General features: G+C 39.2%; 12 protein-coding genes, 1 long non-coding RNA gene and 4 other non-coding genes across 23 annotated transcripts; 5 read left to right on the top strand and 12 right to left on the bottom strand.

Annotated features, from left to right (window-relative positions):
* Positions 1–6,586: 6,586 nt before the first annotated feature.
* LOC146381575 (gap junction gamma-1 protein-like) lies at positions 6,587–16,695 on the top strand. Its single transcript, XM_084937646.1, has 4 exons — positions 6,587–6,649; positions 6,749–6,811; positions 7,564–7,644; positions 15,183–16,695. The coding sequence occupies exon 4, from the start codon at positions 15,235–15,237 to the stop codon at positions 16,603–16,605; it is 1,371 nt and encodes a 456-aa protein (XP_084793772.1). The 5' UTR covers positions 6,587–6,649; positions 6,749–6,811; positions 7,564–7,644; positions 15,183–15,234; the 3' UTR covers positions 16,606–16,695.
* A 2,519-nt stretch (positions 16,696–19,214) lies between these two features.
* dbf4b (DBF4B-CDC7 kinase regulatory subunit) lies at positions 19,215–25,903 on the top strand. The gene is made up of 12 exons (XM_084937639.1): positions 19,215–19,615; positions 19,937–20,131; positions 20,555–20,728; positions 20,943–20,993; positions 21,092–21,161; positions 21,560–21,624; positions 21,813–21,852; positions 21,948–21,993; positions 22,819–22,950; positions 23,145–23,286; positions 23,410–23,537; positions 23,740–25,903. Exons 2-12 carry the CDS (start codon positions 19,976–19,978, stop codon positions 25,178–25,180), a joined length of 2,445 nt encoding a protein of 814 aa, XP_084793765.1. The 5' UTR covers positions 19,215–19,615; positions 19,937–19,975; the 3' UTR covers positions 25,181–25,903.
* Positions 25,904–26,460: 557 nt separating this feature from the next.
* adam11 (ADAM metallopeptidase domain 11) lies at positions 26,461–57,550 on the top strand. Of its 3 annotated transcripts, XM_084937641.1 has the most exons (27): positions 26,463–26,839; positions 26,990–27,141; positions 31,926–32,002; positions 32,236–32,302; positions 39,307–39,389; positions 41,834–41,891; positions 44,594–44,657; positions 45,298–45,437; positions 46,487–46,561; positions 46,671–46,742; positions 49,113–49,279; positions 49,357–49,441; positions 49,534–49,624; positions 49,933–49,984; positions 50,115–50,214; positions 50,374–50,445; positions 50,579–50,671; positions 51,065–51,145; positions 51,232–51,282; positions 51,375–51,438; positions 51,927–52,032; positions 52,127–52,246; positions 52,444–52,612; positions 52,729–52,843; positions 53,744–53,834; positions 54,944–54,961; positions 55,692–55,811. In XM_084937641.1, the coding sequence occupies exons 1-27, from the start codon at positions 26,782–26,784 to the stop codon at positions 55,705–55,707; spliced, it is 2,337 nt and encodes a 778-aa protein (XP_084793767.1). In that variant the 5' UTR covers positions 26,463–26,781; the 3' UTR covers positions 55,708–55,811. The 3 variants fall into 3 exon arrangements, with proteins under 3 accessions (XP_084793768.1, XP_084793767.1, XP_084793766.1); XM_084937642.1 differs by lacking the exon at positions 53,744–53,834 and having other exon boundaries at positions 26,461–26,839; positions 55,692–57,550; XM_084937640.1 differs by lacking the exon at positions 55,692–55,811 and having other exon boundaries at positions 54,944–55,656.
* LOC146381572 (cartilage-associated protein-like) lies at positions 57,148–61,618 on the bottom strand. The gene is made up of 7 exons (XM_084937645.1): positions 60,975–61,618; positions 60,381–60,530; positions 59,606–59,777; positions 59,272–59,400; positions 59,030–59,175; positions 58,860–58,943; positions 57,148–58,653 (listed from the first exon to the last, which is right to left on the bottom strand). Exons 1-7 carry the CDS (start codon positions 61,434–61,436, stop codon positions 58,507–58,509), a joined length of 1,290 nt encoding a protein of 429 aa, XP_084793771.1. The 5' UTR covers positions 61,437–61,618; the 3' UTR covers positions 57,148–58,506.
* On the top strand, positions 61,615–68,743 carry fkbp10b (FKBP prolyl isomerase 10b). The gene is made up of 10 exons (XM_084937643.1): positions 61,615–63,278; positions 63,539–63,684; positions 64,867–65,056; positions 65,275–65,420; positions 65,779–65,968; positions 66,103–66,248; positions 66,561–66,750; positions 66,861–67,003; positions 67,106–67,269; positions 68,273–68,743. The coding sequence occupies exons 1-10, from the start codon at positions 63,082–63,084 to the stop codon at positions 68,465–68,467; spliced, it is 1,707 nt and encodes a 568-aa protein (XP_084793769.1). The 5' UTR covers positions 61,615–63,081; the 3' UTR covers positions 68,468–68,743.
* Positions 68,744–70,237: 1,494 nt separating this feature from the next.
* On the bottom strand, positions 70,238–76,208 carry LOC146381570 (7-methylguanosine phosphate-specific 5'-nucleotidase-like). Its single transcript, XM_084937644.1, has 10 exons — positions 76,007–76,208; positions 74,135–74,209; positions 73,802–73,900; positions 73,164–73,233; positions 73,001–73,047; positions 72,802–72,887; positions 72,563–72,652; positions 72,032–72,194; positions 70,544–70,744; positions 70,238–70,458 (listed from the first exon to the last, which is right to left on the bottom strand). The coding sequence occupies exons 1-10, from the start codon at positions 76,007–76,009 to the stop codon at positions 70,339–70,341; spliced, it is 954 nt and encodes a 317-aa protein (XP_084793770.1). The 5' UTR covers positions 76,010–76,208; the 3' UTR covers positions 70,238–70,338.
* A 1,212-nt stretch (positions 76,209–77,420) lies between these two features.
* klhl11 (kelch-like family member 11) lies at positions 77,421–83,628 on the bottom strand. Its single transcript, XM_084937638.1, has 2 exons — positions 82,785–83,628; positions 77,421–80,096 (listed from the first exon to the last, which is right to left on the bottom strand). Exons 1-2 carry the CDS (start codon positions 83,342–83,344, stop codon positions 78,512–78,514), a joined length of 2,145 nt encoding a protein of 714 aa, XP_084793764.1. The 5' UTR covers positions 83,345–83,628; the 3' UTR covers positions 77,421–78,511.
* trnal-cag (transfer RNA leucine (anticodon CAG)) lies at positions 80,555–80,637 on the top strand. Its single transcript has one exon. It is a non-coding gene; the product is annotated as a tRNA-Leu (tRNA).
* A 2,016-nt stretch (positions 83,629–85,644) lies between the features above and the next one.
* Positions 85,645–102,451, bottom strand: aclyb (ATP citrate lyase b). Of its 4 annotated transcripts, none has more exons than XM_084937634.1 (30): positions 102,293–102,451; positions 100,552–100,733; positions 99,879–100,001; positions 99,014–99,076; positions 97,411–97,601; positions 96,725–96,804; positions 96,433–96,563; positions 96,141–96,259; positions 95,816–95,952; positions 95,463–95,524; positions 94,899–95,016; positions 94,634–94,788; positions 94,075–94,168; positions 93,797–93,853; positions 93,161–93,190; positions 92,163–92,304; positions 91,133–91,301; positions 90,948–91,052; positions 90,564–90,760; positions 90,345–90,426; positions 90,144–90,254; positions 89,919–90,046; positions 89,736–89,829; positions 89,461–89,615; positions 89,226–89,376; positions 88,915–89,058; positions 88,641–88,754; positions 87,898–87,980; positions 86,994–87,070; positions 85,645–86,910 (listed from the first exon to the last, which is right to left on the bottom strand). In XM_084937634.1, the coding sequence occupies exons 2-30, from the start codon at positions 100,708–100,710 to the stop codon at positions 86,816–86,818; spliced, it is 3,366 nt and encodes a 1,121-aa protein (XP_084793760.1). In that variant the 5' UTR covers positions 100,711–100,733; positions 102,293–102,451; the 3' UTR covers positions 85,645–86,815. The 4 variants fall into 4 exon arrangements, with proteins under 4 accessions (XP_084793760.1, XP_084793761.1, XP_084793762.1 ...); XM_084937635.1 differs by having other exon boundaries at positions 102,317–102,451; XM_084937636.1 differs by lacking the exon at positions 93,797–93,853.
* Positions 102,452–103,125: 674 nt separating this feature from the next.
* Positions 103,126–114,208, bottom strand: LOC146381566 (dnaJ homolog subfamily C member 7-like). The gene is made up of 14 exons (XM_084937633.1): positions 114,103–114,208; positions 111,045–111,133; positions 110,519–110,643; positions 110,296–110,409; positions 110,095–110,169; positions 108,900–109,018; positions 108,664–108,817; positions 107,826–107,990; positions 107,597–107,688; positions 107,429–107,502; positions 107,195–107,341; positions 106,759–106,914; positions 104,502–104,576; positions 103,126–104,410 (listed from the first exon to the last, which is right to left on the bottom strand). Exons 1-14 carry the CDS (start codon positions 114,171–114,173, stop codon positions 104,373–104,375), a joined length of 1,494 nt encoding a protein of 497 aa, XP_084793759.1. The 5' UTR covers positions 114,174–114,208; the 3' UTR covers positions 103,126–104,372.
* Positions 114,209–115,412: 1,204 nt separating this feature from the next.
* Positions 115,413–190,620, bottom strand: LOC146381565 (zinc finger protein 385B-like). Of its 2 annotated transcripts, XM_084937631.1 has the most exons (9): positions 190,451–190,620; positions 159,441–159,716; positions 127,789–127,943; positions 125,584–125,691; positions 121,263–121,446; positions 118,194–118,565; positions 117,889–118,097; positions 117,606–117,704; positions 115,413–117,339 (listed from the first exon to the last, which is right to left on the bottom strand). In XM_084937631.1, the coding sequence occupies exons 1-9, from the start codon at positions 190,491–190,493 to the stop codon at positions 117,109–117,111; spliced, it is 1,677 nt and encodes a 558-aa protein (XP_084793757.1). In that variant the 5' UTR covers positions 190,494–190,620; the 3' UTR covers positions 115,413–117,108. The 2 variants fall into 2 exon arrangements, with proteins under 2 accessions (XP_084793757.1, XP_084793758.1); XM_084937632.1 differs by lacking the exons at positions 159,441–159,716; positions 190,451–190,620 and adding an exon at positions 149,306–149,752.
* Positions 190,621–202,898: 12,278 nt separating this feature from the next.
* LOC146381564 (ras-related protein Rab-5C-like) lies at positions 202,899–210,921 on the bottom strand. The gene is made up of 6 exons (XM_084937629.1): positions 210,763–210,921; positions 209,650–209,950; positions 208,685–208,836; positions 204,673–204,795; positions 204,475–204,568; positions 202,899–204,302 (listed from the first exon to the last, which is right to left on the bottom strand). The coding sequence occupies exons 2-6, from the start codon at positions 209,819–209,821 to the stop codon at positions 204,175–204,177; spliced, it is 669 nt and encodes a 222-aa protein (XP_084793755.1). The 5' UTR covers positions 209,822–209,950; positions 210,763–210,921; the 3' UTR covers positions 202,899–204,174.
* Positions 210,922–211,844: 923 nt separating this feature from the next.
* On the bottom strand, positions 211,845–212,786 carry LOC146381563 (uncharacterized). The gene is made up of 4 exons (XM_084937630.1): positions 212,594–212,786; positions 212,424–212,506; positions 212,152–212,262; positions 211,845–212,045 (listed from the first exon to the last, which is right to left on the bottom strand). The coding sequence occupies exons 1-4, from the start codon at positions 212,749–212,751 to the stop codon at positions 211,939–211,941; spliced, it is 459 nt and encodes a 152-aa protein (XP_084793756.1). The 5' UTR covers positions 212,752–212,786; the 3' UTR covers positions 211,845–211,938.
* A 668-nt stretch (positions 212,787–213,454) lies between these two features.
* Positions 213,455–213,526, bottom strand: trnaq-uug (transfer RNA glutamine (anticodon UUG)). Its single transcript has one exon. It is a non-coding gene; the product is annotated as a tRNA-Gln (tRNA).
* Positions 213,527–217,000: 3,474 nt separating this feature from the next.
* Positions 217,001–217,072, bottom strand: trnaq-uug (transfer RNA glutamine (anticodon UUG)). Its single transcript has one exon. It is a non-coding gene; the product is annotated as a tRNA-Gln (tRNA).
* Positions 217,073–218,944: 1,872 nt separating this feature from the next.
* LOC146381560 (uncharacterized) lies at positions 218,945–219,797 on the bottom strand. The gene is made up of 4 exons (XR_014801110.1): positions 219,686–219,797; positions 219,517–219,599; positions 219,245–219,355; positions 218,945–219,138 (listed from the first exon to the last, which is right to left on the bottom strand). It is a non-coding gene; the product is annotated as an uncharacterized LOC146381560 (long non-coding RNA).
* Positions 219,798–220,546: 749 nt separating this feature from the next.
* On the bottom strand, positions 220,547–220,618 carry trnaq-uug (transfer RNA glutamine (anticodon UUG)). Its single transcript has one exon. It is a non-coding gene; the product is annotated as a tRNA-Gln (tRNA).
* Between the last annotated feature and the right edge of the window lie 5,591 nt (positions 220,619–226,209).

The raw sequence follows: 226,209 nt of genomic DNA, 5'->3' as shown, positions 1-226,209 counted from the left end.
ATATAAAACAAAGTTCTAAGCTATTCGACCTTAGTGTTCTCCTTTTTTAAAAAGAATCGATAAGAGAATCGATAAAGAATCAAATCGTTAAAGAGAATCGAAATTGGAATCGGAATCGTGAAAATCTTATCAATACCCATCCCTAGCCCTAACCAAAAACAGGAGGAGGGAGGTTAAGTACACAAGTGATTGTACTAAAGATTATTAGACTCCAGTTCCTCTAAAGAGCCATTCCTATTTAATACGTAGATGTAAAAATTATTTAAACATTATAATCAGCTGACCACTGATATTCAAAAATATTAACTAAAACATTAATAAAATTCTAAACTAAAATCTAAACCTAAAAGTTTATTTTATAGCTGCTAATAGTTGTAGCAGTCTCTGAAGCCTCTTCCAGTTAAAAGGGATTTTTCCTCCCCACTGTCACCAACTGCTTGCTTATAGAGGATGATCAGATTCGTGTTTATCTCTAATTATGTAGGATCTTTATGTTACAGTTTATAAAGGGGAACATTTGTGACTTGGCACTATACAAATTTAAAGGAACTGAACCGGATAGTGTTTTATGGAGAAAAAAGGAACATCTTGTTCCCACCTGTAAGTTAAAATTTCTGATTATATAGAGCATCTTCAAAACCAAAGCTTTTGTGTGTTGTTCCCGGTCTGCAGTGGTGAGAATCTATTAAAAGTTGTCTCACTCAACAGACAGGAAAACCAGAATGCACTACGGGAAGAAGGCAAGATGCTTTGTTGGGAAGCCTTGGATCCTTGCATCCATGTGGATGTTACTTTGACACGTACCACCTACCTAACCTCTGTGTTGCAGACCATGTACACCCTTTCATGGAAATGGTATTCTCTGATGGCCGTGGCCTCTTTCAACAGGATAATGCAAAATAAGGCACATGGTCGTAAGGTTGTGCCTGATCAATTGAACTTGGACTTTATAATTTGGATCCTTGTTGGAAGAGAGCATCAAGCCAAGAAAAATACTTTAACAAAAGACTGTTTTGTCCACAGCTGTTCCCAAATAAGGATACATTTCAAAATTAAATTATGCTGTGAGAAAAACTAAATTTCTTGAAAATATTGAATTTAGATTAAGTCAAGATTGCATTTACAAAGAGAAGATTTTATTTTCCTTTTCCTTTTTTTTTTTTTTAGCAACCAGAACAGTAAAGTCTGGTTTTAGTTTGGGGTGGTACGAGTCTGTAATTGTTACTTGTTGATGTTGTTGGTTTGAAGTTTATGTTTAGGGAGAGATGACGTCAAGGCTTCGTTGACGAAATTAAAAGATGAGGGAGTGATGTGGGGGAGGAAACGGTGAGCATCTCAGAGGCACAGGAGATCTAATCTTCCTTCTCAAAGGAGATGATATGTTTATTTATCATGAGGTGCAAGAGGAGGAAAGAATAATACCACTTTTGTAGCAGAAGCACAAGACACAGAGATGAAATGCTAAAAAATTATTTGATTCGTTATTGTGTGTGAAAATGAGAAAAAGAAAACAGTTAAACAGCAAAGTTTCTGGGACATCTTTATAATAAAAGCACTATTTGGATAACGTGTTTATCCAGTTTAAAGGCTGTTGGGTTAATTAGTGTTTAGAAACTTTCTGAATCAAAGGAAACTCCTGTAAACCCAAGTGTGTGTGTTTGTGGCACATTCACTCAGCTTTTTACAGACAACATCAAACAATACTGTTGTATTGGATTTAACTCGTAGCGCATTAAATCCTTACTGAGGTTGATCATGTTACTGTATGCTACTGTACTATGAACTACACATCTTTTACAGTCAATTTGAGAAATACTGTACAGACAATGAAAATCCATGAGTCATTTTTTTGCCTGCGAAACTAAAAGAAATTATTAAGAATTTTTGAAATTAAACTTTTAGAAGTTTAAATAGTATAATTTAAACGATGTGTCCCAGCCTAAAGAAATTTTTACTTCTTCAGAAACAAGCAAGGGCTAAATGCTAACACCTCGGCTCTGCTAGAAAAGGGTGATTTGACTTTTTCTTGTCAAGGGCAGGTTCCCAGGATCACATATGAAAAGGCACCTTTTCACCAGAAGATGGCGCCAAGTTATTGTGTCGCTGTTAAATCAGCTCAGGAGTGCCCTCCAGTGTGAATGTGACTTTGGCAAGTCCTTACATTATCCCAATTATTTAAGCCAACACAGATTAATAAGAAAACAAAGTGACATCAATGGAAGCAGGGTTCCTCTGGCACAAACAGCAGTGCTGATGTGAATTCATGAAACATGGCTCACAGGATATGACAGTAAAGGCTCTAGGCTGCAGTGATGGAGATGGCGTATGAGGCGCTCCATGTCACCACGTTAGTTTAAGATGATGCTGAAGTCTGCCAAGTAATTCGTTGATTCAGCTCTCTTGCTTGTATGGCCTGTTTTGTTCATATTTAATCTGCTGTAACCTTGTTGCTGCCTTTTAACCAGTGCTTCTTCTCTTGTCTCTCTACGCTCCATTCTTCTTCTGTGGATGGACTTCTGTCAGATTAGATAAAGACGAGTCTGTGTGATCAATCTTTTTACCCACTCTCTTGGACATTGTTCTCCCCACATCTGATTTCTTCTCTCTGATTTATCCTGTCACTCCGTCCCTCGGGTGATTCCGTGTCATTGTTGTTGTCTACCGTCATATTTTCTGTTGTCAGTCCAGGACCCCGATGATAATGACACAACAAAAAGCTGACTGTACAGGACACTTGTAGCCCTCACTATCACTGCCTATATGTTGTTCTGCAGTTCCTTTTTCTGTATGATCTATCCATCACACTTTGAAAAACATGTCTGCCAGCTCTGGGCTTTTCCAACTCTCAGCACAAATGATCCTACCAGAATTGATTCTTCAATAGAGGTCATATTGAGCTGGTATTAAGGAGAGACGACATGTATTGTCTGTATAGTCAAATAAACAAAAGACAGCCTGTAGTCCAACCCCATTTTGGTTGACCTCCAGAGGTAAATAAATGGATAGAAAACACAATTAGCATCAGTTTGACGAGAATGATGACAAATCGTATTTGAGGATCTCAAACTGGTCAATGACAACCTCCTGTTGTAGCTCCATACATCAGCTGATACAGCCCTTCCTCCCACCAGTAAGAGATGACACTCAACTGTTGAAGTGCTTTAAACGGCCAGTGCTGCCAGATGATTGCGTTTATGGATAACCTCATTGATTGTTCTCCATTCAATTACTCCCTCAGAGGTGAGAGATAACTCAGTTAAGAGGCTCCGGCCTTGTAAGAGGTCACTCTGAATTAGGATGTGAGCTTTCTATGCCAAAGTGCTATCAGGCAGATTTGACTTGTAAGCATTTTGACTGCTCTGCGTTTGATTCTTCTAGTGATAGTTTAAGAGAACACTGGGAGCCAAAAAGTCATGCTAATAGCGTTAGGCGGTGGCCCTCCCTAAAAAGAAAGTTAGCAACAGAAAGAAATGGAAAGGAGTGGGAACTGTGGGCCATCTGAGCTGACGTTTATCTAACGTCCTTGAGATGAGCTGTAGAGATAAAAACAAGAGTCCTTCATTGCAGACCGTCAGCCACAGAGAAAAACAATGCCTGAATTGTGTCTACGTGTCCTTGAAGATGCTAAAAATCACAAAATAATCCTCCTTGCACTGAGAAGCTTTCATTTCTGAGTTATCTGCTGAATGCGTGCCAGTGTGAGGGAAGCTGACAAGAAGCCAGGCAGTGTTTGCGATATAATAAAGTGTACTTTCATAGCAGCAATTGAAATATCCTATTTTGTAATCTATAGTTTCCACCCTGGACTCCCTCACTGCAACTTCACAGCACCCCTAATTACAGCTTAACTGTCCCCCATCTTTCAAACCTCCTTTTACTTTGTAATCTGATCGTAGTATCACCTTACCAAAGGTATAGGTGCCATTACACACCTATTTTTCAAGTATGGGTGGTCTTCTCTTCCAGAAGTGCAGCAAGCAGACCTTTATGCGTGAAATACATTCAGAGGCTCTTTAAGGAAGCTTTTATCCTGTGTAACCAAAGCCCAGCGGACAAAGTTGAAACAAACAGTGGGTGTCTGTTCAGTCTCAGACTGCACCATATACAGCATGTGTCTGAAAACACTTGCCTTTGCCCTTTTCATAAAGCCCTGGCTCATGACTTCATTTGTGCAGCAAGAAGAGAAGGATGAACCCAGACAGTTTGCGATGAACCTTTTCCACATATCAGTGGCGGTGACAGATCTGTTAGCAGCACATTTTTCCCATTCATTCCCATTCATTGCTGAGCTGAGTATTTCGCACCTAATCCATCATGCGCATTAACCGAGTAAAGTCCTTCATCGCTGCCGATCTTCCATGAGAAGAAAAAGACAAAGATAAGCGAGAAATACTTATAACCCTATAAAAACATGACAAAACAAAGGACTGAGACTGTGTGATGTTTATAATATCAGCAGAACTTGCAGTTGTTCCTTTAGTATTTGTAAGATATAAAAGGTAACATAAGTATGGTTGAGCAGGGTTACCAGATTCTTACAAACAACAAGTAAGAAATCCAAGGTGGGATGGTCTCAGATTTTGACATTTAGTAGTTAAATACGCGCAAACTGTGGGTAAGGGTCTGGCATTGATCATGTCTTGTATTTGCATTTCCAGACTTAAAGCTAAAAATGTGTTTTTGTAGTCTTATGTTATAGTCTTTGCACACTTGCATATTCCCTTTTCCATCCTGATTACTGTTAAAGCTATTATTTCAACTGCTGATCTGATCATTATCTGTGGGTTTCAGTATTGATGCATTTAAAGATCAGCACATCTTTTTTTTTAGCCGCATGTTTCTTACATTTACTTTTAGAAACATGGGACAGATGGGACAAGGGATAGAAAATGGTCTGCAGCACGTCACCATAGCTTTTGTATTTGCCTCCTTCATGATTTCTTTGATTTTGCAAATAAACAAATTTTAATACTACACAAAGATAACCAGAGTAAATACTAAATACAGTTTTTAAATAATAATTTAAATTGTTAAGATAAAATAAACGATCCCTTGTGTGAAAGAGTAATTGCCCTCCAAACTTAACAACTAGTTGTGCGATCCTTGGCAGTAAGAACTGCCATCAGTAACTGGCAGTGAGTCTTTCACATCGCTGTAGAGGAATTTTGGCCTACTCGTCTTTGCAGAAATGTAAATTCAGCCAGACTGGAGGGTTTTCCAGCATACGCAGCCTGTCTAATGTCGTACCAAAGGATCTTAATCAAAGTAAAGACTTTGACTAAATCACTCCAGAACTTTCATTCTGTTTTTTGAATCATTCAGACTTGCTGATGGACTTTCAAGTATGTTTCAGGTCATTGTCCTGTTGCATATCCTGAGTGCTCTTAAGCTTCAGGGCACAAACTAATGGCTGGAGATTATCCTTTCGGATATTCTGGAGGAGAGTAGAATTCGTGGCTCTATCAATTACATCACGCATTCCAAAAAAATTTAGTTAATTACAGTGAATTTGTGATTTAACAAGGCATTACTTCTTCACTTCTTCATTTACTCTGTTTTTTTTCTCTCCTTCTGCTTTTTTCAGCTGCTCCTAATAAAGGAGTGGCCACAAAGGATCACTGCCTCCATCTCCCCCTATCCCTAGCATCCTGTCACACCAACCCTCTGCATGTCCTTCTTAACTACATTCATGAATGTCCTCTGTGGGCTTCCTCTTTTCCTCCTGCCTGGCACCGTGGTCTACAATATCCTTTGTCTAATATAACCACTATCCTTCCTCTGCCCATGTCCTCACACACCTCTGTTCCTCTAATGTATTCATTTCTAATCTTGTCCATCCTGGTCACTCCTAGTGAAAATGTTAACACATTCAGCTGCCTCTTGTCTTTTTGTCAGTGCCACTATCTCCACACCATACATTGTAGCAGGTCTCTCCACCATTTTGAAAGCTTTTCCTGTCACTAATCAATCCTTGCATTCATCTCCACCCACTCCCTGCACTCATTCTTCACTTCTCTTGTGCATTATATAGCTGACCCTAGATATTTGACCTCATCCACCTTCACTACATTTACTCCTCACATCTTCATCTTTCCACTTATCTCCCTCTCATTCACACACACACGTATTCTGTCTTCCCTCTACTGACTCTCATTCTCCTTCTCTCCCCTGCATACCTGTCCTGGTACTCATACATCGGCTCCTGATTCTCACTTCTGATCTTCCTGTTTGATTTGGCCGAGATCTGACATCAGATCCTGACTGGGGGAAAATAAAAGACTACATTATACAGCACTTAAAATCAGAGCCAGTGATCATCCAGCTAATTTATGTAGACAGAAAAAGGCAATGTGTCCCTATACTTGGGCAGACATGTGTAAATTAAAATGCTAATGATGCTGTCAGGCTTTAAAGGCAGATAAACCAGAACCCTGGCATTTAACTGTCATCTTTTTGATTTTAACAGAAAAATCAAGAAGGAAAATTTCCTTATGATGCATCACATACTCTCTCTCTCCTACACACACAGACACACACACATGCCCAGAAACCCCTCCTTCCCGCTTCAGCCAGTTTGCCTTCCTCTGCTCCAACCAAGCTCCCTCCGTCTTTGGTTCAGCCTGCTGGAGCTACTTTTACATTTAAAACAGTAAGAGCTAAACTCACCCTCAGCTTTTATGTGAATGGAGATGATTATTAACCACTGTGGTGTAATTTTGTGTTGAAGACTGTATTTCTCTGCATACAGGGAGTACCACATCTTGCTGGTTGATGATTCAAATGCTGATCCAGCAAAAGTCTGCCAGAAAAGGTGAGGTGGCTGCAATAAATGATGAGTAACTGTGAAAATTGTTTTGAGGGAATTATTACTAAAAGATTGGAATAAATCATTAGGGCACTAGAAAGACCACCAGACTTGACTTTCTCCTGTTTTTTCTTACAATTTTGTTGTGTTTTGATTAAGAAGCTATAATGTTAGATTAGCCTGTTTAGCAAGTTACTCAGCTTTGCTAGCAAGTTAGGTTACCTGGTTGCAGATTTAGCTAGCCGATTATTTTGTAGGTTATTACACTACCGTAATTTCACAAATGTTGTTTGTAATAATTCAAATATTTAAAAAGTGTGTACAATATATTTGGTGACCCCCCCAAGAAAAAAAGAAAACCCTATCTGAAACTTTGACATCTTATTTTAGCATTAGCATAAAGTTAGCATAAATCCCTTAAACTCCTGTTAGGAAAATTTTATTTTAGTCTGTATGCAGCAAAAATATTTTCTTTTTCCTGAATAACTTTTTTTTTCTAACATGTGGATCTTCTTCAGCAACTGAGAACCAAATTAGTAGTTGGAAGAGCATGCTGTGTGGGTCTAAATATTACTATTTTAATTTAAATTCTTTTGTTTAATGAAAGACAGTTTAGTTCTCTGGCTAGGCAAGGCACAGTTATAGGAGCTAAAAACATAAACACAGATATGTGAAAATATTTTTTAAAAAGACTAAAAACCTGTCAGGTTTCCTTTAACTACATAGTTTTAAAAAATATATTTCTATTTCTTTTACAGGCACATGGGGTTTGAAGTCTCTCTGAGTTCTGGTTGGGATAACAGGAAGGATCGAAAGGAATCAAAGCACAAAGCAAGGGGGTAATAAGATTCATCACAATACCGAGAATGGCTTTTTACATTAATTTGATCCTGTGCTCTAAGGCTGTTTAAATTACTCAACCAAGTAAAATACTAAAATCCTAGATCATAGTTTGGATGATATGACGGCTGAGTGATATGACATAAAGATCATTCATAAGTCAAAGCAAACATTTGAGACACTACAAGCTTTTTTATTTTATTTTATTTTTCTAAACCGACTGATCCTAATGCTCCATGTGGTTTCTCAGCTTAGAGGCATTTTAGTTTTTAAGAAACTAACAAAAACATTTTAGAGGTTTTTTCGTCTTTTAAAATTAAAACAATTTTACTGTTCAAGCTGTTTTTTACTCAGACTCGTAACAAAATGTGCAAAACGGCAGCTGCTGTTGCTTCAGGAATTTCTTAATCATCTGTTCACATGAACTAATGCCACATATGCAGTTGTAACCTTAATGTAACATCTGAGTGAATGTGGCCAGGCTTTTGAGCACTGCAGGTACACAAGCATGAGTTTATGAATGAAATTGATTATGTATGCAATGTTACACAATATCAATATAAGCGATATAATTTTATTCTTTATCTTTTTTGAAAATATACAACCCTACGTTTTCCCCTCACAGTTAATTATGTGAATAGGCGAATGTGGGTATAACCACAAATGCTCAGCATATTTTTAAGACAGAGGGTCTGTGTTACCTTATTTATATAAGGTATTTTATATATTTCTCCATTACTTTTTTTCAGTTTATCCAATTTGGGGACTTTTCCCACTCGTAAAAAAAACAGTTAAAATATCTTTTTTTTATCACAGTCCTGCTCATTTTCCCTTGGTGGAAGTCCAAACCTCTTTACTCGGCCTCAAAATTTTTAATAACTATGAGAACGCCTGCATAGATAATAGCATGTCGTAAATTTTGAATGTTAAGAGAAATATTGCTACGCCTATTACACAAGGTATTTCCAGCTGCATCTCAGGATTATATAACCATAATGTACAAGTCTTGACTTTTTCAAGGTAGGCAAACAAACTCTTTAAGCTAGAGGCTCGTGTCCACATCAAACTGTGCGCCTCATGCTGCGTCATAGTGAGTGTTTTGACATCTTTGAGTGGATGGCTCATAAAGTGACCCTGGAAATACCCCGTGGGCTTTGCCTCTTAAACGCAAGGTACAGAGATAAGAAATGCTGACGGTTTAATTTAGTTTAACTACACCGCTGTTGTTTTCCTTGAGAAAAATACGTGGTCATTATTTTATTTATGTACGTTAGCTTAGACATGGTTTTTTTCTGCCGGCTGTTGTCACTGTTTTCTTCTTTTTTATTCCATCCTCATTAGCGTTGGTGTAGTGCCCCGACAAACCTGCCTCTTGCTTCTTTGATCTTATGAATTCTTGTTTGTTGTTGACTTATTCGCTCTGGGACACAGCGTGGAAGCAATTCCCGTTCTTCTGTCTAAATGCCAGGGGGTTGTTAGTTACATTTAAGATAATGCCTGGTTTGAGTCCAGGCAGGGAGCATGGGATGCATGCTTTCCCTCCTTTAATTCAGCTTTCTACTGTGTATATAACGTGTATCTCATCAAGAAGAAACACGCTCCAAAAATAAGAGCAGTCTCAGCAATCTACAAACTTTTAACAGTTCCCTTTTAAGTTAATAGCTGTTGACTGTTTCATGCTCAAAGTTAGATTTTGGGTTGAGCATCACTTTTACAGCTTTGAAGGAAACCACTAACCTTCACATCCACAGCTTGAAGCCTTCTCAGATAGGCATGTACAACCCCAGTTCTTTTACTAGCTGTGTAGGAAGCAGGAGGCGGCGGGTCTGGGTCTGGGAGACATCTGGGGAAAGCTTTCAGTGTGGCACTATAAGTAACCAGGGGCGTGGAGCTGTACATTTAGGGACTAGGTGGCTTTACATGAAGACATAACTGTGAGGTTTATTTTCTTGTCCTCCCACCATAGAATTAAGAGATTTTATGGAAGCAAAAAAGTGTTGACAGCAGGCTCTGGTCTGGTGCATATGTGTTTAACAAATGTGGATGGCGTGTTTATCACAAAGTCTGGCCATAATCACAGAAAGGTAATTATCTAAACAGATGTTCATTCATACCTTTCTTTAAGTGTGAAAATACGCCTCTGTTTTTTATTTTGAAATAAATATTTTCGGATTGGAGGATTGCTGATCATCAGACCCGAATATGCTCCTTAAAAATCTTTTGCTGAGGAACTTTTTATCAAGACCCGTGGGAATAAAGCTTAAATATAAAGACCCAGGTTCTCTGTTCAGATTAGGGCTGTGATACAAGTAAGCATAATGAGTCTCTGTTGAAGCGGCACTGAGTCCATATTACTCTGTTTGACAAGAATCTGCAGTTTTCCTTGTGATTTTGATCATGTAATATACTGAAATGTCTATTGTGCTTGAGTGATTTAGTGCAGAAAAACACATGGATTTGATGCAAAATGCAAATAATATTGGGAACTTCTCATCAAAACAGAACTCTCAAGCTTAAAATATTCTAAATATTTTGAGTTATTTTTGCTTCATTCTTTGCTTTGACTCAAGAAGATCAGTTAAAACTATTGTGTATGTACCTTGCTATGCTTAAGTGAGACGTGTGCCTACATTAATTACATTAGGTTGTTGTTTTTATGTTTAAATTTGCTGTTCACTGCATGCGTATCCTGGCTGATCATGAGTTAAAAAATGAGCAATGTGAAGGATTGTCCCAGTTTCAGGCCGTCGGTAAGGTTCGTGTTTGGGTAGTGGTGATACTGTGCTACTGGGCCTCCAAATGGTACATTACACAACATGGCCAGATGTGCAGGTTTGGAGGGCACGTGACTCTTAATGAGACATTCAGAACTTCTTTTCTTCACGGAGTGAGACATTAGGAAGGAAGAATATTGAGTCTTATGTTAGCAGCTGGACATTTTTTTAATGTGTCGTACTTACTGAATGTGACAGTGTGTCGCTGTGTTTATTATTACATAGCGTTAGTGGGAAATTCTTCTGGCATGGAATCAGTATGTGTGTGTGCGTATAGAGCCCTGCATTTGAACTTGTATAATAGGTGGTGTATATTATATCACATTTTATCTGGGCTGTTGAAGTGACGCATTCTGAAAAATAAGGAAAACCTCTAATTGTCTCAGTTATCAGCATATTTGTGAGTGAATTGCTGTGTTATTCAGTGTACAATGATATAAAACAGCCAAAAGCTTTGGCAGCTTTCTAAAAAGAATATTCTTAATTAATAATCTTTTCTGAGAACTACCTATAACAAATACCATGTCAGAATCTATTTCTAAGATTATATCAACATCAAAACTAAAAGCTGATTAAATTAGAACTATGTAAAGTTGAAATTGACATAGTTCGTCATACTTGGAAGTTTTTACCCCTCAGTTGTTACACACACTCAAAATACACTGACAATTCAATTCAATTCAATTTTATTTATATAGCGCCAAATCACAACAACAGTCGCCTCAAGACATTCAAAGATTCATAAGATTATAGCATAATCAATCAATTATTACATATTCAAATTATGTACGAAGCATGTAATAGTCACTTGCAGCGTAGTGTCCTGAAGATGAAAGATATAGTGTCTTAACCCATTTGATTTGTCTTTTGATTGATTAATTTTTTTGTAATTTATTTTCTTGTGACATTAATGAACCAAGTAAAGATAAAGCTTTAAAGAATTGCTTTTTTGATGAATGCTCTATTCAGCGCGGCAAAATAAATTATTCCATATATCAGCAGTTCCAGCACAATCTCAGTCATGTTCCCGTGTCACGTCTCTGTCTCCTCTTGTCACGTACAGTTACAAGTAGTAGTGCAGGAGCTAGATTGTTTGAATACAAACTCTTCTTAGGAAGCCTCTAAAGTCAGGCACATCACATGCAAAGATTGCCCCACAGAAGTCTAGCTCTTTAAAACTTTACTTACTTTAGGCGTCTGCAGCCCTAGATTTGAGCAGATGGGTGTCTTCAGCTTAGAGGTTTTTTGGGGTTAGGTAGAGTATTTAGTAGTAGTGCACAAGTGAAAAAAAGTGCTCTTCTCCTTTTCTTCTCTTTACCCACATGTCCTGGAGTTAGATGGCGTCCCTGAGCCTGGTTTAACCAGACATCTCTTCCTGTAACAGGAAGCTCTTCCTCACTGTTGTCACCAGGTGCTTACTCACAGGGGATTGTCTGATCTATTGTGTTTTCTCTCTAATATTGTAGGCTCTTTACTTCACGATAGAAACCACTTTGAGACAAAGTTTGTATTGCTGGCACTATATACACAAAACTGAAATTAATTTAATTGAAAATAAAATTTTATATTTATATTAAAACCTCTTAAAAACGCTGCCTTTGGTATTTACAAGTTGTACTGTCAGTTTTGTGACTGAAAGGCGTGGACACAGGTATTTTTATGGCTAGCTTTATTGCAGCCTTCCAGAAATTTTAGGAGGAAAATATTTAAATGACTCACACAAACAGGATTTACTAAGGTTTGCGGCACACAGTTTACTATAAATTGCACCAACTTTAACACAAAAAGGCCTGTCTTAGTTTTTTCGCCTTATGTGGTTGTGATAGCTGCCGGTAGGGGTTTTGAAATTGGAGATGTTATCAGAACTAGTGGGTAATTGCCGATTGTAGATGACTCAAAGCTGTGAGCACGGCGCCAGAATTTTGTCTCTCTCCTGTAGCTCTTCGCTGAGTTTGGAGCCGAGTCCCACATATTTCTGGTCTTCAGTAATACTGGTATATTAATGTAGCAGAACTGAACTGAACTGAACTTGACGTGGGGTATTGGAGGGAGGGACGAGAAAAATCTCAATAAAAGATACGTACGAGGATATAACTTGCATCTTCATAGGCAGCCGGGTTACAAGTGACCAAGTTACTGTGAGCACAGTCGTTTGCATTTTTTTCAGGCTGTTAGTCACATTTCTACACAGAGATCAGTACACATGTCTGTGTATTTTATCTCAGCAGTGCGCACACAAAGAATAACTTTGTTGTAGTCTTTTTTCTTCCTTCCTTTCCCCCCCCCCCTTCCCTTTAGAGCTTCTCTTTAGATCTTGGAATTCAGTTGCCTCTCAGACTGAAATCTCATGAAACGTCATGCTATTTCAAAACTTCTTACATAAATCCCATGCAACAGGTCTGCCTGTTTTTGGCTCATTAATTTGTTCTACTCTCGGCCAATTGCTGATCACCATTGAAATGAACTGACTGTGTTCTTTTTCCGCACCCATCAAAACATTTTTTAATTGCAATATCATGCTGATATGTACTGCTTAGTACATTTGGGTCTCAACAGCTTACATTAATATGATAAAATGGTGCCATTATTGAACATCAATGAATGGCTTTACTTCAGCTAAACTTAAATGTAAATTATCATTGGATTAGGGATAAAAGGTTAATGCACATATACTTGATTTTCAGCACTTACGCCAACATTAATTTCTAGCAATTAGATTTAAGAAAATGATAAGTCAGTGTTTTTATCCATTTCTAACACATATTTAAAAAACGACTTTGCTTACTTTGAATGCCTGCTTGACTAAGCAGCACTTACTGCTCTGTGATCCACACACTGCTGTCATGATTTGTCTGGCCGGACTCAAATGCAGGACTCAGGAATGAAAGTGCGGTGAGTTTATTTACAGTGCTGGTGTAGATAGTGCTATATACAAAGTCTTTTTGAAGTGCTCGGTTTAAGAGTCCAATATGTACAAAATCTAATGGAAGGAAGGTTCTGTGAATCAAAATCCCCGAACAGAATCTCCTAACTCCACCAAGTAACAAAGACTCTCGGAACTCCGCTGGGACGTCCTAAGCACATAAAGAAGCACATTAGAGGTCTTCGGCCAGTTCACAGAGCCTTACAAAGAGACAAGATGAAGAACACCACAGTTAGATAACACTCAGGTGAATTCTGAAGGTCAGGTCCTACCTTAAATAGCAAACAGGTGAATGGCAGTTTTCTGTGTGAGAACAGCATTTTTATATGCATCTTTTTCTGCATTGTGTTATATATTTCATGCAGCTAGTAATATCAGATAGCCAATATATCAATCAGACTTTAATGCGGAGTGCATCCATTACCATAATAGGCAAATAAATATATTGTATAGTGTTGTAAATTAACAAATCAATGTTGAATGGCTTTTAGTTTTTAAGGTGTAATATAAATTACGATGGCAATTACACTTAGGCGGTCCATCTGCTTCATTACTCTTCCTTTTGTGTACTAATATTGAGGATGTGTTTGGACATGAGCTACAAGGCACAGCTGTCATTGAAGGATGAAAGTGTTGTTATTGTGAAGAAATACACTATTTGATTACCATGTATAGAAAAGACAAAGTACTTGCCTGTGATTTATTTCGAATCAGGAGGTAGGTGTGCATTCTGCAGAAGAGCTAAGTGCTCATACCCATCTGTGCAAACAAATGGAGCTAAACAAAACACATAGTGAGTACAGTAGAAGAGTGTGTGGCGTCTTCGTATGTAAAATAAAAGCTGAGCAATTCATTCTGTGTGAGGAAAAAGAGAGACAAATTGAGAGATATACAAAAATGGAAAGAGTAAGAAATCTTTTTTTTTCCTACTCTGTATTATCAGATTCTGGCAAGAAGAGCTCTGTGCTGAACTTTGTTTGTCTTCAAATTGAAAATAATATGTCAAAGGAAGGAAAAAGTGTGTTAGTTGTGTACATTTGTAATCCTGGAGGGCATGTCAAGAGCATATGTGTCAAGTCCCGTTTCTCAGAGTATCATTTTGTCCTTCAGGTTTATGTACAGCAGTGAGTTAAACGAATTTGCTTGCATTATACAAAGTTTTGGAACTTTTTTGTTCGCTTTTTTTGTTTCAGGAAGCTCATTTTATCTTTAATGCACATATTGTGGTTGTATTATGTCAGCAGCACCATGGTTGACTATATGTTTTCAAATAGAACAATAAGCTAAATTGCAGTAAAGGTTATAAGGAATGTGTAATAAACCTTTGTGGCCTTATTCAGGCCAAAGTGTAATATATATATGGCATGCACAATGTTTAATTTTCTGAGCAATTCCACCTCCTTTTAGAAGATCCCTGTAATGGCTTTTCATGTGACCTGTAGCACTAATGAAAAATGCCATGTTAACCAACCGATAAATCTATGTGAGAAGACAGTGTGCCGTCACTCCCTAAACCATGTTTGATAAAAGTAGAAGTAATGATGTTCCTTTTTAGTTTAGGACCTAGAAAAGACAGGGAGAAGGATTAAAAGGGGAGCAAAAGAGACAAACTGGAGCACAGGCCAGCAGGGGAATGGGGGCAGCCATACTCGGTTATGGTAGAAGCAGCGAATCCTGGAGGGAGTAAACCTTTAGTTTCTTCTTTTGTCTCTGACTTCATTTGTTACCCTTGGCAGCTCGAAAAGAGATGACATAACCACCTCAGTGTTCAATGAATCAATGTAGATATTTGCCTTTTAAGTTTGCATGCATGACCCAAAGCTTTCTGTTCTCTCCACAGGGAGTAAGAGGACGTGTATGTTGCCTCTTGCTGTAGTTTCTCCACCACTACCATGAGCTGGAGTTTTCTGACTCGCCTGCTGGAAGAAATCCACAACCATTCTACATTTGTGGGAAAGATCTGGCTCACTGCTCTCATTGTTTTCCGCATTGTGCTAACAGCCGTAGGAGGAGAGTCAATCTACTACGATGAACAAAGCAAGTTTGTCTGCAACTCAGCCCAGCCAGGCTGTGAGAACGTATGCTACGACGCCTTCGCTCCACTCTCACATGTCCGCTTCTGGGTCTTTCAAATTATCCTGGTGGCCACCCCTTCAGTTATGTACCTGGGCTACGCTGTCAACAAAATTGCTCGGGCAGAGGAGAAGGCAGAAAGTGGGGGAGTGAATGGATTTTCCCAGAAGAAACCCAAGAAGCACTATCTTGCAGGCAGAAAGCAGCACAGGGGCATTGAAGAGGCTGAGGATGACGACGAGGAAGACCCGATGATCTATGAAGTGGCAGAGGTGGAGAACGACGATTGTGAAGCAGAAAAGGGAGGCAGCTGTGATAGAAAAGTAAAAGCCAAAGTACGCCATGATGGGCGTCATCGTATCAAAGAGGATGGATTGATGCGCCTTTACGTCGTCCAACTCCTGTTGCGCTCCTTGCTGGAGGTTGCTTTCCTCTGTGGTCAGTATGCCCTCTATGGCTTTTCCGTTCCTGCCACCTACGTATGCAAAGACCAGCCCTGTCCTCATAAGGTGGACTGCTTTGTGTCACGACCAACTGAGAAGACAATCTTTCTCCTCATCATGTACACAGTCTCCCTGCTCTGTCTAGCACTCAATATATGGGAGATGCTTCACCTGGGCATAGGTACCATGTATGAGATAATACACTCCCGCAAGATGGAGCTCCCCAATGAGGAGCTCTACGGGCTGGCAAGAGGACAAGGCCGTCTTAACGAGGTGAGATTGAGTGAGGAAGACTACAGCTCTTACCCATTTTCTTGGAATGCACCAGCGCCTCCACCTGGGTACAACATCGCCGTCAAACCTCCTCTAGGGAACCACAACCAACCACTACCCATCACTGATCTCACTAATGCCAAGCTGGCATGTCAGCAGAATCACGTGAACATTCCCCAAGAGGAGCGTCAACAGAACGGCATTAATGATGAAAACCAGTGCAGAGCTGGGAAGGGAGATGCACCCAGGGCTGTTCATAAGGACAGCGGTAGACCTCAGAAAATCCTGGAGGGTGATAATCAGACCTACATCCAGCTGCAGAGCCACACTAACAACCGCAGCAAGCCCCACCGTGAACGTAAACACCGGCAGACCAACAGACACGCCTCCAGCAGGGCAGATACAGACAGAGGCAGCAGCGGCACCAGCAGTAGCAGCAAATATGGAGTCATAAAGGGTTCAGAGTGGATTTGAAACACGACTATGTAAAACAGCTTAGCTATTTAGCTCAGTTCAGTAAAGAAGCTTTGTATAGCAGGAAAATAGAGCGGGGGAAAGTATCAGAAATAACTCATACATTTTGCGCTAAGATTTTGGATTTTTGTTTACCTTGTTTAAGCAGAGACTTTAATGCTGCAATTGAAAGTGCCTTACTTAAAACATCTAAAAGCAGCTTCATTCAAACTGAGCAACCCTTTATGTTACAGAATTAAAGTTTTTTTTCATTGCCATCCACAGTTAAAGATTTGAATAATTTTGCTCATGAATATTCAAAATTGTTCTTCGGTTTCTTTTTGGTGTAGATCGTTTTCCCACAAGCAACAAAAAGGCTGTTTTCACATATGTACTGCAGCCCTAAACCCTATGAATCATTAGATATTGTCTTTAACATGTCAGTTCTCTAGTAAAAAATGCATGATGTTTAATTGTGCAAAATCAAGAATAGAGAAGCGAATATTCTGCTGAGTTCACAGTTAATGAGTGGTCATCCTGTTTCCTGCCTCCTGCACGCTATAGTCAGGCAGTGCCCTCCTCACGACCACAGGGAGTTTTTCCGGTAGTCTAAATGCAGCTGACTGGAATGTCCTGCTGTTTGTTTTATGTAAGTTAAAACAACAATGTCCTGGTCTAATTCTGATGATTTTTTTTAGAAGTTGTGTTTGAAAACAGCTGACAAAAAAATAAGAGACAGTATGTTTCAGCTGGTAATTTCACCATATTTTCTTTTGGTATTTTAAAAGCATTCCCACTATTTTTTGAGAAAGAAAAGAGAAGTTTTCGTTATTGTTTCGAGAGGCAAGCTTAAAAAAAAAGTCATATATTATAGTACAGGTATTACCTTTTTTTAACATACTTTATTTTTTCAACCATTGATCCAGTAGTATACATTAAAAAGAACGAGTGTATCAAGCTTTTTATATGCTTCATTTGTTTCTTTCTTTTATCAATCTTTTACTTGGATTTCCATATTTTCAGTCTGAAAGGCCATTTGTCATTTGTTGTTACTGTGTTTGGTTTTGTAAAAAAATATTTTTAGGAACAAAAAGTGCATGTTTTGAATAAAGAGTTTGTATTTGTCTCATAATCTTTGTCTTGTTTTCAATGATTTGATTGTCAGTCTAGAATGAAAACTATATTATTAATTTAATGCTGAATATTTGAGCATGTGGGTAATTTACACTGGTAGTCAGCTCAAGCTTGCATTGCCCTCTGCTGGGCACAAAGAGGGAATAATATAATAGGTCTATGTCTCTCAGTGGGATCCCTGTAGATCAAACTTACCAAAATTTTTCTGTCTATATTTTAAATCTGTCATATATTGGAAGTTTTATTGAAAGAAAGGCTCATCACTGAGAAATCTAATATATTTTGTGGTGAAATATTTAGTTTATGGCTCCTTAAAACTAACATGGCAAGTAGAATTTAAAATAGTCAAAAATGAATCTTGGGGATTTTCTCTGGAAATGTGTTTGACCAGTGATTGTAGTTTTCTGTAGTCATTGTGTATGACCCGCTGATATGCTGATAATCAGTTGCAATAAGTGTCAGATGAAGCATCAACTAAACAGCTAAGTTGCTTTTCATGAATTGTTATTGTCTGTTTTCTTGAATTTCATAAGTTATTTCTCTTATTTTCCTTTTCAAAGGCCAAAATTGATAACCAGGGTGCTTTTGTGTTGGGTTCAGGATACTGTACCAGTGACTGTAAGAACCTTACCTTTAACTCATAATATATTTCATATATATTAAAAGGTAAATTTGAAAATGAAAGCCAGGGCTCACGTTTCAGACAACAGGGTATGTGGAGGGCAGCGTCAGGAGCAAATAGTCTTTTCTTTTTTGACGTCAGTGCTAAATTAAAATGGGAAGGCGTTTCAACTTTTGATTTCACACTGATTGAAAAGCACCTGAAGGCAGCGTCAGACCGGATGTTACGCCGTCTTCATGTCCGCACTAGTGATGGTAAATTTGATTCTTTTTACTGAATCGAGTTTTAATGAGTCACTCACCAAAGTGAATCGGGTTTTGGAGTCATTTGATTCACTGAGTCAGTTGACCAGAGAGTGCAAAAAATGTACATTTTCACTCAAACTTAATTTGTTTCTCTTTTCATGTAAATCCTACTGCTAAGATGAATGATTCTAAAAGAAAACAACTATTTTATAGAGCAAAAAAGAGCAAAAACATTTCTAAAATTAAGCAATTTCCTATCAAAATTGCTTAATAAACATTTATTTTATTTTATTTTATTTTATTTTATTTTATTTTATTTTATTTTATTTTATTTTATTTTCCTTAAATGTGTTAAATATATATTTTCTCATCTAAATGTCCACTGAGCTGTGAGCCAGGGGGCGGTAATGCGCCTTAACATTGGTTGCCAACCAAGAAGAAGAAGAAGCTGTGAGCCAGGAGGGAGGGGTGAGCGAGTCCTGAGTGATTCGCTTACGATTCAGCACAGGAGGGAGGGGGTGAGCGAGTCCTGAGTGATTGGTTTACACTTACGATTCAGCACAGGAGGGAGGGGGTGAGCGAGTCCTGAGTGACTCGCTTACGCTTACGATTCAGCACAGGAAGGGAGGGGGTGAGTAGCTCAAATGTGCTGTTAGCAGAGCGATGCTACTGTGAACCGAGGAGCTATTTTCTTGATGTGAGCTTCTACTCAGGGTTTTTTCTTCCAGTTCAGAGCAGAAATTTTTTTGTTACGATACTGGATGTTGTGTTTTTCTCCACAATTTTAATTATAAGCTAGATACATTGCTGCTAACAGCAACAGGGATGAGTCAGTTGGGCTTGTGAATCATGATTCATGAGTCAGTAAAGTGATTCTCGAGTATTGAACGATTCGTTCATGATTCGCGCATCACTAGTCCGCACGTCCTCCAGTGTTTTTGAAAAAGCGGCGGTTACAGCTTCGCCGGCTTGTTGACGAAGCGATAGCAGTTTTTTTTCCGCTTCTCTCCAGCACAGGAACAAAACACAAGTAAGCCGTGTTTCTTTTCTCTTTTTTGTCACAAAGAAGCAGAACATGGGTTAAATTTAGCCGACATTGAATGGTTTCTGGCTGTTGTTAGAGAGAGCTAACCTCGCTCAAGTCGGCTAAAGCTAACTAGCAGAGTGGCTAGGCTGAACCTTGAACTGCGCAGTTGCGTTTTGGTGGTAATCTTACGTGACCGAAATTCAAACTGCTGCTCTTTAAAACAATTTTTTGTAAACATAGTTGCTAGAAAGCTAATTTACTCTTGCCGGTTTTGTAGCTTAAAAGCTTATTTGGATCTTGACAGATGTTCCTTTAATTTTGTAGGCTCCTGGTGCTTGTGACAGCCTTTACTGCACCAGGATCATGCAACCGCAGCAGTATTTAAAAGAACGTGGATATGGGCTCCTGGGAAAGCTGTGTCTTGGGGCAAAAAAGCTAGAGGGAAAGACCTTCTACCTGGACAATGTGAAGAAACAGCCAACAGTCCTGCTTTTGGAATCCATCTCTCTTTTTGGAGGGGTAAGCATATGTTAAGATAGCCTGCCAGTGGAACCTTTTTTTTTTTTTTAAAGGCTGTTGCATTGTATTTAAAATATATCTTCAAAAGTGTCTGTAAGAAGACAGACACTTTTTGATATAGATGACAAAAGCATCAATCTTGAGTCTTTTAAACCTTTGAATAATGGATTTAGTCTTGAATTCTACACGCATACAACCCTAATAACGAATATATTGATCGTCCTCACTGATCTTTTGTATGTCATTGGCTGTACTCGTGTGTCTGTTTTCTTTAGAAAACAAAGTATTATTACTGTTGATAAACACTTGATAAGTCCAAATGGTCAGTGAACACTTACAGTACATCCACTGGACTGAGGTTAGATTTTGCATTCATCAGAAACTCACATGGATATTGTTTTAATATTTTTTTTTCTTTTGAAGAGGGTCGAGAGTTTTCTACACAAGGATGTAAACTTTGTTGTGACTGGAAACAAAGAAGGCCTGGACGAGAAGAGTATTGTTTCCAAGGGTGGGGCAAGTCAATCAGCCCAACAACTGATTAAGCAGCGGGACAACGGCCTCATCAAGCAGCGACCTGGAACTCCCAGGCCAATGGTACTTTATCTCCTTTTATCACTTTCAGTCAGGCTTTTGATTAGTTATCAAATACCACAAATCTATTTTGGCAGATGATTTACTGCCCTGAAACCTGGAAAGCTACTCTGAAAACATTCTGACTAACACAAGATCACAAAAAAGATCAAATTCATTTGGCAGTGTAAGTTAAAATGAACTACACTGTATAACTGCACTGCGTTTGTGTCTATAGCCTTGTGGCAGTCGAGGGAAAGTGCTGCTCGAAAAAGCCATTCGCAACAATGTAAGTCAATGAAGACAAAATTCTCTTTATAAGTACTGATGATGTATTTTGATATTTTAATTCTTCGCTGTCTCTTTTCTGATGAATCTGCCTTGTAGGAACGACTGCAGGGAAGCAGTGTTTTGTCCAGTGCTCGATCATGGGGAGTCAAGATTTTGCATGTGGATGGTATCCTTTTGACTAAATTTAATGGAATTTCACAACAAACCATGATTAACATGCAGTGAGCCTATGCTCACAGCAGATGGCATTGTGTGATTGCTCATGTTTTCTTGTATGCTGCTATTTTAATGCGGCTTTTAATTGAAGTTGTCTGCTGTGTACCAGTTTGTGGCTGTTTATCTTGTCCAAGGAACAATCAGAAACTTGGCAAAGCGCTACAAAAAATCCAGACTGTTCCTAAAGTGGCTGGACTTGAACTATTGTGTTATTTTCAGTACTCAAAAGTATCTTTTTAGGACAGATGTCTACAGTGTCCTTTGTACTTTGTTTTAAACTCAGTGCCCAGATTAAAAAACATTATTTGTGTTTTGCACATTGAAAGTTGTTCTTTAACATGTTATCAGATGCCCTCCGTTATCTGAAACATTTAACTCGAGAGAGCTTCAGTACTAAACACAAGAGAGCAGAGGTGAGGTGTTTGAGCTGTTTCTTTTCACATCATTTTACAGATTTCCTGTTGTAGCGGTTTTTAGATTTTAGGGCTGGAAAATGGTAACGATAGCGAGCAAACACATGATGGAGACCAATTAAAACTGAATGAAGTAAAAGATATAGTTGATGTTGGTTTCATATTGATGATTTTTATTTTTACTGCAGAAGACTGGCACTAAACATCAAGGCTCTCCTGCTGTCAAGGGTAAGTCTGTGGTTATGTTTTGATTCAATTTCCTCGCAACATTTGTACTTTGGCTAATTTATTTGTCTTTTCCTTCTCAAATATGCTGTCAACAGCTTTGGCTTTGAGATCCCCGTATCTTAAAATTGAGGACTTGAGCAGGTGAGTTCCCTCTTTTGAGGAGTTCAGTTTATATTTAAGGAAGAGAAAGTTTATTTCTTTCCTTTAGAAATCAGTCACACCTAGTTTTAGAATAGCTTAAAATAACAAGATACTCCGATGTTTTAAGTTAATTTTTTTTTCTTCCCCAAATTAAATCCTAGTCAGTAAAGACAGACAAGTTGGGATTTAGCAAGGCAAAGGAAGGTTTTTCTTTCTCCCCCAAGGCCTGCAAAGCCTCATTTAATGGTTCGGTGTCAGATTCGAGCCTTTTTTAGAGGGTTAAGCATACTGACAGTGAAGCAGCAGTGGGGGGCAGTGATCTATCCCATTGTTTCTGCCCGTCTTGCCCCACTGGGTGCTGGTTCTGGAGGTGTGTATTTCAGCCCAGATGAATTTCTTGTAATGTGACAAGCTCCTCTCCCACTGAGGCAGCTCCCCAGGAGGCCAGAGCTCAACTGGATACGATTTCTATTTGATGAGGCTTTGCAAGCTCCACTGCCCCTTCCTGCAGGGGATCTCTGTGCTAACAGAGCCCATCATTTGCGCTCTCATTTCAGTTAATTGATGTGATCTGGCTAATGTGTATGGGCCATTGCTATGACATTGAACCCATGGCATCTGGACTGCTAGATACAGTCGATCTCAAATAAGTTTTTGAAAAGTGGTTAATATAGCTTCAAAATGCTTCAGCTATATAATTACTGTATTACTGAGTCAGTCTTTATATTCTTAGTGTTGTAATGTTGAAACATTGATACAGACATTTTTATTTGGTTTTTCATTTTTTCTATTGTTCCTCCCTCTGTTATTCTGCCATGTAAACAGGAAATACAAGCCTTTGCACATGCAGTCTATGACCTTCCCAGATCTGTACTACGCTGGTCGATTCAGTCCCTTTGAATGTCCAACTCCTCCTCGGTTTGAAAAGAAGACAGAGATGGAGGAAACCAAAACAAGGTTTGTTCACATGTGGTTGGCTAACTGTTTGAATAATACTGATTATTATATATCTTACAAACTGTTTGATTATTTTTCATTTTTGAATAAATGGTTGAAATGATGGTGGAAATAAATTGCACTCCATGAAGAAAGTGTTTTATTCTGTAAAAAGTATTTTGAGGATTCATAATATTTGTATTTTTCTTAATTAGGGTCAAGAAAGTTGAAAGTAGCATTCAAGAAAAATCCCAAAGTAAATCCCCACTTAGTTGTAACCCTTCACCTTGGCGACCACGCAAAAAGGACACTTCTTACTGTGAATGCTGCAAACAATCATTCACAAATCTGGAAGAGGTAGGAATTTTTTTTATTTTTTTTAAATTATTATTTAAAGCAAATAGAAGTTGGTTCCTTTGGGTGATTTTGTTCATTTTCATGCTGTAGTTTTTTTGTGTTTTTGTTTTTTTGTCCTTGAAGCACTTGCAGTCCAATCAGCACCGCACATTTGTGCTGGATCCTTTGAATTACAGCTTGGTGGATCAGCTTGTGGTTGAAATGCTTCCAGAATTTGATCCCAATCCACCCCAGCAAGAAGAACTGAGCAGGTCAGCTTGGATTATGAGATATATATATATATATATATATATATATATATATATATATATATATATATATATATATATATATATATATATATATATATATATATATATATATATATATATATATATATATATATATATATTTTTTTTTTTTTTTTTTTTTTCTCACTTCTGTTTTCAACTGATCGTCTGTATCCTTCTCTAGACTTCCAACTCTTTTGCCTATCCATGATGTCTGTGAACTGGAGCCTCTTTCTGATGCCGAGACGGAGCATGCTGTTCAGACCCTGCGGAGACGAGGTTCATCATTAAATGCTCACCTTTCCAGCCCTACCAGGGGTCCTCTTTCCTGTCCAGGCCCTGCCAGTCCATCACCAGGAGTTCAGTTTACCGTCCCAAATCCAGGCACTCAGCCCGCTGGCGCTCAGTCTTTCAATCATGTGACAGACTGCCAGCTGCCTGATATGCATCCTCAGGCTTTGAGTCCAATCATGCCTGTATTAAAACCTGAAGTAGAAGCCCAGGACTCAGTCAATCAACTGCCTGAAATTCAGTGTCTCTCTCCATGTCCCCTCTCTGACCCTTTCTCCCTGCCTCCAGTCCTCAGCCCCCAAGTCCCCTATTCCTACATTATAAATCCTCAAAGTCCTTACTCAGACCCCCCTGTCCTCAGTCCTCAACCATACATCACAGAGGAGCCTGTGGAAGGACAAACTGAGGATTGTGTGTTTACATTTGTCTCAGCATTCACAGATGTTCTCTCCACCCCACCACTTACCTCTGGGGCTGTGACCAATGCAGGAAGAGCAAAAACGGACAACGTTGTTGAGTTTGCTGGGCTTGTGTGTTCTAACAGATATTTGGAGTGCACCACGCGATCTTCAGGTAGATCTCGTTCCCTTCCTCGTCAGTCAGAAATCGCAGTAAACCCCAAAAAGCGCTGTCGATCTGCCAGCCCTGAATGTGGCAACAGTAAAAGGATGAGGACAACAAAGACTGGTAACTGTGATGGCTGGATGGGACAAAATATTAAACCACCAAAACCACAAAGTGACAATACAGCAAAGAGTGAATGCGCTTTACTCTTGGACAAGCTCCGTTATGAAATCTCTCAGTCTTGTCTCAGTTCAACTGTCTCTTCAACATTTACTACTGTGGATATGTTTGGTTTAAAACAGACTTGTAGTACGTTTTGTTTTCCGAGTGCACAGAATTTAGCTCGATCCTCTGTCAAAATTGACCTGGCTGCCACTCAACCAGTTGACTTCCACACTGATAAATGTCACAGTGGGTTTTCTAGTCAAGAATCTCAGCGTTCAGTATCTCACTCTACCTCAATCTGTATCGAGCCAGGCCTCATCCCAGACCTGGCGAAGCTCTCTCCATCATCCTCAGAGTCAGACTGGGACTGTGACCTGCTGTCACAGCTGGGCCCGACCTCAGCTACACCTCTGGCCTCCACTGAACAGAACTGTGAGCTCGACAAGGAACTACTCCACAGGCCGTGTCCCTGGATGCACGACACCAGCTACGAGTCACACCTGCATACTGTCCTTAAGCCATCAACCCCATCCGCCTCAATGTGTGGGGAAGAAAGGGACCCTTTTAGCAGGACTGTGGTACCGATTGTAGAGGTTCAGCACTGACAGCTATTTTCTTGACTTTTTTGTGAAAGATGGGAAGCACAAAAGCCCTTTGTACACTGAATAAATATTTAAAATTAGGGCTTAATTTCAGATTTAATTGTCTTCTGCATTACATGCTGATTAATTTATCCTGCATCTTCCCAAGAATTTGAATCCTGTTGATGATCATGTTCCTCTTGAACCCTCATTGTGCATAGTCCCCTTAATAGCATGTTGTGCTGACCGCAGTCGCTCAGGCAGCTCTGTTCGGGAACTCGTGGCGATACTGAGAATTTAATGAGGCCTTCCTGAAAGGGGGCATTATTCAATTACTGTAAGTGCTGCGCCTGGATCAGGTCCCACATATGCTGGTGTTGATGGTCAAACAGACGAGGCGTTCACAGGGTGGAGGACTGACGAACTGTGAGCCAAACCACCTGATTAATGTCAAAGCTCTTCCTGCATTTTGAGGGTGGGCCAGAGGACTGGCTTTGTCAAGGAGAAGCAAGTTAGGTTTATTAGATATACAGTATGAGGTCATCTACCAATAAATACCATTTTTGGACATCTTTGATATGATGAAATGGTCTATAAAGTCCAGAACTCACTGCTGCTTCTAAACATGAAAAAAAGGTCACAATGTGACAAAGGGAATGCAACATGATTTTTGCATATGGAAGTATGTCAGTTGTCTCTGGGAATGTGAATTGAAGCCTTGTACAGTGTTTTTTAATAAATGTTTTTATTCATAAATATTCCCCCCTCTGCGTGCTTTAAAAAGCTTTTTTTTTTTTCATGTGTGGTGAAGACTTTATAAATGCTGACTGTATGTCAAACTTAAATAAGTGAAGGATGAAGCAAGGGCAGCAGCAAGTCGATGTGTCCCGTTTGGTTCATCAGACCAGCTGACATGAACAATATTTGATATGTTCTCCTCATCCCAGTTTTCATTAATACTAACTGCCCAGTTTTCACCCAACCGATAAGTGAATCATATTATTGCGTATATATAATTCAAATATATTCATTTACATAATTCTTTCGGGATAATGGCTTTAATTCAATATTAATTATAAGAAAATGTATTTATTATTCTAATCGACAGGGCAAAGAAAATACACTTAGCTCATCTGCATTATAAATAATAAACCACTGTTTGAAATGCATTAGATGGATGGCATGCATTTGAAGTCCTTAAAATAATGCCTGAATCTGGACGGTGCTATCAGGTGTTTCCCCTCGGGCTCCCGGGCCCGAGTGCTGGATCCATTAGTGTGTGGGTGGTCCCGTCACACCCCACGTGCCGCTTGTTTCCTCGCGCAGCCTCACTCAGTAACGAGCCCGGCAGACAGGTGTGTGAAGCCGAGCAGCTCAGGGCGACACGGACACACAAACACCATATTACCCCAGCCTAGAGGAGGAGGAGCCCCTTCAAGGTGTTTGTAAGCACCACAGGCGGACAGGGAGTGAGAAATGCGGGTGTACAGCGTGAAGGCACCAAGCTGCTGTGTTTGTCTTTACTGTCAACAACAACAAGAGTCCTGCTGCAGCTCCGCTCACGGCTGGTGTCGGTTCATTTAACGGCGCTGCACGGAGGAAATCACTGGGACTATGTGAGCATCATGCTCGCGGTGAGATGCCTGCTGTTCGCTGCAGTGTACGCACGGTACGCCGAGACAGGTAAGAGGTTCCCACGCTTCAAACAGAGCCAAATACTCGCGATGTAATAAATAAGTAGGGACATCAAGAAGCTCACGGCCAGTTGTTGATTCTGGTAAGTAAAACTTATAAATGACCTTTTCGCCCCACCTGTGTGCGTGTCCTCTGCAGCTCTGAGAGAATGGGGGAGTCCGGAGGGAAGGCTGCCGCCCGCGGAGGAGGTCGTTCAGCCCAAGCGACTCCTGCAGCAGATCCACACTGAGGAGGAGCTCCTGCACAGCCGACTGGACACCCGGGTCAAGAACCACCCAGCCGGTGAACAGGTGAGCTTTGCCTGCTTTTGTTACCGCCTTTTTTGTTGTTGTTTTTACACCTGTTGTCCAAACCATCAGAACTGAACACATCATTTATCGTCATTAGATTTCCATAAATATCAGTTTCTACATTTTCCCCCACATTGAGATCAGATTAAGACAAGAAAGACATCAAGAGTAGACCTTGTAGACCCCCAACCAAGATGTTTTCTAACACTGCCTTTAGTCAAACATCCAGCAGGAACAGTTTCATCAATGATGCAGAAAATCTTAAAAATGTAGAGTAGAAAGCGTGTCTGTTAACTGCTCTTAGCAGACTGAAATTTAATTTTTCATATTTTTAGTTATAGTTTTGCTGATGTGGGTCATCTTCATGATATGTAACCAGGTTGTATTAACTTCAGATTAGTTTACTGTGCATAAAGCTGGACACTGACAGTGTAAACCAACCTTTGCTGTTTGCTACAGAGAAAAGATGGAAACTGTGTAATAAATCTGCTCTCTGTCGAGCTTGTTTTTCCCTCTATGCCTTCTCTCCTGAAGTCATCTGTCTGTCACATTTACACCATTCTTTAACACCCCCACCCCACACACACACACCACACACACCAGGGCATTAAAAAGGCAGATAAAACACATCCCACCCCCTCAACTTCAGCCTTTTGCTCCTTTCGGCCTCATCAGATGATATTTCACACCTCTACCTGTCCTCTTTTGTTACCTTTGCTGTAAACGCTGTCAGTCAGCGGCTGGCAGGTCAGTGGATATGACACGGGTTTGACCTTGATGTGCCCCCTGTGGTCAGCGTGTTGTCTCGTGATCTCTTTCTGCTGATACCAGAGGTGCCCTTAGACTTGAATTTAGATATGAGATGCAATCAGCAGGCTTACTTTACACTGTGCTAGCTGCCGATCGCTGCACAGTGATTGTTTTTTGTGATTATGCATCGTAAGGATTTAAAGTGGGCCTATTATTCCTGTTTCCAGCTTCATATTTTCAGTCTTGGGCTCTACCAAAGTAGCTTCGCATGATTCTCAGTTCAAAATAATCTTTATTTAACTTATACCAGGCAGCTGTGCATCCCTTTAGTTCATCAACTGTCTGAATCGTGCAGGTGTAGCTCCACACTTTGAGCTGGTTGCCCTTCTCAAATAGAAGGTTTGAACATCAGGTGGACGGGGCTGCTATGTTTAGACCCGTGTGAAGTCTGACCTTTAGTCTCTTACCTGTACACACACTGACGTGAGTATTTGAAGTTTTGGTCATATACACAGCATAAAAAAACCAAAAACAAGGAAAAGCTTTGCAGGCTCCCCTTAATGTTGCTGTAAAACTGTCCCCAGCTTTAAGTTTGTAATTACGGACTGGAAAAAAGATTTCAGTCTGGGATTTCTCCCAGTTTAGAAAAATGTTAATGCTGGCGTTCAGATCAAGTGGCCGGTTTAAAACTTACAATAGGGTGGTTTTCAATTGTGGGTACAAAATCTAGCTACAATTTCTGTATGTTATTTCCTCTGCTTCCCTGTCTGCTATTGTCCTGCCAATAAAAGCCAAAAATAAGTCTTAAAAGTGCTGATCGCACTTGTGACCTGATGCTCTGAGTTTGACTTTGGACAGTGTGGGCCTTCCTAATGGAAAAACTCTTATTTGATCTGTGAGTCATAGCTATGAAATCCAGTGCTCATATCCAGTGAAAGTATGAGAATATTTTTAATGGGTAAAGCTCCACTTTAAGTAACAGTACACAGTCATTATAATGTCAGTTCTAAGGTTTTGCACATGAGGACATAATAAAACCAGTTCTTAAATCTTTTAGAGTACAGCTTGAGGTCAATATCGACACAACACAGTGTTTATGTAAGAAACACTAAGCCAAAATGGAGAAGCAGTGTGTGGAAAGACAAGGTGCACCCCAGGATTCAGTTGCTGTAGAAGCACCTTTAGATGCAATAACTTAACTGACCTAACTTTACAATGGTAGGTCAGTCCATTGAAGTTCAGGCATTCATTTATGCACGGCTTTCTTAAGGTCGTGCTTGAGGTCTGGATCTCTGTAACACCTTCAGTGTTGATCTCTTTCACCATTCTATTGTAGATTTGTTGCTGTGCTTGGGGTCATTGTCGTTTGATGCAATTTCAGTCAAGTTTTAGCTGCCAGACTGATGGCCTCATATCTGACTCCAGAATATTTTGGTATACGGAGGAGTCACGGACGACTCATTGCCTCATGTCCAAGCTCAAATCGTCACCCCTCCACCACTGTGCTTGTGGTATGTGGTGTTAGTGTTGATATGCTGTGTTTGATTTTTGTGCATTACGGCCAAACGTCTCCTCTCTAGTCTAATGTTATGTTTTTGTTTTCTTTTTCAGTTTATCTGAGGTTGTAGTTACTGAATTTTTAGACCTGCTAAGTTATTTATTTATTTATTTTTTGTTATTCCCTTGTATGTAAAACCTTTTTAGCGTGACTGTATAGTCTGGTGTAAGTACTGAGTTTTAAAAAACTGTGGGTCCATTTGTATCTGTGGACAACAATGTAACGTGTGAAACTAAACTGTAGTGTGGCCTGAATTATGATCAAAATTTAAATAAGAAAAATATAATAGTGAGAGTGCTAATGGAGCATTTGTATTGCTGCTCACAAGCCCCGTTGTGGTCTTTTATTGTTTGGTATATGGACCCAGTGGAGGTTTAGATTGATACTAAGTGGTTTGCTGAGAGTGCAGGGTATTACTAATGAGACCTGCCTTGCCGCTGGCCAGTGAGCACTGACGGGAGCTACTACAGAACTCTCTTTTAATATGGATTGGGCTCACCTTGGAGCAAGGTTAGACGGAGACAATGAGCCCTCAGCACAGAATTTTATCCAAAAGCCGCTGGGTGGATAAGATGTGTCTCCTCTGGGGAAACATTCGTAAAAAAGGATATTCGTATTGTAATTTTGCTGCTTATATTTCCTCTGCCACCTATAGCTTCTGCTGCATATCCGCTCTACTTAGAAGGATAATCCTTTTATTGTAAGCAAGTTTTAGTCTCTATCCAGGGTCTAAGAAATAAGGTATCATCTTTCGTTTGAAATGTAAAACCCTCCGAGGTGAATTGGTGAAACAGCAAAAAGTGTCTGCGTTAGATTTTTGACCATATTTTTAAAGTTAAAAAGAAGAAAAATGCCCATACTGCCCACTAAATTTGACATCAGCACACGTTACTAAAAGATCAGCAAATGTAGAGGTCAGCTAATTAGTTGGTCGGATCAGATCCAATATTCATCCAATTCTCCTAATTGGGTAGAATAATGTGAACATGTGCTACACTGGCTCAGATGCTGCCACCGCTCTGCGGTGTTGAGAACGTTCCCTCATCCAAAGGAGTACATTTGTGACTCGAGAGGCTCTCCTGAATGAGCAGAATTATGTTTATGAGAGCAATTAGATCTTTAAGATCTTAGCAACATTGCATTTGGGTTTGTTTTGTTGTTGTTTTTTTAAACCCATCATGATTAGCGCAGTATGGCAGCTTCTGTTTTCACTGACACACTGCTAATCAGCTGAGAAGCATTTAAACTGATTTGGGTTCTCATTAAATAAAAAAACAACTCTACAACAGTAATGATGGTTAAGACTTCACATGGTGACTTGAAGTATACCTGATGTAATTATACAATAGAGTGGGGTCTCCCCCCCCCCCCCCCCCCCCCCCCCAGAATAATGTGGCAGTGACAGTGTCCACTGATGTAGTGATGAAACCACAGGGAAGATGGCTTCAGCATCTTTTAGCTTGAGCTTTGTGTTTTGGTTCATTTGCCCTGCGTGGTTGGCCTCATTTTCAGCCAACTCTTAAAAGTCAGAGTAACTAAGTGGTGAATAAAACAAGCCTTAATGACTACAGAGACAAGTGTTGTGCTGTGGGCTTCATAAAAGCTGGATTTGCCCAAAGGAAGGGAGCATGTAATCTGTTCTGTTTGTCTGACTTGTCTGTTTGTTAGCAGGCTAACATCCACAGTTTTCAAGATGTCATTTAAAATTTTGTGTGACGGTAAATACAAAACAGCTGATTTAATTTTGGTGAAAATTGGGTCTAGGTCACACCAAATGTGAAAAGCAGTAAAAACTTTATATTAACTATCCCAAAGAGTTGATTCTGTTCATCTGGACGTAACGTTTTCAGTGGGAGAAAGCCGCTGAAAAAATGTTTCATCACTCATCCAAGTGACTTATTCAGTCGTATCTGACTGCAGGTTTCCCCAGCCTTAGAAAGAGTACATTTGCTTAATGACTGAAACTAGCAACACTAGCGAACAATGGTTTGTGAGGTCAGTTTCTTGTTCATTAATATGCAAATTGTCATGACCATTGATTACAACAACTCCTCAAAGAGCATTGATCAATGGCCATGAGTATTGTGGCCACTGTGTTAGAACGTCACAGTGGAACTACAACAGACTGATGTTGTTACATTTTAATAAAACCAGGCTGATGTTAGCGTGTTGTTGTAAAATGATCATAAAATATCAGTTTTATTATGTTAGTATTTGTTGGTATAAAATCAAAGGGGGGGGGGGGTATACAGGGCAGCACAAATTGTGTACAGAGTATTATGTATGTATGTTGAGAGTGATGAAATTAAGATTAAATGTTTGCAGCGTTCCAGACTGTTTCTCTTTAAGGCACCATAAATGAGAAGTGATTTTAAATTCAGTTATTAACTGCAGCCGTCATTTTCTTTGCAGTATTTATGCCTTCTATGGTGTTCACACACTCCTTCCTCCTTCCCCTTCCCTCACTCTCTTTTAGCCCATCCATTTGGCCCAGAGCAGCTTCTTGGTAAAAGCCTTTGGTACAGCCTTCATACTCGACCTGGAGCTCAACCAGTAAGTCACCGCACACCTGCAAAGCTTACCTCAGGTCCATTAAACATCACTTTAAGTGGTTCACTGCAATTGCTGTTCACTGATTTTATTTATTTCTATGAAAGGACCAGTAAGCAAAAGTTGAAACCCTTGTAAAAGAGATTCATTACTTCAGTACTAGGTCCTTTTTTTAAGCATTTCTAAGCACTTTTTGTTGTTTTTGCTCCTAATATTTCTCAATCTGTACACTCCAGCAATCTGCTGTCTACAGACTATGTCGAGCGTCACTTTGAGGAAGACGGCCAGCTGTCACAGAATATGGTAGGTTTACAGAAACAGTTTTAACACCGTGGCAAATGTGTTCATAATTAATAATAATCGTGGTTAACACCTGCCCTGAAAAAAAAAACAGTCCAAGGAGTTGGAGGTTGGGTTTTTTGATGGCTCCAAATTGGTACTAGGTGTGAATGTGAGCATGACTCTTTTCTGTCTTTGTGTCGGCCAGTGTCAGCTGGGATTGACTTCAACCTCCTGCAACCTAGCAAACTAACATCCTGCTGACAATGGCTTTGACAGTAAACACTCTCACATCAAACAATTGAGGCTGAAAATGATTTTTGTGGCTGTTTGTCGAAACATTATGGTTCTCCATCCCAGTTTTGAGTATTCCACCTGAATTAAACCAAGCAGAATCAGTAATTGAGTGACACAACGTTATTTTTGTGTCCAGTCCAGAAATGCCTAAAAAGCATGTTTTTGAACGTCTAGAAATAAGTGTAAATGACTGCAAAATATGTGCTAGCCCAGATGTGTTGTTTCATAACAACTCTTCAGCTTATCAGGTCCACACATTATCCTGGACCTGTGGAAAGGTGTCCAAAAACACCTTTCTGGCTACAGCTGCATGAGCCCTGATGGTTAGATTGTTGACATGGTCCTCTCTGTCATGAATTATAAATTTGAGCAAAATGGCCTTTAATAAATCCAAGACGGGCAGACAGCTTGACTCTCGACAGCCTCTGCGAGACGGTGTCTCTCTGTCTGTATCCTCTCTGCCAAAGAACCACCTGACCAATTGGTAGACGGTTGCCATGGAAACCAGCAGACAGCAGCAGTACCAGTGTGGGCCTACTTTGTGTCATGAGGGGAATTCAAATCATGTGCATTTCCAGAAAGGACGAAATCAGATTTTACAGCCACCTTCTGCCCTGACCTTTGGATAATCCGGGCACAGACATTACATTTGAAGATTATTTCAACGGGTTAAAATCAAAGAAATAAAAAGGCCAAATAATTAAATAGTGCAGGAAGGAGGCATAAAGATTTATCAATGGTCTCAATATGAAACACTATTCACTAATCAAAATGAAGTAAGATCATTAAATTAACCACATAGCCAGACCAATGTCTCTCTTACTTTGATGTCATTTATCACCTTTTAAATGACTCAGTATTCCATAACTAAATTTATGTCATATTGGATTTTTTTAAAGATTCAATTTATAATTTTGATTTTGACTTTATTAAAAATAATAATATTAATATTTGACTTATGGTAATGTTGCTGACCCCAAAGATACAAAGTCTGACAGACCCTACATGTTTACTTTTTTTTTTTTTTTTTCCTACCAACTATGTTAAAATTACAATTCTTATAATAATAAGCCAATTTGAGCACGGAATGAGAGAAATGGAGTTGAATAATTACTGCACTAATTTGATTAATAGTGGCCCGGTAATAGATCCCTGGGGAACACCGTAAAATAATCTCATTAGAATGGCAGTGTTTGAATGTTGTGCTAATTTAATCTAGAAATACACTTAGATTAAAAACAGGTTTAATGCCCATAAAAGAGTTATGAATATGGTAAAAAATGTATTAGTTATTATTTTTTATATTTTTTCTTATTTTGTCCAGCGGCTCCACCATTTTTTTGGTACCCTTTATAAATTATAATACATAAGGCGGGATTATTATTATTATTATTATTAGTAGTAGTAGTAGTAGTAGTCTGGTCTGTAGTCAATAAATGCAGTAGAAGTGAAATGTTAAAAAAAAACATCTAAAATGTTAATTTAATTAGTACTCTGGTCAGATTAATTTAGTCACTAGATTTCTATGTCTTAACTGCTTCATTTTCTTGCCTCCAAGCAGCACTAAGAACGTTCATGCAGGCCCCTCCCCTTTCCATCTGCTCTATACTGATTTATTTAGTTTTACAGGGAAGCCAGTACATTGCCTGTCTTTGTGTGTCACCTTTTTCTCATTGGCCCCTGTGGATCCTGGTTATTCTGCTGAGCCGGTGACTGTCTCATTCAGATGTAATCTCAGTGACACACAGCTAACAGAGAAATGAAATTATGAATAACGATGGTTAGAATTGACATGAGCTGCGTTCTTGAGTTCTAACATTGCCAGCAGATTTATTTCTTTTAATAAAACTTATTATCAACCATTACTAAAGTTTTTTTTTTTCCTTGTGTTGGGTTAGTGTGTTCACCTGAAAACAAATGGGTTGTCAATGGGAAATTTCATTTAACTTCACTCTGATATGTGCTGTTTTACTCTAATCGTAATAAAATGGTGATATAATTGCCAGACTGATTAATGCACAACGGGCTACGACAGACTATCAGCTAGCAACACTGCATGTGAAATGAACCCTGAAGACTGATGAATTAGCTTCTCTGAAACACAGAGAGAAATGGGGAGTCTTTTAGATTGATTTGCATTCCTTCTTCTTAAGTCGGTTAATGTTTCTCCTAATACTGTAAAATTGTCTCTTCTTGCCAGCACCAGATGCTTAACGTATCTGGAGGAAATAGTTTTTCCTCATGATTTTAAATACTCTAAAACGTAATGCTTCTGTTCTTTCCAGTCTTCTTTTTCACTTTACATTAGTACCTATTATTTCATACCCCACCACCCACCCACTGCTCTCAGACTCTGAACAATGCTGAGTCCAGACATCAAGCACTCCAGCTTTTCTAATTCTGTTACAGCTGATTATGTCAAGTTCAGTACAGCTGTTTCTGCAGGACATGACTGTCTCAATTTGTGAGTGCAAGCAGTTTTTTTCTTTTCCTTTTTCATTCATACAATTTCTCGGTTTTAATGTCATAGTTCACTTGTCGCTGTCCTTCCAGCACTAATAAAATTTCAGCATGGTTTAAATGGAAGAGTGAGTGGACATCATGTGAAGTGCAACTCTGAAAAGCATCCTCAGTCCCTGACAGTCAGTGTGTGCCTGCTGTGTCAGGCAATTTGATTTCCTCCATTTAGTCTCGTAATCCTACCTTTTATTTATTTATTAACTTGCTAAGTGCTGTGAGTTGCTTCACTATTCGGTATGAATGATGAATGTTCTTTTAGTCCTCGACAGACTAGAACTGGTGCTGCATGTAAATAAGCTTCATAAAAATACTGGGACTTACTCTAATGTCTGGAAGGAAGCACTATGTTTAATTTATTGTTGTTAGCTTTGAGCTGATCTCTGAAATTATATATCAGTGTAAAAGTTGAATGCTGATTTTCACAGCCTTAATTTTGGATATAAATCTATATAGCAAGCTGCTGTTCCTTATTAGCTTATTATTGCCAGTGAAGTCGGCATTTCTCATGTTTCCTTTTAGCACTACCATGATGTTTACATGTGAGTGAAACGCCCAAGTTGCGCTTAGTACATGCCCATGCTACAGCATTATTTGGCCTCTTCGTGCTGTTGGCTGTCAAATGAAAACGATTCACTGATTTTTATGGTGTTGTAAATAGGGGAGGAGTTAGGCTGTAATTTTTCCCAGCAGACCACATGAGAAACTGTGGCTGTTGTGAAATCCCTCTCTAATAACCTGGATTCACTTTCGCTCAATATTAAAATTAATTATTTGCCTTTTTTAAGCTTATTGGTGCAGTCCCAGTCTTTCATGGGGCGGTTGTAGTGATCTGCATGAGAAACTGTGACTGTTGTGGAGGGCTGCATCAATAACCTGAACTCAATCTGAATAAGAGTCCCAGCAATGTAGAATCACCAGCTGACCATACCCTATTAAATGCATGTATTTGGACTGTGGGAGGAACACTTCATGCAGTATAATAAAATAGCTAATCTTGTGGACCCACCCTAGACATGTTCTTTCCTTTAAATTTTATTTATATATAGTGTTTCTATGGTTTCATGAAGACAACGCCGAGATAGTTTAGTTACGTTGATGCAGAACTTTTCTAAGCTAATTAATGTCTTTTCTGAAGCCTTGAATAAATCGGGTCAGAACACTATGAGATTACAACTTTTTACATGGAGACCTCATCTTAGTTTAATCACACGTAACTGTTGGCCTTTAACCCTGGAGAACCCATGGGGTCAGAGCCGACCCCATTGGTTTTCTAGGGAAACCATGGGGTCAAATTTGACCCCATGGGTTCTCCAGGGTTAAGAGTTAGCAGTTTCCATTGCTTCTTTAGTTTAATTGAATCAGAATAAAATGCCAGACAGCAGTCTGCTCCAAGAGAGCGAGCCTCATATAAAGCTCATGTGTGGCGAGGGATAAAAGACACGTGTGACTGACTTTGGACTGAATGATGATTTTGTAGCTGACAGACAACCAGACTGATCATTAATTTGTCATCAACAGTAGCCCGACTGTGTGTGCAGATGTACCTGTGAAGATTAAATCCACCTTCGAGAAGATCAGTTGAAATGACCTTGCAGTGAAAGTAATACTCAGTGTCAGTTAAAATACATTACACGTGCCCTTTTGTCTTTGAAAAGTAACAAGGATGTCATGTGTCTGAGAGCTAACTTGGACATGACAGGATCTCTCTGTGAGCTTTCAGCTTTGAGCTGGAGCTCAGAATAAAGGTCGGCCAAGCATGAAGAACAGCAGCTCCAAGTTGCCCCTTTTCTTTTTGATCTGTCGGCCGTGCTGGATGACAGCAGGATCGGGTAGCAGACATGACTTATTGGGGTTCATTACAAACACCTGAAACTGACTCTCTCGCAGTCACACGCATGCATACGCGCGCACACACGCACACCTGAGTTCCAGGTATTTGCAAACACAACACCTAACTTTAATTTCCATTGTCTCTGTTAAAGCATGCATGATTATTATTTGTGAAATTCTTTGTTCCTTCAACTTTTTTGAGCTCGCACATTTAAAACCATGCTCGTGTCACTTGACTGACAGTAGCCAGTCTCCTCTCAGATTGTCGTAATCCGATCGTTCCTGTACTGCGAGACGCAGATTACAAACACTACGTCCAAAACATGATCGTTCAGTTGGAGCCTTTTAGGCGATTATGAATAATCAGGTGGAGTTATCTGGCAGTGAGGTGTACAGGTTGCTCCTTCCAGTGGTTCTGCCAACTTGGCTATGGATTGAGACAGTCACTCATTATCAGAGCTAATTTTATCCTTTATTAGACGGGCATACAAGCAGTTCATCAGCCTTTAGAACCTTTTTTATTTTGTAGCTCTTGTAGATTCTGTCTATAGTTTTTCGGGGGATTTTTCCAGATGAATCAACAAAATTAAGTGGTGTCAGCTGACTGATAGATGGTGTGTAATGTATAGGTCTATCAGGCAGACTGTCTGGAGAAACACTTTAAAGTTGTAGGATCCAGTGACTGAAAGTCAGATATCTCTGCTTCTGTTGTGTTAATATAACCTCTTTTTTCCATCTCTCTTGCAAGCTCCAAATTTGAAGTCCCTAATTTTATGAAAATGCATTAAGAAATTAGAGAAATTATTATCTTCAGTTTATTAAATCATTGCATTCTTTACAATGGGGGGAAAAAGGGTTCTTGTGATTTTTAGGGTCAATTCAAAATAGCTTTTTTATAATTATTTTTAGCAGAAAAAAAATGTATACACGTGATTTAAAATGACAAGTTCATTAATTATCTTTCCAGAGTTGCATTTCAAAGCAGCTCCATGAAGTGACTGCTTTTCTCCTCATTAAAATACCCTCAGCTGTATACCCTGCTACTGTCCCTTCCTTTAAACTTTCTTCTCATTGTATGCCCCTTTGCAAACAGAACGGTTGGAGGTGGGGCTGCTGTGCTCACAACCACAGCACATGTCCAGGACATCTGCAATCACTGACATTATACGGAGCCAAAAAGGGAAAAAATACTTTTCATAGTTAAATTTGTCTCAAACAACTAGCATAACGGCTAGCTTAGCACAAAGTCAACTTAAAACTTAAACCATCAGTACTAAAAGCATGTTTTCACAGCGTAACCTTTATTAAGACTTGTGCCTGATGTACTGAACAATATTCACTTCCATATTCATGGCGGCTGTGGCTCAGGTGGTGCAGCGGGTTGTTTGACAATCGGAAGGTCAGCGAATTGATCCCCAGCTCCTCCGGTCTATGTGTTAAACTATCCTTGAGCAGGATACTGAACCCCGAGTTGCCCCTGATGCATCCATCAGAGAGTGTGCATGTGAATTTGAGCTAAACTGCTTAGGCATTTATTTAAGCACTGTATGAATATATGTGTGCTTGGTGTGAATAAGACTTGTAGTAGGAAGTGCTTTGAGTGCTTAAATTAAGTACAAAGGTGCTATATAAGAACCAGTCCATTTGCCATTAGCAAAGTGCTAAGTCATGATACTCCTGAACGGAGTTCATCATTTGGTGATTGACAAGATTCATTTGTTCTGGATAGGATCGCTTGTAAGTCTTAAGTCTTCTTGGTGGATTTTAATTCTCATTAATTTGTACATTACAGCCACAAAATGACAGAAAAGCACATCACTTTCTTTCTGTATTTTACACATTACAGTAACCTGTGAAATGTAATGGATCAAGAGGCATGTGAACTAATACATCATTGACGTTGTGTCTGTCTAATATGCCCATGTCAGGTGTCTGTGTGAGTGATGGATACAGTTTGAGATTCTGTGTACTTCCCAGCGGATGGACTTGAGCAGTTCCTTATAAAACACCTGTTCATTTTCAACTTAAATGGGTTCAACCTTGACTTTAATGAATTTTGTGCTTCAGATAGCTGTAGTTGACGCTATCTTCCAGTGAATTAGGAAATTCTGATGCATACCCACTCACACTCTGTTATGCACACTTCCTTTCCCTTGCTGAAACTCTACTCAGCTGTAGCAGCTGCAGCAGGTGTAGGTTTTCCCAGACACCAAATCATACAGTAGTCACTGATCTCCTTCAGACAACCCTATGGGCCAAAAGATCAGTAGCATTGAGGGCTTCGCAGACGGTGTTGGCTTCATTTTCTGAAATTTGACATGTACATGTTACTGGATGATGACAGTATCGGTGTCTCACTATTACCTCTTGTTTGGTTTCAGGGAGGGGAGCACTGCTTCTACCACGGGCGAATACGAGGAGTGCCGGGGTCCTGGGCTGCTTTGTCAACCTGCCACGGCCTGCAGTGAGTCCAACGCTGTGGGGCTACATTTCAGATTAAGTCACTACAACAAATGAGAACCCAAGCATTGATTTTAATTGTTTAAAATCAAACCCAATTGCACACATACCAGTATACTGTGAAAAAGTCTTGAGCCACATTTCTTTATATTTGCTTCCAATGAGCCAGACTTTCTATGCCAAATTATGCATGAAACGCCCTGAAAATCAGTGGAAACTAATCTAATTGAGTGATAAATGCAAATTAAAAAAGAGTGAAGCCACGTTAATGACAACGTGTACAACCATTGGAGGTGTGAGCAGGACAAACGGAACAATTGACGGAAAAAGAGTGGATTTTATACCAGTTTTTAAATTGTGTTGATAGGTCACGTAAAACCAGAGTTATGATATAAATATTTGCAATGTTTGGTTTTCTTCCTGAATACTATCGTTGTTCATATTTACTGCGGGAAGAAACGGTAAAAACGGCGTTTTATAAGGAAAACGCTCGAAAGCCTGTGAGCAAAAACAAAACCAAAAAACCCCCACCCTTTCCTATTGGTCGACATGGTACATTTTTCGACCAATCAAAAAATGATATGGCAACATGGCGTTTATTGTTTAGGAAGGGGGAAATTGTAGGAGTGACGGCGGTGTTTTGAGATGTGAGAGATTTGTGACACAAATCTTGTGTTGTTAGCGTGTAGTGTAGTCAATAGTTTTGTTGTGTGTGTCAGAACAATGAGGCGACTGCTGAATATTACAGGTGTTACAGGAGTGATACATCTCCTGTTGTCAGGCTTTTGTTCTCCTTTATCTCATAGTGGACAGAAATTATTTTTTGGAGTGGCCCAAATAATTTGTGTGGTATCAAATTTGATGCAGAACAGCTGATTGTTCTGTAAATAGTTTGAAATGCATTTTTAGGTAAACGGCTGCAATTTTTTTTTTTTAACTTTTTTGAAGAAGTAGCTATAATAATTAATTGCCCAACATTGGTCATTATATCCTGTATTTTGCAGACAGAGAGTTACAGGACTCTCTCCCAGACCACAGACTCATACTCATACAAGTCAGAGCTCTATTTATAAAAAAAAAAAAAAAAAAAAAAAAGAGAGAGTTTTGTTTTCTTTACTTCCAATAGTGTTAACATACTACACAGGTCATGAACAAGATTTATTTTTTTTCATTGTAAGTGGGCTAAAGCAGTTAATTAAAAGTAGTCTAACATAAATGTAAATGCTGTAATTTGATTATTTTAATAAATCATATAACTTGGATGGATTCGATGCTGGCGTGACCACAGTGCACACGTCTGCTGTTGCTCACAGTGGTCCAAGTGTCCGCTCAGGGAGTTTGTGTGTTTGCTCAGACACATGAAAAATTAGAGGGAACATTGTTCTACAGCCATCTATAAAACACGGTAGAGGCTCTGCTGGGGTTTTGGAGGCTTCATCATTTCTGCTTTCATAATTTTAACTAATTATGAAAGCAGAAAAGTGTGATCGGATTTTTATCCACAATGCAATACCACAAATAAATAAATAGATAGATAGTAGGGGTGGGGGAAAAAATTGATACTGTGTAGTATCGTGATATTTTGTTTGCTAATAATGTATCGATACAGGGACAGCAGAAATCGATATTTTGTTACAAAAAAGGTTTTTGTGCTCTGACTTCAGAGCATGTTGATCAGCTCCTTTTTCTGAGCAAGAATCCTGACATTCCTTCACTGTCCAAATGTGTTTAACTTTTTTTTGGAAGCAATAAACATGACAGTTTACTTATTTTAATTTAAGACATGTTTTATTTTAATTAAGTTTAAAACTTTTTTATTTAATGTAAAATTATATTTTGTTTTAATTTACTTTCAAATTCTTCAGTTGCTGCAGGGGCTGCATAGTTTTCATAAATTGCATAGTTCAGAATAGCTATAATTGTACCAGATGGTTGCATTCAGTTAAGTTGGACTAGACTGTAATACAAACCATTCAGTTTGTCAACAATAAAACTGACTGAAATGAGAGAAAGACTGAGAGTGAGACTTTGATATTAGATAAAATGAATATTGATAAAGTTTACCTTTATGTACAGAATCTGAATATCGCAAAATATTTTTAAAAATTGCAATAATATCGTATCGTGCGTTAAGTATTGTGATAATATCGTATCGTGGGATGTATGGTGATTCCCACCTCTAATAAATAGATAGATAGATAGATAGATAGATAGATAGATCGATCTACAGTAGAACATTAGCAGTTATGGATTTGCTTCCCCAGAGCCTGGAGCTCAACATTATTGAACCAAGATTAAAGACTGAAGGGTCATTTATGTTTAAAATAAAATAAATAATTCTCACCTTCCTCCGATCCACCTTTCTATTTGTTTTCTGATAAATAGAAACACATTTTAGAAAAGAAGTGGTGAAGCAATTATCATACATGATCATTTTGTTTTATTTAGGGGGATGTTTTCTGACGGGAACTTCTCTTACGAGATCGAACCTCTTGGCACTGGAGCGGTAAGTAACTTCCGGCGACGCCATGAGCAGGCAGCGGCTGATAGCGCTCTGGCAATTACAGTGCTCTTTTGGTTTGTTTGTTTTTTTACAGCATTTTGTGTATTGTTTTGTTTCGCACCTTAGTCTTAAAGTGTATATTTATTTCTTACTCTTCTTATATTTATTGGTGTCTTTTGCACTGAATGAAACTGGAGCCTCGTCGTCTCGTCTCTGTATGTACTGTACTGTATATAGCAGAGATGACAATAAAGTTTACTTTGACTTTGACTTGAAGTGAAGAGTGAGTGATCAGTAGTTGGACTTGTTAACCACACGTTCATTTGTTTCCTTCATCAGTTTGTGTGCTTTTAAGTCACAACGTGACAACAAAACGAGCGCTGCAAAGATCTGTGTTGTATTTTATTGCACAGTGTTGGTAACTGTTTCCACCTGACTTGGTATGCAGATTTCTGCACTACTAGTCAGATTTTTATTACCTGCCATCTAAATATTTATTTTCATCTGCCATATTTTTATGTATGACACATATAACTTTCCAAATTATTGTTCCAGATTTTCCACTCCGAGGCAATTTTTTCCAATTACTCTGACACCATGTGAAAAGACGATGCGTTCATATTTTTTCTTTCACTTTTATTTATATATTTATTTAAGCAGGCCACATGTAATAGACTCTCTTTCAGTAGAGGACTTTGAATCATGTTTGGGAGCTGCTTTGTCAGGTCTCACTTTCTCACAGTATCTCCGCTCTCCATAACTTACCGTCATCTCTGAGTTTCTGTGTGGAAAGTATTGAATATACACACAATCCACCACCATGGAAACATTTCCAGTGTCTGAAAAGAAGCAGATTATCTGCTGGAGGCAGGTGAGCGAAGGAAAAGTTGACAAAAAGAAAGTTTTGGCCCTTTACAAATATTCAGATTTTGATCTTAAAAGAGTTGCATTTAAGATAAATGAAGATTCAACAGAGTGACTAATGTGAGTGGGATAAAAGTGTTTAGAGAGGAAGAGGCTGAGCCTTTTTTTTTTTTTTTTTTCCCCCATTAAGGCTCACAGTGATCGCAGTACAGCTCAATTACATAGACTGGAGAGATGAATCAATAGCCTCTCAGCTCATCTTCAAACTCCCTCACTCTCTTCCTCTCTCCTCAGCTCTCTCTCAAATGGGTCATTTTCATAAAGTATTTATCCCCAGCTCAAGTGTACCACTGTGTCCAGTGGAGTTGCTGCCATTATGACAGCCCCGTGATTGATTAAATATGCATCAGCACTTTCTACTTCTTTTTGTTTTTTCCACACAGAAGAACACAGAAGAAGTTCACAATGAGAAGTCCATTCATGTTTTGTATGATTTAAGCATATGTTTTTCTAAACTATATTTAATACTTCAGCAGCATTAAGATCCATTAACTGAATGCTTTCTGCAGTTTCACGTCTGTCGATCAAATCCCAGTACAGGTTTTCAAGGCTCAGATTTCCACTTATTCCTAATCCCTACCGGCTGCTGGTTCACTTTGAAATTTTTTTTTTTTTTTTTTTTTTTTTGCTTTTTTTTTTTAACATTAAAAATTATGACACATAAATCCCAAGATGAGTGACATATACACATAAGCACAGGTCCTCTGAGTACCTGATTGAAGCTCAATTCTTCCCTGGTCATAAAAGACCATGTTTACTTCTGTGCAGCATCCCATAAACATCTGGGAACTGAGGAGAGCAGTTGCTGGAGTTTTGGAAGAGTAATGAGATCAAATATTTGCCTGACATGGGATTCTAGCTGCTCAACAGTCTGGACTGCAGTTAGGCCTTCTACTGAAAAGACATGCTGTTTTAATGGATGCAGTATGTGATTTAGTATTGTCTTGCTGAAATATGCAAGACATTCACTGAAACAGACGCCATTTGGATGGGAGCATATGTTGCTCTAAACCCTATATATACCTTTTTAGGTGTACAAGCTGCCAAATCCATAGGCACTAATGCACTCCTGTAGCATCAGAGATGCAGGCTTTTGAACTGAGTACTAATAACAACTAAAGAGGTCCCGCTCCTCTTTAGTCCTGAGGACTGTGTTAATGTGCATTTGTGGATGGCACAATGAACTGTGCTCACAATTATTTCTGGAAGAGTTCCTGAGCCCATGCAGTGATTTCTTTAACTGACTCATTTCTGTTTTTAATGCAGTGCTGGTTGAGGGTATGAAGATCACAGGCATCCAGGACTAATTGTGCGGTGGGAAACTTCCCCACAGAGATTTCTCCAGATTTTTAGAATCATTTAATGATTTAGTATCATTTACTTTTGCACCTTTTGTTTCTATGTCTCCTCTTTTTTGAGACCAGTTGGCTCTGCAAAGAAGATTCAGGCAGTTTTTCAGCCCTCGATAATATTTTTTTTTTTCTTTAAAAAAAAGGATTTTGCTGATTAGTGAAAAAAGTAAACTAGACAAAACAAGAAAAAGACTGGCTGCTTGTGTGTGGTCATAAAAATCAATATCATGTTAAACCACCGGTTTAATCTTTCAATCTAAGTTTATTATAAGTTTTTTAAATGTAAAATCCTGATCTGTAAAGTGTAATCGTGGAATAACAGTTTGTTGTTGGCTTCCCTTGCTGCATTTCAGCTACAGAAAAAAATTGACATGCATTAAATTGTTTCCATCTTCCTCTCCCTCTGTGTTCTTCCCTGTCGCCCTCCAGGAGCACAATGACCACGTTGTGTTTCGAATGCCTAACACTGACCTTTTTCCACCTCCCTGTCCAGGTAAGTCCTCTCGTTTTTTTTCTCGTACAGTAATTTCCAAATGTCAGTATTCATATAAGCTCTCATTGGTTTAATGATACAGAATTTCCCCAGAAATTCACTATGAGGAGCTGTTACTGGTGGGGAAAAAGATACATTTAAAAATCTGGATCTTATTTTAATGAAACCCTGACGAGATGCAGTTTGTTACTAAACCTCAAAGGCTGGTGCTATTCCTTGTTTGGAGACGACACTTTTGTCCTTGACAGTTATCTAATGCAGTCAAATATTCTGTAATGCAAGCCCCTGTTTGGTTCTGCTTCTTCACTCCCTTCACGTTCAGAGTCCTCAGGTTGTCCATCTGTCCTCCACGCCCTTCCTAAACGTCTCATTTGGCTGCGTTCCTTCTCCACCTCTCCCATTTGTCCCTTACTCTTCCTCTCTGGAGTCACCTCCCCGCTCATTCCTGTTCCTCTGTGCCTCTTCACCCCTAACTCTCTCCATTTGTGCTCATGCGCTCCCCTTTTTTCTGCTCTCCCTGCCACGGGCTCTGATATTGATTTCTCCTGCAGATCACTGGACTAAAATACATGGTTGCATCCATCACTGGAATGATAACAGCCACTTTTCCCTCTCAGTGGTGTCTGCTTATGTGTTGCAGGATGCTCCATGAACAGCACAGAGGCTAAGATGCAGTCACGCAGGCAAAGCGAAGAGGATGGCGAGCTAAGCGATGAAGTCAACTGGTCTACCGAAGAAAAGCCGATGCTCACAGAAGGTCTTCGACGCTCAAGAAGACAAGTCAGTTTTCCTTCAAGCTCTGATTCTTTATCTGCACACACACCTCCAAACACACAGTTGGCCCGCTGGGATCATGTTGGCAGCAGCAATGCTGAGAGAGTCACCAACAGAGAATCATCAGTGAGGAGAAATTAATATTTTACAAATAAGTCAGATGATGATATGACTCATTTTAAATTCTGATTAAAAACAGTCCTAGAAAAAAAAGAAAAAAAATTCTCAGGCAACACCTCTGGAATAAATTTGAACTCTGTTTAGACTCGTAGACCCGTACAAAGAAGTGAAGGTGTGAAGTTGAAGAGATGTCTGTCTGGGCGACAGCCTTTATGGTTCCTCATTAATTTTACCTTCACAGGGTGAATGTTTGGCTTTGCACTGATGTCTCTATGCATCTTTCAGGCTAACTCAGAGCAGACTTAAAAACAACTGTAATAAAATTCTTTTTTTGCCTGTAACTTTTCATTTTTCAACATTATCCAAAGTACTACAAATTAAAAAATGACCTTCAGTGGCAGCAAGCCCCATTTTTACCTGTGATCAATGGGCTCTTTCATGAGTGCAAAGCTGGTTTCAGTTGAGATAAGTCAGTCTCGTGCTCTCTAGACTAATCACACTATAATAAAGTTAGAATCAAAATGTGATGACAGTTGTTTGCTCAACATGCTGTACTTAGGTCTGAGTATTTAAAAAAAACAAAACAAAGAAAACCCACCTGAGCACATTTATTTTTCAGAGCCATTTTTTTTCTTTCTATCAAACATCTAAAGCGATCACATGCTCACGCTGCAGTCGATCTTTTCAGGCAGAAGTAACTAAAATCTGCTTATGAATGAATGATCTCCACGTTGTGTTGCCTTTTCAAGGACAAACTCTAGAGTTTCATCAGTGTCAGCATGTGTGCACGCATGCAGTGTGAGTAATAGTTCCACCTGCTGGTTTTGTGATGTGTGTGTGTGTTGTGGTGTTCTGTCTGTTTATCTTGTATCAAGGTTAAAGTGACAGCACGCTCAAACGTCTGGCTCTGTGGATTTTATTTTGCCCTCTTCCAGGTGAGGCGAGGCCAACGCACCGTCCAGACTGAGACCAAGTACATCGAGCTGATGGTGGTCAACGATTATGAACTGGTATCTGTGAACCCGGCAGCTCCCACAAGTTCTCTTTTGCCTTGTTTGAGTAACAGGAGTGATAATAATTGATTGTGAGTCTTGCAGTAACATGGTCTTCTCTTTTTAGTTTGTGCAGTTACGCCGGTCGACCACGCAGACGAAGATTTTTTCTAAATCGGTGGTGAACATGGCAGATTTGGTGAGGAGTTTATTTTTATATTTTTAATAAGAATAGTTTTAAGCCCTGCAGCAGATAAAACCTTTGATGTTCAGTGCTTAAAGGACAGGTGTAGATGGTATAAATGTAACAAAAAATCTGTACGTTTTTAAAATTTTTGAGTTCTTGATGTTTTGATTGTTTTCTCTTTAAGCATGGCTTCCCTCATATTGAATCAGGGGCTCTCAAGCTTTCTTTATGGCTGCTGCCACATTTCAGAGGCTTTTCTGGCAGATGAAACATTTCTGAGTTGGACAGCTGCCGTTTTGTATTTGGGAAAGTCCTACAAGCCATTTTACTGTGACTTTGTTTTTAAGCCATGTCCATTATTATTTATTTCTTTTTCTCAAATGCAATAGGTTTTCTTTGGACATTGGCTGCTTTTTCACTCTTTTTCATGTATCTGACTTTTTTGAGAGGAATGTTTAACACTCGCCCATAAATCATTCAAGCATAAAAAATGGCACCTTAATCAAGGGATGTGTCTACACACATGACAGCTTAGCAAAAAACCAAAGAGGTATCTTAAATGGTGTCTTTAGGCATGTTGTTACTAGCAGTCTGTTGCTAAAGCACATAATTTGTTATAATTTCTTTAGTTTAATCTATTAAAAGTGTCAAAAATATCAGTTTGACAGACATAAAATAGTATTTTTGCACCAACAAGGTGATTCTCAAAGAGCTGTCAACTGAAAAATGGGATTGGCATGGAAAAGTGGAGGACAAAAGAAGTAGCCACAGTATGTGGAAGTCATGTCTTTAAGAAATGGGATGAATTCAATCTTTTTAATTTGAACCAAAAATATGATCAGTATGTATGGAGGAGGTCGAGAGAGCTACAACAGTGAGTGTCTACAGCCATTTGTAGCCTTTTTTCTTTTCTTTTTTTTTTTTTTTACTCTGATTGACAGTGGCCTAAATTCTTAGCATAACAATGATCCCAAACATACTGCCAGTGCAGCAAAAGCATACCTGGATAGAAAAAGCACACAACGGAGCACCATCAGTCATGGACTGGCTTCCACAGAGCGGGCCTCAACATTATTTAAGCAATATGGGAATTTTTTTGACAGAATAGAACAAAAAGCAGCCAACATCCAAAGAGGAGCTTTTTTTGTCCTCAATGAGCCTGGTGAACTATTTCTGAAGGCTACTTAAAGAAATCACAGGAAAGCTTGACTAGTAGAGTTCAGCCTGTGTTGAAGAGTTAAGATAATCATATTCACTCTCAACCTTTATTTTTACCTTTTTATACTATTTTTGCATGTGTGTTTGCACGTTTCAATAAATGGCCCATTTATTTCCCATTTTCCTGTTAAAATATGAAGAAATGAGGGCTGATCCAAGACTTTTGCAGAGTATTGCACATCAAACAGAAGTGAAAATGTTGCATGTTTAGATTTTAAGTAGGACAAATGGTGCTTATAGTTGAGGATGAATTATTTTGGAGATGTTTATTATGAACGGAGTAAAGCAATGAATCTTTACAGTCAGAAACCTCAGCACTCACTGTGAACCTTTTGTATCATTTATATAATAACCTTTTTCCTGCCGTGTGTGGAATGGAGCCGATTGTATATGATTATCCTCTAAAACAGCCAAATGAAGAGCAAAAAAAAAAAAATCACTCCATGCTTTTGTCCTCAGCATGTGAAACCCGTCACTGGCTGGGGACAGTGACGGTTTCTGTGGCAACCAGCTGTTGCCTTCCTTCTCCATCACTGAAGTAGATGGATACAACTGTCTCCATTATATGCAATATTGCACAATTTAAATCATTATTATTCATAAATATGAATTAATATAGCACATTTAAGCGTAACAGATTGTATCCAAAGATTTCAGATGGAATTATCTGGAGGGTTGATCTGGAGTTAACCAGCTCTGACAGGGATTTTTAGGTAGACGGCAAAAGGTTACATTGGAAACGTTGCCAGGATGAGTGAAAGATGGTTTACGTGTTGCGGTCTAGCTGAAGCGTCTTTAACCAGCTGCACTGGGAATATTAGTGATTTGCATATTCCTCCAATATGTATCAATACTGAATGACCTCCTACCTAAACCATGACAAATTTGGCTTTGACAAAAGATTTTATATGGAAATTTAATTGACACTGCTTCATGAAGCTGTCATTAAATAAAATAGACAGAACCATCTAAGACGAGCTATTTTTCTTCGAGACTGAGCTGTTGTACTCTATTATAAAGAAGGAACTAGTCCACAGCCTTATCCCACAGCACCCTCTTCCTTTCAGAGGGGTCTACTGCAACTGTTCACAGAAATTGGGCACTTAAATGATTGATTACATACCAGGTGAGGATGCGCAATCACGTGCTGATTATCTCTTTTAGATCTACAAGGAGCAGCTCAACACTCGCATCGTCCTGGTAGCCATGGAAACCTGGTCATCTGAAAACAGGGTCGCTGTCGGCGATGACCCGTTGCTCACCCTGCGTGACTTCATGAAGTACAGGAAGGAGAGCATCAAGGAGCGCGTTGATGCTGTGCATCTCTTCTCGTGAGTCTTAATTTTCTCGTCCTCATCCTCCTCCGGCTTGCTCTCCTTCTCTCCTAACAGTCTTGTCTTTACCACAGTGGGAGGACGTTCATGAGCAGCCGCAGCGAGGCAGCCTACATTGGGGGCATCTGCTCATTGACTCGGGGTGGAGGGATCAATGAGGTGACATTTGTGCTCTCTACTGTCTGCTAAACTTCTAAATATTGATATTTGTGAGGATAATTATTAGCGTGTTTGATTGTGTGTTTCTTCAGTTTGGTAGTGTGGGTCCTATGGCCATCACATTGTCTCAGAGTCTTGGTCAGAACATCGGCATGCTAAGGAACAAGGAGCGAACAGCTGCTGGTAAAACTCAGTGTAGAGCTGAACTAAAGCCTTGCACAAGACTCACATTTGAGATTAGAATACTTTGGCATACAGAGGAGATCATGTTAGACTCAGTGACTGCAAGATAATCAGATCCTGTGGCTTTAAAACGAGCCCAAATCATCATCCCTCCACCACCGTAAGAAATCTAATAAACAGCACTCATTTAATTTGCCCACTGAGCCTATTCTTATACATTTATCACTGAGCAAATGCATCATCTCACTGTTTCAGGTATAACAAGCACATCCTCAGTTTCAGCACAGGCTTGTTTTTCTTTTCTCCAGGTGACTGCAGGTGTCCAGATCCGTGGCTGGGCTGTATCATGGAGGATACAGGGTAACAATAAATTAACTTTTCTGTACATTTAGTAAGAATTCTGAGCAAAAACAGATGTCTTTTGATTTTCAACAGATTTTTCAGTTAATTGATAAATTGCTAAATATTTTCTGTTTCTTGTGTTAATCAGCTACTACCTGCCAAGGAAGTTCTCTCGCTGTAGTATAGATGAGTATCTGCGTTTCCTCCAGCAGGGAGGAGGCAGCTGCCTCTTTAACAAGCCCACAAAGGTGAGAGATAGTCAGTTACTATCAGAGGCTCTTAAGGTCAAGATTAATCTCTTTTGTAGGGATAGAAATATAAGAAAAACTCTCATTTCTTGCTATAGACTGAATGGATTCACATTGTGCCTTTTAGAAATGTGTTTTTACCGTCTGTTTCCCACGTAGCTCCTAGACCCATCAGAGTGTGGCAATGGGTATGTAGAGCTTGGAGAGGAATGCGACTGTGGATCACTGGTGGTGAGCATAAACTAATTAATTCAACGATGGTTTAATTAGTTTTGTCTTTATACTGTGTTAGATTGTAAGTGTAGGTATTAGTTATGAGTTTGGGATGTGAGGACCTAAAAGAAAACCCTCTCTTTCCCTGTAGGAGTGCACCCTGAGTGGAGCCAACTGCTGCAAAAAGTGCACTCTTACCCATAATGCCATGTGCAGCAATGGGCTCTGCTGCAGGGACTGTAAGGTAAGCTGTTTTAATGCATTAAAGCATAATTCTTTCCATCCCCAAGATCCCTGTGCTGATACCTTATCTGAGAATATAAGGTTGCATTTCCGTCAGACTGATTGGAAATGCTACGATGGTGCAAACTGATATAAAATCTTGGTAGAGGTGCAGCCAATGTTGCTGGTTCATTAACAGAGGACTGTTATTTCCTCCATAACTGAGGCAAAATTAAACATTTAAATGGAGCTTGACTTCTGTGGGGAGAGGGCTGACAGAGCTCACAGCTGTAGACCAGCTTTGGACTTGGAGGAGCTAACTAGATAGCACAGATTGACTGTGTGTCCATCTCATTTTGCGTGCACCATTCCTCCACATGTCTCACATTTGTGTTCTCCTCTGCTGCTGATGCAGTATGAGCTGAGAGGGGTGACGTGCCGCAGTGCTGTGAATGACTGTGACATTCCTGAGACCTGCACAGGAGACTCGAGCCAGGTGAAAAAGAGCACCCTGCAGAGAAATTCAGAGATCTAACACCCACAGTGACTCTAAAAAGGCAGATGATGTTATTTCTCTTCCAGTGTCCCCATAATGTCCACAAACTGGATGGCTACACGTGTGAAGATGGCCAAGTAAAGTTCAATTACAGTTATATTTAATAGCACATTCTTCCCTCCCTCTCTTATCTGCTCTGCATCTTTAATTCCTCTCTTTTCCCTGCCAGGGTCGCTGTTATGGAGGTCGCTGCAAGACCAGAGATAGCCAGTGCAAGACTCTGTGGGGCTTCAGTAGGTTTGGATTTGATATTGAGCTTTATTTCTTGATTTATTTTTTTATTGCCCTTTAACCTCCTAGGACCTGGCGTCCACATATGTGGACATCACATTTTGGGTTATTTAGACCAAAATACTCAATTTTACTCTACAAGGGCCTGATATCCACTTACAAGGACATTATACTGCCACTGTTCTATCAAAATTTTAAACGAATATCCTCATATGTGGCTCTCATTTTTCTTAGAAACAAAAATAAGGTTAAAAGAAAAATCTGGTAATTTGTTTTTTACATTCATCGAGTGCCAATATGCCCAAATATCAAAGAGAAATTAAAAATGCATGCTTTGGAAGAGTCCGGGTCTTAGGAGGTTAATGGCTATTCATGCTAACGCTTTTCTTTGGCCATAACCTCTGTGTTTTTACATCTTCTTAATAAGTTAATTGTAACACTCACTGTAAGGTTTTTTTTTGATAAATGCGAGTTTGTTCTCTTTTCCCAGACTCAGCTGACAGATTTTGCTATGAAAAGCTGAACTCTGAGGGCACAGAGAGAGGAAACTGTGGTCCACACTCCAGTGGCCAGGGATGGGTGCCGTGCAATAAACAGTCAGTGAATATAACTTTCTGTGACCTATAATTAGATTATCTGGAATATTTTTAAGCTTTTATTGTTCCATCTTTTCTCGGTTTCCTGCATCAGGGATGTTCTGTGTGGTTTGCTGCTTTGCACCAATCTGACAGACAGACCGAGATTTGGCGAGCTGCAGGGAAAGGTCACCAGCCTGACCATCCACCATCAGAGCAGATACCTGGACTGCAGGTGAGGCAGCCTGATGAAATTCAAAACCTCGGCATGAAAAAATGTCAGTTTCATCTATTTTTTTTTTCCTATATTAGTTCTTTGTCCTGTCAGTAGTGGATGAATGCACTCAGAAAATTAGCCTTTTGGAAAAGATTGCACATGAAGACATTATTATATTAGGTAAGTATGATTTGACATAACTGTCTGACCCACAGGGGTGGTCACGCAGTGCTGGACGATGGCTTGGATCTGGGCTATGTGGAAGATGGGACACCATGTGGGCCGAACATGATGTGTTTGGAGCGTCGCTGCCTCCCCGTTACCACCTTCAACCTCAGCACCTGCCCTGGATCCTCATCCTTGCGTATCTGCTCCCACCACGGGGTGAGTCCACAACCACCATCTGTCCCACCTCGGAGCTTCCTTTGTTTCAAATTTGGACTTTAGAACTTCATCTCATTTATAAAGCTTTGACTATGTTCGTCCTCTGTGTCCTGCAGACGTGCAGTAACGAGGTGAAGTGTATCTGTGATCCAGACTACACCGGGAAGGACTGCAGTGTGTTTGACCCGATCCCAACCCCCACCTCGCCAGATGGCCCAGAGAAGTACAAAGGTAACCTCACAGAGCAGTTTAGTCCTTTCATCAGACAGACTCTGCACCGCCAGCTCCACTAAAGTAACGGAGCTCATTTGCTTTTTGATCATCTAATCATTTGCAGAAGTCGGTTTCGTATCTGAAGTCCGTATCTTAAGTTCATACCTATTCATGCTGTTTAATATGATGTGCTTTTTATAATATTTAGTTGTTTAATAATTTATTGAAAAGATGCAACAATTAATTTAAAAAAATATTAAATAATTATAGTGCATTTGTTTTCTCTTCAACAACAAACTGCAGCTACAGTGAATCCAGCAGAGCTTAACAACATGTGGTTGCAAAAAAGGAGACAGAACAAAGAAAAAAAATTCAAAATAAAACTTGGAGGAGTAATAATAGACTTTTATTTAATTTTTAAAAAATAAACAAACAGAAAAATTAAACTTTGGTTGGGGTTGTACTAGGATTTTCTAAAGTTTCATTTTTGATCTATGAACATGAACTAAAATGTTTTAAAACAGAAAATCATCTACATACACACCTACACCCTTACCCATCTCTTAAATCAAACTAATATACAGCTATTTCAATAAGTGTGATACTTTTTTCTGTAATTTATAACCTCTGTGCACTACCAGATTAATTTAAATTAAGTCATCAAGATTTAATTGAAGTGCCGACTGTCAACTTTAACAAACTATTGGATTTACTGTTTGGAAATTGGAGCCATTTTTATGCAGTCCCTCATTTTCAAGAGGAGGAAAATGGCGAAAAAAAAAGTGTAATTGTCCAAATAGTTAAGGACCTGACTGTATGTGGTGCAGAACATGAAGCCTATTTTATTTTCCATATGTACCCAAAAAGTCACTTATTGGTTCTCAGCATGCCTACATGCCTCTTCCTTCGCTCCCACAGGTCCCAGTGGTACCAATATCATCATAGGCTCGGTTGCTGGGGCTATTCTGCTGGCGGCGATAATCCTGGGGGGAACTGGTTGGGGATTTAAGTAAGAGCTCTGGCATGCCTCCGTCTGTGTGTGCCTGCCGTGTTCCTTCTGTCAGCTAACGTAGACGCCTGCCTGCAGCTCGCTGCTGAACGCTTCTCTGCTTGCAGCCTGATCCATACTCACCACAAGAGAGCATGTGGGTTTCTTCTTAAAGCGGGTGGATGTGCAGTAGATGGTTCACCATCTGTGGGTATGTCGAGGAATTTGGCACGAATGAAAGCATTTCAGTAGCTCGCTGTTTTGTTTTGTTTTGTTTACATAAAATCTTCCCTGAAACTTGCATCATGGCATGAGATGATGATGATGATTAGAATTTGACTCCTATTTGAAGAAGAGTAACAAAATTAGGGTTGGGCTTGTTGGCTGAGCTTTCTGAGGACAGGAACTTGTTGAGGGCATGTTTTTCTACCTAATACAGTTAATTCAAGAAAAAAAACCCAGTTTATTAATCAACAGTTAGTTGCTATTCTTTCAGGTAAATTTGTCCAAGATAGTGAAACTGCTGTAAGCTCCCATGTCAGACTGACCTCAGCAATTCAATGGGTATGTTTGGGTATGCTCAGACCTCTGCAGCCCTCTCCTCCTCTCTGCATGGCACCAACAGCTCACTTTAGTGATGTTAGGAGTGCTTTGCTGCATTGGTGAGGCTCTCTTTGAAGTTTTCTCTGGCATACTGGTGCACATATTAGAATCCCTTATTAGAAAGCACGTCTCTCCATAGTTCAGTGTGCACAGCTGGATTTGACTCCCAATCGTCTTTCTTCTGCCTGCTTTATCCGCTTTGTCTTGTCTCATGCTAGCTTTGCCGTGGCACGCCTGCAGTATGCAGAGGAACGGATGCGCTCGTCATAATCTTTTGCCTTCATCTCATAACTATAGCTTGTATCTACCCGGACAGATCCTGCACCGGCAGGCAGTAGAGTTTACTTTGTTGATAGCAAAAGATGAAGATGTGAGATTTGAAGTAAATGCCGGTTTTTCGGCACTGTGTTTCGTTTTGTGGTTTGTTTGTTTTTTGTTTGTTTTTTTTATCACACTGCTCCTTGAACACCAAAGTTGATAATATTGCTGTCCCTGTTTATCTTTTTCCTGCATCACTTCCGGTCCAGAAATATCCGGAAAGGAAGGTACGATCCCACCTTTCAGAGCTGATCCCAAAGCTGGGACATCATTAAACCACTGATGATTATATCACTGTATTGCCATCTGTTTTGTAAGAATCATCTGTCCTTTTTCTAAGGACTCTCACTTGTATCTGTTACCTGCTTCTTTATTCTTATTTTTCCTCATTTATGATCTTTTTTTTTTTTTATTAATGTGTATTTGTATAGCGACAATGGCATAAAGCAATGCCACATACTACAGTCTTTATATAGCCTGTGCATATTGCAGTACCCATTCATAAAATATACAAACTCCTATTCACTGTGTTATCCTAGTTTGCTTCATTTTTATTTGTGCTGCGTGCCGCTTCAGAGTTGGTTGCCATTCCTAGCATATAGCTTCTGTGTTGATTTGTATCATTTCATTAATAAAAGCTTCACTTTTTATTAATGAAGTTTTTTTTAAAAAAATATTTTGATCTTCTGTCTGCTTTAGTGATTAGTAAACAGAAAATTAATTGGCAGCTGTTTTTAAATTAGTCATTAAAGCAGTTTTTCGAGCAAAGATAAACATTTGCTGTTTGCTTCTCCTCAGTTTTTGCCTCTGTGTCATTTACATTGTAGAAAACTGAAAGGCTCGTCTTTGGCTTTTCAGTTTGGGACTCAATCTTTATCTTCTTCTCCCACCTCTTTATCTTCCTTATCCTCTCCTCTTGTTTTTTTTTTCTCCACCCCATTCCTCTTCTCTTTCCAGATCTAAGGGAGTTTGAGTCATATCTCTCTGCTGTCCTATCTTCCTTACACTGTGTGCAGTCCACTCTGAGGAGACAAAACAAAGATGTCTTCCATTACTGGCCCTCAGATTTTTCCTGTTTCTTATGTTGGTACTCAAGCCACCTGGAAAAATAAATCAGGAGTATGGAAGCTCTGAGGGCACTCCTACAGACCATAAAGTCTGGCTGTAGCTGTCTGAGTCACTTTTGCTGCCGTCACCTCCTCCTGTTTCATTTTGCCACATCTTTATTTCTTTTTGTCTGGGACACACACAGCTTTTTTTTTTTTTCGCTTCGACAGGTCACAGCAGGTCTTCTGCTGTACTGACTGTTAAAAAGCTTCACCCCTTTAAATGATTTCACAGAAGGTAGGCCATGCACCTCGCTCAGTCTTGACTTGTTTAATGAAGCCTTGTATTAGAGAACAGTTACATATTTAACCTCGTGGAGAGCACAACCACCTCCTCTCAGAAGTGTGACTTTAGCTGTAATAGAAGTGTAAAAATATCAGGCTGCTGACATCTTGTCTGTCTAGATGAGGGTTTTGTTTTGTAGACCTTTACATTCCAGAGTAATAGCCATAATTTCTCCCCTTATGCTTCCTTTCCTAATCCTAAATCAATGCTTCTACATAATAATTGCTAATGTATGAACGTGTAGTTCCAACCTGCGAGGGATGGTGTTGGATGGCCAGCTGCACATGTATGCACCCAATGTTTCATCCCGCTGTATGATCCTGTAATCCGCATACAAACTATACTGTATGCATACATGTATGCTGAACATGGGTGCTGTTTGTATATAATGTACCGACCCCTTTAGACAGCAGTGACTCACTGCCGCTCTGACTGGAAGCACAAGCCTGAAGAGAGAAGACTCTTACCGCCTGAAACTGCTTGTTTTGGATGATTTAATCAGCGAGAAGAGATGCAAATCTTTGCATCTTAGGGGAAATCTCAGCTTCTCCGAATGCTCAGAAATGTCACTGGCTCTCACTCAGGCTACGGCCGTGTGTTTTATACATGCCAGTATTAGATTTTCACACTGAAAAATGATAACGAGACAACACAGCTGTCTCGCAGGATCTCCCTCAAGTCCAGAAATGTACATGAATTATTAATTTGGCTTCTGAGGGTTAGCTGATTATGCTTTGTCTCTAAATGGTTACAGGTTATATACTTCTGACTGAACAGATCCACATAATGAGCAGTATATAAGTGCATTAAAAAATTGAGTATCAGAGCGTGTCGATCAGGTTTAGAGGCTTATACTCCTGTGATTGTCACACAAAGCTGTATTTTATCAATAATAGCATTAAGAGTCGTTGGCACAGGTGCCAGAAGAAATTATCCGAGTTACACTGCCAGCCAACCTAAAGGAGCGTTAAAGGAGTGTTGATACGTTGAGTTGAAGTCCATCACACGAGGATCTCTAGTGAAGGTTCCTGCCTCCTGAAAATAACTTTAATAAATTGTTTTTGTAGACAAGAAAAAGACTTTTAACAGTATATAACGTCACACGTGCTCAATATTTGTCACCACAGGCTTCATTTAAAGGGTTAACATATCTATTTAATTACAGTTGGACTCTTTCACCCATAAACGCTGTAGAAACATGAAAAAATCTCTAGGACATGTCTGTCCTTGATTGTGCTGGAAGCTCAGGTCACACCATGTTTACTGTAGCTGTGATCGCACGCTGTAGTTTGACTTATTAAAAGGACTTTGGCACTACTCACTATTAAAAGCCAACATTGTCTAGTTTTAGGTAACCTGGCTCTCAGTGTAAATACTCGTATTACTGTATATTAAAATCCATAATAAAACCTACCTGAACTCGAGTGACTCTGTGATCCACTGCATGAGTGTCTGCTGCTATGAATCCAGATATAATTAAACTTTTTTGTTGCTGATTGTTTGTGTTACATTAGATTAAGTTTACAGCTAAACAATTTTAATACAATGTTACCGACTTGCTTAATATACTGTATTATACTGTACTGAATCTGGCTTGAAAGTATTTGATAATTTGTAAATATCTGGTTGACCATCTGTGCAACGCTGACTAACTTGCTACTTCAGTTTCATGTTCATAATTCATAATGACACGACTTGTTGTGACAGCTACAATATTACTAGTTTTAAAGTCTAATTACACTGATCAGCCACTTTATTAGGTACTGCTAGCACAGGGTTGGGTCTCTTTTTACCTTCAGGACTGCTTATGCTTAATTCTTTGTGGCATAGATTGAACAAGGTGCAGGAAACATTTATCACAGATTTTGGTCTATCAACATATTGTCACACAGTTGCTGCACATCTATGATGGGAATCTCCCATTCCACCACATCCCAAAGGTGCTCTGTTTGACTGAGATCTGGTGACTGTGAAGGCCATTTGAGTACAGTGAACTCATCGTCTTGTTCACGAAACGTTTGAGATGATTTGAGCTTTGTGACATGATGTGTTAACCATAATCCTAACCCAGATCCGTAGCTACAAGGGAGGATGGATCCACGCTTTTATGTTGTTAATGCCAAATTATGACCCCACTGTCTGAATGTCACAGCAGAAACCCGGATTGTGGGAATCATCAGACTACAATAGTTTTCCAGTCTAGCTTCTGTTGTCCAGTTCTGGTGATCCTGTGTGAATTGTAGCCTCAGTTTCTTGTTCTTAATGACAGGAGTGGCACTGTGTTGCACATTCAGAGACGCTCTTCTGCATACCTTGGTTGTAACAAGTGGTTATTTATAGTCTTATAGTCAGACTATTCTCTGTAAACTCCAGAAAATCTTCAGATGTCTGACTCGCCAGCATCCCCTTTGCCCTTCAGTTGCTTCCAGTTTGCGTAAATTGACTCCTCATAATCTCCAATACCTTCAAACTCAGCATCAGGCGAGTCTGGGGCCGACCGTGCAACCTCCTCTGGTCCTAGAAAGTCCTGGAAGAACGATCCAGATCGCAATTACATTACAAAGTGCTAAAACATGCAGCCACAAAACTTCTCCCTGAATGTTCAATAAACATCAAATTGATTATACTGGATTATATTGGATAATCAATGTTTTTAAGGGATTTCATTCAGCATTTCAGCCAATCTAAGCTCTTATGTGGCCAAAGAATGAGCTGTTTTTGTATAAAGCTCACCTCATCAGACAGACTGAAGTATGTTTCTGCAAATGCCAACATCTTTTTTTGCATTATTGTCTGGTTGTAGTGTTTGAAAGCTTCCTGTTAAGACAAAGATTGGTGGCATGATTATTATAGAGCGATATTCAACTTTATTCTGCAACAAACTTTTCCAATTTTCATCTTACCATCCTGGGGGTAAAGTGGTTGGACTGAAGCCCCCACTGTTGACTGTAGGCTTTATAATATAGCAGGTTCTGCTTCATGACTGGGTCCTCAGGCTCGAACAGGAAGTAGCTGTGCGCACAGGGCACGGCACTGCGTCCATCGTTCACTGTGCAGAGAATACACAGACCACAAACACTCAGAGATTCAACAGCAGAAAGTGTTGAGAAAGAATATTCAGAATCTGTGATGATGCTGAACTTACACTTATAATAGGCATACTGGAGGTAGTGGTAAACAGTGGGCACAAATTTCACTACAAAATAACCCCCAATATTCGGTGTCAGGTTTTCTTCGCACCTCAGTTTGCACCTTAATGTGTCAATGTAGGCATCTGTTGACAAGCAGAAAGAATTCAGATTACATGAAACTAGAAGTGTGCTGAAAAACGGAAGAAACACTGGATCCAGAATCATTTCTGATTCTAAAATCACAGCTTTTACATTTAGATTTATTTTTAAAGAAGATTTTAGTGTCGTTTAGATGCTCATTAGTGAGTATATTGATAATCTGGACATTTTTAAATATGACACACCAACCTGCTATGACTGCATAGAAGTCTCTGTCTGGTAAAAGTTGAGTGATCCCTTCACATTCGGCCTGACACAGGTCATATTCCTGGAAGTAGAGCCACAGAGCTTCCTCCAACTCTTGAACACCGCTGCTGTAGTCGCCCGAACCCACAAGTTTCACTCCTCTCAGAAATGACGTCTGGAAACAAAATTAGAAACCATTAGCTGGCAAATTGTAAATAATCCAAGTAAAGAGTTTGTTCACTCTATTACTTATAAAAGAAGGGCCCAATACAGCACCTTCTACATCTCAAGCAGTTCAGTCTCATTGAAGTATTTCATTATTTTCTGATTTGTATGTGTTAGCCCCAATAACACATGAATCCATAAGTTTGGGAAGCTTTATACAAATTTTGTACCCACTCGTCCTTGCAGATAACTTCAACTTGTGAGGTAGTTTCTTGCAGGATAGCGTGTCAAGAATTCATGTTTGGGTCAGGAGTCTGTGTGAGCCAACACAAAAGCTTTGGCTTGTATTTCTGTTTTTCTTTCCAAGTGGAGTTTAGATCTGCTTTGGGGCATTGAAACTGAAAACATAATGACTTTTCCATCAGGACAGTTTTTGGACTGACTCGATCAATGTAGTAAATACAGTCAGTGTTTAGTAGAATCCATTCTTTGCTTTATCTAAACAATTTCCGACTGTTTCTTGGACTTCATACTCCTTTTTTTCTTTTCTTTTTTAAGAGATTGCAGGTGAGGCTTTTCCAGACTTAAAGAACAATGGCTGAGCGCTTCTCACCTCGTAGGGTCGTTCTTCGTGGTCGATGAGGTAGCCGCTCAGGTCATACTTGCTCTTGTATTCCTCCATCAACTGCTGCATTTGCTGGTCCTCAGGGTTCCTCTGGAGGAAGGTGTGGGCGCATGGTACCGCCCTCTGCAGGTCATTCAGCTGTGCACACAAATTACTTTGGATGTTGTGAAATAGCGCACAGAGGTCTGTGGGTTTTTTGTTTGTTTTGTTTTGGGGTTTTTTCTATCGCACAAACTAAAAATCACCGCAAAAATCGCTGCAGGAGTTAGAATTATTTATTTTTGTCCGACATTTGAAAGTCAAGAGAGTGGAATATTTGGAGGTATATTACACATGGTCCAAGATAACATGACAATTGTTGCAGGCCTCCGTTTAAAGTTTTCTGCTCTATTGCGCGTCCAAGTAAAAATCAACCTATTATTTTTCTTTAATTTGTCATTAGTCTACACGCAGAATGTATATATTGATCCAAACCAAACTGAAGTATTTAAAAAAAACAAAAAACAAAAAACATAGTAGTTTAACATATTGCAAATACCTTTAAATAAATGGGTGTGGTGAATTTATTGGAGGTTGTCTGACCTGTGAGTAAGCAAAGTGCAGGTATCTGTAGGGAGATCTTCTGCTGAAATCCTCCAGGATCTCTCGGCCGGGAGGAGGCAGCTGGAACGCGGGGAAAAGCGCCCTGCACTTCTTCTGACAGGTCGCCTTCATCATAACGTTCCAGTAGACGCGGAGATCCGGGTATCCAGCAAAAGACTCGTCGTCATGCTTGCTCGAGTTACAGTGGCTCGCGCAGTGTCTCACGCTGTCCTTCAGAAGCCGGTGCAAACGTAGGCTTAATTCCAAGTACTGGATCGATTCCGTCCAGTTTCCAGCTGCGTAATAATCCAGCGCCTTCCCGTACGCAGCGGTGAGGGGCATGAGGTCCTCTCCAGAAAAATTTCGAAAATTGTAGTTTTCATATTGTGCCTTTGTTATTAAAACAAAGGTCACACAAAGCAGTGTTACCAGCGAGTCTACTTTTGCGCATAATGTCACCATGGTGAGGTCACATCCCAGTCCTCCGTCTTCTGTCTTAATGCTTTACCGTTTACTGTGTGGTGGTGGTGGTCTGCTGAACCGCTTAGGGGTCTGTTGGAATTCATGGATTGGGCCTTTCAGCCGCGGCTGTCTCAAGTTTCTCAATGTAGGCCCACAGCTGTCCCTATAGTCGCCGCGATTCTTTATTTGGCACAATAACCGTGCGTAAAAGGGATTTCCAGTGCGCCCTCGGCGCCTGCCATACCCAAAAGCGTTCTGCCAAAAAAAAACCCAAAAAACAAAACAAAAAACAATCTCTTCCAGCATTGGTTATGAAATGATTGTCAATATTGAAACTGTTGTAAATGACTTATTGGCCTATAATCTGTCTAACATGTCTTATACCGATATCAATTCGAGATCATTCCGATCTTTGAAACGATCTTTTTCAAGAGAGAGCTGGCCAAGAGGGCAGAAGAAATTGCAACAAATACAACATCACAGTTCTAGAAAATAATGTTAGCGAGCCGAAAATACTTAATTAATTATAATGTAGGTACGGATGCGTCATAGATCCTGTTGACTACACAGAAACATCTGAAATCACTTCTATCGATTACTCTGTGTCGTACCAAGGTGACTTTTTTTTAAGTCATTCATTTTAGTTCCATTTAATGTTTTCAAATTTAAGTAATATCACGCAATAAGCAATACATATAATCTATAGAGAGCTCGTTTTCATTTGTACAGATAAATAAAACTTCACTACACGTGACATCTTTTTTGTTTTCAAAACATAAGTGCTATATTGTTGGTGTTTCTTTGAGATTTTTTTTGACAACGTAAAGGAAGTGAGCACCACATGAGTTGGACTGATCCAGAACTTCACGGCATTAATGAAAAGCTGGAACATTTGAGGCTCTCGGGCTACTTTACGGCTCAGAGAGGCGATTCGGTTTGCCCACAGCTGTGTGCAGCGGTGCTGAGGAGTCAAGGCACACTAGAAGAACAGGCGCCGTTAATTTCAAAATAAAAAGCAAACGTTACATTTTCAGGTTTCCAGACGCACTGACAGACTTCAAAGTGGTTATATGCTGAAAAGATGACATTTTGTGCATTAGAGATAATGTTGAAGCAAAGGCCAGAATGAGGAAATTTAGAACAATTTTCAAAGCCTGTGTTTGGTTAAATTATAAACCAATGTGAGGAAAAAACATTCAGTGGGAAGCGATTGGAGTGATTTGTATTTCAAAAAGCACGTGATGATCGGGGACTTGTGTACTGTTATGTTTATCATTACTGTTTTTTACTTTGTGTTTTCCCCAGTAAAACGCAGTTACCGCTATTATAAGGCTATATCTTATTTTGAAGGAGTTCATGTTTTTTTTTCTTTTCTTATTGTGGTAAGTTTGACGGAGGGGCTTGCCTCTCCCAGCTCCCACATTCCTTCCACCATGGTAAGAAAAAAGTTTGTACAGCGAGCTGGAGGTTGTCCACGTTTACAGCATTCAGACACCGCTGCCCAGCTCCACATCTGCAGCCCGGCCCCTCTGCGCTGTGAAGAGCGCACTCCAACGCAGGGCTTAAACTGATTTAAGTTTTATGTTTTTAATTTTTATTTTTTGGTGTTTTTATTTGAAATCCTTTTTAAGTTATTCTGCAAACAATGTTTTCCTTTTGCATTGCCTTTTTTCTTCTCATCTCCGGCTCTTTCGTGGAGTGTAACCCCAGTCCTGTGCTTGGAGATGTAGTCGTGGACAGATACTTCATCCCCAAAGACTGCGCCAGAGAAGTGAAAAGCGGAGATTACGTCCGCTATCACTATAACGCAACATTTATCGATGGAAAAACTTTTGATTCGAGGTGAGTCGGTCCACATTACGCTATAATCTACGTTTTTACTTCATTGTCGGCTGCAGAGGCCCTAAAAAAAATCCCCAAAATGCAAAGGCTGGCTGTAGCAGCAAAATGACATTTAGAAATGTCAAAAATACCGAGATAATGATTTACAAGTTCAAGCAAGTTTGCAGATTCCGTTAATGAGGCTCTACATGCACATTCCGCAGATGCAGCCCTCTCCGAGTTCTTGACCCACTTGTGACGTTCCTTTGTTTCCTTCACAGCCATCAGAAAGGAGCAGCTAAAGTCGGCCTGATCGGGGAGGGTCGGCTCATTGCGGGGATGGACAAAGGTCTGCAGGGCATGTGTGTGAATGAGCGCAGGAAAATCACCGTCCCGCCACAGCTGGCCTATGGAAACACCGGTGCAGGTGAGTGCAGAGGTCATGTGTGAACATTATTAGGCACTAATTTGCAAAGGACGTTTTTATCAATAGATTATTGATACCCATTGTAGACTTGTACAGCGCAAAAATGCCCCAACTCAACTCAATGCAACCCACAGCAGACGGGGGTAGACACATACAATAATTTGGACTGCAATATGGCAGTGGGATGATTAAAGAGTTTGCAGCTGTGAATCTAGAGAAAACAATGTACTGCATAGATGATAATGATTTGGGCTTGTTTAGTTAGATCTTTTTAAAATGTTTTTATAGCACACAAGAGAGTTTCCACTCTAACCAACAGCTCATATCCAGGATTTCAACTTTGCTCCGTAGCAGCTACTTTGTGGCTCTTCTGTTTTAGAGTGTGCATAAATAGCCTATAGTTTTCCTGGCTACCCTTGGTGGGCTGTTTGCATTTCAGATGTCATGCGTATGTGATTCAAATCTACAAACAAACTTGTGTAATCACGTTTTCACAAACTGGCAGTTGTCCAGCATAGAAATGCTTTCTGGTTTCTGTAGACAGGCCTGTTGCTTCTTTAGCAGGCTTACTAACTTTCCCCCCTTAAAGACACTATTTGGCAACTCACTGTACCATTATATAGTTTCTGTGTTTATTTGTTTTGTTTTTTTAAGGGTGGTTGCATAGGCAGAGACCACTCTCACTAACATTTTGAACTAGGGCCAGGAGAGGGTTATTCCTAGTAGGCTTTCAAGGGGTAAAGAGTTAAGGTGGCTTCACTGTTCTGGAGGTGGATCGGCTGCAGAGGCCCTAAAAAATAATAAAATAAAATAAAAAATGCAAAGGCTTGCTGTAGCAGCAAAATGACATTTAGAAAAGTCAAAAATAACAGCTTGAGGGTCATACAACACTTGATAATAATACCATCATCAAGTGTTGAAATGCAAACTTAATGGCACTCAAAATGTATCTAAACAAGAGTTATTCTTCTGTATTTGTAGTCGTTAAAGTGCCGGAAACTAAATTACCAACATCCCATTTCAACTGTAATGTATCACTTACGGAAATGCATGTAAAATCAATGCTTGTGTGGATTTTGGAGCACAGTGTGAAAGCCTTAGTGACCATAAGTTATGTTTGTTTTGCTTCCACCCATATCTGTCTGCAGCTTCCACCTAACTGTCATCCAACCTTATTTTCAGGTGACGTTGTTCCTCCAGACGCCACCCTCGTGTTTGACATCCACCTGCTGGATCTGTGGAACACGGCCGACCTGGTTGTAACCACAACCATCACCACTCCGAAAGACTGCAAGCGCTCCGTGATGCGTACTGACTTTGTGCGTTATCATTTCAACGGCACTCTGCTCGACGGCACCGTCTTTGACTCCAGGTGAATTCTGATTTTGGTGACTGTTTTCTGAAGAAGATGTTTATTGACTCTTTCTTCAATGAATGGGACCAATATTTTTAGGCAATTTTATCCCTAAGTCTAAGTCATCAAATCTTTAATCCAAATCACAGCTCTAATTTCTCTGTACTGTGTCATCCAGGTATGTTGTCTGTGTGAAGTTGTGTGTTTGACTTTGCGCTTGTATGAGCCCCACGCAGCTACACCAGGAAACAGACACACAACTCCCTAGTAGGTGAGGGTTGGATGATCAAGGGCATGGATGAGGGCCTGCTGGGCATGTGTGTGGGAGAGATCAGAAAAATCGTCATCCCGCCGTTCAAAGCCTACGGAGAAAAGGGATCGGGTGAGGAACTCCGAATTTTATAAAGAGATTGAAATGTTGATTCAAGAAGGGACCAATTGTGGCTGATCAATGTATTTGTGAAGGCAAATCATTTTTACAAACAGAATAAGTCAAATAATTGAGACGGAACATTAAAGCCGAGGTAGGCAATGTGATTTTGATGCTTAAGGATGCTGCAAAATACTCTGTGGAACCAGAAGTTAAACGTTTTTTGTGTTGTATCACAAACCTTTTTCTTCTTTGCAGTTTTGAATAAATCAAAGATGAATAAAAATGAAACTCTTCTCTATATCCAACCACTTGCATGTTGCAACTAGTAGATGTGACATCCAAAATTCTCCACTTTTCTGTCTGCCAGGTAACGAGATTCCCCCTCAGGCGACTCTGGTGTTCGACGTCCTGCTGGTGGACATCCACAACCCGAAGGATAACATCACTGTTGAGAACCAGGTGGTGCCGGAGTCATGCACTCGCAGGTCCGTGGTCGGAGATTACATTCGGTACCACTATAACGGCACCTTCCTGAATGGAGTCACCTTTGATACCAGGTCAGCTCATGCTCTGCTGATTTGGCTGCAGCTTAATTTTCATTTTATATGTGAAATAATACTGTCGCATCACTGCCAATACAGCTTAAGGTTTAAACATAAACTTGCATTTTTGGCCTTTTTATTGTCCCCAGCTACCAGAGGAACAGCACTTACAACACCTACATTGGGATGGGGTACGTAATAATGGGGATGGATCAGGGCCTGCTGGGACTCTGCATTGGGGAGAAGAGGAAGATCACTATTCCTCCACACCTGGCATACGGAGAGAACGGAGCAGGTGAGTCAGTGTAAAGTTTCCAAGCGTCAGGGAAGTTCTCTCCTCCAGAAAATAAAACCAACTCAAACTGACAGAAATCTTATTATGTCTTAAGGGTGTCAATGCAGTGCATAATAAAAATGTAAAATGGCAGTGTTAAGCTACTACATAATACCTAATAAATCCTATCCTGGCTTATATATAGATTATAGTACGACACAAAAACTAGACACCAATAACAAATCACATCATTGGCTCATGGACGGTCATAGTTGATGTGCGTTTTACGTTAAATGAAACTAAATAAATAAAACCTCTCTATGGTCTCACCAGGTGATGTGATCCCTCCTTCTGCTGTGCTCGTCTTTGACATCCACGTCATCGACTTCCACAACCCCAACGACACGGTGGCTGTCCAGGTCATCCACAGACCCGAAGTGTGTAACGAGACCACAGAAGTGAACGACCTCGTCCGCTACCACTACAACTGCTCCCTCATGGACGGCACGCTGCTCTTTTCCTCGTGGGTCACACAAATACGCACATCCTCATCTCTTTTAACAGCGATTCAAATTTTAGATCAGCATAAGTCATCATCTTTTTGTTTTGTCTCCTAACTGGCCTCGTCCTCAGACACAACTATGGCAGCCTTCAGGACGTCGTCCTGGGCTCAGACAAAGTGATCGACGGGCTGGATCAGGGCCTGCAGGGCATGTGTGTGGGAGAGAGGAGGGTGATAACGGTGCCACCTCACCTTGGCCATGGGGAAAGGGGAGGTGAGATTTCTGCTGTATGACCGATGCTTGTTTATGGCCATAGCACTAGTAAAAGTTGCCATCTTACAGATGTTGACAGTTGTGTTTTTAACTTTCTGCCAGCTGCTGGTGTGCCGAGCAGCGCCGTGTTGGTCTTTGACATAGAGCTGCTGAGCTTTGAGAAGGGCGTGCCGCCTGGTTACCTGTTTGTGTGGCTGGAGGACACTCCTACAGACCTGTTTGAAGCCTTGGACATAAACAAGAATGCAGAGGTGCCACAGGAGGAGGTACGTAGACAACTGTCATTTCACATAGTAGGATTTAAAAAAGGCAGTGAGGAAAAGCAACATCAGTAGTCCAAGTAACCATTGGATTTTTTTAAAATATGTCTACTGACATCATGTCTGTGTTCCGCCTTTATAATCACATTATTATTTAACATTAGTTTAATTCATACTTGTCAACTCTGTTCTGTTTTTTTTAGTCTGCAGGCTCACTGAACACGATATGATTTATGAAGTATTTACTGAATTTTCTTTACGCAAACTACAGTGTTGTGAAAAAGTATTCGACCCCCTTGTTGATTTCTTAGTTTTTTGCATAGTTCTCACACGAACATGTTTGAGATCTATCAAACAAATTTTAGCATTAGACAAAGATGCCGCAAGTAAATAGAAAATGCCGTTTTTAAAAGTTGAACTTATTCATTAAGGGGGAAAATGTCCACATCTACCTGATCCTAGTGAAAAAGCAATTTCCTAAACCTAATAACTGGTTTTGCCGCCCCCGACTGCATGGACTGGCACACCTCTGTATATGGCAAGATGCAAGCAAGCCAGTTTAGCCTGCACTTACTAGGCTGTATAAGCCTGCATTTCTGTTTCCCACACTATACAATTAGCTACTGTTAATGTTTTATGTATCAAAATACTGATTCTTGTACTTTGTAAGATTTATTTTATTTTTTTTCTTGTGAAATCGTGATTTTTCTTAACGATAAGCGACGACACACAAAAATTCAAGAGGCAAAAGTAGCATATCTCACTGAAATGTACCCAACTTACTTTACTGCCATCTGGAGGTGAGACTAAGAACAACACAGATTTTTTTAAAATTGTAATTTTAAATAATTATTATTTATGTTCGATATTGTTTTCTTGACACAGAAGTTGATATGAATTAAAAAAGCACATAGTGAAACAAGGGTTTTTCTTTGGCGTTAGAACAGGCGAGTGAACGGTGATCACTGACTAATTTGTGACTAATGGTTCTCGATCTCTGTAACTTTAGTTTGCGGAGTTCATCAAGCTGCAGGTGGCAGAGGGCAAAGGTCGCATAAAGCCCGGGCTGACCATGGAACAGGTCGTCACCGACATGTTCCAAAACCAGGACCGAAATAAAGACGGCATGATCACAGCCAACGAGCTGAAACTTAAAGTGGATGAGGACAAAGAGCGGGAACAGGCAAGGCACGAGGAGTTGTGATGAGGACAAAAGTGTTTGGTTCTCTCTCAGGGATAAACCTCCAACACAGTACAAAAAAAACGCAACAACCAAGAAACAGGCAACAAGAGACTTTTTTCCCCACACAGAGTCATGGTTTAGTGGTTTCAAGTTTTGAAATGACAAAAAAGTGCAGAAGATCTTTTTCACTATCATTTTTGGTGTGTGTTACAATTGTCTGTTTGATTGCTGTAAACAAACAAGCACCTTTATTTGTCCCTGAACACCACATTCATTAAAATGTTTGTAGAAAAACCATTTCCTTTTTTCTTACAATCTGTTGTTTCTTTCCTCACTGTGATCTTGCATCTCTGCTTTCTGCACCAGATAATAGATGTAACTTTAATGGGAATCTTTGAAACAGACAAGAAAACAGTAAAAACGTTGTTTGAAAAGCACCAGCATACGTGTTAAGACTAAAAAGCACCGATTTAGTTTCAATTTCTTGCAAACTATTGTTAACAATTTAAAAATATATATTAATAAAGGAGTTATTAGACACCTGTAATAGAAAGAAATGCTACAGCAGGACTGATTCACAACATAAAACTGCATTTGTTATTATTAGACTTACAGGGTCTTATTATTGCTTTATGATAGTTAATAAAAATAGAAAATCAAGAGGAAATCCTTTTTGTCTTTGGATTTAAGAAAAAAAATATACAGTACATTTAAATATAAACGCTTGCTAGTCCATGTACATCTTCATATCTTTGAGCACGATATGTTTGAGAAAGCTCAACAAGCTTACTGCATTTAACATACAGTAACAGCCCGCTGTGAAGTACTACCATAGCATAGCAGGATTAATGTGTCTGTGTCCACTGTCACAGACCCAAAACGTTTAAAACACAGAGGTAAATGGCTGATCGCTGCACTGTCATAGCGGCATGCTATGAAGAAACTCATGTGCACAGTATGTTTAGACTTGAACTTCAAGTACTCACAGCGTACACAAAGGTAACACGCAGTACACATAAAACACAGCTTCTTCCTAAAAAAAACAAATAAATCACAGGGTAATTATTAGGATTGAAAAACAGGCCGCCTGGACTTATTTTGTAACTTTAGATGTAAAATTAAAAAAAGAAAAATTCTCATCTTTCAGGAATCATTTGAATTTTCTATATCCCAATTTTCTGTATCCCAACATGACTGAGGAATTGCGGTAATGTGAAGTGCTGTCTGTGTTCAGACCAAATATCCCAGTGAAATCTATCTTCTCGTCTTTCTGGCACAGTCTGAATTTTGTCTCTAGCACAAATGGTTACAAAGTTAGTCATTTAAAGAACACTTGTAAAATGGGCTGGCAGGCTAATGGTTCAGACTGATTTTTCTTTTTGTTGTTGTTTTTACCCGCAGGGCAGCCTGCAAATAAAAACAGGATGTGCTGATAAAGCGGATCGTTTGGATCCTGTGGGTTATGGAGTCAGCACCCCAGTGGATTGGGATCTTGGGTGTTTGTAGGCTTGGTTCTTGAGTGGAGTGTTTAGTGGAGTGCATAGTCCTGCTCTGAGAATGCGGAGTCCTGTGTTATCAACTTCACCTGTCTGTGGTTTTAATGTTCTGGCAGCTCGGTGAGTTAAGCTGAGGTAACACGTGGCCAGTTAGATGCAACACTAGAAAACAGTTTGAATCAGAGACCAGCCCGTGCCTGTGAAACCAGAACGGTACGTTTTTAAACATCTGCACCGCGTTACAGTGAACACAGGTCCAGAGTGTGATTTGATGTTCAAATATTCAGTCATGAGGTCAGTGAGGCTGTGAGATTGTCCAGCATGCGACAGGGTGAATGCAGTAAATGAGGTAATCCGTGCATTTTTGACATTAAGTCCGGATCCTTCTGGTGCGTCTTACTTGTTGTCTCTCGACGAGGTAATGTACCTGAGGATGGCGTTTGGAACGTCCATCGTCTCGTCCTTCACCAGGACGATGTCAAAAGAGTTGATGTAAGACTCCTTCCTCTCCTCCACCTGAAACACCAAACAGACAAGTGAGCTTTTAAAACTGATCCGTGTCGAAGTAACAAATCCCAGGACAGCACTACACCGGTCTGACCTGGTCGTTGAGGAAGCCAACGGTGAGGACGTTCTGGGGCTCAGAGACCCCGTCGGCCATGGTCAGATCTCCCAGTGAGTCTCCTAGCAGCAGCACGTTGGGTCGACCCTGCAGCTCTCTGAGGCCGGCTGCATGTGACAGAGCGCCTTCTCTCTTGTTAAAGGTGTGAATCAGTTGACCTTTAAAGGCTTGCAGCACCCCCTTAATAGCAAAAAATGCTGCGTTACAATAAGGTAAGTAAGCTATCACACATCTATTCAAAAGACCAATACAACAAAGATGCATGACAGCTCATGACAACAGTTACAGAGGAAGGCTGGGAAATGAATAACTTGACCAGCCAGATAGACGACCACCTTGCAAGTGTGAATTTGGACTTTTATAAAGGTATGAAATGTGCTAAAAATGCAAAACAAGAGAATTATTGTAAATTATTGTACAACTGTAGTTTGCTTAATTGCACAGCACTGGCTGGATCCAACTTCAGCAAGCATTTAGCAAAAGGCAGAGCGAAACTTGAACATGCTGGACACATACAGATAACCATTCATATATTCATACCTCCTCGTATTCAAAACACCCTATGACCTAACATGAAACAACAGCACTCTGACAGAACATGCAAACTATAATAAATCAATACAATAAATAGATTTACTCCCCATTTCTGGACTGAATGTACTGACTACACGTAACAGTTGAGAAATATGACACGTTTTTCAGTAAAAAGTAAGAAACACGGTAGAAAGGATCCTTTCTAAAAAGCTGTAACAGTTTCTTTCTTTGTAAGGAAAATTTGTACAAAAAACAAAACAAAAACTGACAATTCCTTTCAAAAAACTACGTGGCAGGTGGTTCAACTAACCAGGTGTGTATTGTCACACCTCTCAAACGTATCCAACCGCAAACTTACTTGCCAGTAATTCCTCGTGGGATGCTGGTTAGTCTAAATTGACTGGTTTGGCTAGAAGCTTAAAGCTTTTAAACCTGGCAAAATTATTATTTTTTTTAAGCTTGTGATCCAGGCTTTTACATCCATTGTACTGAACCAGTCAATCAAACTACATGCAGTTCAGTGCAGTTCAAGGTGTTTCACAGACGACTGACAAACTGATGAAGAGACTTTACAAGATGTGACAGAAGTCAGCTAATGTGCAAAAATAAGCAATTATAAGAGCATAGATTTAAGAAAATATGAATAATAAATCTTATATTTCCTGCATGCCTATTAATGCATGGTTATTAATGTTTATTAGAGAAGTTAAAAGGAAAACAATGTGCGTGAAAAGTTTTTGTTAAATATAAAGACAAGTTTGTTCTTCTCAGTTAGCCGCGAATCATGTTTTGTGTTAAAAAACAAAACAAAACATGGACTTGTGCACTAATATGTATGTAATATATTAGTAATTATATGACGTAAAATTACAAATGTATACAGTCATGTCCATCACATGACACGTGTGTGAGGCTGAGTGTGGTTAAACTCACAGTGTGGTCAAAGTCCATGTAGTTGGAGATGATGTGGACATTTGGATGGAAGACGTGGTTCTGTCGAATCACCTCCTCCAAGACATCACCGACCCCGGCAGAGAGGATCAGCAGAGGGACCTGGTGCTCAGCCAGATGGTCAAAAAACACTTTGTACCCTTCCCTTAAGACAGAAACACACCAAACATGACTAAATTAGACCATGAAACATGAAGAAACACCACAGAGGTTAAATAGAAATGGTTCATATAATCTTTACAGTGTTAAACATTGCTTTTGAAAGTATCTGAAACCCAAACACAGCTGATGTTACTGGTTTCCACCTCATTTTTAATAAGTATTTTCTCCTCTAAATGAATGGTTTCATTGCAGAGCAGCTGTAATGTATTAGCTTTGTTGTGACAGTGTAATAAATTGATTTGTATAGACATCACCTGCCTCGAAGAATATTTTAAATGACAAAAAGCTTCGTAACTGTAAACACATTCTTCTCTGTATAAATCAGCTCTGTGTCATTTGAGCTGTGCGTACCTGAGCATGGCGCTGGATTCCTTCACAGCCCGGGCCAGCATGTCTTTTCTGATCTTCTGCTGAATCAGCAGCTCGTGGACTTTTGTCCACCTTTAGAGAGCAGAATAAATACAAGATATCAACCATTTAACAACATACATCAGTGTGTATATAAATTACAATTCACTGTATATTATTCAGTATGCTCTGAAGAGGCACTGGAATCAAATAAGTTAATATCTGACACATTTATTTCTTACCACTCAACCATGAGAGGAAGTTTCTCCTCAGCACCCTGGCTAGCATCGATCTCTATGGGATAATAAGTGTTTAACAGCTCCCTCATCTACAGCAGAACAACAACAGAACACTCATTAATATTATATCCAATCCACATGGCAACAAACACAGTTGGTCTTAAAGTTAACACATTAACCCATGTGTTTGTAAAGCTCTTACCTTTTTAGTGCAGTCTTCATTAATCAGCAGGCGGTTATCCAAGATGTCTAAAAAGAAGACACAAACAAAAATCACACAGGTAAAACTTGCATTATCCATCCAGTAATTTGTATATACATACTGGAATACATCATGGGAACACTTTCAGTGTCTTTGTGCTCACTGTGAGTGGTGGGAACTCTCTTGCTGTTGTGAGCGAATCTGGTCAGTGTCATGTCAAAGTCTGAGATTACCTGTGAAAACAGCAGACACATAAATGTACAGTTACAGTACTTCCATGTGCTTTTAGGGAATCACTGTAATTCTACCTCTGTACACCATCATACAGGATTTTAAAATCAAACAATTAAGATGTGATTGAAGTGCAGACCTTCAGCTTTTAGGTATTGCATTAAGTGTTTAGGATTTACAGCCATTCTTAGACATAATTCCCCATTTTCAGTAATTGGACAATTGGCAGGTAAGCAGCTTCATGGTCAGGTGAGACCTGTTCCCTCATTATTAAAGGATCTCGAGTTGATTCCAAGTGTTGAACCAAAATAAACCTATGAGTGGGATCGCAAAAACTTTAGAAGTCTACAATCTGGTACGTTCACTTTTTAAGAAAAACTTCACAACATCTCACTAAGTCAAGAACACCTACAGCATAGTGCAAAAGTCTATGATTTTAGCAGTGAAGGCTTTTCGATCCTGTAAGACTCTTGTAGTGAGTTTGCAATCTCCACATAAGAAATCAAAACTCTTCAAATGAGCATTTACAAACGAGTGTTTGTGTGTATAACCTGCACTCAGCGCACTTACCTGCAGGTTTCCTGCACCTGCTCGCTGCATGCAGTGGATCGTTTCCTCCACTCTGCTGCGTTCCCTCATCAGCACCGAGCACTTGGCCAGCTCCGGGATCTGAACAGAAAAGATTCTGGACTTACAATTTACACTCACTATAAATTAAGCTTCTTTTATTTTGCAATGCGGACCCATTTCTACACTGAGGCATTACTCTTTAGTTCAGTGAAAAGCCAACACCCACACACAGGAGGTTATTTATGATAAAAAAAAACAAACAAAAGAAAACTATTTACTTTGCTCCGTATAATTTCAGCCATCACATGGTAATTTTCAGAGGAGCTTCCTCACCTCAGTTTTCGTCAGCTGGTGCCAAATTGCCAGAACGGTCCGCACTGGCATATAGATCCAGGGAATGTGATATATCTGCAAGCAGAGCCATAAGAGGTTACTTTTACCTAAAACACCTAGTGAGTTACTTTGTTTATGGTTTTGGATAAGATACAGTGTTTAATTTCTGGAGAAGTCAATCAGTTTATAGTGTACCCAGCGTAGTGGTAAGACTACACGCCTTTGGAGTGGGAGTTGCAAGTTTGATTCCTGCCTGGGGATGTCTGCATCCAGTAAGACACCACAGACATGAGTGAGAGAGATAAATATGAAAGATATTGAAGAGGTAAAACACACATGCTATGGCAAGGGGGAGCCAGGATGACAGATGTCATCACCCACTGATGAGAGAAAACTCTACAATTTACAAAAGTTTTTTTATTTTTTTTTAGGCCCAACTTCATAGATAGTATATAAGATACAACAACTTCAAGCCAATAGGATCACTTCACTCCACCAGGATATACGGAGTGTTGTTCGGAGAGGTGTAGTAGTATGATAACGACGAGTTACAAGTATCTGGGGATCCCACAGACGAAAGCTGCAACCACTAAGTACCTGCAGAGGGTCATCAGGTATGCTGCTAGGATAATAAGCTGGCCAAAGGAGGAGAGTAGAAGCCAGTGAAATCATGACCCAGAAGGTCCTGACCATCCATGCATGATATCACCCCAAGTTGAGCACAGTGGACGGTGTATATATCTCAGACAATTAAGAGTAATGAAACAGGTCATTTGTTCCATGGGAGTAGCCTTGCAAGGTTAAGTTGTTTTGACCACATGGTACCGCTTTCGATATTTTATACTTGACGTGAATTATCAGACACCTTCAGGGCTACAGAGTCCCAGAAACTGAAAAAATGTAGTTACATTTATTTAGCGAAATTGATTTCTGAGTAAAAGTTGAATTTATATAGCATTTTGTTCATTTTAGGACTAACAATTTCATGCTTTAAATTATTCTGCATGCCTCATTTTGTACTATGGGGAATTGTCACTAGTTATCTTTAGCAATATGAGGATTTTCATTAGTGTGTGTGCTCAAATTGCTTGATTTCTTTTTTCATACTTTAACTAGGCAATTGTATCTGTCCCAAATTACAGATCCTCCTAAATACTGAATGAATCTTTTATCATTAATTGTGAGATTCAAGATTATGTTCAAGATTAAGCATGCCCTCAGATTTAAACAAACAAACAAACAAACAAACATGCTGAAAGTCAGTCCAAGGTAAAGTGTTTGTTATGTGAAGCGAAAATTTCACAGCAGTTTAACCCTGGAGAACCCATGGGGTCAAATTTGACCCCATGGGTTCTCCAGGGTTAAACTTTGGACCATACTACCTTTAGACAAAACCGAGATGATGGAGGAGGAAATGTGAGGTGGAAACACCCCTTCGTTCTTAGTCATGCTTCCCACCATCATAGCGCTATTTACTAAACAAACTTGTATTGGAAAGTTGTCATTCAGGCATATTCATAACAAGCGAACAGTGGCTGCAAGCTGATTTAACCGAGCAGCCCTCAGTTTTAGTAGTCGATAAAACTCCTGTTTTCCTTTCAAGCAGCTCATACACCTTATGTACCTATTTTCTTTCAAAATAAAAGCATAAATTGGGCCTAAATATTGGTTTCCAAACTGCACTTCAGTCTGTGGTTACAGCTCATAACCAGCCTGCTGACAATGCCGTACAAATATGAGCTGCATCTGAATGAATAGACTTCTTTTATGCTGCCAGCAAAAACATGTTATCATAACACAACCGGTTAAACTTCAACAGCCGATTCAGCGACTACCGACGCGATTACGTAACCGCTGACAGTTACAACTTACCATCTTCTCACGGAGAGCTCAGGCGTCAGCGACGTTTTATCGACTATTCAGAGGGACCGTTAAGAGCACATTGTGTTAAAAAAAAAAAAAAAAACGTCTGAATATCTATGTGAAAATATTTCAAAATCAAATTATATGCAGTTTACACTCCGCTGCTGCTTTCAATTGTTTACATTTCTGCTTGTCACAGACATAGAGCTCCCCCGCGTCTACGCCACACTATCCATGGTTCCGACATGCATTTGTTCCTACTTGATGGTGAGGATATACTGAGGGGAGCTATCACAGTACTAGAATTTCACTAGACGAATATCGAGGCCAAGTTATTAATGGTAGAGATACTGTGACGATAGAAGAAAAAATCTTTATATTTTGCTAGGAAAATGGGAAACATATTAGCGATTTATTTATTGAACCATCTGCTGTCTTAGTCAAGCTTTTCTGTAATTTCTTTAAGCAGACATCTGTTGTTTGCAAAGTTATCTGCTATGTGCAGACACATAATTTTTCATCCACTGACTTAGGAACGTTTTTCATAGATCACAGATTCATAGATCATAAATACCATTCCTCTGGAAATGGTCAGGTTCGAGAGCTGGATGGAAAAAGAGTAAAAAAAAATAAAATAAAAAAATCAGCCAGCGGCCAGAGAAAATTTCTTCTGAAAGACCTGAGAAGCAAAATATAAAGAAATGAGGGGTGCCTCAAGACTTTTGCTTTACATTTTAAAAAGGTGCAAAATTCTACAATCAAAGTACTTTGATCGCAGGGACTGGATATTAAGAGTTCCTGAAGTGTAAATATAGTTCACTTATAAGAAAAAAAGACTTGAAAGTACATGACAAGTATTTGAGCACTCTTCCATATTTAGAACATTTGGAGATCTTCAGAATAAAAGTATGCTGTTTTTAGACATTTTACACAAGAGCGCACGACAGCTGAATGTGTCACATGTCACACAGGGCGATCGTGGCTCAAGAGTTGGCAGTTCGTTGTGTCCTTGGGCAAGACACTTCACCCACCGCCTACTGGTGATGGCCAGAGGGGCCGGTGGTGCGATATAGCAGCCTCGCTTCTGTCAGTCTGCCCCAGGGCAGCTGTGGCTACAACTGTAGCTTGCCTCCACCAGTGTGAATGTGAGAGTGAATGAATAATGGAATTGTGCAGCGCTTTGAGGTTCTCGAAAAGCGCTATATAAATGCAATCCATTATTATTACATTTGATCTAAAATTGACCAAACTGGTACAAAAATCTGAACACAGCTTCAAAAATACTGAATGAGTTTCTCTTTATTCACTACACCCAGCATGGTATGTTTGAGGGGGTCACTAAACTCAAAGGAACGCTCTTCAGAAGTAAAACTAACATTCAAGGTCCTTTAATGCAGTAAGAACAATAAATCAAGGGTGTCACTAAGGAACAGGTCTTATTTTTATTGGCACAGTGGGGAAATGATAACCATTCACAAAAATAACACATCGTCTTGCTGGTTTAGTGTATTAAGCACATTTAAAAATCTTTCCACAGTACAATGTTCATATGTGCTTTCATTCACCGAGACAAAAACACTAAACAGATTCTGCCAGAAGCATGCAGAGCAAACACCAAACAAGTCCATTAAAACCCACAAACCAAACATTTTCACAAAGTTACTGCTGTCAGTGGCTGGATCTGTTAGCGGTTGTCCTTACGATGTGAAATGGGAAAGCGTCGTATTTAAACACAAAATCAGATACTTGGATTATCATTGTGGTATTTAGTCCATCTTTCCAGAAATCGTATATATGAAATAGAGGGTTTTGTTCTTTTGACCAGCTTAAAATAAATCACACACACATCCAAAGTCAAGCTGTCCCACAGCGTGTGCTTTTTGTCAACATTCAGTCCTTGCTGCGAAATTGTGATTGTCTGTTTAGGCACAGAGTATACGATCATCACTATTCCAATGCATACTGTGCAAAAAAAAAACCTCAATGACAACAACGGAAAGGAAAGCAAACAGTTAAAGCAGCTGATACTTCTTTTCTAAGTTAGCTATTGAATTAGTTTTTGTAAATCATGATTTCCTTCTAACATACATCACAATAAATAGACATTGTTTACTTTGCCAAGTATGCTTCCTGACACAAAGTTTTCTCATGACATAGTTTTGTTGTTTTTGTTTTGCACACACAGGAAACATTGACATCCTTTATCTAAGATGCTAACAAAGGCCGCGGTTTAAAAAGCTGCGCTGTGATTTGTTTCGTAAACAAAACCAACAGCAGTCTTATTTGCTGGCACGATAAAAAGTAAGGCATGAGCTAAAAAAAATGTAAGGCCAAAAATGATTAGACTCATAGCTTCCTTCACTGCAAACTCGCTTCAGGAAAAATGGCGCAAACATTTCACCTCAATTAAGGTAAAAAAAATAAAATAAAATAACTGAAACAAAGTCTTGAGATAACAGCAAGGCATTTATCAGCAGATGAAGTGCTAATGACTTAAAGCAGAATATCTGATTCTTAACATTCAATCTGAGACTGCATTTGCCTCCGCAGGCTGAGGGTGCGCCGATGGAGCTGCTGCATCTGTTGCATGCGGTCTCGCTGGCGAGCCAGGTTGTGGGGGACAGGGTAACGCTGGGAGCCATAGAGGTACTGGTACGGGATGCGAACGTGGCAGGCTGCCGCACGGCAGCGTGGCTGGGGCATGGGCGGCAGCAGCATCCAGCGCTTCCTCTTGGTGCAGTAACGGTAGGCCTCCTTGCGGTACTGCTTTTCTATGTGGTTGCTGTTCCTCCACCCGCCGATGATGAAGATGTCTTCACCCAGGTAGCAAATGGCAGCGCCCTCCAGGCTGAGGACCTCTGACGGGAGGCTGTCGAGGATGTCCTCTGAGATGTTTCTGCTTATTTTCTGCTGGGCGGTCTCATGTGTTACCGTGTAGTTCTTGGGGCAACAGGAAGCTGTGTGATAGAAGTTGCTGGATGCAACAGCCATTTGAAAACTACAATAGGTATCAATAAGCGGTAACGAGTCCACTTCCTGCCACTTGCGGCTTTCTGTATCGTAGCAGGTGGTCACCGTGCTCAGCCCATCATCGCTGTCTATATCTACGGGGGTCCTGGCCATTACGTACACATAGCGATCCTCCACGCTCACTGTTTTTACATCTCGCAGGATCTTTGGCGCTGGCTCCAGATTGAGCCACATGTCCTGCTCAGGTTCATAAATGGAGACATCCTTGAAACCTGGACTGAAGTTGCCATGGCCGCCGATGATGTAGAGTGTGTCTTTGATGCACGTGAGGCCAAACGAGTGCTTGCGTGTGGTCAGGCTGCTGACTGACTCCCAGCAGTTAAGGTTGGGATTGTAGCGCTCCACCATCTTGGCAAAGCTGGGCTCCATTGAGCCCGCCACATAAAGGTGATTCTCGGTGACAGCAATAGCATGTCCATCGAGGTGGTTGTGGATGTGTGGCAAACTGACCCAGCGATCCTCAGCAACAAAGTAGCCCACACATTCGCTCAAATAATCTCCTCCTTCCGAAACACCACCCACTACCATGATCACATCCATGTTCTGACCGTATCGAGGCTGGATCGTCGCCTCGTAGGAGTCACCGAGATCTGAATCGGCCTTCTTGGGGCTCTCATAACGAACAGCGTGGACCTCGAGCGCACTGGACACCAGCTCCAGACAAGCCGCACTGTTTGCCACTAAGGGCTCCTTCCTCACAACACGCGTCAGGTAAGTAGGAGCCATCTGTGGCAGCCTTAAAAGTTTGAACAGGTCCTCAAAATGCTTCTCTTGCTCCTCTGGGTTGTGGTGGACCCATTTCACGATTGCCTCAAACAACTCCTGCTCAGACTCCACGGTGATTTCTGCATCACACAGCCAGTCTCGCACCAAGTGAAAGGGCAGTGTGAAGAATTCCTCGTTGTGAATGACTTTGTGAAAGTTTCTCCTGATCGTCTCGGCGGCTCTCTGAGCGAGCTGGTTCAGCGTGTACATGTGTGCAAGGCTGTGCACGGCTACGCAGTTGGACATGCTCAACTTCCTCATCAGGAACTCTCCGCAGAAGGTCTTCAGCTGCCCCAGCAGAAACCTGACAGAGTGAGATATCAAAGTTACAGCATACGAAAAATGTTATATTTCCTTGCCACATTAACTTATTATTAATCTCTGGCTCTCTTCCACAATGTGTCTTTTATCCCGTCTTCCTCCCACCACCCCCCAACCGGTCGTGGCAGATAGCTGCCCGTTCCCATTCTTCCTGCTATAAAAGGGAATTTTTCCTTCCCACTGTCACCAAGTGCTTACTTAAAGAGGATCCTTTGATTGTTGTGGTTTTCTCTGTATTATTTTAGGCTCTTTACTTTACAATACAAAGCGCCTCGAGGCGAATGTTGTTATGATTTGGTATATAAATAAAAGTGAATTGAATTTCATTGAATTAATTAAAAAATACTGACTCTCTATGTAAAGTATTTTATGACGGTATAAAAAATTGCACAGGCAATAAAATATGAGGGTAAAAGCATTGAAGAAGAACAACTCTTGCGTGTCAGGATGGCCGAGCGGTCTAAGGCGCTGCGTTCAGGTCGCAGTCTCCTCTGGAAGCGTGGGTTCAAATCCCACTCCTGACAAGCAAGTGTAACAATCAAAGATAATAGTTTAAGTCCTGACTTGTGATGGAAGCACTTTGAGTAGAAAGGTGTAGTCTAATTGCTCAGCACTATTGGATCAAACCACACCTGCAACTTTAAACTCAAGCTTCATGCCTGTGGAGTTCTGTGAATGTATCTTCAATTATTTTTTGTTAGACAGCAATATAACAACCTGCTCAAACAGCCTCGCTGAGACAGACTCCCAGGATAAAATCAATACCACGATACACTGTTCTATTCAGCTGTCCAGTAAGCTATAACACAGTGCCAAGAAGCCACCATAAACCACATCAGGACCTTGAAACTGAAGCAGATAACAAAATTAAGCCAATAGTTCTTTTACAATGATGATTTTTGTAATCTGAAGGTTAAAAATTGTTATTATTTTTTTTTTTTTTTACATTTTTTCATGGATATAATAGCTCTAATGAAGAATAAATAATAATAGCAAAGATGTAACCATGCAAGCTGCCACACCCTTACAGGTCCATTGACATAGGAGTTGTCAACCATGCAACTTCTAAACACTTAACCCTGATAATAACAGTAATAGGGCTGCCACAAACGATTATTTTGATAGTCGACTAGTCACTGATTATTTTTGCGATTAGTCGACTAATCAGATCATGCATCCATTGGATGTAAAACGTACAGCTTACTGCACAAGCATGCATCTGCTCTTATATAACTATCATTAGCTTACAGCTTTAAGTGTTTAAGGTATGTGCTAACTAAAAATAAAGACAAGATGATAGTTTATTAAATTTTAATGAAATTTGCAGATTGTTTTGGTGAAGTTTAATAAACTCCTTGCTATCTAAAATATAACAGGACACCTGAGTATATTCTCGAGCATCTCACACTTCTGATAATCAGTTGTCTGCTTGATGTTTATTCAGCTGTGTAAAAACTATAACTTTAATCTCAGCCAAACCGATTTACTCAGGAACAAATAAAATACTAAAAAAAAGCCAAACAATAACATTTTTAAGTTATCTATGTGACTCATATATATTTAACCTGAGTAGCGAGATTTGCCTCTCACCAGCTCTAGTGAGCCTTGCCCCCGGCTAGCTATCGAGCTAGTGGGTAACAGACATCTGAGCGCTTTTGAAAATATGTGGTGTCTTGATAAACTGAGCAGATATTTGAGGTTTACACAGTTACATTCTCACCTGAAAATATGTTAAATGTTTATTTTGTGACCCAGAAAGAATGATAAGAGCAATATTAAAACTAACTAGCTGCCGCGTTTATGTAAACTGAGCTGGGCTGCGCTATGAATTCTGGGACACAGCTTCTTCTTCTTCTTGGTTTAATGGCAGCTGGCATCCTTGTACATGCAGTGCTGCCATCTTCTGTTTCAGTCCGTTATTACACTCTTAAATCCTACTACTTATCCCTGCGTCTTTTGTGATCTTACAAAGCTTCAAACGAGGCGACGACTATTAAATCAGTCGTCGACTATAGTCGACGTAATCGTGACTAGTCGACTAATCGTGGCAGCCCTAAACAGTAATAATATGTCCACACCCGAAGGCCAAAAAACAGTGCAAGAGATGCTTGTGTGGACCACATCTACTATAAAGAGATAAGCTGGTTTCTTGCTTTTCCTCTTAATGAAACATAATTTAATTTGGCATCTATTACCGAGCAAAATGCCAAAACTCACATCCAGCTTCACGAGAATGATTGTTACTAATTTGCTTGACCCTCTATTATAACAAACTGCTGTATATATCCGCTTATTGGTTGTACAAAACAAATTTAAATATATCAGTTTGATCCATGTTTTGTTTTTTGTTTTATTTTTTAGGGAAAATTTCAAATCAATCCATCCATCCATTAATCTATTTTCTTCCGCTTTTCTAATTCAGGGTCGCAGTTTGTGGAGCCTATTAAAAGGCAAATAATCCTCAGATACTCCTCTGTTGATGAGAACTGGGTCGTTGTTTGCCCCCTCACTGGACGTCAGTTTTTAATATGACCCTGCTAACTAATTCTTGTAATGACGGCATACAAAGTCACGCCACCTGGTGTGACTTGCATACTTCCGCATATAAGCAAAGTGAAATCCACAATCTGATTCACCTGCGGAATAATTTAAAAATAAATGAATAAATCACCTGTCTGCAAGTTCCAACACTTCATGCACATTGGCAGTGGTCACCCTGACTTCTCCCGTGTACATGAACTGTACGACACTTTCCACAGTGTCTGTCTCGGGTCTCGTGCCCGAGCTCCACTCCTTTAGCTCCACTCGCCCGGATCGGGACTCTGAAAACTGTCCCGACAGCAGCAGCATGAAGTACTGCGACGCCGCGGATAAAACCGAGCGGTGCGCGGATACCGTCTGGACCCCGGGCACGGCTCCCGAGCTGAACACCAGAGTCACGTCGCAGAACAGCCCGGCTTTCCTCTGCTCGTTCTGCCGCCGGGAGAGCTCCGAGCAGTAGGCCGAACAGGTGAACTCCTCGGCCTCCTCAGGTTCGCCGTCACCTGTTAGCGCTCCCTGCACCGCCCCGCCGCTGGTGCTGTTGCTGCGGCCACGCTCCTCCGTATCCTCCGCTGCTGCTGCCATACCGCACGGGGTGATACTCAGAGGCAAATGACAGCTCCGAACTATCTTCGGGAATAACTCACAGGTGTACCCAACACATGTAAACAAGCATTCGGAGACTGACATGCATGCGCTGCGTTCAGAGGCTTGGTGAGAAAACAGGAGCGCTCACTTCCGTCTTCAGGAATATTCCAAAGGTGCGGTGATTTTTAGCTGGCTGTCAGGGAGAGGTCCTCAGATTCAAGCTAACGCATCCACATCTCTGACGCAAACAGTGCAATATGTGACGTATTTAATTGATGTGGCGTTATAACGTATTGAAGGGTCTTTATTTATTTTTATTTTTTCAAGAGAAGTTTACCTTTGTTTAAGGCTGTTGCGCGCATGCGTGTTGCCGGTTATCCGTCTGCCGGTGATGTGCACTTTGGCATCTTGTGATGAGGTAACATCAGGTTCATAACTGTATAACGCTTTAAACTGGTAATAAGAATTCATGCCTGAGTTAGGCTATACATGGATGATAAAATAATAAAACTGAGTGTTTCAGCTGGAGTAACAACAAAACCAGATTTTTATAGTTAACGAGATGGTGGAAAAAACATTTTGGTTAACTAAAACTAGTCTTTGGGGTTGGGGATAACTGAATCGTTTCAGCGAACCTGGAATAAATAAAGTCAAATAAAAATACAGAGGAAATTTCTAAAGTATCTGTTTCTAAATTGTAGCACAACCTGCCTGATGGAAGTGTTTGAGATTTTGCAAAATCTTGCCTCTGACATATGCTCTCCATACACTAATAATTAAAAGGTCTAAAACTAACACCGAAACAAATAAAAACGAAACATTTTCAAACAACGAAAACTAATCTAAAATATGAAAATACACTCTGGAAACTAACTGACACTAAACCGAAATTAAATTTAAAAAGTCCAAATGAAAGAAAACAAACAAACCTACAGTCACTGCAGAAAAAACAAGTGTCTGTGCACACAAAGTAAAATTGTGTCTTTTTTCATTTAGTTGACCCAAGTCAGGCAAACATATCTAATTAAACTAATAGAGTGAATTCTGTATGTGCCCCTACCTTAAAAATAAAAGCCCACACAGTCTGCTTACTGAGAAAGTGTTATCGCCTCAAGGAAAATTAACTGGTGCAAATTATTCCTGGGTCTTAGAAACAAATTATTTAAAAAAGGATGGAAATTCAGGATTATTTCCATCACTTTCCCTCGGAGAGATCATAACATGCAGCAGTGACAGAAGTGAAAAAGAATCCAAGGGTAACAGCAAAAACACACCTTTGCATTGACCATGACAAAAATGAGAGGAACACAAATCATTAATTAACTGTGAATTTATATATATATTTATATATATATATATATATTTTCCCCTCTTGCCTTGCGAAAGGTCTTTATCCTGGTGGGTGGATTGTTTGAGAGGCATCTCTGCACCTGGGGTCTCATCTGGTGTGATAGACCCCAGCCTCTATGGATCTTATGCTCAGAGCTTGTTCATGCACTGCCATGATTAGTGCCTCTGTGCTGTCTTTCAGTCCAGCTTTGTCCAGCCACTGGTAGGATTTCTTGATGTCAGCCACTTCCACTATCTGCAGGTGGTACATAAGGTGCAGGGGCCTGTCCTTCCATGATGGCTTCTCTTCCTGGACCTTTTCTTTCTTGGGTTTCTGCCGCCTGAGGTATTCACTAAGCACACGGTTGCTTGTGGCCATCTTCTTGATGTATTCATGGATGTTCGTTGTCTCATCCTGGCCAGTGGTTCTGACACTCAGTAATCCCTGGCTTCCTTCTTTCCGCTTACTGTACAGTCTCAGGGTGCTGGATTTGGGGTGAAACCCTCCATGCATGGTCAGTACATTTCCTATCTTGATGTCTGTGGCTTCCATTTCCTCCTTTGGCCAGCTTATCCAATCACCAGATAAGCTGGCCAAAGGAGCTGACTCCTCCTCTTTACAGGTATTTGGAGATTCATGATTTCCAGTTGCCTGTGGGATTCCCAGGTACTTGTAGCCATCCTCAATGTCTGTAATGCTGCCCTCTCGTTACCATTCGACTACACTTCTGCAGCCTGAATGACATCCCAATATATCCATCTTTCTCTATATATCTATATGTGAATACACATTTACATCCAATTTACCGTTTTATTGATATACTGTGGTATGACCTGAAGAATTAAGTTTTAAAGTCCAGAACAGCAAACAATTCCTCATCAGCAGCCTAGGATACAGCCGATGGACAGTGATGCTGGTAAAGGCGGGTGTTTAGTTTTTTGCTATGTATTTAATTGTAATTACTGTCCATGCTAGAGATAAATGTTCAGAATTAAGTTTAAGGATTTTCCATTCAAGAGGAAAGTAAACTTACAGACTCATGATGCAGTTAAAAACATCAAAGACGACAAAATAAAAGAAAAACAATAAGTTCTTTATTTTACTACTGTAAGACAGCATATTACAAAACAAAAAAGCTTTTTTCACATTTAAATAAAAACAGATTAAGCACAGCAGACGTTACAGTGGGCTGTTACAGAGTGTTGTGAGTTCTTACTGGAAATTGGAGAACATCCGGATTATGTGCTGTAAGTTTCCAAAGTAAAGCAAACTGCTTTCATGGTCCCTCACCAAAAGAGGCTTTCCAGACTCACAGGGCTCATTCATGAAGCATTTGTTTGCCTCTTCTTGATGCGTCTACAGCTTCCTTTTTTCTACAGTTATTAGAATACTAACAAACTGATTAACTTGACTATAACCCAGGCTGGTTTCATGAAAGGCAAATGGTGGAGAGACTCCTGACTTGTGTCTAATTCCTCTCATTTCCATGATGATGTATCCTTTTCATGACACTTGTACCATCTACCACTGCATCTTGCTTTTTTTTTTTTTCCTCTTTTCTTTTTTTAAATTAAATAAACAAAACAACAAATTCCCTAAAATAACTTTGGTTTAATTTTGTGATGAGATTGACTTTTTTGTTGTTGTTAGGAGTGAATCATGGTGAAGAAGTTTAAAAAGGGATCTAGTGTTTAAACTAAGATGCAGCACTCGGAAAGCCAGAAAGCACATTTAAGCACCCTTTTCTTGTGGTCTAAACCAGGCAGATTAAGTATTTTAAAAAATGCTTTGCAGCCATTAACAGAGGTTACTATGCAGACTATGCATTGCAGGATTAAGGACTGAAATTTTGCTTGAATCTTGCTCCTGTACCCACTAAGCATAACCATCTCTCAATTTTGACTCTGTGTACCAAGTGATTTTGTGCTCCTGCAGCTAGGATTTGCATTGGTGTGGCTCTTTGTTAAAAACCAAACAAGTTACATCTCAGACCTTTTAAATTAGTTCTCAAAAACTAAGCCTAGAAATATACTTCTCCTTTTTCCTCCATAAAAACTAGATTGAAAACTTCTACCCAGGTTCCTCAGATAAACAGTACTTCCCACTTTCCAAAATAACCCCGCCCAGTTCCACCCACCTCGGCAGCTGCTATCATAACTAGAGAGGAGATACAAGTTACATGAGATGTGTAATACCGCCTGACATCATCATCTGGAAGTGATTTCCATTCTGTGACAAGGGAATTACATGGACATGTGTTCAGGGAGCACGTAGGAGATGTCATCCCATGGGTGGCGGTACAGACCCTGTTTCAGCCTCTTCTGATCCAGGTAATGGCCTAACAAAACAAACTCAGGTTAGAGACTCTGTTTTAAAGGTTGTCACAGAGAATATCATGGCTCCATTTTAAAGGGAACTCACCAATGAAGCCCATGCTACGGCCGAGGACAAAGATCCCATTTAGTGCACCGATCTCCACAAACTCGTCAGCCTCGTCTCTGGAGACAGTTCAACATTCATGTGAGAAACAATACTGGACAGTGTCCCCTCGACACACAGCAACAGTGCAGACATTGCATCTCAGCCATCTGAATTCTCCACAAGCCATCGAATAACATGCACTTTTGGTTAAATCTAAATAATGTAGCTGTAAGCATATCAGAGCGTTTATTATGGTTTCTGTTAACAACTACAGGCTTCCTGTAACACCCAGTGATAATATTGACACCGATAATATTTCGTAGTATTCTTCTTTTTTTACTCATTACATTTCGTTTACACTACCTTAGAGTGCCAATCTAAAAGAGCAGGAATACTAACAACACGTGGCTCCTGTAGTGGTGTCTCTATTTATTCATCTATTTGTCTGATTTTCTTATTGTTCCATTTCTCCCCACTGCATATTCATTTTGACAAATTTAATAAGTGTAATACTTGAATCATCCCTGGCCATGTGTTTACATGCTCAGATAACACTTTTGCATAATTCCATCTAAGGAAGGGAAAGATGGCCGGAGGGAGGGAAGGAAAGGAGGAGGAGAGGGAGATAAGAAAAGGGAGGGGGGAAAAAAGGGAAATGAAGGGGAAGGGATATTAAAAGTGCAAATCCATGCACATTTTGTCTGCCCCTTTTATTATTGGCTTCGTTTCTTTATACAGTATTTCTCTCTTTTGTTATGCTGTAATTAAAACAAAACAAAAAAAAAAAGCAACGGGAAATATTTATTTATATTTAAGAGATATTGGTGATAAGATCCATCCAATCAAAGCACACGCACCAAAGCTTACTGAAGTAACACCTCACGATGCTGTCTCATATTCTTACCGTGTGAAGCCTCCACAAGTTCTAAGCATGTCCACGAAGGAAACACCAATAAAGCCATCTACATTTAGGATCAGGTTGGGTTTCTGGGGAAAGAAAATCAAAATGCTTGAATGTTATTTTAACATGAAATTGAGGAAAGGACTTACAGTCAAAAGCTGCAGAGAGCACGCAGCCTATTCTAGATCTTATCAATCTTTTTATTGGATCTAATAGTGGCTCAGAGGTTATCGCTGTTGCCTCACAAAGAATGTTCAGGACCTTCTGCTATGGCGTTTGTATGTCACAGGTTTTCTCTGGTAGCTGCAGCTTCACCCACTATCACAAAAATGTTATTTCTCTCCATCTTGGCAGAGTCTAAAAGCTCAACAGTTGAATTTCCTGGTTAAATTGAATTTAAAAAAGTGTTTAATCAGGCTTTTTAATCTCATTTATGTTTATTATTTATAGGACTAAAATCCAGGTCTTCGTTCTGGTTACATTCCACTGTCAATCATGGAATCTGCAGGTGTGGTCACCTGTGCAGAAAACTGAGAATAATTGCTTGCCTGCTGTAAAAATAAATGAAAAATCTTCTGTTTAACCAAATTATTTGACAGCAAAGCCCAATCTCTGAATCCTGAATGTCAATGCAGTCATCAGGTTTTTTAGATGTAGCAGCTTTCTGTTGCCATTTCATTTCATCATTTCACTGTTTTGCTTGTACACACAAGTTTCCATCGTCTACTTCACTCTGTGTAAAATACCTTAGAGGTGGTGATCTTTTCTACATCGAGGGCGTAGTCAAGCAGCTGGGTGGAAGGGAAATTCTGCTTCACAAAGTCCTTCAGAATCTGCACTCGCATGTCTGGGTTGTTGATCTGAAACCGAATCAAACTCCATTTAAAACAATGGCTGCGTGTCCATCTTAATCAAACTCAGAAGAAGCAGTTAACAAATATGAGTCAAAACACTGATAAATAAGAGGCATCATTTACAGATTAGAGCACTGTTTATTGTATAAAGTCGAGTGTTGCTTACCGATTTGACCCTGTGGCCGATACCCATAATCAGCTTGCCATCCTTCTTCATCTTGTTGACAAACTCCATGGGGATCATGCCGCTGTCAAATGCCTTGCTGAACTGCTTTGCAGCCGCATCCAGAGCACCTCCAAAACGGTCCCCCTGATTTTCAGGAATAAATTGCGTTTCAATTCCGAAACATTATGGCCAGTTTGTCAGAAATCATGCTGTCAGCTGAGCAGCTCATAAAATACAAGATAGATTTGGGGGAAAAACAAAAACAAAAGATGACATGATCAATGACTGATCAATATGTGAGCAGTACTGACAATGGTGAGCAGGCCGGATGTGAGGCTTGAGATAAGGTCTTTGCCCGCACGAGCACAGACAATCGTGTTGTGAGCGCCGGAGACTGCAGGCCCATGATCAGCAGTCACCATCAGGCACATTTCAATGAACTGGCAGGCGTAGCGTGGTAACCTAAACAGAGAAAAAAAAAAAAAAAAAGTGTGAAATTGATCCTACATTCTTAAAAACTAACAGTGTTCTTGACATCATACTGACCTGCGCTGGAACCAGAGCAATCCTAGCACTCCTCCTATACCAATCTCTTCTCTGAAGACCTCAGTGATGGACATGCCAGCATAGATGAGCTCCTGGCCTCGCTCATCACAGATGCTTGTCATGAATGAGGCTGGCTTACGAATCAGGCCCAACTCCTGGAAAAAAAACCAACAAATTCCACAAATAACCATTATATCCAGTATTTCTTGGCTTCTACTGTACATGATTTACATTATTAGCTGTAAGTTTACAAAGGACTATTATAAAGTTCCTACCCGGGCCCAGGAATAATCCATAGGTACTGTTGGGGGAGGAACCTCCTGGGCAGGAACGATGGTACCATTGGCCACTAATTCATCATACACAGTCCTGTTTCACCACAAACACAATAACAGTGAGGAACCCGGAAACCTGTCAGTTCCAAACTTTAGGAAATTAGCATGAAAAGTATTTCTCACTTGATGACGTCACCCAGCTCATCAAAGCTCTTTGGTACATAAGCTCCAGCATCCCTCAGAGCCTGGTTCTTGGCCACCGCTGTCTCTGAAGCCTGGTTGGCACAAGCTCCTGCATGGCCAAACTGAACCTGAAGATGGCAGTAAAACATATTACTGGAAAAATGGAACTTCCAGGTAAGAGCAGCAATAAAATCCAAAGCCAGGATTTCCACAGAGCTAACTGACCTCTGAGGCAAACATGGTGGCGCAGGTTCCAATGCACCAGCAGACCACAGGTTTTGTTATCCTGCCTTCCTTGATGCCCTGGCAGATCTTGTACTCCTCTGTTCCACCAATCTGTGTCAAAGTAAAGGACATATTAAAAACAGGATTCTATTTGGTACAAGTAGCACAGACCAAATAATTTAGATATTAAATGCTTCCCACCTCTCCCAGTACAACAATCATCTTAATTCCTGGAGTGTCCTGATAACGTAGGACGTGGTCCATGAAGGTCGAGCCTGGATATCTGGACAGAGAGAAACGTAAGCACTCATTTCTGGAACTAGAATCTTTTTTTTGTCAAGTATTGATTTATGCATTTTTTTTTTTTTTTTAAATGAAAAAATTCTCTCAAGTAAATGATCTACAATTAAGTTTTTGTACCTGTCTCCTCCGATGGCCACCCCTTCATAGACGCCATCTGTAGTGCGTGAGATGATGTTGTTCAGCTCGTTGGACATGCCCCCAGAGCGCGACACATACGCCACACTTCCGGGACGGTAAAGTTTAGAAGCCAGGATGTTGTCCAGCATACCGCCTGTGTTGCCAATCTTAAAACAGCCTGGCTTGATGCCACCAACCTATTTAACAAGAATAATCTGCATTTAATCCACCATGTTTACCTGAAAGATTTAATAGCCCTTTTAGCTGGGCTATTAAATACCACACTACACTGTAGTCATCATCACAGTCTATAAACTTATAGCCGTGTTAATGATGAGTGTAAATGTTTTTAACAAAGATGTTCAGGGGGATGAAGCTCTGTACCGTGGCAGGGCCAATGATGGTGACTCCTTTCTCGTCGGCCATCTTTATCACCTTCCTAGTCAGAGCTTCGGGGATGCCCTCGGCTATGATGGCGATGGTGTGAATCTGAAAACAATTAAATAAACTGGGTTCACTCTGAAAAAGTTTAGTGGAAGCTCAACACACTGTACAGTCGCTCTTCATACCTGTGGGTACTGCATGGCTTCCACTGTGCTGTCAAAGGCAGAGCGCAGCGAAGCAAAGCTGATCAGGACGTCTACCTCGGGGTGCTTCTTCATGGCATCGGCCATGTTCTTATAGACCGGCAGCAGGATCTCTTTGTGGCCCCAGTAAAACTTCTGCTTGTGATCTCCGCTGAGCAACAAACAGAAACATATCAGCAAAATATGAAGAACTTTTTTCGAAACACAGCAGTAAAATCAGAATCAGAAACTTTATTGTCATTGTCACAGGAACAACGAAATTAAGAATGGTCCCCGATCATTGCATCATCCCTAGCAATATCAAAATATAAATAAAACAATAAAATTCAATAACACTCTCCAACTCCATTCAGTACAACTAATGAATACTTTGCAACTGCAAAATGAATTCTTGTCAGTTCCTTAAACCCTGTCAATTAAAGGTTTATCATTTGTGTTTGGGGCTTCCTATTGAAAACAGAAGTTTAACTCAAATTCAGCTCAATTGATAAGTCTGGTTTTTGGTTGCTGCATCACTGTGAATCACTTACTATATGGACACCTCTATAGGTGAGGAAAGGCGATGCCCATACAGCACAGATCAGACAATGGCAACGGACAACACTGACAAACTCGGACAGATCAGAAGGAAGAGCTGGGCTTAAAGTGGGTTGCAAAGTGGCTTACAGATACAGAGGAACGTTGGGAAGACTTAAGCAGCTTAAGATGTTCTACAAGAATTTGCCACTTGGAAACATGGAAGGTGATAAGCCTTTATTGTATGTGTACACGACTTACAATCTGCCTAAACTGATAATATGGTTTTAGAAAAAAAGCTCAGTATTTTACAAATATGACAAAGATAAAAACAGAAATAACTAAAACACCAGCAAGAGTAGATTTAGAGATTTCGAGCAGAGAGAGAAAAAAAAAATCATTTGATTTGTGCAGTTAACTCTATTTAGGACAATTTCTTCAGTATTCTACAGTCACACTCTTCTAATTTAATTCAGAGGGAAATAGCGCAACCTACGTGAAGGGGTAGACCATGGCTGCCACAGAGGGTTCTTCCCGGGAGCATACGTAGTCAAAGTCCAGCATGCCTTGCACGGCACGTGTCTGCATGCCCCAAACAATGGTCTTGGTGTTTTTTCTGAAGAGAGTGGTTGCTTTAGCTGAGAGGAAGAAAAAAAATAATACACAGAGACAAGTCAGAAGTGGAAACTGAACTAAAACCCATTCACAGATGAAGAGGGAATCAGCAGGAATGGGGATGGTAAGAATTAGAATAAAGACAGGATTCACTGAGGACAGATGGACCAGGAAGAGAAAAATACCACCCCACACAGGATCTGCACGATTTATTTTGTCCGCTCTCTCCAAGCCACAGTGTTAAAAACATTAATTTGCAATGTAACATCATTAAAAACTAGGACATTTGTATGAAAAGATTATGGACACCACATATGCAGCTGCCATTTTTTACCCCGGATAAGAAAACCAGCAACTTCACTTCCTCCATTGCTGGCAGTATACGGCCATCATTTTCAAAGTGAAGTATTCGGCAAAAGACTAGAGTGCTATCTGTGGTATGTTGCCACATGGAAATATAAAAAAAAAAAAAAACAAAAAAAAAAAACTGACAGATCCTTGACTGCCGATAAAGATCTAATTTTTTGTAATGATTACATTACAAAGAAAGGTTCAGAGCATCTGAAAAATTTGAAAAACAAATTCTTGAAAGCAGAGATCACTTTAGTGCATGTGCTTTAAAACTCTTACCGTTTAGTAAAAATACATTCTCACAAACTTATTCCAGTCCTTCCAAGTCTCTCTTTCTCTCTGCCTTCTGTCGTTACATCTCTGAGATGTGCAGAATATTTTAAATACAGAACTGATTTGCCTGCGTCTTGAACTGAAGAATTTCTACTAACAGTTAAAGTGTAAAGAAGAAGATAAACGTTAGAGGGGAAAGCAGAGGGACAAAGGACGGAGAGGGCAGGAAAACAGGTTTTTCACACCCTTCCATACCTCCGCTGCAGCCTGAAGAGGCTTGAGCTTCTGTGACACCCACAGGACGGAAACACAAAATACAACAAAAAACAGGCACAAACACAAGAAGAGAACAAAAATTGAGTCTTTGCTGCAAGTTATTCACTCAACACACTTCACCGCATTTTTGCAACCATGTGTCGTCACTGAAAACACTGCGTTAGAAGCACAGCAGAGGAAGAGACCATGCAGTGCTCAGCTGCTATGGAGCATGCCTTTACTGTACTGCTGTAAAAGGCAATATGAACAGTTTAGTTAAGTAATCAAAACTTCATGTTTGCATGGCTGCTTTTGACTTTAACACTACTAATCCTAAAGAACACAAAATCCAGTGTGAAGAGGCCTTAGAAAAAACAATAATATGCTTAAATTTAATTTATATAGTTTTTATTACAAAAAATACTTATTCATTATAAAAAGTTAAAAAAAGCATATTTAAAAAAAAAAAGTATGCAGCATTCATAAGAATATGATGCCCTGATGTGTTGTGAACATACGTACTTCATATACACCAAGACTAGAAAGGTGAGCAGCAAACCAGGGGGGAAAGTTCAAACCAGTGATGAATGTGTAGGAAGCCCAGAGCAGTGAGGCCATGGCACACCTATCACTTACCTTTCCAATCGCCTGTGACCACATTCTTCAGAGGCCACAGTATAGAATGGAGCGAGTCTTAGAGAAACAAGCATGAAAAGGGCGGATGTAAGTTGGTGTGAAATAAGAAAAGGAGGAAAAGAGAAGGAAGATACATTGCAAAATATTGGTGGTGGCATTTCAGCAGGAAAGGAGAAGCCAGGATGAGAGGAAAAAAAAAAAAAAAAGCAGAGGTGTATGAGTAAATATGGGATCTTGCTCATAGGAAGCAGTTCAGCATAAATGACTGTGTTCGTTACCTGTTGGAAGCCCTGCTTTACACTTCTTGGCCGGGCAGGTATCAGTGGGCGACTTGGGCTCGGAGAATGAAGCCGTCCTTGTTGTAGCTGGAGTCTGGCAAAGAAAAGGGAAAGATTTACGGGACAGGCTGACAGAGGTTACCAAAGAGCATGCATAGCATAGTTAGAAACAGTGGCTTCACCCCCAACGACGTCATAAGTTCATACAGCTAACAAAGACACACACACGCAAACTATGAAACTATAGAGGCGCTAAACGAGCTTAAACTGTGTTTAAACACGTCACTCTCAATTGCATAAAAAGTAAATAAATCCAATTTAGGTTACACCCTTTTGCTAGTCATGACCCTGCATTATGGAGACAACTACAGTATAAATACATGTCATTTTGAGCAATAACCCTTTTCTTCTCCTTTCTCAAACACTGAAATGTACTTGTGTGAACCACTTACTGTTTAACTTATAACAAAACCCCATCTAACATCTAATTTGTTTAAGAGAGTGGGCACTGACTGACACACCATCCGATATTGACCCAAGAATTAGTGAATAATTATACCGCTGCACTGTTGCTAGCATTGAGGAGAAAGTTGGCTGTATGGGCGTCCATCGGGGGCTGGTTAGGGATTGGTCGGTGGCCCAGTGCCATCCCGACAATGGCAGTCATATGGGTTTCAGTTCCAAACACATGAATGGGGATCCCTGTGGTCTTCCCTGCATAGAAGAAAACGCTCCTTAATCTAGATCCAAGGACTCGACTTTGATGTATACTTTAAGTCATGTATTTCACGAGTTAGGCCGAGTATTAGTCCGGTCTTACTCACCTACTTCCCCCATCACCCTGAGTCCCTCTTGGTAGTTCGGACCGCCACGTCGAACAAAAATGGTGACCTCGTGTTCCTTCAGAGGGCCTTGGTAATCTTTAATGGCCCTGACAATGCCCTGAGGAAGGACAAGCAGATCAGCTTTGTTATGCACAAAAAGTACAAGTATATCAACCAGTAAGAGTGAATTATTAAATGGTCTCAATAAAATTTCAAAGCCTTAGTATGGTTCTCTACTCTGACCTGCCTTCAGATTTTAAAGTAATCTGAGAAAACATGTTAAGGCAGGTTAGGCTAACACTGCCTTAACATGTTTCTGGACATAAATTAGGAACCAATCTAGTTGGTGTATTGCATGTATGAGCAGCTATGGGTATAAATGTTTTGATATTACACATAACACAAATCTCTGCTAATTCAGGACTTGCTGAAAATACAGTGACACCATTCTTTCAAAGTTTAAGAAATTAAATATTGTGTATAAGCTGTTTTTTCTCTTCAAACATTACAGTGATTCTTTATTACTGTGCAGAAGATTTTCAGATAAATATCAGTGCGTTTCACCTTGAATGTGGCTGCTACGTTGGTGAAGTTTGCAATGCTTCCTCCAATGATCAGCACTTTCCCTGTAGGATAAGGAAACGTGTTATGAAATGCTCATGACTGAAATTCAAAACCCCAGTAACATATATGAAGTCTATTGCTGGCAACTCCCCACATAGTGAACAGTGTGTCACACTGAAGCAGCACAATTAGCTCACACAGCAGAGGAAGGATCCACCAAGTATTTCTACACTTCAAGGACACAGCAAACAAACGCAGACTTTATCTGACAGTTGTAGCCTCCTCCTCCCACCAGCTTTTCACCCCGTTCAGGAAAATAATCTCTAATGTAATCAAGTCCAGGCTTCACCCACCTAGAGGATGTTTTTCACGTGTCATGAGAGACAAGATGGTTTTTGCGTAGTCGTAGGTCTGCTGTTCACTGGGTGCGCCTGAGTACTCGCCATAATTAGCCAGCTCGTCCACCCCACCCAGATCGCAGATGGTGTCGCTGAAGAAGAGAAATGATGCGATTCTATCAGCTGTAATTAACCTTAAAAAATATTAAGCTGGCAACAGAAAAGTCAAGCTGGGGTTTGTTAGAAAGCAAAACTTCAGTCTAACAAGCTTTGAAACTTCAAGCCATAAAGGCAAAGAAGTGGTATAGAGTTCAAATTTATGCTGTATGTGATGGACTACCTGTAGACAACAGAAGCACCTCCTCCGGCCACCATGGTCCAGATCCTGCCTCGGGGATTCAGCAGGGTCAGCTTCAGACTTGCACCACTCTTTGCATCCAGATCAGCTATGTAGGCCTCCTACAAGTAACAAGACAGAGTGGTGAATACCAAACTGTGGTAAGTAAGTGCACAAGGATGGAGAAATGGACTGACCAATCATTGTACATATGAGTAGATCTAAGTTAAAGTCACATTTTGAATCAAATCAGTGAAAATTAAAGCCTGTCAAATTACAGCTCTTCAAATCTCACCTCAGGATACGCCTCTCTGCCAAAGGGTGGAGGAAACTCAAGGTCCCCCCATTTAGCCTTGCAGATATAATCCGCTGTGCCATCAATCTTGGCTGCCATGTCAAGGACATATACTCCATCTTGATTGACGACTGTGAAAAGGCAGAAATTTTGAGTTAATTTGTACGTTTTCCACCAATGAATTACTAACATAGCATGGTAGCAATCTAGATTTCTTTTTATTTTATCAGCATTTTTGTTTCTGCAATACACAATGAGCTGAGTGTAATATTGCAGAATAAAAGAGCTTTACCAAGAGGGTTGATTTCAAGGTAGGTAAAGTAGAGGTCCTCATACAAGTTGAAGAGCCCGACTATAAAACTGGCCAAAACACTGTGAGGAGGGAAACAAAATTAGACTTAATCAGCACATAAGAGAACTTTTGTGAAGCTTTGTGTCTCACTAGGCAAGAACAAAATGGTAGAGTATTGCTAAGCAGCCACGCTGAATACTTAGAGCGTATCTTTTATGTTTCTTTCTAGTTTGTATTGTTTAAAAGAGATAAGAGTATTTACTTAGCACACTGCTAAGTTTACATAAAAGAAGCTAAACATTAGTCAAGGTCAAAACAGCAAAGGATAAAAGATTTTCTGAATACAGAGAGCCTCTTTGGTTAAGAAAGAAAATAAAAAGCAACAAGAAGGTGCGAAACTAAATATACTGCAATTTTACACAGTTATTCCTGTATTATTTTCTACATTTCATTCAATATCTGGCTAATCACATCTCTGCTCAAATGTCTTTCTACTGTGTTTTAACAGAGTGCCTGATCACTAACTACTACTACTGTGAACTACTAAGTGATCCAATTAAGTTCAAAGCACAAAATGACTCAGATTCAAATGTCACCATTTGTTTTATACTTAAAAATAATATTTAAATAATGACATTTGTATGTCTTTAAATAATAAAGACAATTTTAGAAAAAGGTTTCCGTACTCCTTCTTGTCATCGGGAACTTGTGTAAGCAGCTGCTCTTTGACTAGGTCCTCCGTGAGCTTGCCATTGACTGGAACCATCAGCTTCTGGGCCTTGGCATCCACGTCACCCACCTCCACTCCTCCCTCGTGGTGGAAAAGCACGTGGTCGCCCTCACGTGTGGCATAGATGCATACATAAAACTCTTCCTCCTGAGTGAGTAAACAGGGAGTTCAGCCACATGCAAGGGCACGCAAATACGTCTTTACTGAGTTTGTTTGGAAATGCTGCGCAATATTTACATAAGGCCAACAAGCGGTTTCAACATTCAGTTCTCTGCGAGAAATTATTAAGAAAATCAACAAACTAATCAAATGCACACTGACCTACAGACAGAACACACATAACTTGGAGCTTGTTCTCACTTATAAGGTCGTAGATCCACCGGGTGAACCAGGAAGTACTGATCCTGGTTAAGTCATTCTACTCCTTTTCATTTTTCTGAGAGGATTTGATGAGAATGGCTGAGGCAATGGGAGATCCCAGTCTGAGGAACTGATTCTTGTAGTTTGGTTTATTATTTATTACAAACAACAACAACTTGACTTTCCACTGCAATAAATTTTTATCAGACTTGGGTTTTATCAATTATTACTACATATTTAAAGAAGCACAGCACACCAAGGAAAATCAAAAAATACTCTCTAAAGTAGGTATGAAGGGTTTTCCTACAGACCAATTTTTTTTTAAAAGGCCACAAGGTAATTTAATTAATCATCTGGGGGGGAGGATAATCCGGGTCAGACATGACCCCAGCTGATGACCTGCCAACATCGTCAGCAGAAGCTCATCAGCTGATTTGTATGAGAATTTGATTCCCCTTTTCCTCTTTCAGTCTGACAGGATGCAGCAGTGTGCTTCATTTAAAATAAAGGAAGCTATTTTTTACAAGTTATTCTCATATCAGAGGCCCTGTGATGCAATACTTTCATTCTGTTCAGAATTCTTTGAGGGCAGCTGCAGGAAATATCACATTGGCTCTTAATACAAGGTGCAAAGTACACGTGTGAATTATACCCTATGATAGAAGTTTAAGGCTACCTCTACGAAAGTGTAAAGGGACACTAAAAGTTACCATTACACAATACTTTAAACTAAAAATAACCGTATAAATCAACATGCTGATCACAACAAGCTCCTCTTGTAAAAATGAAGCAATCACGGATGGACTGATAGGCTGTGTATGAGTATCTGTATTTAGTAAATTACTTTTGAGCTTGACTATATATTGCTGTCACAACCTGGTTTGAACAGGGAAATTCAGAATGATACCAAATCTTAATTAAAATAAAACATTTATGTAAATACAGGATCTGTCCTGCTGACAAGACACAAGACATGGCAAGAAGGGATTAGCTGTGAAGTTGAGACCATAGAAACCGTAGACCATTCAGCAAATTCAAGTTACAACAGGAGAAATAACCACTGATGACACAAATCAAACTGTTCGACAAAACTTCTCCAAACTCTGAGGAGCTTAGAGAGTTTTAGAAGCGCACTGTGAATTTTGAATCAAAATCTTTAAAAATCTCAAAATGAAAGACAAGATACTGGCGTACATTACCTGTGTGTGTGGGACAAATGGCTCAATGAGGAAGTTCTTCAGCACACCCTTTGCCTTTCCCACCTATTCAGGAGAAACACCTGGTCACAAACACTACACTGAGAGGAAAACGACATGTATTATATATTAAAGTGAAACTTTAAGAATAACATAAAAAATGTAAATTGACCTGTCATTTACTAGGTCTTGTCATCGTTACAAACTACCTTCAAAGTTCTAGTTCATCCATTTCACATCCAAATAGCTTATTAAGAGTAGAGTACACAGAAGGGCAAATAATATCAAATAAAAACAGGCTGCAGCAGGGAAACTGAGGCAAAATCCTCCACGTGCTTTTCATATCAAAATGAGGATCCTTTGTGGTGTTTCAGAGACCAAATATAGTATTAATACTACAGTTTCTGTGGAGATTACTTTTTTAAATGTTGATTTATTTAAAGACTTGCCAGCTCTGGCTGTTCAAGACAGATAAATAACCAGTTAATCTAGGTTCAGAGTAACTTTACTGTATGAGGACAATGCAGCAAGTTTATTTAGACACACAGAGCAGAAAAAAAAAAAAAAAAAGACACTTGATCATCTCACAAAAATGTTGAACTAACTTTTGCTCAACAACAGCCCTGTATTAGCCAAGCAATGTCATCCTCACATATGGTTCTGGTTGATGACGTTTTAAACATGAACAGCACGTCAGTCATGTTCTACTTGGCAACAGTCACTGCATTCGAATCAAATACCTCCTCAGAAAATGATGCAATGTGTTTCTCGTGGTTCTAACTACTGCAGCATGTGGATTTGCTTTATTGCCACAAAGACAGTCATGGCTGGGTTTTATGCTCACTAAGAGAGAGTACAGTTAACTCACAGTGGTCTCCTTCATTAGGTGGTCTTTGAGCCACTCCCGGACGCCCTGCAGGTCCATGTTGATGCCCACTAGGCCGAGCTTCCCGCGCCGCTTTATCAGTTGATCTGGCTTCACCACCAGCCTCTTTTGGGATGAGCAAAGAAACAGGACACACGTGGTCTTTTTTTGGTATGACACCATGGTATGACTATGGTAGAAACAATAAAGATGGGTGGGGTTTCCCAGCCCTGCTGTGAGAGAGCCAATCAACTGCCGAAACAGGAAACACATGAGCCAGACATGTTGTTGCACTGACACATGGGCACAGCAAAGGTTCAGAGACATTTCAGATGTGTCCAGTCAGTCACCACTGATACTATAAAAGATTGATGTGACATAACCCACTGGTTGGGGTGGAAGTCCTGCTTTGAAACACTGAGGACTAGGGTTAGGACTTTAAATCTTTTGTAATCTGTGATAGCAAAATGTCTAAAACCTGCATTGTTTTTAATGTGTCCCTGGTGACCATTAAAGGCAGTGCAAAATGGCTTCACCTTTCAGACCTGAAAGCTGTGTGCATCTTTTATACAGTCTATGCAAATCACTCTGATTGTTATAGTACAGCACATGTAGGTAAATGAACTTTTGAAGGTTGTAATCAGGCTTCATGAGCTGGACAAACAAACAGTCTTACCTCTGTCAGCAGCCATGAATGGTCCTGTGTGAGGCGGGCCCAGTCAGTCTCAGCTGTTACACTAGCATAATGGAAACGGTTCTGCACGGCCGCTGAGGTGCAGATGTTCTTATACAACAGCTCTTTCCCTGTCTGCTCTGAGATGGCCTTCGCCGACATGGCAGCGCTGGATAGAGCAGGACCTTTGGGGAAGGATGAAAACTGATAAGTTTGGACTCTATTCCCAGTTAAGTTAAAAACTAAAACAATGCACAGGTGCATTTTGATGGATACCAAAAATGCATTGTTTAGGTAAAACTTGCAAAGGGACATTTAGCCAAATATTGGTAGAGATGTATACTGTGAAAAAATTCCACTGTGGAGAAGGAGCAGTTCAAATAAACCATTAAAAGCCCATTACACCATGACCTTCATGCCCATGATAAGTGTCAAATTCTGTATGCACACATCTAAAAAGACTTATTTTGCAGATTAAGTGCAGCTAAACACAAAAGTAGAGAACCAAGTTATTAGAAAATCAAAAATATATATAAACCAAATACTAAACAAGCTCTCAGTCAAACTCGTTTCTCAATCTTACAGTAAACACATGACGGATTATCACAACAGCCTGCACTGATGACCTTGTCATTCCTGTTTTAAACATCCCAAGAAGAAGTTGTTGGGCGTGCTCAACCAACTTTGCCTCACCACAAATATACACAATCATGAATATTTAGGCAACTGTTTTTTTGGGTTCATAGCCTAAAGTTCAGTATAATAAGATGCAGCACACTATGGTGTATAAAAAAGAAATGCATTAAAAAGCCTAAAAATTGTACATTTACCAAGTCACCCACCAACCAAGCAAAGTTGTAATGCGCAGCAATGAGCCTTGATTACGTGGATCTTATCGCCTCTACCTCCGTGTCACTGATAGCATTTTATGGTGGTTTATATTTGAGCTTCTGGTAACCTAAGGAGGGGCAGCGCTGAGAGAAATCAAGAAATCTAACAGCTTCATCACAGCAGGCTATCCTTCCACTTTTAGAGACGGATGTCCAGAATTTAGCCAGATTAATCCACGGGTCCAGTGTATTATATGAAGCTACCTTGCCGTGCAATTAGTTGTGCTGTCCAAGCTTGTGGGATGAAGAAGCTGGACCTGATGGCAGCTGTTAGAGTGGCAACCAAGGGGGGTTGGGTGCTGCTTCAGGCACAGCTGCTGTCAGACGAACTCAGGGGTTAGCATCACTTATCCTATGAATGAAGCTCCTGTAGCAGCCACCACACCCACTCCTGAACCAGCCAGCCACGCAAGCCTGACAACAACTTTAGCTAGCTCACTCTGGGTAAATAGAGAAAGAACTTCCGGGAGAGAAGAAATAAATGCAGCACGAAAACCTTCACGATAAGGAATAAAACAGGAGGATGCTCTCTCTCTGCGGATGATGCAAGGATAAGCTAGCTTGCTTTTATCACTGAAAAAGTAAAGTACATCACTTCAGATATGCTGTTTTCAAGCAAAAAAAATGGGCAAAACAATTTCAATAAAGACCGTACTTGTTCTTGCTCTGCCGAGCTAGCACTTGGCTGCAGTTTTGGCAGAAAGCCCTCACATCATCTCACATCCGCTACCCTGAAGACTAACACTACGGCTAACTGCTGTAGCCTCGCATTGGTGCGGACACTTGCCAGTTAAAGGCTACAAAGAAAAGCTGGCTAACGCTGGAGTAGAAAGTAGCTGAGTGAAAGCTGTTACCTTGTCAGTGACAATCACACCTACTTGAAGGATCGTGTCCAGGCCAAAAAATGACACAGCTAAACAGCCAGCTCTTATTATACCGGAGTCAACTGCTGCCAGTCCCTGCCACCTCACTCCGCTCCTGTCGAACCATAATCTGGCGACCGATTACACGTCTCTACGAGTGCCTGATTGGCTTAAAACAGGTCACGTGGTGACGTCAGTCACTACCACGGCATTGTTAAAAAAAAAAAAAAATTAAAAAAAAATTGGCCAACCTAGAAAATTTTATTGACGCCCCCCCCTTCTCTTTAAACACAACTCTTATTTTAGGTCCTGCACTACAAATAGTTATAGTAAAAAAATCTGAATTTGCCAATATTTATAAATATTGATTTTAAAAATTACTTTCTTTGGACTTACCAGGGAAGTCTGAAATCAATAACAAAGGTGAAAAGCACGTTGGTTAAAATTTACAAAGAAAAACCCAAAAGGGGGTTTTATTCGAGTCATTCTATAGCTGGTTATTTGATTTAAAATGTGCCGAGGAGCTTTCAACAAGTTTGAATGTCTCCAATTTTTATAGATCATTATAAAAAGAAGTCACTGTGAAGAGGAACTTTCTTAACACCGCTCCTTTTTTCAGAGCTTCACTTAAGCACTCAGTGAAACCAGAGTTGTAAACAAAGTCATTTTCGCAGTGAATCATTATTCATATGCAGTGTGATATGAATCTGTAAGTGATCAAAGTGATTACATATACCTGCTGGACAAGATGAAAGTCCTGCATGCACCCAGATATCCTGTCTTTTAAAAGTAATCATCAGGAACAAAGTCAAAGACAAAACTCATTACAGTAAAAGACAAGCCTTTATTTTATCAGTTAAAAAAAAAGTCCAAAAAAAGGAAGAAAAAAAAAAAAAAAAAAAAAAAGGTCTTGTTAATACCGTAGCAAGTTTTTAAACGTAATGTACACATCAGTGACAGAACAGTTAACAGTGGAAGCTATCAGTGCCCCTTTAAACAGGTGGAACAAGTAGGGGAAGGGTTGTACTGATGAATGGATGAATGACAGCAAAGTGTGACTGATGACACGGGTCCAAGATGAAAAGATTTTCCTCCAGATTATCATAAAACCAAAAAATTGCTATACAAGTGTAACATCTGCCTTTTTTTTGAACTAGTATGTGGATTTATTTAGGACGCTTCACTGATTCTAGTAAGGCACCACTTGAATTTGAATGGGGCAGTGCAACATGTGGATGACGTTTGTGAAGTTGCTTTGAAAAGAACAAAACAAAAACAAAGCGTGGATGTATTCCTATGTGGGTCCGTTTCAGACAGGTGAAAAATGAGTGAAAAGGATGGGGTCAAAAACATTTACAAACAAAGGAAGACAAACATCACTGGGATTTTGCTGCATACACTTTAGGATATACAGTACAATAAATATAAATAGACTCAGGGAAGACTGAAGGACAATATGTGGACACATAATGTTTTACATTCGAGTCAAATATACAATGAAGAATGGAGAGGAAATAAAAACCCTGCAACTGGATTCTGTATTTGGCAAGAGAGCCGGTAAAATCAGGACGCACACTCATAAGAGAACGGCGTTGTCATTAACAGGCTGTCCTGAGGTCAGATTTGTCACTGAACTTCCACAGAACATCAGCTCTTCCACTAGAGATGTGCAGTCCAAGGAGAACTTTAAACACGTATGCATCGTTACAGCTTCTCAAAATAATCAAGACATGATGGCCAGTATGTCCTCACTGTTCATCCCCTTCATAGAGACTGAGGCAGTTTAACAACAAATTTCATAGAACATAAATGTCAATTTTGGCAATAGAGACAAGCTCTGCCCAGCTGATGCAAACTGCATCTAAAAGACTTTTTAAAGACTTCATCAATATTTGAATCCTTCTCAAAGGCTGAGCATCAATGCAAGGGAGTTAATTTAGGAATGTATGCTGTATTTAAAAAGAAGATTTTTTTTTTTTTAAATGAGATTTTAGCAAGACACTCATAAGTATGAGCATCATGAGGTGACTGTGGGTCCGACTTGACTTTGTCCAGTGTATGCTCCACTGCTTTAGCCAAACTGGAAAAAGAAATTTCCAGGTCCAGAGTCTGTAATAAATCACAAAACAAATATTCAGTTAGTGTTCAATAAACCTATATTATGTATATATAAAAACCATGGAGTGAAGAGAAAACGTACCTGGGCTGGAATCGAAAGTGAATCCTCCACTGTGGCCACCAAAGAAAGCCCTGAAGATGTTGTTTGCATCAAAATCTGTAGAAACAGGAAGTAGAGCGAGGTTAGCATGGAGGATAAAAGGAAGCCAAAGATGGGAAAAGAATGGAAATACAGGAAAGAGAACAATTTATGTGATATATTGCACATATAATTTAAAGAGAAACAGGAACTACAAGTGTTTTTTTGGGGTTTTTTTTTTTTTTTAAGTACAGGCCCAATCTGTAACAGATAACTGGACTTAAATGTACAGCCTCATACTGGCAAACCAGTATTAGAACAGTACAGATATTTGTCGATTTAAAAATCAGATATATCAACCAATATTTTTCCTTTTCAGACACACAATGCAAAAAAATTCCCAAACATTTACTTGTTTAGTTCTACTTTGATCAGCTCGTTGTTGCTCTTGTGAAGTTGCAAAGCGCCCTCTGGTGGACAAACCGTGCAACATCAACCTTGTCAAAGGGTTTCTTCCATCTCAGCTGTTAAATATGTGATACCAGCTGATCAGCAATTAGCCAGTATCAGCAGGTAATTTCAGCCTGCTGATAAATCGCGTAGGTCACAGTATGAATTGGATTTCTACTTTTTTCACAAGGTATGTTGCTCTTTGTTGTATTCTGTGAGAAATATTCAAAACAATTAATATCTTCTGAAACTTTACAGCCAACTTTCTGGACAAAACACAATGCAACATTGTTGCCTCCTATGTTAGTTTTGTTTTATGTCCATATATTGAAAACAACTTTTGAATCAAATTAGTAGCTTTAAAAATTTATCCTTTCTAAAGGAAGATTTTGCACATTGTTTTCACTGGACTTTGTCTCCACAGCAGTATATAGACACCAACATGCATTGCAAATTTTATTTCCTGCAGGCAGACCGGTGACTTCAGAAGATTTTACCTCTAAACCCTTTACAATTAAAACCACAGGGTGACACTGAAAAGACCAAAATATGCTACCACTAATCACATACAGTGCTGTTCTAAGATGAGACTTAGAAACAGTGGAACCTATTAGAGGTGGAAGATATATATAATAACCGTGTTTGTAAAAGCTGATTCATAGTTTCTATGTGGATTAGCATGTACATGTTGTAATTGCCTGCATTTTGGCTATAAATGCATCTTATTTCCTTTTCTGGAGGAGAAAAGGTTGAACATTTTTGCGTGAGTTGGACCAATCAGCTTTACTACTTTACTGCTGCTTTGCGGCTGATTTCAGTGACTTAATCACTGCTGACAGCTGCAGCTTCTTATAAAACTGGCGATGGAGAGCATGTCATTCACTTCCAATAACAACGGCCAACAAAGCCAAGGGACGCCTCCGCCAGCACTCCACTGTCTCCGCACATCTTCTCACATATTTTACACCATTTTTTTTAATTATTTAAATATTTTGTTTATTTTAGTAGAGAAACAAGGTTTTTATGATAAAAATTAGTAGTAAAACTTTAACAATAAACTTAACGATTTTATTTTGTAGTATATATTATAGTTTCTCTTAGGCACACAGATATTAGTTTTGAGATACAAAGTTTTTGTTTTTTTAGCCATATCACTCAGTCCCATTACCTAAAGGCGACTGACACTTGATTTTGTAGGGACCGTCATGGGATGCCACATTATAAAAGGCCTTCTTACACAAGCAGACATTTTAACTGACATTGCAGAAAATGGTTAGTAATGTATGAAAATTTGTCCGTGTTCTGTTAAAGCGTCCCATTAGGTCTTGACAGTTTGACAGCAAGTCAGGGACACGGGGAATGGACCGGAGTTTCTAGAAACTAAATTATGGAAATTAAATTGTACTTAGTACTTTTTTCTGTGTTGACATGTCTCAGTGTTTAATTTAAATGAGATCCCAAAAAATCTTGGAACTTTCTCATGTAAAACTGGGCAATAATCATATATGAAGTCTACAGAAAACCCAAAACCCTTAAAAAGGATTTTGCCCTTTTTCAAATGTACACACGGCCATTGTTCAGACAATCATGATCTCCTGGGTTTCCTACTAGGTCTAAAAGATCTATTGGTCTTATTAATTACCCAAGTACAAACAAATTCCCTATAATAAATGACAAAGCCACTGCTATTTCCCACTATGACAGGTCAAAATATCTTCTGGGTTACTCTTTTCTTTAGATGCACCCGTTTCCCAACTCAATGGAGAACTCTTTGAGAGAAGGAATATAAAGAGAGGGAATATAAATGTACCTCCGCCATCAAAACAGCCGTCATCCTCCAGGTCGTGCCCGTTGTCATAGCGGACCTTCTTCTTCGGGTCGGAGAGGACAGTGAAGGCCTCACCCACTTCTTTGAATTTCTTTTCCTCCTCCTTTTGCACCTCTGGTGTTGCTGAACTGTGACGGTCTGCAAGACAATTTCAACGGTTGTCTACAATAAATCCTCGAGATAAGTGAGACTCAGCTGTTAAGTGATGTTGTAGCTCAGCTGGCTCATGATCCTAACACAATTCACTGGTTATTGTAATGTGTAAAGTACAGAGAAAAAGTGATGCGTTGTCTTGTCATTGGTTGGCCTTGACCTACTGTGTGCACACTGCACTTAAATCTGACCAATACTCTAGGCAGAGCCCTGATTACTGTGAGCTGTACTAGTGTGAACTGTGTGGAAAGACTAGGACAGCTACCTGGGTGATGCATGAGGGCTCGTTTGCGGTACGCTTTCTTGATCTCGTCCTCAGTGGCATTCTTCCCGACCCCGAGCACCTTGTAGTAATCTTTCCTTTTGCTCTTCTTCAGCTCCATCTGTGCCTTCTTCAGCATTTGCTTGTGATCTGGAGGGAAAGAGAAATGCAAGCCATGTGAGAAAAACTGAACATTAAATTCAATCAGAGCTTAGGAAAACAAGGAGAGCAGCTCACCTGAGGTTTTCTCTGTCTGATAAACTTTTTCATAGTCCCGTACGGCCTCTTCATATTGCTCTGTGTCCATGTAGCTACAGGTAACACAAGGTCAGACACAAACTTTACAATGCTGAACAACGAAACACACAAAGCATGGAGAACTGACTCAGAATGCCTGTAACATACCACTGAGCTCTTCTTAAATATGCCTTGATGTAAGTGTCATCTAGTTTGATTGCACTGGTACAGTCTTCAATGGCTTGATCAACTTTCTTCAGCTGTTGACGAAGAGATAATGACAGTGAGCTGACAGGATACAAAGAACCAGAAGACCCAGAATACTACGATTACTAATATTAAGCAAATTATAGCTAACGACGAGAGGAAACTGTGGTATAATGAAACAAGCTTTTACCTTTGCTCCTGCTGTGGCTCTGTTGCAGTACAGTTTAGCGTTGGTCTTAATGTTGTTGGGGTCTATCGCGAGTGCCTCGGTGTAGAGCTGATAGGCAGCTTCATAGTTGTTGTTCTTAAACGCCTGGTTTCCTTCCTCCTTCTTAGCTTTTAATGCTTTGGCATTCTGGTGAGCAAAGAAGGCACCGATACTTTTCAGTCCTTTTTTTAGCATTCTTAAAAATCCTTTAATCTATTTGTATTTTCAATGTTTTTTTCAAAACATATTGTGTGCAAACCTGAAGTCTAAAAACATCTCAGATCATTTTTCATCCTTTGAAAGCTGATTTTTGGATTATATTTTAAATTTAGCACTGACTACTTTACTGTGTACTCTTGTTCTTCTGCCGTGTAAACACACTGCCAAGGTTGCTTATCTTTTCACAAATCACTGCAAAACAATCACCTGAAGTGTCTATTGTGTCAACAACATTTGTGCTTGTACACACATAGAAAGAAATACGGGGACCCATTTAGAAGGACCTTGAAAAAGGTCATATGGTGTTTTACCTTAAAGCAAAGCTCCTTGAATTTAATCAATCATCTTCTTTTGATCATCTCTGTCACATCAACCATCTGGTTGTCCCCCTTCACTACAATCACAAGCCTCCACTGAGGTCTTCCCTTTTTCCTCCTGCCTGGCAACATCCTTTATCCGGTATACCTCCTCTGCACAAGTCCAGACCATCTCAGCTTGCCTCTCTAACTTTGTCTTGTATTCTTAGTTTGCAACTGTGAAACTTCAATACAAAAAGAACTTGCAAACATTGTTGATAATGCCACCTACAGCTCAATCTTACCCTGCAGGCCAGTCGGGCTTTTTCATGGTCAGGTGCCATTTTCAGAGCCTGGACAAAGAACTGCACCGCTTTATCGATGCAGTCCTCATAATAAAGACACAGGCCTCGAACGTACAGAGCGTCTGCATTTGTAGAATCCATTCGCAGGATGTCACTGTAAAGAAAAGGCTGGCTTTAAAGAATGGCACAAAGAAGTGGAATAAAAAATAATGACTGTCCATCACAGCTGCTCTTACCTTGCTACAGACTGAGCTTCTGGATAGCGTCCAAGTAGAGCGAGACATTCTGCTTTGAGGATTTTGAAGCGGTGGCAGGCAGAAGCCAAAGCTAAGGCCCGGTCCATGCAGTACACCACCTGAATCAGGGCCACAACCAAATACTACACAGTTATACCCCCATATTACATTCAGAAACTGGAAAAACTGAAATATTTGGAGCTTTGTGAAAACTAACAATCCATGCATCCATTGGATAGGTCACCATCCATCACAGCGCACAGTGGCTGTTGTCTTTGTAACAAGGCTGCCCGGTTATGGCAAGTAAAAAAGAAAACAAAAAACCCCCGCAATTTCTTTTGTTCAATATTTGATTTAATTACCTGAAGACACAAGTTATTTAACTTTAAGACGGAGGGATTTTCTTTAACTTTAAAATTTATATGAAAAAAATCTAGTAAATGAATAAAAACAAAGCGATGTGGAGGTGGTGGAGGACGCAGGTTCATCCGGTCTGAGTTAGGCTCTGACTCTGAGATTTGGCACTATAGCACATCTCGCAAGCGCAAGTGCCGGTCCCTGCTGGCTTGCCACCACCGCGGGATTTCTGCAGTGGAGATGAGAATGTAGAGAGGGGCCAGGCGGCAGCAGACTTGCGTGCCTCAGTGACCAGCAAGGTAGCTAGCCGGAGCCGCCAGCCAATTGTCGCATTCCACCAATATCGGTCTGCATGTGACACTGAGTAATCTAGAGACAGAGGCAACTGTTAATACTTCCACAGGTTCACCTCAGAAACTGTGACAATTGTGTTTCTTCTACAAAGATTTTGTTGCCTGAAGGCTCTCTGTTAGCCATATTGTACTCAACAGCGAGTGAGTTTGAGTGTTTAGGGAGAGCTGAAAGCTTACTGCTGAAAAGGAAATGATTTACACAAACTCGCACGCATGCACACACACACACACAGGCTTTGTGATGAGAGCCCATTTTCTTGTTTTCATAATCATTTAATGTCAAAATTGTACTTTTCATATAAATATGAATAATAGCAAAGTCCAACATGAACGCTAAAATTTTATCTAATCACACAGACATATGACAAAATCCTTTTCCAGCATATTTATGTTTTGGTGACAACCACACACTCATACAGTGGCAAACAAAACCCAATTTATAATTTACAAGAATGCTAAAAAACAAGAGAAAGTGCATAAATTACCTTTCTGAAATCCCGCTTTTCAAAGCCAAAATCTGCCATCCGCTGATACTCCAACAGTGTTGCTGCATTATTTTTCTAAAATTAATAAAAACAACAATAATTACTAACAGATGGATTCACTCAAATATTTAGCTCAGCATGTGATCCTACTCAATGCTTGTTTTTATATAGTAATTAAATAAAATGATTAAAGCTTCCCACCTCCTGCTGGGCCTCTCTATTGCTCGGCTCCAGTTCCAAAACCTTCTGAAAGCAGCGATTGGCTGCCATGGCATTTCCCAAAGACAGGTGGCACTTGCCCTCACGTAGATGCCCCTACGAGATGGAACGGACATTTCTCAGAACATCATTACCGTGCACTGTATGATGTGCGAAGCGGACAATACATGTGATGTTCTATATGTGACAAGCAGTTCAAACTCACCTTCATGAAACAGTCATCCAGACGCACAGCCTGCTGGGAATCTTCTAGAGCCTCCCGAAAGCGGCAGAGCATCATGAGGGTGGCTGCCCTGTTCCCATAATAACTGGCATTTTTGGGGCATGCATCTTCAGATTTAAAAAAAAAAAAAAGAAAAGGAAAAAAGAATCATTTATGTGACAAAAACAAAATGATACAGGTGCATATCAGAGACCAACATCTGGGCTTGCCATCACTGACAACTGTAGTGTTTCAGCATCATCAGAAAATAAAAATAAGAAGGTAAACTCTGACTTCCCCATTTTTTGTTTTTCTTTTGATTACAGGATGGTGTGCAGCTGAATCAGCCACTGCCAAACTAAAATCATGTGCCAACAATCAGTGCATGACTGTACCGCAGGCCTTTATTGGGACTGTTCACTGGCAGCATTTCTCAACAGCAAAGTATGAAGAAATGTCGAGTGGGCGTCGTTGGGTGTTTAGAGTCAACAATGTGACAACTTAAAATCAAGCCACAGAGTATACTCACCAATGGCCTTGGTGTAATAGTTGAAAGCCTGAGAGTAATCCTTCTTGCTGTAGTATGCATTGCCTTGCTCTTTGAAACTTTCAGCCAGACTGGAGAGTGGAGAAAAAGACATCATAATTAATTAAAACTACTCAATAAACCAGAAAACTAATACACCACTTGATTTCCCCCCTGAAGGTGGAGATATACAGGAAGCGTTTAAACAAACTACTGTCCCCCCGAACCCCCCTATAAACCTTTTTATTGTAGTTTCCACTGATGGCTGAAATTCCTGACTGTAACTGAATGAATGACCTTGACTATAAAACAGTGATACTTCTTCTAGTACCAGTTCTCACTTTTCAGGGAATTTCCAGCCTGCAAAGTGTCCACAAGGACTCGACTGTGCTTCACCTAGAACTAGGACAGCAGATCTGGGTACATGCAGTCCTGACTACTGATAGCTCAAGTACTAAACATAGCCATGAAATTCACCTGCTGCAGTCTTTTCATAAGTGCCAAGTGTTAAAGGAGAACTCAACACTGATTCCCATGTATGACTTAATGTAGCAGTTTTTATGTAGCCCAAAATGCACCCAGGTACAATAAAAGTACTTTTCCGATACAGTAAATGTGGGTGCTGTTGCGACATTTGTTAGCCACACCTACGAATGCAGACACAAAAAACCCAACAAGCAACAAACTCAAGCAAACAATATTAAACCACTTTAACGGAGATGAAACGAGTCCAGGTGACTCACCAGTGGATCAACCACAAATCACACATACCTGACTGAACTAGGTTTCATGAGGAATCAGAAACTAATAATTACTTTCAAACGGCCTGCTATAGTTACTATATTATTTTTAAGTTAGGGCTTAGGGTTTAGTCTTTTTTTTTTAAGTGATAGTGTCTGCAGTTTGTTGTTTCACTTAAAGTGAACGAACACAAATGAGAATTCTTATTTGGTGTAAATTCAAAATAAAATCAATTATCTGTATTCTATTCTTCATTTAGAAAAGGGATATCGTTATATATTTTTTTAAAAATAATGCAAAGCCATTAAATGTCTTCATGAAATATAAAAAATTCTTTAGAAGTATGTGATGTGTTAATGCCAGGATCCCACCAAACCAGTTATGTTTAAGTTCTACCTGTGGCGTTTCTATCTTCCTGTGAAAACCTGCATGCCTTAACTGTGAACAACAGTCCAACATAGCGATGGATACTAATAAGACCATATAGATGTTTATAGAACCTACTTTTTAAATGGATTTCCTGATTTATTCCTGTTCAATGGTCTGTATATAAAGAAAACATCAAAGTTGTATTATCTCTGAGTCTACACAATGCAGAAAAAGCTTGAATTCTCTCTGAGTTTGACGTCACAGTTTTGCAATTGTGAGAAAAAAAAAAGCTTGGAGGCATACAACAACAACAATGGAATAATTTGATCCATTTCAATTGAGTTATGGATTTTTGCAGTTTAACAGTGAAAATGGAATCAACTCAAAATTTTAAATTAAGTGAATAAACCTGGTGTCTAACTCCAAATCGCTCAACCTAAACTGTCCCTGTGTACTCATTCCTGTACATTCTGATCATTCTCAGTGAAAATCTTGCCATCTTTAAGTTTGCCTCCTTTCTTTTTGTTTGTGCCACCGCCTCCAAACCACACATCATCACAGTCTCACTACCATTTTGTTGTCACTGCTCCACCCTTCCAGCATTCTTTTTCACCGCTCCAAATATTTTGGTTACTTTGATCCCTGATTTTGAAATTCCAAATAATTAATTATAGATTTCTGAAAAAGACACGATGTGCAACATTTTTTAAGTTATTTTTTTGTTTAACTTTTTTAGCCACAAGAGTTATAAATGATTTTCCAAGGATTACTTGCCCAATCGGTTTGCTTCCTATCAAACTTTAACATTAGGATAATTCTACTAAACCAAAATTAGGCTTTGGGGAGTGACTTTGCTCATTAATATGCCCGCAAATCATTAAGGGAATCAGGTGGCTTTACTGTGTTCGATATAAAGTCCACGGAGCTTCCTGTTGCGACCATTTGATAACAATAATGCGTTACATGTTTTAGTTAAAGAAACCCAACTTAAAAACAGGTCAAAAATATTTCTATTACAATCCTGAAAATAATTTCCTCCCGCACACTGAAGTCACATTTTACATTTACGGTACGATTAATCCAGGTCTCACTCAATCCTACATTTTAATCTTTCAAGTCCATCGTTACGTAAGCCAGACAAGGTATAACACCTAACAGTACTTTTATTATCCCACGCAGGTGCGTTACGGTGTATTTAAGCGGAAATGCAACAAAGGCCGCATGCACGAAAGGAGACCAATAAAAAAAATATTTGCGTGCAAAGCGCACGTTGATGACTCGTTTCCGATGCGATTCACCCGGGTGAGCTGAGGGTGCGAGGCGCTCATGCTCGATTCCCTTTAGGTGCAGAACCTTCGGCATAGTCTCGTTACTGTTTGAATACAGTAAAATGGCATGAAACCTCTCGGGAAAGTATTGAAAACAAGTAATCACTTCAAATTAAGGTTATGAAGGCTTTTGCTGATCATACCTGACAGTCTCTTATGGAAGTTTCTCGAATATGAAAGCTGGAACTGCTAGTGTGCAATAAATAAGATGCTTTAAGGATGAGACTTAAACACATATTGACATACAGCTCAATGACGCCCAAAGGGGTTAAGCGCACGTGAATTATCAGATACCTCACACTGACCATGGCAAAGCACGCCAGTTCACCTGGTTTTGTTTTGTTCTCTTAACGAACAATCTGGCGAGCTGCCCGGCTGTCTAATTTGAGTTCACAATTTTATTTTTAATGTAAATTCCCCAAACAATAACAAAGCAAATGCCCGAGATTTCTAAAAAGCAAGATTTAAGAACGCTGTCGAGTTAAGCTAGCACGGTTAGCTTGGCTCCGGGGTGACCGCACTGATGTTTCCGAGCTCTGTCAGCTAACCGGCTAATATCACTCGGGTTATTTTCACTCCACACACGCATCACAGTGAAACCCGACGAGTAGGTATACTTTTACCGTTCAAGGTCCTCCTGGTTGCAGATTTGTGGCTCTGTTTCTACCGGCACGTCGATGTCAACAGCTGCCATTTTTTCTGGAAAATACTGCTGTGAATTGACGTAATTTCCGGAAATGGCTATTTGTGTCAATTAAAAAAAATAGGTCACCATAAAAAGAAAAGAAAACAGTAAAATGTACAACACGAAGTTTTATTAGTTCTTATAGCGGGATATGTGTCTATAGCAGTAGTAGTACTAATGATGTTCATTTATTTCATGAACAAAATGTTATAGATTTATGAGAATTCGGTGCGATTGGTGGTTTGGACTTTTATTTTGAAGGATGTATATAGGCACGTCCTATTCTAGGTTTCATAACTTCATTATTTGCTTCCCTGCTGTTATCAGTGTTATTTCTCTTATTTGTATTTACAATATATACACATCACTACACACTTTCCAGGAGTGGGCTCGTTAATATTCCTACGAAGTGCCGAAAAAACATTCATACATATCAATGTGTCTAAATGTAGGTTATTTTCTGGCAATACTAAAAGTAAAATCGTCTTTTTATGTTACCAAAAGTAAAAAAAGAAAAGAAAAAGAAATTAACCAGTAATATGATGCTGTTAGCTTTAAACCTTCAAATCATCTATAGACCTTCACTTGTATTTTACTTATTAATTCATTTCTTTGTGTTCACCCGGGAGCATGCAGACTTTTCCAGATAAAATAACCCACAACTGTACGTGTGGATATGGATTTTCCTATCTTATAAATCTGCTTATGAAAGTGCTCAATATGCAAACAATAGCATTTATTCCAGACTATAAGGTCTAGGTAACAAGAATGACTGTAAATACTTTATTGCACCAGTAATTAGATGTCGTTTCTAAATATTATATGCCATCATTATAAAAATCCCGATAGCCACAATTCTTTATAATCTTTTTTAAACCAATCTCTATGTCAAAAAAAGGTACCAACATCCGTGTACTCTTAGGTTACACTATTTTACACTTTTTTTTGCCTACCACTAGAGGGCACTAAGCTATTAAAATACAGGCACAAGGAACAGATCAACTGCGACTTAATCTGGTAAAAATATTTCAAATCCTCAGTGGTCAATAATTCACCACATGTGTAATTTCTTCTACAACCCGTAGACTCATGTCATATGACGCATTCATTTTGTTTAATTATAAATACAATAATTCTGAACCCCGTTTTGTATCAATCGACTGTGTTATTTTATGACATGCATCCACTATGAAATTATAAGAAGAAAAAGACACTTGTTTGCCTGTAAAGAAAACACAAGAACAACGGTTTAAAAACCAGGGCTATTTATAAGTTCATATAGAATACAGTATCAACATTTTTTTTTTACCACATAATAATTTACATTATTGCAATTGATGCACAGTTACACTAGTCATTAATTGTACTGGGTGACACTTAAAAATACATATTGCTTAGGGTGATTCAGCACAGCCATGTAGGATAGAGATTTCTATAATGAGAGGACACCGTTTTTCTTTTTTTAAATACACTCTATAAATAATAATTATAATATAATGTTAAAGACACTTTAAAAACTTGTGGATAAAGCCTTTTGATATGATGAATAACACACATCCATCCATTTGTTCATATTGCACAAACAGCATCAAGCTGTTACAGTTTGTTAATTCACTGGAAATACTTGAAGTCCCCTTCTTTAGCTTTTCTAAGGCAGCATAAAAAAACATTAGATAAGTTGCTAGATATAAGGAGTGTGTTGTTCAATGGATTGTATTTATCAAGATTTCTAATTTTGATTTTTGATTATTACAAATACACTGCACTATTGTTAAAACAAAACACTCTTATATCTAAATACAACTACATTATAGTGTGTTTTAAACCATTTGTGTTTAAATAGTGCTTATACCTGCTACCGTAATTCTGGGGACTTTAAGTGTTAATGCCTATGAAGCCATCTAAAATTCTCCTAAAAAACATGCATCATAGTGGCTCCTGTCATCAGAGTTTTTGATTACCGAGTTCCAATTTAGGGAGCCAATGTATGATTGAGGGTCGCACAGTAATGACTGACGTGTCAAACACTTGTAACACTTATGTGTATATTCAAAGGATGGTGGTTAACTGGTTTAGATCTTTTAAACTATTGGTATTTGTCAGTGTTATGAAGATTTATTCTTCTAGTATGGCCAGAACAGAGTTTAAATGAAAGAAACATTCCCTTGATCCTTTGCTCTGATGTATAATGGTAAGACATGGATGGTAGTAGTGCACACTTTCCATGTAAAATGCTTTCAAGCACAGCACTCTTACAACCTTCAGTATCAAATAAATTATTTTAAAAAAAGGCATTTTGTATTTGTTGATGGCTGTAAAAATGTAACATTTGTCAGGATTCGTTGTCGTCATTGTCGTCGTCTCAGCCCGACGAAGTTACAGATCTGCACTTTTTTTTGTAATATGTTGGCATATGGAAATCAACAGTTTTCCTGGGAGTTTCAGATTTAGTTATGAAAACTTAAGCAAAGATAAAGTGTTTTTCTTCTTCTTCTCCCAGAGTACAACTTCCCAAAATTAAAGAATTTTTTTGGCAACAAACACTGTGTAACACTTAAACACCCTAGTGTATTAGTTTCTTATTATTTTATAAATAAAACTAGAGGATGCTTATTCTTATGGCTTCCAGAGGGGTCCAGACCCCGGGGAACATGCACTCAACAGTTTGCTGACAGGAGACAGCTGAGGAATGGTCCTTCCATTTTTAAGTATGAGACGCTGGTCAGTCAGCGCCAAAATCTCAATCCACACCAGAGGATTGTGCCTTTTGCTCTTATGACTTGCCAAACTTGACATAATATGTTGTCCCCACTCTCTCTGTGTAGTGTCCTTGTCACTCAGAGGGGGCTGTGATTTGTTCTTAGAAGACCAGTTTAATCTTTTCTCCCAGTTTTGGCTAGGTTAGGTCAGCTCTGCTGTTGGTCCTTCAGCATCATGCTCCCTGCTAGTAAGGAGAGAAGATAATAGGAGCATGTGTGGCCCTCAGCGGTCCTGGGGCAGGCCTGAAGAGCGTGGGGCTGATCAGGGGACCCTGGATTATGGCTGTAGGGCCCGGTGGCAGCCGTAGTGCCAACGGTCCAGACGCCATGGTGCACAGGGCAGCTGGATTAAGGGGGCTGGTCAGGAAGCCCGGTTGCAAGGCCTTGGATAGCTGCTTCTGTAGGGCCAGTTTAGTCTGAAATCAAAGACGAGAAAAAGTGTTCAGCCTGAACAAGCATCTGTAAAGCTGTACTTACACACAGTGATGCTCAGAGTTAAATGCGCATGTCAGCATTGTTGCAAAAAATGCTGACAGGTGCAAGGGACAGCACTTAATTTGCATCTGACAAGTTTGTGTATGTTTTGTTTGTGCTGTAAGTGATCTTGAATGGCCATCTGTGATTTAGACAAAAATAAAAGTGGACAAATGTGTGTGTGTCTGTGTGAGAGAGAAATTCTCACCGCTAAGACAGCACTGGGCTGTAGTTTATTATAGGGGGTGAACTTCGCCTTGACAGGCTTCCCAGCCAAACGCTCTTTGTGTCTCCTGCTGTTCATGTGCTAAAAAAAGGACAGAAAGGAAGGAATAAAGTCATTTTGTCAAGACAGCTCACACAAACTCCCAAAGAGTTGCCTTGTAGAGTATAAAGAGTAGTCATCCTGCATTTTTAGCATTTGTACATTGACAGGTGGTTTATGCAGCAGTAAAATTAGCAAAGTAAAATAGTAGGATAAGTATTCGTACCTGTTTCAGCTGTGACTCTGAGTTGACAGACACTTGGCACAGTTCACAGTGAAAAGGCTGATTGTTTACACCAACTGGTCTTGCTGGTCTGGCTTTGCTGCCCATTCGCTGCTTAATTCGACAGGCTGGTCTGGATGATGATGTCATCTTGACCCTACGTTGTGGCTGGCTGGTATTCTGACCGTCCAGCATCTGCTTGTGCTTAGAGCCTGATTCAATCAACCGGAAGAACAGATGTTAAATAATATTATTAATAAAGAATAAAAAGATTGAAAGGGCAAAAAACAAAGAGATGAACTACCTACCGCTACAATGAGCCTCCAGCTGGGAGCTGGAATTGACCGTCACTTTGCATGTAGGGCAGTGGAGATGTTTTTTGTTGCTCTTGGACTCTTTAACCTCTTCCACCTTCTCTGTTTCCTCCTCGCCTCCTGTGGAGCTTCCCTGAGGCTCAGACTGTGGTGTTGAACCGGTGGCCGAGCTGCACCCTTCCACATGTGGAACGTTTGAGGGAAGGTCAGAAGACTGAGAGCCCGGGGAAACATGGGGGGATAGGTGAGGAGAGGCTAGCAACGAACAGTCCGTGGATGAAGTTTGTGAAGAGGGAGTGGCAGCCAGTGAGCTCCCTTTGCTGATTTCCATTTGCTGCTGTGCAGAAGTGGATGACGTGACTGGGCCTGTTAACACATCAAGTCGTGTCAAGGCTTATTTTTATAGCACATTTTAAACAACTTTAGTTCACCAAAGTGCTGCACAGGTTATACAAAATGAACATAAACATAAGAAGAAAACCTTTCATCATGGGTATACTGACCAAACTAGCATTTTTAAGGAAATACTAGAATCTAATTTGCTTTCCAGTGGAGAGTCATTAATTATGAGGCTACAGCTGCCTAATGTGGCAAAAACAATCCGTTGAGAGCAGTCAAGGTACCACGACAAGGTGACCGAAGGGGAAGTTAAGAACGGCAAAGGGGTGAATATTATTATGTAGATTCACCCCTTCATTATGCATTAATGATGCAAATGGAAGTACGGTAGCATTTTGACTAAATACAATTCCCTGACTTATGTCACATTATTAAAATTAATATTTGGGCCAAACTGCCAGGCGACAACCACTGATCTTGTTATGAGAATACAAATGTGAGTTCTGCAATTATCCAGCAAACTGCTGTAGGACTACAGTGGATTTTGTACACCCCAAAATTCAGTATACAAACATGAAAAACCAGAAATACTGGCACTGATTCTTATATTCAAGTTCCTATCAGCGAAAGCATCACATAATTGTTCCCAAAGGCCTCAAGGTTGCATGCAAATGAAAATAATACTGGTTTAGACCGCAAGCATAATGTATTTTATAGAGGAAAATGTAAGTTCTTCATTACTCTGCAGCACATCTTTTGTTGTTTGGCACTAATACTTTCCTATAGAGTCCATAAAGCTGTAAACTGAGATGCTGAAAGGATGAATAAGGGGTCAATCCCCTTTTTGATCCCCGAAGTCAAAATGTTTCAAAGAGCTGCACTGCTATCACGCAGGGTCAGGTGATTACTCTCTCGTCTCTGTTGGTTTCTCATTATGACCATCAATTTTACATAGAAGTAGCAAAATAATTATAAGATAATAACACATACTATAATGTTAAATTAAACTTGATCCAATGTTAATTGAATGTTAATCTGATTTTAAACAGACAGTTAACAGAAAGTCCAGACTTTTTCTGGGGGTATGAAAAATAGAGTATATTACCACTAATTACAAAGAATGCAAATGCTAGGACATATTTTTATTGTAATATAAGGGACTAAATGCAGCAGATTAAGCCACAGACTGAGACCAGTCTGTAAAGGTATCACTAAAATCCCATTTTCATGAGGGTTTCATGCTTAGACTCACTGTTTTTAAATTTCAAATACATTTTAGATGTTTTTGTAAATTTATTTATGCATTTATGGCCACACCTCGTGTAATTTTTAAACTTACAGAATTATTTGATTTACATGAAACACGATTTCTTCACAGTCAAAGTATGAATAATGCATTTTCTTGACTTAAGTTATTTCTTTAGAAAAGAACCAGGCCCTGACCTCCCTGTGCAACTTTTTCTTTGTTCTCATCCTTTCATATAATCCTGCTATTATACTTATATTACACTCATCTCGCTTTAATTTTCATATCTTTTCTGCTTTTTTCCCCTGCCATCTCAATCATTCTTCCTTTGTCCCTGCATCTCGCTGTCATTCGTTCGCTCTCTCTGCTGAAGCTCCCTCTGTCACCATCAATCAACAACCATGGCAACCACCGAATGTAACAAGCTTATCATTATGTGGTTAGAGGGAAATTGATAGGCGCTGGAAGAAAATGGAAGAGAGAGGATCAGTAATGAAAAGGAAAACCAGACAGAGGAGAGAAAAGAAGATGGTGAGTTTCTAGTCAGGAAGAATGAGAAGTTGAGTGACTAATGACTAGAAAGAAGTAAAAAAGCAAATAGCAAAGTCATTAGTCTTTGCTGTTAATGCAACTATACAGCCAATAGCTATAAAGTTAACAGTATGGAAAGGACATGGGTCAGTAATGGTAAGCACTAATGTCCCCATATTTTTTCTGGGGATTTGTGGTCTGTGGATTTCATTGAAGAAATAATTGAAAAATTAACAGGGGAAAAAAAAGATCAATTGGTAATGATTTCTGCTGCCCTTCTCATTGAAGAACTCCAAGCTCTACTGAAGCACAAATAAGTTAATTAATCAGATCAGAACCCATTTTCAGTGCAAAAATATGAAAAACAAAACAAAACAAAAAAAACTATTTTCTAAAAGACACATTTCAATTCTACCGTCTATGCAGTAAATCTTAAAAAAAAAAAAAGCAGCTGAAAAGAAATGAAACCCTGCTATGCTATTCTTTGCTACATCCATTAGCCACCACTGCTGGCTACATCCAGACCATTGTTTGATTTTGAAAAGAATACTCGTGGGCAAATATTACCTGTACTTCTGACCGATTTTCCATAATTTTCTACACATGTCCAAAGTGACAGCACTTCATTAAATAACAGGAATAAGGAACTTGGATGTGGGACTCGTATCGCTGTTGAATAAAAACCAAAATCTGACAGTAACACTACCACATCTCTCTGTAGATGGAATCTCTGCTGAGGTGCTTTAAGGCTCCTCATCTTGCCGAATGTCTTAGCTTGATGGGAGTAATTACCTGTCTGACGGATCCAATGATAGTAGGACAGGTAATAGCTGGTAATTAACCAGCTGAGTGGCAGCTACCAAGCCTTAGTGCTTACGTCTCCCCAATTACATCTAATTACTCAGAGCGTGGCGAGAGGACTGGCTTTAGAAAAGAAAAATGTATACCTGTTTTGTCTTTCGATTGAGAGTCTGTTGGCCCAGTTACTCCTCCCATCATGCCCTTGTCCCCATCTCTGTCTTTGCTTGATATTGATTGACTCTGTCCGTTCTTCTGCCGATTCCTCTGGGTCTCCAAGGCCTTTAGCTTGCGAGCATGCTTGTGACCTTTGTAGTGGGCCTCTGCCTGGGTCTAGCAATCACACATACACACAGAGACGCGCACACACACACACAGAGGAATGTGCACACAAGGGCAAAACAAGCAAAGGGGAAAGTCAGCGTAGAGTATATGCACAGAATGACTGATTAAATTAGTGAAGGACAGCACGAAATCAGTAAACTGTAATAGTTCCTTCTGTTCCACTGCTTCAACTTCACATTCTCTCATAAATTTAGGGGGAAAAATATGCGTTTAAGCATTTGACTCTGAGGGAGAATCACATCACCATTTTGATAATCATCATTGTCATGATGATGCACAAATGAGCATCAGTTGGACTAATGGCATCTCATGAGCATCCTCTGAGCTCACTGGCTCATCTTTCCACTGATTCGTTCTGACACAAAATGGCCCGTGTCCGTTACACTGTGACACAAAATGACCTCTGTGCCTCCCTCTGTAAGAGAAAACACATTTGTGGCAACGAGACAGCAGACACATGCAGATATGTGTGATCCCCATATGACTCTGGATATCTGTAGACAAAGCTCTACGGAAGAAGATCCGCTTCCAGCTTCATGTCAGAGTATACCAACAGTGAAAACAGCCGAAGCAGGATAAAAAAACTTGTACGTCCAAACAACATTAAATTTTAGTATTTAATATACAAGAATTATCTTTAGGAAACAAAATAAAGGAAAAAAAAAACAATTTGCTAATTATTTCATTAATAAATACAATAAATCTTATATAGGTGTCCTGCTGAATATTTACATGGCATCTTTTATAACCAAGCCATCTCTATGACGACTGATTTGCAAACTTTATTTTTTGAACAGAGACAAAAGGAACTTCGTTCGATTTTATTTATTTATGAATATAACTGTGAGTCATTTACATAGATTGTGAAATATATATATGATGGTAAATTACCAAAGATTAGTTGGCAAAAGTTCAAATATTGCTTCAGCAACTTAACCAAACAATCCAAAACATCATGAATACAGAACAAGCAGTACTCAAAGGATAAGTTGGTGACAGCCGATACTTTTCTTGACATGTCAAATTAAAAACGTGTAATTTAATTTAGCCCTTTGATAGACTAAGGACCTGTCCAGGGTGTACCTGCCTTTGGTCACATGACAGGTGGGACAGGCTCACCCCTTCATCCCCTCAGCCAACAACCTTGAATTGAATAAGTGGAAGAAAATGAACGGAATAATTATGTGATTTAATTATTACCTCTTCTCCCGATAAAGATGACATTTGACCACCTCCCCTTTTCCCATGTGTTGACACTTGAGTATATATCAATAAAGACATGGTTTGACCACAGTTAGAATAGTTTCTTGGGTTTTTCCAAGGGTAGCTGCATAGGCAGGGACCACCCTCACTAACTTCTGATGCAAAGGGAGTCATTTTGTTCCTTAAGCAGGCCTGAAACCTCTCAGTTCAGAGAAGAGCTTCAAGGGTTACTTCTAGTAGGCTTTCAAGAGGTTAAATGTCTGCATTTGCCATTTTCCTCATGCAGCATAATAGTTACATGATTCATACTTAATTCTTATAATTATACTGCATAAGAATAAACTAAAAGTTGGCATTTAGATGAGTAAATGATAGTATGAGACATAAAATCCTTTTTTCTCTCTGTATGTATGCATACCATGTGTTTTAAATACAATATACCTAATACAACAAATAAAAATAGACTCTATAAAATAAAAGCTGTTTAAGTAACCTTTTCTAAAAAGGACAGAGCTATTTTTAAAGGGTCTAAATGAAATTGCATGGGTCAGTGCTGAGATATTGGAGTTAAATAACCTTTAATGGGTTTGTTCTTTTCATGGCATTGACTTATATAACAATAAGAAAAATATGATGACATAACCACACTTATCCTTTAAGAGCACATATTTTTTTGCAACCCCAGTGCCTTTCTGTATATGAAAGACACAAGTGCACATTCTAAAGAACGGAGAATCAGTGAGACAAGACTTCAAGTATCTGGCTTCACACAAGTCTGTTAGATAATTTGTAATTGCTCAAATTATCCATACCAGTTTCCAGGCACACACTGTACATCCCTTGCTAATGCACATTCAAATTCATAGTGTGCAGACATGATCTTTAGGTGAGCACAGATTGTGCATAGAGTGGTGGGGTAGAGGTCTCCCTGTCAACACTTTGCATAAAGCTTGGACTCCTACACAAACAGAAAGGGTGGCACCATGGGTCAAAGTGTGTGGTTGGGAATGGAGGGCTGAGCAAAGGGTATACAAGCCCTTTGGCTACGTTGAATGTCAGTGCACACCAACCATTCAGCGTGATTTTCCACTGAGTCAGGCAGACGACTGCTGTCATCTGCATACTGCCATACTATCTGGCATGCCAGTGTAGTATGAGTTCACCATGTTCCACCATAGCATCGTTGAAAGAAAAACGCATGTAATAAGAATCCCAGGACTGCAAGACCAAGATCTTCAGTTACAGACACCTGAAGGAGACCGATGACCTTCATTCAAGCTGCTTTATGCATTTGTCACATCAGTGATGCTCTTCACACACAACAAGCAACTGTCCACGGAGCAGAAAAATTAGGTCATATCATATATGATCTGCTGATCTGTCAGACCTTCATGCTTTTTATTGAGTTCAGCAGCTTTAAAGGAATAATCTGGAATTTTTACACCAATCCCACGAAGGTTTTACTTTCACAGTCATCCTTATTTGACTTCATACTGGACAAACTGCTTGAGCTTCCCATTAGGGATACATTCACATCCTCATTAGTGCTAAAAAGCCGCTCTACTAGCAAGACCTTACCATGAAATGTGTGCAAAAGAAGGACATAGGAACCATAAGACACTGAATTCTCTCCACCAACTCCTGAGAAAGCTCTCTAGCATTTGAATACACCGCCATGTCCACAAGCTAGTTGCAGATCTTGACCTTTAAGCCTCTTTGTTAACTAAAAAAGGTTATTTTATGAAAAAAACAATATGAAACTGTTATCCAAAATGCTAGAAAACCAAAATGAGCTAAAAGATGCTAAGATGTGCACAGGTAATGAAAAGCTACAAAGATTAGCAGATGTTATCAATTTTCTGCAACATCTAATCAGTAAAACAATAGAAATTCAACTGCAAGTAAAAATAATAGTTTAACCAGCATAACTGGGTGTGGCTAAATCCCATTTTCCGATGGCAAGTTGAGGCTGTGTGTCCAGCATGAAAAGTAAGATGTAAAACTGCGAAAATTTATTCTGCTGTAACTTTTTTATGCACTACACAAACAATGAGCATAAAAAGTGCTACACAGCTATTCTGGACTTTCTCTTTAATCGTGAAGTGCAAATTCCTGCTGGACTGTTCTGCCCCCTGTTGGGATCCGGTACCTGCCTGCAACCTGGCATCCAACTCCTGGGTCAACCAGCAGTCTCAGCACAGCTGCAGGTAACACAAAGGGAGGAGAGAGCCTGTTAGCTAGAAAACAGACTCCATCACTGTGCACCCAAAAGTAAAGAGCAGAGACAGAAAAAGGAGATTAGGAAGCAAGAGTAGTAGGATAATCAGCCTGGACCAGTGTCCTGCTTCTTTAAAGTTTCACAAAAAAGCAGAGTCATTGTCATTCTCCCTGTTACCTCTTAACAATATAAATGCAAATATGTATAAATGAACTCCATAGTCATTGGAGTCAAATGAATATGAATAAAATGTGATAAGGAATAAAAGGCAATAGAACTAGCGGACTGGTTTCCTTTAAAGTGGCCTGTGATTTGAAAATAGAGAGGATAGAAATGTAACAAGCAGAGTGATAAGACAGATAGCCAGCAATAAGATCGTTTTTGGCCACTGGGCCATTAGTGCAAAAAATATTACATTATTTGAAAATATGTAGATGTTGTGTTGACTGCAAAAAATGGTAAAAAGAAGAACTTCAGAGGAGTGTTTGGAAAAGCTATGGGCATAAATGTATTTTCGTGCTGCAAAAAATTATATGATTTACTATCTTTAATGGCTAAAAAAACCTCCAGCTATGTGGTCAGAGGTGATTTTCTATCTTCTTATGGTGCACGAGAGATGATTTCAGGTTATTTTAAGGTTGCATTCTAGATGCTAACAAACTTTCCTTCGTGACATCGAGGAAAAGTAGAGTTACAGCACTTACAGTAGAGTTGAAGCGCAGGTGGCAGATGTTACAGGAGATGATGGGTTTTTTCTTGGGTGGAGTCATGCCAAAAGTGTGGTTGATCACTGCCTTCTGCACTGGGTCCATCTATAAGGTGAAACATACACATATACACCAAATTATTGAATTTTATAATCCAGGACCTGAGATTTTGTTCTGCATGTGCAATAATTAAATATAAATAAATATGGTTTTGCATATTTCCTTTATAGGTGGCGTTCCTAATGATCTTATTTGCAAACTGGAGCATATTTATTTGTTGTTAAAATGTGTTCCTTTAACAAGGATTTAAATCTGCACAGATGTACAATATAACTACCCACATTTCTACCGCTGTATTTCAGATTAACTATGAATCAGTGCTGATTTTGCTGATTACTTTGATTAAATAAGGTTGTAGATTTTTGCTTAGAGTCCTCCTGTGATTGAAAAAATTACTGTGCCGTGTGTGATAAACATAGATTTCTGCAAGAAAGAGCTGTAAGTCTGTTTTTAACATTCTGTGTAAATTATGTAAAGGCAGCAAACTGTGTATATTTTTCTAAATATGAGCTGAATATAAGCATGTTTTTAATCCCCACAGTAAAGCTGTGATATTCCAGCCATATTTTTAGCTTTAGTTGTCAGAGATGAATATTTATCCAGCCTCCCACCTGCCTGATACATTTAGCACTTTCCTCAGACTTTACTCATTACAGGTTTAAGCTGTGACTATAAAAGCCGCCCCCAAAAAACACGTGTTTTATGTGCGAGACAGAGGTTTTATATTTGGAATTTCTCATGTATGTTTATGATTGCAAGTAGTTAAAAATGAAGTATAACGTGGCTATGCAGCTCAAGTAAAATTCAGTTAGAATTCTGAGTTATGTTTGATGATTTGACCTGATGATGACATGAGCTTTCACATAACTGTTTAAACTGTTAAAAAATGTTAAGTATTTCACATAGAAAATGATAACATGGTAAATAAAAAATCATCCAAATGTATTTGTTCATCTTAATTTTGGTGCTTTTTTCCTGTATGCTGACATCACAAGTGGCTGTCCTGAGTTTCTAAATTTTTGCAGACTTTTACTTAAAGCATAAAAGTTATATTCAGACCTTTTAGAAAAAATACACTTTTTCACTTTCTTGTGAATAATTACATAAAAGTTCACCCCTTTTATTTGTCTACAGCAAAGATATTAAATCCACCTAAAGTTAGATCCAAAAAAGAAAAAAACATTTCCTGTTGTGCTTCACATGATTTCAGTGTGGCTGAAGTGCAGACTCTCACCTTTATTTCAAAGGGTTTTTACAAAAATTTAGCATTAACTTTTTATAAATAGTCCAACATTTTCAGAACCTTAAAAATAATCTTACAATTGCCCAGCAAGCAGCTTCATACTCAGGTGAGGCCTGTCCCCTTGTTATTTAGTAACAAATAAAACAAACACAATATCTGAAGTTGATTCAAAGTACTGAATTTGTATTTTATAGCTTTAAATAGTCATTTTTAATATAAGGCTCAAATTGATATCAGTGTAAATAAGGGAGGCCATCATCATCATTAGGCTGAAGAACCAAAATCAGAAAGACCACAGAAGACAGCAAAAATGCAAGAATGGAAATACAGAGGGTTTACAGCAAGGTGCAGAGCACTGGTCGGATTAGACTTATTCCAAAATTCTCTAAAAGAGCCCGCACAGTTGTGAAAATGATTATTTCGGTTATATAAAATCAAAATTAACTTGCACCTTGTAGAAACTTGCAGTGATGAGAAGAGAAAAGTCTTTGATGATGTCCAGGGGTTCTAGACTTCATGCAGTCATTAACTGCGGGGATTATCATTTAAATATTCAAAATAATCTTTATATTTAAATATTAGTTTGTGAGTTGATTCCTGAAAATGATTTCAGTTTTTTTTTGTTAACCTCGTTGAGCTAAAGCTTAAAGCTTGCACTTCAATCACATAGTGATTTCAAATCCACTGTGGTGGTGTACAGGCAACTTTTGGCAAGAAGGCAAATAAGCATATGTCCAGCACTGTCTACAACATCATAAAATATAATGTGCAAACTGTGACTAATGACTGTTTCTATAACAAATGCATGGTAAATGATAAACCTGAAGATGTAAATGGTCAAGGAGCCAAAGTTGCAGTATGTGATACATGTACGAGAGAAAAGCAGAATGGGTTCTTACCGTGTTAAAATTGGGGAAGAGGCTAAGCGGCGAGGAGCCGTTGACCCTGAGCGGCAAGAAGTGCTCCAGCTGGGCATGAGTCTGCTGCTGAAGGGATCGACCTGGCATGGGCAGGGAGCCCAAGAGAGGGTGGACTTGGTTCTGGGATAGTGCTCCTAAAGCAGGGATGATTAAATCAGAATAAATTCTGAAAAGACACATTTCTATTTCAGCCTTTTTCATTTTAGGCCCCCAAAGCTGCACATCGTTCTACACAAACTAGGATAAAGAGTGATTTTAGCACATATCTGAGACTGAGACGCTTATCCACAGTGAATGATTCACTCGGTAAAGCTTTAATGACTTTAGTAATAGTGGGGGACAAATGATGAAATGCTTTGTGTGGCCTTTTCCTGCTTTACAAGTCTATAGTTTATCCTGACAAATGTCTTTGCCCTTTAGTATCTGTGATTGTCTCGGTTCTTTGTCTGAACAAGCAAACAGCTCAGTCAACATACAGAGAAAAAGAATCGTAATGAGGTTTGATGTACATGTTCACCATTTTTCTATCTTATGCATACATTACTTTACATCTCACTGGAATTTCACCAGCACATTCTGCTTTAAAATCTCCTTCCACGTGACCTCTTGTCTCAACACACTTAACTGTAGTTGGCCTAAATGCTTTAAGACTGCACATTCTTTAAAGAGCAACATGGCAGTGACCTTTGTCTAGCCCCAGAGTAACATTAGTGTGTTCGCATTAAAAGCCACAGTTTCTTACATAAGCATGGTGATTACAGATCGTTTGTCGTGGCTGTGTATGGAAAGTCCGGAGGTTGTTCGGCTAAAAAGGTTGTGTGTAAAATATTAGAATGTAATATAAAACTGGCTTCAGAACTTTGTTACACAAACTTTACCCTGTGATGAAAATAAACCATCTTATTGACAAAGAGGTTTAAAAAAGGCAAAATTAAAAACACAATATTTTTATATATAGCGTAAGAAAAAAGGAGAGCTTTGCCTGTGTAGGACTGAAAATGATCAACCTGCACGACTGAGGATGGAGGATTAAGAGAAATGACTAATTATGGATTTAGAGAAGATAAAGTAAAATATAATGTACATTAGGCTTATCTCCAGCACATGATGATAACACATATTAAGCATTACTTTTTGAATGACAGAGAATCTGGAAGAAAGGAATTAAATAAATGGCAATTATATAAAATGTAATGTAAGTGACTGTTGTGACATAACGCCAAAACAAACTTCCTTAAAATGTCTTATTCATAAACACCTAAACATTTTCTCTAAATAGATGCAATCATAATGTTGGAGTTTAATGATGTTATATTTCAGTAAAAGCTTAGCAAACCAGAAGGCAATTTTCCTCAATTTTCTGCTTCTTTTAAGTCTAAATTTCACGATTTATCTCTGGGGATGAGGCGGTTTGAGAGTCCTTGAGCATTAGCATGCTTTTACTAATCTGGTCCTATTTAAGTATTTGAGAAGAGCAGAGAAACCAAAGAGGAGACTGGAAAGAGACGAGAAAAAACAAACTGGAGAATGATATGTGAAAAGAAATGATATGACCAATACTGCAGAAGGAAAGCTTTTAGTAGGCATGTAAAGAGAGTATAGGGAGTGATTTATTGTTCTGCACAGGTGCCCAAGTGTTTAATGAAGACGGCAGAAAATAAAGAAGCAGTGGACACCACAGCCTGTCTTATTTTATCCTTGCCTGCCACTGCAAAAGCCTCGGGGCACCTTCTTCTTACTGTGAAAATGTTAAAGTAAAGAAACCTGGCAGAATTTGTTTGGACATAATTAGATACTTTATAGGAAAGTAATGAAGGCTATAAACACGTGAAAGAGCAAAGTTCATGCTTGCACATACACCGCATGCTGCAGGGAGGTCTCATGAACCAATCCTTCAGGCCCAAGATGATACTATAATTCTAATAATGCACTGTACTTGTTCTGTGGTACTGTGGAAGCAGTAGTTTCTATGAAGACTGGACAGTAACAGAAGCATGATAAAATGGGCCAGCTAGTGCTGCACACAATAGGATCTGCAAATGTAAAAACATATTAAGACTTCATGGAAATCTTTTGTGCGCTGGATAATCGGTGCCTAGTTAGAGACCGCGCAATCTCAACTAAATCGTTCTCAGATCATGTCAATTTGGCAATCCCTGTTTTGCTCACCATACAGACTTTTTACCTTTTTCAGCCAAAGCCAGCTCAAACATGACTGTTCACTCAAACTCAGACTTCAAACAGATCACAGAAACCACAAAGTTTCCAGTCCCCAAAACAAACCAAACAAAACTATCAGAATATTTGTTTGCAAATTTCGATGGCTGCCGGGTGTTGCAACAATGCAACAATACTCCAATAATGACAATAATTCTTGCTTATGTTGGTGTATTATGTAGTGCAGGTACCACCTATCAAATTAAAAAGTCAGCTGCTCACAGTGACAATGTGAACACTGTCTTTGTTCATGATCTTAGCAGAGCATGAAATGATGTGCATATTTGTACCCATTTGACAAACTGCGTTCACACAGAAGGCAATCCAGTCATCACATGCTGCTTTGAAGGTGATGGTTGGCTGCTAGTGAAGAGTCGTATGGCTCATTGAATAACACTAATGTATTTACTGCCCCATCACATGTCAATCAATATTGTCCTTCATTCTCATTGGTAGTTGCTTCAATTGTTTGCCTTAAAGTTGAGAAAATCTCAACTTTTTCCCCCTCTTGAAGCATCAAACTGAAATTATTATCATAATAACAAATAAAATTAAAAATGGGGCAGCACCGTCGCCTTACAGCATAAATATCCTGGGTTTGAATCCACCATCTGGCCAGTTACTCTGACTTCCACAGTCCAAAGACACATGGTTAGATTAATTGATGATTAATCTGAAAATTGCCCACAGGTGTGAATGTGAAAGGTTTCTCTGTGTTAGCCCTGTGTTAGGCTGGCGACCTGTCTAGGGTGGACCCCGCCTGGATGAAGTTGAAATGAAAATGATAACCACATTGCTTAAAGACTAAATTCCCACATCTTATCAGCAGCTACTGAGGTACTCAGATGCTTATGCAATATCAAGCTGGACAGAAACACAACTAAACAAACTGAAACTGATAAACATAAAGAGAAGTGAACACAATAAACTCAGTAAAGATGCAGAGAATAGCAAGTCCTGGCTACCAAATGACTCCACGTGTTGAGAGAAATATAGAGGTGCAGCACAAATTAGCACTAAATTAACAATAAAAAAAAATAAAATCAACAATAAGCCAACCAACGAAGATGCTATTTGACAACGACCACCAACCACACCCTCTGTTTATTTGATGCTTTGCAGCCACTCCACTGCGCCAGGTATTTGTTTGAATTAGAATTTGAAATAAGGAGTGATTAGAGCTGATTGTCACTATTTATTTGATCCTGCGTTTTTAATGTGCTAATCTCCCTGAATATCATGCATGCATAAAACACACACTTTTGTTTTCTAATGGTAAATGGTAAATGGCCTGTATTTATATAGCGCTTTACTAGTCCCTAAGGACCCCAAAGCGCTTTACATGTCCAGTCATCCACCCATTCACACACTGGTGATGGCAAGCTACATTGTAGCCACAGCCACCCTGGGGCGCACTGACAGAGGCGAGGCTGCCGGACACTGGCGCCACCAGGCCCTCTGACCACCACCAGTAGGCAACGGGTGAAGTGTCTTGCCCAAGGACACAACGACCGAGACTGTCCAAGCCGGGGCTCGAACCGGCAACCTTCCGATTACAAGGCGAACGCCCAACTCTTGAGCCACGATCGCCCCAAATTCATTTACATGCTCCACCAGGACTGTTTGTGTCACTGGTGTCAATAAAGTGATTTGAACTGAATTAACACCGTATTGAGAGTGAATGACAAAGTAGCAACAAATGAGAGAGCGAAAGAAGAACAGTAACAGGCAATCACAGGCAGAGGACAGACCCCCCCCCCCCCCCCCACTCCAGTAGACTGATGTGCTTAATCTCCCTGTCAGTATGACTTTTGGGGACAACGATTCCCTCTCCTACACAAATCTGTAATTGATCTTATTAATCTCCTATGCATATATTCACAAAACACATCAGGGCGAGACGTTTAATTAACTGCGTTTGGTGCTGAACAAGCTAGAAACTGCCATGAGCTGTAAGAATCTGTACAACATCTGCCGACAAGAAGAACGTGCTTTTGACGGGACCTGTCTGTTTCAAAATTACCCATCTCATTTACCAGAGAGCATCTCAAAAGATTCACTCTGGCAGACTGGATAAAACAAACTAATGCCATGGTCACATTGTTTCATCCAGTCATAATGGGAATGTGTTAACCAGCATGGCTCTGTAAGCGTTAAGAAATAAAACGCCGTAACTTTAAAATTACAACCCTAAACTCGTGAACTCAATTACTGTGTAATTAGGTTGGGCAGAGAAGAATTTAGTTTATGAAACATTTCTAATAAACACAGTTAAAGCATCATTACCAGTGACTATGTTTACATTGGCACTAATATGCTATTAATATTCATATATCCCATACTTGATACAGAATAAGTCTTTTGATATCTAAACAGCATTTTTTTTAACCCTATCAGCTCTGTGTTTTACATAAACCAGGTAGCCTTGCTCGAGATCGACCCCAAAGCCTGCATTTCTGGTCTGAAGAACATACAACTTATTAACAGATTTTAAGATGTGCAGTTATTGCACTGATGACCTTGCTGCATAACTCAGTTCTGCTCACACAATGCAACAATCTGGAGCTTAACCTGAAAGAGACAAAGGAACTGGTTGTGAGGATGAGGTGGACCAGAACACCACTGACACCTATTTCCATTCATGGGGTCTGTGTGGAGACAGTAGAGGATTACAAATACCTCAGTGTTCACATGGGCAATAAACTGGACTTCATAAAAAAAACAGAAGCCCTGTACAAGCAGGGGCATAGGGGTCTCTTTCTGAGGCTGCCGAGATGCTTAATAATCTGCCAGCTCCTGAGGATCCGCAGGAGTCTCTGGTGGCCAGTATTTCTATGCTGTGGTGTGCTGGGGCAGCAGACACCAACAGACTTGACAAACTCAACAAAAGGCCAGTGACATACTGGGGGTGGAGCTTGCAGACAATATTGGAAAACCCTCCACAACATCTCCATGCTGTGCTGTGAGCACATTCAGCAGAAGACTCATGCCACCACGAAGCCACAGGATACCGTGTAGCTGTCAAACTCTAAAAGTCCTCCAGTCATGATTACAGACTGACACCTGAATTATTTTCATTTACATTATATTGTATGTTTTGCATATAAAATTGCTTAACTTTATACAGTTTTGGAGTTTTTATTTCAAAATATTACAGTTGATATTTTTCTGGGTTTCATATTTATACTAGTCTTTAAGTACTTAAAGAAGTCCAGAGGCTTTTCTTTGCAAGCTCCTTTGACTACGATGACCTGGATGACTGAGAACCTTCATATTTATACTACCGTTTTCTAACATTTATTTTTTTTTTTCTATCTGTCATATTTAAATTTGGAGGCTGTTATGTAGCAATTTCCCCTTGTGATTAACAAAATATTCAGATTCTGATTTTCAGGAATCTTTCTTTTCACCGTTTCTGTGTTCATACACCACTTTACTTTAAATCATTTGTTATTATTAAATTCTGGCTCCACAGTGTGTCCTTCATCCCGCCTCCCCCTCTTCACTTTCAACGGGTCATAGCAGATAGCCGCCCCCTCCCTGAACCTGTTTCTGCTGGAGCTCTCTTCCTGTTAAAAGGGAGTTTTTCCTTCCCACTGTCACCTAGTGGTTGCTCACTGGGGGTCGTCTGATTGTTGAGGTTTTCTCTCTATTACTGTTACAATATACTGTTACTGTTACAATATAAATCTTGAGATGACTGATTTGGTCCTATATAAATAAAACAAAATTAAATTTAATTGTTTGACAGAATGGAAGAGGGTGGTACTGTCTGCCTGGACAAACACCACAGGAAAGCTTTCAAAAGATTTTACATAAACCAAAAAATTTTGTCCATGCCAACACATGATTAAATTATTTTATCACACCTATGAGTAAGGGGAATATACTCTTAAACTTGATCATGGATATACTGAGTAAAATTGAATTCATTCAAATGAAAGCTGATCAGCAGCATGTATGCAGACAAGCTTTATGAGCTTCCCCTGTGTATTTTCCTCATGCTTTCGCAATTCTAGGCATAAAGAGGACCATAGAGGATTGGCATCTTATTGGCCAAGAGCATCGGGAACATGCAAGGCAGAAAACAAATGAGCCATCTTTGTGTTTACACATGAATGGAGTGAAATAAAGTGACGATATTGCTCTTCACAGCTTTTCGAGTGTTACTAGAACATTTCAGTCAAATTTGATAACTAACTTGCTTCATTTGCAACAACCAAAAAAACATTTTCCCTCATTTAAACCCTTTTCCTATCATTGTGGTTAGTTAAAATGCTTCTTGGGTGAGTGCATATCATCTAATGACAGCAGCAGTTGTTGCATCAAACAGCCCAGCATTGTTCTTGGGAGTCGGGCAGCATCTTGGTAGGCATTTCTCCTTTCCCCAAATTAAATCTTTAAATGAAGGGCCTCACTCCTGTAGCCCTGCGCACACATACACTGCAGCATGTGGAGAAATTCAAAGCTCAACACTGACACAAGTATTGTTCACTCCCTTCTTGATACTATAAATGTAAATCCATCTTTCAAAATGAACCAATCCCTGCTCGCTAATCAGCATTCACATTATTTTTCTATGCAGGACAGCTAAAAGTGTAGGTCACAGCAGCCAACCAACCCATACTGAGACAGGATAAAAGATTATGAGCTGAAGAAATTACAGCATGGTAAGAAAAAAAACGAGGAAAAGCTTAATCTCTATTATTTCCAAGATTAGTCTCTGGGTGACTCAATATCACAGCAATCACAGAGGGGGGGGGGGGGGGATGGCATCTTTTCATGAAGAGTGGAGGAAAAGGGGGGAGGGGGTGAGAGACTTCTATAGCGGCAAATCACAGTAAAAGCATCAGAGGAAAGGCTTCTCTTGCTCTTTTCATGGCAAACGCATTTCCTGGGATTATCTGTCTGAGCCAGACTCTCTGTGTTCACTCTGAACCAACATGGTGGAGTGCAGGCACGCTCTCATTCCTGACACCAAAAAAAACCATCCCTTCTCTGCGTGCCATTAATGGTTTGTGACATTAACGGCTGAATTAGGGCTGTTTCCTAATTTAGCAACATTTAATTCAAAAAGCACAGATTTCTTTGTTTTACCACTCTCAAACTACATTTAATGGATTATGGAGGCTTGTAGACTGTTTTCATCTGATCTGGTTAGGGAGACCAGAGTCATTGTTGTTAGCTGAATCTAAAGAGGTATGAAAACTGGAATAAACTGCTGAAAATTTGGTCCCTGTTAATAAACTTGAACTGTCCTGACGTCAACTTGCAGGTATGAGCTTAAAGTTATCTTCACCCCTTAAATTAATGGGGTCACGATGAATCAGATTGGCTTTCTTGGTGATCTTTATTATTTCTAAGTTGGATAAATGTAGTTTACAGTATGCAGCTGTGGTGTTTAAACAATTATCAAGTACTATGCATCTCAAAAATGTAAACATTTTAAAAGCTAAACAGAACAGTCATTTTTCTTAGCTCTGAAAACCTCACTCAATCCCTTCATTTATCTGAAAATTCAATTGGAGATATTTTTGAACTGAGCATTGCTGTGGTTTTCAGGAATTTGTTGTTGTTCTCATTTTTATTCTTATTATTGTAAGATCTCCTCCCTCCTATTTTCTTTGTGTTTCCTTTGTCCATTTTCCCCTTGGTGTTTGTGTCTCTGCTGGATCATTTTGTGTCTTCTTGTGGTAAACACTTTCTTTGTGTAGCTTTATTCTTTGTATGTCCTATCCTAGTAGTGGAATAGTCTTTTTTGTTTGAAGAGTAGGGCCAACTACCTAAGTCTATAGGAAAATTAACCCACTGCTCTTTTAATCTACGTTTGAATTTAAGATCTCAGTTGCTAGTTTTTACAAATTATAGAGTTATAGATTATTGAATAAAACACAATGTTATTTTTGTTAATTATGACCCCAATTAGAGCCAAAATGGAGGAAAACTGAGATTTAGAGTCTTGCTTCCTAGAATTCACTACCATATGAGAGTGCAGTCTCACTTAGTTTCTCAGATAGATCCATCTTTTGCTTTGCACTTCCAGTTTCCAAAACACCTACATTTTTGAAAACAAATTGTTGTTTTGTTTTTTTTTACTAGTTATGCATTTAGCTAGGGTCAGTGTCACTACAGGCAGCATGAAGTGACCTCTACAGGCTAAGCAACAGCACCCTGACTGCCATTAGGAATTGGTATGAAATTGTTGGGCCCATTGTCCAACCTTTCCCTGGTGCAGTGTGTCCCACGCTCACCTGACCTAAATCCACCTAAATCCACCTCTGGGACTTTATGTTTCGCTTTGTCCAACACCATCAGGTTGCATCTCAGGCATACATGCAAGCACGTGGGGGCCATACAAACTATTAAGTACCATTGTGAGTAGCCTTGCACATAATTTTTTTACTATGGTTTTTGGGGTGTCTTTGAATTCAGCCCGCTGTGGGATGATAATTTTTATTTCTGTTATCTTTTTGTTCCTAACACATCATCCATATTAACATAGTTGTGTCTGTAAACAGAAAAAAAAAAGATAATTTTTTTTAAAAAAGGTGAGCTTGAAATTTTATCTCATCTTTATTCTCTTAAAAAAAAATAAACAAGAAAAAAATGGCTACACATTTCTGACTCATATTCCGTGTTCAGGTCCACTTTCTGAACTGGGACAAGGAGTGAGTTTCTGCTGCACATCTGTCATTTGTCTGTTTTAAATTGATACATCTGTGTCTTTTGGCCTGATCTCTCCTTCAATTTACACATTTCCTCATTTTTTTCCAAATACCTGTTCCAGACATTGGTACCTCACCACATCATAAATCTGAATTACCAGAGTTAAATTTCACACTGTTTCACACTGTTGAGCAGGATGACAGGCTCACTACTTAATGTGCTTCAGTTAATAATTTTAAATAATATAAAATTTTATTATTTAGGACATTAAGCATTTTAAAACACTTTGTATATTGTTATGCAGAGTGTTTGACACCATAACTTGAGCATTTGCAAACATATTAAATTTAAATGAATGTACTTCAACACTTTTATGGTGACCACCATCTCCTGTGTAACACAAAATCTTTGAGCATAATTAACTATGTCACTATGGCCCCTTTTATACATATAATCAAACATTACAGTCACAGCTGTGCTTTATATTCTATATGGTGGGATCTTAAAATCACAGACATTTCCTATACTTAACATTAATCTTTAAGTTAACTCTGTCATTACATTAGTTTAATCAAAAAGGCAGGATTAGGAATGTGTAGCTAAAAAGGTTAAAAAAAAAAAAGTATCCTCTGTTGATAGGTTTGCTGTTAAGCCTGCAAAACATATTGTCAAATAATGAAAATTGAATGGTATGTTTTCCAGTCCATAATGGCACGAGGCACACAGCTTTTCTGAGTCATAAAACAGAAGTGGTTAGTGCACTGCGCTTTTGCAGTAATGATGATGCCATTCGTTGCTTACACAACGGGCAGAGAGCTCGGTATTTATGATGAGCTCTGGAGGATGAATTAGCATCCATTAGGACTGCCATTGACAGCTCCGTTAAGCTCTCGCCGCTGGAAACAAAAAGTGGAAAGTGAAGGCCTAATTTCCATGATGGCTTGAAATACTGCCCCCGCCATGCTCTGTGTGGTTTTTAAATAAATCATCTTTATTGTGACAAAGTACATTTAGGCCACAACTGGCAGCCAACAGGCAAGTTCTCCTGCTGGCTGTCAACGTCTATTTAAAGTCATACAGACGCAGCTGGCAGAGCCAGCGGCTTCATGTGAGTTTCTACCTGCAGGGCACCATCCAACCCAGATCAGGCTCCCCGTGGTAATCTGTCCTACTTTCAGCTAAACCACTGTGGGCCCATTTTCACCCCAGGGTCCATAAACTCTTATTGAATTTGTTCAAGGTGAAATTCGGGACTAGTGTCCTCTGGTCAAAGGAAAATCACAGGATACCGTTGTGGAAGCTTCAACAGCATGTAAAATCTGCATGTGGAAAAGAAAAAAGAAAAAGAAATCTCTCATGTCTCCATAACCTTTTTAACCTTTTTAATCCACGAAGCAGCAAACCAGCAAGCAAATTTCATCAGACAACTTAACAGAAGCTGATTCACATCCTGAGATTTTTTGCATCTTATTTGATTTAATGTTAATACTACAGCAACATATAACTAATCAGGGTCTCTGGTGAATTATGGGTAATATTTAGACTTTTACGGGTTTGATTTTTGGTGACAGATTATTTGAATTGCTATCTTTATGTCACAGACTTTGTTTAAACGATGTATTCTCCAAAATAACCACAAAAGATAAACAGGCACCAGGAGATAAAGCTAATCTACAGGGAAATTAACATGATTGCACTATCAGGGCTGCTCAGTGTGTTTTGTTTCCTTCACTGACCCTCTGCCCTTTACAATGCATTCTGCACATCATTATCAAATAAACTGCCACCATCTGCTTGAATTGAGATAAGCTTCCGTCCAATCAGACCAGCTGAACAGCAGTTAGCAAATGTGTAGCACATACTTATTGATATTTAAAGCCTGCGCGCAGCTTTATCCGCCTCAGGAACTTAGTAATTAGCAGCTTTCTATCTCGATGCTCCTCTCTGAGCTGCAGTAAATGTGGGTGTCTGCCTGATGGAGTGAGTCTGAAGGCTGGTGCCTTAGTGGCTTCAGAGAGGACAATCTAACGTCGAGAGATCTTCATCAATGTTGCATTAAAGACGGCAGCTGAATTTATTATAGATCTATTGTAATACTTTTTATGGTTTTGCTGTTTATTTTAATTAAAAGGAAATAGGTTTACAACAATGCTGCAAAGTTAACTGTCACAGAAAATGAGTCCCTGCAACTTAACATTCATTGTCCAGTCACAGCTTGATAACTGCAGCAGACAAGATTTGGCTTTCTTCAGTTGGCAATGTAAAGGTTGATGTATTTTCTTTAGCCTTCCCAAAACACAAAAACAAGAGAGCAAATCTGCTTACGTGAAAGCTAAAAACAAATGCTCAAAATACACATTTACAGTACTTCTGTAGTATTTTACCACTTTGCAAAAGATCCATATGTAATGCTACACATAAGAACAGCTGAAAAATGAGAGAATGTGAAAACTACCTGCCAAAATTTTTACAAAGCCACCATTTTATGATTTTTACTGAAATTTAATTAGCTCAGGTCCAGTGAATAAATGGACTGGTTCTTATATAGCACTTTTCTACTCTCTTTGAGCTCTCAAAGCACTTTTTACAACACGCCTCACTCACCCATTCATACAAGCACTTTTTCTATCCAACATTCACATCAGGGGGGAATCTATGATTCAGTATCGTGCCCATTGATACTTTGGCATAGAGACTAGAGGAACCAGGGATTGAATCGGCAACCTTCTGAACAGTAGATGACCTGCTCTACCTCCTGGGCTACAGCTCAGTAACACTAAATAACACACATGCACAGTGGCTGAGGTAAAAAATATAAACATGGGACGATGGGACGATCAAGAGCTGGCAGTTCGTCTTGTAATTGGAAAGTTGCTGGTTCGAGCCCCGGCTCCGACAGTCTCAGTTGTTGTGTCCTTGGGCAAGACACTTCACCCGTTGCCTACTGGTGGTGGTCAGAGGGCCCGGTGGCGCCAGTGTCCGGCAGCCTCGCCTCTGACAGTGCGCCCCAGGACAGCTGTGGCTACAATGTAGCTTGCTATCACCAGTGTGTGAATGGGTGGATGACTGAACATGTAAAGCGCTTTGGGGTCCATAGGGACTAAGTAAAGCGCTATACAAATACAGGCCATTTACCATAAACATTTTATAAAGTTCAGCTTAAGAAACTGGTCACCTGACAGCTTTCCTGCAGCAATCAAGCATAGTATTAGTCCATTGTCGTGGTCCATGAGATCAGTTGATACCCTTCTACACTTCCAGCAAACAAATCTCATTTGGGGTCCACTATTCATACTGCTTTGACTTGCAGAAATCTTTGCTACCAGTCTCTAATCCAGCCCCTCCTTTTATGTTGTACCCGACTTCATTAATAGGAGATCTATGAAGGGGAGTTGCGGCCTATCCCTATGGAGGTTGCATGGCTGCTTCAGCTCAACTTGATGCTTCAAAACAATGTGATGCTTTTTTTTCTCCACAACATTTCACTGCAGTTGACCTAATCATGCACAAATTGTACCAGTTTATTACATGAATTCAGATAGAGAGTATCTTAATTTGCAGTCAACCTTTTTTTGTGGGCAATGTCATGTCTCCTGGCAGCTGCATATTTTAGCAGGTTTTGCATTTCACTTCTTGATTTCCAAGGCACGTTGTCAGAACTGGAGACACAATATTTTCATTCCTGTCAGCATTTCAGCAAAATACCAAAACATTAATCCATTTTGCTGACAAAATGCCTGGAGTGTGTGTGTATGTGTGTTCACTTGCTACTGTGCGCTCATGTGTGCTGTATCTTTAAATGAAGTGTTTAAAAAAAACAATCATTTGACAGACAAACAGAAAATGTCTTCAGACAGCAACCAGACATGAGCAGTAGCCAGTGGGTGGTAGAAAAGGTTGTTCTAGTTTCACACCCAAGCAGTAGTTTAAAAATAATTAAAATATCTTTCCTTAGAGTTTATGTAGGTCTCAGACAAAGGCATAGCCACATAATACCAACTGCTGTGTTGAGGGCACGGAAGGTGTATTAATGCAAATGTCCTCAAGAGTCACGGACAACAGAGAAGAAAACAGAGTGCATTATTATTTAGCTTCAGAGTGCTGGATAACTCTGAGACCGACTGTCTGCATTTCTTGATTTGGCAGAATACCAGACTTTGCCAGTAAATGAAAACCAAACAGTTGTGATACAGTACCACTAATCAATTGTCCTCGTTGGAGCATGAATATCCACCACAAATTAAATTAAAAAAGGCCTTAAATTTTAAATATTGCATTCAGAATTTCATTAATATTTTCAAGCTACAACAAATATCAAATTATGCAAATCAGCAACAAAATTAGACCCATCGTTTGGTGAAGTAAATAACCCAATGTTCTGCTGGGGAAAAAAAAAATTAAATAAAAATATCGGGTGCATGTGAACATACCACCCACGTAAACATGAATGTACACCAATAGCACCAGCACACGGCCTGAGCAAAAACAGGAGTAGGAAACCAAAAGGCGACGGCAGCGGTCCCCAACCTTTTTTGCGCCACAGACCGGTTTAATGTCAAATAATATTTTCACTGACAGGCCTTTATGGTGTCGTGGATAAATGCAAAAAATAAAATGATACAACCAAGACAAAAACTGTGGTATTTTGTAAATATAATAATAAACGCAAATTCACTGTGTAATTGTTTAACTTTATTAGCAGCGTCCTCCTGAAATGCACCAACAACATTAAGAGTAACACCCTCCTCTCTGCCTCTTAATGCTCTCTGGTTGCTATGGTAACGCTTAAATATTTCTTTCAAAATAAGACACACAACTACAACACGGGAAAAGACCCAGGGAAACAGAGTTAACGATAAAAACCCTGAAAACCAAAAATTTCACACCTGAGCCTCAACTTTCGCAGCCCGGTACCAAACGACTCACAGAGCGGCATGGGTCCGTGGACCAGGGGTTGGGGACCACTATGGTTACGGCAGGGGGGCCTAAGTTTGAGTCCCACTGAGACCATTTCTGGTGTGTCCACCTTGCCCCTGCTCCTGGTGCGTGTCTACTCTCTATAACAGACTTGGAGCCACAGTAGCCCATTGGTTGTTCACAACTGGCCTGTGCGTCAATGGGAAATCACAAATTTCATTCATTTACTGGTCACAGGTAAAGTGGTGCGCATAGTTTTTAAAGAGCAGAATGCTGCATTTAAGGATTACAATTTGAATCGCTTTTATGAAACTAAACACGCACAGTAACACAAGAATTTGACTGATGCAGAGTGGGACATCTGAATCTTTGCTAACAACGGTGCAAAACAACAAAGACTTTTTCAAGCTTTACACATCCAAGACACAGTAAAACACAGTAAAGACCAGATTTGTTATTTCCCACAAAAATCACAAAAAACAGTAAGCATTTCTCTGGAGTTTATCAAACGGTGCTTGCTGGACTCTGCCCTGAAAGAAAAGAAGCATTTGGGGATATGTTCCTGGATGAAAGCTGTGATGTGCATGACACACCCCAGTTACTAATCTCTTTAAGTGGGATAGCGAAAGAGTTTGAGATTATGGAGGAGTTGGCTGCGATGCGCTGAATGAAAGCGTGTATGACAGGGAGTGATTTGTTCAAGCTAAATGCTAAATGCATGCTTGGAAAGGCTGGGCTGAAATTGGACAAAATAGAAATGTCAGTTCTTACCAGTAGCAGTTTATAAATAGATAAAATGAATATTGAGCAGAACTGAGTTCAACTTAGTGTTGCATGCCAATAAACGATCAGTAGGGAACACTGATGTCCCACCCCTGCTAATAAAGGGAAACTAAAACTGGCTAAAGGAACAAAACAAAACAAACATAATTACTGGATTGCTGTTTTGTTTTGGTTAATTCCTGATAAATTTTGTAATCTTTGGCTCTTGTCGATTGTTGTTAGTTTTACTTGCTTTGGAGGTTTCTCTTGTTAACTGCTTACTGCCTGATCCGTTTCACCTGTGGTGCCTTTCACACCTGTTCCCCTTCACCAATTAGTTATATGTTTATTCACCAACCCATGGGTCCTTGTTTGGAGTAGGCCCAGCTGTTACACTACCAATTATGTCATGTCAGACAGTACCAGACACCCTCAGATAACCTGTTTCTGTTCATAGGGGCAGTATAACCAAAATGTGGAACTCATTAAATTTCACTCATTTTTCACAAAAAAAAAAAATCCACATTTTGTAAATACTTCTATTTAAATATAACCCAATAAATGCAGATAAAAAAATAAAATGGAAAACCCAGGAATCGCTGTCATGTTTTGTCTGTTGACTGTCTGAAGACGGGCAGTAACCAGTAATCTGTAGTTGGTGTAGTTCCAATAAAAATTACGTAGGTAAGCAGTAATCGGTTCCAGTGAATTTTCAATAAAGCTGACAGCAATAAAAAATGTTCCTTAGATTACACAAGAATAGGCTCAAATCAAAAGAACACGATTAATCACTCTCAAGCCTCTCTGATGTATTGGTAGCCGACGGTTAGAAAACAGTTCCTGCGTCACTCTCATGCTATTTCTGATGACACACACACACACACACACACACACACTATGGGATTTAAATGTCACTTTTAATCTGAAGGTAATTATTTGAAAAAATTAAAAAATATGATTTTACTTGAATCACAGGAGTCACGCAGCAGGTGATGTAATGCAGTAGAAGGCCTTCAGGAGTCCTGTGATGTGTGTCGCACACGTCCCCTTCTCACAGCCTGGTTGCAGAAGCAGATATCCTAAGGGTGCATGACTTTTTGGCAAATCCAGAATATGACAGAAATCCGTGGCATGTGCCTAAGCCATTAAAATGCCTTAATGTAGTTGGTCTTGGCATGCAGCTCCATTCCCAGGATACATCTGGAAAAAATTGCCCTCCTGATGATGCAGGATGTGAGTCACCCTAAGCTTCTTCATGTACAGCTAAAAGTCCAATATGATATGAAGGAGGAAATTAATGTGTAATTCATCATCATTTAAATGCTTTTCCCCAATGCATCTATAATAATTGTGCCATTATCAAGATGCTTAATACAGATTTGTACATATAGCCTATCAAATTAACATTAATCAGCCCTCATAGATAATCATTCAAACATAAAGTGTCTCACTCACATTTTACTGATGTGATCAGTTACAAAATTATATATCCAGAGAGAGACCTACAATTTAAAATCAGCCATCATTCAACCTCACAACATGCCTTTTACAACACCCCACCGACTGTACAATAGGTCTGGGAGACTGAATGCTCCAAGAATCAAGAACTATACTTAAAAAAGGTCCTCACAAGACTTAATATAAAGTTTTAATTGCTAATCTTTTGATTTACATTAGATTTGGTGAAGGAAACAGTGCAATGCTTTCACAAGTGAACATGTGAGTGTCTGCACTCCTGCAATCATTACCAGTCTGGCTAATCAAACTCACACTGTCAGCAAACCACAATGACTGATTGGGGCTGTCAGTCACTGTGATGCGTGCCAGTTTTTTGTTTTTTTTACTGCACCAGCCTGTGATTTAGCTAACCCAGTATCACGACAAAGCGTGTAATAAACACGCCGATCCACCGTGTCCATTTCATGCTTTGCCCCTCCAAAACGTGAAATGTACACGCATGCAGAAGTTGACACAGATTTAGACAACCTGCCACATTTATGTGGCAAGATTCTTTAGTAACAACAGAAAAACAGGTCCAGTGTGACCACATGCGAAATAATACGCATGCACTGTTACTAAAGCAGAACACGTGTTTTTATTCTGCGTAACACACAGATTCCAATTTAACCCTGAAAACATTAGGATGAATACTACGCTGTATTCCTCTTGAACCAAATTTAACTGACTCAAACAAGGTCAGGCAAAAGAAAACGAAGAAGAATAGTGACAGGTGTCCTAAAGAAAATATCCTCCACATCATCACAACACCACCACCCTGAACTGTTGATACAAAGCAGGAAGGATCAAATCCTTTCTTGTTAATGCCCAATTGTGACACTACCATCTGAATAACGCAACAGAAGTCAACACTCAGACAAGGCAGTGTTTCTAAAATCTTCTACTTTCCAATTTTGGTGAGCCCATGTGAATTATAGCCTCGGTTTACTGTTCTCAGCTGACAGGAGTGGCACAGATGTGCTCTTCTTCTGTTGCTGTAGCTCATCTGCCTCAACGTTCAACGTGTTGTGCATTCAGAGATGCTCTTCTGTACACCTGGGTTGTAACGAGTGGTTCTTCAAGTTAAGGCTGCCCTTTTATCAGCTCAAGTAGTCTGGCCATTGTCCTCTGACCTCTGACAAGGCATTTTTACCCAGAGAACCACAGCTCAATGGATATTTTCTCTTAGAGCAGCCTCTGTACCTGAGAGACGTTTGTGTAGGGACATCCCAGTAGATCAACAGATACTGAGACACTCAAACCAGCCTGTGTGGCACCCACAACCATGCCAAATTATGCCAGTTTGAACTTCAGCACACCATCCTGACCATGTCTAAAACTGCTTTCATGTGCTACATATGATTTGGCAGAGTTTTTTCACACACAAAAGTAAAATCAAAGAAATCAAAATATAAAAATCAAGCTGTTTATGCTCTAAACAGTGCTTCACATATTGCTGTGAATCAGCTACAGCAAATTAAAATGCTCTCAATGGCAAAAGGTATAATGTCAGTACAGTAGACTAATTAAATTTGTTCTCTAAGACAATCTATACTGCAGTTAAAACCTTACTGTTCCATACTCATTACCCTTCGATTATAATAATAGGTCATTATCACTGCTGGATTCTGAATATGTCCCCCAACAGGAAAATTAATGATCCCTTTAAACTGACTCATGAACACCGAGCTTTGCAAACATACTGAGAAACTTTTTCCTGTAACATAAAGAAACACTGACTAGCTTATTTTGAATCTCGCCACCCACACAGAACACAGATTAATGTCTCGTAGCTAATATGATGCGTCGTAAAATCACGCTTAATTTGCATGAATGGGAATTTCTCTGTTCCAGTGATTAAAAGGAAAAGTGAAGTGAGAAACTTCTTTAGCTGTGCAGACATAGAGCAGTCCAATTTGCATCATGGTAGCTTGTAGCCAAACTACTCTACACATAAAAAACTTTATTAATAAACATATTTAACCATTTTAAATGAGATAATAATAAAATATCAGAACTAACCGGGCTTAAAGAATTAAAGAATCTCTCCACCCTCTATGACTACAAGGCTATGGCTGAACCCCTGCGGTTTGCATCATTCACCATCTGAATTTATTAGTCCTTTATTTATCCAGGTAAAAAATCTCATTGAGATTAAAAATCTCATTTCCAAGAGAGACCTGGCATCATGGCGACAAAAGTCAAAATACACATGCCACATAAGTATATAACATTTAAAACAAATACAATATCCCATATCAACATGTGTAAAATATACAATAACAGAACAAATTAAGAGTACATTAAAAACAAAAACGTGTGGCAGGCAATACTCCGAGTGTCAAATTTTGCAACTTCTACAATACTTCAAATACCATCTGACTTCTTATAAAGCTCAGACATGAAGGTGGGTGCTATACTTTTAGCCTTGATTCCAAATTTCCTTGAGGGTAGAGCACAGTACGTCCGGCTGCAGAGGTGCCCTTCTGACAGCACAGTGAGCAGCACCGCAGGAGCCTGCTTTAACACCCTTCCTTTTCACTGTGTGTGTGTCGAGCATCAAGGAATGATCACGGCTGTTATATTTGCAGTAATTCTGTGAAGACACAGCAATTGTTGGCTGTATAAAGTTAAGCTGGGAGGAGACGTACTTGGAGACAGACACTGATTCAAAAAGAAGCAGAATCGACTCCATTTACTGATAAAGGTCCTTCAACAGCATGTGACGCAGTGGGGTTGTGAGTGTGGTCTTTTTGTGTTGCATCAGCAGGGTAAAGGCAGCTAACCCCAGACTTAAACTGATTAGGATCCCAAGTTCTGTTCTGGGAGCTGGTGGAGGTGAGTCTAATGGGAAGATGCTCAAGAAACTTTTCAGCACATGCAGCAAAACAGTCATTGCTCTCAGGTGCAGACTAAACACCACAGGGACTCTTTTCTCACTTTGATTATTGTGTTCCGACACTTTATGTAGGGGACAAACCTAATAATACAATAGTTTCACTGCCACAGGACTACTTTCTGGCAGTGCAATAGTATAAACTGGTATGTGCAATGTGCACCCCTAATTCTACCAAAGATTTATCAGCCTTTTTATTGCATGACCAGCTCATTAGTTGATTGTCTTATGTTTTCTACTACAAGTAGTATGTGAACAACTGCATTATATGGTATGACACAAGGACCAGCGTTATTGCACTGGATTGTTGCAGGGTGATACCATAAGTAGACTATATAGGTCATAACTTACCCATTTAATTCAGGTGTTTTCAGCCACATTACCACAGTTGTATAAAATAAAGAAGCTAGCCATGAAATCTGCCTTTGTAAACACTTCTGTAAAGATCTCACTGATCTGCGGTACTGTAACAGATGCCACAGCTGCAACAAGTGAGATCATGAAATTTCTTCCCTCTTAGATATTCCACAATCAACTCTAAGTGGTATTATGACTAAACTATTGTTTAGAAACCACAGGAAACCCACTCTGGTATTTACATCAACATAAAATTGTGCGCCTGGACTTAACAGTTCCTGCAGTTGTAATCTGTAAGTGGCCCAGTACTTCTGTCCATATAGAGTATGTCAATCCTGCCTAAGGGATATCAATAAAATCTGAATGTGTGAAAATATTGTTCAGTTTAGCATTTATGATATGATGTGCACTAAATAACCAAATATTGAATTGTACATATTAGCTATTGAGCTCACACTATGTTATTTTTTCCATCACCTTTATTTAAAAGGTAAAAAGTTTAATTTTTTTACTCATTGCATTTGTATATTTATTACATAAGTTCTTATTGCAATGATAAAATGATTATTTTATATTCTATATATATTCTACTACTCTCAGAGAAAAATAATAATCATAAAATTGAAAGCTGAGAAAAATTCAAAAATTTTATTCTAGGATTTTGTATCAGACTGACGTAATGGTGCACAGAGATCAGATTTACACATACAGGATGTCACTGCACGCTCAAATCTGAGCTTTTGACAAGTGGTGGAGAGGCAAGAACAGATGCAGTATGGCCACCAGGCAAAACTCTCATAGTTATCGTCTCTTCAGCTGTTTCCCTTTGATCTCCTTAATCTGCTGTTTAAAGGAGAAAGAGCCTAAAGCAGCCACATAGACATGCTCTGCATTTTCATCCACGGAGTTGTGTGTATCCATAAGCTGCAGAAATTCCAAAATACGTGGATAGACATCATTTTAAACGTAGCCTTCCTGGTAATTCTATTGGCTAAAGAATTATGTCTCATCCTGATAAGAAAGCTATTATAAACACAAAAAAGCAGGAAATGAGTTATGTTACTTGTGAGAAAATAGTGTAAACTACCTCAAACTGCCCAGAAATAACCAAGAGAAAAGTAGTAAGGGGTACAGATGGAAGAGGTGGAGCTGGATGGCTCAGAGGGCATTGTCAATTGGGGTGAATGGTGCACCTGTTGTGCATGGGCTAATCACTTCCTCTCTCTTTATTTTAGCAGAATGCTGGGGTGTGGGGGGACAGTAACAGGAGTGCACAACACGGCAAAGGGAGAATTCAGCATGGAGAAAGGGGACTGCTAAGAAAGCTTGTGCAGAGCTGGGCTTGTAAAGTGGCAGCTCTGTGAATGTGTTGCAAGTGTGTGCGTTAAAATAAACAGTTTGTGAAGGACTGTGTTGGCATTCTGTGCTGCGGGGAAACCCACGAATGAGTGAGCCTCGTGTCGCAGACAGACTTGCAAATCAATTTGGTTTTAACTGAAATAATAAACTCTAAGGTAGATTAAAAAAATAAACACATTTATTTAGAGGTCAAGTAAAACGTGAGAAGGTAAGTTCCTCTGCCTACTTAAAAATCAGATGGTAAATCAGATGGACTTTAACATCGCACCAAACAGATCCTGAATTCAAATACTTTAAATGCAATAAATTTGATGCCTTATCTAAACAAAAAAAACCCAAACACAAATGACTAAAAATCCCCACACTGCCTTTATCTTTAACAGGCTCCAATTATGCAAGCTAATCTGGGCATATTTCCCTGGGGACGCAAAGACATAATTGCCAGCAATCTGCACCGTGATATCAGCAATGTTCTTGTGTGGCTTTAAAATGACTTGACACATCTGGGAACGGCAGGTTTGTATTGGTCTGAACTCCACACTTGGCTCCATCAAAAGGGGTCAATTATGAAAACAAACAGGCCGGGGACTCATTTTGGATGCAGAGGAACTGAATGAGGGCAGATGGTAGGCAGGAGACCGAGCCTGCCCTTGAGCTGTGATGTGAAGTCATTGTTGTAAAACACACATTGACAGCAGAGCGCTCGCATGCATTTAGGCAAATGGAGGCACAAAAAAACATCACATAAAAAAAAAAAGATAAGTCCTCAGCTACTTTCCCACAAATTAGCAGTATTGGCACGAATCTTAAAAGTAACAGCCTTACCTAACAGCATCTCCACGTGTTTTAAGCTTCCTCTGTTTGCCACTTTCTTCTGCTCTTGATTCAGGCTTCTCCTGCTGGCTGATCTCCCATCACAGAAGTTGTCCCAAGAAAAAAAAAAACCCCAACAAAGTCGCAGATAATTTTCTCTGTCTCACTACTGTATCTTTCTTCTCTCCACTTTGATTGTGACGATCCTTTCTCAGTCAGTGACACGTTTTGGCTATGATCCAAAGTGCCGCAGCGAAAGCACGGCACATGTGTGCTTCAATTAAAAGTGTCATGCTCTGCTGATCGCTGCCCTTTATGAGACGAAAGGAGAGACAGAAGCGAGGCAGATTGAGGAGCGGAGGAGAAAGAAAGGAGGCTGAGAGTGTCTGAAGAGCAAGTGTGTATTCTTCTACCAGTATGAGTATGTAAGGGAGAGCGAAAGAGGGGAGAGAGAGAGAGATGGGGGAGCTGGGAGAGGACTGGCTGTAAACAACATGAACTTCCCACATCTCCCCCCTTTCCTTGGTTCTTCTTCTTCTTCTCAGCAGCGTTTTCTATTCAAGGTTCACACCTGCATGCTCCCTTAAGGGCACTCAAAGGCAGTTTCCTTCCTGGCATTACTTGACAACAATAGGCGTCATTTATCATTGGTCCTTTTCAGTCTGCTTAAAATGCAGCCCTGCTATGTTGTTCGTAAGTTACCATTGTGGGTAAAATATTTTAAAAATGTGCATCCATATCCAGATGATACAGTGTTTATGTGCAGAGTGCAGTCCGGTTTATCAGAGTAAATTAGTCCTTCACTCTAGCTTTACATTTCCAAGAGGTTGTACGTGGAGAGGATTCAATTAAACACAGAGTCACTCACGCAGCACAAACTCATTATTTTTTCACCGCTACTAAGGCATGACTGATATGATCGCAATCATAATTAAACAGCCAAGCTCAGCTCAAACATGCTTCAGTATTCAAACCACCTTGTGTTACAATTTTCTACTTTTTTTTTTTTTTAAGTGTTCTTAATCAGCTTTTACACATGTATCTACTGCATCTGATACTATAACGTTGCGCTAGAGCAGGGTTGTCAAACATAAAGCCTGAGGACCAAAATCGACCCAGCAAAAACACCAATCTGGGCCGTTGGACTCCTTTGAAAAATATGAAGGACGACATATACTTTGGACTTTCAACTGCATTTGAACAAGTTTGCAGCTTTTCCTAATGATACAGACCTCCCCCATAGCCACTCAGACTAAACCAATGTAATTAAGTGATGACAGAAAAGTTGCTGTCGTTTTATTTTCACTGTTGAATAGATAGTAAATACTGTAAACTCTAATAAATTTCTCATTTTTACATTGATTTCAGAGCAAAAGAAAAAAAGGGAGGTTTCTGTGAATTAACAAAAATATTCGGTTTTATAATAAGCACAACCACAAGCCAGAGCTTTTTCTGTAATTTTACACATTTATTTCTTACAACTTGAGCCCAAAGAGTCATGCTGACGGGTTTCTTTAATTTACTACAGCAGCATTTGTTTTTATAATGTACAAAAACTGTGACGTCCTGCTGAAATGACACTTCTTTTCTTACATTAAAATATCTCATGGAGTAAATGTGAAGTTTTTTGTTTTTTTTACACTGACAGAAAGAGGAGTTGGTTGGTCACACTTAAGATAAAGGTAGGCTGTATGAGTTGACATCCCTGCACTAGTGTGTGTGACAGGACGCTGCTTCACAACACTACACAAACAGCTCCGCAGTCAAATCTAAAAATCGAATCTCATCTAAAATCGACACATCAACATTTGCTAACATTAGCCACCACATGCTACTTCGTTTGACTCACCATAACAAATACTATTGCAGCGAACACCCTGGCGAACTGAGCAAAGCCATGTTTAACTGCTTTACAAATAAAGTTATTAATTTGAAAGACAGAAAAAAATTAAGCATGAGTTAATGCAAATTTCTTCAGAAAATTGAGACGGGGTAAATGACGATATGAGGGATAATAAATTGTAGCCATGCAAATGTACTGTATTTCAATATAATTATGCAAAGGTATAATTCATTTGCATATTTTGATCCATTACAAAAAACACCCCAGTTTTCCAAAACGACTTAAAACTCTGCTTGAGAAGTCGAGATGCTCACTTAGCATATTGATGGTGCAGCTCTTTCCCCACTCAGCGCTGATTTAAACTATTTGAGATTCAGTGTTTATTTTAATGAGCAGGTGGGATAGATTATTGCTCAACGAATAGCTGGCTAATTTTCCTGCCTAATCTTCTGATGATTACTCTATTGACACACTGTAGAGCAGAGCTGAATCCAGCGCTGCTCTGTCATGCTCCGCTGCGATTCTTATAGCTTGAATGAAGCACTTTATATGCTTTCTATGCGATATTTACCTCAAATGGTTCTTTTGAGTTGCGCTGTATCAGCCACAGCCCAATCTTGGTGTTACCACTGTCGACACTGGTGAATAGTAGTTTTCGTTCTCCGGTTAAATCTGCCTTTCGTCTAGCTGAGCTTATTTTTATCTCCTATTCTATTTCACACTTCTAAAGTCTGTTTATGTCTGCATAATACGTCCTGTCTCTACTTGAACTTGTCCTCAAGTGCCTTTTCTTTCATTACATCTCTTAATGATATTGCAACTTTTACTACACCAACCTATATAGTACCTCTGCAGCAATAAATGAAAAAATACTTGTAACAGCACCTTTGAATATGGCACTGCAAATTCCATCCCACTCTAGGTACCTATAACAGCTTTCAATAGGCTGTAAGGACTATCCATGTTGCTGGGATGTTTTACTGTGATTTTAAATATTAATCCCTCTTTAGAGAGTATGCATTAGCCTTAAGTTTGGCCGCTGAGTGATTTAAGTTGGACAGAGGGACGTCGTTTCAGTGAAAATCTGACTCCACTGAATGTTTGCAGAAGCAACACAATGGCTTGTACACACTGCATTGTTATTCATTCAGCAGTCACCACAATCACTTCAGATAAACACAATTATTCTCACAGTCTCTAGCCTGAAACTGTGGCCTCCAGTGTTACACAAGTGTTAACACACACACACACACACACACACACACACACACACACACACACACACACACACACACACACACACACACACACACACACACACACACACACACTTCTATCACCTCAGTGGCTTGCATTCATGTCCTATAGACTTACTCTAAACCTGACCATAACCACTACTTGCTACCCAAAACTATATCTAGCTTTGAATCAAATCTTCAGCCTTCAGGTTAATGAAAACATTACGATGTCCTGCTTTTTGTCTCTGGGTCATCACAATGTGAGTGTGTGAACAGATCTATGTCCCCACAACATGAGTATTACAACCACACACACAGAGCTTGTGTCTGCCCCGTGTGCTCCTTGCTGGCTCCTTGTCCACTCAAATAAGTGCGGCGTGGAAGCACAACACTGACAAATCCTGACAGTTTTACACTTGATTTAAGGCTGCAGCATTCAAATGAAAGTGCAGGGAGAGGGCCTTGAGCACAATGATCGTATGTCGGCTACGCGCATTATGCTTTCAGCTCGCCATGGACCTACTGAACATTGGCTGTGCATGCCTCTATTTATGGTCTCAGTGTGTGTGACTGACATGCCATGTTACTTATGGAAATCATAGACTTGGAAAGGGTTTTGGGGGAAGCAGGAGAGAGAAACAAAAGGTTTACAAAACATCAAAGCTCACCACATACACAGGTTGTAATTTCTATAATACCATTTAATTACTAGCTTATATTTATTTATCAATCCAAGCTATCTGAAATAGTGACAGTTGTTCAAATAACACAAATTCAGCATGCCTTATATTGAATTTCATTTATTCAGATATATTCACTGACTATTCAACACATGCAGAAAAATGACTCATGCATTCGCAAATACACCAATCTACTACCATCTAGAATATCTAACAGGAAACTACTCACTTGTTTTATTCGGGTTTGGAACCTCAAAGCTATTGGGAATACTGTAAAACAGGTGTCTCCTCTAACACTATCAGTCCCTGAGGGTTGTGATGCTTCATCTGCCAGACACAGAGTCAAAAACCAAGCCAAAATGCCCCCCTCCCCTGCTGCCTGTCCAGGCTTTCACAGCGTGGCGAATAGTAGCTTATGACAGATCAAGTGACATCTGAAAAAAATGGCTGCATTTGCTCAGCAGCCTCTTTTGTAAGAAATGAGGTCAAACCGTGAAAAACTGCAGGTGATAAAGCTTGTTTCAGCAGACTGTGTGTAGAAAATGTAGACGATACTCCCTGTATTTATTGTGACGGTGTCTCTAACGTATGTTGGTATACAATAACAGGAATAATTCAACCTTCAGAAAAGTATTAAGCCAAGTCAATCCCCAGTGGAGCCCCGTCCGAGAAAATTAGAGATTTTCCATTAGTGAGGGGAAATTTTGCTCATGGAAGACAAAAAGCTTCATCTTTCCTTTCACTGGCTAAATTGTTATAAACGGTGCAGGAAATGTTGGAGGTCACGTCTCTGAAAAACTCTGAAAATCATTTTTCTTTGCTTTAAACACATATACTTGAAAAGATTTTTAATAAAGAAGACTAGAAATCCATGTACAGTTTGAAACGGTAACTTTTTAGCAAAAGGTGTAATTTGGCTTACACACAGAAGTGACATTTATATACAGGTAATATATGTGCCAGTGCACATACATTTTTTAATGTGTTTTTCATTTTAGATTTCTGACTTAAGGTGTCTTTTGGGTTTGTTTTCAGGACTAGAGTTCATTTAATCCAGCCCAAATCAGTTGTTGAAATTATAAACTTGTAGCTTCTTCCTGTGGTTTGGTTTCTTTTAACAGAGAAAACTCCAAACAGCAGAACCAAAATGCATCATTGTAAATCATGTCTCAGAGGTGGGACAACAAAAGTAAATACAAGAAGAAGGTGCTGTGCTCCAGTCTAGTGGATAAAATGGAGCGTTTACTCCTAACAGCTGCTAGTGGCTACAGTTTGGTATGCTACAATATTCCAGAAACACCACATAGTTGATTCAGATCAGGGTTGAATCAAGTTGTCATCATAAACAAAGTCAAAGGGTCTCAGTGTGGTTGTTTTGGTCTGTACCTGACCATTCCTGCCTCCATCTGCAACTATAAACATGAGGCAGATAAACGAATTCAAACTATGTTCAGTTTATTCTTGTTTTTCTCAACAAAGATAAAATGACAAAAAATGACAGTGGGGAGAAAATGGGAGAAACTTTTTGAACAACCAAAGTGATCAAGCACCAAACTCTGTGAGCTGTGTGTGAAAGCAATAAAGCAGAATAATTCATGTCAAAATTTTAAAGAGCAGTATGAATGCTGTTTTGTACCATTTACCTCTAAACACAGACAAACCTTTGTAGCAGAAATGCTTCCTTCCACATCTTAAATGTACAAATCAATTTTCTATTCAATTTCAGGATGTTCTGTCTATGCTGCATGGTTTTTTTTCTTTAAATATCCAACAGTGCACAATCCCTGTAAAGTCAGGATTCACATGCTGCATTTAAAGTGTTTTGGGGAACCTTTGCTGATTCGTCCCCACAGCTGGCTTGAAAATATGCAAACAGAAACCGAACGCCCTTGGTCCTTTATGGCAACATCGTGGTGGGGCGACAGACAGATCTGATATAACAAGATCAATGCTCTGCAGCGCCTTTCCTCAGTTGTGTTGGTGTATTTAACAGATATGATGCATAAGAAGTAATAACTAATAGCACAAGATGTCCACAGTTTTCTCTTCTTTCACATTTAACCTGACCTGGTAAGACTGTCACAACGTCTCGAACTGACCATTGTGCATATTTTTGCTTGAGGCCGACATGTAAATTGCTGTCAGATTAACATAATGAGCTTGTCTGAAGGGACTTATATCTCACCAGCACACACGTTATATCGGAAATCCTAAAACGATAACCTTGAATTGAAACGAGTCCACTGTTGTCCTGTAGTTCAGTGTGGAGTGTAGCAAGTGGAAAGTGCTTTGCTCTGTTCCCTTTTCAAACGGCCCCCAGTGAGAAACACCCTATTAAAATCTCTTTTCATTTGAGCAAATCGCTTCATGAAGCTAAATAAAGGCAAAGACAGTTCAGCTGCGGGAAGGGAACGGGTATTATTAGGTTGGTTTCATTGCAGTGCAGACCGAATTATAGTAACAGTCACCTTAATTGACTCAGACCCATCCTCTTTTTCTCCTCTTTTCTGCGGGAAAGGCAACAGAGAGAATGGCTTCCTGACACAGGTGTGTGAGCGAGATCATACAAATCCCTTTATGGGGTTGAATTTTTATTGGTTCACTAATTTTTCACTATTCTTTTTTGCTATTATTTTTAAGGTATGTGCATGTGCCACATTTATTTTATAGTAAAACTCCAATGATCAGTTGTTTCATCCACAGAATATCAACTATTCTTATGATAGATTTGTGTTCGTTATTGTTCATATATTTTGCTTTTAGCATTTTAAATACAAACATATTTAGCTTTTCCTTGTCTTCTGAGGATACATTAAATATAACTTGGTTCACTGGACATTGCAAAGCAGTTGGAGACGTTGCCTTTTGAATACAGATTGCATTTTTTAATTGTTTTCAGACATTTTATTGACCATACAATATCAATTATCTGAGGGAAAATTGGCAATGGAACACATTAACTGCTATATTTTTAATCTGCAGGATCTTTTAATGGTTTAAGTTCAACTTAAACCACTAAAAGATCCTGCAGATTTGTCCTAAATAAACAGTTTCATAAATAATTTTAGGTGGAGAAACTGTTCGCTGTTTACTGCTCAATTCACAGCAGCTCAAACAAAATGAGGTCAGATGCTGTGGGGTTCATTTAAGTCGTTCAAACATGGCAGGTGTGAAATCAGCCTGTGCCCCTTGTGAAAAATCGAGAGGGCCTCTACCCGGAGGGACTGATGAGTAACTCTCCTTATCCATCAATTAGTGGATGAGATGGTTGTGACAAAACGACAAACCACATCTAATAGTGCACCGCAAACAAGCCTCTTGTTCACGTTTTAAAATAGTTGATTTATCTTTACAGGAAAAGCACAAAACATTTACCAATAATGACTCAGCATTCATCATCTGTCCTAGTAAACAATATCAGTGAGTCAGCACCAAAGTTAAACGTATCTTTAATCTGCAAATCCCAAAAATTCTACACTGTGCAAAACTATCCACTGGGCCAAATTTGAATCCTTCATAAGTTTTGGCCAGACAGACATCCCTGTTTGATAATCCAACAAAGCAACCACTTCACCAGATACACGTTGTGTAGCTAAACCTTAGCAAGTAAGATGATGTTGAATGAATGAATTGAGTTGCAGTTCTTCAGTGTTAGCAGGAGGGTGAGCATTAGGCAACATTAGTCAGAAGAAAGAGAGCTCAGAATCAGATCTGATTCCAAAAAATAAACGATAATTTAATGAACTGAACGCCCTGCTGACATTAAGTCCATTTCCCCCTGATAGCTGCTTGGCCAGTTGGGCTTTTTTAGGCCTCAGTCACAAATGCATACTATGACTGGCAATATCCTGGCAACCTCTGGTTGTCTGGAAAAAGTGTCACATAAACTGGAAATGGGAAATATTTGTCTTCACAGTAAAAGTTGTGCCTTCCCATTGTAACCAACATGCCCAACTTTTTCAAAGTTTCAACTTTTACTTTGAAAGTTGACAGTCTCTGTTGCTGGTTTGCATCGTACTCTTCACACTTTCACTGCCACCTTGTGAGTTGTTTGCAAGTGTTTTTTTCCATCAGAAAACATAGCAAACAACTGCACGGTTTTTAGCTTTTAGAAGGTGCCCAGCAACTTCCAAAAATGATTTGCAGGCCAGTCCTGGAATAAACACTTTTACGGATGATCACTAACCAGTCTCTAGGTCTGTGAGACTGGGGCCTTTAATAAAACTGACTTTGCTAGTAATGAAAATTGCTAGATAAGATGCTTGATACCTAGCTTAGCAGCAAGCTGGCTAACCTTAGTTTATGTTCTTGCTGCAGTTGTCCCTACAAAAGATATACCTAAAGTCACAACATCTCATTGTTTATTGTCCTTATGTGCAGCCTGTGTGTTCTGAACCAGTCATTTGTTGACATTAATGATTAGTGCACTCAGTTTTTAAGCTAATATTACACAGTGTTGGTCAACTCTGGGAGCAGAAGACAAACACTGAGGAAAGGCACTTGTCCCAAGTCCTTATCATACAAGTCACGTCAGAGGCTGTTAGGCAACCAAGTTGGAGGTTTAACTGATTCCTGAGTGAATCAGGAAATAAAAGTTTGTTTCTGGACACTGGAAAGTAAAGAAAAAGAAATTACAGAAAATAGAAGAGGCCAAGAAATGTTTCATAATCACCTTTTGCACTGGATCAGTCACACACTCTTAAGTATGAATGATGACCTGCAGAGGCTATTATCTGATATAGAAAAAGTCAATACTGTTCTGATGGAACAATGGATATAATTTTTTTAAATTTAATATTCTGTATTAGACTGGTACAGTTAAATGTGTGTGACATGCCACCAGCCAGAACGAGTCTCATAAATCAACATATAAAAGCGTCATTTTATTGGCCAGTTGTTCATTAGAGGCTGAGTACTGATTGATCAAGCTGGTCAGCGCAGCAGAGTGACACAGGTGTTGGTGAGTGAAGGTGATTAATGGCCTTTCATCAAAACAGGTGTGGAGAAAATACTTGGAAATGGTGGGGAGCTCCACTGGAATAATAAATATATTTCTCAATGCAAAGCACCTCATGGTTTGCAGATGTGAACATTAACCACAAAGCACCAAACAGAGCAACTTTTATGGGAAAGATGCTGAACATCCGAGTAGCTCGAAACCTCATAATTAGCAATGAACTGCAAAAGAAAGAAAACTATATCAAACTTATTATGCCAGGAGATGCAACAGTATCGTGTTAGCAGATACTTGTCAAAGAAAAACAATGCATAAGACTCAGAAATGAAGCCGTATCTTCTTTTCTGTTAGCCAGACACACTACACTGGGAGATCTGATTGAAAGAAAAGAATCACTGGAAATACAACAGCCTTGCAGTAAAAATTGATTAAAAAAATATTTTTTTTTACTGTTTTTGTTTAACAGTTGGTGATTAAAGTGTAATAGATTTAAAAGAGTTTGTATGCAGGTGGAAGATATGAGATTTTCACTCAGTTTTTCATAGTTTTGCAGAGTCTACATGCTAATCCTAAGGGCGCTAAGGGCGAGCGTGGCTCAAGAGTTGGCAGTTTGTCTTGTAATCGGAAGGTTGCCGGTTCGAGCCCCAGCTTGGACAGTTTTGGTCGCTGTGTCCTTGGGCAAGACACTTCACCTACCGCCTACTGGTGTTGCCCAGAGGGGCTGATGGCGCGATATGACAGCCTCGCTTCTGTCAGTCTGCCCCAGGGCAGCTGTGGCTACAACTGTAGCTTGCCTCCACCAGTGTGTGAGAGTGAATGAATAGTGGAATTGTAAAGCGCTTTGAGGTTCTCAAAAAGCGCTATATAAATGCAATCCATTATTATAATCCTCTTTAATCAAAATTTTCAGTCACTTTCTCACAATTGTGAAATTACCCTTTTTTAAAATAAATAAAAAAATAAAGCACATTTCAACCTGTCATTGAAAAAAAACCAAACCCTCAAGTGTAACTGAAACTGTTGATGGCTCTGTCCTATTTAGGTGCTCCAGTTCCAGGGCTGTGGTTTTCTGCATGATGTCCCACTGGCATGGCTTGCTGGGACCATTAAATGTAATAAAGTCATCATTCATTTCATTAGCCGAACCTGTGGCTTTCCTGCTATGACAAAGTTAGAATCTCTGTTGTGGTCTATTGCTGTGGAGACAACCTGTGTGAGCTGCATGAGCCCATTTTGAAGCTAAACACTGAAATGCTGATGTATAAAAGTCTGAGCTAACTTTTAAACTGAAAAGGCTGGGCTCTTACAATTTACCATTCAAATACCGAGCTGGGTAGATATTTGCTTTTCAAATGTGAAATTTAGATATTCTGTAATGGCCTCAAAAAGGACATGTCAGTGTTTTCTTCGAGTCTTGAATCTTTCCTACCTGCACTGACAGCTTTTGCCAGTCGACGGAGTCTTCTCTGATGAGTCTTCCCTCTGTAGTGGATCTGTGCCTGGGCACTGGAGTTCAGCTGTATGTTGCACACCTGACACACAGTGGCACTGCCGCTGCCCTGTCGCCGCTCCCGTTTGGCCTTGAGCCCAGCCCCCATCCTCCTCTCTTCTTCGTCTTCTTCCTCTTCTTCCTCCTCCTGTCCCTCCTGGCTCTTCGGAGGAGGGCTGCTCTCCATCCAGTCACTGGTTTTTGGACGCTTCATATCTGGCGATAGAATAAAGATTTGAGGTAATTAATCAAAAGAGGTAATGACTTATATAAATTAGAACCAATTGTCTGAATGTGAAATGCTTAAATATTTTTCTTTTTATGTGTATGTTGTACAAGCCTCCACAGGGGGGCAACAGAGCAGCGTGACTTCATCAGCTGCTTATGTGCACTGCTATTGTACTGGTTGATTCTTAAATGCACAAAGAGATTTTTCCAGCTTACAAAGGACACTTTTCACTTGGACTTATCTACATCCTTTGTACAATTTGTCAATATGAACAGATGCATGTGTTAAAAATCTTTGACATCCCATTAAAGGACTCAAAACACTCCGTAGATAAGTATCTTGTTCCAACATCTCTCTATTTATCAGATAATAAAAGCAGATTCCCAGGGGAAACACAAAGCGACATGCTGCTTTGTGAGAGCACGCAGCCCTAATACCTGTAATGGCTTAGCGATTATGACAGACTGACAGCATAAATCAAGCTGCAGCTAAACACAAGCCATGCTATGAATGTGGAAATGTCACCCAAAGCCTGAGTGAATTCTTTGTTTTGCCTCTGTTCATATGTTAATGGCATCAATTAAGCCCTCGTGATGTCAGGCATTTTATCCGCTGCCTTGCCTGAATTTACCCCACCCCCAAGGCCGCTACCATTTGCAATAAAAATGGTAGCTGCCCCCCTAAAAATTCAACTTGACAACATGAAAGTGGAATGGAAATGCGTTGAGTGGAAGTCATCAGTTTCCAACCAGCAACATGGACTTCAAAGCTGCAGCCCATCACTGCAATTATTTGAATAAAAGTGTGACAACGGGCTGGCACATGAGTAACTGGTGAAGACGGTGACTAGAATAAAGTGTCTCAAAACACGATTAAAACATAGAAAGCGTTACACTCAGTGCCATTACAATTGCTAAACGGCACGTACAGACTGATTTAAAAAAAGGGAACATGTAGAACAGGAATGCTGTGTGATTTCTGGCCAGGCTGTTAAAGTGTTTTATTTCTCCCTCCTCACAACAAAATATGCATTTATATGTATATTTTACACAGTTTGTTATGCAAAACTGTTCCAAACACTCTGACCCTCTGAAGTCAGTCTGAAGCTTGATTTAGACTTCTGAGGGAAATTTCCATCCTAACTGACGTGGTAATCGGAAACAGCCCTATTCGTCATAGGGTTGATGAAGGACATACATATGATGTAATGGAGAAATTAATCAGAGAAATGCTTCCTTTCTTCTTAATGTCTGCTTATATGATACAGTATCTACTTACAGTGACTATAATGTAGCCAAACAATTGTTTTTCTTTTGTTTATACAGCAGCAGCACTTTGCATTAGGTTAAGTGTACCTCCCAACTCTGCAAATCTGGTGAAGGACTTAAGTTATTCCAAAAAAAAGGAGCATAAAACATGAATATAAACTAAACGAAGATTATTTTTTAGTAAAAATGATGAACTATTCTGCTCAGTGCTGCTGGATAAGTGCTCAGACTCTTGTTTTCACCTTGAAAGTCAGCACTGATGTGACGACAATAGGAGTAATTAAAATAAGAGTCATCAGAGGGAGGGTTGCACCAGCTAACTCACTGTAAGGACATTTTATTTACCAATACAGGAATTAAAAGGAAAGTAAAAGCACCAGAAGTCAGTTTACTACTTCTTTGAGCTCAACTAACCACAGTACTTAGATAACTTCAAAAAAAAAAAGAAAAAAGATCATAGCATAAACAATACAGAGGTAATATTTTTAATAATAAAGAACAAAAAAATTCATGCAAAAGAAAACATGATAATGATTATTCTTATTCTTGCTGGTTTCATATTTTAAGTGTTAAACTATGTATTTCAAAATAAGTCCTGGCTTTGCTGAATCGTCCAGTAATTGTGTTTTACTCTGGTTTTACTTTACTCGCCTGCAAAAGACAGAAGGACATTTCAAATTGAAAAAGGTATGTGCATAAATTAAAACAGAGGGACTGAGAACAACCCCTTCATAGCATTTTAGAGCAATTTGAATAATAATTCACCAGTGTGCTGACAGGACCAGACTCCTGCCAAAAAGCAGCAGGCCAATCAGACCTCCTGCTGCTGCTTGATGGGCTAAAAAGCCATAAAATACAGAGATGCAAATAATGGACATAAAGATAAACAAAGAAAAAAGCTTGTTCTGGGAAAAAAAACCCAGAAACCGCACCCTGTATAATTGGCACAGCCAAATATTTAAATTTCCCACTTTCAGTCCTTTAATTTTAGATCCAGAAATTTAGGTGGGGACTAAAATTGAACTGTGCAAAGTGAGACACTAGAATGACTCTTCCCCCCAAAAAGTGATTTATAAAATGGAAACTCTACATATAGATTTTATTTAATTATTCTTAATCAGCTTTTTAAATTTCTATTTGTTTATAACACTAAATGCATCACTTTAAAAATGTCATGATGTAGTACTTGTTTGCTTTCACCTAAACTCAGGTACATAGTTGCTGTTCTCTGCCTGTCTGAGGTACAATATGTCTCTACTGTTTTGAGTGCTGCTGGATAAGTGCTCAGATGTTTGTTTCACCTTGAAAGTCAGTACTGACATGACGACAATTGACGCGGTCAGTTCGGGGGAGGGCTGCACCAGCTAAGTCACTTTAATGGTTTTGTTTTGTCAAATACAGGAATTAAAAGGAAAACGCAAGCGCCAGAAGTCACTTTGCTACTTCTTTAGGCTGCTGAGCTAACCACAGCACATTTACAATGGTACACTCAGTGTTAGTAATGATTAATGAGTTGTCTAAAAACAAACAACATTTAAAGTGAACTCTAACATTTTTCATACTCCTTCCTAATATATACAAAATACAAAAGGTCATACAAATGATTCATAAATTACAGTCCCCTAGAGGGTCATTTACCAAAAAGCTGAATGGGAATGCTATTCAAACTGCTGGTTTAAAGTACTGACACATATTTATTCCAAGTCAAGCATGGCTCAGATGCTCATGTTTGCTAATGTCTAATAGTGTACACTGATGCCACTAGTCTGTGTTTTTACCCTCCAGGACCCTGGAACTACATTAGCAGTTCCTCTTACTCAACTTGATGCGGTCAGCTGGACTTAGCACCAACAGCCCCATTAAAACAAACAACTTTGAACAGGTTGCCTGCCGGCCAGCAGCTGCTGGTTCCTGCTGGCACTTGAGTTTGGGCTGCTCTGCCTGTCTGGCACCAGAGATGGCAGCTACAAACAGCCCAGTCTTCTGCTGGGGACCAAATGGCTGAAGTGACCAGTGCTCCACAGCACAAGCTGTGGCACCTGCAGCTGAAAGTGGCAATCCAACATAAAAACTTTGAGCTGCTATTTACCATAAAATACAAATTTCTGGCGATGTGGTTAAGCCCCATCAAAGAAGTAACTTGGAATGGGACAGTTGGGACAAAATCCCAGAGTATCAGATGACCCCTCATACAGAATGTACGTCTGATGTGTTACATTAAATCCTAAAAGTCCAGCTTTATTTTCCTTATGAACTGAGTGTTAAGTGCAAAAAATGTGGAAGAAAAGGCACCTCTTGGAAAGTTGTGATTGAAAAAGGCATGTTTCCATACATTACTTGTACTTTCTGACGGTCAACAGTGCAACAGTTAGTTTATCAGAGAGTATCGGTGAATGAGCATTTTAAATTAGTTCTTAGCAAACATAGCCAGGAGCGAAAGGATGCAGTGCTGCCAGTGACTTTGCCGAGTGCACGAAAGATGACGTTCTGTAGTAGTAGTAGTAGTAGTAGTAGTATGTGCATGTTTTTGTAAAGTACTGAAACACTGTTACAGCTTCTATACTGTAAATATGACTACTGCCATATATATGTGTATGTGACACATCTAGAAGCTGGTCAGTTGGAAATGAGTGTTAGATGAAGAATTCTGCAAATTGTTCATTCAACAGTGTGGTTGTTTTTTTTTTTATACAGTTTCATCCAGTCAATCTGTGAGCACCTGTGGTTAGCAGGCTCCTTTAGCAAGGATTAATCTGTTTTGGGCTTGTGGTAGTTATGCTAGCTAAAGATGAAGACGAGCGTTTATATCATAAGGTCAAATAAATATGTCTCCAGAACTACAGACAATAACTGCAGTCAGAGGTTGACTGCAGTTATTGTCTGTAGTTCTGGTCAAAAGCTGGGATGATTATATTGGTATTGATTATTGTTATATGATATTATCTGTTCCACTTGTCTCTGTGTTACAGAGACAAAGAGAGACTCTTAGATGGTAAACCCGAAATATCTGCCTCGGGTTCTGTCATAGAGTTGTTACACCTGTGTGCCCTACAGTGTATTTCAGTCACTAAATGGCCTGATTAGATACATGTGGTAGCTATTATTACAACATCACGTATAAATGATTCATTTTACAATTGAATCACCTTTCACTCACTCTAAGTCCTTTATGATTCATGAAAGAACAAATAATTGGGACAATTTAAAACCTATTTTATAGAAAATTTACAAACTCAGCAGACTACTTTTACAAATTCTTATCTGATTAGTGAATTAATAAAGACTGTAATAGTTGGTCTTAGCATAGAATATATATACATATATATACACATATATATATATATGAACCATAATAGTTTTCTGATAGGCCATATTTATTAGGCTTCTTAACATATTTTTAAGCACTTGGACACTTGGAGCTGACTTCCCGGTAGTACTCTAGAAGCTACTGATAAGTCCCAGGGAGCCAATAGCATCATCTTAGAGTATCACTGTACCCTGAGAGGAGTTTAAGCACCCGAAACTTAGTCCTTTTATCTATGATCATAGTATCTGTTATCCTTTTAGCAGTGTAAACTATCTCCCCCAACAGCTCTTTACATACCAGCACTCATCAGCTTGCTTGGTTGTTGTTCCAGGATGAGGATTTAATAGAAGCCAAGAATACACACCGATCAGCCACACCATTAAAAACGAAATAATAAAACGGCTATCGGACCTGCCAGGGCGTGGATACAGGACCTCTGGGGGTGTCCTGTGGTGTCTGGCACCAGGATATTGGCAGCAGGTCCAGAGGGTTTCCAGTGGTCTCTGTGAAATGTGGGGTCAGATCTCATGGCTGCTTGGTCAGGTTGGAGTCTGGGAAGTTGGAGGTCAGGTCAGTGGTTTGTGCACTTTGTTCCCTGAACTACTCCCAAGTACTTTTTGACGCATAGAAGGGAGCACCATCCTCTTTGGAGGGAACACTGCATTATAATGAGATGTTCAGCGTTATCCATCTCACCTGTCAGTGGTTTTAATGTCGTGGCTGATCATAAAAGCCATTTTATACTCTTAAGTTGATGCTAAATAGCTGCAAGCTGCAGTTTGAGGTTATTAGGACCTCAAATGTCCCTGAGGTTAAAAAAAAGGGCCTTCATTTTTTGTGTTCTAACCAATACTCTGAAAGAGGGAAATAAATCAAGTAACTGTTGGTAACCCAGGCTATTGTATTTTCTCTTAGCCTGTATTCTCCTGATTTTTAGCTAATTTTAGCTTTCTCAATACTGAGAGTTGTTTTTCCATTTATCATTCATCACCTGCTTCACCATCTGTGTCTTCATTTTTTTCAGATCCACAAACGTACATATACAGTCTCACATATATACATCCAAACTAATATTTGGTTACATGTCCCTTCTTGGTAGACACCATCAACTTTCTGGCACAATTATAGCTGAATATTTGACCACTCTTCTTGTCACAAGTTCATTTAAATCGGCTGGTTTTCTGGCAAGGACCAATAGTCCAGTGATTTCAAAAGGGCTGAGGTGAGGGCTTTGGCAAGGTCATTCCAGAAGCTTAATTTGCTATTTCTAAACATCTGTTTAAATAATGTTATGAAAGTACAAGTTATTTGGATGTGGCACCATTTTGCTAAGCTATGAAAGAGGACACAAACTGTCACCCTCAGATGAGGGGAACGTGGTTAGGATGTTCAGAAACAATCCAGGAACCACCAAAGCTCAAGATGGTCATAAACTGGAAACTGCTGGAACACCAGCATTACTGTTCACAGTAAAATGAGTTATACTTTGCCATGGACCAAGAGGATGCTGACCAATAAAAAAGCCTCTGCTCCAAAATCGACACCTTCAAGCTCAACCGAAATTTGCAGCTGCCCACATGGACAAGCCAAATACCTTTTGGATAAAGGTTTTATGGTCAGACGAGACAAACATTGAGATGTTGTTGCCACAATGGGATGAGGTATGTTTGAATGAGTAATGCTGAGGCTTTCAAACCTGAGAAGAGTGTGCCAGTTGTGGTGGTACCATCATGCTCTGAGGCTGTTTTGCTGCCAATGACACTGGTACACTGCACAAATCTGATGGAATAATGAAGGAGGAGGACTACCACTACATTTTTCACATTTACCTAAAATCAAAAGCTAAATGGTTAAAACTTGGACACAGCTGGGTGTTTCAACAGGACAATGGGTGACACATGGGTGTATATAAACCTCTGACCACAACAACTGCATCCTGAATAAGCAGTTAAGAATATTAATGGGTGAATGTTTTATTCGTTTGACCCTGACTTGATGTGGCCATCCGGAACAACTTTGCTTGGCTAACTTATTTAAATAAAGGATTAAAAACATAATCTCAAATATTAAATACTACATTGCTGTCATGCCTGACTGTTGTTAAAGAATTCCACCTAATGACTTCTGTCACCACTCAATCAATAGACCACATATAAAAAATAGTTCCCCTGCATCCCTTTGTCTAACACTCATGCTTAGTGTCTTTGTTTTATGGCCTGAGACAGCTGCATGGAAATGACCTGTCAGGTTCATAAACTACTCCATCAAGGGACTCACTTGTAGCTGCAATGTAATGTTCTCCACATGGGTGCCTACATAAACGAGGGATCATTCATTTCAACCTGACATGTAAATGGCTCTTTACAAGCCCCTGGTTGAAGCTCTTATTTGTGACAAATCCAAAAGAGTGCTAAAAGTATACGTAACACACAATTTTAGTATATTTGACTTGTTTTTTTTATGGAAAATGACCTGCTGTTTTCTTGATAAAGATGGGATCTATGTGGGATATTAAGGCTTTAAGGTAACGGAGTCTGAGAGCCTGAGAAGTTTAAAACATTATTTCCATCTCTAAAAGAAGGCCAAGTGTTTGCTTTGAAATTACAGGCAGTTTAGTATCAGTGCTTCTGAAAGGTTAAAGGGGCTTTGTGGGGTGTTACACAGAGCCTAAAAGCTAACAGCAGCATTTGTACAAACTCCGGCCAGGTGGATCTCGAGCTGACAGACTGCTATAAAACTGGCAACCTGTTAAGCCTGTTTCCCTCACGCTGCTCTCTCCATCTGTATGATGTGCTGTCTGCCTTGATGTGCCGTTGTTTCACACCAGGGGTGAACATGTTTATTACTGAGCTCTGACAAATGAGGGCTTTTCAGTTAGCTTGCAGAGAACAATTTTTCATTTTGACTAATGTTTAATTTTTTAAAAAAAGAGTTCATCATCAGCATGTGGGTTATAACAGCGCATTTTCCCAGTGGGTCATTGTATAGCGTGGCTATTCTCTCTATAAAGCTGCACTTAATTCCCTGCAATTATGCTGTATATCTATTACATTATAAAGGCTATGTCGTGATATGCTTTTATTCCTCGACTCTATCCTCCACATATCTGTCAATATACAGCTAAATTACAAGGTGGCATAGGAATATCTTCCAGGGAACTAAGTCCCCTATTTAGACTGGCCTTTAAACATTAAGACAGAACAAATGCAACACCCCTCCAGGCAGCTAATCCTCCTGAACTTCTGGGCACTCTTTTTAGTCTGCGATCAAGGAAACTTCTTGGAATAAGCAACCTAACCGAGATGTGTTGAGAGGTGGACAAAGGCCTTTAGCTATTTTACGCAAGGCAGCTGTGAATGGGATGTTTTGGTGCATGCATATGCTCTTTAAAAATGGCATTAAACCAGACACTGATGCCAAGATGACTTCTCTCACTGCAGCACCTGTCACTGTTCCATTACATCAAAAGCAGACGTCAGCAGACGAAGCACTTGGCCTGCAATGGAAAAATTGGACCGTGGCGGAATATGATGTTTCTAATAATCACTACATACAATATATCTGATGAGAGAATCATTTTCAGGGGTGTGTACTGTACCCTGTGAAGCCTCCAGAGCCTACAGTACACAGCTTTCACATAACTTACTTCTACCATCAGACACATTTTTTCAGTCCTGACACTCAGAATAAATATTAAGCAAATGAATAACAGAGGGACTACAATTACAGTTGTGTCGCTAGGCAACCATGCTCATCCTGTGTGAATATGACTTTGAACCGTTTCCACACAAAGTGCAGGTCAATTATGCTGTAATTTGTGCTGAAAAGGCCAAAAAAAATTGGTAAAAACCCACATTCTGCAGAAAAGCACATGAAAAAGCATGAGCAACAGAGTAAATCTTTCCGAGAGCTGGAGGTAGGAATGGGATTTTCATGAATCTGAATCCAGTTTGGAATTGGTATCAGCTGGACTGAATCAAGAGGTCATAATAAAATAAATAAGAATTAAAAACAAATGCAACCACAAACACTAAAGTGTTGGAAAGCAGCAGGATTTTCCTGTTGAATGTATTAAAATAAATTGGTAGAAATGTTCATGCAACATATGCTTAAATAGCATGGATAATGCAACATTGTGAGGCTGTCAATTATTTATTCTTGCAAACCACAGACACATCTATTATCAGAGATCTGGTTTTTATTTGCTCAAAGAAATATGTAGTGATTTTACTTTGCTATGATAGCTCTAGTGAGCTACACTTAAGGATGACTGAGCTACCATATCTTTGCATACCTTACAGCAAACTGTACCTTTGAGACTGAGGATGAAAGATTTAGAGAGGACTTTCTGAATGAGGAGTGAGAAACCAAATGTAACCCACACTCAGAATCCAGCTGGAGTCAGAGGGGAGCCGTTGATGGCATGTAATCTATTGATCACAGTGCTGAATCTGGATACATCAGATTACAAAACAACATTACCTCAGCTTTGGTACAATGGGTACATTTTATGATTGGTCACCACTTTCAGCCAGTTTCCCCTTACATCTTACAACTCTGACACTGAAAGTCCATCTTCTGGTTCCAGTTTGTGTCCCAAAAGGTAAAGAGAAAACTGAGATACTGAGTCAAAATAGTGGGATCAGTATTTTAATTCAGTGCTGTTGAAGTCTGTGGAAGGAAGCTGTCAACTGTTTTTTGTAAGCTGAACCTCAAAACCTAAACTCAGGAACCAGTGCAGTCTCTTCAGAATTGCATTTATATAATACTAATTGTTTAATAGAGGAATGAAACTGTTAACTGTATTGTGGTCCTTGTGTGGTAATTGCTTTGTACTATGGGCATTAAAGGTGCATTAAAGGACATGATGCTGAGGACCAGGATTTGGTTACTGTCTAGACAGACTAAAGGGAAGTTATCATGCTGATTTTCAGATCTGTGTATTTTTTGTAGGATTCTAATAGAGTACCTTTCAATGACTGATGGTTCAAACTACTTATTTTACTTACGTTGCCCCTTAGTTCACCTGCCTGAAGTGATATTTTGTTTTATTTTATATTTTAAATTTTGTTTATGGTAAGTAGATGAAGACTAAGGCTGAACTTACTGACCTCAGTATGATGGTAAAGTAAGGGATCTAATAAAGTATAACTACTTGTAGTCAGTATATCAGTTTATGTCAAAGCTGAACCAATTACAAGTCAACTAACAAATTAGTTAAGGTTTGCGATTAGAATAAAAGTTAAAAAGATTAATAAAATTATAAATTTATCATAAAATATAACAAACCTTGACAGTGAGGTCTTTATTAAGAAAGTAGTCTAAAGATATACATGACTCACCTGGAAGACTCAATAAAGTTTAAATGCAGTGAAGTTACACAAACACAGACACACCACTGAAAAAACACAGTGGGCATCGCACACAAAGAAACACCAGCACAGTGTACACACCATTTACCATATGTATGTATGTATGTATGTATGCCATACAGACACAACTGTGTTGGCGTACATAATCCCGGAGCATGAGTGGTATGTGTCAGATCTCTGTGACAAGGTCATTTGCAAATGTTCCACTCATATAATGCAGTGATTCACTCTGTTAGGTAAGTGAGTGGGAGCTGTTAGTAGGATGCATATTTTTAGTCTCTACATTTCCCTTTAGACTCAGCTGGTACTGGGAACTTGGGACGCTGATGATGAGCGCGTGCATATTGCTGTACGCAACATTAAAACTGTAAAATATAATGTTCTACTGGGGACAACTATGACGTAATCAGACTGGAACAGATCTCTTGTCGCACTTCAACCAAAATGAAGCAATAAACTTTTTTCTGTGGATAAAAATACAAATGTAGTATTTTGTTGGTTGTAATATGAATTCGAAATTTAAATTTTTCCAAATTTTGGTTTCAGTTTAAATTACAGAAAAATGATTACTTCATCATACCGTTTCCCTACTCTTGGCAGGAGATGACACGCAGTAAATTATAAGAACAGATTTAAACAGTATATATATATCATCTGAATAAAATCTGTTGACTTCAAAAATCATCATCAAACATTTAACTTATTATTTTTACAGGAAGATACTTACTAAGACTCAGGTTAAGTGTAATTGACAGTGTTGTTCCCCCAAAATTTTGATGCAACACAAAATATTTTAGTGTACCGCATGCGAAGTCTGATTATTAACAAAATATACAAATGTTTCAAAGTTTTTTGGTTTCTAATCCTGGCTGGGACCTCTCTATGTTTCTGTGTCTTCACATGCTTTCCCTGCACATGTGGGTTCTCAGCTATGGTTCTCCCACAGTCCAAAGACATGAATTTTAGATTAATGGGTGATTCTAAATTGGCCATAGATGTGAATGCTAATGCAACAGAACTGCAGCCTGTCCAACATAGGGTTGCACAAAAAATAAATAAATAAATAAATATTGGATACTTATTTAAAATTGAATTGATACCAACAGTGCTATCTTTGCCTCCAACAGCTTCACATAGTACTGCTGCACATAGACAGGTACACTGCCCCTCCCCTCTCTGTTAAGCTGGGCATACACTGTGCGATTTTTGGCCCATTTTGAGGAGATTTTTCAGTCGTGCGACCGTTTTGGGGATCGGCCCAAGTAACGAGAAGCGATTAACACTTCACGACCAGCTCCCGATCATCAATCGTATGGTCGCAAGAAAATCAAACCTGTTTGAAATCCTGTCGGCCGTCATGAGGGTGTCAACGCAGCCTCTCACAAAGCGCACGCGCAAACAGAAATGGAAGAAGAAAGATGGAGCAGCATGGAAGTGCAGCATGTGATCTGGACACAAGCAATGGAGGCACAACTTGTAGAACTTTGGCAAGCTCGATGTGGCCTCACAAAATTATCAGTATAATAATTTTGTGAGGCCTGTATAGTGTGAGACCCTGGATCGTGACCTATGAACTTCTCACCCCTGCGATTCAATCGTACAGTTTGAGCAGGAGCTGAATAAGGCGACTAAAAAAAAAAATTGCACAGTGTATGCCCAGCTTTAGCTGAACACAGCCGCGCACCCCCACTAGCAGCTGAACAGTAGAATAACAAACTTGCCCAAGCGTCTAAAGGACTGACTCTCCACTCTTAAGAGCAATTATGAGCAGTCAGTAAAGCTCCCGTTTCAACATTTTAGTATTAAAAAGGTTATCATAAGTGTTGTAATCTGACTTGCACAAACATTATTATTAGTTATTTAACTATTAGCAATTATCTGATAATCACATTAGCCATATGCTATTATTAAGGTAGTGGGCAGCAGCTAATAATGAAATCATAATGTCAGTGCAGAAGCTAAGAAGCATACACTGCCATCAGTCTTGCTCATCTGTTATGTTAGACAATGTTTAACAGTATGACATTTTTTTCCCCTCACAGTCCCAGATTGAAACTGAGAACAGTCTATCAGCACCATTTTCCGCTGCGATATCAAAATAGCATTAAGTACTTTTCTGGGTATCAATAGAGTGTGAAATAATAGTAATGGAATAAAGCCTGGACCAGTGTTTACACTGTCTGTTGCCCTGTGACAGCTGGTATAGGTGCTAGCCACTCCATGACCCTGAATTGGATAAGGGGAAGAAAACTGATGGATGGGTAAGTATTTATGAAGTATGAAGTATTAATGAATATAACAGCATCATTAGACGTAGTCAAACTATAAAGTCAGAGAGAATTAAATAGAAACAAATAAAAACACATGCTTCTCTAAGGCGGCTTTGCCAGATTCCCAACAAATGTACGTGTTTGGCATCGATCTTGTTCACACCTCACAGCAAGGACCACACACACATATACACACGCGCCTACATGCTACTGTCTGTGGTGCGAGATTGGGTTCAGTGTTAAACAAAGAGGCAGAGCAGGCTTCTGACATGCCAGCTCTTTAATTAGACCACTGGTATCTGAGGATATACTCACACACACACACACACACACACACGCACAAAGACACACACAAACTTGCACTCAGCCATGTTTGCATAATTTTAGAGGACATTACACTGACTTACAGAAGGTTCACCAAAAACCAATCCAAAATGCATCTTTTACCTTATTCTAACCTTTGTTGCAAGTCTGCACAAAAACTTAATGATTGATGACGACTTCCTTCAAGGAAGGTGGGTCCCCACAGTGTAAATATAAAGGTATTTATGTCCTCACAAGATAAGAATTATACACACACACACACACACACACACGTTATGTGTTAAATGTAATCAGCGTTGTCTGTCTAGTGTTTCTCACAGTGAAACAGTGCCACGAAGAGATATGAGCCAATCAGCTGTCACCTTCACTGATGTATTCAGAGGCTCCAAGTGACTAGACAGCCCGGCATGCCATCTCTTTATCCAAGTATTGCACCGCATTTGAAAACATGGCCAATTCAACTAACCCAACTAACTATCTAAATCTTATGAATTTAAGATTTAACACATCTTAAATTCATAAGATGGTCAACAACAAAAATGTATAAACTTTAAAGCATTATCATCCACATACTGTAGTGTATTAAATTTCATCTCAGCATAGCACACTGTTACTGGTTTAATAACACAAAGCCAACAGATCAGGAGATATTCCTTCATGGAGAATTTAAAACACATGAGCTTTTTCCTTTAAAAAAAACAAACAAAAGAAAACATAATTTTATACAAACAGAAGTAATGCTGGGCAGAAAATGTTGAAAATTGTGCTTCATTTATTTTTATCAACAAAATTTTATCCCAGGCCTTGTTGCAGGGTTTGCTGTGTGTGGGTGTACTTTGTGTTGTGGTTACCTGTCTATACAGGAAATTGTAGGAAATGCAGAAGACCGGCCAGTGTTCTCCACAGCCATTTAAATCGTACCTTTGCTTCATCTCTTTGTCACAGCATCCCCATTTGTTTTTGTTTTTTAGTTATCATAATTTGTTTCTGACATACCCTTGCCAACTCATCAATGCACCCCTTTACACCACTGATACAGAGTTACAAAAATAACGTAATAAATATTTGGTAATGTGTATTGAGTTGGTGGCGTGATCAATGGGGTTTGATCAGTGGTTGTTGATCAATGGTCATGACAATTTGCATATTAACCTCCTAGGACCTGGCATCCACCTATGTGGACATCACATTTTGGGTTATTTAGATGAGTGACAAAACGTTTCTGCCACTGAAAACGCTACGTCCAGATGAACAGAATCAACCCTTTGTGTGTGACTCTATTGTTTCTTGAAATCTACGAATTGGTCGCATCATCCAGTCTAGTGCAGTAGCATCTAGAGAACACTAAAAAATGTTTAGATCTGGGGTCAGTACTTATTTTTCCACTGTTGAAATGTTCTCCTTGAGTGGACTCTGACTCATAAAATTTACTAAAATGTTTACAGTTAGTGAAAATAATGAGTCACTACTAAACTGGGGCATAAAGGACAGATAGAGACTTTGTATAAAAAAAAGCTTCAAAGCCTCGAGATTAAAATTTTTATCATCTCCATTCTGGCATTTTGAAACTGGACAGGATGAGTTACATATGTATCTGACTGAGGAACACTGCACACCATATGGTATTGGTCGCCCCAAAGCATACCCTATTTTAAGCACTTTTCTTAAAAAAACATAACAAAACAAAACAAAAATACAAGATTTGAAACTAACAATCAACACCACAAAATCTTCAGGGAAGTAGTTATTGGGTCACACATCAACTGAGCTGTGAGGTCATTTTCTATATCGTCACAATAGGAGCTGCCCACTTAGAAAGCATTCAGATTTACAAAGAACATAAATGACTAGGCCTACAAAAGGCTTTCAGTCTCCTCTCCTAATTCAAAGTAACTCACAAGCTGTGGCAAATCCTTGATCTTGCAGCTCTCTTTAAAAAAAAATCTGTTTGGATTGAATATCTGCAATAGTCGCAGATATAGCAATGGTATCCACATTCTCTGTAAAAATGCTGCTGATATAAAAACCCTTGGATCTTTTGCACGGAGCTGTTGAAGACAAACCATACAGGTTCCAGAGCATAACTGTGAAAAAAACAGAAGAAAAGAAATAGCTGTAGTAGCTTGGAAATGTCTTTTTTTCCCCTTAGCTTTTTCTGTGCCGTAAGCCATTAAATTAAGATAATCTGGTATGGTTTTAGTATTGGATTACAAAGTGAAATTGTGGTTGTGGGTATGTGAGAAGTTATGCAATAGGCAATACAAAATGCATCCAGTGGTGTAATGGACCGATGAGGAATTTGCAAAACAGGATATATGCCTTCTAATCATTTTTTTCTCTTTTCTCACAAGATGTAATCAATCTCTACATTTACTGGTTACTTGTTCAGTCAGAAGGACGACACACATCCTCATCTGTAGCCAATTTAGCTTCTCAATCACCTAAATCGTGCATTATTTACCCACCAGAAAAATAAAAACACACTACTGCTGGACACTCAACATGCTCAGCCTAATCATACCACACTTCTGCCTGTTTTAACTTCCATACACGACGGATTTGATTGATGAGGTGTGGGCAACTGTCTATGCAGTGACATAGACACTATGTCAACACTTTACTAAAGAATAGTGCGAGCGAGCAGGTGTCCCTCTGTGACCTGTGAACTTTAGAGAAGTAGCTCACTGGAAAGCAAAGATCCTGTTCTCAGTATGGTAGAACAAGATTTGGAAGTCTGTTATTACTGACTTTTTGGTTATTTGATTTATAACATATCCATCATAAAAATGTAACTGTTTTAAATGTTAATAATTTTTGAATACTGCACTGTTTAAATTTTCATTATTTTGCCAATTTTCTTAAATACGTTTACTTTGTGGGAGGGAAACAGAAGCAATGTAAATATAATCCACATCTTGGCACAAACTCTTAAAGATTTCCATAATCGGAGGGACCCAGTGCCCATGCCTATTACAACAAATCCCCGTCCTTGCACTTAATCTTCCTTCAGCCTTGACACATTCACACAAAGATCATTTGTGCTCTGCGCAAATACTGCTGAGGTAGGCCACAAGCCAGGAATGACAAAATGTAATCTCTGTCGCCCAGGTGGAGTCTCTCAAACTGAAGTGCTTACCAGTACGTGGCCAGGCAGTCAGTGTGTGTGTGTGTGTGTGTGTGTGTGTGTGTGTGTGTGTGTGTGTGTGTGTTTCCTGTAATACGGAGAAACGGTGACGGGCCAGAGAACCCAATTAGCACAGAAAAATGTATTCTTTTTCATGTGCCCTACTATATTTCACAGTTACAGTGTTTTGTCCTCAAGGTAGTACACAAGTTTATTGTATCTTTCAATACATTTACTATTAACTTGAATGTAGACTCTACATCTTTCTTCCATCACCTACAAGATATCTGCAGATCTGCCCTTTGAACAGATCTACAGGTTATAAAGGGTGTGTCATAAAGATATGACAGTAGCTATCTTAGGCCCCAGTCGCACGAGCCATGAGGCCAGTTGCCAACCACTTGGCAACCACTGGCCAAATGACCAGTAAAGTAACAACTGTGCCTTTTGCAGCATGTTGGTTTCAGCATAAAGGCATGAATTTTACTTTCAAGGCAAATATTTTACATTTCTGTCCAGCTTTTCAAGTGTCAACACTCAGCCAGTAGTTGGCAAGTGTTTGCAGACAAGTCAGGATCTTTCATGCAAACTCCAGGCGAGTGTGCCAATCTGCTAACAAACAAAGCAATGACAATGAGGGTTTTGGTGTAGTACCATCTTTGCAACTAACTGCACATCTCCAGGCATCAACCACTTGCAAACTGGTTGGGTTTGCATATTCCTAGTGACCACAGGTTGCCATGCTGTCCCCAACTTGGGTCTAGGCCTGTGTGACCGAGGCCTAAGCTAAGTTGAGCTTGTAAAGGGAAAACAGATCAACGTGTTCATTGAAAAAAAGACAGTGGAGAGGAATCGGCTGTGGGTACCACTGAGTTTTTCCTTTATTCCTCTCTCCTTTTAGTCTGTTGATCTTTGATTTTAGACAGAGTTAATGTCAACACCGGTAATACTTCCAGGAAACATAATTGATACAGTGACGATGTGTTCCTGGCCAAATATGGATAAGAGAACAAATGGGATGCTGTTCCCATCAATAGTAATCCAGCAGATGTACATTTATTTTATGATTTTACCAGTTAAATTCCTGATAGCGGCAAAGTGTTAAACTATTGTGAGTCATTTTCCTACTTTATTGTTGCCTTTTTGGTGCTTTCAGACCCCAAATGTATTCACTGTTTTGTGTATTATTTTGTTTTATCCATTAACGGCTTTTGGAGCTACATTTGAGTATATAGATCTGACTAAAAACTTACTAGAAATATATATGTAAAGCAAAATGTTACAGCTTAACCATATAATGCAACCCAATGTATAAAGCATTAGTATTACTTTGTTGCAGAGATTTATCAGGTCATTTATTGCCACATCTGCATGAAAGGTTAAAAATGTTTTTGGTATATACATAATCATGAGTGAGAATAATGGATATAAAAATCTCATTGACATGTTTCGTATGCATTCAGGTATTCTATGAAAAAGCAGCAGAGGACGTGATTAAGTTAAGGACAAAGAATGGTGCAGTGAGAGGAGAGGACATGTGAAACCCTAAATGGGAGGTCAAACAAACAGAGCTATTTAAATAAAAATAAGGGCAGCAGACAGTAAATGACACAGAATATAATGGGAAGTAAATCATGAGTAAAAGCAGGGTAAGGCAAATGGGAAAACTGTGACGTTTGGGAACTTAGGAATAACTTTTTCTTTTTTTTTTTTAATCTGGGGGAGGGACCGCTCTTCAACCAAGGGCAACAGCAATTGTGGGCATCTGTCATCTGCCATCTGGGAGAGCCCTAAGGCTACTGTAGGCACCAAAGCAAATGTGACCTGAGCACGAAGGCAGAGTACAGAAAATGCAGTCGCACTGCAAACAGGGATTTTTTTTTAAGTACAAAATTAGAACTTGGTAACAATCCAATGAGTCAAAACATTTGATGCAAAAATATGTTGCAGCATTCAAATCATGATGAAAATGTACCAAGTAAATTAAACAATTCATGAGGTGTTTTTAAAATACTGTTTATGGTTGTTTAGTTTCTGAGAGGAACAGCTTTCATGAAGAGAGCTGGATGTAAGACTTGATAACACACTCTTTACTTTGGACAGGGAACAGAAGAAACATGAAGTCCTTTTTATCTTATAAAGTGTGAGAATTAAAATTCTATATCTCAGTTTTGATTGAAAAAGTTAAAACGCAGACCTAATCATAATTATATTTAATGTATAGGGCAATAAGTGTAGAGGTGAGACGATGTTGTTGTTCTTCTTATTCTCAATAGAAACAATACAGAATATTCCTTTAACCCTTTAAAGCCAAATGCGTCATATTTGATGATATTTGTATCCCTTTTTGTGAGTTTTTGAGACTTCTGCACCTGAAAAAGCAAAATGATTTGCATAATACATTTTTAAAGAACACACCAGATGTAGCAAATATAGTACAAATTAACATTAATTGCAGGTTCAATAAACACAGCATTTTGTAACAATAAGTTTCAATATTTTTCTGGCAATTGTTTCATGGTTCCGACTTTAAAGGGTTAAACTATTTTGTTTTTGTTATGTTTGTTATTTTTTTCAAATATGATGCTACTTGATACAGTTCCTACACACAAACCACTAAATCCAGATATAATAAATAATAAGCATCTTTTTAAAAGACTGCATGAACTCAAAAAGAATCTTTAAAATGCTTCAGGTTAAAATTTGATGCTAAATTAAAATAATTTTGATGAGTTGACATTTACTAACTAACATGTCACCATATATTTAACCGCTTATTTTTGGCAGATTGAGAGGCATCCAGTAAAATGTGGAGAGGAACTGCTGATTATAAAGAGATAGATTAGTTTGGACAACTGTGTTAGATGTGGGCTGTTGGAAGGGATTGGCCTGCAGTCAACTGTAAATCCGCCTCTTCCTTCCCTTCACACTCAAAACAAGACTTGACCTAAATTCTCGTTAACAGTTTTAGATATGTTTAACCATGGGCGCCTACTGCACGATGCCAACAAAGTGAGAATTTATAAAGAATTGTTGGAAGATATTAATGGAATGCCGACATCACTGTGTTTTTTTCTGCATAACACTTGGCTAACTTGCTTAGCAGTGCAGCCAAGATGAATGTATCTCCGATATTAAAAAAAACTGCACGCTTACTTACTGCAAGTGAATCCAAAAGACTTTATGAGCTCTTATTTTATATGAAATGTGTGAGATCAGTATCATAAGTACTGTACTTGACTAAAGATGCTGTGGATGTTTTATAACAGGACTGACGGGCGACTTTTGTTATTAAGCTCTGGATACACAGAGGGATGTTTCAGATCCCAGTTGCTGAGTCTTGTAGCAGCCAATGGCAAGCTCCTGCAGTTCTGCCTGATTTAAGGGAGATATTCGGGAGGCTTAGAGAATAAAATGTCTGTGGCCAGTTTCAGCTGGTAGCCTTTTTGTTTTTTCTGACTCCAGCAAATGTTTTTGGAGTCTATAATTAAAAGCACTTTTCTATAACCTGTGCAGTCTTCATGGAGGAGGAGGAACTGTCTTCAATCATTTAAAGGTTTCGGTGTCTGATACGCTGTCTTCAAAGATTCAATCTGCCTTCAGACTTTACAACACTCTGTCCTACAAGTGTATCTAGTCTTTAAGTAACCGTTTCACCTTTAACTTAGATTTCCAACTTAGCTCAACTCCTCCAGGAATCGGTTTGGCATGCCAAATGTGTGTTTTGATCTGTAGGTTGAAGCTGGCTGGATTATTACTTTCACATTTTAAATTCTGAAAATAAACTAGGATAGAGGTGTAGGATTCAACGTAACAAAAAGCGACTTGGGGAAGAGCGAAATGAAATTAACTTTTCACAAGTTTACATTTGGAAAAGACCCCTGAACAGTTTTCACTTTGTGTTCCAGGCATTTCTCACAAAAATGGTAACGCAGGCCAAAGCTGTGACTAAGAACATTAAAAATCATAGACACATGCACCTTATTTCTATCTTTTTATCTTTGGCTTGACTTGAGCAAACATTAAAAAAAATGTTTATGCTAACTGACCGCCTGCCAAGCAAATAAAATACTTCCATTCGTAGGAGTGACATATGCTTTCCATGTGGAGTGATAGCAGAGTGTGGGAGGAGGGATGTATGGATGACTAATGAGGATGACTAAGAGATGTTTTCAGGGTGGTTTTCCCATTTCATTTGTCTAGCCCATGTCTGGCCCATAAGTTGATAAATATACATTGAGTGGAGTCGATCATGAAACCCCTGTGTAACAACTGCTGATTCAAAATATACAGGAGATATTTAAAATGCGCACATTAGCACTTATGGTTGACAAAGAATTATCTCTACAATCATCTCATATTGTAAATTCAAATTATTATTAAATAGCCTGCATGTTATAACTTACAAAAAAATGAACATAAAATAAGATGAAAAATCCAAGTGCTAATTAAATGTGCAGCAGTTGGCACAGAAGTTGCAAATTAGAGTTTATAATATAAATAATTTGTAATATCAGAGATTCTATAAGACTAATTTCAGCAAAGCAAAGATGGTGGTTGGTGTCTTTTTAAAACTTTCTTTTAGGGTAGAAATGACCAAACTTTTCAAGTGGCTTTTATCAGATTTGACTGGCGAATCCATAACCACCATCAAAATAGATGAACAAAATAGCTTCCTGCATAAATAACTATCCAGCCAAACTTTAGGTTAAATACCTTGAGTCATCGGCTAGAATGGATGATGTAAATCTAAACGCAGCAGGCAGGAATTGAGCGGTGTTTAATTTCTAGAGCCCACTGTCCAATGTTGACAGATGACTGCAGATAAGATCACTGTTCCCTTTCTGCTCTAATCATCCATCCTCCAAGTTACTATCTGTGTTGACTCATGCTGGAAGCCTGACAGACCAAATTGGATTGACTTTTAATTAGAAGCACTCCCTAGGTAAAATGGGTTTGATTCGCTGAATGATCCTGTTATCCCATTAATGCTGTCTGGTTAGGAAACTCGTCTAGACTTGTTCATTCTGACAAATAAACCAGCTAGCTAAATCTAGTTTTAATCACATTCTCTAAATAGGCTGATACAATATAGCAAACAATGTCATTCATGGCTTTCATTGATGAATACGTCAATAACTGTGCTTACCAGAGGATTATGATTACTAGAATAAGCTACATTTACAAATGTGGCAGTTCTGCCCCAGGGCTTAGCCCTGAATGTTCTGATATCATCTGCAGATTTCACCTGCTGACAAAAAGTATTGGGCCACACCTCTTAATATTTTCAGGTGTTTTGATCCCCGCTACTTAGCCATGCAGTCTGTCATTACAAACATTAGTGAAAAAAAAAAAATGGGTGGCTCTACAGAGCTCACTGAATACGAGTGTGGTAGTGTAGGATGTGACTGGTGCAACATGGGAAAAAATATATTTCTGATCAATTGTAAATAGTATTATTACAGAACTGAAGTGTTTAAGACACAAAGCAACACAGCTATGTGCGAGACCACGTAAAGTTACAGACTGCCAAGTTTCTGAGGGGCATCGTGCGTGAATTCAGAACTCTGCTGCTCGAGTCCTCACTAAGACCAAAAAAGTGGACCACATCAGTCCAGCTCTGAGGTCTTTACACTGGCTGCCTGTCCGTCAGAGGATAGACTTTAAAGTTCTGATGCTGGTCTATAAAGCTCCGAATGGTTTAGGACCAAAATTCATCAGTGACCTCCTGGATCCGGTTTTTTATCAGTTCCCAGAGTCAGAACCAGACACGGAGAAGCTGCATTCAGCTTTTATGCTCCATATATCTGGAACAAACTCCCAGAAAGCCTCAGATCAGCTGAAACACTCAGTTTATTTAAATCCAGGTTGAAGATTCACCTATTCTCAGCTGCATTTGAATAAAGCACCAAATCCACACTTTTAAGCTTAAATTTCAAAACTTACATTTTAACTACTGATTTTATCTACTGTTCTTATTTTATCTACTGTTTTTAATCAATTTTAAATCATGGTTTTTATTTGTTTTTGTTTTTTAATGTCTCTGTAAAGCACTTTGAATCACTTTGTTGTTGAATTGTGCTATATAAATAAACTTGCCTTGCCTTGCCTCTGCTGACTCAGTAATTGCAGCACCTCCTCTGGCATTAACATCGGCATAAAAACTGTGTGCCGAGAACTCCTGTAGTTGTTATCTGTATGCGGCTTAGTATGTTGCTCATATAATGTGATGAGCCCAGTAGGGGAAATCTACTCAAAGCAAGAAAAACCATACAGAAAAACAAAAAGAATACATAGGAGCTAAGAACAAGTCACTGTTTTGGATTCACATGTGATTGTAATGCCATCATTCCAGATGACAGCTATGGGCTTAACCCTTTGCACCATTAGATCTCACTTTTCTCACTTTATAGCACTTTAAAAGTCTCACAAGTTTGGTCTAAAAAATGATGTTTACGAAAAGTCTAAGAGGCGTAAGCCAGTTGAGGTAAAAGGTGTTCACCTACCTCTAAAACCAAATGAAATAATGCTGAAGTATTTATGAAACACTGCATTTTTGCTCAGTCCTAACTAGGAGACCACACTGAGTAGGTTTGCTTGATGTTATTTTCATTAATGTAACAAAGGTCAGTGAGAAAACCCCCCAACACAGTTGCATTGTCAAGCATACACTCTTAAATCTACTCATTTGGCTAAGTTGTCCATGCGTATATGTGTCACTGAAAAGGCAGGTAATTTTGGTGGTTTAATGCATCCAGTCTGTGCCTCCTCCCGTATGCTGTTTGTGTTGTATTTGAGCACCCAACGCATTACCTATTAGTTGCTACTTTATTAATTATAGAAGATAATTCAAGCTAAATTACAGATTTTTTTTTCATAAATGACTCTCAACTGATCACTGGAACCAAATAATTTTTAAAAAAATGCCTTGACCATGTAAGTGTGACCACTTACGTTATGAAACATGTTCATCAGCTGTTACTCTGAAATATTCATCTGTCACCTGAGCTAAATTCTCCACATGAGATGGAGCAGTAGAGTGCAAAGCATTCTTCCTCTACTATTCACTCCATAAAACCTGTAAACAAGAGTAATTTATCATCATGAAATTGAGTCACATGAGCCTAATGATCATAACTTAGTAGACATAACAGCCCAAGAGCTTCACTATCAACTCTCTATGATTCAGTCATGATTGAAACCAGACAGCCCGAGCAGCAGAGCCATGCCATAATGGCTCTTTCAATTAACGGCCATTTAATTTTGGCTGCTTGAGTGGTCTTTTGTGCACAGTAGCAATAGCCATTGGAGAGAATATAACACGGCATTTAATAGAGGAACAAAGAGCAAAATTATTTCAGTATAAGAAGCTGCGTGACAAGTCAGGCGAGAAGCAAAAGCCCTTTGATCGCAAGAGAAACGGCAAAGACCGAAAATGTTTCAAATGGATGAGGTGCTACCTCCTTGGCAAAAAATGTAGAAAATTTCATCAGCTTTATTTTCTGACTGAATCTACTACAGTTACAAGAGTTGTAAGGCCGGGGCATTTTCTCATTAACACGATTATTCAAAGCCTATATTTTGTCAGGCTGTATAGAGCAGACGCTGTCCTCGTGCATTTCTATAGAAAGGATAAACGTACTGACTAGATTAAAAACACGTCTGCGGACTGCGTTGAGGATCTGGACAGGCCAAAGCTAGAACAACAGCGGCAGTTTTCCTTATCTGCTTTTTCTCTTTATTGTGTTTTGCTTAGTTTGGTCATTCCATACAAATACATTCAGAGATACAGCATGGTTTGATCCCGACTTGTATAGTTAGGCAAGATAGTGAGTCATAATTTGCCCCTTAGAGGTCCATAACTGTGTCTGTGCTTGATAGAGAAAGCCTTTATAAATGTGTTGGTATGAGTGAAGGTGGTTTGTATTGTAAAAGCACTCTAAGTAGTTAGTAAGACTAGAAAAGCACCATAAAAAACAGTTCAATTTACCATAAAAATTGAGTCTGATTGAGTGCTACAAGGTTGTACAGAGTGTTTACTCTTGCATCTAACCCTACCAATATTGGCCTTGTAATGCCAGGAGGAGTGTTGGATCAAGTCATGTCCCCCTGCGCATGTAAGAGGGGGGGTGCAGCTGTAACATTATCAGCAGGAGGGCTCCAAGTGCTCTGGCCAGGACTAGCTTCACTACTATCAGCAGCTTTAATTGCACTTACAGTAACATAACGATTTGTTGTCAGCTCATCTAACATTGTCTTCGCTCTGTCCATTCACTGCCACACACACACACACACACACACACACACACACACACACACAGAGACTGTAAAACAGCACAGAGGGACTGTAGAGAATGTATGACAGCAAAAATGTAGTCGATTCTGAGCTGAACTATAAAGAATCTTAGGCATGACAATACCTAAAATCAAGCTGTTTGGTCATATGGTGCCTTTAGTAATTATCCCAGCTTACAGTGTAGTGACAAAAACACACACGTAGACACACACACAAAACGTGACGTAAGTAAGAAACACAAAAAGAGAAAAATGCATTTCATGTTTATTCTTTAAGTTCAATTTCCCACACTGGTAACTGGGGTTTAGTTCTGAGAACTACAGTATAGGAAGACAAACCAACGACACTGCTCTGCATGTAGGAGTAGTCAGTAACATTTGTGTTTCATCAACAAATGTGCTCCCCCACAAGGACACACACCAACACATAAACTCAAGGTTTGTTTCATGTTGTCATTCAATTCAGGCAGGAACTTGGGAACCTTGGGAATTAGCTCTGCAAAATATTTGTGAATGATTTGTGTGCCACAGGCCAACTTAGCCACAGCCAATTCCAGTAAACCTGAAAACTCCCCAATCAATACACTGTCTTAAACTTCAAATCTCAGGTCTAACCTGCAACTGCAACATAACACAGCTAGCTGCAGTTTTTGTCATTTACTGTTAATTCAACAGATTATTAATTCTGAATTAAACCATGACACTAAAAACTGGACTATACCAATATCGGTACTGAAAACGAAAAATCTGACTTTTGTTGTGATTTAGCATTATATAAATAAAATGTAACCAAAATCCACACAGTTTTAGTAAAAAGTCAACTGAAGGCCACATCCTGATGAATTTTATGTGACGATCGGCAACATGACCAAGCGTAACCTTTTATGGATTAAATGGTGCAAAATTATTCAAACACAGAAATCAGTCTTTCTTGTGAATGACCTTCAGCCCATTATGAAGAATAATTTCTCTGTCATCACACACATATGGGCGTAAACACCCACATATACACAAAGCACACACACACACACACACATAGAAAAGCGTTTTCACACAGCTTCTTGCTGTGCTGAATCTGTACCTGCAATGCAGCCATGGGGGAATGGAGAGGTAATGGGCCGTGCGAAAATTCAACTTCCCACACAGCCCTTAATATGTCTGTGCATCCCTCTGTCCAGATGAAGGGGGACTCGAGGAGCTACTATCCATCTGAGCTGGTTTAACATTTGGCTCAGTTTGCATCTAGAAACACATGTTTGTGTTTTTAAATGGAAATAAAAGGTGCATGTGGAGGCAAAATTGCTCAAAGAAGATTTTTTAAGCACTGCGGCAGCAGCGTGTTTGCTTTCAAAAACAAGGAGGGGACGCTAAGAAATCACTATTCACACTTTCTGTGTACACCTTGCCCTGTGATTACATGACATGATGACAGGAGGCATTTTTGTTAAAAACTAGCCTGCTCCATGTGAAAAAGAGGAAAGTTTGCACCTTGTTTTTCAGTGAATGTTTCTAACAGCGATTATGTTTTTTTTTAAACACCAGGGAAGCAGATGATCCAGCCACATGCAAGAAAATGCATACCATAGTATACATGTGGTAATGCTCTATATGAGCTGCAAACAATTTAAGATGTAACCAACCGACCATTTGACTTCATCGTAAGCACAGGGTTTATCTTTTTTCAGCTTTCAGTTTATCACAAGAGTATTGACCACCTTGTTGTCATAATGTGCCTTCTATTGATCATTTGTGGGTGTTTTGACATTTTGTACAAGCTCTGAAGGACTGCATTTTCACCCAGATAGAAATTTGTTATGGGGTTCGCTCGACAATCGGGGAGGTGGCTCTGCCCTGTCTTTACCTCTGAGCAGCCAAATAAAGATCACTGTTATCAGTCCAGAGGCAGGTTTAAGCTGCCAGTCTGTGAAGGAGACTGTCATCTGATTTGTAATGACACAGCCAAAGAGCCATTACGTCTTTGATGGGAGATTTAAGCAGAAATCCATTTCGGAGGGTCTGAGGAAAAGCAGGCTCGGATGGGAGGGGGGTTGGGGGTTGGGAAGAGCAATCTATTGTGAGTCTATTGTGATAAGGTGTGGACTGCACCTGCAATTTGCTAGTGGAAGCTTCGTTTTGACGATAACTGTGGTTAGTCATTTCGGCGACAGTCCATTTCAAATTATTACCGATGCTTCACAGAGGGTTTTTTTTTCCATGCGATTAGTCACACCGAATGAAGACAGAAGTGTTTTGTTTAAACATTTGCAGTCCTTTTTCATGCTGCTATTGGACATCTGCAGGGAGAATGTGTGTTAACACCACAAGCAGCCACTGCAACAATGAAATCCAGGGCAGAAAATGGCTGCCACACAGCTGATAGACTATAGTGTTCTGGCTTTGGCGATGTGGACTGCATACAGCGCTTTTCTCCACATTAGTACTCCCCGTTTTAATTTTCTTAAGCAATTCCAAACAAAAGCAGCAAAAACTATATGATGTTACTACAATACTAACCTTTCAATTTGATGTATACTCCCTTTAATTATAAACATCCTTAAGATGTAGTTCACAGAAAAAACTGCTTTAAAAAAACAGTTGTTTAATTTAGTTATTATTAATAGTTTTTCAATTTTTTTTAATTTTCTAAGCGTTACTGAGAAAATCTGAAAAGATTATTAACAAAATCAATCATTATTTGCCCCTCTCCTGAACAAAAGCATAATGTAATGGTGACATTGTATCATTGTATCCTACTTTTTATTAATTACTTATTTAATTAGACTAATAATAAGGTTCTGTTTGTTTATTTAAATATTTTACAAGATTTGGACAATGTACAGAGTAGGCTAAAAAACTTGTTACTGTGATAGCAATTGGTAATAATTGGTAGAAATAAAAAAAAAAAACCTATCTCATTAGGTATTGACTTACAGTAGTATTGATACCAACAGTCCTGTCTTCTTGTCCTCCAGTTGACACACAGCTTCACACAACACCTCTCTGCATTGCACCCATGCAGTCAGTTATGACCGCAGCCTGCCAGCTACACTAGTTAGCAATAGCTGACAACTTGAAATATTCAACATGCTAACACCGAGGCTTCAGAATGCTCACTCCACAATCAGTGAATGATGTCTTCCATATTTATACTGTCTATGGCTGAAATGTTTTGAAATTAAAATTCTCGCATTGACAATTTAACCTTTGTCTGTTTGTTATTATTTTGGATTTCTTTTTTAATCTTAATGTTTATTGTCAAAATAAGAAACCATGTTTGTTTCTTAAATAGACCTGACGCCCTAATTATTTAGTTTCATTGGGGAAAAATTGTCAGAAGTACTGAAATAAATTAATTAAAACAAAAAGGTTTTATGAGTCATATTCTTACTGCATTATCCTTACAAGGAGTTTGGTGACATGTTAATAATATCAACACAATACTCCTAACTTTTTTTTTCTCTGAAAAGCTCTTTTATGTACTTTATACTACATACTTTATACTATAAATATTCTGTGATGACTGTGGTGTTTCTCAGTCCAGACTGTGGAATTACACATCACCGTATTCTGACAGTACCTCTGTTGTAGCTACTCACCAGTCATTTTTATATGCTTTAATGCATTTCATTAGAGTGTTCGAGGAACTGTTTCATGTTGATGCTAGTGTCTTCTCCTACTTTATTTGCATTTTAACTCTCAGGCTTGAGAGGCTATTCAAATAAAGGCAGCGAGCTCTGCCTGTCAGTTGGCTGTCAAAGCCATTAGTCATAAAACACATTAGGAAAGCCACACCCCATGGCAGCTGTATAGTATTCAGGAGTACCAATGGGATATCTCATCAATCTCTGTTTACAGCACAGGGAAAAACACTGTTCATTTTACCACCTTGACTCTAAAGGCCCAAGAGTGGCGTCTCCCTGCATTAAAAAAAATCTTCTGTCACACCAACGGGAAGAAAAAAGAAAAGCAATATTGCCAACATATCAACAAAGAATGATTTGTGGATGAGTGTTCAATCTTTGTTGGACTTTATCAGCAGGAGCCATGAGTCCATTGACAGCTAAGGGCTGGAGCTCAAGCTGCTCCCATCCCAATCTCGTTCCACATGATTATTCTCAATTTCACAGCTGATGGTTTTTACTGAGACAGATGGCGCCGGCCAAATGCCAAAGTACAGAAGAGAAAGCTCCGAGGTAGGAGAAAAAGTTAAAGAAGGGGGTAGGGAGATAAGCTGGTCACTCAACTTCATCACCAATGTTTGGAATGGTAGCAATCTGTGAATGTGACCTTTCTCCACGGTGCAGGACGGTGAGAGATGTGGTGTCTCAGTAGATGCTCTTGGGTTTGAATATACAGACGGGGTGCTAATCTGAACCTGAAGAAGCGAGGGGGAAACATGCACTAGTGATGAGGTGCCAGTGCAGGTAGAGACCAAAGAAATGAAGATTCTGTGGGAATCTAAAAAATCTTTACCCCATCTATTAAATTCATAGAGCAGCATTTGTCCCTAGTTGCACATGTTGTTTTGTTAAAATTAGCTTATAATGAGTTCAATTATTTATTAATAGCTTTTTATTATTATTTCAATTAAGCAATTAAGATCAAAAACTCCAAATTATTGAGTTTACCATCATATAAGACAAACAAAAAGGTGAATTAAAGGGCAGCTCTTCTCTCCAAGCTTACCACATTTATTGTGAAAAACACTTTTCCCCTCTTCCACAAATGGCTTTTGCATTGGGAGGCCTTGCACCATAATATGTTGAATTGTCTTAAAAGCTGCTAACTTACCAAACCTCTCATTACCTTTGCTCCTCATTACTGAAATTACCCTTATGATAATTTCAGACTTTCTTCTTTTCTAAAAGAAATCGAATAACAATTACCCTTTTGCCTTTCTGTACTGTAAGTACTGCTTGTCATTAGAAACTGCTGCCAGTCCATTTCCCACATGTATATTTAACATAATGTGCACTGAGTTTGTCTCTGGATGAACTAACCTACGTACAAATTTAGCTAAATGACTGCTTTCATGCTGAGACTGGAGAGAGAGAGTCTGGCCCAGCTGTATACACACCTAAGAACCCAACAGAATCACACTTGGTGTTAAAAAAAAAGTTTAAAAAAAAGAAACTCTACCAGCCTCACACCGGAGGAGTGCTAGTGAAAATTACAGCATCACTCAGGGGAGCGGGCAGTAGAAGGTGTGGGATTTGATGAATCAAGGACCTTTTGTTCACAGCGAAAATGACTGGCTTCCATGCAGTTGGAAAAAGCATCTCCTCGCCAGAGCTTGGCAGGGATGCAGCGTCATTTGGAGCCATTTATGTTTGAAGCTGACGCAGAGGGGGACGGAGGCGAGCAAGGTCACCGAAAGAGGATGCAGAACGTGATGATGTGGCCAGTGCTGGGTGTTTAAGTGTGTCTACTCTGCTTGAATTGAGCAGCAGCTGAGTATGCCAGGGCCGCACTCACGGTAATGATGGAGTGAGACGCTCACATCTATAGGAAGATTGAAGTGAACCTCAAGCAGCACAGCTGAGGTTTCAACACAGTAAATGACACGATGAGCACACACGTGTCAGTATAGAGCCAGCAAGTTTATCGTTTGATTAGACCCTAAATTTAACAGGGATTACTCAAAAAAAATAAATAAAAATCATCTGCTTTGGTGTCAGCTGCAGATGAATATTCGCCACTTGTGATAATGCTTTGGATGAAAAACAAAAAACAGCAAATGGCATTTTGAAAACTATTTTTTTTTTGTATTTCACACAAGAAAAAATGAGTCCACTGATTGAGAAAACGGCCAGTAATCAGCGAATTCAATTTTCATCTTGGGAAAACAATACAACACATGTATTTTCCAGAACCTTTCATCCACATTGATTTGCGTTTTTGGCCCCTCCACGTATACTAACAGATGGAGATTTTAGATTTGGGGTTCAGTCTTATTCAAAGATGATTGAGCCAGGACCACCTGCACTACACCTGCTAGTACTAAAAGAAAAAAGTTTGAAAAGAGAAAGCATATTTGGGTTAGCTCCAAATATAGGATAGGTATAGGGCATAGGAAGAAAAGACGCATATGGGGTTGACTCTTTATTCTTTCACATATATCTTCATTTAATGTTAAAATTATTCTACAGAATAGTGGCCGACATCCTTAAGGGTCTGCACACACACAACTACAGTATGAAACACACACAGGGATTCAGGGATGTGCACTGAGACACTCGAAATGCCTAAAAAAAAATCCCTGAGCTCCAGGGTTTAAATAACTTCATTCACAAACCCAGGTATGCCTCTGACCTCCATCAACACCACCAGATATGTGTCAGGATATTATTTCTTCTTAAATATGAGTAAGGCAACCTCTATAACCAACGACAATTAATACATGTGATATTTGTGCCTCCAAAACACTCAGATTTTAAAAGTTAGAACATGTTTTTTTTGTCAAATACTAGCACTTTTTCATACACACCGACAAACCAAACACAAAACTGGAACCCTTATCCACCAGGAAAATAAATAAAATATCCATGTTTTTTAAAATTGATATAGAATGTTTTAACTACTACTACTTGCTTACTTACTTTAATTTTAAATAGAAAAAAATAGCAAATGCATTTCTATCAAACGCAAAAGAAAGACACTGTAGAAACATTTAGTCGACACGAAAGCGCAGTCCGCAGGTGTCCAAAGCGACGTTCACACACAAACAGCCTCGGAATACAACATTTAAACAACATTCCTACCTGTGTAAGACGGTTGCACAGCTCCTGCGTCGCTACTGTCCATTTCCAGCTGTCACAGATTACAGCGCGAGCTCAGCTGCAGGCGTTTCAGTCCCGCGAGCCAGTCCAGAAAAGATAAAACCACGAGGGTAATGCGCGCGCGCTGTGGCACCGCCGCCTGCGCGACAGAGATACCGAATCACTGCGCGCGAGGATGTGAGGGAAAAGAAAAAAAGGGCCAAATGAAATCAGTCGGCGTGAAAACAGGGTTGGAGCAGCAGTGGCACGGGACTGTTTGAAATGTAAAATGTTAATAAGAGCGGGCTACTCTTATTACTTTATGAAACAACCCAAAGAATTTCAATGAAAGTGTAGAGCGTTTTTTTTCCAGAAATTTCTACTTATTCTACTCTGTGACTGATTAGCTTAACTGACTGACTGATAACGGATTTTATTTAATAGGGCCTTATTCAAACAAACTCAGTATAGCCATCTTTTTACACAACCACAACAAAAACTTTCCTCAAGTTGTCCTACAAGAGACAAAGTCAAGAATAAATCAAATGTAAACATAAACATCAGCAAATACATGTGCACAACTGTAACTCTTACATCAGACAACCATAAGAGAAGGTACACCATAGTAATACACTATACACTTGATGTTTAATGTGTCTTCATAGGACAATTAGACAACCCTTACATTATAGCAGTATACAGTTACATAACAGAACTTGGGGCCAACAGCTGTATTTGCATTGTTTTATTATTTAACATAGCCTACAGAAGTCTGGCAACCTGTCCAGTGGTTGTGATTAATGGTGTACTGAGAGAGAAGAGCTTATAGGGGGCATATCCTGAGCTTTTAGTTGGATTTATGAATCAGATCAGAGTAGTAGAAATAGTTGGTTATGTTCATTAATTGTATTTACATGAATAAGCACCTTCTTTATATATAAAATGTAAATAAAATAGTCTTATACATGTGGCCTACATCATAGTGTGTAGTCAAAAATGTAACTTTTAAATCGTGACAGAGACTTTGCTCTATAAAAGTGGAAATAACAGCAGACAATAAAACTAATGAAATGTCTCATTAATGTGGTATTTTCTGCATTGCAAATTGCTTTTACAAGTTAATTTGTTTTATTTTCACAGAGGCCGGTGTGACTGTCATACAGAAGTGCACTCACAGAGTAAAGGCTTCTGGCACAATTTCACCTACTTCCAATGCAGTATTTGGAGAAGAGTGAATGTCTAAAGGGGTTAAAGTTCCAGCAAGACTTGCAGCAAGAGGAATAGCTTTATTGCTTGACCAGTGCATTTTGGCCTGTAGCCTTCATCAGGATTATGTACATGCATCTATCAGCATTAGTCCATTCAAGACAGTGCTTGAAATACAATAAATGCTTGAGTAAAAAGATATATAAATAAAAAAGAATTACTAGGGAATGCCTTAAAAAACAATCAAATATGTGCGGTATAGATATTACCAAGCCACAGAAATGTCTAATTGGGTAGGAAATAATTTTCTATGAAAAAAATACAAAAATATCCATACATATCCAACAGTGGGGGACCAGCAAAACTGGGCTGGGCTGTCATATGATATAAGGCTACCTGGGGAGTGATCAAGGTAAAAGCTGAATGGGGTCAAAAACATCTAACATTCTAACAATTAAAAACTAATTCATTAAAAATCTTTATACAAAGCAGATATTTATGTGTCATAAAGACGTTCAGCAAAATTGTTTAGTACTTACTGGACAACTTCATTTCCATGAGGATTTCCCTCATGAAACATGAAAACTGAAAGCAGCCACGCTTCTTTTAATTAATGTATTAATAAAAGATCTTATATCATCATTGAGGACATTTAAAATAAAGATGGATTTTCAATACACAAAAAGATTTACCATATCCAAATATACTGCACTCAAAAGCAGCATGTTAAAACATGACCATATCCTATTGTATTGCATTGAAATTTGTAACATGCAACCAAGCATGCTTTGGAGATCATGCTAACCCTCAATCCTGTGTCATGTATATGTAGAGCAGAAAAGAAGGTCAAAGTTCAAGGCTGCAATGAATGAGTATGTCTTACTCTCCAACCAGTTGTAACAGATGGCTGCACCTCCCTGAGTATGGTTCTCCTGGGGTTTCTTCCTGTAAAATTGAGTTTTTCCTTCCCACAGTTGCTAAGTGCTTGCTTATATGGGGTCTCCTGATTGTTGGGGTTTTCTTACCTTACAGTATAAAGCCAGTGCCAGTAGAAACTACCATAAAGACTGCTTTTGTGATTTGGCACAACATACATAAAAGACAAATCAATTAAATGTTGTGCATTTTACCTAAAGGCAGCTTCAGTATGATGAAATTAAAAGAGAAAAGTCATATTTTGCAACACTGAGACACCTGCTGGTGTTTTTACAGCCTTGAAACAACAATAATGTATTTCCATAAACACTTCTATTAAAAAAACCTGCTTCCACATAATGGCCGCTTATAATAAGATTAAATGTTTGAGAGGTCAAAGGAAAATCTTGTAACCCTCTGACATGTCAAATCATCACTACCTCTGTGTGCAGCAGGGCCTATCATCAGGCATCATCCCCCAATCTTACCCCCTGTAGACCCTTTCATTACAGTTTTTCTCAAATGCTAAAACACATGTCACAAACGTTACCACCAGGTCCCCCAATGTCCAAACACAACACCCTTCTCTAAAGCTACATAAACACAACCACACCTTCCCACTGCAAAACTCAAACTCCCACACCAAGAGAGCAGCTCGAAGCTGTCAAAACTGTAAACACTATACACAGCATTACACACTACAGCAAAACAATTGAAAACACAATGCTCAATTTGTGAGAAGGTTCTTTGGTTCATAACTGCCAATGCATATTTTTATAAACTGTACAGTAACGGATCGTCATAGAACCCTGCAGAGGATTAGGCATTTAGATTTGTGAGTTTCACATGAAGACTATAAATCTATAAAAACATCCTGCATGTACGTACACTACTGTAACACAACTCAATGCAAAAACAGAATCTATCGCACACAACAGTACTCTCGGAAACATGATCAGGGTGTGAAGTCTTTTTTATTGTCTACACGGTCTTTTTACAGTATTACACACAGTCACTGTGCGGCATCATGTCGCCGAGCTGCATTGGGCCACATCACCTCATCCACATCACAGGCTGTCCCTTGCTAGGCACCGCGGGAAAAACGCCCTGGAATGGCGAATCCATCCCTGGAAGGCCTCCACTGGGATGTCAGCACAGGCCAGCTCCATTGCCCGTACGAGGTTCTCTCTTGTGTATGGCTGTCTGTCATACACCTTCCATCTCCATGATGAGAAGAACTCCTCTATAGGGTTCAGGAAAGGGGAGTAGGGTGGCAGACAGACGTTTAAAAAGTGGTCACTGTTGGTGGTGAACCACTCTCTGATTTGGTGTGTTTTGTGGAAGCGGACGTTGTCCCAAATGATCACATACATGTGATGTGCTAGCCTAGGATGGTGTTGTTGACGGTCCAGGAGGATGTCTTTTAGCTCCTCTAGGAAGGTGAGGAGACGTTGGGTGTTGTAAGACCCAAGGACAGCATGCCGGTGGACAAGCCCCTCCGTACCCATAGCTGCACAAAGAGTAACCCCCCCGTTGGCCAGGAACCTCAGTGATGGCTCTTTGGCCAATGATGTTACGGCCTCTTCGCCTTCGTTTCTGGAGGTTGAAGCCAGCCTCATCCAGGAAGAGGTACTCATGGGGTCTGGCCATCGCGTCCAACTGCATTATCCTCTGTGAACATGGAAAAGCGTACAGGTGTTCAGAACGGTCAATCAGGTAGCACAGTATTGTCCAGAAGTAATGTAGGCCACTAAGCAACACAGTATGTCCACTAACTGTACTGTGGACATGGATGTATACGTACTTGCACATACTCGTAACGTTGTTCTATGTGTCGCGCAGAGTTGCGCTCAAAGGGAACCCTGTAGACCTGTTTCATCCTCATCTGTTGGCGCCGGAGAACTCGGTCTATTGTGGACACGCTGACAGCATCAATGTTCTCAAAGTTTACATTATCTGCAATGACTTTGTCTCTGATCTCTCGGAGTCTAATGCAGTTGTTCTCACGGACCATATCTGCAATGAGGGTTTCTTGTGCCGCTGTGAATATGGCAACCCTCCCACCTCTATGTGGCATCCTTTCAGCTCTAAAGAAAGAAACATGTGTTGTCAATTGACTGATTTATATGTAAAACTACATGTAAAGTAACAGACCACTTTCACAGGCCTGTAAAACTGTAGTGTGACAAAGAAAGCAATAGCGTACTATACCTGTTGTGTTGTCTAAATGCCTTGATAATGGTGGCCACGGTGAACCTACTCAGGTTTGGATGTACTCTTCGTCCCGCTTCAGCCATTGTCATGCCATGGCCAATGACATGATCAATTACTGTTGCTCGCATATCATCTGTTATGATGGTGCGAGGTTGTCTTCTTCTCCCACCTGGACCTTCTCCTCTCTCTTGTTGGCCTCCTTCTCTTCCTCCTCTACTCCGAACTCCTCTTCTTCTTAGGCCTTCACCTCTTCCTCCTCTGATCTCAACCCCTCTTCCTCTTTGGCCTGCAGCTCTTCTCCTTCCGCACGCTCGAATGCCTTCATCCATTGTGATTGTTTGGCATCTTCACCAAACTATGCTTTTATAGGTGGGGTCACATCATTAGCAACGGGTGTCTTCAATTTTGAGTCGTTGTGTGTAGTGACTGACGCCAGGTGTGTTCCCTGTGTTCAAAGATTGGTGACTGTGGCAAGCATTTTGCATCACATGGGCTTTCATTTGAGAATATGAGCAGAGTTGTTTTGCAACATGTGTTTTAGCAAGGAAAAATGTGTTTAGATTTATGAGTACAGAGGGTTGTGTTTTGTGAATTGTGTCTTCATGTGACATGTGTTTATGGTACTGGAATATGGTGGCTACATTTAGTAAATGTGTTTAGACTACTGGTCATTTGGGTTACAGGATTGGCTTTTGTGTTTTAACATTTGAGAAAAACTGTAACATAGTTGGGCTTTGTTCAAAAGCAGATGCCTGCAGATGAATTTGAGCATACAGTGACACAGGCACATGCCTGCGTGCGCTGTGGCCGTCCTCGTTGTGTGCGTTCGGATCAACTGTCAGCTGGAGGGTGTTGGATGCATGCTGGAAACATACTTGGAGTTCGAGGTATGTCCTTCTCACTGAAGTCCTTTGACACCCTGCTTGACCCCAGCTCAAGTCAGCCGCTCTAAAAATAAAGAAGCACATGTGCTTGATGCACATAGACGCAGAAACAAGGGTGTAAGATATCATGCTTCTCGTGTCTTCATATCTGCATCCAAATACAAAGGAAAACAAACACAGCCTCCTGTTCGATTACAAGAAAGTTATATTCAGGTCCTCGATTCAGGTCCTCGATTTCCATGAAGCTCAAGCCCAATCAACATGCTCCCAGCATCAAAGTTAATGCCAGTGCTCAGCTCCATAATTATCTTGAGTGCTTTCATTAAAGGACATTTTTATTCTGCTGCGTCCAGAATCACCGAGAAAAACCGGTCACAAGTCGCAGCCACATGTTTTGGCTGAACCTGGTCACTGTGGCAATGTGTTTAAAAAGAAAAACTCGACTTTGACTTTTGACTTTAAAGTCTCATTGAAATATTGGAATTGACAGACGTGAGTAGTTGGTTTAAAAAAGATGGGAGGGAAAATGCGATTGAAAAGAATGGCATCATTGTGAAGGCTCGAGTCACATAAAGGCTGCAGTTCACAGTGTAACCCTCAGCGGTGAGGAGTATTTGAGCGTGACAACAATATCCACCCTCTGACTCAATTTGACACTCAGCAGGTCTAGTTATTAATCCAATGCTGCAGCTGCAGCAAGTAGCGTTTTGATCATTTTTCCAACCATGTAAGTGATTTTTTTTTGTCTTTGCATGTGACTTACTGAAAATATGAATTCAAACATGAATTCATGTCAGCTGTTGGCCTGAAGCCAGCTATAAATTTAAACTAAAAAAGAACTATTCGTGTTTTTCGCTGTATGTGACAAATGTGAGACAAATGAAAAAGACATAAGTCTTCCTAAATGACTTTTTATGAGATCGTCGCTGCTGATATCTTACAAAAGTATGAAAGGATCCATCACGCTTTCAAATAGATTAATGGCCTATTTGAATGTGTGTTGGGGTGTGTGTGTAAAACTATGACCCACAAAAGGAAGGAGAGTGGGTATTGAGTTTACTTTGAGCTGGAGGGTAGCCAATATTATCCAAACTTAGAATTATTATGTACGATTCCCCCTTGTGGTTTTTGCTCTATTTATTTAAAATCTTATCTTAATCTTTTTATTTATTTATTTATTTTGTAGATTTAGGCTTAAGCTGGTCATTTCAAACTTGGCTTCAGTGTAAAGCGACTTCACATGCAGTATATATTTACTTTAAAAAAAATGTATATCAGAAGAAATTAATTTAGTTCACTTGATTATAAGCTTTTCTTTGACTTTGACTTACTGTATTTTCTTCTTTTAAAGACATGTATGTCCTAGTGCTAATTTAATAGGCATGGCTTCACTCCTCTCCCACATCATACATAAACATTTTCAGGGAGAGGAGGGAGAATTTAAACTGAGAATGAAAGATGATGAAATCCTTTTAGAAAAGAGTCCAATGAAAATTAGATCAGGGTGCATTCTGGGTAAGAGGAGCAAATCTTACCCACCCTCTGACTGCATGTGGCTGCGACTTGTGACCGGTTTTTCTTGTACACACTGCCCTCATCCCTGAAGTCCACTTGAGTCTTGATGGTGATGATTTACTGAAGGAGTGCAAAAGAGAAGACAAGATATTCACTGCTGGAGTAATACAAAAGTTAGTATGTTGATTTCATGGTTAATGGAAACACCACAGACAATGTTGTGAAGTTTTGAAGGTCTCGGTATAGAAATGTGAACCAAGAATATGTGCATCAATATGATTTTATACCGTCTTCCTTTGTCCTCCTGATCCCTGGAGAATTGTGAGGATGATCTATTAAAAGGAAATAATTACTATTAAGGCTATTTAACCATGTATATCTAATTTAGATAAGTGATGTCATCCATTGATTTCAAGATTATTATTATTATTTTTTTAAGTAGCCTATTTAAGACCATATTTGAAGAAAAAGGTAAAATTGATTAGCTGTTAGCTAATGCTATTACGGACTAGCTTGGTTAGCAAGTCATAATTTACTGTTAACTTAAAAGGAAAGTTGATTCTGGCTTGTCATAGCCAGAACCATTGAACGGAAGAGTCCCCTCATCTCCGTTCACTCCAGCTGACTCTTTTTTTCCCCTTTTTTGTAACCACAATGGTGGCTCAACACGCTAGCCACCAAAGTTAAACTAGCATTGAAGTTTGAGATGCATTTTCAAAAGCATGTACATTTATTTTTACAGTTTATTTATTTATTTAGGTAGTTAATTGCCCACTCCTGCTTTATGCTGTTTTAGATTATAAAATTTTACCCATGTGCCATGTAAACGCCCTGAACTAACCACTATAAATTTAGGTCTCTTAAAGCCCATTTGAATGCTTGAGTAATATAAAAATTCCACACTGTTCCGAATTGTTTTTATTTTATTCTTATTTTTTATATTGTAATGCTGGGCATTTTAACACTGGACTCTATGAGGACTTACTCCATTTTGGAGCCAGCAGAGAAGTGGCCATTAGAGGAAGTTTCAGATTTTTCACTCCCACACTGGCTTCATTTTTCAGCCCTGGAGGTCCCTTGGCTGAAGCTACAGCCAGCATGCCATTAGCAAAGCTTAGCATAATGACTACAACCAGGGTGAAACAGCTAACCTGGTTCTATCCAAATGGAACAAAATCAATCTAAACCACCAGCCTGAACTCACAAAATAGCACTGTATATTCTTGATTGTTTTAGCCATACAAAGAAATAAGGCACTTTACATTTACACTTTACTTTTTGGTTGGGAACCATTGGGGAGACACAGCTCCTAGCTGATAAGGAATCAAATGCCCAACTGAAATTGTTGTATTTATACTTTGAAAGCAGTAATCTGAAAATACATGGGTGTTACTGAGAAAATGTGAATGTTCAGCATGTTAAATAATGCAACATGAAGATCATTTAAAAATCACCCTATTATAGGACATTTTCTGTGCTTTCCTAAGTCATCTCCTCACTAGCATCCTTTCCAGTGGCAACACAGCTAGATGCTCCATTTTAGATAAGACACAATTATTGTAGCACATCACACGCACTATCACTATCACCTAAAATCTCAAACCTCACCACAGAATGCAGTGCAGATACCACATCCCCGTGCCCTTGGTATTTAATGACATTTCTTTCTGCCCACGGAGATAGAGGATCCATCAGAGTGAATGTTTTCTGTATTTTTTTTTAAGCTGGGCTCTGCTATAGATTTGGGGCACTGTTTTATTTTTTATTATTTAAAAAAAAAAGGGGGAAAAAAAACCTACCAAAAAATGTTGTTATGACAACCACACCTTTTTGGACACATTACCTGTTTTCATTTGTTGTGCAAACATAACAGATACGAGGGGGGAAAATTTTATTTTCAGGGCATACTTCCTTTATTCTGTGAATCTCCTCCTATAAACACAGTCAATTTCAGCCCGGCTCTCAGGCCATTATGATTCACAGAGGCCGAGCATGAAATTAGTTTCTTTTTTGACAGACACATTTTGACTGACAGCTCAACAAATGAGAAATCATTTACTGTGAACAGAGCAGACGCCTGCTTTTGGCAGAAATGCTGAGGCGAGTGCACGACTGCGTGTGTGTGTGTGTGTGTGCACATGAGCTTGAAAGTACATTTTATGTAAGGTTCTCACTGGCATCAAAACCACAAAAGCAGGTCAGGGAACAAAAAAGACACTTTACAATACAATTCTTTACATAGCTGTAGTTTAACGTTGTGTGAGAGGACAACAGATACCATCGTCACAATTCCTGTGCTGACAGGAGGATATTTAGAAGATAATTAGAAAAACTGAAAAGGTGACCGCAGAAAAAAGGCAGGAATTATTAAAATATATTTTAATAATAGATAATTAGCTACAAACCAACAAAGTCACCTGCTAGCCAGTGCCCTCAAAATATTTACCTGAGAAAGGACGCATTTTATTATAATTATACACCTATTCTGGCTTCACTTGTTGTTTTTAAATCCTGAAATGATCTTACCCCACCTTACCTCTGAGCTGCTCTACCCCTGCAATACTGTCTGAGTTACCTTTGCATGCTAGACAGTCACCTACATTGTCCATTTAAAAAAGTCATTTTAAAACTCAATTATACTGTTTTGGCCTTCGACCCAGCATGAGATATTGTTCTGACTTGCGTTTATTGCATTGTAGTTGCCTTTTTCTTTTTATTCCATTATAGTTGTTTTTATTGGTGCTTTTACTTACCATTGTTTTCAGTGTATTTGTTGATTTTTGTGTACAGCACTTTTTGTTAATCTCCTGTAACTGTTTTTAAAGTGCTTCATGAAGAAAGTTGGTATGGTACAGCTGAATTGGTAGACTGCTATTGTTCACTTGATTGAGCAGGTCACCCAAATGCTGGATGGGCTGGTTCAAGTGTGTCCTGGACCATTTCCTGTGTGTCATTCCTCCTCACTCTCCCCCGACTTTCCTGCCCTCTTTCTACTGTCCTATCAAAATAAAAGCTTCGAATTCAAGAATCAAAACTCTACAGCTAAAAAAACAAAAACAAAAAATCAGTGTTGTGCTCAGCTGACAGTAACTGAACACAACATTTCAGTCAATGCTTTAGTACATATCGGCTCTAGACTATGACAGTACTTTCTTGGGATAAAATAAAAATAACAAAAAACTGTATTTTATCAGATATTATAGTGTCATATGTTCTGACCTGCTTGTTCCATTTACTGCATCTATATTTTGCTAATAGTTTTAAAACCTCAAAGAGCACTAGGCACCCCCTGTTAAAGGGCAGAAATCATAACAACAAAGTGAACTGCAGCATTAACCCAAAGCTTTGAAGTAGCTGTGGAGTAATGAGGTGAACACAGATAAAGCGGACCAATACTGTGCCCTTCCTCTGCAGGACAGACTTTTCCTCACTTTGCCATTAATGGCTTTTTGCATGGCCGATATATATACTGTATAATATGCAGACAAATGCAGACAATGGCAAATTTCTTCACCTTGTGAACAGCAGGTGAGAGTTCATCCTTTCCTTCATGTAAACTTAGTAGCTCTGCAAGAAATATTACTTTAATATTGAATCGATTTTAACAATAGTTCTTTAATTCTGACTGATTGTTTAAAGATAGTTTAGCTTTTTTTTAAGTGCAATGCTGCCATCTAGTGTTCAGAAATCTTTACTATGCCATGTCTGTGGTGAAGTTTTTACAGGTGTATTTTTTAGACTTCTAATCATTTTTAAAACTCTCTTTGCATTGCAAAATGTGGCCCATGAGGAGGTTTATATATTTGTTTTGAAAAAGTATACTGCATATGCTTTTTTAAAACCTTATTCCAAAGTGGATTAAATAAATGTTTCACCTCGAAATTCTACAATACCCCATAATTACAAAACAGAAAAAGTTTTCTTGAGATTCTTGTGAATTTGTTAAAAATAAAACACAATCTAGTTTCTTCTGCCTATCTAGGGCCAGGTCACAGGGGCAGCAGACTAAGCAGACAAGCCCAGATCTCCCTCTCCGTGTCCACCTGCACCAGCTTGTTGGGGGAACCCCAAGGCATTCCCAGGCCAGTCGAGAAATATAATCCTTCCACTGTGTCCTGGCTCTGCCCCGGGGCATCCTCCTGGTGGGACATGGATAGGACACCTCACCCAGGAGGCATCCTTGTCAGATGCCCCAAACCCTCTCAACTGGCTCCTTGGGATGTGGAGGAGCAGCAGCTCCACTCTGAGCCCCAAACCCCTCAACCTATTTCTAAGGGAGAGGCCAGCCAGCCTTCTGAGAAAGCTCCTTTCTGTTGCTTGTATCCGCGATCTCATTTTTTGGTCACTACCCAAAGCTCGTGACCATTGGTGAGGGTAGGGATATAGATTGACCGGTAAATTGAGAGCTGCACTTTTACGCTCAGCTCTCTCTTCACCACGATGGACAAGTACAGCATCTGCATCACTGCAGATGCAGCACCAATCTGTCTGTCTCCCTTCTCCCCTCACTCATGAACAAGACCTAGATACTTAAACTCTTCCACTTGGGTCAGTAACTGGTCTCTGAGCCAGAGTGGGCACTCCACTCCACTCAAGGACGTTGACAGAGTGGTTGTGAAGCCACTCCTTTGTTATCTTGGCTGCTTGCTTAGGGTCAGTGTCATGTAGGAAGTTGAACAATCACCCTAGTTCGAGGTCCGGTCTGTGTGGCAGGTTATCATCAATGATGTCTTTGTGCATTGCTGCATTTCTGCTGGCGAAGAACATCCCACAAGATGATGCTTCCACCACCCCGCTTCACTGTAGGGAAAGTATTGGCCAATGGATGAGCTGTGCCTGGTTTCTTCCAGACATGACGCTTGGGATTCAGGTCAAAGAGTTCAATCTTTCTTTCAACAGACCAGAGAATGTTGTTTCTCATGGTCTGAGAGTCCTTCAGCTGCCTTTTGGCAAACCCCAGGTGTGCTCTTTCATCTCACTAGTTTACCATACAGGCCTGATTGGTGGAGTGCTTCAGAACTGGTTGTACTTCTGGAAGGTCCTCCTGTCTTCACAGAGCAACACTGGAGCTCTGTTGTTGATCACCTCCCTGGTCCCTTCTACCTCAGTCGCTCAGATGACCAGCTGTAGGAAGAGTCTTGTTTGTTTTAAACTTCTTCGATTTACAGATGATGGAAGCAATTGTAGTCTTTGGAACCTTCAATGCTGCATAAGTTTTTCTGTACCCTTGCCCACTGAATCTGTTCCTTGATACAATCCTGTCTTGGAGGTCTACCGACAATTCCTTGGACTTCATGTCTTGGTTTGTGCTCTGATATCCACTGTCTGCTATGGGAGGTCATATAGACAGGTATAGGCCTTTCCAAACTATGTCAAACCAACTTTCTTTTTAATACATTTGCAAGACTCTCAAACTTTTTTCACTTTGTTATTATGGTATATATTTTGTGTAGGAGTTTTGAGATAAAATAATACATTTATTCCATTTTTGGAATAAGAATGTAACAAATATTAAGGCAAATGTGGAACAAGTGAAGCGCTGCGAATACTTTTCACTGTAACTCCAGCACAATCGATCCATTTTATTAACCACTTGTGCTATTCAGGTCACACGGCACAAAGTATTGGGAGAAAAAAAACAAAAAACAACAACTTACTGGCCGGTCTGTATTTTGGGGGTGGGGGAGGAGTACACTCCAAAACAACTCAAAACAAAGTGAATCTTGTATGTTATTTATTTAATTTCAGATTTACAAGTTATTTCACATTTCTTTAAAAAAAAAAAAAAAAAGGCTAGCAACTCTCCGGTGTTACAGTTAGCAATAAAACAATGCAAGAAAACAACTGCATTTATGGTACAGCCTCTTCAGAAGTGTAGCCCCTACAATCACGACCACCCTCAGCAAGCAAAGTCTTGAGCTTTTATTATAACAGTCTCACCCAACTCCCTATTAAGAATAACCAAAGCCACCTCTACACCTGGCATTACAATGTGATCTGCAACTAGATAATTTAATGATGGGAAAGTATAAGAAATGCAGGTGTAATTTTATGCACTGTGATTGGTATGTAATCAGACAATCCAGGGCACATTTAGAGGTTCTTGGCTTGCACTCTGATTAGATCTGTTAGTGTAAATGCAGTTAGTGCAGCCTAACAACATTAAGTTAAAAAAAAATCATCTACCCTTCAAGTTCTGCCTCTTCCTGCTCGCATCATTAAACTGAAATGTTAAGCAGAACCTTCAAAGTCTTCTATCTCCTCTTTCCAGAAATGGATAATATTAATTTCTGGACACAGAGATGGCCAACTTGCAAAGATAAAAGATCCATCTTTAACTTGTGAACTAACCAACCAACCCGATTAACCTGCATATAGAGACAACGTCAGGACACGGTCAGATGATTTTATACAAGGGCTAACTGCTAATGTCACCTGTCACTATCAAGATAACTTACACATGCTAATGTCAGGTGCTTATGCTGCATTACGACAAAAAGATTAAATCGCTCTACCATTTGTAATTTAAGGATTAATATTTTTGGGTACTTTTTTTCCCCACTGAATATAGGCAAATGACAGGAGTAGAAAACGTGTGTGCATATATAAATATACATATTCTACACACACACAAACACACACACGCACACACACACACACTCCAACAATTCCAACAACCTCAGCATCATGCTTCAAATTCATTTATAACAGCATTCGATCATCAGAGAGATGCTAAAGATCAACAGGGAGGCGGACAGACACAGAAGGGAAAGACAGAGAAGAAGAAGTGAGGGATCTTGGGAATTCCCTCTAGCTTATGATTTGCTTTACAAAAGTTCCTTTAATCAAACGGGATGCAGATAATCTCATCTGTAATCTCAGTGTGGAAGTGGCGAGTGGTTCTGCCCTCTCCTGCCTCTCTGGCTTTTTGCTACATGCTGTCCTTAAAATGATGTTCAGGGCTCGTTCACCAAGTTCGTTTTTTCTTGCTTCTTAGTTGCCGCCGCAGCACCGGCTGCTGCTGCTGCCCTGAGGGTTAGTTTGTTCTAGATCTACTCCTGTCCTTGTCCGCCCACCTTGTCCAGCTGTACCCTGGGGCTCACTCTTCGGTAGCTTCTTCGCTACAGGGACAGGGGAACAGATATTTCAAAATAAAGCTACGAAACACCAAAACAGCACCAAAAGGTGACAATAAACCAATACAGTTTTTTTTTTTTTATCTATCACGTATGTTAGGTTAATTTGTGATTCCAAACTGGTCAACTGGAATATGTGACTAAATGCATTACTTACCTATAGCCATGAAAATTTCATTGACATTCATAGCAGTCTTGGCTGAGGTCTCCATAAAAAGCAGACTGTTGTCATCGGCATAGGCTTGTGCCTCCTGAGAACATGATTTAGATATAAAAATTAATCAACAAATTCAAATGAAGCCTCTAAATATCAGATTTTTTGCTTATATTAAGTCCTCTATATGCATCTTTATACCTGAAACTCGACAGCTCTTTTGTTTGCGATGTCCGCTTTGTTGCCAGCCAGAGCGATCACTATGTTGGGACTGGCCTGCCTTTGAAGCTCCTTCACCCAATTTTTCGCACGATCAAAAGTGTCCTGAAAAACCAACAAACTTAATTTGCATTTCCCCAAAGTATTTAGCACTACAGCTATCTCTAATGTTGGTCAAACATGTTTTCTTTTTTTAAATTTCATACTAGCATAGCTGATGCGACCTCAAAAAGCCCACAAGCCCATGAACACACACGAACACACACACGCATATGTTTAAAATGAACTTACACTGAGTCAAAGCACACCCTCTGTCATGTATGTAAAAATAATCTTAAATATTAGGTAAATACAACTGCAAGTGAGAAACAACACACAACATGTTACACCGTGTTATTATTTATTTAACTAAAATTTAAATAAAATGCAAAACCAGTGTGTAAAAACATTAAGCACACCTCATCTTCTCTATGATGTTATCAGTCTCTCACATCACTGTGGAGGAATTCTGGCCCACTCTATATTGCTTTGTTTATGCAATGCTTTTTAAGCTCCTACCACAACATTCAATGAGATTGAGGTCCTGACTTTGACTGGGCCATCGAGGCATCTGAGTTCTTTTCTTTTTCCAGACATCATCATTATAGATCTGCTGTTGTGCTGGGAATCATTGTCCTGTTCCATGACCCAATTTTAGCTATTTTTTAACTGTCAGACAGATGGCCTCACATATGACTCTAGAACAGGGGTCCCCAATCCCAGTCCACGAGGGCCGGTGTCCCTGCAGGTTTTAGATCTCACCCTGGGTCAACACACCTGAATCACATGATTAGTTCATTACCAGGCCTCTGGAGAACTTCAAGACATAATGGCTGTATCCCAATTCAGGGTCTGCAGCCTTAAAGTACGCAGCCTCAACGATCCTCAAGGGCCGCGTACTTAAAGACCGCTAAGGCCAGAAGTGCGAGGCTTGTGAAATGGGACGGTCTAGCCTCCGTTGCGCTGCCCAGGTTGCCTAGCAACCATGATACTAACAGCTGGAAACGTTTCATACAGCTTTGTTTGACAGAAATGAAGGAGAAAATCTTTTGTTCATTTGTTTGTTTGTTTCTACATGAGCTTTGATCATTCTCTGTAAGATTAAACTCAGCTATTGAACGGCGTAAAGTAAAGGCTTTTAAACCAAGTTAGTACAAACGTCACTAATGTCACATAAATTTGCCGACATGTGGCCAACAGTAATGTTTTAATGTTCTTCGTTATTAAACATTTGCACATAAATAAGTGACATAATATTCAGTACTTAAAGTTCACTCTTCGGGCGCCCCTCATCCGCCGTTTTTTTCGGCAAAATTATCCACACCCACCGCCGCGCTGTGCATTCTGGGATATGTTGGGCCATGAAGTCTACATCGCCACGTCCTTAAAATTCAGGGAAATGAAGGACGCATTTGAGGGCCGCATTTCGAGCAGCCTTCGAATTGGGACAGCCTTCGTTGCGTCGCGGTGACGTAATCGGCCTTAAAATGCGGCCTTTAAGGCTGCAGACCCTGAACTGGGATACAGCCGTTGAGAAGGTAATTTATCCATTTAAATCAGCTGTGGTGGATCAAGGACACACCTAAAACCTGCAGGAACACCGGCCCTCGTGGACTGGGATTGGGGACCCCTGCTCTAGAATAATTTGGTATACTGATGAGATCATAGTTGAATAAAGAACCGCAAGGTGTCCAGCTCCTGTGGCCACCAAAAGCCCAAATTACCACCCCTCCACCCCTGTGCTCTCACTTGGTATGAGACGTTTCTGCTGATATGCTGTGTTTGGTTTTCACAAAAGTGGTGCTGTGCATTATGGACAAGCATCTCCACTTTGGTTTTATCTATTCAAAGGACATTGTTCCACACATCTTGTGGTTTGTTCAGTGCATTTGCTGGAAGATTAGAAACTGTGTTTAATGTTTTCCACATGTGAATATTAGTTTTACTGAGAATAATAAATGTAATTTGTTTGGAAATGACATTATGACCCTTTAAAATCATCGCTGATGTCTTTCCTCCTTGGCATTGTAAACACACACCCGAATGCTCCAGACCAGAAAATTGAAAAGCATCTGCTTTTACAGACGTGCTCACACTTACTAATGATCAACTAAAGTGCCGCTATTTACACTCTTAATTCCTATGGAAACAGTGAGGATGTACTTAGTTTTTCACACATTGCTTTTTCATTTTGGCTTAGTTTTAGTTAAATTAATTTATCATGTTTTGCTCTTTATCTGAGGTTGTATCTAAATCATAGTTACAGGTTAATTGCAAAAAACCAAACAAAAATAAGTGAGAATCTTGAATCCTTCAGTAAAAGCCAAAACACACCTTAACAATTGTAACTGTTTTTTCAGTGATTTTTTAAAAATGATCACTGATTATCAACATATTTTGCATTCTTAGACTTTTGGGAGCAACAAAACAATGAAACAAATGAATTAAACAAAGCAGTATCTGCAAGCATCATACAGTATGTCACGAAACTGAGTACACCCCTCACATTTTTGCCATTATTACCTAAACCACTGGCAACAAAAATGAGTAAACCCCTAAGTGAAAATGTCCAAACTGTGCCCAAAGTGTCAATATTTTGTGTGGCCACCATTATTTTCCAACACTGCCTTAACTCTATTGAGCGTGGAGTTCACTAGAGCTTCACAGGTTGCCATGGGAATCCTCTTCCACTCCTTCATAATGACATCATGGAGCAGGTGGATGTTAGAGACCTTGCACTCCTCCACTTTCCATTAGAGGATGCCCCACAGATGCTCAATAGGGTTTAAGTCTGGAGACATGCTAGGTCTGTCAAGCAGCTTTACCCTCAGTTTATTTAACAAGGCAGTGGTCTTTTTGGAGGTGTGTTTGGGTTTGTTATTGTGTTGGAATCCTGCCCTGTGGGACAGTTTCTGAAAGGAGGGGATCATGCTCTGCTTCAGTATGTCACAGTACATGTTAGCATTCAGGGTTCCCTCAATTATGCGTTCCTCAGTGCCAGCAGCACTGATACAGCCCCAAACAATGACACTCCCACCACCATGCTTGACTGTAGGCAAGACAAACTTGTCTTTGTACTCCTCACCTGGTTGCCGCCACACACCCTTGACACAATCTGAACCAAATAACTTAATCTTGGTCTTATCCGTGTCCTTAGTCTGCTTGTCTTCAGCAAACTGTTTGCCGACTTTCTTATGCATTATCTTTAGAAGAAGAAGAAGCTTCCTTCTGTGAGGACATCCGTTTGATGCAGTGTGAGGCGTATGGTCTAAGCACTGACAGGCCTTAATGCCTTCAACTTCTCCAGCAATTCTGGCAGCACTCATACATCTATTTTCAAAAGACCCCTGGGTATGACGTTGAGCACGTGCACTCAACTTCTTTGATCAACCATGGCGAGGTTTGTTATGAGTGGAACCTGTCCTGTTAAACAGATGTATGGTCTTGGCCACCGTGCTGCAGCTCAGTTTCAGGGTGTTGGCAATATTCTTATAGCCTGAGCCATCTTTATGTAGAGTAACAATTCTTTTTTTCAGATCCCCAGACAGTTCTTTACCATGAGGTGCCTAATAAACTTCCAGTGACCAGTATGAGAGAGTGTGAGAACAATAACACCAAATTCAACAACCTGTTTCCCATTTACACCTGAGACCTTGTGAAACTAATGAGTCACATGACACCAGGGAGGGAAAATGGCTAATTGGGCACAATTTGGACATTTTCACTTAGGGGCGTACTCACTTTTGTTGCCAGCGGTTTAAGCAATAATGGCTGTGTGTTGAGTCATTTAGAGGGGACAGCAAATTTTCACTGTTGTATAAGCTGTACATTGTATCAAAGTGTCATATCTTCAGTGTTGTCCCATGAAAAGATATAACTAAATATTTACAAAAATTGGAGGGGTGTACTCAGTTTTCTGAGATACTGTAACTGTTACCCTGTGCGTGAAACCTACTGTGTTGGTAATGTCATAGACCACGATGGCTGCTTGAGCCCCTCTGTAGTACATTGGAGCCAGGCTGTGGTAGCGCTCCTGACCCGCTGTGTCCCAGATCTCAAACTTCACAGTGGTGTCATCAAGGCAGACAGTCTGAGTGAGGAAAGCAGCTGCAGAGAGAATGAAAACGTAAACAATAAATAAATGAAACACTCAATCTTCCTAGAAGACTATCCTGTTCACATCTGATCTGAAGATAAATTAGGAGGCATTGCATCACTTCAGATTAGCTTGGGCACAAATTCATATAATTCTGAATGCCACATCTATAGGTGTATGACCTCTGTGTAGGATAACACGCCACATCACAAGACTCGTATCATCTCAAACTGGTTTCTTCAACGATCAGTTCACTGTACTTAAATGGTCATCACAGTCACAAATCTGAATTCAACAGGGCACCTTCTGGATGTGGCTGAACAGGGGTTTGCATCATACATATGCAGCTGAGAAATATGCATCACCTGTGTGATACTATCATGTCAATATGGACCAAAATCTCAGAGTAATGTTTTCGGCACTAGTAGAATCTATGCCATGAAGAACTAAGACAGTTCTGAAGGTAAAACGAGGCCCAACTTGGTACTAGCAAGATGCGCCTAACATACTGACCAGCGAATGCATGTTCTTTATGTGAACAGCTTTTATTTTGATGAAACATTTGCCAAATTTCAGCAATGTTATTTAAGGAAAGCTCTTCTACAGATGCTTGTTTTTAAATGACATTTAACATTTGGGAAAACTTGAGAGGAATATGAAAGGCACATTTACCCATGTGAGTTATCAAACCTGATACAGCACTAAGATTCCTAAATTTCAAACAATATTCACTTAACATGCAGACAGCAACATAATCTACCTAGAGAAACACCTACAGCTTCCAAACAAAATCAGTTTCCTTCATTTAGAAACGTGTTTCTCACCTCCAATGGTGCTCTCCTGGAATTCGTGGAACTGCCCTTTGACAAAGCGCAGCACTAAGCTCGACTTCCCCACCGCTGACTCCCCCAGCAGGACCAGCTTGAACTGGCAGATTTTATTTGCTGCTGCAGCACCATTAGGCCTGTTTGCTCCTCCACCACCACGTCCAGCCATTGACAGAGACTGTTAGGAAACAAACTAAATACTCGGAGTTTGGGAAGGGTTGGAAGTCCACGCACCGATTGTGAGTGAGGTCAGAAATCACACTCCGGGGCGACAAAAACAGCGGTGATCCAGGCAAGCCTGAAACATTTTTAGAAAAATAAACTGAACCTTTTTTGTGGGTACATTTTAGGAATACATATCTATAAGTGACTGATTTTTACGTTAGCTTGTAGATAACACTTGTTTTCTCATACCTCTGCTCGACTAACGTTTGTTTATCCCCGATTATAGCGTAGAAGCAACGCAGTATCCATCATATAAGTTATTATTAATTACGTTATAAAGCCTGTCAGCTCTTCTATCACACAATACCGAACTGACACAAAAGATTCAGATCAGTCGCTGTCATGTGAAGTTCATAACCATAGATCTACATGCAGTCTGTTCACTTTTTTAACTGCTAAAATTACAGCTGAGCAGGTCTCCGCCACAGTTATCTGAAATTATTTGTTAGCAGCAGCAAATGTTGTTTGGTTAAAAAAAATAAACACTTAAATGATAAAATGGAAAAGGGCACCACATACAGCCTTGAACTCTCAAACACTGATATCGATATCGGCCTGAAAGACCAAGTCTGGCATGTTAGTAACAGCTGACGAGTTAAGCTAAAACAACCTAGAAATGGCTCCATTCTGTTTTTAATGCTGTCTCACAAGCTGAAATGCTTCTGTAGTCAACAGGACACTAACAAACAATTTAAGTGTGCGTATTTGTAGTTACAAGTCCAAAAGCACCGGGTGAACCCGCTAGTCGTTTAACTTTGACCGTCTAAACGGACAAAAACACCATCAGTCAGACAGTTAGCTCGGAAGCTAAAGCTCGTCTGTATTAACGACGATCAAATCAGTTCATAATGCTAATCGGCTAATAGGAAGTTTTGGGTTTCTTACCGACAACGAAAAACAAGATTCGCTGTACCGTGTGTAGAGTGACTTATAACGATGTTATTTCTCGTTAACAGCGTTTTCTCCCGTTCCACTAAAAGACTTCCAGCTTCTGTGGAATATATGCTTCCGCCTTCAGTAACAAAAATACTTCCTGGATTCGCTTGTCATGTGATGTGATGTCACAGCCAATCAAATACGGAGATTGCAGAACGTCAGCAGGAGCTAGCTCAGTCCTGTACTATTTTTAAAATGATCAATGACAGAAACACTTGCAATGACTTTTAGAGGAAGATTATTTCACAGTGCTTGGGTAATTTGCAACAAAGGTTTAAATTCAAAAACTCATACTCCAAAAAAAGACTTGATCCAACTTTTCATGACATAATTGAAATTATTTTTTATTATTACTATTATATCCTTCTGGATGTTTAGTAAGCTAGAAATACAATTAGATATTATGCGACTTAAAAGACACATTTGTGTAGCCAAGGGATTCATTAATTCTATTTATATTTTCAGAGATATTTACACAATTAACGAAGTATTTTCTTCTTTCCTAATAACTGGTTGTGCCACCCTTGGCAGCACAAATTTCAGTCAAGCTTTTGCAATAACTGGTAATGATTCTTTCACAACTCCGTAGAGAAATTTTGGCCAACTCTGCTTTGCAGAATTGTGTTAATTCAGCTACACTGGCGGTTTCTTGAGCACGAATGGCCTTTAAAGTCATGCTAAATCATTTCAGTCGGATTTATGTCCAGACTTTGACTCAGTCACTCGAAAACCTTTCTCACATTTTGAGAAACAAAAACATTTTTCCTGTGACTCTTTAGTAACAAAGGTCATCTCTATGCAGAAACAACACATGGTTAAATGCCACATGGTGGTGCAATTGGAAAGCAAATAACATTCGGAGGGCTTTGGAACACACTCAAAGATACAACTGTATTTTGTTTTGCAGAAAATGTAAGTTATTGTCTGATTTTGCTTTCTTTTCTCCCCTGAATTATAGTTGTACTACAATAAAGTGAAGTAATCTATTCTAAGGAACACCAGACTATTTGATGGCCATAAAACAGTGTAAGTGTATAATTAGTTGATTTTATTGTGAAAATTGTATTACACAATATGTAGGATTGGATTATTTATTCACTGGAAAATATTGTGTATGATAGCCATTTATCTGTTGCACAGATCAGCTGAGCAGCAAGTGGCAGATGATACACCGGGCTGATTCATTATCCTGCAGTCATTTGACTTCATGCAACCTTTGAAATATCTGGGAGCTGTGGAAACAAGGAAAACAAGGTGGTATGAAATCATCTGTTGTAACTGATTTAATTTTATTTCTTTTTTTTCTGCACAGTAAACCAAATGAGGGTTTTAACTTACTAGATCCTGCATAAATGATGGCACTGGTGCAGACATTGTTAAAGCCATGGCAGGTCTCCACAGAGTTTGGGCAGTGTTGCAGACCTCCACAGTAACACTTCAGAGCTTCACCTGGGAAAAAAAATAAATCAGGTTTAATCACTGTAGCAAAGCATTTTCACAGCCAATAATTTAAATACAGTAAATAGAACAGTAGCAGAGTCTCCCAAATGTGCCTCATTGACAGATATGGAAAATGATGCATATATAAAAAAGGCTGCAGCTTAACTCACTCTGGCTGATGACCAGCAAAACCAAAACAGCAACAATCACAGTCTTCATGTCTTCACGATGCCTCGCCTCACTGCACCAATCTCTGTATGAAAAAAGGGAATAAATGTGAGAAGATCAAACTCTTTAAGCTCCACCATAATCCACATATTGAAGGACAAACACATCCCACCTGATGAATGATTCTTCTGGAGAGTGATTCCTCAAATGTGTGACAGCTGGGTTTCCATCCTCCTTTTTTATTTGGTCTTGTTGTGCAAGCGTGCAGAGTGAAATATCAAGATCAGACTGTGATGCTGCAAAAACACACCGTGACATCACTTGACTCATCAAGAGAATGTGCAAATATATTTGCACACCAATTGTTCTGTTTGTATAAGCAACATATGCAGCGCAAAGTAACAACATGATGTGAGGACACGTATAAAGCGCAATCAGCCAATTTGGACCAACACTACAAATAAATAAATAAATAGGTGAGCAAATTGTAACAGGGTATAAAGAACATGATAAAACCTCTTCAAATACAGAGAATTGTTTAGTTTGAAGATTTGTTATTGATCTTGGAAATACCAGAGTGCAATCATAAGGGACATTTTCAGATCAGTGTGTCCCTGAAGATTTCCAGTAAGCAATCAACTATAGAAGCTGTTTTACAACATAAACAAACAGATGAAAAATGTCTGAAAAACAAATCTTTTGAATACTAATAAAAAAAACCCTTAAAAATAACAAAAAAATGTTTTAAAAATAATCATAAAGTGTTAATGTACAACTGAGAAGAGATTTTAAAAAAACATAACCTTTTAAAACACGATTTTGATTTTGTCAAAGTTGAAAACTGCCAAATAAGCCCATGGAGTCTTTGTAACAAGACAACCAGCGTAAACCAAAAGGGTCTCAGCATACATACAGAGCTGTGCAAAAGTCTCAAGTCACTTCTCTTTGTTTATGTTTTGTCAGGAAAATGTGAAATAAATGCAGACATATATGGAAATTCAGTATCCATTTTAAAAGAGTTTAATTTGCTATCAGGTTCCACTGAGATTCGAACTCAGATGACTGGATTCAAAGTCCAGAGTGCTAACCATTACACCATGGAACCACTTTTCAAAGGCTCGTGTCACTGAAAAACCAGTGCTTTTATTTACTGAGTATTGGCATAATATAAAATGAAAAATAGAAGAAGTGTCAAGTCACTCCTCATTACTTTATGTTTTCTTGGAAAATTGAAGCTCTGTTAAAATGATCCAAAACTGCTTCAAAAATATTGAGGTGCAGACTCTGGGGAGCCCAATCAATGACTGACAGTGTTACACTGTTTGTTTGTTTTTTTGAACTGATGCTTTTACTACATTGGCAGTGTATTTGGGATCATTGTCGTGCTGAAAATTGGCAATCAGATGTTTTCCAGATAGTACTGCATAATAGATTCACATCTGACAATACCGTTCCCAACACCACTGGCTGAATTGCAGCCACAAACCATGACAGAGTCTCGACTGAGTTTCAAAGGTTTAAAGATTGCTGTAGACACTCTCACTACAACACATCTCCCCTGACCTCCTCTGGACATAGTGATGATGATTTGAACAAAAAAATTGTAATTTGGATTCATCTGGATCTGTTGATTTTCAGTCCAGTTCTTGTAACGTGGCACACCTCAACCTGTTCTTCCTGTTTGCCTTGGTTAAGAAAGGCTTTTTGACAGCCAACCATCCACTGGGACCATTTCTGACAAGGTCTCAGCAAACAGTAGATGGATCAACTGAAGGGCCAGATGTATGTGTCAGGTCTGCTGGATTTTTTCTTACTTCTTAATGTCCTTCAGATACTGTTCACCTGCTGTAGATATTTTTTAGGCCTGGTGCTTGTTCGTTCTTCTCCATTTGTCCAATTTCCCTCTATTTTAAGGACACACTGGACACCGTGCTGAGATATGTCACGTTTTCAGCTAATAGCTCTTTGGGATTTGCTTTGTTGATGGGAAAATTCTCGTTAGTTTGCATTAACTTTGACATTTTTCATAGATTCTACTAAAATAATGGGAACAAATTCTATGTTTGTGTGACAGGCTGCTGGTAACAACATGCATAAAGATACAATTTAAAATGGATTTTTTGGTAAGTTGTCTGTTAGGTATACTGCCTTTTTATGATTCATAGTGAGCGTTAAGTACAAGCTTACATCTGGTCTTGTCTGTTCTTTGCAATTTCTATCCCACTTAACTCATAATGTAATTTCTGTCAAGTAATGAAACCAAATGAAATCCTCTAGTGATGGCTAATTAAATACAAACATATAACCTGTGTCCTTACTTTTACCATACTTCTTACGCATAAGACTAATTCAGGAATATAACATACTGTGCATGAGGTATAGTATTGGGGTCAGTACATCATACCAACTCATTATGTTGCAGTGTAAATATAAGATCTTTTATATCAGTGTTTTTTTTCTGTATGTATTTATTTAAAAATATAAATACAAACATCTGTAAACAGTCTCTTTGTGTTTGTGTCGTTTATTTCTGTTTTGATCATTTTCTTTGTTTAGTCGTTCCAGTTTTCTAACACTCATGTAACAACGCTTTGATGCATTTTTCCAATAAATGAATAACAAAAGGATGTTAATAATAATCTAAATATAGCTTCCCGTTTCTGGCTAAAGCATAACCTTTTGACTGACTGACAATTTTAAGTCACATTTTAATGTCCTCAGTGTTTCAGTTTTTTGGTTAGTTTCCTATAACAGCTTTTTGTATGTAAAATCAGAAATTATTACTTTAACAAACCACTGACAAACCACATTTCATGATGAGCACTTCTGCAAATTGGCCATAACAAACCTAGTTAGTGTTAAATAAATAACTAATAGTTCAAAAACATTAATGTAATGAAGTGATGTTGTCATTTAAGAAAAAAACAAACAATTCATTTTGTAGAGAATAGAAAATAATACAAATAAGAACTGATATAAAAGCCAAAGATGAAATAAACTGCTCTTTATTATGAGAACACCAGAATGCACACTACATGACAGTAAACATGTTTACAGGCATTAGTATCTGTTGCACAGATCAGCTGAGCAGCAAGTGGCAGATGATACACCGGGCTGATTCATTATCCTGCAGTCATTTGACTTCATGCAACCTTTGAAATATCTGGGAGCTGTGGAAACAAGGAAAACAAGGTGGTATGAAATCATCTGTTGTAACTGATTTAATTTTATTTCTTTTTTTTCTGCACAGTAAACCAAATGAGGGTTTTGACTTACTAGATCCTGCATAAATGATGGCACTGGTGCAGACATTGTTAAAGCCATGGCAGGTCTCCACAGAGTTTGGGCAGTGTCGCAGACCTCCACAGTAACACTTCAGAGCTTCACCTGGGAAAAAAAATAAATCAGGTTTAATCACTGTAGCAAAGCATTTTCACAGCCAATAATTTAAATACAGTAAATAGAACAGTAGCAGAGTCTCCCAAATGTGCCTCATTGACAGATATGGAAAATGAGGCATATATAAAAAAGGCTGCAGCTTCACTCACTCTGGCTGATGACCAGCAAAACCAAAACAGCAACAATCACAGTCTTCATGTCTTCACGATGCCTCGCCTCACTGCACCAATCTCTGTATGAAAAAAGAAATAAATGTGAGAAGATCAAACTTTTTAAGCTCCACCATAATCCACATATTGAAGGACAAACACATCCCACCTGATGAATGATTCTTCTGGAGAGTGATTCCTCAAATGTGTGACAGCTGGGTTTCCATCCTCCTTTTTTATTTGGTCTTGTTGTGCAAGCGTGCAGAGTGAAATATCAAGATCAGACTGTGATGCTGCAAAAACACACCGTGACATCACTTGACTCATCAAGAGAATGTGCAAATATATTTGCACACCAATTGTTCTGTTTGTATAAGCAACATATGCAGCGCAAAGTAACAACATGATGTGAGGACACGTATAAAGCGCAATCAGCCAATTTGGACCAACACTACAAATAAATAAATAAATAGGTGAGCAAATTGTAACAGGGTATAAAGAACATGATAAAACCTCTTCAAATACAGAGAATTGTTTAGTTTGAAGATTTATTATTGATCTTGGAAATACCAGAGTGCAATCATAAGGGACATTTTCAGATCAGTGTGTCCCTGAAGATTTCCAGTAAGCAATCAACTATAGAAGCTGTTTTACAACATAAACAAACAGATGAAAAATGTCTGAAAAACAAATCTTTTGAATACTAATAAAAAAAAACCTTAAAAATAACAAAAAAATGTTTTAAAAATAATCATAAAGTGTTAATGTACAACTGAGAAGAGATTTTAAAAAAAACATAACCTTTTAAAACACGATTTTGATTTTGTCAAAGTTGAAAACTGCCAAATAAGCCCATGGAGTCTTTGTAACAAGACAATCAGCATAAACCAAAAGGGTCTCAGCATACATACAGAGCTGTGCAAAAGTCTCAAGTCACTTCTCTTTGTTTATGTTTTGTCAGGAAAATGTGAAATAAATGCAGACATATATGGAAATTCAGTATCCATTTTAAAAGAGTTTAATTTGCTATCAGGTTCCACTGAGATTCGAACTCAGATGACTGGATTCAAAGTCCAGAGTGCTAACCATTACACCATGGAACCACTTTTCAAAGGCTCGTGTCACTGAAAAACCAGTGCTTTTATTTACTGAGTATTGGCATAATATAAAATGAAAAATAGAAGAAGTGTCAAGTCACTCCTCATTACTTTATGTTTTCTTGGAAAATTGAAGCTCTGTTAAAATGATCCAAAACTGCTTCAAAAATATTGAGGTGCAGACTCTGGGGAGCCCAATCAATGACTGACAGTGTTACACTGTTTGTTTGTTTTTTTGAACTGATGCTTTTACTACATTGGCAGTGTATTTGGGATCATTGTCGTGCTGAAAATTGGCAATCAGATGTTTTCCAGATAGTACTGCATAATAGATTCACATCTGACAATACCGTTCCCAACACCACTGGCTGAATTGCAGCCACAAACCATGACAGAGTCTCGACTGAGTTTCAAAGGTTTAAAGATTGCTGTAGACACTCTCACTACAACACATCTCCCCTGACCTCCTCTGGACATAGTGATGATGATTTGAACAAAAAAAATTGTAATTTGGATTCATCTGGATCTGTTGATTTTCAGTCCAGTTCTTGTAACGTGGCACACCTCAACCTGTTCTTCCTGTTTGCCTTGGTTAAGAAAGGCTTTTTGACAGCCAACCATCCACTGGGACCATTTCTGACAAGGTCTCAGCAAACAGTAGATGGATCAACTGAAGGGCCAGATGTATGTGTCAGGTCTGCTGGATTTTTTCTTACTTCTTAATGTCCTTCAGATACTGTTCACCTGCTGTAGATATTTTTTAGGCCTGGTGCTTGTTCGTTCTTCTCCATTTGTCCAATTTCCCTCTATTTTAAGGACACACTGGACACCGTGCTGAGATATGTCACGTTTTCAGCTAATAGCTCTTTGGGATTTGCTTTGTTGATGGGAAAATTCTCGTTAGTTTGCATTAACTTTGACATTTTTCATAGATTCTACTAAAGAAATGGGAACAAATGCTATGTTTGTGTGACAGGCTGCTGGTAACAACATGCATAAAGATACAATTTAAAATGGATTTTTTGGTAAGTTGTCTGTTAGGTATACTGCCTTTTTATGATTCATAGTGAGCGTTAAGTACAAGCTTACATCTGGTCTTGTCTGTTCTTTGCAATTTCTATCCCACTTAACTCATAATGTAATTTCTGTCAAGTAATGAAACCAAATGAAATCCTCTAGTGATGGCTAATTAAATACAAACATATAACCTGTGTCCTTACTTTTACCATACTTCTTACGCATAAGACTAATTCAGGAATATAACATACTGTGCATGAGGTATAGTATTGGGGTCAGTACATCATACCAACTCATTATGTTGCAGTGTAAATATAAGATCTTTTATATCAGTGTTTTTTTTCTGTATGTATTTATTTAAAAATATAAATACAAACATCTGTAAACAGTCTCTTTGTGTTTGTGTCGTTTATTTCTGTTTTGATCATTTTCTTTGTTTAGTCGTTCCAGTTTTCTAACACTCATGTAACAACGCTTTGATGCATTTTTCCAATAAATGAATAACAAAAGGATGTTAATAATAATCTAAATATAGCTTCCCGTTTCTGGCTAAAGCATAACCTTTTGACTGACTGACAATTTTAAGTCACATTTTAATGTCCTCAGTGTTTCAGTTTTTTGGTTAGTTTCCTATAACAGCTTTTTGTATGTAAAATCAGAAATTATTACTTTAACAAACCACTGACAAACCACATTTCATGATGAGCACTTCTGCAAATTGGCCATAACAAACCTAGTTAGTGTTAAATAAATAACTAATAGTTCAAAAACATTAATGTAATGAAGTGATGTTGTCATTTAAGAAAAAAACAAACAATTAATTTTGTAGAGAATAGAAAATAATACAAATAAGAACTGATATAAAAGCCAAAGATGAAATAAATTGCTCTTTATTATGAGAACACCAGAATGCACACTACATGACAGTAAACATGTTTACAGGCATTAGTATCTGTTGCACAGATCAGCTGAGCAGCAAGTGGCAGATGATACACCGGGCTGATTCATTATCCTGCAGTCATTTGACTTCATGCAACCTTTGAAATATCTGGGAGCTGTGGAAACAAGGAAAACAAGGTGGTATGAAATCATCTGTTGTAACTGATTTAATTTTATTTCTTTTTTTTCTGCACAGTAAACCAAATGAGGGTTTTGACTTACTAGATCCTGCATAAATGATGGCACTGGTGCAGACATTGTTAAAGCCATGGCAGGTCTCCACAGAGTTTGGGCAGTGTCGCAGACCTCCACAGTAACACTTCAGAGCTTCACCTGGGAAAAAAAATAAATCAGGTTTAATCACTGTAGCAAAGCATTTTCACAGCCAATAATTTAAATACAGTAAATAGAACAGTAGCAGAGTCTCCCAAATGTGCCTCATTGACAGATATGGAAAATGAGGCATATATAAAAAAGGCTGCAGCTTCACTCACTCTGGCTGATGACCAGCAAAACCAAAACAGCAACAATCACAGTCTTCATGTCTTCACGATGCCTCGCCTCACTGCACCAATCTCTGTATGAAAAAAGAAATAAATGTGAGAAGATCAAACTTTTTAAGCTCCACCATAATCCACATATTGAAGGACAAACACATCCCACCTGATGAATGATTCTTCTGGAGAGTGATTCCTCAAATGTGTGACAGCTGGGTTTCCATCCTCCTTTTTTATTTGGTCTTGTTGTGCAAGCGTGCAGAGTGAAATATCAAGATCAGACTGTGATGCTGCAAAAACACACCGTGACATCACTTGACTCATCAAGAGAATGTGCAAATATATTTGCACACCAATTGTTCTGTTTGTATAAGCAACATATGCAGCGCAAAGTAACAACATGATGTGAGGACACGTATAAAGCGCAATCAGCCAATTTGGACCAACACTACAAATAAATAAATAAATAGGTGAGCAAATTGTAACAGGGTATAAAGAACATGATAAAACCTCTTCAAATACAGAGAATTGTTTAGTTTGAAGATTTATTATTGATCTTGGAAATACCAGAGTGCAATCATAAGGGACATTTTCAGATCAGTGTGTCCCTGAAGATTTCCAGTAAGCAATCAACTATAGAAGCTGTTTTACAACATAAACAAACAGATGAAAAATGTCTGAAAAACAAATCTTTTGAATACTAATAAAAAAAACCCTTAAAAATAACAAAAAAATGTTTTAAAAATAATCATAAAGTGTTAATGTACAACTGAGAAGAGATTTTAAAAAAACATAACCTTTTAAAACACGATTTTGATTTTGTCAAAGTTGAAAACTGCCAAATAAGCCCATGGAGTCTTTGTAACAAGACAACCAGCGTAAACCAAAAGGGTCTCAGCATACATACAGAGCTGTGCAAAAGTCTCAAGTCACTTCTCTTTGTTTATGTTTTGTCAGGAAAATGTGAAATAAATGCAGACATATATGGAAATTCAGTATCCATTTTAAAAGAGTTTAATTTGCTATCAGGTTCCACTGAGATTCAAACTCAGATGACTGGATTCAAAGTCCAGAGTGCTAACCATTACACCATGGAACCACTTTTCAAAGGCTCGTGTCACTGAAAAACCAGTGCTTTTATTTACTGAGTATTGGCATAATATAAAATGAAAAATAGAAGAAGTGTCAAGTCACTCCTCATTACTTTATGTTTTCTTGGAAAATTGAAGCTCTGTTAAAATGATCCAAAACTGCTTCAAAAATATTGAGGTGCAGACTCTGGGGAGCCCAATCAATGACTGACAGTGTTACACTGTTTGTTTGTTTTTTTGAACTGATGCTTTTACTACATTGGCAGTGTATTTGGGATCATTGTCGTGCTGAAAATTGGCAATCAGATGTTTTCCAGATAGTACTGCATAATAGATTCACATCTGACAATACCGTTCCCAACACCACTGGCTGAATTGCAGCCACAAACCATGACAGAGTCTCGACTGAGTTTCAAAGGTTTAAAGATTGCTGTAGACACTCTCACTACAACACATCTCCCCTGACCTCCTCTGGACATAGTGATGATGATTTGAACAAAAAAAATTGTAATTTGGATTCATCTGGATCTGTTGATTTTCAGTCCAGTTCTTGTAACGTGGCACACCTCAACCTGTTCTTCCTGTTTGCCTTGGTTAAGAAAGGCTTTTTGACAGCCAACCATCCACTGGGACCATTTCTGACAAGGTCTCAGCAAACAGTAGATGGATCAACTGAAGGGCCAGATGTATGTGTCAGGTCTGCTGGATTTTTTCTTACTTCTTAATGTCCTTCAGATACTGTTCACCTGCTGTAGATATTTTTTAGGCCTGGTGCTTGTTCGTTCTTCTCCATTTGTCCAATTTCCCTCTATTTTAAGGACACACTGGACACCGTGCTGAGATATGTCACGTTTTCAGCTAATAGCTCTTTGGGATTTGCTTTGTTGATGGGAAAATTCTCGTTAGTTTGCATTAACTTTGACATTTTTCATAGATTCTACTAAAGAAATGGGAACAAATTCTATGTTTGTGTGACAGGCTGCTGGTAACAACATGCATAAAGATACAATTTAAAATGGATTTTTTGGTAAGTTGTCTGTTAGGTATACTGCCTTTTTATGATTCATAGTGAGCGTTAAGTACAAGCTTACATCTGGTCTTGTCTGTTCTTTGCAATTTCTATCCCACTTAACTCATAATGTAATTTCTGTCAAGTAATGAAACCAAATGAAATCCTCTAGTGATGGCTAATTAAATACAAACATATAACCTGTGTCCTTACTTTTACCATACTTCTTACGCATAAGACTAATTCAGGAATATAACATACTGTGCATGAGGTATAGTATTGGGGTCAGTACATCATACCAACTCATTATGTTGCAGTGTAAATATAAGATCTTTTATATCAGTGTTTTTTTTCTGTATGTATTTATTTAAAAATATAAATACAAACATCTGTAAACAGTCTCTTTGTGTTTGTGTCGTTTATTTCTGTTTTGATCATTTTCTTTGTTTAGTCGTTCCAGTTTTCTAACACTCATGTACCAACGCTTTGATGCATTTTTCCAATAAATGAATAACAAAAGGATGTTAATAATAATCTAAATATAGCTTCCCGTTTCTGGCTAAAGCATAACCTTTTGACTGACTGACAATTTTAAGTCACATTTTAATGTCCTCAGTGTTTCAGTTTTTTGGTTAGTTTCCTATAACAGCTTTTTGTATGTAAAATCAGAAATTATTACTTTAACAAACCACTGACAAACCACATTTCATGATGAGCACTTCTGCAAATTGGCCATAACAAACCTAGTTAGTGTTAAATAAATAACTAATAGTTCAAAAACATTAATGTAATGAAGTGATGTTGTCATTTAAGAAAAAAACAAACAATTAATTTTGTAGAGAATAGAAAATAATACAAATAAGAACTGATATAAAAGCCAAAGATGAAATAAATTGCTCTTTATTATGAGAACACCAGAATGCACACTACATGACAGTAAACATGTTTACAGGCATTAGTATCTGTTGCACAGATCAGCTGAGCAGCAAGTGGCAGATGATACACCGGGCTGATTCATTATCCTGCAGTCATTTGACTTCATGCAACCTTTGAAATATCTGGGAGCTGTGGAAACAAGGAAAACAAGGTGGTATGAAATCATCTGTTGTAACTGATTTAATTTTATTTCTTTTTTTTCTGCACAGTAAACCAAATGAGGGTTTTGACTTACTAGATCCTGCATAAATGATGGCACTGGTGCAGACATTGTTAAAGCCATGGCAGGTCTCCACAGAGTTTGGGCAGTGTCGCAGACCTCCACAGTAACACTTCAGAGCTTCACCTGGGAAAAAAAATAAATCAGGTTTAATCACTGTAGCAAAGCATTTTCACAGCCAATAATTTAAATACAGTAAATAGAACAGTAGCAGAGTCTCCCAAATGTGCCTCATTGACAGATATGGAAAATGAGGCATATATAAAAAAGGCTGCAGCTTCACTCACTCTGGCTGATGACCAGCAAAACCAAAACAGCAACAATCACAGTCTTCATGTCTTCACGATGCCTCGCCTCACTGCACCAATCTCTGTATGAAAAAAGAAATAAATGTGAGAAGATCAAACTTTTTAAGCTCCACCATAATCCACATATTGAAGGACAAACACATCCCACCTGATGAATGATTCTTCTGGAGAGTGATTCCTCAAATGTGTGACAGCTGGGTTTCCATCCTCCTTTTTTATTTGGTCTTGTTGTGCAAGCGTGCAGAGTGAAATATCAAGATCAGACTGTGATGCTGCAAAAACACACCGTGACATCACTTGACTCATCAAGAGAATGTGCAAATATATTTGCACACCAATTGTTCTGTTTGTATAAGCAACATATGCAGCGCAAAGTAACAACATGATGTGAGGACACGTATAAAGCGCAATCAGCCAATTTGGACCAACACTACAAATAAATAAATAAATAGGTGAGCAAATTGTAACAGGGTATAAAGAACATGATAAAACCTCTTCAAATACAGAGAATTGTTTAGTTTGAAGATTTATTATTGATCTTGGAAATACCAGAGTGCAATCATAAGGGACATTTTCAGATCAGTGTGTCCCTGAAGATTTCCAGTAAGCAATCAACTATAGAAGCTGTTTTACAACATAAACAAACAGATGAAAAATGTCTGAAAAACAAATCTTTTGAATACTAATAAAAAAAAACCTTAAAAATAACAAAAAAATGTTTTAAAAATAATCATAAAGTGTTAATGTACAACTGAGAAGAGATTTTAAAAAAACATAACCTTTTAAAACACGATTTTGATTTTGTCAAAGTTGAAAACTGCCAAATAAGCCCATGGAGTCTTTGTAACAAGACAACCAGCGTAAACCAAAAGGGTCTCAGCATACATACAGAGCTGTGCAAAAGTCTCAAGTCACTTCTCTTTGTTTATGTTTTGTCAGGAAAATGTGAAATAAATGCAGACATATATGGAAATCCAGTATCCATTTACAAAGAGTTTAATTTGCTATCAGGTTCCACTGAGATTCAAACTCTGATGACTGGATTCAAAGTCCAGAGTGCTAACCATTACACCATGGAACCACTTTTCAAAGGCTCGTGTCACTGAAAAACCAGTGCTTTTATTTACTGAGTATTGGCATAATATAAAATGAAAAATAGAAGAAGTGTCAAGTCACTCCTCATTACTTTATGTTTTCTTGGAAAATTGAAGCTCTGTTAAAATGATCCAAAACTGCTTCAAAAATATTGAGGTGCAGACTCTGGGGAGCCCAATCAATGACTGACAGTGTTACACTGTTTGTTTGTTTTTTTGAACTGATGCTTTTACTACATTGGCAGTGTATTTGGGATCATTGTCGTGCTGAAAATTGGCAATCAGATGTTTTCCAGATAGTACTGCATAATAGATTCACATCTGACAATACCGTTCCCAACACCACTGGCTGAATTGCAGCCACAAACCATGACAGAGTCTCGACTGAGTTTCAAAGGTTTAAAGATTGCTGTAGACACTCTCACTACAACACATCTCCCCTGACCTCCTCTGGACATAGTGATGATGATTTGAACAAAAAAATTGTAATTTGGATTCATCTGGATCTGTTGATTTTCAGTCCAGTTCTTGTAACGTGGCACACCTCAACCTGTTCTTCCTGTTTGCCTTGGTTAAGAAAGGCTTTTTGACAGCCAACCATCCACTGGGACCATTTCTGACAAGGTCTCAGCAAACAGTAGATGGATCAACTGAAGGGCCAGATGTATGTGTCAGGTCTGCTGGATTTTTTCTTACTTCTTAATGTCCTTCAGATACTGTTCACCTGCTGTAGATATTTTTTAGGCCTGGTGCTTGTTCGTTCTTCTCCATTTGTCCAATTTCCCTCTATTTTAAGGACACACTGGACACCGTGCTGAGATATGTCACGTTTTCAGCTAATAGCTCTTTGGGATTTGCTTTGTTGATGGGAAAATTCTCGTTAGTTTGCATTAACTTTGACATTTTTCATAGATTCTACTAAAGAAATGGGAACAAATGCTATGTTTGTGTGACAGGCTGCTGGTAACAACATGCATAAAGATACAATTTAAAATGGATTTTTTGGTAAGTTGTCTGTTAGGTATACTGCCTTTTTATGATTCATAGTGAGCGTTAAGTACAAGCTTACATCTGGTCTTGTCTGTTCTTTGCAATTTCTATCCCACTTAACTCATAATGTAATTTCTGTCAAATAATGAAACCAATTTAAAAAATCCTCTAGTGTTGGCTAATTAAATATAAACATATAACAAACATATAACCTGTGTCCTTACTTTTACCATACTTCTTACACATAAGACTAATTCAGGAATATAACATACTGTGCATGAGGTATAGTATTGAGGTCAGTACATCATGCCAACTCATTATGTTGCAGTGTAAATATCAGATCTTTTATATCAGTGTTTTTTTTTCTGTATGTATTTATTTAAAAATATAAATACAAACATCTGTAAACAGTCTCTGTGTGTTTGTGTCGTTTATTTCTGTTTTGATCATTTTCTTTGTTTAGTCGTTCCAGTTTTCTAACACTCATGTAACAACGCTTTGATGCATTTTCCCAATAAATGAATAACAAAAGGATGTTAATAATAATCTAAATATAGCTTTCCGTTTCTGGCTAAAGCATAACCTTTTGACTGACTGACAATTTTAAGTCACATTTTAATGTCCTCAGTGTTTCAGTTTTTTTGGTTAGTTTCCTATAACAGCTTTTTGTATGTAAAATCAGAAATTATTACTTTAACAAACCACTGACAAACCACATTTCATGATGAGCACCTTTCTAAATTGGCCATAACAAACCTAGTTAGTGTTCAATAAATAACTAATAGTTCAAAAACATTAATGTAATGAAGTGATGTTGTCATCTAAGAAAAAAACCCCAATTAATTTTGTAGAGAATAGAAAATAATACAAATAAGAACTGATATAAAAGCCAAAGATGAAATAAACTGCTCTTTATTATGAGAACACCAGAATGCACACTACATGACAGTAAACATGTTTACAGGCATTAGTATCTGTTGCACAGATCAGTTGAGCAGCAATGGATAGATAATACACCGGGCCGAGTCACTGTCCTGCAGAC

Source organism: Perissodus microlepis, chromosome 8, assembly GCF_051167445.1.
Source record: "Perissodus microlepis isolate ML-2025 ecotype Zambia chromosome 8, ASM5116744v1, whole genome shotgun sequence".
Lineage (NCBI taxonomy): Eukaryota > Metazoa > Chordata > Actinopteri > Cichliformes > Cichlidae > Perissodus > Perissodus microlepis.
The sequence above is the reverse complement of the archived record's forward strand: the minus strand, read 5'-3'. Positions and strand labels throughout refer to the sequence as shown.

Bases quoted from the DNA above. Each gene is read 5' to 3' on its own strand.
- LOC146381575 (XM_084937646.1), top strand. From the start codon at position 15,235: ATGAGCTGGAGTTTTCTGACTCGCCTGCTGGAAGAAATCCACAACCAT.
- dbf4b (XM_084937639.1), top strand. From the start codon at position 19,976: ATGCAACCGCAGCAGTATTTAAAAGAACGTGGATATGGGCTCCTGGGA. The intron at 20,132-20,554 runs GTAAGCATATGT...TTTCTTTTGAAG, and splicing joins CCATCTCTCTTTTTGGAGGG to AGGGTCGAGAGTTTTCTACA. The intron at 22,951-23,144 runs GTTTGTTCACAT...TTTCTTAATTAG, and splicing joins ATGGAGGAAACCAAAACAAG to GGTCAAGAAAGTTGAAAGTA.
- adam11 (XM_084937642.1), top strand. From the start codon at position 26,782: ATGCTCGCGGTGAGATGCCTGCTGTTCGCTGCAGTGTACGCACGGTAC. The intron at 50,215-50,373 runs GTGAGAGATAGT...TTTCCCACGTAG, and splicing joins TCTTTAACAAGCCCACAAAG to CTCCTAGACCCATCAGAGTG. The intron at 51,146-51,231 runs GTGAAAAAGAGC...TTTCTCTTCCAG, and splicing joins GCACAGGAGACTCGAGCCAG to TGTCCCCATAATGTCCACAA.
- LOC146381572 (XM_084937645.1), bottom strand. From the start codon at position 61,436: ATGGTGACATTATGCGCAAAAGTAGACTCGCTGGTAACACTGCTTTGT. The intron at 59,778-60,380 runs GTGAGAAGCGCT...TTTTGTTTCCAG, and splicing joins ACGAAGAACGACCCTACGAG to ACGTCATTTCTGAGAGGAGT. The intron at 59,401-59,605 runs GTTGGTGTGTCA...GCTTGTCAACAG, and splicing joins CTTCTATGCAGTCATAGCAG to ATGCCTACATTGACACATTA.
- fkbp10b (XM_084937643.1), top strand. From the start codon at position 63,082: ATGTTTTCCTTTTGCATTGCCTTTTTTCTTCTCATCTCCGGCTCTTTC. The intron at 66,249-66,560 runs GTGAGTCAGTGT...TGGTCTCACCAG, and splicing joins ATACGGAGAGAACGGAGCAG to GTGATGTGATCCCTCCTTCT. The intron at 66,751-66,860 runs GTGGGTCACACA...CCTCGTCCTCAG, and splicing joins GGCACGCTGCTCTTTTCCTC to ACACAACTATGGCAGCCTTC.
- LOC146381570 (XM_084937644.1), bottom strand. The intron at 73,234-73,801 runs GTAAGTGCGCTG...CTGTTTTCACAG, and splicing joins CAGGTGCAGGAAACCTGCAG to GTAATCTCAGACTTTGACAT. The intron at 73,048-73,163 runs GTGAGCACAAAG...TCTTCTTTTTAG, and splicing joins GAGAGTTCCCACCACTCACA to ACATCTTGGATAACCGCCTG.
- klhl11 (XM_084937638.1), bottom strand. From the start codon at position 83,344: ATGTCAGTCTCCGAATGCTTGTTTACATGTGTTGGGTACACCTGTGAG. The intron at 80,097-82,784 runs GTGATTTATTCA...TCACTCTGTCAG, and splicing joins GTGTTGGAACTTGCAGACAG to GTTTCTGCTGGGGCAGCTGA.
- aclyb (XM_084937634.1), bottom strand. From the start codon at position 100,710: ATGTCGGCGAAGGCCATCTCAGAGCAGACAGGGAAAGAGCTGTTGTAT. The intron at 97,602-99,013 runs GTAATGTACGCC...TTACTCACTCAG, and splicing joins CATTTGTCCCACACACACAG to GAGGAAGAGTTTTATGTATG. The intron at 90,761-90,947 runs GTACAGAGCTTC...CTTGTTAAATAG, and splicing joins CCATCATTGGCCCTGCCACG to GTTGGTGGCATCAAGCCAGG.
- LOC146381566 (XM_084937633.1), bottom strand. From the start codon at position 114,173: ATGGCAGCTGTTGACATCGACGTGCCGGTAGAAACAGAGCCACAAATC. The intron at 110,170-110,295 runs GTGGGAAGCTTT...TATTAATTTTAG, and splicing joins ATAGAGAGGCCCAGCAGGAG to AAAAATAATGCAGCAACACT. The intron at 109,019-110,094 runs GTAATTTATGCA...GCCCTGATTCAG, and splicing joins AAAAGCGGGATTTCAGAAAG to GTGGTGTACTGCATGGACCG.
- LOC146381565 (XM_084937631.1), bottom strand. From the start codon at position 190,493: ATGGACAGTAGCGACGCAGGAGCTGTGCAACCGTCTTACACAG. The intron at 125,692-127,788 runs GTAAGAACCCAT...TTCACCTTATAG, and splicing joins TCTTCCCCAATTTTAACACG to ATGGACCCAGTGCAGAAGGC. The intron at 118,098-118,193 runs GTAGGTAGTTCA...TGATTGAATCAG, and splicing joins GCTGGAGGCTCATTGTAGCG to GCTCTAAGCACAAGCAGATG.
- LOC146381564 (XM_084937629.1), bottom strand. From the start codon at position 209,821: ATGGCTGGACGTGGTGGTGGAGGAGCAAACAGGCCTAATGGTGCTGCA. The intron at 204,796-208,684 runs GTAGGTTTCACG...TTGGTTTTTCAG, and splicing joins TCTATGACATTACCAACACA to GACACTTTTGATCGTGCGAA. The intron at 204,303-204,474 runs GTAAGTAATGCA...CTGTCCCTGTAG, and splicing joins TGAAATTTTCATGGCTATAG to CGAAGAAGCTACCGAAGAGT.
- LOC146381563 (XM_084937630.1), bottom strand. From the start codon at position 212,751: ATGAGTCAAGTGATGTCACGGTGTGTTTTTGCAGCATCACAGTCTGAT. The intron at 212,507-212,593 runs GTGGGATGTGTT...TTTTTCATACAG, and splicing joins CCAGAAGAATCATTCATCAG to AGATTGGTGCAGTGAGGCGA. The intron at 212,263-212,423 runs GTGAGTTAAGCT...TTTTTTTCCCAG, and splicing joins TTTGCTGGTCATCAGCCAGA to GTGAAGCTCTGAAGTGTTAC.